Source organism: Haemaphysalis longicornis, unplaced genomic scaffold (genome assembly GCF_048455015.1).
Source record: "Haemaphysalis longicornis isolate Haplotype H1 unplaced genomic scaffold, Haemaphysalis longicornis Haplotype H1 scaffold_8, whole genome shotgun sequence".
Lineage (NCBI taxonomy): Eukaryota > Metazoa > Arthropoda > Arachnida > Ixodida > Ixodidae > Haemaphysalis > Haemaphysalis longicornis.
Window position 1 is genome coordinate 143,546,249 of NW_027526445.1, and position 288,358 is coordinate 143,834,606.

The following is a 288,358-nucleotide window of genomic DNA, read 5'->3' on the forward strand; positions in this document are numbered from 1 at the left end:
AGGCCCCACTACAATCACCCAGTTATGTTTCTTTGCAGTGGAATAGGTCGGTATCTGTTAGTCGCACAAACAAGATTCTCTTGGAGAAATAGCTGGAAAGTGGCTATGGAGCTCCAGCTGCTTTACACATTTTCTGTAATACCAGTTATTTGTTTGAAGTTTGCAATAAAATTGATCTCATTTGTTAGTCTTTTTAATTAATGAACGAAACTTTTCGTGGCCACAAAACAGTGGTCGATAAACAAATGCTCACTTTCTTTGGTGGCTTGTAACGATTCACTAGAATTTCACATGGCCAACCCAAGGAATCCATGGCTCGTACACTGCAGGGTAGTGCTAGTCTCCAAAAACATTTGACAGGACGACTGGAAACTAGCGCGGCACACATAGGTGGGCCGCGCTAGGCTGCATAGGTGGAAACCAGTAGCCCACCCACACAGTGCCATAAAACAGCTAATGAATGGAGCGAGTCTCAGCTAAATATTAAGCAGGTTAAAGGGTAGGTTCGCATTGATAGATTTTATGCCATCGTTCACTGTGCGTAGATTAACTATTTAATGGGCACAATAGTCATTTTTGTTATTTCGGACAGTTCTTGAAGGGTGTCCTAAATGTTCTTTATTAACAAAACAAAAAGTGAAAGCTCTCAGTTAGGGATTTTAAAAACATTGTTTAGCCTCTCCAGCAATTGTCCCAGCCTGAAGGAACTCGGCTGATAGTTGGTGCCGATTGTCGTCCTCGCTTGCTAGCTCCCTGACCAAGCACATGAATGAAGAAAGATGGTGACCAAAGTGAGAAGAGAAGGTGGATCCCGTACAACAGCCCTTATTCATCTAAACACCAGAAAAAAGTGCCGATGACTCACAGGCCACGACTAGGGCGTTAAAATACCTTTTGACATACATTTACAGAGCATTTACAACCTTTTATAAAAAAAAATCGTATGGTTACACACAGTCCCTCCATAGAAGGGGTTTGTTTCAGACAAGGTCATTGAAATTTGTTATTAGTAACAACATAAACTCATCATTGGTCCCTTTCATTCAGCACTTACGGGCTTCGTTTTAAAAACCCTGCTGTTTCTATTTCACGTATAAATGAATTGCTTATGCAATATTCTCTTATTTATCTATGTTCGAAGTAAACTGTGTTATACCGTAAAATGTGATGTGCCGAGTGCATGCAGGTGTAACATTCTTCAATGGGACATGCAGAACATGAAGCTCAGTGCTGATAAACTTAAATCAGGGAAAATAAAGCTTCCCATGTTGCTTCTTTATTTTTGTAACTATTCTCTCTACCAAATACCTTGGTGGTAACTCAACTAAGCTCACCTTTTCCCTAGGCCTTTATAATTATTTTGCTCTGCAATTATACATTCTCAGCTGGAGCATGCCTGCTGGATTCAGGCCCCAACCACGCTTTGCTATTTCACATTTGCAGCTGTATGAAATGTTGTTCTTTCCAACAGGCCACTTTCCAACACCACTTTCCAACTTTCCAACACTTCCAACAAATGATTTCCAACAGGCCACTTAACTAGTGTCAAAACCATTTTATACCTTTAATTGCTATTTGTAGCAAACAGTATTATATCATTTTTCATAACACATTTTGTTGTAACCTCATTCAATGATTTTGTTACCCCGCCAGCCTGGTTCATAAATCTTTGCGTGAACATGCTTGTCTTGCAGCTAATCTGCAGTAACAGACACGACACATTTTGGCTTTCCAGCGTAGCTTTGGTGTCCGCAAAAAGGAATGTTTTTCTTGGCTCGTCTGCAGCGCTTTGTAGAAAAAGATCACTTGCTGGTTTGGCTTTCCCGCAGGACTCTAGTGTAGTGCAAGAGAGTATCGCTTGCTTATTCCTTTTTTGTTGAGGTTTTAATGCTGTGCATCTTCCAGAAGAACCCTGGCATTTTGTTTGGAAATGGAGCTTCACCCCACAGGCTGTGCAGAGAAAGTAGAGCTACTCAGTCACTTTTTGCATAGACACGGAAGTTTGGCAGATCACTTGTCATTGACAAGCAAGTGTTTGATTTCTGGCTTAAGGTGCAACGCTGGGATAGTTTACTAGTTGGGGGGAAAAAAGCGCAGCGTTGATAAACGGTACTAAAGTACTAGGAAAGGTGCCGTGATCAACATGGTTTCCATGTGTTGGCAGCTTTTTGGTCCAGTGTTTTTCATGAATATTTGCCAGGGGGCCTTAACATGGCCTGCTTTTGTGTAACAAAAATGTCAACAGTGAAGCACTTATCAATGCTCACATGCTGCTCATTGATACCAGAGCAAAAGTACGTTCAGCAGTCATTTTATTGTTAAAGCCACCCATGATCCATACACCTTCCAGCTGTACTGCAACTTTCACAAACACCGACAGACATTCACATCCACGCACGTGGCCTTGGCTCCAGTTCTTGTACAAGGTATTAAGAAGTACTCTCGGGAGTGGGCAATGTCACGCTCGACACCAACCATTACCCTGAAGTTGTACTTGATAAACTATTTTTTAAGCCTGTTGGCTTAAAGGACTGTTTAAGTGCCCATTTTGTGGAAGAAAAAGAAACAGCTAATGGGCACACAACACACAACCCGTGAATGTGTTTTCTAGCAGCTGGCTTCTGACGAGACTTGCATCATTGTGAACGAAATGTGGGACATTTTATAATGCCCCTTACCACTAAGTAAATTCACTTGAGCAATTTTCCAAAACAGTTTACACAGTGCGGAGTTAAAAAGCAATAGAATGTGAAACGCCCCCTCACAATTGGAAACTCTTCCTGTTCACTACCCCAAAGGCTTTGACAGTAGACGCTTAAGCACGCTTCACCAGTTGCGAATACAAGCATTAGTGTCAAGTTGAACTCTGCAGAGTGCTTGGGATGGGCATATAGATGTCACAGCCACTTGGAATTTGTGCATAGAATGCAAGCCTCCGAGATAAGCTCTCATCATCATTAGCCCATCCTGCTGAGAGTGAATGAAAGTATTGTGGCTGGTTATGTTCAATTCTAACCAAGCCAAACACAAGAGTAAAGAAGGAACGAGCCTATCAAAATACATACTCAAAGCAGATGCAGGAGGAAGTTCTGTTGCCTAACCAGGTTAGAGGAGGCGAAATGTACTGGAGCGAAGGAAAGGGAAATAAAAGCCAAGCAGTAATTTTAAGCCTTGCCTATCATTTCATTAAGACTTCCTAAGTTGAAAGCACAATGGTACTAAGCAACAAATCTGAGCATTGATGAACAATAACTGAACTGTCACTTGTTAACCTTATGCACACCAGACTTTTAAAGGACTATTAGCAGAAGTTCCAAACTTGGCTCACACGGCGATCTTATCGGCTGCACTTCTCCCATGCTTGCACAGTTGGAGCTTGAGCCTCCTTGCACAAGAAGCCAGCCAGTCAGCGAATGGGTTCGGTGGTATCTTGAATAGATATATCTTTGGACGGGCAGTTTGGCTCCACCCACGGAAGTGAAACTGCGCTCCCTGCACGGATTCTGCAGCGCCACGTGCACAGATCGTTTCTGCGGAATAGTCAGGATACATTTCTCGGCGACAGTACTACTGCCCCGGGGGAAAAATTGCAGAAGCTACATGCGAGATCGGATTGCGTTCGATGACGCCGTGCGCTACCTGACGACACTTGATTCGTGCACACGCTGACATGACCTACGTCGCTCGCCACGGCGCGATGGAAAATACTGATCCCTACGTTTTATAATTGAGCCACCACTCCAGAATCAGAACAGAAGGCTTGGCATGGAAGAAGCGAGGCACAAGTGCAGGCGCGTAAAGCCGATAGCACGCGAACTGCAAAACAACGTGAAGCCTCATAAAAACTGGGATTAGCGCTTTAAAGAACAGGACACACGTAAGAGGAAATGGACAGGACTCGCGCTTACAAAATATTAAACGACAACAGTATGTACAGTTCTAGAAGCATGTAAAAACCGGGGCGAAGCAGCGTGCAGAAAACAATGCGTTAGGCTTACCAAGACGTGCAACAGCAAGTTCACAAAAAATACCCAATCTAAATAATTACAAGCACACCTCCCAACAAGAAACAACTGCCGCGAGGCAGCCGCTCTACAGGGAGATAAGGACGTAACGATCAGGCCTGCCATTCGAACCACGGGCGGAGAACATCGGGACACAAGACACGAAGCTGCCGCCGTCGTTAACACAAAAAAGTGGCATGATCAAAGGACGTAAATATGACGTTTACTTTGTGACGTCACAGGAAGTCACGTGATTACTTTAGCTTCACGTCACTTCTGCGTGGCAGCAGCTGTTGCCAGGGGGGCGCAGCTCGTGCCACGCGCGTGGCAGGAGACTTAACCTAAAAGTAAATAAACTGGGATTCTTAAAGGTCAATAAAATGTCTGTTTAGTTTTGTAAACGCAGTGCCTAGAGTTACCCTATACTTTGCTTGTTTTTTATGTGTCCTCCACGCTTGAAACTTCTGCAAGCACGTGCGTTGCCTAGCTCGTTATGCGGGTAAGCCAACGTTTTTGGGTAAGCTATGGGTAAATATCATGGAGGAAAGAATACTCAGGAGAGGCCCCTAGCATCCCAATGCATTGCAAAAAGTGTGGAGGAAATTACGTCATTTTTCTTGAGCCCATGGACAATGTTGCTTACTTGTTTACAACAGCGGTGGCCAAATTTGGGCGAATACAACGGACAAATTTTTAAGGCGCTTGGTATGTGGCTGCCTCGCTATGCTTGCAAACCAGCGCAATCGCTACGACAAACGTTTTTAGATTAGGCCAGTTTGAAAACTCCGCCGTCAGAAAGGGCTTTAACTCATACCCTGGCCGCAGCGGCGCTTACGCCGCGCCGAGATCGGCGGAGCGAGCCGCTGCCGCCGCCGGCGACCTGCCGGGAAAATCCCCTTCCCTCAGCGTTGGCGAGACCCACAGTTCGTTCTTTCCTCACTGTGTTTCTTCGTTGTGAAGTGAAGTGAAATTTATCGCTGCTGAGACGTAGCGCGCAAAGACCGCAGTGATGTACCACCCCAAACAATGCTCCCGTCATGGAGGAAGAAAAAGTTAGGAGACGGCGCCGCCGGAGAAACGTGAAGCCTATACATAAAAAGTAAAATCGAAGTCGGCCCAGGCGTCACTGCACCACGTGACCCCACCGCACCGCCTCTGTATGGGCCGCCGCGCTCTTCAATTTCGTCTGCTCGAAACTGCTCTGCGGCCCGTTGTCGCGAAGCCTGCTATATGTTGGTTTTTTTTTCCCACGGCTTTTGTCTTCCGCACGTACGCGGCACTCCTGCCCGCACACGGGCATGAGATCGCCGAGCAGACAAATGCAGGAAGGACGGGGAACAGCTACTGCCAACGAAACACGAGAGATGCCCCGGAGTCGGAGACCGCCGCCGCCGCCGGCCCACCCGACCTTGGAGGGCCGACTGCGGCGGCTTGAGAAAGGGAAACGGCGGAGGGAGCGGCTTCAACGGACCTGGGCTTGCGAAGGCTAGCTGCGTGACGTCATGCCGTCTCCTAACTTTTTTTTCCTCCATGGCTCCCGTCGTCTGCGTTCGCCATCCCGCGAGCCTGTTGCTATGACGACGACAAACGCTACTTTGCCAGGCTTAAGAGCTGAAAAATCGTCCTTCTATCTCAAAAACGAAGGCCGTTTTTCGATTGAAACTTTGGGTGAGCGTTAGAATGGGCAAATTGAGGGCGAAATCAACAGCTTAGAACATGACATCGCACTGAGGAATTAGCGACGAAGCTGTTTTCGCTTCGAAGCGGGAGGGCAGGGCGACGCCATGTTAGTCAAATCAAACCGGAGATAGCAAAGGATGATGGGATAGAGTGCTGGGCTCCATGGGCTCAAGTCATGGCGGGACTCGGCTTCACAAATGTGACGTCAGGGCCTCTCCTAACCTTTTCTTTCCTCCATGGTAAATATACTTCTAACTTGCACGCCTCGCGCGGATAACTTTTAAAATTGTCCGCACGCCTCGAGTCCGGTAGACCTGTGCGCCGCCGCGCCGCGCCACCGCCGTAGCCTTTTTTGGTCGCGCCGTCTGCACCGCCGCCGAAGTCGCGGGAATGACCACGCCGCCGCCGCCACCGGGCAAAAATTGCGGCGCGCCGCCGCCCCCCGCCCCGCTGTATTATCCTTTTCTTTGAGGGGAGCTGCTGAAGGGCGACTCTTCTGAAGAACGAGGGAATATGAAAGGACAAAACGTCGCTTCACTAGAAGTTGTCGTTTCTCCCTCTGCAAGAAATTCCTCTCCCAGCGGGGCTGTTCGTCTGGAAATAATCGCGATCCACCATGCGTGAACGGATGATTTGTACTTCCTGCCTTGAATCAGTCATTCTGCCTTCCCCTCCTTCTCCGAATACCTTTTTCTTACCGGCCCGACCACCCCACCAGTCCTACAGTACTACGAACTTTGCATGCGTACCGCGACCCTGTTCACAAAGGATGAATGCGTGACTGCCTACCGTGTTGACGCGCTTGAATCGGAATCCTCTTAACCTCAGCTTCTCCCGCTGCCACTGAAGCACGACATCTTTCTTGTTTTATCCGCTTTCTCAGAAACTCTAAAATGACCAGGCACCCATGCATGGTTACCTGGGCCCATCCTACTCTCTCTGTATCAATAGCCCAACCAACAACCTTGTTCCGCCCTCTTTCTTCGTGGGACGGAAGACTCGAGCGAACGCAAACTTCAGCCGCTCAAGCCATATTTGTTCTACTGTATACAAACATGACCAAAAGTGCTTGACCACCTTCCTTCTTGACAGAGGCCGGTCCCTTGGCGTATTAATAACATCGTCATCCAACGGGGATAAAAGTATACACTGCAAGGAAAAGAAAGCACTAACACAAAAGATGCGGTCGCAGAGAGACTGAAAGAGAACGACCGGAGTACACAAGTCTCTAAAATCAGTGTGCCAGCTATAGCTCTATCCTTTTACCACTCGTCGATTCTCTCAAGGAAACAAGCCGCTCATATCTAAGAATAAAACCCCATAATCAACACGGGAACTGTGCACAAGAAGCCGCCGCACTAGCGCGCAAGCTTGAATGGTCAGCGTCAATTACGGGAAGAGTGCACGGGAAGTGGGGGCAAGAACGTGCGTTATAAGAGACGGCGCCACTCTTTCTGCCACCTCGCAGTTTCTCACTGCGGCAGGGCCCGTGCTTCAGTTCAGCCGTTGTGCGATGGAAGGAAGGAGTGATGGCGCTGGTCCATCTGTGCCGATTCCACCGAGCTGGTTATGTCAGCATAACCGGGCCTAGCCGAGCAAAGCCGCAGCCATTTTTTGACCTTAATTTGCAGCCTTTAAAAGGCTTGTCACCACTAAAGGAAGTAGGCGTTTAGCTGCCAAGCACTCTCACATGCAGTCCAAGGAGAAATGCATAAAACCGTCGTGTTTTCCCTTTAACCTTCTTCATTCATATCATTCATATGGCTAGCACAAAACTAGGGAAATATAGGGTGTCGAAATAAAACGCGAAGAGCCATTGCATAGTTAAACTAGGTCTCCTGCACATTTTCAAAAAAGCGAACTCTGCCCTCCCCTTTCCTCTGTCTAGACAGAGGGCATGGGGGCGGGGTGCTCATGTGGAATCTTTTTTTGGGGGGTGGAGAAACCTCTTGGGGGGGGGGGAGGGGGTTGGGGAGTGTTGGGGGGATGTGTATATATCCCTGGGTGTGCTACTGCCGTATTTGCTCTTTATGTATCGGCAACCCAGAGTTTTTTCAGCATCTCGCATTACGGAAACCAATTATTCATGCAAGAGGCACGAATTACACTGCTCACTCGCGTGAGGCCGAACGTAAAAGGGCTACAGAGGAGAGGCGACGGCCGCACGGGAGTCCTGACTGGCACGTCACATCCGGTAGTCCGCCGCAGTGCATGGCCTCCGCGATCACCCCGCGCGCGTTTTGCTCCGGCCGTCCCAATCACCACGTGCCCCAGCTAAATTTTGTAAGCGCGCTGGTTCCCCGGTGCACCGCCAGGCGGCAGTGCGCACCTATGGGAAACATAGAGTTAATACTAAACGCAGCTATAATGAAGCTTAGAGCTCTGTGGGGGTATAACAAATATGAGGTAATAAAAGGAATGTGGAAAGGAGTAATGGCTCCGGGTATCACGTTTGCGAATGCTGTACTCTGCTTAAAATCAGACGTTCTATCAGGCCTTGAAATAAACGAGAGAACGGTAGGACGTTTGGACTTAGGCGCGCATGGAAAAACAACTAAGGAAGCAGTTCAGGCAGATATGGGCTGGGCGTCGTTTGAAGTTAGAGAAGCTCAGAGTAAAATATGCTTTGAGATGAGGTTGAGGGCAATGGATCAACGAAGGTGGGCAGCTAAGGTTTTTAGGTACCTGTAGAGACGCGCCCGGGTGGCGCAGACGCCGCTAGCCGGGCCGAGTGTGGGCGTGAAGCCCGCGAAGAATGACGCAACCACGCGCAGTTCACGAACAACAAAAAGCCCCGTTTAATCCCCACCAATGCCTTTATACAGAGTGGGGGCGCCACCTCCCAGTTACTCGAGTCAACAGGTGGCGTCCTCTACATCCCTCCTTTCGGAGCTCTCAAACACAAGTGCTACAAAAGAGCACCACCAAGAAACAGTCCTTGCATCAGTCTCACAAATCCAGTCTGCGAGGTGGCACCACGCGCCGGCCGTATCGTGTGCAACGGTGGCCTGGCGATCCTGCAGCAGGTGCAGGAGCTGGAGTGTCCGATGCGTCACCGGTTGCTGCCCGCTGTGGTCCTGGAGATGGCGCAGATGTCGGAACCGCACGGTTGGGGCTTTCCGTGTCATCTGAGGGGGCTGACTGAGGATTGCTGCAGGGGACGAGGTGTCTGCGGTTTCTCACTAGTATGCCACTGGGCGTCTGGACGATGTACGAGCGTGGTTTCTGAGCTGGGCTTAGGACCGTCGCCCTTGACCGCGTGTCGCGTACCCATACTTCCTCCCCATCGTCGAGAGCACGAAGGTCATGCGCTGCGTGCCGGTTATTGTAGTCTCTCTGTTGTCTTCGTCTCTGGGCGGCATCCCTGTCATTGAATTCTTTCACCTGTGGCCAATCTGGAACAAGGCTTTGAGCCGTGGCTGGCACACGAGTTCGCAGAGAGCGTCCCATGAGCAGTTGAGCCGGGCTGTAGCCAGACACACCGGGAGTGTTACGGTATGCTAGCAGAGCTATAAATGGGTCTGTGGCCTTCAGAAACAACTCATTGATTGTGCGAACCATGCGCTCTGCTTCGCCGTTGGACTGCGGGTAGCGTGGACTGCTCGTGACATGTGTGAAACCATAGGTCTTACCAAAGTCCTCGAAAGCTTCACAGGAGAACTGTGGCCCATTGTCGCTGACAACAGTCACCGGGATGCCGTGTCGGGCAAACGTGCTCTTGATTGCAGAAATAACGGCGTCCGCAGAAGTGGACCGGAGTGTGATGACCTCTGGGTAGCGAGAACGGTAGTCTACAACCACAAGGAAATCTTGATTAGCAAAATGAAACAAGTCTATGGCCACCCTCTCCCACGGAGCTGATGGTGTCTCGGTCGGAATCATGGGCTCACAGCGTTGGACACGTGTAGAAGCACATGCTGGGCAGTTCTCTACGGCTGCTTTAACCTGGCTGTTGAGACCGGGCCACCACACAGAGTCTCGGGCCACCGCCAAGCATCGATTGACGCCTTGATGGCCATCATGCAGCAGGTTCACGATGTCTCTGCGTAGTGCTTCGGGCACAACTAGACGTCCGCCCATGAACAGCAGGTCCTCGCATATGGTGAAGTCCCCACGGTGCTCCCAGTAACGTGTCATGTTGAGCGGCAGCTGGTCTCGTCGAGGCCACCCCTTCATGCTGTATGCTTTCAGCATTGAGCACTCGCCGTCTGAAGTTTGGTGAGACCTGAAGTCTTCAAGACGTACGACCAGGGTTGAAGGAAGGGCTGCTACGACCATAGACACAAAAATTTCTGTGCTGTCCACTTTGGACGCAGAAGAGCAGTCAGGATCCCTAGAGAGGGTGTCTGCAGTGGCCAGGTAGTTCACTGGAACATACTTGACGGTGAACTGATATCGCATGAGCCTTATGCGAAATCTCTGGATGCGAGGGGGCATGAGGTCAAGATCGGCGGAGCCAAGCAACCTGACGAGCGGCTGATGGTCTGTTTCAACGACAAAGCTGAGTCCGCGCAGGCATGGGCGTCCGGAAGGGGGGGCAAGGGGGGGCAACTGCCCCCCCCCCCTTGGAAATGCGGATATTTTTATGCACTACAAAAAAGCTGCACAGATTGGTTGGCCCATAATTAAAAACTTTGCCCTGAAGGATGGAAGAGAGGAGAGAACGACACCGACGTTCTCTCCTTTGTCCCGTCCTTTAGCGCAAAGTTTTTTAATTATGTGCGTGAACCAACAAGCGCAACAATCCACGCTACTCAAATGATTAGCACACTCAGGTCCTGCGTATCCGTATGGAACGCACTTCAGGACTGCGGTCAACATTGCACTTTAGACACTAACTTTGCCGTTCATATGAAGGCAGTGAAACAGACTGCCTGTGGTGGCTATTCAAGATAGCGAACAACACTGAAAGGTTTCACGTTTTTTTTTCTCTCTAAAGTCTAGATTTATGCCGTCTTACCGCAAGAACATCAGTTTTCGGACAAGGTTGCAGCTATACCTATCAAAAAATCTTCACCGCTACACCTAGTTGAGAGAGTGTAACATCCTTCCATGCCGTCCCATCACCTTGTACACCCTTTCCTTCGAAATTACGAAATGTCGGCACCACTCAAGCCCCGAAACAAAACCTATAAATCAGCCTCTCAAAACGCTTGTACGCCTGTACTGCACTGAAAGCCAGAGAGGCGAGTACTATCTTTATTGCGTGAGCCATTTCAACAGACTTCATCACACATGTCATCTCTCAATTTGCCCAGAAAAACCAGAGGCGTCTGCAGCTGCTATTCAAGGAAGATTGACGGAGTGCAGTTCTATGTATGTGAATGTATTGTACTGTGGGCTGGTGATCAGTTGGCGTGAGTCGAGAACCCTCGAGCAGCGAGACGGCCACTGTTTACAAAGTGACAGTAGCTGTTCGTATTTTCATTATTAACTTTTTTTCTTTGTTCGGTAGTAAAATCCAATGTATATCCTCCAAGTCTGGTTCTAAATTCGCTGTTTGTACTTTTTGTAACCACAAATAGCGCCTTTTTAGTGCTATCCAACCGTACACCCCCCCCCCCCCCTTCCGCTAATGGATGCCCCCCCTTGCAAAAAGTTCTGCGGACGCCCTTGCGCGCAGGAATTCCTCAAACCTCTCGATGGCCCAAGAGACTCCAAGCGCTTCCTTCTCAATCTGACTGTACCGCTGCTCAGCGGTAGTCAGTGCTCTTGACGCGAACGCGACAGCCCGTCGCTCTCCCGTCTGTTGCTCCTGCAAGAGAACCGCGCCTAGCCCGAACGAACTGGCATCTGCCGACACAAGAGTGGGTAGCTCTGGATTGTAGCTGGACATACAAGCATTAGATGCCACCATTCTCTTCAATGTCTCGAAAGAGGTCGCTTGCGCTTGGTCCCAGGTCCAGACCGCATTCTTGTTCAAAAGGAGTCGAATCGGTGTAGTGACGGCAGACAGGTTCGGCAAAAACCTTCCAATGTGGTTCAGCATGCCCAGGAAACGACGGACGCCTTGCGTATCTGTCGGCGGTTTCATGTTCACAATAGCAGATACCTTGTCGGGGTCAGCCGAGATGCCAGTGGCGCTTACCACTACACCAAGGAACTTGACGGAAGATACCCCGAAGGAGCATTAAGAGGCATTCAACGTGATGCCCGCTTGTTCTAACTTGCGAAGGACTGCTTGGAGTCTGCTGTCGTGCTCGGAACGGTCCCTGCCGAATACTAGAATGTCATCTACCATGTTCACACATCCTTCCAGACCCTCTAGAATCCGAGACATTTGGCGCTGAAACACTTCGGGAGCGGAGGAGATGCCGAAGGGCAGGCGGCGGTAGCAGTAGCGACCAAACGGGGTTATGAAGGTAGTCAGTTCCTGACAGCTTTCAGATAGCCTTACTTGATGAAACCCCGATTTTGCATCAAGTTTCGAGAAGACTGCGGCATTGCCAAGACGCCCAAGTACCTGGTCCACCGTGGGCATAAGGTGTCTCTCCCGGAGAACTACTTGGTTCATCTTTGTGAGGTCGACACAAATTCTGTACTCTCCATCCGCTTTGGGTACCAGCACAATACCAGCACACCACGGGGTTGGCACAGTGACTCGCCGGATGACCCCGTCCCTTTCCATCGCGTCTAAGTCCTTCTTGACTACGCCTTCGAGGGGAATAGGGATGCGCCTAGGAACGCTGAGAGAAAATGGAACCGCTCCAGGCTTGATGCGAATTTGATATTCTTCAGGCATCTCGCCATGGGCTGAGAACAGCGAAGCTGCGGCCTTGTCGGACGTTGGGGGCCTGTTCGGAGCTTCGTCTTCCACGGCGTCAACAAACTGGACGACTCCCAGGTCCACTACCGCCGAGTACCCTAGCAGAGGAGAGTCAATGTCTGCTACGACGTACAATTTTTTTGCATACCGTCCGGCCTCGCCACGACAGGGTAGCAGGAAACGTCCCGAGCAACTTTAGGCGGCAGCGGCCCGGCCCCATCAACTGTTCATTATTGGGTTTGTCTAGGTCTACTGGGCACCCTGGGAAGCTCGGAGGTACGACCGAAACGTCCGCCCCAGTATCCACCTTGAATTGAAGGGGCCGTCCATTGACATGAACAACAACGTGCCGGCGTTCTGTTTGCGCTGCATCCACGGCGCAGAGCTGGATTTGGCTTAAGCGCCTAGTACTATTCGAGCGGCAAACCGCCGCGAAGTGTCCGTTCTTGCGACAGTGGTTGCATGTGGCCCACCGTGCTGGGCACTCAGATCGCGGATGAGGGGCGTGGCCGCAAAAATCGCATGCCGACTTCGGGCCGGCGCGGTACTCGGGAGGCCGACAGACGTTACTTCGTGCAGTTTCGCGCGCTGGGGCGGCGGCCATTCGGTACTGCTTATTCGCAACGGCGTCGACGTTCAGTGCGTCTGGTGCGAAGTCTGTCCCCTGACGCCGCCTTTTCTCATTTTCAGCGTCTTCGTACTGACGAGCTTGGATGAGCGCCTCGTCCAGTGTAAGCTTTGGATTGCGGCAGAGCTGGTCGGTCAAGCGAGAGTCAAGCAACCCTACGATAAATCTGTCCCGAACCAGCCGGTCGTCAATTTCCCGAGAGGCGTAGTTGCATTTCTTCACGAGATTTCGGAGCGCCGTGAAAAACGCGTCGACTGACTCGCCTACCTCTTGCGTGCGCTTGTGGAATCTGCTCGATTCGTATACCTCGTTGACGGGGTGTACAAAATATCCCGAAAGACTCGTTGTCCCGCCGGAGTACGAGCGATAGGCCTCAGCGTCTGACATGAGAGACGAAAGCACCTCGCGACCTTGGGGACCCATACAGTAGAGGAGCGTGCGTACCTTGGTTTCTTCGGGGGCGGAGGACAGCCCTGAGGCGAAGGAGTAATCCTCGAATTGTTGAAGCCACGCGGTCCATTGGGCTGGGTTGTCGAAAGTGTACTGCGGCGGGGTTCGCAACGTGAAGCTGGCGGTTACGGCGGAGGCGGCGGCTGGGTTATCCTCCATGTTGCACGGTTGTCGCAGGATCCCACTTCTGACACCATGTAGAGACGCGCCCGGGTGGCGCAGACGCCGCTAGCCGGGCCGAATGTGGGCGTGAAGCCCGCGAAGAATGACGCAACCACGCGCAGTTCACGAACAACAAAAAGCCCCGTTTAATCCCCACCAATGCCTTTATACAGAGTGGGGGCGCCCCCTCCCAGTTACTCGAGTCAACAGGTGGCGTCCTCTACAGTACCTATACTTGAAAAGCGTGGACACGCAGTGGTTAAGAAAGACTAGAAGGCTAACGATGAAATACGGAAAGAACAGTGGGTAATCCGAAACAGCCAAGGTAACCAAAAAAGAGGCAAGGCAGATTGAAACGAATAAATGGAGGGAAAAAATGGAAGCTAAAACGTCGTTAGAGATGTACAGGGCTGAGGAGATGAACATCAGAAAGGAAAATTTCTACGATAATTCCCAGGGTAGTGCTTTGCTTTTTGAGGCTAGAGCAGGTTGCCTGCGAACTAAGAGTTTTGTGAGGAAGTATTCAAAAAATGATGGGGTATGTTTGGTCTGCGGAAAAGAAACAGAAACTATGCGGCACATAGTGTTAGAATGTGAGGGTATCCATTCAAATCTACATTAAGGGAATATTGGGCTTTCAGAAGCCCTAGGATTTAAGGGTATCAGAGAGGAAGTTAACTTCAAGGCTGTCGAGGGGAAGAAAAGAAGATTAGAATGCTGGTGGACGAAAAGCAGAGAGGGGAATATTGCGTAGGACAGTTACCACCTGTAACAGGGAAAAGAAAGTATTTCGGGCCTAATAAGCTTTAGTGCCTAAGCAGCGCTAGTATTAAACCAAGAGTGTAAAACATGGTTATATTAGTCCTGTTTGGTAAGATGACATGTCATCACCCCGCTTCAAAGGGGAAACCAATAGGAATCATCATCATCATCATCGAATGCATCGCTCAGCCCGTTGGGCCGCTATTTATGCGGCATTAAGCTCCTTTGGAGTTTCTTCGGAGCACAGAACTGGACAGAGTTTTGTGATTGAAAATTTTGGCCGCATCAAATGACATCATTTCGTTTTCACTTTTTTTTCTCTTTTTTTTTCGTTTTGTTTTTCTTCTCTCATCTAGCGTAGCAAGCCAGCCCGACGGCTCGGCTAACATCGCTGGTTTTCATTAAAGTTATTCTCTCTCTCTCTCTCTCTCTCTCTCTCTCGCGGCATGTCAACGCAGCAGCTTTTCTGGTCTTGGTACGAGTGTATTTGCGAGTTTATTGACCGCATTTCTGCTCAGCTACTGCCGAAGATTCTTACACAGAACACCTGTAATGGATGTGTTCTTCATTGGAACAGCCGAGAACTCGACACCTTCGAGGCAAAGGCCTTCGCCCTTGCAGGTCGAGCCCCCCGATCTTCATTGATTCATAAAGGGACCCCATCACTGCTCCCTCGCGCTCTTCCGCGGAGCGAAAGCCAACATAGAACGGTGATATATGTTTTATGCCATGAGGCATACAATCGCATTTAGAAAAAGAGCAGCCTATCGTTGTTGGATGGTTCCAGAGCGAACGTATACACAACCGTCGAGTACCCCACGTACGGTACCGAATGTGCGGCCCTGCATTTCCACAGAAATGTATATTGACGGAGTTAATATAATTGATCGCTATGAAGCGTGAATAAAGATAATTATTCGGATGTAATTTAGACAAAAAAAAACAGAAATATAGAAAGGAGAAAAAATAAGAAATATGGAAGTGATATTAATAAATTAAAAAATATAAATCTTATACAGCTCCTCCACAAAACAAACAAAAGTAAAGGAGCAGCGAAAATATTGACAAAAACGTGAACAATCTCGCGAGTAGACTATTCATAACCTTGTAACGCCCTGCATTTGCACAGAAATGCATAATAGCGTGAATAGAATTAGTTGATCGAACGGAAGCTTCAAAACAAAAAATACAAAACCTAGAACAAAATTATAAAAGTGAACTTACGAATTAAAAAATATGACTTCTACACATCTCTCGCGCGAAGCGAAAAAAATATTTAAAAGCTCTGACAAAAATTAACGACGGAATAAGCAAGAATAAAAAAATCATGAAAACTGACCAAAGTGTAACGCCCTGCCTTTGCGCGAAAAATGTATAATTGGCGGAGTTAGCATGTGTAATTAATCGTTATGATAGTGTGAACGGAGACGATTGGTCGTACGAAATCTTAAAAAAAACTAAAAAGCAGAAAGTAATTAATTTTAAAAGCGAGCTTACAAAATAAAGAAAATGCGCATTCATACACCCCCTCCAAAAAAAAATCACTGAAAAGAACTACGGAAACACGTACAAAATTATCGTGAGAACGACCAACCGTGTAAGCCCCTGCCTTTGCATAGACGTGCATAATTCGCATAAGATGTTTAATATATTAAAAATAGCGTAAATGGAGTTAATAATTGAATGAAACTTGAAAACAGAAAAGACAACAAAAATAAAAAATACATAATTTTCAAAGTGATCTTACAAAATAAAAAAATAGCGCAGCTAGCACATTTAATAGTTCAGTTTATATGGAACCCCGAATCTAGCTGAGCCATCTGCGCGCACAGGTATACAAGCCAAAAGCATTCTCAATTGTAAACACAGACAAATAATAAGTCGCACATCCCGCGATAATTATGCAGCTTCATATGCTACTATGTATCGTGTACTTTTTACAGACAATGATTAGCTTTTCTTAACTGCCACGCAAATGCGCTATATTAGTTCGCAAAGCGCTAACTAAAACCTCGCAAATACTCACTGGCACTGGATTGCAATGGACGGTGGTATCTGAATGTATCCCCTTTTTTTTTGTGTCGCACTTGCATGCTTGCGATTTTCTAAGCCCGCCTTAAAAAGCCGCGGCAACAAATCTATCGTGACATGCATACCAATCAGAAAAAATCTTAATATTTAATATTGCATTTTTAGAAACAATCTTATTGTTTAATGTTGCAGTTATGCGACAGATGCTTCCGCAAGTCGCCACTCTTGTAAAATAATGTTGGACGAGGGCGTGAGGGGTTTATCAAGGGCACAGCGTGTAAATACATGTGGAAAAATCTAAAAAAAATCAAAATAGGGACGCGAAACCGCAGCAGAGAGTGCCAGAACCGACTGCGCTTCGCTCGTATGATTGCTGCTTAAACTTTGTACTTGGCTCCTCATATTATTAAGTTACCCATATTAAATTTGTTGGTTATCGTCTTGTACCTGTCATTTTAAAGCTGGCTGCTGAACTCAATTTGACTGCTCGCTGCGAAAACGAGCGTTTCCTCGCTTGCGCCAAGCTGCAGCGGAATAGTTGATTTGATTGATTGATGATTGATGATTAAAGGCCTCCCCTTTGAATCGGGGTGATGGCGTGCGCCATCTAGCCTATCTTAGTAGTTTGAATTTAAATTTAGCCCCTCAACTCGGATTTCTTTTTACTTCTGCCCTGCCGCTACCCCTGGCTGCGATGTTATTTTATCGACTTCCCTGCTTTTTTTCCACCAATACTCTAGCCGCTGCTTAGTAATACCTACTGCTGACCAGTTAATGTTTCCATCTATTGCGAAGCCCAGTGCCTCAGGAAGTAGGACTTTTCCCCCAATTCTATCCGGCTGAATCTTTTGGCATCCTATTACTATGTGGTCGATTGTTTCTTTATCCCTGCCACATACAACACATGTCTCATCCTGGGACGAATATTTGCTCATGTAAGTTCGAGTTCTCAAGCAGCCAGCCCGCGCCTCAAAGAGCAACGCACTACCTTTATTGTTGTCATAAAAGTTTTCTTTCCGGATCTCTTTTTTGCTTGCTTTGTAGATTCCCAGCGATCCCTTCTTTTCCATCCTCTCTTTCCACATGAGCGTCTCTGTTTCCTTCACTTGCTTTTTAACTGCCCCCCCTTGTTTATTTGCCGCGGTCAAGGTATATTTAGTCGCCAGCTTTCGCGTCCTCTTCCGCCATTGGGTGTCCACACTTTTAAGGTACACGTACCTGTGCACTCTGGCTGCCCAGTTCTTCTCATCTAAATGTCTAAGCCGCTCCTCAAAACGTATCTTACTTTGCGCTTCCCTCGCCTCAAATGAAGCCCAACCCATATCGCCTTGTACCGCCTCATTTGTAGTCTTACTGTGAGCTCCCAGTGCTAATTTGCCGACTGCCTTTTGGTTAACCTCCAGTCCCGACAGGATATCGGACTTTAGGCATAATACGGCATTAGAGAACGTGAGCGCCGGCACCATTACCCCTTTCCAGATGCCTCGCACTACCTCGTACTTATTGTAACCCCAAAGTGCTCTATGTTTCATTACTGCTGCATTTCGTCTCCCTTTCAGTTTGAGGTGTTCTTCATGGGCATTCAGGTAGCTTTTTCCGTCATTAAGCCAGATCCCCAAGTATTTGTACTTATTTACTAATGGTATGGCCTCCTGTTGAATTCTTATTGGTGCTGTATGATCTTCCTCGTTGAACACCATGACTGCAGATTTCTGTGGGTTAAAATGTAGGTCTAGGTACGTTGCCTCATCACCACAAATGTCGGCCACAAATGTCGGCCAGTGATGCATAGGTGGCGAGCGCCGCGGTGCGGCAGAAGACGCGGCCACGCCCCCTTTTCAACTTACGCTCTCTCCGGCCGATTGGGACGGCCGGAGTAAAACGCGCGCGGGGTGATTGCGGAGGCCATACGCAGCGCGTGGCCTCCGCGATCGGCTACCGGCGGCGCGCCGTTGCTCCGGCCGTCCCAATCGCCCGGAGAGAGCGTAAGTTGAGGGGGCGTGGCCGCGTTTTTCGCCGCGCCGCGGCGCGCGTAGCCTAAGCAACTACGCGCCGCCGGCAGCAAATCGCGGAGGCCACGCGCAGTGGCGACTAGTTGCGGCGACACTTCGCTAGGTGCTGCGTCGGGGGAAGTGGCGTGTTTTCGAACGGTTTCAATAAAAAAACTGCGCGTTTGTGGAGTTTAAAATTAGGTCACATGGGACTTAGAGGTGCATACCACACATTGAAGCACAATTTAGGGCAGGTAAATTTTCGTTGCAGTTGGCCTTTAGGAAGATAGCGAGAGGTGTGGATGTAAGCACATGCTGCAAATTTAATTTGATTAAGTTCTTTTTTCAAATAAATTTAATTTGAAAAAAAAAACCCCGAGCACTTACTTTGATGAAATATAGGATATTATCCCCCTTGGCTCTTTATTCTAGGAAGACTATTTTCACAAACGAGGTCATCAGAACACGTTGCTCTGCAATGCATCTGGCGTTATCCGCTGGCGGCATCGACAAGATTACACGACCGCACAGTGACAGTGAACATCGGGCCCTAGTAAGGATACCGGTTAAAACAATGATAGCGTTCGGAATTCTTCGTCGTCTAATCACTCTGACAGCCCCTTTCCGTATTCATTGCAAGGCGGCAGCCGTAAATTTCTTTTGTGGAAATGTATATGAATCCTTCGCGCACGCCTACAGATTGCGGGCGACCTTCGTTAACGTTGTTTGTGTGCAGAAGAAGCATAAATCGTTACGCACGCGGCAGGATAGCGGGCGAGATAAGAAAGGGCGATTTTCGCGCTTCATTACCGTAAGCCGAATAAAGCTAGACTGCATGTTGTAGGGGTGCGATTTTGCTCTAGCTCGTTTTTTTTTTTTTTTTTTCAGAAATCGTTGTCGAACGATTGCATCTTCGATTTTCTGTGTTAAATCGATATTTTTCACCTCACCCTGGTTATTTTTTACTAAACGTTCCTTGATAAAGAAAAAGCGATCGTCACATATGTGGCGGTGTGCGATTACCCTGCCGCTCATTGTGGCAGCGTCCCGTGATTTGGATTCCGCATGTGTTAGAAGGCAGATATAGCGGGGGAAGAAAACAATCCGCTGGGGAGAGGGGTGTCCTCACGTAGGAACAGGAACAATTTTTATTTTTAGTTCGACGCCGCGTGCCAACAAAAAATAAAAATTGTTCGCACGCCTTCGAGTCTTCGCCCGCGTTGCCTGCTCGCGACCAGCGCGGCATGCGCTGTCCCTTAGGAATCGTTCTGCTCTCTGCTTGCATACCCCAAGATTAGCACTGCCAAGCTGCCCGCATTGCTGTTGGCTAATATGTAGTAGTAAGTAGCTCAGTTGTTTGTTAGTTGCAGCGATAAATTAGATAGACATTAGCCAGCATGTTGGATTCGCGGGGCCACACATCGAGTTGTTCTTGGTTGATTGCTTCATTTGTCTCCGGAAATTCAGTGTTGAAGCTGACTTATCTCCCCCGTTTACTTTTTTCTTTTTTGTAATTCCGGTAGGCATTCTGATGTCCCTCCGCCGGGAAAAGCTCTACCCCTGTAGTTTTTCTGCACTCTATGATATGTATGTGACCAATGTGTAGTTCTCGGAAAACCATCATGTTCAGCGGTTAAGAGCTGCTCATTGAAATATGCATATTTATAGAAATAGATCGCTTGATACTTCATGTGAGTACAGCAGGCGCGTGCGAGATACTGTGGAGAGGAAAAGCAGTGATACGTATTGATTTTACATTCTATGGGTGTTTTTTAGAGAAACAAAATGCGTCTCTTAGAGACGCATTTCGTTTTTTAGAGAGACGTCTTTTAGAGAGTCGAAATGCGTGCCGTAAATTTGTGCAGAATATGATCAACTTCTGAACATTTTAAAGCCCCAGTTAGGTAACATTAAATAGAAGAAACTTTGGAATGTGAAAGATGGATCAAAATTATGTGGTTTTGGTGTCAGCTTGATAAATCTATATGTATTGTGTTGATAGGAAATATTTTTAGCACTAGAGGTTAGAATTTGGCAGGTTGTTTTGCGCCAAGGATGCACCTCTGTCTCCTTGCATTCAGTATGATAGAACCAACCAACTGGAGCTAACGTATACTTTATGCACAGAACCATTAAATTTGTGGATATCTACAGAGGGATAGGGGAACTTGTAAACCAGCGAGAAAGGGGGACCGCTCCTGCAACACATTTAATTGTAACGAGAATTAACGACAGGGACAATAGATGGTATATTCACTTCAGCAGCAGAGAGCTAACAGGTTCGCAACAGGCATTTTCTTTTTTCGTCTTCGTTGAAATGTTGGAAATTCAGAGGGGGACCTATCCCCTTGCAGCTAATCACAGGCACACAATTAAGTTTGGTTTCTCTAGTGTTCCTACCTAATTTGCATGTATTGCAAGTGCCATGCACAGAATTTTGATGCAATACTGCACGACAGTGCATCTTTTTTTTTGTGCTACGTGCACATTTGTGATGAGGTGGTAAGGCAGGAAGTGCTGCAACAAATCCAGTGTAGTTACGCTAGGCCCCAGTGTTGTACCTGATGCTGCCAGTCGCAAAACCTTCCATGTGTCTTCTAGGCGGCACCATGGAAGGGCAGTGGCATAGGGTACAACCAGCCAGATCTCATTGTGGTAACCTACAAAACATCACACATCATTAGCGGTTGACCCAGCTACCACGTGCCTATCAAGCCAGTCAAGATTTGGCGTTTGCTCAAGCTTTATATTCATGATGATCCTTCCTTGACGGCGTTGACCAGCTGTACTGCACGGCCACTACGTTGTCAACTACGGACAACTGCATGGCCCCAACTCTTCCAAGCCTTTAGTTATTCTCTACCACAATGGGCGCACCCAAATCTCGGAAGGCTTCACCTTTCTATCGTTACATGCTTTTGGGTATATAGCCCAATTACTTTTCTATTCCCCATTCCCAAGTTTGCACCTTGAGTTTTAACCTCCACATTGTTTCCAGAAAAATGTTCAATTCTCAAAATTTTCTGTAATCATAATTTGTTTTGCATCATGATTTGAGCAGATGGGTTTCAGGTTAGAATTACTTTTAAAAAATGTGAAGAAAAAGCTTCTATGAAGGGCAGCTCTGCCTCAATGCCTGCCGGACACCAAACGAAAAGGGAGCAGTAGGTTTCTGTTGCTTATGTAGTCGCATCTAAAAGAGCTGCTTGGAAATATTCATTGGTTTCGATTCTTGTTATACTGAAAAACGGCATGTATACGACCTATTGTGTTCGTTAGCGAGTATATCAAGCCTTCGACACCATAATCATGTACTGTATGCCTTACAGCCTGAAGAAAATATCCACACGAACGGTGTGAGCCTCCGAAGCAGCCCCAAACCTCCTATAAGAGGATTGTGACGGTGCAGAAAAATTAATGCGTTGGACACAGAAAAAACGTTCATCTGGTACAAGTCAACAGCGAACGAAATATAATACAACTGTTTTGTTTCCTGCTGTGCGATGCTCGCGTAGGGGTGCGCTGCTTGTTGAGTAGTATTAGACTTGTGTTTATAAGAGCATCTCAAAAATACTTTAGGAAAGCCTGAGCATTTTGAATGCTTATCGAGGAGCTCTGAGCACTGAACCTCGCAAAAAAGCTAGAAAGGGCGAGTTACACACGATCTTCTGAGCGATGATGAAGGAAATTTGTTTTCTCTCTCCTGTTGTCGTCTGTTGCGAGATTGTTCGGGATACATCTTGAAAATATTCAGAGGTGTCAGAAACAAGCAAAATAACTGCATTATTACTTCAAATACGCTTTTGAATGCACTACGGCATCAAAGCGGGCGATTTCTAGCCTAGGCACTGCTGCCCCTCACAAGCGGACGACAGCGGCGGGAGTGTAGCAGCTGTGCGAGCGTAGCAGACGACAGCGGCGCGAGTCCAGGGGGCGCCACTCCAACATCTCACCGCCAATAGCGACACCCCTGGTGAGAGCGAGCAAAGGAAGAGCAACGTACAAAGGCATAACCTCGCACAACAACGATAGGGTCACTGATAGGGTTGCGACAGAGGAAGAGAGCAAAATGAAAGCTGCGCGGCCGGCGGCGCGGGGACATTATCGGCCCCCGCAAATGATTTTTTTCTGGGCCACAGTCGGCGCTCCTCCATATCTTACTCCGTGGTCGCGTGATAGCGGCCTGATATAACCGGACTGGTAGAGGCAACGCGCGCGCGCCTCCAGTCCGGCCGTGCTCTGAGCCAATCCGTGAGACCCCACAGGAAAGCAACCCGCCGGCGGCCTTCCGGCGCCTAGTATCGGCCCCGCTGTCACTGTCAGTCGCCACTTTGGAGTTCCTGATCTCGCATATTTGAAGGGAAACCGACTTCAGTGAGTACAATTTTTATGCTGCGAATTCCCGAGCTTGTGGTCTGGACCGGACATTTGGCAATTGAAGGAGTCTGCGTGTTTACTTCGGTTCACACGTGTTTGGGCATTGCTTTGGGACATAACGGGGCTGTCCCAATCCGCACACCTCGCGCAGATAACTTTTAAAATAGTCCGCACGCCTCACGCGGATAACTTTTATAATTGTTTGCACTTCTCGAGCCCCATTATAGTGCTACTTGGATGCGCCCTGTCTTTTTTTTCCCGCTAACTGGGGCGGTGAGGTCAGCGAGGTGAGGTGAAGTTGTCGAAGTTGAGTGCGCGTCTCGCATACCTCATTGTTTGCCTATGCGTGTTCTAGGGGGAACTAGGTCACATCTATAGTTATGGCTTGCTGTTGGAACTTTGTTTTTCCTTGGGCAGTGGGCTTGTAGACGGGCGAAGTATGCGAAATGGCCAGCGCAGTGCTTCTGTTCTTCGTACTGCCTCTGTGTTCCGCAACAGTACTGAATTCGCTTCCTCTGGTGGAGGCGAAGCGCGAAAGCGCCTAGCTGTTTCTCAAGATTCGAATCTTCATCCGGATTAATCCTGAACCCTCCACTACGGCTCGTCTCATAGCCCACGTTTATTTTCGGCGCTTTAACCTCTGAACTTTGAAGTTTTGAATCTACCTTATGCGCCTGAGCGGTCTAGTTCGTATGGTCATCACTCCGGAGGAACCGGGGTGTGTCTGGCGCTCGTACGCAGGCCGCCGCCCTGCGGATAATGCCTGGATTTTTTTCCGGCAGCCGGCATTTTTCCGTTAGTATTTTTATGCCGGCAGCGTCGTCCGATTGGCTGGCTGCTTCTACGACGTCAAATCTTCAGTTCCATTTTGTTTCTTTTTTTTGTGCCGGCTCTTCCTTCTGGCACTATCGGCCCTGTTCTGTTCTAGCGAGACTACTACCGGCTGCCACGGCCGGCGTGCGCTCCGTATCTCCTATTTGCGCGCGACCTCGAACTACGACTCCACTTGATGCCCGGGCAGCGTATTCCCAAACCATATCCCGTAGGGGCCCAAGCCAACCACACCCTTTAAGCAGGGGAGCAGCCAAAGAGATTAAAAAAATTGCAATTTTTTAACCTCCTTGGACGCAGCACCGTGACGTCTCTACCTATATGTGCGCGACTTCATGCGAGGTGGATTTTTTCTTTTTTCCCCCTCCCCTCGTTTCTACTGCTTGGCAGGCGGCCGATTTTTTCGCTCCGTGGGCAGGGCTGGCCTGCGGCGCTGGGGAAGCTGACGCACATGTGGTAGAAGCTAACCTTTTGTACCTGAGCCCCTGATCTCTCCGCGCTCTTCTTGCGCACCTGCAAGTTGACGCTGACCTCCGATCGTGTTCCTAAATAAGCGCTCGACTCGGTGCTCGAAGTGCGCGCGCGCGGATGGACGCTTTCACGCGCATGTGGCAATTATACACGGTCCGGAAAGCAAACACCCTCATTGAAAGCACACATCACACAGAAGGGTATAAAATTGAGTTGGGTGCTCTTTCACTATATACACAGCTCAAAACACGATTCGGTGCTGCAGGTAAGAATTACAAGAAAGGCAGCCAATTACCCATGACTACATTTACAAACTGTCCCACTCTTGCGAAATATTACAGCTGCATGAGCTGCTACATTTTGGCACTTTCATAAGCACTATTACATTGAATTTCGTTAACATTAACGTCATTGCATTATTCTTTATCAGGAACAGTGCCACTAAGGAAAACATTGACATTTTGTTAACAGCAATGGAAGGTGTGAATCGTTCTTGCAAGGGTGATACATTGATAAGAAAGACACCAGCTCTAACGTACACGTTTTACACTCGGTCATGAATTCGGCATAATTTGCACTGCTGGTCATAACAAGTTAGGGAAACAATATCGAAAATATATACCAACCAAGGGCTAAGTAATAGTTGGATTGTACAGCAACTGAAGTACTCGAGGAGTTTGATATATGTTCTCTGTACAGGGCTATTGACCACAGTCTCTTCACTGAAGCCACGAGGCCGAGTTTGATATCAGTAATCATGCGTGCTACCACTCACGCTGTTGCCAATGTCGATTAGTTATTTTTAACAATTTGTGCTTCATGCACACAGAGATTTTGCTGCATAAGATACGTTATTTATAAATAGACAGCTCCAGCGGGATCCGAATGGCGCTGATGCCCCCCCTGTAATCGGGAAGGCACACCAAATCGTTACCACTTAATTTGACTCTGTCCATTATTCGACCGTAATCGCCAACAGCTTTTAACTCTAGGTCCCGCCCGTCCGACATGTTAGTCGGGTCCGTGACGATCCCACCGCACTAGAAGCAATTACCGAGTACGCCCTTGAAAACAGACTCTACAAATTGGTGTAGCAGCCTGGCCGACTTTCCCGTTCGGTATACAATGTGAACTGTCTGCAGCGTGCACTGTTTTCAGTGTGAACCGCATTGTCCACAGTGTGAACTGTACATTTAAGTGTGAACTGTGCGTTTTGCTGCCACTGACTAACTTTAATTTGTTCATTTTGCGATTAGGACCCCAAGACTGCAACTGTGTTCATTCTGCGAGTTGTGACCTTCCCCTTTTCTCCTCATCCTTGCTCCCCCAGGGCCCCATGGCCTCTCATTTAATGCAGTGTTACACTCACTCAGATACGTATATTCTTTTCGCTGGGACTAATGAGTAGTTGCCCGTGAGCTTGAAGTCACGGTAGTCGCAGCAGAGATAAAGCTAAGTAAAAAAGTTATCTCCTTGGCGCACTATTTTTGCGATAGTGATCTCGGAGTGGAAATAGCGGCAAAAAATTGTCACTTTTAGAGATCCACTGATGGGTATACGCCTCGAGCGCGGCCTGTAGGGGCGCCACTGAAATCCCCCTAGCGGCCCGTTTCGAAAGCAGGCGCGGGAGTCGGCGTCCCGCTCCCCAGTGCCGCCGCTGCTTTTGCGGCACGTCCACGACTGAGATTTGCCGTGTGCGGGCGTTTGAAATCCATGTTTATGTGGAGCAGTCACTCTGTTCGCAAATGAGGTGTGTTTTCGAGAGTGTAAATGTTTCTGACGCGATCTTAGTGTGGTATATTCGGCCTGTATAAGCGCCAGGTGTGTGTCACAGGCCAGCGTCGCGGAACCGGCTTGTGATGGAGCCGATTGTAGTTACACTGACCTGAATTTACTAACAGTTTCTCCGTAACCACCGGTTCCTCAGATGTTCATGCTACGGCTATACACTACTATTTAAATTGTTTTTGTGCGCTTACATAATCAGAGGGCACTCATACCTGACAGCACGGCAGTTACGTTTGCCAATACTATAACTTTGATATTGATCACCACCATTTACAAGCCAGTCTGTGTTAATTTGGGGAATATTAAACAAAAGTACGATGGACAATGCATAATTATACTCGGGGATCAGCACACGACAAAGTCTTCTTGTCGTGAGGCGAGCGCCCGCAAACATTCATCTGCTCCTCTGCGAGCAGCGCGGAGACGGGCTTAGAATATAATCCGCGTCCGCGACTAATGCTTCTTCGAAATATCGTCATATGGCACAGGGAGCCAGAAGAATAAAGCAGAAACTGAAATCAGAGGGCCTTATCACATACCACTATCTTCCAACGACACCTTTCATCGCTTATTGAACAGCCTACCCTGTATACCTCCAAAAATGCGGCCGCAGTATAATCAGCTGTTCGTTGAAGTAGAAAAAGAAAAGGAAAATAAACGCGGGATTTGTGTGTGTGTGTGATTACTAAAACGTTCATTGCTTGATTCCGCTCCGCATTTGTAAACAGCGTCGCCCTCCTCCCCCATCCTACCCCCCCCCCCCTCCCCCCAATGATGTCTCGCGAAATAGCAGTGCATTTCGCGTATAGTTGGTCTAGTGAACCCTACGTTGCTTAAGTTTCGACGAACGTCTTTAGCATGTCAGAAGCTGCACTGTTTTTTTTTTATATTTCCGTTAGAGAATTCTGTATCTTAATTCCGCACTTGCACAGCATTTATTTTTCCGTGGTTTCATTAACTTGCCTTGGTGTGTGGGCAAATATTTAACGATGCACAGCTAGTCTTGGAATATACTTAACATTTTCGCACGGTTTATATGCTTATAAAAGGCATAAGTTATTGTGCGGGATTGCGTAATCACATCCCCGAAATATATTTTTCTGTGACATATATATTCGAAACGAAGCCGCATTCGTTGTCGACGCTGCAAAATGAAGCCAACCTCTCATTGTGCCAGTAACATGTCTAAACGAGGCGGCAGTAGAATTCATTTGTGCCTGATGTTTTGGAGGTGACAGGGGTGATATGTTGCTACCGTCGCCGACGCCCGGAAGAGCGCCGACGAAGCGCGCAGCACCGCGTCTCCGGGTAGCTCTTGCGATCGCGTACTCTACGAAGGCACAGCTGCTTTTTAAGTGACCTAAACGTACTCTTTGTCTATAGACGTCACCATAACAAGTTTTTTTCAGGGCACGGAAAGGCGAAAAGAAGCGAAACAGAACCTAAATACTGCACGCGGCCCTATCAGCCACGCAGCGCAAATCCCGTCAACGCCGCGGAGAAGCGGCGGCAGGCGGCGCAGCGATCGCGAAGCTCGAGGCGTATAGATGAGCACTTTGTGTCTGTTTCCGGCGACGCATTTTTAGCTACCACATATATATATTTCTGTAGTGTCTGTCCATTTAATTCGCCAGCATTGTGTCACAGCTCGTGCCTCAACTGTAAGCCACACACACGCAAAAAAGTATACAAATGTGTAAACAAGAAATAGCAGGAATAAAAATATAAATATTACAACACAAGTTGCCCGCGGAGCGAAACCATCGGCCACCCGCAAAGCAGCCGAAACGAGGGGAGGGAAAAAAAAAGAAAAAATCCACCTCGCATGAAGTCGCGCACATATAGAGCGTATTCACATACATACAGGCAACCATGCGTGCGCCGCCATATCTGTGGCCAAGCGTCTGTTGCTAGGCGACGTTGTGCGCACGGCCCGCAGATCAGGCCCTCCTCTTCTCCTCCGTGCCTTCATGGCGGCCAGGCAGGTCGCGGTCCGCGATATGAGCTTGTGTTTTCGTGCAAGGCGTGTGTGAGTGGCTTGATAGTCTGTTGCACCGCGATAGCGTTGGTTACGCGAAAATTCATGGTTCCGCTCATGAGTGTGACAACCTTATTTGCAATTCAACCCCAGCCTCTGCGCACACCTGCGAGCGAGTGCGAGCCGGTCGGGGCGCAAAGGTTGCATCGTTAGCGCATTGGTCGTTTGTCAGCATGAACTGCATCATTTCCAAACTGATGCCCACTGAACGCAAAGTAATAACTCGACGCTAAGTACTGTTGAGTACAGTGCGATCTACCTATCGCCAGACGCGTATCAAGTCGCCGCCGCAGATCAGCTGATGGCCAGCCGCCGCGCTCTAATGTCACAGGTGAGTTGTTTTGCTGTTGCGCTGCTGAGCACGAGGTCGCGGGTTCGATTCCCGGCCGCGGCGGCCGCTTTTCTGATGGAGGCGAAAAGCAAAAACGCCCGTGTGTACGAGATTTCGGCGCACGTTAAAGATCCCCAGGTGGTCAAAATTAATCCGGAGCCCTCCACTACGGCGCGCCTCATCGCCTGCGTTGCGTCGGCGCGTTAAACCCTACAATCAATCAGTTGTTTTGCTGAGTGTGAAACATGTAGCGCACGAGAAACCCAGTGCCAATGTGTCGCCCGTGCCATCTTGAGGGAAGCCGTTTTTAGGGCTGCTTTTTTGATAATAACTCGAACATAAGCAGCAACGTGTTTTTTTCTTGTTTTTTCTCGTGCGGTGATTGGATCGCATGCAGCGATCAATTTACTTCTGTCAATCTCAGCGCAGGGCATGAAGCCCTGTGTTTCGATTGTCCTTGGGTGGAGTGAGGAAACCGGCGAGCATCAGTTAAAGGTCAAAACCTCGGGTACTTCTATCCTGCGCACTTTTGAGGCCGATATATCTTTTAAAGAAATTGCTGTTCGATCACGCCGTCCGGAAACGAACGTCGTCTCAAGCTGTTGTTTTGCTTCAGCAGCGCTTAGCGAAACTTACTATTATGTGTTTTTAGGGGCAGCAGAACTGCCATTTCAGTCTCCGTACAAAACTTGTAGCTCCTGCTTGGTTTAGAAAAACTAATTGTGCACATAATGGAAGTAATTGTGCCTTTCTGCTTCACCCCGAACTTTAGCCCGTTTTTTTTCTTTCTCTTTCATTGCAGGCGTATGCAGCTGCTAGAAAAGAAATACGGCGCCCTCACAGAGCTGGTGTGCGTCCTGCGGGGCAAGCCTCAAGAGTGCCGTTTTTTGCGGCATCCGTGAGCAGCAGCAGGTTTAAATACATGTTGTTTAGCACACTTCGAAACTGATCTACAGAAATATTCAGAAATAAATAGCGAGGTCGACTGGTGCCTTTATGTGCATTTAGGTGCCTTTCCAGCTACTGCTATTTGAATTTACAACGACTGTGGAAAATGAAAAAAAAAAAAAAAGACACACATTTTGGTCATGCTCTTCATGTGCTAGAATATAAAAAAAAACATTTTAGTCATACTCTTCATGTGCTAGAATATTTTTTGCAAGACGTGGTTTCTGGCCAGGAAATGATAACTCATGGCCATCGCCTTCATTTTGGCTAATTCAACTGTTATGAAATGGTGATCTGTACAGTGAGCACAAGGACTTCATTGAATTATCGGGCCACATTTTGTCACACTGGAAAAGTTACGCTTGTGTTCCACTTTTTGGGAAGTGCGTTCATTGCTTAGAAATGGAAAAGTTCACACATGAATTGATAGGCGTACTTAAAATTGAATGTTTAATAATGTGTGCATTAGAGACCCTTCAGTTGCACTCCCAAAAAAAGAAATCGTGTATCAAAACCTTGCTATGTAGCAGGGAAGGGGCGAGATGACGTGTTGGTTTCGATGTGCTTTTAGCCTTTTCATTGGTTGTAATCGCATTGGTATGTTTATTCCTTGAATAAACAATCAGTCACAGTTCAGTGCTTTGTCCTGCCTTTGTTCATATTGCTTTGTAAGACCCACTTTTCATTATGCAATACCAACTAGCTTACCAACCCATGTTCTTTGTGCACCACCAAAGCTTAACATTGGTGTTTCCGGGCATCAGCAGCAAGGCTTCTTAAGTTAACTTGTCTTACTTACACCTAGGGTAACTGCTAACAGCAGCTTGGGACACTATTAAAAATGGCATGATGAGAACATGTCTATCAAGAAACATTTTATTACACATCAATAAAACACCACCCAACCAACAGTTCACAATGTAATTACCCATCAGTTAAATATTAGTGATAGTTTGCAGTAGGTCACAGGAGCACCGATGCAGTCTGCCGATTCTCTTTTGTTGTCACTTCTGCACTACTACTTGGAGCTAAACAAGGAGCCTTGCTGGGGTACAAAAAAAAATTACACCCATCTCCCCGAAGGGAACCATGAGTAGGATGCGGAGTGTCATGGGGGTTCCGTTTGCGTTTCCGTTATGTTTAATTGCGTCAGCGCACCCGCTGACGGGACTGTTGCTTCCATCCTACTTCATCTGAAGAAGCTCGGAGTCAAGCGAAGCAAGCGCAGCACTGAACGGGCGCTCTGCTAGTTCCCCTTTATATTCACAGCTGTAGGAGAGGAGACTACGAGAGAGAGAGCCGCGCATGCGCGCGAGAGAGCTGAAGCGAACGGAGGAGGAGCGCGCGCAGACGGTAGGAGAGGCGAGGAGAGTACGCAGCTGTTTGGAAAGGAGGAGAGGAGCGCATGCACAGATGGTGTGCGGACGGTCGCCACCGGTCAACAAGTGACATTCCCCCGAGCATAAGACACTCCGCATCTAGAACACGGAAACACCATTTTTTCCCATTCCATTCGGTTTTTGTGTGTGGGTGCTTCCACTTGTAACCTTCCATTCTTTGTGTTACGATTGATACACATAGCCATGCCCTATTGTGCACAGTTAATCTAAAGCAAGGGTGTGAAACACCCGGGCCACATGTGGCCTGCAGACCTTTTGATTTTTGTTTTGACCTTTTGATGTATTAAAGGATCACCGTAAAACAAATATCAGTGCCTAGATTTTAGTCATCCTGGAGATCAGTACTGATATGTTTCTCGAATGGTGACACCAAATTCCATACAGAAATGACCAAGCATATTTACAATGTGTGGGAAAGGACTTGTTTCGTTTGAACGGCAGCATTAGGTGACAATTTGTTACACCCCCCTCCCCCCTGCCTTTCTTGCATTGCAACCTTCCCATGTGGGACTGAACTTCTTGACTGTGGCTTGCTTGCTCACTGATGTGAGTTGAGACCCCTCATGTCACTAACTAAGATGCACAATTTTTTTTGCACAAAACATTAACAACTCTTAAAAACCTGCATACTATGACGACAATCATCAATGTCAGTTTGGACAAAAAAGGGAAAGAAATACTGACATTGGGCAGCATTACAAACACCCTGTATTTTTTGTGAAGACACAGAACTAAGCTGAAGAACGTTTACTAGAGCAGCAGCAGCAGCATAAAATGGACAGTGGTGTAACAACTGACAAAAAATAAACTACCTAAACCATTGGAATCAAAATCACAAGCGTAACAGTTCAAAATTGGGCTTGATGTCTTCATCTAGACTCCCATTGCTTTAGGCTCGCAATGGGTGCTGCCATTCACTGCGTAGAATAGCATTTCACATTATGGAAAATTCGGAGGGCTTATTTTACACATTACGGCACATCAAAACTTTCACCGCCAAGAAATGAGGTAAATCGTCGGTCAACAGTCCAGGAAACAGCTTTTCATGTCTACAGGAGCAAAATCCTCATAATGTTCTGTTTGAACAGAAGAGTGCATTCATACAGATGACCAGGGCTAAAATCTTCATGACAGAACATAACTGCAAATCGCACAATGAAAACCAAAACATCTGTGCATTTAGATACTACAGCGAAACAAAAAATTGCATCAATAAGTCAATCATCAGGAATTGCACTACCTGGTACAGTAGCCTGTGCATTGTGCTGTTATGCCCATCGCTGGGTAGTCCCTAAATCATACTTCCAATAAATACACATGGTTTGCGGCGATTTTAGATGCCCATCACACAACATTTTTTGCACACCCATTACACACCACACTAACCATGCGTTGCATCCTGGCTGTCTTAATGGTCATGCTCGCCTTCTAACCAGTGGCATTGGATGCCTGCTCTTTTCACTGTTGCCCAGTATTGGCATTTCATTGCGGCCATTCCCATTCCATCCTCTTCTGTGTGGCTAAGGTGTTGTGCTGCTGGGCCCAAGGACATTGCAGGTTCGATTCCCAGCCACTTTTCTGACAGAGGCGAAAAGCAAAAACGCCCGTGTCTGCGAGACTTCGGCGCACGTTAAAGATCCCCCCCCCTTCTTGCCCCAGGTGGCCAAAATTAATCCGGAGCCTTCCACTACGGCGTGCCTCACCCACCTATTTCCCACACAATAAGGGAAACTGCTAGACATTGTTGTCTCAGCCGACCTGATGCACACGGCTTGCTGGAAAATGCCTATTCGAATGGCACAACTGACTGGCTCAGATTTGCTAGAGCTGCGCAGACAGCTACAATTTTGTCTAGCCGGGTGAGCCTCTCATTGTGCTTCACAGTCACAAGATCAATTGGAATAGTGCTTGACAGGTTTCAGTATCGTCCTCTAAGTAGCCCAATCACCCGTTCTACATGAATGCGGACTTTAGCCAATTTTCGAGTTTTTTGGACGTCCCAAGCCGATAACTGCGATTTCCCCCTAGTGAAAGCCGGCATTTCTAGCTTGGCTGAGTGGATGCCAAAAGCATCACCTATTGTGAATCCTCTGTCAGCCAACACTGTGTCACCTGGTACAAGGTTATTTAAGATGCCGCAAGACTCGGTAAGGCGCTTGTCGCTGGTCCGACCACCCCAACCCTCGGAAATGAAAGTGACTGCACCTCGTGCTTTGCAGCGCAACGCCTTAGCCACTGAGACACCGCGGCGGGTTATATTTGCAGCATTGGTAAAACCATTTTGGAATACTGCAACTTGCCAAGGAATTTAGTCCTGTCAGTTTTACCTTGCAATCTGATTATACTCACATTTTTTGCAGTTTGTTTTTAGTTGTAAATTAAGTGTATCAAGTCATTTTTTTTGCGTGTTTGCCATTCAGCAGAAGACTGCACTTACTGGGCACGTCTGGTATTGATAATAATTTGTACTCAACACATCCTGTATTTACAGATTTCTTTTCTGACTCCAACAACTGCATCGGTGAAGCAATTTTGTAAGCCTGCAGCTCGTCGTCTTGTTCAGTTGTTATTAATGTGCTATGTTAGAGAAATCACATCAATCTCAATATCTTTTTAGTTTAAGAGTGTGGCATTACGTTGTGTATTTACCAGAAAACTATTACCTGTCTGTATAATGCCTTTAAATCCCTATTTCTTTGAACTGTTTCAACACTTTTCTGTGTATGATACTGTCCAGTTGCTGTGATTTTTTTAACACGAGGAAAATGCAAATATCATTTTAAGCAGTGACATCACAAATGACATACTGTGTGCTGAATAAACTTTTTCTGTTGTTGCCCACTAACCTGTTGCCTACTAACAGCTTTGCAGGCTTTGCTTAAAGACCTACAAAAAAAAATAAGTAGCAGATAGTGAATTTTCACTATTGTAAACGCGATACCCAGGACTCTGCTGGGAAAAACTCATCATTGTGTACATAGAAGGGAACTTTGTATCTGGCACACAGCATCACTGAAAAGCAATTTACATGCCCATCATAGCTAAAACATGCTAAAATTCACACTCACTGCTACATTGTAATTTTTTTTTATTCTAAGCATCCCCTTTTATTCATGCCCCTTGCACTTGCGATAGATGCACTTACGGTTGATGCACAAAGATTTGGAGTATTTAACATTCAATACACCTTTTATTAAAATGTGGTAGGAACTAAGAATTGAGCAAATGGGGCAGTAAAAATTGGAACAATTCATATGATGAAAGGTGTTGGAGGGCCAGAGACAGATGTGATGATAGTTCCAGGGTGCTTACTGCTCCTACCCTTGTTCTACTCTCCCCAAGTAGGAGCTGTGCAGTACGGTCTCCCACTGCTATTAACACTGCAACTTGGTGTGGCTGTGTGAGGACGCTGACATAGCATGTGTGCTAGGCCTGCTTCTTCCTGGCACCTGTGGCACTCTGCAGGGGGGGTGGGGGGACAGCTACTGTTACCTGTCCTGGGTAACAGTAGCTGTAGACAATTAAGCTCCGACACGAATTTGTCTGGAGGTGTCTCCAAACCACAGATTCCTGGGAGGGATACAGGCTCAGGTCAGCTGACAGTGGTTGGGGAAATCCGTGTAGGACACTACTCTGTTCCTGCCTGACAGTGAGACAGTGAGATGAAGCCACCGTCCAGATTGACGTGCGCTAGGTCGGTGAAGCCGCAAGCGGCGTTGTGTGCGGATTCACTCCTGGCCATGCCAAAGAGGGCAGCGGTCCAGATTAGATCCAGAATTAGCGGTCCAGAATTAGCGGTCCAGAACTTGCCGGTTCGTTTTTCGGGGTCGAGGCCAAAAGTTAGAGGTACGGACACCTCTTCGGAGATCTGCCCTCGGGAGAAATTTAGGATTGAAGACTTGGAGGTTTTAATTAACAGCGATGCTGTTGAGCAAATCATTTCTGTATGGTGTCCGCAGCTTTTAAAATACTACGAAAATGCACACCATTCATGCTCGCGTGCCTTGATACGTGTGCATAGTTTGTCGCGGATAGTGGATAGGCCACAGATAGTTGGCATGGCCGAGGAAAGGAAGAGGCCGGTGTGCTTCGACAGGCTCGGCGTGCAAAGCATCTGCTAGAGACGATAAGTCATGCTTACAGGGCGGCACAAGAAAACGTCGATCAAAACGACGAGCTCACTCTGGCGTTGCTCAACGTAAGGTAATGAAATGCCATCCCGCCGACGTCAACCACGGCACCACGACAATAAAACTCAACTTTGTGTCCGCCAATGATCAAGTCTTGCACGTGAGCGCAAGCTTCCCTGAATTTTTTTACTGTTCTGATGTTTGTGAAGGCCACCATTGCCAGTGCAATGGCTGCTGCTTCATACACCACTGGGGTATGAAGCGGGCCAGAGGCAATGGAGTTTCCCTGGTTATTGACTACAGCAACTAATATTACGTCGAGACGAAAATAGTTGGCTGCGTCCCTGTAAACCACGTCCTCACATTTAGCTTAGCATTTGCGCAGAGCTTGCGCCCTGGCCTATCGTCGCTCGTCGTTGTAATTGGGGTGCGTTTCACGAGAAGAGGGGGAATGAGGATGCAATCTCCGCGTTGTTGGAATAGCTACTTGTAAAGTCGTGCTGCAAGGAAGGTTAATGTCCAATGTGCTTAAAATGCGACTCCTTGTTTGGCTGTTAGCTAAAGCTCATGCTGCCTTAACCTTTGTAGAAAGTGTACGTCTGAAACTGATCATGGTATGCAGAAAAAGAGTTTTCCTCCATGTTCAAGAACCTTTCCCATGCATGGAATGAGAGATAATGGCTGGAGAATTTCAATCGTAAGCTTTTTTTCAGGTTTAGGGATTAAAATATTTTTGGCTCTTTTCCACTGTTTCGGAATGTGCCCTCTATCCCATCACATATTGAGCTAATGAGTGAGGGCTTCCAAAAAGTCATAACCTAGATTACAAGCATGTGTTCGTGATGTCGTTTTGCCGAAAAGCACATTTTGTTTTGTGGAAAGGGCCGTAATGGCAGCCGCGTACCTTGCCCGAAGTAATGTTGAGGAGGGCATTATTCCTGCTCGAGTAGGGGGGCAGTACCTTGGCAGCACAGCTTGCAATATGAAGAGCCTGAATAACCTTCAGTAGTTCTTTGTCCGTGCTACCAAACTGATAGGGAATGACACTTATGGCGAATTCCATTGGGAGAGCAGGAGCACTCAAAAGCACTCTGAAAGTGCTCTCTCCTGAGCAGGCGTGTTTCAGTGGTCGAACAGAAGTAGGAGCACTGTCATCCAGTGGTAGTGCGAGACCACTTTCGGTGCTCTGAGAGCAGTTGGGAGCAGTTCGATCTGCTCCCGCTTGAAAAGTCGGAGTGAGCACAGTACGATACGAAGGAAGTCACATGACCTTTAACGTCATATCCTCCCCTTTGTGTGTGTGTGTGTGTGTGTGTGTGTGTGTGTGTGTGTTTTGCTCCCTTGTATCGGGGAGCGCGGCAGTATCCATCGTGCATTTGCAACTTTGTGGAATGGGCAGCGAGCCCTACGAGCATGCGAATGCTTCACACCGCCACACGTGCTTTGCCCGGCTTTGCTCACACATGCTTTTCCGCAGAGATTGCTGGGATGCCTAAAGGCTGGAATACGTGGAGCGAACTTTCACGACAAAGTTCGCGCGGCAGGAAATCTCTGAGCTACCGCACTTATCCAATTCTAACGCGCCCCCGATTCTAACGCGCACCAGATTTTTCTGACAAAAAAACCAAAAAACTTGCACCTCCGTTTGTAACGCGCACGGAACTTTATAACCCAGACAAACGAATGCGGGAGAAATGGGCGATTTATTCCCCAAAGTAATTTCGCTCATCTCACTCCTCGTCGCTTTCCGCTGACCAGAACATCTCGTCCTCGGTGCCGCCAAGAGCCTTCGCGATGCCACACTTCTGAACGAACATTCAACCATGGTCGATGGGATCGTGGCCCACGCCTCGCACGCCCATCCCGCGAGCTTCTCCAGAGCCGCACGCTTCAGCCGACCGCTCGTTTTGAACGCGTGAGAGCCGCTGCTGCCGTTGCTGTTATCAAGCGCGCAAGTGGAACAATTTGACAATTTGTGTGAACGCCGATAGAAAAGTCTAGGCGCATATGGTTCCTGCGTCCGAAAAATCGTTGCTAAAAGCTTTAGCGCCATCTTGACATGGTGATGGCGATGGGTGGGACGAAATTTCTGCTGTTTCGGTTTCGAATCCGATGCTAACGCGCATGTGATTTTTCGGCCTATTTTTCCGGAAAAAGGGCGCGCGTTAGAATCGGGTAATTACGGTACATGGAGCGACGACATGACACGCGCCGCCGCGCTGCCGCTGGGCTGCTCTAAATTAAAGCCCCTCCGCCGCGGCCCTGCCCATAGGAGGGGCTTTACTCTCACTGAACTCCATGCCCAGAATCGACGGTGCTGTTCAGTAAACAGACCCAGTGAAGGAGCTTCCCACTTTGGTTGTACATCATTTAACGATTCTGCGTGGGGAGGGGGTGTTTCTTCTACTGAAATATTCGTTCTCAGTTCTCAAAAACGCTAAGGGCTGAAGAGAGAGAGAGAGAGAGAAAGAGAGAGAGAAAAAAAAAAAAAAACGAACGGCACCGGGGAGATTCGCACGAACGACTACAAGAACAAGTAGCCGGCAGTTTAACCTCTACTTCACCCCAAGAGATGGTGCATATGAGCAAAATAGCCACTGTTACTGGTTTTTGTCGTATTGGTTTTTGTCATATTGCTGCTACTGCAAGTAGTGTAGCCGGATCGCCCTTATTTAACCTGATAAATGCTATCATGTATGCCCATACAGCCGGTCGGGACCGTGTTTTCCCCTCGTCGTTTTTTCCTCTCCCACCTGCTCTCCGGGTGCGTGCCGCACTCATGGCAGGTGCAGTGGCCCTGCTCCCGCGTGCCCCCAAGTGTTCTGTCACCTACTCCTCACTGCACGATGCCACTGCTCCTGTTCTCTCAATGGAATTCCCCATTAGGTTGCATCAATGTATGGCTTGGCTCTTACCGAGATCGATTAAGCATCAGACGACGTTTCATGTCTTGGGTAGTTGCTTCTCACGGTGCAATCGCAAGCTGCATGCCAATTTTGTCGCAATAACTGAGTATTCTTCAATGTGTTGGTCAAGCCAATCCAGGCGACAAAACACGTTGCAACTGACTTTGTTCTTGCGGAGTTGCTGTTGCAAACCACTTTTGGCCTCCCACATGTGGGGAAGCTGCAAGTCAACCTGGCATTGGTTCCCTGCTTCAAATGTATAATTAGTTGCCTGCTCAGCATCTCGGCCCAGTTGATCCGCCTTTGCCTTGATGTTAGTTATTTCTCAGATATGTGGACCAATCACCGAGTGTGAAGAATCCCGCTGCACCACTCAGAGCCCTTGAAATGCATCTCAGTAAATGAGGATAAGTGGGCCTACCAGACCTTCGTTTGATGTTGCCGGGTGGTCGCTGCCGAGATTCTCTTATGTGTTGCGTAAAGTGGTCTTCCTTTACGTGTGTTCTGTAAAAGTGAGGCAAGGCTGCTCACACTGCTGCTCATCACTGCTCACACTACTTCCGGTGCAAGTGGGATGTGTATGGTCAGTGGTAAGGGTGAGGCCTTCTTGTTGGGCATCAAGCCAAAGGTTTTCGCTTTTTAATGGTGTCATGCTTGCAATCCCCACTTAGTGTGATGTGCATTAAAATCACCGACAATGAGTAATGTGTCGAAATGGAAAATTTCAAGAGTTTTCTAAAAAAGCTTGGTCAATTTGGAGGTGTTGCGAGAAGGGCTCCATACGTTTAGGAGAAACGTGCCGGTCAGCCATGTTTTGCATTTAGTAATTAATTCGATGCAACAATACTCGCATCCCGGCCGGCAAATTTCACTTCTCTTTTCTCAGACGCAGAAGTTTTGACGCCTCCGAACGCTCCAAGTTCTACACCGTGTTTGCCATTTGAAAAGACTTTCCACACTGATGAGTTCTACACTGTTTGTTGATTAGTACACACATACCCTGAAGTCACTGACCAAAGAACTGAAGCGCATGAAAAATTCCTTGCCGGCCTGACCCCTGACCCGACAGGCACAGTCAGCCCTGTGCGGCAGCAGCGGCTCACCATTGTTTGCATTGCTGGATGTAAACAAATCTTTCCTTTGCAGCTACGTCAGCTGACTCCTTAGCCATGATTGGCTATCCGGTTTTGCATTGCCGAGGCGCAACGAGGGGATTCAGTCCTAGAGCGATCTTGTCCTCCCTCGCAAAGCGAGAAAAAGCGATGCCCGGCTCATCACTTGCGATGTCACGCAATGTGCCAAGTCGCCAGTGGGAATGTGCCTTTAGACGATTGGTGAGCACTTTGGAACTGTCCGCTGACGGAGGCCAGACGCACGTGCAGTCGATTTTATGGGGCCCATTCCCCTTCACGCAGCGTCCTCAAAGAACCGGTGATGCAAATGTTGAGACCGGTGATTTCAGCACCAATCTTATCCTCAAATTGCACTAACATGGCTTTGAATGTCGCACGAGGGTTTCCATGATCTGTTCTCCAAAATTTTGAAGCACACCTTCCGTAACGTACTAATCATCCGACCCTGAAGCAAGGGGGGTTTGCCAAGGCCAATTTTCTTGTCCCAGTGTTTTAACTGAGTAGAGCCAGATGGAGAATTGTCCATTGCATCTGCGGACCCAATTTCTGAGGACCCCAAGGTCGGTAACCTGCTGTGGCTGGAGTCAACGATGGCCTGAGATGCTGGTCTGACGTTTTGGAAGAGGCGGGGTTCACAGTGGTGTCGACTCCCTTAAGTTCAGTTAGGGCTGCTTTTAGAACTTTTTCTTTGCAACGATAATGGACTCAAGCATGTGATGGATTTTGTTAATTTCTGAGCATGAATCGGAATGTCTGCCGTGAGTGTATTGACTCTGGGGGACCATGTGTCTCTGAGTGTGTTTGCCGTGGGAGACCGTAGCTGCCCAGCTCACCTTGTTGTTTAGGTTGATTCTGTTGGCATGGATATGGCCGCCTGTCCTCGATGGTTTTGGCCCTCAGTGCTCGACAGCCGACGACGCAACGTCCACCGCACACAATCCCAGCTCCGGGTGGAGTTGTCCTTGGTCGCCGGTCCACAGCTCGCATTCCCTTGGCTTTGCTGCAACCAAGGAAAGGAGCCCAAATGGTCACTCTCCCCAGATGAGGCCCTAAAGAATTTTTTACTGCTGCTTTCTATTGTCCTCGTCCTACACAAATAGTCACAATCTGCGCATAGAGTGTAAATCCCGAAGTGCTAGGACTTGATTTTAATGAAGCCTGTCGCGTGCTTAAGCTCCCAATCAGAGGTCAAGAAAAAAACGTTCAATGCATTACTGACCGCTAATCGCTAAAACGCTTCAACAAGGCCGAAGCCACATGTAGCCAAAGCAACAAGCACGAAATGAACATCGTACTGTTAAACTAGGCCGTACAGCCAGTGTCTTCTTGGCAGGAGGCACTTATTCATGTGGCAGCATGTAATGACTTTCAGCTGCTGCTTGCATCAATCTAGAGTTTTGCTCCCGTGAGTACACCCCATTGTTTTCCTCAACAGCTGCGTAGTTTAATTTGACCCAATGCAAGTGCAGTTACTAATACGCCTGCAGTGCACTGGCCTTGAATGCAGGATCACACATGCTTGGTGCATTGCTACCGTGGTATGCTGCACGTATCAACTCGACTCAACAGTGTGTCACCTGACAACCTCCAAATGCACACCTGAAACACCTCCTTTAGTTCTTTCCAGGGTGCTCATTCTTCACAGTCCATCAACTGTTGGTACAGCCAGAAATACTTTTAGGGGTTGGGGGTGTATGGAGGTATGGGAGAATGGAAGGAGCCTTGCCAAAATGAATGCTAGCACTTGCTTATGTGCAGCATAGTAAAATGTTTGGGGGAGGGGGTTCAAAACCCCTCCGCGCTGTACCTGGAGAATCCTATCGGCCATCTGGGAGGCCATCACTGATGTGTTGCTGGGGCATTCCTGGCTCGTTTCTCTCTCACAAAGGTGAGCACATGGCGGAGTTATTTGTGCACTTGACAGCACCTGAGGATTCACAAGGATTGTCAGCTGCTGATAATGGCTGAGCTGTTGGGTTGACCTTTTCTCTGTGCAGCTTAGCAAAGGGGTCAGCCTCGCGTAGGATGTTTACTAGCACTGATGAGAGGCTGAAAGTTGGGACGTAAAGAGTAGTCAGGCAGTGGATGTTCACACGTATTTAAAGAATTGGCCATCATATGGCTTATGTGAAGACTATGACATGCTTTTCATCACTATCAGAAGTGGGGTAGGTCCAGCCCCTTTAAGGGACCGTGGCACACCATCTTGCATTCGGGACAGACGCAAACACCCACACATCAAAACGTTCGACAAGTACTCCTGTAATGATGCCAGCATTTACGGAGGTGAAGGATAAAAAAATCTAAAATGAAGTTTGCCTTGGAGGTGCAGTGTCCCTTTGGCACTGCACATTTTTATACGTTTCAACACGAATTTTGCATAATCAACATAAAAAAAAAGTTGTACAACTGAAACTGAAAAGCAACACAGGCTGCATAAACTTTACCTTCTTAAGAGAAGCAAAAATAGGCCAGAAACATGCATACGCTATGCCAAGTTTTTTCTGCAGCCTTGTGTGCCTAGTGGTGGCTGGATGGCTTTTTGTTGACTTCGCCGGACTGGGGGAGTGGCTGTTGAGAGCCAGTGGTTGATCTCATGCTTCAGACCTGCAAGAGTGAGTAGTAACATGTGAACTTAAACATGCTGCGATGCACAGTTTTACAACAGTCAGTTCACCAGTGACCACATAAAGTTGAAAACGGCTTGTGCTTGCTTTGTAGAAGGTTTGTACGAACACTTTGATTGACTATGAGGTTTAACACACTGACACTACACAGGCGATGAGGCACACCGTAGTGAGGGACTAAGGTTAATTTTGACCACTTGGGGATGTTTTAACGTGTGCCAAAATCTCGAACATGGGCATTTCTGCTTTTCGCCTCCATTAGAAAAGCGGCAACTGTGGCCAGTTGCCGCTTTTCAAATATGAAGTCTGGACTAGAAGGTATGCAGGCAACGTTTAGCAAATATACATATGTGCAGACGCAAGGATGGCGAAAACAGAGCCTGCAAGCATATGAATAATCTGCTTGCCGGTTGGGAAGGTTGGTTGCTTAAAAAAAGAATGGTGCATAAAATAACCTGCTAGATACCATGTGTGCCCAAGGCAATGCTTAAAAATCAACTCGCCATTCCATGTAATAAATGCAGCTATGTAGTAAAAGCACAGAGGGGGAGGGAGGAATAACTGGGTGTTTTAAGGTGCACAGTAAAAATAGCGCAGTTAAAAGGAACGAGCCAAAGATGGAACTAGCGTTACTCCGCTTTGTTCACTAATTAAAATGCCCAATTTTTTTTCATTCCTCAAATTAAGGTACTTCCTGTCTCGTCGGCTGACGAGTGACGATGAAAGCGACCACACCGACCGGTTGATGGAACTCAAGTGCCTTTATTAAGCGAAGAGAAATAAACCCCCCCCGGTCCCCGATGGCGCGGCGGCGCAGGCGTGGAACACGATAGCTCACGCGTCACACATCCGGCGGGTTTGATCCGCGGAGCTTTCAACCGTCACTGCTGGTGTTTCGTCTGTGCTTGAATAACTGTCAGACGCAAGGCCATCAGGCATGCCTGCACCGTTGAACGGCACCAAATGCCGACGGTTGCGCTGAATGATGCCTGTCGGTGTTTCCACCACACATGAGCGTGGTCTTCTTGCTGGGCTGAGCACCTTTGCTGCGCATGACATATCCTGCACCCACACATCCTCCCCGTCAGCGAGTGGGCGGAGTTGGTGGGCGGCGTGACGACGGTTGAAGTCTTGACTTTGTTTTGTTCGGTTAGCTTTATCCTTAGCTGCAACTTCGTCGTGTGGTGGCCACTCCGGTTGCAGGGTGTCTGGCATCTTCGGCACTGTCGTTTGCAGACGTCGGCCCATTAAGAGCTGCGATGGGCTTATCCGCTCGCTCCTGGCGTGTCGCGGTACACCAGAAGCGCCATGTGTGGGTCCTTGGATTTTGTGAAAAGATCCTTCATGGTCCGCACCATGTGTTCTGCCTCGCCGTTTGACTGTGGGTAGCCCGGGCTGCTCGTGATGTGATGAAATCCGTAGGTCTGCGCGAACTCGGCGAACACCCATGACGAAAATTGCGGGCCGTTGTCGGACACGAACACATCAGGTATTCCATGTCGCGCGAACGTGCTCTTGACAGCCGCAATGACAGCTGTGGAGGTGGTCGACGACAAGCTGATTACTTCCGGAAAACGAGAGTAGTAGTCCACCACGATTATGTAGTGAGTTCCATCAAGTTCAAACAAGTCGGCGCCTACACGCTGCCATGGCCGATTTGGAGTCGGTGTTGCGATTAGTGGCTCCGAACGCTGAACTCTCGTCTGAGTGCATTTCTCACACGATGTTACGAGCTGCTCAATTTCGCTGTTAAGGGTAGGCCACCATACTGCGTCCCTTGCCCTTGCCTTGCACCGTCCAATGCCCTGGTGGCCTTCGTGGATTTGCTCAAGTACCTCACGGCGCATCAGGCTTGGAATAATGATGCGGCGATCTTTGAGCAAGAAGCCATCGCACACTGTGATGTTGCCTCTTTCCTTCCAGTACTCCCTTAGATGAACTGGAACCTTTGAGACGTTTTCTGGCCATCCTTTCTCACAGAAGCGGAGTAGCCCAGAACAGATGCCGTCTTCCGCTTGGTGCTTGCGTAAGGCATCCATGCGGGAGGACATGAGGGTGGCAGCTGCTGTAACGACTTCCCCGATGAATAACTCGATGGAGTCTGTCTGCCATTGACTTCGCTCAGGATCGTGTCCCTGAATAGGAGCCCTTGACAGCGTGTCTGCCGTGGCAATCAGCTTGCCAGGTACGTAGAGAACAGTGAACTGATAGTGCATAAGACGGATTCGCAAGCGCTGGATTCTGGGCGGAATCATGTCGAGTTCTGCTGATCCCAGGAGCGTGACTAAAGGACGATGATCCGTTTCGACTTGAAATGCGATGCCCCTCAGAAACTGGTCGAACCTCTTGACAGCCCACGTCACAGCCAAAGCTTCTTTTTCTGTTTGACTGTAGCGGCTTTCAGTGTCCGTTAGGAATCGTGAGGCGTAAGCAACCGCTCGTCGTTCTCCCGATGGTTGATCTTGAAGCAATACGGCTCCGAGACCGTATGAGCTTGCGTCAGCTGACACAACCGTGGGGTACGATGGGTCATATTTAGCCATGCAGACCTCTGAACTGAGCAAGCTTTTGAGCTTGTCGAAAGCAGCTTGCTGGCACGGTCCCTAAAGCCATGAGTTTCTCTTTTGAAGCAATGCCCTGATCGGTGCTGTGATGTCGGAAAGATGAGGAATGAAGTGGCCCACATGGTTGACACCGCTGACATCCAATGGGGTTGGTAGCTTGGCCAAGGCCTCGACCTTTTCTGGATCGGGAATGATTCCTTGTGCGCTAACCACGACTACAAGAAACTTGACTTGGTTTGCAGAGAACGTGCATTTCTTGCGGTTCAGCTTGATTCCCGCTTCTTCCAAGTGCTATAACACCTGCTTGAGACGTTGGTCATGCTCTTGCTGCGGTGCTCCGAAGACAAGAATGTCGTCAATCATGCTCACAACTCCTTCAAGGCCTTCCAGAATTCTGCTCATCTGTCGCTCAAAATATTCTGGCGCTGAGCAGATTCAAAAAGGTAGCCTTTGGAAACAATCTTCCCATTGGTGTTATGAACGTAGTGAGTTCTTGACTTTCTTCTGAAAGCTTCACCTGGTGAAAGCTAGCGGTAGCATCGAGCTTAGAGAATACCTTTGCTGATCCGAGGCATCCCAGGATGTTCTCGACTGAGGGTAGTATGTGACGCTCCCGAAGCACGACTGCGTTGAGTCGGGTGAGGTCAACGCATATTCGGTAGCCTCCTCCTGCTTTTGGAACAGCCACCATACCGGAACACCATGGTGTGGGACGGTCCACCCGTTGGATGACTCCCTGGGATTCGAGCTTGGTGAGCTCCTCTCGAACTGGTTTGTGAAGCAGAATCGGTACTCCTCTCGGCACGCTGAGTGAGAACGGTTTGGCGCCTGGTTGGAGACGTATCACGTATTCGTCTTGCAGCTCACCCAAGCCATCGAAGAGACTGTCCTTCAAAGTGACGGTAGAATCCGTTACACTGTCCACGAACCGTACAACTCCAAGAGCCTGTATCGCAGGGAATCCAAGAAGCGGTGGGTCTTGCGAAGGCACATCATACACTGTTTGCACTGTAGACCTGCCTTTCCAGCTCAGTTTCGCTTGGAATGTTCCTAGAACGGTGAGGGAGTAATTTCCTGGGCCCGTAAGCTCACCTTCTGGCTTTTGCAGCTGTTCGGTATGCCTGGAAACGAGTCCGGTACCACTGTCACCTCCGCACCCGAGTCAACCTTGAAGTTAGCGTAGTCCGTTGACGGCCACTTTTACGAACTTGGCTCTGGTGATGGCTGCTACGGAGTGCAGTGTGAGAGCTCCCATGTTCTTCTTGCTTTTCTTTTCGCAGACTGCTTCGAAGTGTCCAATCCGATTACACCCTTTGCACTTGGCTTGCCTAGCTGGGCAATCTGCTCGAGGATGCGTTGGTCGACCGCAGTATCTGCAGCTCGTGGTAGCGTCGCTTGTGTTGGACTTCGTAACACGCTTGCCGGAGCTCCCTTGAGAATCCGAGCCATGTCGCGGCTTTTGGAAGCGCTTTTGAACTTTGGCCTCGGCCACAACGTGAGCAGGATTCGGCTCTTTTTGGAACACTCCTGCACGGGCTTTCACGGCATCTTCGTTGATGCGAGCCTGTAGTCTTGCTTCTTCAAGGGTAAGCTTTTGTGTTCGGCACAGTTTGTCCACAAGGTTAGAGTCCCGGAGACCCACGACGAACCTGTCTCGAATGAGTCGTTCTTCCACTTCCGCTGAGGCGTAGTTGCACTTTTTGACAAGTGTACGCAGCGCAGTGTAGAACTCGTCTACGGTCTCGCCTTCACCCTGGGTTCGACGGTGGAAGCGGACACTTTCGTAGACCTCGTTGACCGGGTGGATGAACTGATCGGTGAACTTCTTCTAGCGAGCTCCAGTCTTCGCTGGACAATGCTAGAGTGTTGAGAACGCGGCAGGCGTCTTGGGAGCCCATGTCGTAAAGAAGCGTTCTGACCTGTACTTCTCCCGGCGCTTGGTAGAGCCCAGATGCATAGCAATAGTCGTCGAACTGGTAGACCCATTCTTTCCAAGAGCTTGGGTTCCCAAAATCGTGTCTCGTCGACCGACGAGCGACGATGAAAGCGACCACACCGACCGGTTGCTGGAACTCAAGTGCCTTATTAAGCGAAGAGAAATAACCCCCCCCCCCCCCCCCGGTCCCCGATGGCGCGGCGGAGCAGGCGTGGAACACGATAGCTCACGCGTCACACATCCGGCGGGTCCGGTAACGCGAACCGCCGCCCGAGCGAGCGTGAGAAACGCACCTTCAGCGCGCCGTGAAATGCGCTACACTTCCGAAATCTGGGTCCTAGTAATTTTTCTGCGTCAAGACTTGCGCATTGAATCTACACGGCACCAGCGGAACGGGTTGGTCACTGCAACAGCAGATTTTCTCTGGAATTGGAGTCTGAAGAAAATCTCAGTGATGTCAGTGATTGTCAGTGTCGGTGATTGCCGCGATTTAAATAAAAAACAAGAGCGCGCCTGTTTTTTATCCCTCGTTCGAACAACCGACAAGGCATCCAGCGTGCGACCGCGACTGCGAAGCTGATGGTGGCGCATTGCTGCCTGCCTAAGTTTTCATTCCAATTTATTTGAAAACACGTTGGCAGACGGGGGCGTGCACGAGTAGGTAGAGCGATAAAAACGTTAGAGCCCACGTATGCGTGCGACTGCGTCGCGATAAGTCACGCGTATGCTCGCGGAAAAGCGATCGCCCGAAGGCATATGCAGAAAATGTTGCAGTACGGAAGCCAAACTCGAGGGATTTGTTCAAAGGGCGCTTGCGATCCGTCAGCGCTCGGGTTACAGCACCGGCCTCGCATTCGCTACCATCGCTAAATCGGCGTACGCGTGAAACAGCTCTCCAAAGAAATTATTCGGTTTTTGTAATCAACCATGTATTAGAGGGAACTTACCAGACAAAGTCGTGGATACGGTGCGGGTGCACTTGCGTCGGCATCCACGGCGGCAGCCAACTGCAGTGTCGGACTTGCGCGCCGTTCCGGCCGTTCGCTGCCGCGGTTTCATCCTCCGGTGATGCGAAGTTATCGATGGCAGGTGGTAGAGCGCCACCACGTAATGTGAATGCGATTAATAATATATCTCTTGACGCCACTACCGATAATTGGGTTGAAACGCGGCAGACGACAAACGAGACACCGGTGTTTTTTTTTTTTCTCGAGATGTGGGCGCACAGCGCATGCGCTAGCACAGTGGCCACAGACATGGCGGCTTTCAGTGTGGCCAAGCGAAGAAAATCGCCCGCTAAACTTTTGAATGAATACCGTCTATAGGTAGATTCATCATGGTGCTGCGTCCAAGAAGGTTAAAAAATTGCAATTGTTTAACCTCATTGGCTGCGCCCCTGCTTAAAGGGTGTGGTCGGCCTGGGCCCCTACGGGATATGGTTTGGGAATACGCACCCGGGCACTTGCTAACTTTCAGAAAGGAATGGATTCGTCGGTCGACTACTTTGTCGAGGCCCCCTCAACGGGAGTAGGAAGCTTGCGTGAACTAGTGATGGGAATGGACACATTTCACGGCCCGTATGGCAGACCTGCCGTGAGCTCCTGCGACGGGAAATTAGCAGGACTAAACCGTTTCGGATCTCGTTCCGAATATTCTGAAATTTTTTCTGAAAAAACCCGTTCTGCAGAACACACAAATCCCGGGACTCTATGTCCGCCCATGCCTGGTTCTTGTTAAGATTCCGTACTTTATATGCGCTAGTGCAATCACTACGGTCTAATGCACGTAATGCACCCACCGTTCTGTTGGCTGGGCCGGCGCGATGAGTTCATGATGGATAGCCAGCGCAAAGAAGATGGACATAGAAACAGAAGGGCGTTAGAACCTCTGTCTCATCGCGTGTCCCGTCTCTTTCCTTTTTCTATTTCTGTCGTCGTCTTTCCGCAGTCTAAGTACCAAATAGCCCAATTGGCAGTCCTTCGGCCTGATCAGTGGTCAGCATAATTAATAGGCGTAAAATCTGTCGGCATAATACATCAAATATTGCGTAGCCGGTACTTTAGTCCGTAGAGATATATGTGTTCCCGGCAGTCAATTCAACAGACCCATGGAGGAAAGAATACGTTTTTTTCCCTCCATAAACAGCCCCTGCTGCCGGCCATGTATCCCTAAAAAATTCCTGCTGCCGGAATAATTAACTGAATCAGAAAATGCCGGTTTCTGGCATAACTCACAACAGTCGAATAATGCTGGCAGTCAGCATTTTCTACTCCAGTAATTTTGAAGGCACTCTGCCAGTTGTGACGGCAGCGCCATCGTTGTGCCGGCGTAATTCACGTGAGAACAAAATGCCGGCAGCCGGCAAAATAAGCACTTTCAATAGAAAAAGCACACAATCCACAGCGTCAAGCCAAAATAGTAACTTGCTATGAGCTTTGAAAGTAATTGCTGAGAGCAAAAAAAAAAAAAAAATACTTGCGCCACTCACACAACGAAATTTTCAGATAAGGCAAGTGAATAGAAAATAATTAAAGACGCTGAACCGAAAACTATTTTTGCTGCAGCAGCAAGGTACAACGTACTTTCTCGCAGGTGCGTGCGTTTCGTATCTGATAATTGAATGGTTTTGTGAGTGGATAAGGCCAGCTAGCACGTACTGGGTTCCGAACTAATACAAAATACGCTCCAAACGGCTAAAAACACGCCGTCGCAAAGTTTTCCGTCATCATTCGCAACATCACACAGTTGGAGGTAAATTTACTGCTAGCTGATGCAGAGCACAGCTGCAAGTACGAAGAATAATAGCAGTACGGCGCCACTGCGCGCCTTATTTCGCCCCTCCCCAGGCTCCCTCGGCACACTGCACTACGAAAAGAAAAGTTCAAACCTACTTCACCTAGCACACAGGCAAACAACGAAGTACGCGAGACACGCACACGGCAGAAAACTTCGACCACGCTTCGCCGACTTCTCTCCAAGACTGCAACGCACAGCGTAATGCAAAATAAAAAAATTAGCCGCGTATCTGCTCCTTTCGTTGCAAATGCCGTCAAAAGACGATAGTCTTTATCGGCTTTTGCGAAGTAAATGCCTCCCTTCGCTTTCCCGCTCACCTCTCATGTTGTTCCTCTTGCGTCGCGCTCCTCCCAAGGTAAAGACGCCAAAGGTTTGCTTAAATCATTTTAAATTTTCCGCGTTCCACTGCTCCAAACCGGGTGTCTCGATGCGAACGCTGCCGTACGGTGAAGACGTGCGTTAATCGAGGCGCGCTACTTCAGCGTTTATAGAACCGCGTTTCCCTACTCCACGTGCGTTGCAAGCAGAACGTGGAACCTATCTAGTGAACCTTGCGTAACTGTTGCCGGTTGATTTCTTAAAATGGCGCTAGAAGCTATAGTGGCGCGGGCGACAGCAGGCGACGGCGGAGTGAATTCTTTTTCTGCAGTTGAAGAAGTATTTAATTTCGCGAATTCAAGCATGTTTGATTTTTTTTATAAAGGAACACTGCAAATATCACTTCTGTATTGATTTGTTGTCTCATATTTGCGTAATCTCTTGTTCGTCTTCAACAATGTTGACAAGTATGAACATTACACCGGACATAGACGGGTAGATTTAGCTGTGACTATATAAGACTATTGCGCAGGCATTGTTTTGTTTTGGCCGGGTGGCTGAATCGGGTCACAGACAGACAGACGGACAGACAGACATACAGACATACAGACCGACAAAAATTTCTGGGTTTAAGTAGCCCAAGAAAGACTATCGTCTTTAAAAGAAAGAAACTGGGCACTCGCCTAATCGGCGATACAAGCGAGCTCGAGGACTGCTAGGCGTGCGGACAACTTTAAAAGTTTTCCGCGCGAGGCGTGCGTACAATTTTAAAAGTTATCCGCGCTAGGCGTGCGGATAGGGACAGCCGTTTTTGAGGTGTTTGCAGTCTCACGCAGAAGCTGTTTCATCCGAAACATTCGTCTGAAGCGAAACTTTCGAGTCACGCATAGCTTTCAGTATACTTTGGACTGTGTTTTGCCATTGGCTATCTATGCACACAGAAAAAAAAATTGTGCACTGGTCTACAGCCATTTGTGTAATCGAATATTCGCTGCATCTAAAGCTACTTTCGATGTACGCCGATCCCAGAATCTAAGGTACGTCGGACGTACCCCAATATCCAGAGGCTTAAGATACGTCCGACGTACTCGATACCCATAGGCTAAAAAAAGGTACGGTGAACTGTGCCGGTGGATGCCAGTACGGGCCCGTCGGACGTACCCGCAGGTGTCTTCCGAGCCACGCGTACCTATTTTGCTGTTGAACGGTGCAACGGGTCTATACATGCCACGGAGCCAGCACGCACTGCGCGAAGAAGCCTTGTGGTTGCCTCTGGAAATGCAAATCTGGTGCCACGGACGAAATCTGGTGCCCGTGTGATCTCATGCGATTACAGCGGACGATATTACTGTAATGCAGGGGGGCCTTCTCTAGAGTGTATTACCATCGGGATATTGGTCGCGAGCTAATGGTAGCACGAGGGGCGTGATTCTATCTGGCTCCGTGGGGACGAGGTACCGCCTCGAGTGTGTGAACGGAAATCCGAGTTTGAAATCCTCTTGCCCACAGTTTTGTTTTTTAGAGAAAACCAACATGGCTACGCATTTTTGCATTATTTTTAGCAGAGTGACTGCAGTGGTATGTATTACGCGGCTTTCATTACACGAAGCACTGCAACAATCACTTGATTTTTGGAGGCCGATAGGGAGTGGTACCATTTAGCTTACGGTGCACACAGCGTGAACAAAACACGGTTTAAATTTCGGGAACTCAGCCAGCCATTCAGCTAGGAAGTATATCTTAGGATAGACTCACGATTAATTCGATACGAAAAAGCGAGGAAATTTACATTATTACAGTGAACACAGTGTGAATGTTTCACACTTGTGGGTTGTGGCGCTGCACCACACTTTCAACAAAACCAAGAACCTTCGCTCTTTCGGCTGGTCATGGAAGTATGACTATATACGCTTCGCACTTCGCGATCGCTGCGCCGCCTGCCGCCGCTTCTCCGCGGCGTTTACGGGATTTGCGCTGCGTGGCAGATACGTGGTCATGCGGTGTTTTGGTTCTCTTTCGCTTCTCTTTGCCTTTCCACGCACTAAGCAACTGGAGTGCTGGAACGCCAACAAGGGCTACCCGGGAGGACGGTTCTGCGCGCTTCTTGGCCGCTCTTGCGGGCGTCCTAGGTGATTTCAATGCACCACACCCGATGTGGGGTTACAAGCTCGCATCCAAGAGGGGCAAAGCTCTTATACAGGCGATGGAGAAGCATGACCTCACACTTCTCAACGAACCCGGAGTACCAACTCGAACCGGCAACAGTGTCACCAATGACACTACGCCAGATCTAACATGGATGTCGGGAACGCTCGAGATGGAATGGAAGTGTGACGACGTCGACCTAGGCTCCGACAACAAGATCATTAACATCAATATACACGGACCCAAACACAAAGCATAGCTAGGGAAAGCAAGAGTCACAGATTGGGACAAGATGAGGAAACATACCCAAGAGCGCTGCGCCACACAAGAAGAAGTGGAGATAGAAGCCGAACATCCCATAGAGCCATATGCGGAATGGGCCAAAAGACAACGGGAAGCACTTCACAAATTTACACAGGAGATCATAACAACAACAGACACATCGTTCGTTGGAGTCCAAGCTTTCCAACATGTGGGCAGCCAGACACTCGCTGACCCGCAGGTGGAAGCGTCAACTACGGAATAGATAGCTGGCACGACGCATTGCACTACTAAGCAAACAGATAGCAGAATATGCCGCCAAGCTATGCAGAGAAAAATGGCACAAGATGTGTGAGGGCATTCAAGGACAGTTATCGGCCGGTAAAACGTGGAAGCTACTGAGACATCTAATTGACCCAACACAAAGTAAAACAACAACGAATCGGAACCTGACCAAGGTACTATAAAGGCAGGGAACTTAAACTCCTGAAAGCACTTAAAAAGAAGTACTTGCACACCGAGAAAGGAATTCACCCCCACCCGAGGAATACGAGAGACCCGAAAACGAAGAGTTAGATCGCCCATTCACCATCGCAGAGTTATGGGCGGCTATCGACGACAGCAACAAGAAAAGCGCCCCCGGCACGGACAACATTACGTATAAGCTCCTATCTAACATGTGTGGTAAAACAGCAAACGAACTCTTACAGTATATCAATACTGCCTGGGAGACCTCGACGTTGCCGGACGAATGGAAAGAAGTTGAAGTTACATTAATACCGAAACCTGGAAAACCCCCGTCGGTGGACAACCTTAGGCCGATATCGCTGACATCCTGCGTCGGCTAGGTAATGGAACGCATGGTCTTGAGACGGCTCCAAGAACACCTCGAGGCCACGATACAAATGCCGGCCACCATGTACGGGTTTCGAAAACATCTCGGAACACCAGACATTATGATTCAACTTCACGAGCTGGCGGTCAAACAGGCCACGAGAGCCGCACCAAGGGCCATCCTAGTCTTAGATCTTAGATCTTAAAGGAGTGTTTGATAAGGTAACCCACGCCAGCGTGTTACGCAACCTTAACACAACGACATGCGGAGGCAGGACCTTCCACTACTTCAGAAACTTTCTAACGGGCAGAACGGCAACATTGGCGATAGGAGGAACCAAGTCGCAACACTGGGCGAGCGCGGCACACCCCAGGGATCGGTGATCTCACCTCTACTGTTCAGTCTCACTCTCCTGCCCTTGCCACGACTATTGGAACAGATTGAAGGAATCGACCATGCATTTACGCTGACGGTATCACGGTATGGACGAACAGAGCAGGGTCTGAGGGGTGAATGGAAGAAACATTGCAGCAAGCAGCGAAGGCGGTGCATGAGTACGCTAAGTCGTGCGGCCTGAGCTGCGCCCCCAAAAATCCGAGCTCTTAGTAGTCCAACCGGGTGCTAACAAGAGGACGAGGAGTCAAATCACTGTACACATAGACGGAATCGAGATAAAGCCCACCCAACAACGCCGTATACTGGGGCTCATACTGAGGAACGACGGTAAAGCGGACGCAGCCCTTGCCAAGATAAGAACAACCACGGAAAAGGTACTGGGTATGCTGAGACGGGTAGCCAACAGGAATCGAGGCATCAAAGAAGACGACGCAATCCGCCTTGTCCAGGCTTTAGTCATCTCGCGGATCACCTATTCAGCACCGTACCTGCAACTGACGAAGACACAGAGGGAAGGACTAGACATACTTATAAGAAAGGCAACGAAGTAAGCCCTGGGACTCCCCATCTACACGTCCACCAAACGGCTGCATGAAATGGGAGTCCACAACACCGTGGACGAGCTTGTGGAAGCCCACCTGTCCAACCAGAGGATGTGACTCAGCTGCACCGAACATGACAGAAGGGTCCTCCAGAAGATAGGATGGAAGATCGAGCTGACGCCAACACCGGCCCTCATGCCAGAACACTGGCGAGAAAAGTCACGTGAAAGCCCCTTCCACGTAATATGACGCCGGGAGAGGACGAGGGAAGAAGAAAGGCGCGAACAGCAGCTCTGGAGAGCAGATTCGGCGACAACGCTCCTGACTTGTACACGCACGCATCCCTACTACAGGGAAGCGACAGAGCAGCAGTGGCCGTAACGTCTAGAAACAGGCTAATCACCACGGTATCCACGAGGACACGAGACCGGACCACAGTGGAAGACGTGGCCATGGCACTAGCGCTACTTCAACCCGGCGTCGAGCGCATGGTCACTGGCAGCAAGAAGGCCTACAGCAGCTACCGGAAGGGCTCGATCTCCTCCTTGGCAGCAAACATCATGAACAAGAGAGAGCCACCAGAAAGGGTAGTCGAGGTCGTATGGGCACCCGCTCACTCCTCATTAATCGGCAACACAATTGCCGACTACTACGCCCGAGAGATGGCACGCCGGGCGCAGGAGGAGGCGAGTGGAGGAGAAGACCACCCGACTCCCGTCACTAGCTTCAAAGCCATAACAGAAATATCCAGGGAGGACAGGCGCGCACTGGCGGCACCCCATCGTACACTAACACGGAAAGAGCAGACAATATTAAGAATTCAAGCGGAGTCGCTGGCCCACCCTACATTGCTACACACCATGTTCCCACAACAATATGAAGACACAGGCCCCTTCTGTCGTGAAGAAAAAGGCACCTTGCAACACGTCATTGGCGAGTGTACGTCACTCAAAGCCCACATCCCACAAATCCCATCCTCATCCAACAACCCCTACCTTCTTCCCCCAAAGAGCGATGGGAGATCCTACGGTCCAGCCCCGCCGCAACGACCCACGCGGCCCTAGTAGCCCGGGGCCTGGAGGTGCTGGCCGTTTATGGGCCCTGTGAATAAGGGACCACCCCGTCGGAGGCCGCCTCAACGGTGACCTCAATAGCTCAAATAGAGTTGTATCTATCTATCTATCTCATGCACTTGTGGCACTGCAGGGGTTTCGGCAGATAAGGTCGGACAGGCTGACGGAAATGACCCACCTTAACATGGGCGGGAGCGTTGTCGCCCCTGAAAACAACCCTCAGGCACCTGGACGTACCAATGCGGCTTACTTGTCTGATGACAATACCTTCATCCGCAGGTTTGATCAGTACTGGCAGGTCCTTCTCAGGGATAGACGTACCGATGTCATAAATGACGCCTACTTTCGTGTCTCCATACGGAGTGGCATAGGCTCGCACTTGTATGTCTTGCAGTGACGTAATCTTCGCAAAACCTCCAGTGCACTCCGATTCTCCACGTCGATGGCCAAGATGTTCCGCAGGTAATTTATCCTCACGTCGTTGACCTCACCCGGAACAGTAGCTTGGAGGAACGCGGAGACTGCTTGCTTGTTGAGCAGCCTCATGTTGTGCACCTTGGCCTCCGGCACGAACAGTTTCGTGTGCACAGGGTGTTTAGGCACGGGCTTCACAGTCGAGGTGCTCGTTCGCGAAGAAGCCGTGAGGAGCCTTCTTTTCGCCCTTTTTCCCAGGTACAGTTGAAACCCATCGTCGTAGTCCTCGTAACTGGGCGCTGAATACAGCTCGGTGTCCTCGGTGTCCCGCGTCAGATGGGAGGCTGGCGCGCTTCCTGGAGAGGGTGCCCGCCGGCGGTTCGACGTCGCACGGTTCCTCCGGGGGGTCTCCGTCCATCAACCCTCGAATAATAGCGGTGTCCTGTAGTTTAAGGGTGAAACCACCACAAAATATCGCAGACGAACCAAGCAGCGTTTCACAATAGGCACTTCCCTGTGACGTATAGAAATTGCTATAAATGTGGCGATGTGGTTGCTATTGCTTCGTATTTTGATACCTCCGTTATTTTTTGGGAGTTTGCGATGGAATCGGTATCACTGTTATGGTAACACAGCAGTCTTTCCAATGAACCGAACTTGTATTTTGTCTTCATGGCTCCTTTAATTACATATGGTGGTACACTCTGTGGAAATTGCCTACATGCAGTGACGGAGCAAAACAGAATAACAGCGAATATGTGAAGCACTGTAAATGTCTGAAGGAAGTCAAGGAAACTATGAGGGAGGTAAAAGGTCATAGGGGAAATAAAGTGACGCAAAAAAATGGAATCAAAAAGACCAATTGGGAAGGCCCGTGTCGCGGAAAAAAACTTTTGCGTCAATTCTAATGGTAGAACCCTGCTGTTTGAATGCGGGAGAAGTTGTTTGAGAAAGGGCTCCTATCCCATGTGCTGCTACCTGTATTTTCAGCAGAAACGATACAGGACTGGTTGACTTTAGAATATTGGATTATGATAGCCCCTGTCTCACTTCATGTGAAAGAGATATCTGGCTTCCTAATGCCGTAAGGCTTAGAAGCAGAGGTAAATCATAGGCATGTGTAGGTCAGCTTGAGGAGGTTAGAGTACTGGGGAGGAAAAGCACAAAAGGGTAGTACGAAAGGCCTATTCATTGCGCACAAAAACACATTGCCTTAAGCAGCAGTAAAAATTGGAATATCGTGTGGTGCAGAACCAGTTTTGCTATGCACTCCCTAAACGGAATGTGAACGAGACAAATGGCAATCTGGCTCACTCGAGGAAGTTGCGAATTTATGGCGTTTAACGGCCAAATTATGGCGTTTCCTTCTTTCTCCAGAAATGAATACTTCGGGTGCCAATATTCTTTAATTTTTTGTGTTTTAGGTTTCTTTGTTTTCAGCCACGCGTTCAAATAATTAACTTCCAAGTACGCCCCAGCCTAATCAACAGGTCTGACCAGTGTCGTCGTCTTTTTGCTCTAACCTTCATTGCACAGCGAGTATTTATTACCTTGTGCCCTATCCCCCCTCTGATTCATTGATTGTAGGGTTTAACGCGCCGACGCAACGCAGGCGATGAGGCGCGCCGTAGTGGAGGGCTCCGGATTAATTTTGACCACCTGGGGATCTTTATCGTGCGCCGAAATCTCGTACACACGGGCATTTTTGCTTTTCGCCTCCATCAGAAAAGCGGCCGCCGCGGCCGGGAATCGAACCCGCGACCTCGTGCTCAGCAGCGCAACGCCTTAGCCCCTATCCCCCCTCTGCTTATCAGCATGCAGATGATGTTCTGGGGAAGAAGGGCTGCCTGCTGAGTTGGGATTGGGGCCTGGAACAGTTCAACAAGGAGGCCACCTGCAGCATCATGGATTGGGAGCCCAGTGGTGAGGTTGCTCTGTCGCGGTCTCTGTCTGTTAGGCAGCTGCACAGCCCTCGACTTTCCTTGCAACGAAAGGAGTTGTGGATTTGTTCTCATGGCAGTTGCCAGCATGGTTCTTTTTGCATTGTTTGCGCTGAAGAAAAAGGCCGGTGAAAGGAAGCTCTCGTCTTGTCCACCTGTGGGGTGTGACATGTATGGCACCAAGCACCAGATCGCTTCCGGTTCCTGCTTTGATTAGAATTGGGTTATGTGCCCTTTTAAGGCACATAACCCAATGACATAACCCAAGGGCATAAAACTCACATAACATCCTAAAATGTTCGAAATCCAAATATTTCGATCTATCAGCCTTGTTGAAAGTGAGTGTCCTACGGAAAGGGAATCTGGAAACCATTATACAAATGACAATTTGAGTTGTGCTTCTTGCTTCAAAGTTAAAGGGTATTAAGTGACCTATCAAATGCTGTTTTGGATGCAACGTTTCACCCTTGAGCCTGTACGCACACTGCATTTCAAATTTATTCGGGTCGATAACTCTACCTGCCTGTGGAAAGCAAGGGCGATCTAGCAGAGATGGAAGGTAGTGTTGAAGTTGTTTCATTGGAAATGCCTTGAAATGAAGAAGTCAGCCATTACAGCCTGCAGAAATATGTGTGTTTTAGGTTTTTGGCACGTTTCACTGGAATTTGATCTGGCGAAAATCTTTTAGCAGCAGAGCTGTTTAGCTTTTCCGCCGTTGAGCATTTAATAAAAACTCAGCGTGAGTGCACGTGAGCGTGGGCCTCGTGAGGAGCGCTTGACATTCTCCGGGCTTGCGCCATGTGAGGAGCTCGCAAGAAAAATACCAGGAGAACAGTTCACGTGCTTCCACGCCTCAAGTGGGGAGCACAGAAGCAGAGTTCGCGCTACAGACGCTGAATTTCCGAACAAGGGTGCCGCAGGTTCTAGCGCGTGCTAACGCGGTCCACTTCGGGAGAGATGTGAAAGGCTGCGGATAAAATGATCTGGGCCTGCCAGTCGTGGAGAACTTTCAGCGGCAAGTTCGGAAATTCATGTAAAGTGCAACAGCCGGATTTCCGACAAAGGGAGAGGGGCCGCCAGCTCTGCTGTTTCTCGAGCCTTGCATCACTAGTGCAAGCTGGCAGAAATGGTTTTAGATCACGTATGCGCTCGTGGGTTGTAATGGCAACTTGAGGCGCCAGCCATTGCCACCTTGAAATTTTCACTGCTTTTGTGCCGCATTAAAATTATTCCTGGTTTTGGTATATTAAATGTGGGCTTTCCTCTGCACTACAAAACTCATCTCGAGAAAAAAAATGGCCGCGTATCTGCTCATTTCGTTGCAAATGTCGACGAAAAATGGTAGTCGATTGGCGCCCCTGACAAGTCAAAGCCTCCCTTTTTTTTCCGTTCAGCTCTCATGCTGTTCCTCTCCCGTCTCGTTCCTGCCAAGATAACACAATAGAGGTTTACTCAAGTCAATTTAAATTTACCGCGTTCCACTGCTCCAAGCCGGGTGCCTCGATGCCAGCGCTGCCGTACGGCAGAGACGCGTATGAATGCGGGCACCCTACTATAACGTTTATAGACCTACGCTGCCCTACTCCACGATTGTTCCAAGCGGAACGTGGAACTTATCTAGTTGAACCTTTCGTTGCTGTTGCCGTTTGATTTCTTAAATGTCCCCAGGAGTTGGCGCGGGCAACGGCAGGCGACGGTTTTCTGCAGTTGTAGTATTTCATTTGCTATCGCAAAAACCAAGCATTCATAATATTTTTAATAAAGGAACATTGCAAATATCGCTTATGTATTGATTTTATGCCTTAAATTTGCGTAATCTCTTCTTATTGTTCAACAATAGTGAGAAATAGGAACATTGACACCGGACTTGGACGTTTAGATTTGTCTGTGGGTACATAGGACTATTGCGCAACTCTTGTTTCACTTTGGCCGGGTGGCTGAATCTATTCACAGACAGACAGACCGGTAGACAGACAGACTTACAGACACACCAAAATTTCTGCGTTTAAGGAGCCTAAGAAAGACTATCGTCTTTAAAATAAATTGTTGATGGACCCTTTAAGAACAACCATACTTTAGGGATTTCTTTTGTAAGGCTTTTATTTCGTTTACAAAACCGTTTTTTTCTTTCTGCCAAAGCCTGTCTCATCTTGGAGACCGCCGATCATGGAGTTGTGGAAAGATTGTCAACATCACTTACTTGGAAGGGAGGCCTTGATGTTGCAGGCAAAGCACAAGACCCGTAGTTCAAGCGAATGCTCTAAATGTTCTGAGCGGTTTTTCGTTGGGTCCGTGCCAGCCTGGAATGCTGCAGGTTGCTCTGCATGCACGAATGGAGAGCGTAAATGAAATCAGGACTTCGTATGCATGCGAGTTTCTCACCCCCTTTCTCCCAATTATTGTTTTGAGTGTTTTCACATAAGAAGGTGGATATGTGTCTTTGACTCATAAGAACACTGAGTGATATTCTAAGAGGTGACATCCGGAACCCTCATTTGATGGTTCCATGAATACAAAATATCGCTTTGTTCACTTTGTAAGAAGTAGGCTTTTGTAACTGACTCATCTCTGCTGTGGCCACGAAATATTATTTTTTAGTGAAAAATCGTCAGATATATTGAAAAAGTTTCAAATTTTATGCTAGTTACGTCAAGGACAGGAGTGACATGAACAGTTGGCACTAAAACAGTTAGCAGTGGGTTAGCTGGAGCGTTAGCATTTGAATGCTGTGATCTAATGGTGGAACTAATGGCCCCATTACAATTTCCCAACCAGTTATTTGGTCATAACCTTGGTTTGTGGACACCGATCGCTCAACATGGTTCTGTGATGTCATGAAGATACTGCTAGGAAGTCGCAGACTCCCGACACAGCTTCCTCGTAACCTGGAAACGTTGTACCATCGTCTACGCCTGAACTGTGCCTACACAAATAGCTACCTATTTCGCCTTGGAGCGACGCCAAATCCGCACTGCGACAATTGTGGTTGCGTCGAAACAATTGAACACATTTTATTAGAATGTGCGGCCGACATGGAACCGAGATCCCACTTCCTAGAAAGCATGGAACGTCTAGAACAGGGACCAAATACTCTCAGAAATATTTTAGGACCATGGATTCATTCGTCAAAGCAGCACCAAGTTCTACGAAGTTTATTCTCTTATTTGGATGAAATTGGCCTAATTTCAAAATTGTAAATTATGTGGCCCAAGCTCAGAACAAAAGTCCGCTACCGCGCCAAGTACACAACAGTTTTTTTTCCTTTTCTTTCCTGCCCAGCTCTTCCTTGGGCCTTTTCTTCCCCCATCCTTAACCCACAGCAGAGAAGCATGTAGGCGTCTGTAAATGCCGGCAAACCTCTCTGCTTTTCCAATAAAGAGCCTTCTCTCTCTCTCTTCTCGCTGGTTCATATTTTTTCCCCTTACTATCGCTAATATTTGTTCGAAGTTTGCGATAAAATTGGCGTCGTTGCTATCAGGACAAAGCAGTCTTTTTAATGAACCAATCTTGTATTTCGTCTTCGTGGCCCTTTAGAAAGCGTGGTGCGAGGATGCGCTTTTTCTGGCTGAAAAGGAGTGAAAAAAAAAAACAAAAAAAACGTGCGCGTGCTTAGGTGAACCGGCCAAGATTATTTTAGAGTTTCGGTGTGTGCTATTCGCTGGGTCCGCGGCGTATAAGCTACATCGTCTGATTATTCTGGAGCGCCAGGCTCTTCGCTGCTGCTTTGGGTTACCTAAGAATGAAGCTAATGCAGTAGTTTACTTTGAAGCGCGCGTTCCTCCTCTGTCTAATAGGTTCCGGATACTTACTGTGCGAACTTTTCTCAGAGCATATAGCTCTGGGTTGAACAGGGAGCAGTTTATCTTTATGGCTGAACCAGGTCCGTTTCTGGTGCACCAGTGGCCCAGATCCTTATGTCCGCAAAGCACTTTGGTACGAGCTTCCTTTCTCCATTGGGTGTATTAATAAATCAGGTTATTCCATATCTTGACAGAGAATAAATATTTTATTTGTCAAGCGGAGGCTGATGAATGGGCCTCGCCCTGTGGAAAGCATCCCTAGTCCGGGATGCCTTGATTTCGGCTGGCTGTCCTTGCTCAGGTCACCAGGCTGAGCTGGGTTTCCGGGTCTGGGCTGGCCAGGGAGGCCCTTCACTGCTCGTAGGTGGGGTTGGGAATTGCGGGAAACTCCGGAGTACGTTGGCACTCCCAGAGTATATGGTAGACAATGCCAGGCTGGGGACAGTGGGCACAGAGGGAAGGGTGTTGGGTGGGGAAGATGAGGTAGAGGCGGGTGGGATGTGGGTAAGTATTCGTTTGGAGCCGCCGCTAAGTTGTAGCTTCCTCTCTGGAGAGGTGCCAGTTGGGTGGTGGGAGGCGACGGCGAATTTGCCTGTAATGAGCGATTGATCCGTGTAGCCACTAAGTGGGTGGGGTTGATCTTGAGGGGGTAAGCATTGGCCACCGTCGGCAGTGGCGCGGTGTATCAGATCTCCTCTCTCTATCAAAAATGCTAAACTGTTACCAGCCCGACTGCTCAATCGTCTTCTCCCAGATTAGTTGACCTCCATGCAGCCAGGTGCTATAATATATACAAATGCCTCTCAACGAGAAGAAAAAAACTGGTGTAGGTATATTTTCTCTTTCCCTTAACTGGTCTTTTTCGGTTCGTCTGGTTCATTATATCCCCATATTTTTCGCGGAATTCCTGGAAATTGTTCCGGCACTACGAAAGCTGGATGCATCAATTACATCTCCAATCATAATTTCAGATTCTTTTTTCTGTATGCTTAGCCCTTCTTCCCCTAAAGACACTCACCTTATGCGGACGTTTCGGTCTGTCCTGCCACCTCACCTCACTGAAGTTAACCTTTTCCTGGTCATGCGGGGATCACACTCAAGGAGACCGCCCACTCTCTAGCAAGTATCGCACTTTCTGGGCCTGTAGTAGACGTCGTTGAGCCGACACCTTTAATAACCTCTGCTAGGTACCGTAAGATGCTGAAGCTCCAAGAACAGCAAGAATCAGATTTATTGTCATTAAGAGATTTTAATCATCTGAAATTCTCATGGAAACCTGAATGGTGCCCTTCACGCAACTTTGAGGTCATTATTACAGCCATACGTTGTCGAGTACCCCAGTTAAATATGTACTTACACAGACCTCGTCTGGCGCCAACAGCTTTGTGCAGCTATTGTAACCAAGACGAATATGTAGAACACTACCTCTTGACATGTCGACGTTTTCCAAGACTCAGATGTCAGTCCCTGGAGGTGCCGCTTTGAAGTTTGGGGATATACTTAACAGTGCCGGCTCTACTATCATTCGGGGCATCCGAAATGGGGTTCTGCCGCCGGTATATATGCTCTGCCCTCCTGGGCTTCATTGAAAATTCCAATAGATTCAGTTTATGATTGCGATTGGCCACCCTCGCCTTGATTTTTCAGTTTTTTTTCTGTCGTTTATGGAACCAAAATTCTTTACAACCGGTCTAAATGATCTTTTCTAAGCGTCTCGTAATTAGATAAGAATTCCATTTATTTTAACCGTCCTCTGTTGATTGGCCGATCCCCTGATTGGGTATGAGCCGTATCTAAAGGGGCAGCAACAACCACAACAACAACACGTCTAAAGAGTGCCGGGGGGGGGGGGGGGCGGGGGGCGTAGGAAGAGGAAGAGGAGGTGGCAAACCAGAGGCCGGAGGTATGCGGTTCGCAGAGTTCTCAGCTGGACGCGAACGCCCAGGAGACTCAACGCCAAACCGGATCGTCTTCCCCACCTTCAATCTTTGCAAGTCCTCGCAACGTCCGCAACGCAACCTTCTCCGTGGACCGGCTAGCGCGCGGGAAACAGCGACACGACATCGTCAACGTCCGCACCGGGCCAGCGCCAACAGGAAGGTGATACAGCGCCAGCGGCCATCACACCGACCAAGCGCACTACTCGGCGGCTCAACAACGCTATCGAGGTCATGCAACCGTGAGCCCGTACTATTTCGAGCGGGACTTTTTCATAGAACATTAAGTCTATTATTGGATTAGTGTGTGGGTTATTTGTGTACTTGGTTATGTATTTGTCTCGACAATAAAGTCCGTGTCTGACCTCACTCGCTTCGTTTCCTCTCCGCTAATTCGCGATAACCTCCTCACCATAAAACAACGTGCTTTACACATGGGTTATGTATGCTTCTCTTTCTAACTCTACAGAATCCGAGGCACGAGGCGAAGACGAGGAACGTGCTGGCCCAAACGCCTTGTCCACCATGGAGACCCTAAGTGGACAAATTACCGGACAAATCCTCAACTTCAGGCTGCCGTGCACTGCTACCGAAGACACCCCTTGCCAGATTGTCGACCATCTGTCCGCTTGGAACGAGTTCTTCTGCCTGGCCTCCTGGCAGCTGAAGGAGGTGCCTGGAACCAGCGGAAAGCTCTCCCTGGCATTCTTTCGTGATGCGAATCGGAAATATTGCTCGTCACAACAGCTGCATCTGGTTACCCTGCTTGCATGCGAGCTTCTGAAGAGCCACCGCTGTGTGTCCAATGTTGAGTTCAACATCCATCTCTTTGCGGCACACCTCAAGATCCTCTCGGATGCCCTCCGAGCAAGCTCATCGATCACGAGTGTGAAGTTGGAGTTTTTTAGTAGGATCACAGGTAAAGACCTTGCTACTGCCGCTCTCTCGCTGCCTCATCTGCGAGAGCTTGAGTTCTCAGGCTACGCGAAACATTCGCGGACTCTGGTTTCTCGACTCTCTACGTTTCTTCAGACCACGACGTCTCTCACTGCACTGAGGGTTTCCAAACAATGCCATAAAGGTCTAAGTTCTGAGGGCTTTTTCCGGGGCCTCGCGCAGACCTGCTCCTTGAAGGAACTTGTGCTGCCTAGCCACCTCATCGCCGAGTCCCCACCTTGTGCGCAGGCAGCATTCACGAAGTGGTTGACTAACAGTGTCTCGTTGAATAGCTTGACTGTGGCTTCGCAGGACAGGCACAGTGTGCCACTGAAGTGCATTCTCGGAGCGATTCTGGCAAACAAGAGCATTGTCGCTGTGGTCTTTGATTTCCCAGAACTTGACCAATCGGATGTCGAGTTTGTATCAAAGATATTTGAAGAAAACGGAGTTCTGCGGAGCTTGAAGTATAAATTTGACGATTATTCAACGACGCGTTCCCTTGTGCAAGGATGCCCCGATAAGGCCGACTGCGACCGCTGCGTCAAGGCACTGATTGGAAATAACACCCTTCAGGAAGTTGCTTTGCCTATTGATTTTTGGGATGAGGGCCAGTGGAAAGAGTTGTTTGAGGCACTGCCAGCCAAGAAAAATTTCAGGAATTTGAGCATCCAAGCAATGGGCAAGGCTCCTCCTTTTCTTGTCGGCAAGCTCTATGCTGCCCTCCAAGAAAGCAGGGCGGATAAGAAGGTGTCATTCAGCACCTCCTTCACCGAGAAAGAGTTTGACGAGAGGTATGCGTGCAAGGCGTTCTCATGTCTTGTAGTGAGTGCCAGAAACGACAACAGGGAAGCGGTTTCCGGGATATTAGAACGCTTGCCCTCCCTCGGCCACGTTACGTGCTTGCACCTGAACTTTGACATCCCAGTTTTACTAGATGGCGTACTGTCTTCGGTTCTCGCCACTTTTCTCGGAGCGACTCACTCGCTCAAGACCCTCACTCTGAGTGCTTCGTCGGACACACTGATGTTTGACTGCCAGGAAGGCTTGATGGACGGCCTGGCTCGTAATACAAGCCTGAGGGACGTACGAATCGGAGTGAGGGTAAACAGCCCTAAATTTTCCACATTTACCAAGCATCTGGTCGATGCCATCAGCGCAAGCAAGAACATCAGCAGGGTGTACCTCAGCGCAACGGACTCTGCAGAACGTGCATTTTATCGAAAGTTGTCAACAGGCATAGCGGACAACTACACCCTCCTCAGTGTTAGCGCGCCCTATTACACGTACAACAAGTTCAAGAAATGCTGGTTCAAGGTTTGGGACACGATAAGGCGAAACTGCGGTTTGCTGACCAATGCTGCCGACTTTGCAAGGAGTGCCCGGCGTGACAGGTACGTACTGTGTCCTCTGAAGAGAGTCTCGGCTATTTCAAGGCGAGCTGAAATAAATTTGTACTGATTGGTTTGCGCTAACAGCAGGGTCCCGAGCAATCTCACCATGCTGCGTTTGAAGTGTTGTGTAAATAGTTTCTATATTCAGTATTTTTGAGGGTTGAAGTCTAGTACGCACTGTAATGAATTGGCCCAGGATTGGCATGAATGTTCCCAGTCAGGGACTATGTCCACACATAAAGATCTCTATGCATGACGGGCGAAAAGAAAAGGCAGACAGCAGAAACATGAGCACGAAACAAGGCTGAAGGTAGAAGCGTTAAGAGTAGCAAAAGACTGACAGGGGAACGTTCGCGATAGAGAGAAAAAAAACGTCCTGCGGAGATCTGTCCACAGTCCCACAGGATCTCGTCACCGCGACACGTGCGGGGTTGCCTAAGAGATCACGGCGCGGCTGGCTTAGTGAATAGCTACGCCACGTCTGGTGTTGGATACCGTGCACATGTAGCAGTGGGGTTCTGCCACTATTCCGCCTCCAGATGAACACCCGACCGCACGAGCTCCAGGTACGAGACAGCCAATGAGTTTTCGCGATGAGCACGAATAGCTCTCACGAACAGCAGCTGTTTTGATGAGGGTTTCCACTGAAGAGCGATCATAGGGCCGCGCTCTCTGGTCCGCGCTCTAAACGTACACTGATTAACCTCTCCATTTGACAATTGACAAACTGACAAGTCTGTAGAGCTACATTGAGCGGGTTTCTGCCGTGTTTGATCTGTGCAACTTGCACGTGAACATAAAACTGGATATTAAAGTGGCCGTGATGACAAAATACAGCTTTGGTAAATTGGGGGAATGGTTTTTGGTAATTCAGCTAAGCTCTATTCCAGAACCCGGGAATATTTTTCTACCGAAAAAAATGCAAGAAATATTGAAAAACTAAAACTTTGCGCTTTAGTGATTTACTACAGGCAGGAGTGACGACACTATGAGCCAGAGAGTAAACGATACGAGTGTGATAACAGCACATTAGCATTGAAGTGATACTGTTACGCTGTCTACTCACGGTCCGCAAGGTCAAGTGACCCAAGGAATTGACCAACAAATTAAAGGAAGATGCCGGCAAGGTAGAGGAAGACGAGGTTGCTAGCGTTCGCGGCTGCAGTCGGACATACTGAGATTCCTTCCCCGTTGTTTACTTTGAAATAAACCGTCGTCCCCGGCATGTAACAATTCTGGTAGAGGTGCTGGGTACACCACGACGGATCATCAGCACACCCAGGTTCTTCGCCGGAGCTGAGGAGTCGCTGGTCTACCACCATCGTTGCCGGAGATGCCCAACGAACCAGCTCAGCGCATGGCTCCACTGACCACCTTGCAACATTTACGAGAACCCCGCGACTTCTCTGGCGAATCCGGTGAGGATGTCGACGATTGGCTACGGCATTACGAACGAGTAAGCCGATACAACCGATGGGACGCGACCATGCAGCTCGACATGTTCCGTTTTCCCTGACTCACACAGCGTTGGTTTGGTTCGAAAATAATGAAGCAACTGCCACCAGTTGGGATGGCTTTTTAACGGAAATCAGGCAGCGTTCTGGTGACTCCGCAGCCAAAAAAAAATCCGAACAGACCTTGCTACAAAAAGCTCAACTCTCGGGGGAAATGCACGGCATACATTGAAGGCGTGCTGCAGCTATGCCTGATCGTAAATTCGGGGAAGTGGGTCACCTTCTTAAAGGCAACGCCGAAGATGTTTACAACTTTCTGATAATCAAAGATCAGCTCAACACTACGGCCGACGTGATCCAGCACTGCAGGACGTTTGAAGCTTTGAAGATGCGGCGCGTTACGACCAAGTTTGGACGTCTTGCCAATGTCACCACTGTCGCTGCAGTTGATGTGGCCGCGTCAGGCGACCTCGTTGAGATTGTGCGTCGTATCGTGCGAGAAGAATTCGTACGGCACGCAGAGTTGACTCAGAGGCCTGACGGCGTGCGCGATGGCTGTGCAATGCAAGAAGAGCCCTTGAACGCTTTCCCAACCAGGAACACTCGTTTCAACTCAATGACGCTCGGGGATCCCCGGGAGCTGGCACCTCACGTCGACCGGGATAGGAGGAGCCGTAATGAGCACCCCAACCCTCCATACCTGTCCCAGTACCCAAGCTATGTCGGACGTCCTACCCTCGAGTAAAGGGACGGTCAGGCCGAGTTTCGGAGAGAACCCCCTGTCTGCTATTTTTGCGGATGCGCTGGACACATTGCCCGTTATTGCCGCCGCAGTCGCCAAACACCGAGATTCGAACAACGGCCCGCGTTCTCGCGCACTACCTACCTACGCGATTTTGGGGGCTACAGACATCCGCAGTCAGCACTTACTCCTAGAGCGGACGCATTCCAGCTATCTCGTCGCAACAACTCTCCGGCCTCTGACAGGAGTGTCACACCCCCGACTCAGCGCGTACGGCGGTCCCCCTCTCCACGACGTCACTCGCCCCCGCCGGGAAACTAGCCGGCACGGCCGATGGGGGTGAGGTCGCGGGACAGTTTTTTTCGGAAATACCTCTGCCTGCCTTAATGTTAAAGAATAAAGTGGACGTTATAATTTATGGAATGCCCGTAAGCGCTTTAGTGGACACTGGGTCTACGGTTTCGGTTTTGAGTTTGAGATTTAAACAGAGTTTACGCCGAAAGGTGATGTTTCATTGGAATCAACCGGTTACATTTCGTAGAGTTGGAGGCGAAGTATTGTGTCCGCTTGGGACCTGTTTAGCAGGTGTGCATCTCGGTGGAAAGGTGTTCAAGACAGAATTCACTGTACTTCCCCATTCCACACACGATGTATTATTGGGTATTGACTTCCTTAAAGAGTGTGGCGCTACTGTTGATTGCGCGAATGGAGAAATTCACCTGCCAGATGATGTTCCTTCACCCCTCATGGACGATTGCACTAATATCGCCGCTCTTTCTGTATTGGAAGACTGTGCCGTACCAGCGCTTTCGGCAATATTTATTGTTGTTACTTCGCCCACGATCCGTTCAGGCCCGTTAGAAGGCTTGGTGGAGGCAGTACATGAACGCGGTACCAAAAAGAACTTACTGGTTCCGCGCTGTGTCGTCTCTGTTGCTGATGGCCGTGCCAGATTGTGGGTGGTGAACTGCTCGAAAGAAACCACCGTGCTTCCCCAGGGCATGAACATTGTTTCGTACGACGAATATGCCCCAACCGCAATTTCTGCCTCAGTTCATTCACTCGATCCTTCTCCCCAGGAAGCAAAGTTCATTGGAATGATTGATAAATCTCTCCGCTCTGACGAACGCCGGTCTCTGTTGAGGATTCTTTCCAGGTACTCTGTCGTATTTGATTTTTCCCAGACCCGCCCCACGCTGTCGTTTCCAAAATCCCGGGCGCATCACGTCATAAATACCGGATCAGCAACACCAATTCGGCAGAAACCTTATCGAGTATCCCCATCTCAGCGCAAAGTTATTAACGACCAACTCGGGGAAATGTTGAAGCAAGGCGTGATTCAGGAGTCCTAGAGTCCTCGGGGAGCCCCCGTTATTCTGGTGAAGAAGAAAGACGGCTCCTGGTGGTTTTGTGTTGACTACCACCGCCTGAATTCTGTCACAAAAAAGGATGTATATCCTTTACCAAGGGTTGACGACGCTGTTGACTGCCTCCACTCAGCTTCGTACTTTTCTTCCGTCGACTTAAGATCCGGATACTGGCAGATTCCTATGCAACCAAGCGACAAAGAAAAGGCGGCTTTCGTCACACCAGATGGACTATACGAATTTAATGTTATGCCCTCTAGCTTGTGTAATGCGCCTGCCACCTTCGAACGGTTTTTTGCGTGGTCTGAAGTGGAACATATGCATGGGCTATCTGGATGATGTCATTTTCGGTCACACTTTCGACGAGCATAATTCCCGCCTAGTCGTTGTACTTGACTGCATACAGAAGGCAGGCCTCGTATTGAACTAAAAAACATGTTGTTTCGGCGAGCGCCAAGCCCTTGTTTTAGGCCTTTTGGTTGACAAGGATGGTGTGCTACCAGACCAGCACAAGACTGAGGTTGTCGCGTCCTTAAAAGAACCACAGTCTGTAAAGGATTTAAGAAGTTTTCTTGGCCTCTGCTCGTATTTTCGACGCTTCGTGCCCAGATTTGCTGACATTGCGTCCGCCCTAACGCGCCTGCTTCAGAAAGACGTCCCTTTCACCTGGACTCCAGAATGTGATGAAACTTTCCGCCATTTGAAGTTTGTGCTTACATCGGGGCCAGTCCTGCGCCATTTCGACCGCTTCGCCCCTATTGGCGGTGAGATGTTTGAGTGGCGCACCCTGGCTTCGACGTCAGCTTAAGGACTCGCGCCGCTGTCGTCTGCTACACTCCGCTTGTGAGTGCAGCAGTGCCTGTGCTAGAAATCACCCGCTTTCATGAATTCGTGCATAAAAGCCGCATTTCCAGTGATTCAGTTATTTTTGCGAGCTTCTGACACCTCTGAATAATTTCAAGCTGTATCCTACACAAGTTTGCAACACACAAGAAGAGAGAGAGAACAACCTTCTTCAAAGCATCGGTCAGAAAATCGTCTATAACTCGTCCTTATTAGCTATTTGCGAGGTTCAGTGCTCAGAAATCCTCGATAAGTACTCAAAATGCGTAGGCTTCCCTACAGTATTTTTGAAATAGTCTTATGGAGACTCGAACAGTCCAATACTACGCACCAAGCAGCGGGCCCCTACACGCCCATCGCACAGCAGAACATAAAGCGGCTGTCTTCTATTTCTTTCGTTGTTGTTGACTTGTACCAGATGAATATTCTTTTTCTGTGCCTAATGCATTAATTCCTTTGCACCGTCACAAACGTCTTACTAGGAGGTTCGGGGATGTTTGGGAGGCTCGCAAAGATAGTGTGGATATTTTCTTCGGGCTGTATGGCATACATTCGTTTCTTCACAAAGTGCACATGGCTTTTATGGCTGTGGCCACGAAGGTGCTTATCCTCAGCGTGCGTTGTTTATTCACATGCAAATACGATGAGACGGTTTGTGCTACGCCATCGCGATGCGCCTCAGACAACGTAGTCGGAGTACTCCAAGGCGGCTTTTGTGCTCCGAATTTCTATCGAAACCATCGTTATCATTACGAACTGACTCTCGATTTGAACGGTTATGACATGATTACGGTGTTGAAGGCTTGATATATTCGGTAACTAACGAAATAAATAGTATACGTGCCGGTTTCCAGTATAACAGGAATCGAAACCCACGAATATTTCCCAGCAGCTCTTTACTGTTTTCCAACCCTTCCAGACGTAAAGAGCAAATCCTGGTCTGCTCGGGATGGCGTTCTATGAATTGAAGAAAGTTACTCTTATTACTGGGCCAAGTCCTGCAATGAGGACCCGGTGTGTTGAAGAAGGGCCCAGGAAGAGGCAAGACGCCCACGGCGTACCAGAACTGGGAAGCGTCCTTCCTCTTTTTTTATTTCAGTGCTACTATGCCGCGCGCACTTCATCATCCTCTACTTCTATGACATCCTCCCCGGGGCTCTTGGCGGGCTTGAGAGGGTACAACGTTTGAACAGGACGGATCAGGAACTGTCCATTCGGGATTCGGACTTTGCAAGCACAAACTATGCCGTCACGACCGGGATGTGTTTCCGCTATGATTCCTGTCGTCCAAATTCCACGTGGACCCTTTCCTTGGATGAGCACGACGTCTCCGAGTTTAACAGATATGGTCTTTTTTGACTTGACACTATGGAATGATGACAGTTGAAGAACGTAGTCCCTTGTCCGTCGCGACCAGAAAAGATTTAAGAGTTGTTGGCGGTAATACCATTTTTTTGTAATTTCTGCAGGATTCTGTTCACACAGTTCTGCGCACACAGTTGGTAATGATGTTAAACGTCTGCCGATGATAAAGTGAGCCGTTGTGATGACTTCTGGCTCGTTGATGGAGCTTTCCACGAAAGTGAGAGTACGAGAGTTTACGACTGCTTCTATTTCGCACATGATAGCGCCCAACTGCTCTTCGGTTACAGATGCCTTGCCCAACGTGACTCGTACGGCTCGCTTTACAGAACCGACCAGTCGCTCCCAAAATCCGCCCCACCAAGGTGCAGCTTCCACGTTAAACTTCCATGTGATGCCACGTTCAGCAGCGAAGTTGCGCATTTCGTGAGAAGAGCAGAGTCTGTACAGGGAACGCAGCTCTTTGCTTGCGCGCTTGAATGTAAGGCTGTTGTCCGAATAAACTACACTTGGCAGGCCTCTTCGAGCTATAAACCTCTGGAAAGCATAGATGAATGCTTCTGTGGTCAGACTTGAAACTATTTCTAAGTGTATAGCCCTTAGAACAGCACATGTGATGAGGAGGATATACACCTTGCGAATTTCTCCTCTAACCAGTAGGGGCCCGGCAAAGTCAATTCCGATTATATCAAACGGGTTGGACTTCCAAAGATACTCTTCCGGAACAGGTGCCGTTGGAGCTGAGGCAGACTTTGCGTTGTATTTTTTACATGTGCTACATGAATGTAGGACGCTTTTCACTCGATGGCGAGCTTTTGGTATCCAAAATCTTTCCCGCAATTCTACTAACACGTCTCTGATTCCGCTGTGTAGTAGTCTTCTGTGAACCGAGTCGATGATTAACTCCGTGAAGTGACATCTTGACGGTAGGATGATAGGGTTCTTCGTGTCTTCGTTTACAGTGAAGTATGATAATCTACTTCGTGCTCGCAGCAGTCCTTTGCCATCGATAAACGGGCGAAGCACCGCGATGTCGGAGTTTTTCGGATCTTGCCCTAATTTAATATCCTTCATCTCTTGATGGTAGTGTTTCGCTTGTTCTGCTTTTATCAAACATTGTTCCGCCGTCCTTATTTCGAATGTAGAGAGTGGTCCTGTAGGTCGCTCGGAACTTCTTACACAAAATCTTCTGGTCCATGCAACCACTCTGAGAAGCTTATGCAGACTGCTAAACCTCTCGACAGGTATAACTTGTGCTAGTTCATCTTCGTTACAACCTGTCAGCTCCACATGTGTCAGCTCTGTTGACAAATCGCGGCTTGAGACTTGAATGTCATCTGGCCAATCTTCTTCGGGCAACCTAAGCCAGGTCGCTCCCTCCCACCAAAGTGAGCTGCTAATCAATTCGTCAGCCAAATAACCTCGAGTTAGTGTATCCCCGGGGTTGAAAGATCCTGGGCAATGACGCCACTGGGTTGGATGGGACGTTCCTTGTATTTCCGCCACTCTGTTCGTGACGAACGACTCCCACTTCTTGCCGCCACGGATCCATCCCAATGCTATCGAGGAGTCCGTCCAAAACGTGATAACTGTCCTTCTGTCAAAAACCTTGTTTTTCAGGTAGGCACCCATTCTTGCGGCGATGTTCGCTCCCATGAGTTCCAACCTAGGTACGGTGAGTTTTCTTTTGGAGCCACTCTCGTTTTTGCGAACAAGAACGATGCTTCCGTTCCTCCTGCGCTGTTCACGAAACGGAGGTAAGCGACCACCCCATATGCTTGCGGACTTGCGTCACAAAATATGTGAACTTCCCAACAGTCCGATCTGTTTTCTGCGTCTGAAAGCAAGTAGCGTTTGACTCTTGTCTCTTGCAGCTTCGGAAGAGAATGAATCCAGTCATTCCATTCAGACTTCAGATTATCCGGAAGAGGCATGTCCCAACGAATTTTCTGTATCCAAAGCTGCTGAAACAGAATTTTTTCTTTGATGACAAATAGACAAATCAATCCTAGTGGGTCAAAGATTCCAGCTATTGCTTGGAGTACAGTCCTCTTTGTCGCTGGTGTCTTGCAGGATGCAAGAAGCGCACATTTCATGCTAAGGTGAAGTGTATCATCTGTTCTCCAAGCGATGCCAAAAACTCTTCTGTTTTCAGGAGGCAATACGGGCTCTTGATTGCTTGCTTCCGCTTGTCGTTTTTCGCTGTCGTCAAAATGATCTTGCAGAGAAGCGGAATTTGTCGACCACTTTTTCACTGTCATGCCGGCTTTACGCATGATGCGATTGGCTTGCTCATAGATGCGTAGAGCACTGTGTTTTGAATCCGCTCCGGCAAGGAAGTCGTCAACGTAGAACGATGTCTTCAGTAGTTCCGCCGTCTTCTTGTCCTCTTCTGACGCTTTACTCAGGTGATACTGAATAGTGGCCGAGAGGAGAAATGGTGGGCTTGATGTAGCTCCAAAAGGAACACGTTTCATCCGCCACTCTTGCAGGTGGTCTGCCGGGGTTCCATTTGGTAGGCTTCAATACCAGAAGAACCGGAAGGCGTCACGGTCTTTCTCCTGGACGCTGATTTGGAGGAATGCCTTCTCCACATCTGCACTGAGTCCAACTGGGTACGTCCTGAACCTCAGCAGTAGCTCCGGTATATCAGGGTTCAAGTTGACTCCCTTGTGCAGGCATTCGTTCAGTGAGACAAAAACCCGGAGCAGACGACGATGCATCAAATACAACTCGTAGTTTTGTAGTTGTGCGGTCTTCCTTGAGCACTTCTCTGTATGGCATATAGTAAATCCGCTTGTCCTTTTCTGGTGTAAAACGTGTCTCAGGAACAATCTCTGCGTGACCGTCAACGAGGTACTGTCGTATGGCTTTGTCATACATTTCGAGAAGGTATTTGTTCTTATGCAGGCGTTGCACCAAAGAAGTTAATCTTCTCATGGCCACGCAACGGTTGTCTCCGAGAGCTGTCTTCTCGATAGGCCTCCACGGAAGAGCCACTTCATAATGGCCTTCAATCTTGGTAACTGTCGATTCGAATTCCCCTAACGCTGGGTTTTTGATCTCACCGTCGTCGTTTGTGCTTATTCCCATAGTCTCGTCTCCAAGTCCCAAAACTGTCGGGCAATGTCGTCTTGGCAACAATCTTGCTCCGGACAGCTGATGTTACTGTGCAAGACGCATACCATGCAGTTAGACGGCGCGGATTGGTTTGCGGTGTCTGTAGCATCTTGAAACGTCCAGCCGAAAATTGTGTTCACGGCCACAAGGTTAGAGTTAGTATGGCGCGTAACTGCAGCTGTCAAAAGCAGCCACATTTGATCTGCTCCGATTAGAAGTCCAATACTGTCGTCTCCAGTGCTCCAACCAAATTTGTCTGAATCAACGATATTTTTTACAATTTCTTCGAATTTCTTCACGAAAGGAACATCAGCCAAGTATGATTGAATGTCCTGGCATATTTCGGGAATTTCAACCACGTCCGGAGTGCATTCTAAATGATCAAACTGGCTTTGTAGTTGTAGCCGCACAATACGATATTGGCGAGTTTTCTTTCGGCGAGTGTTTTCAAACGTGTTGATGGCGAGAGAGACTTCCCCTACAACAGGAAGCTTCAGTTTTCGGGAGATGTCCTCACGTCAAAAACTCCTTTGGCTGCCACCGTCAGTGACCACGCGAAGGAAGCATCGTCGCTCCTGGGAGACAGCCCAGGTCCTCTTTGGTACGGCTCCACACAAGAATGTCGTCCAATACGACGGCGACACCTTCGAGGCTTTCCATGCCCTTGTACATTGCACGCTGGAAAACTTCCGGAGCAGACGCGATCCCGAAAGGCATGCGTCGAAACCGGTAACGACCGCAAGGAGTACTCAAGGTGCAAATTCGAGACCTCTCGTCATCGAGCTTTATTTACCAGAACCCTGACGCAGCGTCTAGTGTTAAAAAATACCGAGCACCGGCAAGGGAGGGCGCCATGCCTTCCAAAGTCGCCATGGGGTAGTGTTCCTATGTAGAGCTTTGTTTAGTTCTGTAGAGTCCATGCAAATGCGCGTCTTGCCGTTCTTTTCGACTACCACCATGTGGCTAGACCACTCCATTGGCTCGGTTACTTTTTGATCACCTGCGCCTCTTCCATGCGGTCGAGTTCCGCTTTAGTTTTTTCCTGCAGCGCTATTGGGATCCTTCTTGCCGGCCTAATCACGCCTTGCTTGGGCTTCTGGCTTAAGCTTCATGCGATAGGTAACACCTGTGAGCATTCATAGGCCGTTGAATACGTCCTCGTAAGGTTTCGAAACTTCGTAAAGCTGTGGTTGCTCCACCACCGCGACTCTGCGCAGTAAACCAAGCTGTTCTGCGACAGAACCACTGAGCGTTACGGCAACGTCGTCTTCGACGACGAAAAAGCTAGCTTCTAGGCTAGACTCAGATCCGGCGACAACTCACAACTAAGCGTATGCACCCTGTTGCCTTTTTCTGGTGGCCAAAAAACGTGTTCCGCAAGACGTCGCAACTCTCGTCTCTTTTGTCGGTTATTTCATGCAGTTCTTTTTCGCTATCACCGAAAAAATTGGCGCCGGTGTCAAGTTTGCACGAGAGGGGCGTCCCTTTTATGTTCACTGTCGCTGACCAGCGATCGCCTTTCTCAGCGTTTCGTGAGAACGGGTCAATGCAGAAATGTTCTTCCTGGGCTTCAACTGCTGCAAGCCTGTGCGTGCTTAACCGCGCCTTATCACTTTTCGTTCTGCATGCGACAGCGAAATGATTTTTTTGGCCACACTTTTTGCATGTGCGTCCCTTCGCCGGGCGTCTGCGATTAACCTCACGCATTCTGGTGCACCTGCCGCAACGCCTTAGCTCTTTTCCGGATACTGCATTAATATCCGATTTGCCATGCGCTCCTGCTTGAATTGCCTCGCAATGCTCTTTTCCCTGTTCTCGGGTGCGGCATAGTTCCACAGTTTTGGCAAAATTCGCGTTCTCCGAAATAAGCCTTTCCTGAAGCTTTTTATCGTTTACGCCAAGAATAATTCTGCTCCGTAGCATGCGTTATTCCATTTCGCCAAATTCGCAACTCTTGGCCAGTACCCTCACTTCGGTTAGCCAGTCATTAAAGCTTTCTCCGTCACGCTGGTCCCATATTCCAAAACGATACTCGTGGTACGCTTGGTTAAGTGGCGGCTTGTAGAATGCTTAAACGTCTTCGTTAAGACTGCTATGTCCGACTTCTCTTCTCCTTCGTCAAACACAAACGTGCTGTAGGTTTTACGAGCATCCTCTCCAATAACCACGAGAAAAGTGGCGGCCTGTACCTCTTTAGGCTGCCGGCTCAGGCAGGTAGCCGCGACGAACAGCTCGAACTCTTGCTTCCACGATGTCCAGCTGTGCCAGACGTCCGCGGAAGTATCTAGGGCTCTCGGGAATAGAAGTACATGGTGACTGGGGCTGGTTGCTGGCGTGGTGGGTCGGTCATGGCGACGTTCTGCGAAGCGAAGCTGGAAGCCGCCCGGCGTGGCTTGCTATGTCGTAGATCGGCTGCTGTCGGTGCCGCTGCCGCTCTTGCTATCGGCCGTCGTCGCTCTTATCGGCCGGCGCTGCCACCATGTAGCACGCACGAAGGCTGGTCTGGCAATCATCCTTTATTGACAGAGACGGGAGCTTATATACACGGCCCGGTAGAGGGCGTATCACAAGATACAGGCAACTATGCATGACTGCGCATGGTTATACGGTACTCGGGAGTACAGTACACGGAATTACTCTACTAGCGAGTACTTCAGCTGCACTTGCTAGTAGTATGAGTACTTTACTCGCGAGTACTGTATTCACGATTACATGCACTCACAAATAGTACATTCAAACCTCGCCATAACAACATCCCGTGAGTATTGTAATACTCATGGGGTTTCCTTATCCCGGGGTTTCGTTATTGCGCAGAAATTATCGCGGCAATGAAGTATTTGCGGATCACCGGCAAACGTCCATAGAAACCGATGTATTTCATATCTTGCGCAACGAATGGTTTTTGGAAAGTGATTCCATATTAAGGAAATTTGCTGCAAGTCCGGTCGGCATTTTACCCACCCATTTGAGGCTAACATTTTCCAAAAACTGCTCAAATGCATTTTTTTCGGTCTGAAAGTGCATAAACTGCCAAAGCGCACTTGCACGGCTTCCACCAGGTTTGGTTGTTTTCTTTTAAAAAATCCTCCGTCGCATGCCCCCGCGCGAGGGACACGAGTAAATGCAGAGCATTGGGGTCGTTTACGTGGCGTAGGGTTGGTGGTGGTGGTGGTGGTACTGCCGTACTGGCCGTACTGCCCCGTCGCCCGCGTCAACCGCCGGATGCTCATGAACGGCAGTCGAGGCGAGATCAGCCGCTCTTCCACCGCGTTGAGCTCGGGCAGGTGCGCAGGACGCGGAGGGTACCTGCAGCCGTAGGCGATGCACATCGAAGGGACGACGCCGCGGAGCAGCGAGTCCTTGCACGACGCGAAGCGGCGTCCGCGTCGTCGATGTCGCACACCACGGGGATGACGCGCGCCAACGCGACGGTGCCGTCCAGGCAGCCGCCGCCGGCGTTGTTGTTGCCGGTGCTGTTGTCGCCGCCGCCGTTGACGACGAAGCCGTCGAAGCCACCGTTATCGTTGACGCCGTCGTTGACGCTGGCGTTATCCGCTTATCAACTGCGACCGCCGACGAACGCAAGAGTAAGAGAGCGCAGGAGTTGACTGGGGTGGAGCCCGCGCCAACCCGCTTTATAGGGGGTGGTTGTATTGCGGTAACGTTTAGTGTTTGGGGGGTTGGTGCTATCACGTGTACACCACGCAGCTATCACGCCGCTGAGTCGCCAACGCACGCCGCTGACGACGTAGTTTGAATGAGTCAAGGATATAAGGCGCGTTCGTAGCCTTTGATTCTGTGTCGTTTTGTGGCGCAGTGGGTAGAGCACCATATGTACCTTGCGTTCCGCCCGCAGGGTCGTGGGATCGAAACCAGGCGCTGGTAACTTATTTCTTTTTCTTTTTATAGACCTTTCCTATGCGGGCTCCATGGGCGCCGCCATTATCTGAGGCGCGCGCGCGCAGCGACGTCTGGCGTCTGCTTGGTGGGATATTCCATCTTGGACTGTTTCAAGGTCTCCCCGAACGCGCCGAACGTGTGCTTTGCTTGTGTGTACGTGCCTAGCTCGCCCGTTCTATTGCGATATTCCGGCTGCAGAAGCATCCGTTATATACGGTTTTTGGTCCAGTGTATGTGCAGTATTTCTAGGTATTGTGATCTGACATTACACCTGCGTTACGAGCCGCAATTTTGCGATCGACGATCACGAGCGGCGGATGTCGTCGAACGACGCAGGCGGCTGCACGCCGTCGACTTCAACAGCCGCTGCACTCATCGAACCGGTCGACCTTGGAGGTAAATCAAACCATTTTATTACCTAAAACATTTCGATTTTATTCGCCACATACGAAGCTGTACGTGAAACAATCGCCTATCGCGATGATTTTGAAACAGTCGTGCTTGTTTACGTTTACCTTCGAACTTTTGCGACCCAAGGGCTCTTCAGTGATGACGCTTGCCGTTTGCTCGACGTGTAGGCGTTGCATTTCTTGGACGATACAGTAATGTGTCTAAGCGTCTTTGTTACCGTAATTTTGGGTATATGCGGGGTGTTGGTTCTGCTGGCGAACATGAGCGCGGCCAACGAGGGCTTGTTCGAGCATATCGCAGACGAGTTCAGGCACCCGCGCGGGCGCTGCTGGTGACAAATAGTTGGTGATGAACTGATTAAACGCACGTTTTTGTCGATGAGAGCATTGCATGGTATCGGTGGAACGACTTCGAGCAAGGAATCGTCGCCAAATCCACCCCGGCAACGCCCGCGTCACAACTAACACTGGTAGCAACAACCGTGATTCTAGCTACTGAGTGAGCGGGAGCGGTTTTCTCGGTTGGGTGAAATGCAAGACAGACTGCACCCACCGTGCGTTGTGATGCGGGTTGGGTTGTCGGGGGTGGTGGTGATGGCGCTTGCCCGACTTCGCAGTGTGTCGGCGGCAGCAGTCACGAGTAGCGAGTGGATTTTTGTGTTCGTGTGCTGGTCACTGTCGCTGCTATTTTTTCGTTATCAGTCGACGTGAAATCAATCGACGATCAATCAATTCCTAATCAACTACATGCAAATTGGTAGCGATCGATTGCTAACTGCAGACATTCAATGTTTATGTATTTCACCGAATCTGTGCTACACTAATGTAGCCGGACTGTCGTTTTTTAAAGGGGAGGGGGGAGGGGGGGGGGTGTTACAGCTATTATTTGTAAACGGCCCAACTTCCACTGTAATACTGCGTTTTCACTTACCCACTCAGCATTTCTTAGAATAAGCTGTGTCGTAGACAGCATATGCAATGGTTTTCTTTGTTTTTTTTTAAACGACGCCTGACGAACATTTTTTCTTGCTTCTGTCTTCTAGACAACCAAGTGTACAGCCATCCTGATGAGATTGCCTCATGGACAGACGACATCCGTCAATGGCCGTGCGTGCAAGCACCAGACGTACTGTATTATCTAATTCAGTCCAAGGCCTGTGACCTGCAAGCAATGAAGAACTACAAATCTTCGGACGCTTACAATTATGTGCAGAGTGGCTGGGTGGGCAAGTTGCTGCTGCACAAGATTTCTGAAGATTTTAGTTACATCAAAGGAACCGTGTGCCCATCACAGGCTGTCAGCTCTGCAGCCAGAAACGCCTGGGTGTGCGTTAAGAAAAGTGGCGAGGTGGTCACTGCTGGCTGCTCCTGCATGGCAGGAAAGGGCCGGTCATGCAGCCATGTGGGAGCCATCCTTTGGAAGGTGGAGATGGCTGTTCGGCTCGGTTTAACAGCAGCAAGTTGCACAGATACGGACGCGCAGTGGAATAGAGGCACACGACGGAATGTGGAGCCAGCCCCGCTGGAAGACATTAGTTTCAAACTCCAGAACACCACTGTAGATGACCCTCCAGCAAAACGCAGAAGAGAAGCGTTTGCAGTGATGACCGCAGAGGAGCTAAAGAAAATGCATGAAGGATCGCCCTTCCCTGGTCTCTTCAAGATTCCAGGTATGTTCAACATGTTTTAGCATGCCGTTAGGGGAGCTAACTAGCATTTCTTGCTCATGTGGACATCCTCATACCGAAGGTGGGCCAAGATACTCAAAATAGTGTTACAGAATAGAAACGTAGCGATACATTTGCTTTAAACATAAAATGCGGATTCCGGGGTGCATACTTTTTTCACTTAACAACTATTTCAGAGATACTTCTGTAAATTCACCGAAAAGGGACCTCAGATTCAGGTAGAAAAATATAGGGATTGAAATACTTTATATATTTCGTGCAAGGAGATTCACCAGGACGAAATTAATAAATCCTGTGATGTAGGCAACACGGTGTGCATCGCAAAGCATAATTTTATCTTAACAAGAACATATTCTAAATGAACATGCGCACTAATCTTGTATAAGCAATATTTTCAAGTCATAAAGGAACAGCAACACACCACTGTTTTAAATTTTTTTTTTCCTGGTAGTGTCAGGTTGGTGTGAGCACAACTTGCGAGGCATATGAGTGAGAGGTGGTTCTACCGCCCTTGGTGATCAGATTTTCCTGTTGTAATGAATAAATGCCGCATTCACGGTTTTGTGGTCCTGAATCATGAAAATATGTTGTATCGAGTTATTTAGAGACGCCGTGAATGACATCAACCAGCATAAAAAAGGGATGGCAAAATGGAAGACTTCCACCACAAATGACCCACTCGAGTTAACATAGTGTCCGCATGGTAGAAACATGTCGGCTCACTTCAAGCAATTAATGTAATAAGATACTTGTCAGGCTGAGTATCATGATGCAATCGATACATCACAAAGGTGTTTCTTTACAGAGGCGTGCATACATTAGTTAAATGAATGTTGGGACAGAAATTAAGATACCCAAAATATCTCTAAAGTAATATGATAATGCCCAGCCTAGCCTAAATCATATTGCTCTTGTGACTTAAAAAGAGTTTTTTCTCAGCCATACAGTAATATTATGTTAAATGCATATATTTTGTCTTGCCATTTGGCAGCTAGAGTGGTAATTAGTGACTAAGAAGCTAGTTTCTCATTTTAATGCTGCGTTCTGCACCAGAGATAAAGTGCTATTCGTGTAGTTGCAATAAATATGGTTACAAATTTCGTAGCAAATTTCATAGTAATAGCAAATTCACAATTTGCATGGTTTTTTCTGGCTAGAATTTCCTGTTCATAATGGGATGTCCAATTTTTTATGCTGCAGCTGTATTTCTGGTTGAGGGAAAACCAATACTAGGGTTTTCTGCTTTCTTTGAGTAGGTCAGAAGTCTGTGTACTCAAAATTAATCCAGGCTTGCATTACAGTGCATGTCAGTCAGGTGTTGCTTTTATGGTGAACTCTGGAAACTAATGTAACTTCTGCATTCATTACACGCAGGCACTCAGCTCTTTGAAACGCTGAACGCACCAGAGGGGCACCGTGACCTTCGACCAACATCTGGTCAACAAACTGTACATAACCACGGAGGTGACAACTGTGCTCAGTGCCAAGCTTTTTATGACAGTTATGTCATGCTGTCATCAGAAGGTGCCACTGCACTTCAGCACGAGACGTCAAGCCAGTCGACACCACTGTGGTTCTTTTCAAGAAGACTGCGCTTGACGGCATCGAACATCAGTAAGGTGCCAAAAAAGGAAGCAACGGCTTGCGACAAAGCAGCGGAAAGGATGATTTCCCCCATTTTTTCTGGGAACGCGTCCACACGGCATGGCAAGCAGATGGAGCCAGTCGCGCGAGCCCAGTTTATTGCGAAGACTGGGCTTGTTGTCAGCGAAACTGGCAACGTTGTGCATTCTGAAATGCCGTGGCTTTCTGCCACGCCCGATGGGGTGATTGAGAGTCAAAACGCGATTCTTGAGATCAAGTGCCCAAATGTCACCGACTGCTTACCTCTGATAGATAGTGGGAAATATGATGTCAGACGAGACAAAGATGGGCTTTTAATTCTGGCACAAAATGGTCCCAATGGCTATTACAGCCAAGTTCAGTTTCAAATGTTCTGCACGAAGAGTAGTTGGTGCTTTTTTTATGTGTGGAGTGCACAGGGTGATGTTACTGTCCTGGTTCCTTTCAGCGCTCACTTTGTTGAAAGTAACTTGGCACGGCTACAAAAGTTTTATTTTTCTGAAATGTTTCCCCGACTCACAACTATGTACTGCAGTGGAAAGCTGGAAATTCTGTACCGTTACGGCCAAATCTGCCGAATGTAGATGTGCACTCAGTAGTGTTCTGTGCAGCCTGCATTGTGTAATGAATAGGTAAAAAGGAGCAAGAGACAATTGTTGATGTCGTTTTTACACTACAACAGTTTATGGCTAAGGTTCTGTGGATTTTTTGTGTCCGCCAACATATTTGTGGGTGCAAAACTCAGTTCCTGAATGTGATGCAAAAGTGTGGGACTTTCATGTGTGCGCTCTTGTTTGTCTTCAAAGTGTCAAGTCGTGTTTGCATGTTGTTTGTTTGTGTGCTTGCAAGGCTTTATTTGGTTCTGAACTTGCATTAGCTCGAAAAGTTTCACTCCTCCGTTTTGAATTTCGCTTCTCTTTTCCCATCGTAATGTCCCCGGGAGGCTGCATTTACTCCAGACATGCGGACTTCGAAAAGTTCCAAGTCTGCGGGACGTGTAGACTGCTTAAATGTGCCGTGCCTTGATTCTCCACCACGAACGTATATGCCTATCTCCCTAATTCCTGACTATCTACTTAGATTATTTCTGTTTATTTCTGCTCACACCTGTGCTTGCCGTACGTATTTTACCATTTGTAGTTATCGTTTCGTGAAACATTGGGTTGAATCACCAAACCTTCGTTATCTATTGGATGATGCACAAGAGCCGTCAAGATCTTAATCGAACCTGTCGATCACATTTCATGCCTGAGGTGTGATGTTTGTGGTTCAAGTGAACTTTGATTGATTGTGGGGTTTAACGCGCCGACGCAACGCAGGCAATGAGGCGCGCCGTAGTGGAGGGCTCCGGATTAATTTTGACCACCTGGGGATCTTTATCGTGCGCCGAAATCTTGTACACACGGGCGTTTTTGCTTTTCGCCTCCATCAGAAAAGCGGCCGCCGCGGCCGGGAATCGAACCCGCGACCTCAAGTGAACTTTCATCTGTGCCTTATTGTGTGATTTGCACAACATTCTTGTGCCCCATCACTTTGCCAGTGATCTGTGCGGGTTTTTTTTGCCTTGAGTCTTCTGTGTGCACCTTACACGAAGCCCATGTTCTTTTTAGAGACCCACTGTTCGTGTCAATGTCTGAAGTGTAATTACTGTGCATTTCTTTTTCTGGTGTGTACCATGTGACCTCATGTGGCAGTGAAGGTTGGATTTTCACGTTAGAACAACTTTGGACTTCCTCAACAGCACCTCCGTTTGTATTGTGTACATATTGTACATAATGTGTGCAGTTTCTCTTTCAAGCAGTCTGGTGAACTGAAATACAGCGGCTTGAACTTATTATTTTTCACAGACTGAAACGGTTGCTTTTTCTGGTGAACACTTCCGGAAAACATCGACCTTTCAAGTGCACTGTGTATTCTTCACTTGCTTGCTCCCTAGTTCCTTCCTGCTGTTTAACTTTCCTGATGCCTACCATTCTGTGTAATTGCAGCTGTTTTATTCACCTTTATTTGTGCACACAATTGCCCATTCTTCTGCAACGCACAGCGTGCCTGTTGCCTAAAATATGGAAAGTAACTGTTTTTTACCCTGAAAATTGGCTTGTTCTTGAAAATGTATTTTGGCTTTTAGCCCCATTTGTTTATTTCATTTTGGTTCTAAACCTTCCATAGCTGGAGCAGATATTGCTCACCACTTCTTCGTCTTCTTTTATGGGGGAAGGGGTGAACACAGAATTTGTAAAAGTTACGACTCCACAAACAAGGAGGGCCTTGTAAATAAATTGCTGTAAAAAGATTATGCACTAAATTTCAAAGCACATATAGTTTTGCAAGCTTACAATCCATTCAATTTGCATTTGATTTCAGTCGGCCTCGGGTGATCACATAAGTGGGCCATATCGCAGTCCTATTGTCTTTTCATTATATGGCTAATTTGAGTGAAGTTTGCAATAAATGCAGCGTTATTCCGAAACAATCTTTTGAAAGAACCGAAATTGTTTGGCTAATTTGAGTGAAGTTTGCAATAAATGCAGCGTTATTCCGAAACAATCTTTTGAAAGAACCGAAATTGTTTGTCTGTGTAGCCCCTTTAAGTCAAGTTTATAAAAATCTCAGTTCGGGGCTCTGCCCATGCAACTTCAAAAAAGCACCATCAATGGACAGGCTGTTAGTCCGACAAAGACAAAACACGACTTTGTTCAGTTTGAAAGAACTAGCCTGTGGTATCTCGTTCAGCTACCTTCCAGCAGTGAAAGATGTTTTGTTAACTGAAAAAAAAAATGCCAGTAATATTGAAGCACTTTCACATTTCACGCTACAGTAGCGTCTCAAGGGCCAGAGTGAAACCGTATGGGCCAGCAGTAAAAACGCAGGTACCAGTGTGTTCACTGCGCGTAAGCATTCAAGTGATTTTATTTATTTACACTGTTAGCCCTGGTTGGGCTATTACAGGGTGGGTTTGCTAAAAAAACAAAATACGCACGCAGACAAGGATTCTTAATATCCTCGTGCTGCATAAAACGAGAAAGTTGCATACTACAAATATAGCACAACAAACAAACAAACATATAGCACAAATACATTTTTAAACGCAGTGACCTAAAAAAAGCACAGACAAGCAGCAATTATTCAACAAGGGTGTGCGCAAAAACTAGCGCACAATGTATGTTGCAGCACAACGAGAGCCCTTTGATGCTTTTCTGGTCATGAAGCTGTGGTCGAAGGTTGATATAGGTACCAAAGCTGCTTCTAGGGGCACTGCTGTGCACAAGAGGGCAACAAGCAGTCGTGAGAGTTAGGATTTCATGCAGGCCGTTCTAAAGTTCGACAATTATGTGCGTGCTACTCGTACTCCTATTTTATTATTTGTCATAGATGATCAGTCATAGCTTACGTATTAGTGCAGGCGTACGGCCAACTTGTGTGTTTGGGAATACCTTATGCAAGGAAGATCACTACTTTCTCTATTAATAGGTACCTTGCAACTGGATCACCTGCACACACGCAATTCTTCGAAACGATAGCTGAGCCGCATTGGAGAAGCACAATCCTTGACTCACAGATGCAAATTGCTATGTCAACCAGCTCAAGTTTTCTTTTTTACAGTGAAGCTATTAGCCTCTCGTTGGTCAGAAAATTTCGTGTCGTAAACAAAAAAACCCAGACAGGACACATCAATTCCCGCTCAAGACGTCGAGCGCATGCGTCAGGGTAATCTGGCGTACCGCATAGAGCTCAGTATTCGTGTAAAGAAAAAAAACACAAAACAAGCATCGAAACCGCACTAAGGATAATAAGGCGCGAGTGAACAATAGGTACCATGCCCCCCCTCTCCCCATGTATTCTGGCAACGCCGCCCCTATAAACATTGCCTAATGCGTTGCACACTTTTCAATGGGAAGGGTAAGGATGCTTAGTTCACGCACTCATCCGCTATGGGGCGCGCGCCGGCGGACATCTCGCCTTGCGTCACTGCTCGCGATTCGCGAACGCTGCACCCACTTCTACGACGTGTCTGTCAGCTTTCCTGCTGGGTTTCAAGAGCCGTTTCGCTCACATCTTAGTCGCGACAGGGTGGTAGTTCTGGGGCGCGCTGGGGGTGTCGCTCACTTCATACTTGCTCCATTTTTCCAAAGATAACTGGCAGAGGCAGAACTTAAATAGTGTAAGAACATTTTAATTGTTGGATAGCCAAATAGCGAACAGAAAAACGATATTCTCGGGTGGTGCACCCATTATTTTACTGATTTTTTTCTCTCTGGACAATTAAGGGAAGAAAAAATTGCGTGCACATTTTTTGTTCAGGCGCTAATTACTTCCACCATTACTTTTCCAGAATTATCACGTGCTTGTAACTTTCAGAAGATTATAGAAAACAAAAGGATAAGCAGCTGAGGATCCCGCCACGCCGTCAGGGTGCTTCTACAGTACAGTCCTCAATTTTAAAAGTGCATACCGATGCGGAGTGTGAACAGCAGAGACAAAACAAGACCGAAATGTGGAGGGGATAGAGGTGGGATGCCCCACTCAGAAAATTTCAGGGCCTGGGATCCGAGTAGATAAGCGCGCAATGCCGGCATCAGCCTGCGGCAGCGCAAGGGATTTTGCTTCGTGACAAAGGAAGTTTTATCAGCGACAGGCCAAGACAGACAGGCATGGTGAAAAACAAGAAGGCGTAGGAGCGCCGCCTCGGGAACGCTAAACAAACTTTCCACTATTTTGCATAGTCTCCGAAAAGCGGCGCTGGCTGGCGGACACGAAAGCACGCTGGAAGGCTACGGAGTGGGGAAGGGTAGGAGAGAGCAACAGGAGAGTGGCTGTTTGGCCATTTTTCGCTCACGCGTTAGGCAATGTTTATACAGGCGGCGTTGGTTTATGCTTCTGCACCTGAAGCGACAGCTCGTTACACAACACCATTTAAGGCATTGTTGGGCTCATGTTGCGTGTTGGCTACTTCATACATGAGGCACAAGCACATGAATCTAGTGCGACAAGGACTGTGCAAGTTTTCTGGCGGGCAGTGCCAGTCGAGTAGCGTTTGAACCATGCTTTCGTTGCCGTTATGGCTGTGCTGGCAGCCCCCTTCTGACACCCAGCTCTGCGTTGCGGCCACTTTTGGCAGCAAATGACGCTCCCATAACGTGATGGATAAGTTTCTTGACCAGAAAAGCATTGAACTCTGGTAGCGCAGAAAAAAAAAATCAGTAGCACAGCATGATCAACAAGAAACCATGGACAAGCAGCAAGTATTCCACCAAGATGTGCGCAGAAAATACTGCGTATAACGTCTTACAGTGCAACGTCTTGATAACACAGAAAAAAGAAAATGCAAAGGAGACGGCAAAACACTATACTCGAGGAAAGAAAATATGGGCGTAGCTTATGACCACTTCATAGCGAAACGATATTGGAGCAAGGCTGATTCAAACTCATGAATAGAGACTGACATAACTACAGCCTGTGGTAATAAATTCCAGTTTTCTATTCTAAAAAAAACATTTCAAAGTGTCTACCCTGATAGAATAAATGGAATTAGAGGCCCCACTACAAATGTCCAGACATGTTTTTTGGTGGTGGCTTTTGGTTGGTGGCCACGAATAGCACCAATATAATCCTGTGGCGTCATAGAGAAGTCGCAAAAAGTGGCTGTGAAGTTGCCACTGCTTGGTCTGTTTACTCAATATCTCCACTATTCCTCTGAAGTTTGCAATACAATTGGTATCAGTGTTATCGGGACAAAGCAGTCGTAACAAACCAAGCTTTGTGGCCCCTTTGTCTTTGTGGCCCCTTATAACACTGGTGGCATGGCAATGGTGGATGGACTCTTGCCGCTTTCGTGTCACTGTTATTCGTTCCCCCTCCCCTTGCTCCCTCACATTCACCGCGTTCGGAAGAACCAGACCTCCTTTTTCCCATTGCTTCCTCAAACTTTGCATGTGTGTTTTCCACGCTGACTGTGCAAGAGTGTACGTATGTTACCAACATGTTGCTCCGAGGCGGAAGAGCCAGACATTCCCTCTCCACTTACTGTTAACTCCTCTCCAACTTTTTTTTTTCACACGTGCACTGGTTCCTGCAGAGGACCCTCTTGGATACGGACAGATGTTTTGCCTAGACCGTCGTTCTTCAAGCACTTATTCGCGAATAAGCTCACTTTTTAGGTTGCAGAGACCTGCACAAACAAAAATCATCCTACTGATAGTCTTCTTAGACTTAATTGGCAAAGCTTGCTTGAATATCCGGTACGTTTTGATCCGGTTAATGGCCCTTTCCACATGAATGCGGACAGAGGCAATCCGCCTGGTCTCTGTCACCTCCTTTTCCGTGAGCTGCTTCTTTCCTGCAAAATAAATGCGAAAACATTTTTAGCCGCCATGCATTGCAAGTTAAGGACACGTACCTTTCGTGAAGGCTGGGGTGTTCAGTTTTATTCCCTGCACCTGCAGCTCGTCGTCCAGGATAAAGCCTCGGTCGGCCATGATTTCATCCCCTGGGACAAGATAGTCGCCTACACTGCTGTCCCTAGTGATGAATTTATCTGAGGCACGGCCCCCATATGCCTTTGAGACAAACATAATGTAGCCACTTGGCGCAATTGCTACAAGAAATTTGACGGTGTTGTGGGCTTTGTAGTTGCTATACGTCTGCGCCCTAGCCATGAGCTTTTTGGCACGCTGTAGCATGACCTCTGTGCAATCGAGAATGCATGTGGTGCTGTCGTAGCCATTCTCGATAAAAGACGCCGGCATGCTGTTGGTAATGTGGCTCCTTGGCAGCCAGACAACCACATACTTCATAACTTCGGAAAGTATGCCAAGCATGTAGTTTACCTGGTTGCCAACACTGGACACCGATAGCCCAAAAATGCGAGCCAGATGCCCATAGAGGAGCCCAAGGCGAAGCCTCATGAGGCACATCATTAGTTGGTCAGCTCGGGACAGTTTGCACGACTTTTTTCCAAGTGCCCCCACTGCCTCGACAAGCTTTCTGAACACAGCTTCTGAAAGTCCAGTGTAGAAAAAAATGTCATCTCCAGATAGCCCTTCAACAAAAGATGGCTTCTGAAACCCAAGTGGTGGGCTTTGACCATATGTGTGATCTTGATGACAGGGATTCTCCCACTGTGTTGCAGTGTCACAGGTTGAGGCCTGTAAAGAATGCAAGACAAGAGCTTAAACATGAGAAATTTCTTCAAAATTTCAGCAACCGCCATTATGACACACCAACTGAAACTGCAGTTAGCTTTACGTAAATTATTACTTAGCTCAACACACCAAAGGTCCACAAAGGCTGAATAAATTGCATGCATTTTGTTGCGTCCCCAGTGACGCTTGCATTTCATGCTCTCATCTACTGCACCGTGGCATTGATGTAAAGGCTGGTGACTTCCAGCACTTCGGTGTTCCCCATGTGTATGCATGCATCTCAGGGAAAAAAAAGATTGCAAAATGACTCAAAAGGCTGCACCAAATTAGAATCTGTGAGGCCTGTGTGCAAGGTAGCTGTGAACAGTCGTCCATAGTCATTACCGTCACACATTAGTGGGCAAAGCCAACTGATTTAGCCAAAATGCACTAGAAAAATAGTTCGAACAATGGCACATAGACGTAAGCAAAAATGACAACATATTTATGCTTTTGAAAGCTTACAATGCCCGCACATAACTGGTTACACTACAACGCTATTGTGTATTAGCTACAAAAAGAACGTGGCAAGCTATTTTAAAGGGACCCTGCAACACTTACCATCGACTACTCGTAATGTATTTGGGGGTAAAGTCTATTGTCCCAGCAATCTCCTCCCGCAAGAATTATGAAAATTCGTTCACTATCACCGAAACTACGCAAGATGAAAAATAGCGCATAAATGTTCCCTCTCAACTCAACCGTGGACAACGCGCCGAAAGCTGCGCGCTCTCTCCCGGAGAGGGGGGCGGCGCGCGGCGTTCTGTTCGGCGGCCTTCGATATGTCACAGGCCGGGGAGTTTCGTCCTTTTCCCCGCAACGTAGACGGGTCTATTTCCGGTCTAGTGCCACAAAAAAGCAGGCATGGTGGCCTGCTCGCAAGCAAGCGCTCAGGCTGGTAGGGCGTTTTTCTAGCAATAAACGATTGTTGCCGAGTGGGCTCGTTGAAAGTGGAATATTTAGTTCGTCACTCAAACTCCACGCGCACTCAAAACAAAAGAAACACCAAAAGCATGCGGACAGGTTCAGACATAAAAGAGGTTCATACACAGCGCCGACGACGGCTGATCGTCACAGGAAATGCCAGACTTTAGCCGCGAAGTTGACCGGCGACAGCCAATAGGACAGCCATGGCCCGACTGATGTCGCAGAGGCCATGCCAAGGGTGCATAATGAGGAGAATTGAAGAGACAGCGGTTGGTTGTTCCGCGACTTTCACGGCGATTTGCTCGCTTACCGCTTCACGTGCACGTGTAATATTTGGCTCGGGTGTTCCTGGAAGTCTAATCTAAACGTCGCGCAGGTTTACTTGCACTGCACGAAGAGTGTCGCAGGGTCCCTTTAAGTAGCCCAGAGCTAAGCCCTTGTGAGAGAAGGTGCTGTAAGGTATACAAAACACATTGTCAGAATGAGTGCGTTGACTGCTGCTGTGCAGAATTGATGAAATCTGCTCAACCCACTAGTTGGGTGTGAACTTTACAATGGTGGGTTTCAGCACTCCCCACTTGTCTTTGTTCTACAGTAATGCATAGGCGCTTTGACGAGAGCTTTTAGTGTCGAGACCCCTTTATTAAACAAAATGCCAAATTAACACCAGTCAAATGCATTGCATTAAAACAAATGAGAGGTTTTTTGTCCTGTAGTAGTAGCGTTTCAAAGCAAAGCTTTCTACCCTTAGCAACCAACAGTTATTTCGTGGCGTGTGGGACAAGCAACTCCCAACGCGGCGGGAGGGGAGGGGGGCAGGGGGCGCTTTTCACTCATGGAGCACAGTGTAGATGGTGCGGCGATAGGGCGCTATTACCCAGCGTTCCCCGTGCTCACCCCAGAGGCCGCGTCGGCAGGACACTTCTGTCGGCTTTGTCGTCTGGTTTAGCGACGGTGTTGGGCCTGTTCTGGCGCTGCTTCACGTCCGTTGTGCGCTTACTACGCATGGCTTGATTAAATTGTTCGACAGCACCTTCAGGGTAATCTGCACCCGAATAAATTATACCCGTGCCACACGTACACGAGAAATGACATTTAGTGCTTAATGCCTTAAGTTTAACTTTCAGTCACCGTGTCTTCGTATGGAGACGCAACTTTCTTCGTCGTTTTCCTCATAAAAACGAAGAGTTCATGCTGAAGAGCGGTGCGGCTGATGTTTGAAACCTACGGAAGTGAAAGGTAGCGCCATGTTATGTGGAATGGCGAAACCGCACTCAGAAACATCGTTTCAAAATAGACGCCACCAAGTTTTGTGGGGGCTCCGGTGTGTTTCCGCCCAAGTTCTCTTTTACTGCGGCGCAAATCATTTATAAAGGCTACTTTCATGTGCAGAAATTATTATTTCACCTCCTTGTTTGTAAACTGCCTCAGAATATTTATTATTTTTTATAGGGAAAAGCAGGATTGAGTAATAATGTCTCTGTATGAGGACGCGACACCATTTGCGTGATAAGTATTCCAGAGAGACTGAACTTTTTTTCTTCCCTCTAGACACTGCTATACCTCCAAGTATGGAATTTTTCTGCAGTGAATATAATAATTCGTGACTGAAATAATTAAATGGCATTAATTCGCTGCTACACGCAAAATCTTATGCCATTCGCTCTAATCTCATTTTTGGTTTAAGGAGTTCCGCACAACTCATTCGCCTTCACGAATGCCTTAAATCTGCCTACTCTCAAACGCGAGGAGCACGAAATGAAACCAACGAAACTCTCAGCACCAGAGGGTTGACACGGAAACGTAGCTGAACTTTGAAACAAGACGATTTTCTCTGCTCTCTTGGTGGCGAAGTTCTGAACAAGACGAAGTTCACTAAAACAGCAGCAAAAAGGCAAAACATCGCGTTGCTCATCGTTCCAAATTTTACGGATTTGGCTACCGCTGGCAGGTGATGGCAGCTGCTGAAGCCACTTTTAGAAACAGCTCACACTGTTTCTTAGAAAACACTATTTCTCATAATGTTTCCTTTCACAAAAACATTTTTAACCCTTGACAGACATCTTTCTCTACATTAAAAGCTACTAAATATGAGTGCATTTCTCTTTTTGGTCATTATCACCATCATGCCAAACACATTTAATAGCTTTGCGTGTTTGCGTGCAGCACGGCCCGCCCAAATAATGTCGTTCGGTATCTTAAGGCCTAATACAATTAATGTCATTTTTCGTGTATATGTGGCACGGGCATGAAGTAGTCATACGGCAAAAATATGTCAAGGATTCATTAGCACGGTGGGAAAACAAAATGTAGAGACCACTTACAGACATCTGGCCGCTAAGAAACGCCACCTTTTGCGCATTGCTTGTCACGAATGGGACTCCGAAATTGCTGAATACCAATTCGGTTGTGTTTTAACCCGTATTACAAAAGACGAAAGGAGCAACTGGTTCTGATAAATAGCGATTATAAAATTTCTCTCAGCTTTCTCACAATCATCAAACTTACTAAACTGACTAGTTTAAATCTGTATAAATGGGAATCACCAAGCTCACATGCCGGATTGTTTTATAAAATTTCTCTCAGCGTTCTCACAATCATCAAACTTACTAAACTGACTAGTTTAAATCTGTATAAATGGGAATCACCAAGCTCACATGCCGGATTGTTTCAGTGTCTGCGCTTGTGTCGTGCGGTGGTGTAGCCTCGAGCTAGCACATCAGGATGGCTAGGTTCCTCTGTCTCAGCCTTCAAAACACGCTCCTCTCCGTTTTGTTTCTGCTGACGCCCGGCCGGGCTACAGCGGCAGTGTCTGCCGCTCGAGCCTGGCCGTGGCCCACGCTGCTTCGTTGAGGACGGCAGCCCCACCAATCCCAGGGAACGGCTACCAGAATCTCTGGTTTCACTCTTTCTAGAGCTACGTGTGTGAATTCAAGTGACATCGCACGTGGAATTGTTGTGAAGGTCGTTCACAGTTTTGCTTTCAAGCAACCTTCACAGCGTGGATTGGAGCCAGCTTTTTTCAAAAGGAAGCCTGCATACAATGATTGTGAGGGTGCTTCACTCTACTTACTTTTGGTATTTGCTGCTCCTGTGGGCTAGTCTTGTCGGCAGAGGCTGGAGTGGCCAAAGTCTGTGTTGTCTGGAATAGTAAAGTTTGTGATTGCTCTAACTGTCGTGTATTTAGGGAAGGTGTGCAGAAGCAGCCTGGTATAAATATCATTCAACTTACAGCATCTGTAGGTAAGGGGTTGGTCCTTGCGCCAGCAGTAGTGCCTGGTTTAGTCGATGTTTGTGTTGCCTGAAATAAAACGGGTTCACAGTAGTGTAGTTAACTGAAACAATGAGACATGTCTGCACCACAGCGAATGCAATGCTTCATCTACTTACAGCATCCATGCACTGTGAAGAGGTTGCTGCACTGCAACCATCAAAGGTGGCCAGCATGTACGCTGTCTGCAGTAAAACGGGAAGGGGAAATTATGTGCATGCTAAAAAAAGCCTCTAGCATGCACTACTTTAGAAAGCGCTGTACACTAGAGTAGAAGGCTACTCAAGAGTGTAGCATGCACTAACGCATTAACTGCTTGGCTACTTGCACAGCTTCCCTTCCTTCCCAGTTACCCACAGGCCAAGAGTCATCCAAATGTCAAGAAAATTCTTCCTCCTCCCCTCTAGCATGCAAGCAGTTCAGTTCACATGCTCAACTTGTCATTTCGACAAATAACCAACTTTATGGGCTTCTTCGTTAAAAACAGCAGGTTTTTCTCATGCAGCAATGGGAGTTTGCCTCGATGCGAAGCTTTGCAGTGCCGAGTGCACGCCTAACTAAAACATACTGCACTTGTGAGGCATCTTCTACTTTAACAGCACTCTTGTTTGTAGCACCTTAATGTCCCATTTTTGTGCACTGTTGCCTTCACAGCTGTTTTTTTTTTTTTTTGAGGGGGGGGGGGGCTAAGTTATGAAATAATCGAGGGTTGCACAAAAGCTCGCCTGGTCATGGTGGGTCATCGTAAAAGGAGAACAACACCAACCAATGAATTTTAGTCAAATAAACATTTCAGCACCCACATGGGATCATTGTTTATAATGCACGAAATGGTCCTGAACTTTCCAAGCAGTGTTCTGGCGTTCGAAAATATGGCCAAAGATGAGCTGCCTTCCACATGTTTAATTAAGGCTTGGGTTTGGGCAAGTTTGTTCAAATAATGTTCCACATGTTTGCCTAGAACACATGAATTTTTAGTTGGCCATTTCTCACTTCTTAATGCTCCCTTAGACAACTGTGTAGGTGTCCACTTGCACATTCAGCAAACATTGACCAGTGCATGTGGTATTACATTAACCACACTACTTGTAAATACTTTATGGGTGATGTCTGGTTCAGGCCCATCAGGTGCCTCTGCAGGAACATCAGCGGCAGTTTCTTCTGGGGTCTGAAACTGTCAGCACAAAGAACAGACTAGTTGTAATGACCATTTTCAAAAACCTCGGCTTCATGCAAGAAGTCCGTGTTGCGCTTCTTACAAGGCTGGTAAACCGTTACACGTGAGCACTACGAATGGCACGTACCGAAAAAGAAAAAAGGTACTGACTACAGTGACGGGGCCCGTCGCTTTAAAATCTGCACTACAGTGACGGGGCCCCTGCACTACACGTGTTTTGCCAGTCAGTCGTTCGCACGAGCTGCCTGGCGCACGAATGCCTGGCGCTTGTTTATGGAAAGGCCGTGTCTAGCGTTCCGTCCAGAGGAAACACAACTCGCGTTGAGAGCAGTCTCTCTTGATTTTTACCCAACCGGCCAAACTGCTACCGCTCCCTGACTAGCCAGAATCACTGATAATTATTAATCATTATTAATAATTACAGATGGTCGGACTAACTCTAGCTCTATCCGAACGGATCTCCAAGCCGCCACCCGACGCCCGCTTCACAATATTTCAGCGAGAGCAGTCGGTCTTGATTTTTACCTAACCGGCCAAACCGCTTCCACTCACTGACTAGCCAGTCACTGTTAATTATTAATCACTGGTAATAATTACAGGAGATCGGGCATAACTGGCGATGGCTACGTCGACTTTGGCTCCAGTGAGCAGGAGTGGTTCGGCCGCTTGAGTAAAAAACCGACCGACTGCTCTCACCGCGTGAATTGTTTTGCTGTTACAAAACGCTAACCACGCGGCCACACACACACACACACACACACACACACACACACACACACACACACACACACACAAAAACACGGTGCGAGAATCGAACCACGGTCTACAACGTCCATAGTCAGCGGCAGAACCACTATACACCAAATCCACCAACGAGAATCGGCGGCCAATCGGCTGGTTTTGATTTTGTTATATTAAGGGGGCCCCGTCACTGTAATGATTCTTTTAGAGTGACGGGGCCTCGTCACTGTAGTGCAGATTTTAAAGCGACGGGCCCCGTCACTGTAGTCAGTACCGAGAAAAAAAGAATCCGGAGTCAACCCTTCCCTTTCCTTTCACGTGACGTAATCGTACTGTATCGCTGCGTTCTAAACATAATGCGGGATCAAATACCTTGCTGAGAGATGCTGCAGCTGCACACAGCGCCTCTAAACCCATGTTACACCTTGAAGCCTGCATGTGCGCGAGAAAAGTGCCAGTGGTTATTGTGAAAGCTCGATCTTCTAGATGAAAGTCTCCGTCTCACCATCTGTTTTGGTGCGGATGTCGAGGCCTTTTCTGTGTCTGATCCCTCAGAGTCCAAGAGGACGCTTTCGGAGTTCGTTGCTTCCGGCGTATTCTCATCTCTCCTCTGCAAAACAGTCACGGATAAGCACGGTCGCATTTTACGGCACTTGTGAAGTGAACAACGTACCTTTTTTGTCGCCGTTTGGTAATCGTGCTTTACTAGGCGTCGCCTTCCAACTACAACCTACGATACAATAAATTTCCAGTTTTTAGTAACAGGAAAATGAATCCCGATCAACACACTGGTTACCTTTCTTTCGTAGCCGAGACGGAGCATCGGCACTGGGTTTCGGTCGCTTCGTTTGCCGTCCACGAAGTGCTCCGAGCACAGACGCGACGATTCTGTCGGCGTAAAACCTTTCCGGTTGACCGCGCTTAACCACCGCTGTCTTAAATCAGGGTCGGCGGGAAAACGATGCAACAAAAACATGTTGCAGCCGCACTCTTCTTGGGCGACACCGTGAGTGCCGCAGGTCTGCTTACGCAAGACATTTCTTTTCTTTTGGTTGTTGGTACAACCGTATGCAGCGCAGTGCTGCCCGGTTGAGAAAGAATTGCTGTACGGCATAAATGCCTTAGAAAAACGCAAAACCGGACCGAATAGCTCGGAAACGCATGCAGGGATGCATGGAGCACGCCACAAACAACAGTCCAGAGGCAGCGAGCAACACTGGGGCCACCAGTACTCTCCAACCGGATCGCTAATGGCGCGGTGCTGCGCACCGGTTTGAGGTTTCCGCTGGAAAGGTCTATAGTGTAGGGGGAGTCTGGCTGCTGCGGACGCCGACGCACGGGTGACATCGTGAGTTATACAAATGCTCTGCATTTAAAAAAAGGACCGTGCAGCAGGCGCTTGTAGAGGCAGCTACACAGTGACACCACCAGGGCGCGACACTTGATGACTTACGGCACGGCTTTGACTTGGGGGACGCTAGCCGGTTACCGCTGAACAGCGCGCATGCGCTCGTTGTGTTTGTGGCGATCGCCATTTTCGCTTGAAAAATATGCGTCCTCGATCGAAAAGTGCACGTTTTAACGCTACAAGATCAGGCAGCCATCACTGCGCAAGTCAGTGGCCCAAATGGAGGAAGGGAAGATAGCAGCGACGAGTTTGGAATGACCTTCAGCTCCCTCTGTTATTTTGAACAGCAAGGATTCCACACGTAAAACAAAACAGTGACAGCTGTGGCGTTTCCAGACATCAACAAAGCAGTGCTCACTTGGTTTTGTGAACACCATTTGAAAAATGTGCAGAGATGGCAAACCCGCGGGATGTCCATCAGGGACCTGCAGTATTTATCTTCCTGCACCCAGCGGTTGTAGTCATGCGGTTTATCCCACCGGAGACCAACCTTTCTGAGTGCGTCGTCTCGAGCTGACCTTGTTCCCGCGCACGTCCACAAAAGATGCTTGACATTAGCTTCAGCCGCCGGGGACGGATACTTGGGAGAAGTTCCTGGGTCGTCTTGTGAGTGCCCTTAAGTCCACGTGACTGAAGGTTACAGGGCTACCCCAGCCCGAAGCCTCCTGAGAGAAATTTTCTCCACCCGGGAACGATTAGGGGGCAGCACGCAGACAGACGCACGTGTGTCCCCTCTCAGAAAATATTTCCGGGCTCAAAGACGGGAGTGCGGGTAACAAGGAAGGGTGCCAGGTGAGGGTTCAGGGGGGAAGTGGAGTGGGAAATATGGTCCGCTAATTGGTTCAGCATATTCTGACCGTTCCGCTGTACCCAATGTACACGGATCGTTAGCTCAAATGTTTGATTTTGATTGATGGATTGTGGGGTTTAACGCACCGACGCAAAGCAGGCGATGAGGTGTACCGTAGTGGAGGGCTCCGGATTCATTTTGACCACCTTGGGACCGTTAACGTGCGCCGAAATCTCATACACATGGGCGTTTTTGCTTTTCCCCACCATCAGAAATGCGGCAGCCGCGGCCGGGAATTGCACCCGCGACCTCGTGCTCACCAGCACAACGCCTTAGCCACCGCTGTGATGTTTTTTGGAGGCTGTAAATCTACTGGCAGATCAGAGGTGTCTTCTTTACTTGCTTCAGATGCTTCACGGCACTGAGCGAGTCTGTGTGTACCTCCTTGATGTTACTGGAGGGCACTTGCAGCATTTACGGCGTCATTTACAGCCGCTCAAATAAATTCGTTCATTAGACCTAGTTTAGTGCATCAAAACAAGTGGTTGATTCCGAGAAGAAATAAGTCGACACACTTCTGAATATATTCAAAGGTGAGTACAGATTGAGTAGGAGTGGAAGTGAGAACATGAGTTGACTACAAGTACCAGTGAGTACAGATTCAGCAAGAGCACAACTGAGTACAGTTTGAGTACGATTATAAATGAGTATGCGATGAGTGAGAAGAGTGATTTTGAATAGAGACAGCTGTTTGAGTTTCTGTTAATACAACGTAAAGGAAAAATATTGTGACTGAGCTTAAGTGGGTTCTCTCTGTTTTGCTGACCTATGCTACCCAGTCATTATTCTTGGCATTGGCTTTGGCCGGCAGCTGCCCATCTCACAAATAACATTCCGTGACGTCGTAAAGGCGTTGCCGGAAAGCGACTCGGGAGTTGCCCCTGCTTGATATGTTTTTCATTAATATCTGCATTGTTTGTTTCAAGTTTACAATAACGTTGGTGTCATTGTCAATGGCGCATAGGGGTGAAAAATGAACAATGCTTATACTTTGTCTTTACGGTCCCCTTAGGCATGAGATTGGCGAAGAATCGAAGTTTTGAAGGCGGGGTGGCATGAAACACTGCAATCCGGTCTAACGTTGTTGGGGGCGTTGATGCAAAAGCAATGAAATCTTCTTGGCGCTTGCTGTTCTGCCGCACATTACTGACAAAAAAGGCCTCGGGGCTTCCGCTAAAATAGCCAAGTAGCGGAATAATTACGTGGGTTAAACTGCACGTTGCAGCCACAATGAAGAGCTGGGAAACTCACTGTGGTGTCACTGCTTGAGGCTGTTAAGGGTAAAATGTGGCCATATCTGTAAGCCAGCATTCCCAACATTTTCGTAGCCAGTTACCCCCTTGCTACCACTTTGTGTGCAGCATCTTGCGATATTGATAAAGTGTACTGACTTGAAATAAGGAGTTACAATAGGAGGACAACGCACAGCACTACTAGGAACAGTTAACTCAGTCGTCAATGGTGCGTTTGTTATTCGACTAAGCGCGGTGTTATTGCTTGGTACCGTGTGTTCACATAGACTGAAAGATTGGATTTCGTGGCAAATTGTGCAGGGAAATATGCAGGAATGTCTTTTTTGCTTTTTCTCCTCTTGGCGGAGAATAGGGGGGTTGTTGGTTCTAGGTGCGAAAATACGCTGTATGCTGTGCGTCTCGAAATAAAAAATCAGTTTCCAGTAGTACTTTGTGTGCCTTGTATTAAGTCGCTTTCTTCATCAGTATCGTGCTCTACCAACTCGTCCTACTCATAACCCTTGCAATACTTCCTGTTGTATAGTGCCCTCAGCTTTTTTCCGGCAGCAAACGATGCCGTATTCACAGAAACATAATCAATTTAGGTTAAAAATTTCATTCTGCCACCAATTCAAGACTTTTTGTTACATCTGCCATGAAGACATGACAGCGGATATTCAAAAGAACTTCCAGTGCGCCATTAGGCTCTGCAGCCTTGTTTACCATCAGTCCTCCCAGATGGCGCTACCATAGTCACCCACGGACTATTGTCCGCCGTTGCTTTGTGTTTGACAGTATTTGCTTCTGGCTTGTTTTTGTTACGGTAGAAAGTAATCGTTTCGTGATACATTGGGTATGCTCGACAAACAGGGTCCCGTAAGACAACATCGCTTACGCCAATCGGCCAGTGTCGTGTAAGACAACTCCAAAGCAGCAGACTCCTGTGCAACAGCAGTACCAACAGCCATGCGCATCGGTACTTCTATGTTTACGTGTATTTTCGTAACTTTTGTTGTTTACCGCACCATTTTTATTGCTGTAAAATGGATACCCATTGCATTTAGGCGCAAATAGCTCGTTCGGCAAGCTTACAAGCCCTGCCTATTTTGCGTTTGCGTTTGCCGGCCTCAGCCAATCGCACAGCTGGGCTCATATGACATCATAGGTTCTGTTGCGGGAATTGAGATGGTGGGTCGCATGGCCATTCCCTTTTTTCCTAATTATACATCTTATTTGGGCGAAGTTTACGTTAAAAGGGGCGTCATTATGATTCTAACGAGGCGATCTTTCTAATTAATCAAACTTGTGTTTATTTTGCATGGCCCCTTTAAAGGGGCCCTAAATAGCCTTCCAAAGGTCGCCATGTCAATCGCGCAATCGCTAGAGTACCCCTTCACGTAAAAGATACCAAACATTACATCTCTGCGTAAAGCAGGGGCGCCAAACAGGCAAACAAATTTACACCATCTTCCCGCGAGGGGAACCATGGGGTAGATGCAACGCATCGGGGGTTGCCGTTGCGTTTCCGTTATGTTAGCGATGTCAGCATGTGGATTGCTGTTGTTATGTATCCTATTTGCGCAGCATGTTCACCCCCGATGCGTCGCATCTACCCCATGGTTCCCCTCGCGGGAAGATGGTGTAAATTTTTAACTGAGCGCAAGCTGCGCGCTAACGCACAGCTGGCACGGCGACGGGAGCGAGCGCAGCCGAGCGCAAGCTGCGCGCTGACCGCTCTGACGTACAGATGGCGCTGCGGTGAGAGCGGCGGAGCGCGCACTGCCGCGGCTAGGAGAATGGGGGAGGGATGCGGACTTCGCCGTGACAACGACGCGGGACAAGGCGAGTTAAAGAGATGCGTTGCATCTAAAAGGTCGTTTCTTTCTTTCCTTGTTTACCTACCGCTTCCTCGAAACCATACTGCCTCGCTCTGACACAGTTCTGGCTCTGACGCATCCTGTATGACGCACGAAGCACTGAATCTACCTTACGGCGCCGCTATTGGTGGGACCCTTTAAATGCTGTAGCCAATGAATGTTTCGGGCTCGGGGAGAACGCGGGTGTGGTCCCGGCGAGCGGCGCTCTGGCACCGGCGCCACGGCGTATCCTGGGACGAATGTCGATCGTCGCTATCCGTCACACGACCTTAGCAGATTTTCTGCATATTGTCACGATGCCAAAGACGACGCAGTTGTCTTCGAGGAAAACAAGTTTATTGAAGCGAACTTGTGCTCCCCTAACAACTAAAAGAATGCACAGGCGGCGAAGCAAGTGAGCAAAGTAACGTACACAAGCGAGCGTCGGCGACCGGAATGCCGCGGCGTCTGAACTGTAGGCTTTTATCTTTCGGCGCGAGTGTTTCTCGAACCGTCGATTTACATCTATAACATTGTAGATCAAAGAAGATTATTCGAGGCTAGTGACGTTAGGGCGAAACGCTCTCCGCATCAGAATGAGATAACCCGTGCGGCATAAAAATAAAGAATGGAACACGCGCTTCTTTTGGGACACAGATACACACACAGCCGGGCGCGGCCGGGCACTAGAAACAAAACTTAAACAAAAATCCAATACCTAGTTCGCGGCAATATAGCGCGTCGTTTACAAAGTATGAATAACAATGAAAAACACGGAGACTCTCTGCAGGTGGAAACGCCTCTACACGCGCGACCGCGGCAAGCATCTGCCTGCATGGCTGACAGGGAGCACACTGCGCGGTGTATGCACAATACGGCATGCACCGTAGCAGCTAAAACTTGTCACCGCCCGGCAGAGCGACACAATTGCTGAAAATCAGTTTATAAATGCGTGAGAGGAATAGATAGCGCAGCGACTGATTGCGCTGTGATCGTCGTCGGCGCGGCTTCGTAAAGCGGTGACTATAACTGCGGCGATGATAAGCCTTTTCCGAGCGTCGGAGGCATTGAAGGGACGCATGCGGAAACGCTAGCGTGTCGCTAGTCGCCGGTGTAAATCGTCAATTACTCTCGTGAGCGAGCATGTTGTATTTGGCACCCTCTACCTGGCCTTCAAGCGCTCATTTCCCCTATTTTAAAACTGACTTGCCGACGCTACCACGGCCGACGCGAGCAGCACGGTCGCCGGGAGGTGCGACCGGCCCCGCTCACCAGTTGTAGGAGGAGCCTACGCTGCTAAAAAAAGCGTGACGTACCGCACAGCGGAGTCAATGGCTGCGGGAATTTCGAACCAAGTCCTGTTTCTCTAGGCGGTCTTGCGCCTGGTCGGTGACGTCACCGCTTCCACAGTGCTTTGGAGGCGCGATGGGAGGGCCAGAGCCACAGGCCTTATTGCTGGCCATTTTTAATTAACGATAACTCGGAAAATACTCAACGCCTTTAAACTATTTTTGCAACAGGATGTTCCTTGGATAGTACTCCAGCTTTTGAGCACGTAAAATCGCAACCTTTAGAACAATGTTTAGGCCCTCTTTAAGGAGGTAAGCTTGAGTCAGTGAAACCGAGCTGAGCAGGTAGTGGCACAGTACAGGCAGGCCGCATCCTTGCAATTTTTTTATTTATTTGGATAAGTGCCGAGAACGTCAGGTGAAGGTTGGGATAGCGCTGTCGAGAGTGCATACAGAAGAAAACGGTGTACCTCAAGGTGGGGTATTGAGCTGCACTCTTTTCCAGCTATGCTGTTATTCTCTCGTTCGTTGGGATTTTTTGTGGTGTCCGTGTGCAGAAAGGAGGTTGAAGCGAAGAGCATGAACATGACTTAGTTTCCCGAATCCCCCCAAAGAGCAATAAAAACACAAGCTAAGAAAAGAATACACATGACAGAGCCGCTCTACAACGGTTTTACCTATATAAACTACTCTTTCGAGGATCCTTTTCTCTTCTGGCCGGGTGGCTGAATCGAGGGACAGACGGACATACCACAGACCAAAATTTCGGTGTTTGGGTAGCCCAAGAAAGTCTTTAAAAAGCAAACACCTTTGCAAAGCTGCGTCATGATTGGTGTTACCCAAGTAAGTATTTGGTGCTTACTTTGCTGGGTTTGTGATGTGAATGGCACCTAGAACAGATCTCCACTTTCTCAAGAAGCAAGTAATTTGTTTTGTTTGTAAAAAATTAAAAGGTGTACAGATTATATGAACGCATATACATTATTATTATCTTGCAGTTCTGTGAATTTACTAATCGTCACTACTGACATTATCGACGTTGCCGGAACGAAACGAAAACGTAACGATATTTATTATTTCGTTCAGGAGCGAAACCAAAAGAAAATGCCATTGGGCTTTTGGTTTGAGTGGCACTTTCAGGTATTTCACGATTCATTTCACTTTCCATTTAGCGTGGTACGAGTTTTCCGTCGATTCGCTGGCATAAAATCGTCTTTCGTCTCGCGGTACCCTCTCTGCTTCGGCAGTATTTATTTATTTATTTATTTATTTATTTATTTATTTATTTATTTATATGCCTGAATAAAATGACCACGTTAGCCCTACGGCATTGTTTAGGCGGTGTGATACATAAATAACAAGGAAGAAAAAAACGGGCAGGCGATTACGACACTCCCTAATGTGATATTTGGGCGCAGCTGCAGTGCGCTGAGGCAGCATTCACTCGTGGGTTCTCTCGACGGCAGCGATGAGCCTCTGCGTCGGCGGAGCGAAGTGCGTCCCAGGAAGAGACCGCGAGCTGCGTCTTAGGCAGGGAACGCACATCATAGACACGCGCACGTCCCCCTCACGTTTCCGCCAAGCGTCGCGCCGTCGAGGGCCTCGTGCGGACACAGCATACCGACAACCGCCCTCCCCTCACAATTTTGCGACACTCTCCTCCTTTGCTTTCTTTCACTATTCGGTCTTCGCTACACTCTCCTCCTTTGATCTCTTTCACTATTCGGTGTTGTCATCGTTCACTCAGTTACGACGACGACGCGGCACAGCCCAGAAATGGCCGCCAAAGGGCTGCGCCCTAAAAATACATTGTTTGGCGTGAACACCAGCATACACGAATAGCAGCGCACACAGTAGATTACACCCGCTCACCCAATGCAAACAGCTTAAAGTCATGCTGCAGTTGTACGCAAGTGCTCCCAGAGTGCAGCGGAAAATATGTCACTGGGGTCGGAAAGAACTGGGTAGGGCAAGGCATTCCTATCTATAGTAGTTTTTAGAAAACGACGATTGGAATGCGGATGTGCGCCATGAATATTCGCCAATTTTTGTGCTGTCATCCCTTCGACTGAATGCATACGTGGGGGGGGGAGATGATGTTGGTCCATGGCTAGTTCCTTTCATACAATCTGTTTGAAAGGAGTACTGACACGAAATTTTCGTGTGGGTTTTTTTCTTTCGCTGCTATGGCTGCCTACCAGCCCACTAATCATAGAATGGAACATTAGACGGTCGATCGCGGCGTAAACAATCATTTACGGCGTCGTTTATTCGTGTCAGTTTCAGTTTCAACAAAATGAACGCCGAGCGGCCGCCATGACATGATAGTGCCCTTGACGTCCCCATTCTTGTCGTACCGCTGCTGGCCTGGATGCGCGCGCCCAGAACGGCCGGGGTATTCGCCATCCACACGCGCCTGGGAAGCATGACGTCGGTCCCAAACCATGACGTATACACACGGCGTAGCAGCGCGTGCCAACCGCAGCCAGCGTGTCGGCTACGTCACCGGAATCACGATGATGGGGCGAGGAGCAGATGATGTCATGCTGGTCCGCTCTGCGCTAGGCTCGTGCGGACAAAGATTAACATGAATATAACACATACTGAACGGTTACTGTTGATACTTGCTGGGAGATATGTCCTGATAAAAAAGGAGGCATTTTACATAGTTATCTCAGCTTTGAAATTCCGTGTCACTAGCCCTTTAAGGTTAAACACAGGAGTTTTGCAGTGTTCCATGAGACAGACCGCTTTAAGCTTTTAGCAATGACATCACAACTATACGAGTTAATAACAACACAACGTGTTGTTCGGCTAGTTGGTACATACTTAAAAGGAGGCTTAGCGCAAAGAGGAGAGGAGGACGATGTCAGACGAGACAGGCGCTTGTTTCAGACGAGACAGCACCTGTCTTGTCTGCCACCGTCCTCGTCTTCTTTGCGCAAAGCCTTCCTTTAATTATGAGTTAGTAAGAAAGCGCAAAGCCGTATTTTGAATCGCCCCAAAAATTATTCATGAGACTTTTAATGTTCGGGTTCCAGACCAAGGCGGCATACTCAAAATTGAGCGTCCGCGCGGAGCACGCTGGTTTTCTCGAAGCTTGGGGTGTTCACACCTGAAAATTGTATACTTCGCCCCAAAACAAAGAGCGCTCAAGGATTTTGTAGCGTGAGCTATACTGGCCGAGGTTGAGCAGTTTCGCGTGGCTCCTGTAGAGACGCGTGCTGCGCACGCGCGACGAGCAGTCACGTCTCACGGCACACAGCTGGCGCGCCAGAGCCGCAGCCGCCCCGACTGGATTGGATTGAATTGGATTAAATTGGATTTGATTGGACTGGATTGGAAATCGTTTTAGCAGCAGTAAGCATGATAATGAGCCAATCCTAGGCAACCAGTAAATTTAAGAATAACCAGCTGAACCTTAGCTCCCGCTATGTATATTTATTTATTTATTTATTTTCAGATACTGCGGACAGCAATGCTGTCCAAGCAGGGAGGGTTACAGAGAAGATGACAACAAGCGTTCAAAAGAATTTGCATCCCGGCACTCCACAAAATCAGATGGCAATGCATTCCAGCATTCAATTGTACAAGGAAAAAATGATTTTTGAAATATTTTAGTGTGGGCAAAGAATGTTCGTATCGTTTTTGAGTGGTTCAGTCTGGCTGAACCGTGTGGAACAGGGAGTAGATATGTATCACTGTTCAAGCCAATTTTTTTGTGATAAAGCAAATAAAAAAACTTAAGCTTGGCAATCTGCCGTCGCTTCTGGAGTGGTTCTAACTCTAGCTGTTTTAGCATATTAGTAACGGATGATCTGAGTCTGTAATCAGAAACAATGAATCGTGCAGCTAGCCGTTGGATCCGCTCAATTTTTTCAATGTGTTTCGTGTAGTGAGGACACCATACAATTGATCCATACTCGAGGACTGGTCGGATTAATGTGCGGTAAGCCTCTAGTTTAACTTTTTGCGGTGAGCGCCTCAGCTTTCTGCGCAGAAAGCAGAGCTTTTTAAAAGCTCTGTTGCAAATTTCGTCGTAATGTGTGTCCCAGTTAAGGTTATTTGTAATAGTTAGACCCAAATACTTAACAGAAGATACAGTGTTAATATACCGCGTTCCGATTTGATAGCGATGAATCAACGAATTTTTCGTGTTTGATATTGTCATAGAAACTGTTTTAGAGAAGTTAATTAACATTCCATTACGTCCGCACCAGTCCGCGAGTTTACACAGGTTGTTATTCAAACGAACTTGAGAATCGCAATTATCAATAACAGAATAAAGAACACAATCATCAGCAAACAATTTCACATGTACATTTTCATCAAGATGCTTCCCAATGTCATTTATGAATATCAGAAAAAATAATGGTCCTAGTACCGATCCTTGTGGGACCCCTGACAAAACCGGTAATACGTTAGACCTGGAACCATTACATTCAACAAACTGCATGCGTTTTGACAGGTAGGACTGAATCCATAGAACCAACTTTTGCGGGATACCTGCTTCTTTTAACCGCTCAACCAGCTGCACATGGGGTACCCGATCGAAAGCTTTGGATAAATCCAAAAAGATGGCGTCAATTTGCTGTTGCTTATCGATTGCGGAGGCAAAATCGTGAATAACAGATACCAGTTGGGTAACCGTAGAAACATGTTTTCGAAATCCATGCTGATATTCAACAAAAAATTGTTTGGCTTCTAAATAGTTAGATATATGACTAGCGATAACGTGTTCCATTAGTTTGCAGCATGTGCTGATCAGAGAGATTGGTCTGTAATTAGTAGGAGACAGCTTATCCCCGGCCTTGAATACAGGTATAATCTTTGCCAACAGCCAGTCTATCGGTAGGGAGGCTTCATCAAGAGATGCATTAAAGATGATGTAGAGATACTCAGAAATAACCTCCGCGTACCGGTGCAAAAAGGCATTTGGTATGTCATCAGGACCAGATGCTTTTTTAGTTTTAATTTTCAATAAAAGATCAAAAATTCCCTCACGACTGAACCCCAGGTCAGGCATGGTGGCACAATGAGACGACGAGGTACTTATGGAAGCGACAGAAAGGGGATCGGTGAATGAGCCATGGAAGGTAGAATTTAGTTCATTGGCAATATCTTCGGGATTAGTGACAACTAATCCGTTAATGTTTAATTTTTCTATGCCACACTTGGGGCCAGATAGGAATCGCCAGAACTTTTGGGGGGCTTCTTTTAAAAAAAGAGGCAAAGTATGATTATGGAATCTGGAACGAGCACATCGTAGTTTGGCAGTCAGCTCTTGTTTGAGAGTTGAAAAGTCGCTGCCATGGTTGAATTTATTTTTCCGCCTTCGTGCAATTCTGCGCTTCAGATGAATTATTTCACGGGTTATCCAGGGATTATTGCGCTTTGTGGTCCTCTGACGAAGTGGAACAAATCGGTCAATGCACGACAGTACAAGTGTCTTAAAGTTCGACCAAAGTGTTGAAACATTGTCCCCGTGGCCGAAGTAGGAAAGACCAAGGTGCAAGTAATCGAGAATGGATTCATCATCGGAAGCCAAGAAATCACGAAATGTTTTAGAAGTAGCCTTTCTTTTAGTTTTGTTGACATCAAAAGCCACTGTAACTAGTTTGTGGTCGGCTATGCCGTTTTCAGTGGTGACAGAGTGTTTTTCGGAAAAGTTTTTTACAAAGACAAGATCAAGAGTTGAATGAGCAGTTTCGGTGACACGTGTGGGTGCGTGTACTATCTGCTGCATATCATGCGAAAATGCGGTCTCAAGCAGAAGCCTAGCGCTATCAGTGTCATGCGATCCCGAGATGGCCAAATTATTCCAGTCAATTCCCGGCAAGTTAAAATCACCCGTTAGTATCAATTTTTGCTCCGTCTTAAGCACGCGTAGCCGAGCTAAGCCACTGCTAATTTTTTTTTTTTTTTATCTACGGCAGCCCTTGTATCAAACATTGAGTCCAGGTTGAGGATTGCCGGCATGTAGTTTACAGAGACCTGGGTGGAAAGTTGGAGCGTCATTTGCAGCTGTGCCATCAAAATTAAGAGGAGAACGAGTGCTTAAATATCTCCGGAATTTTTTGTGTGCAGTTGAGGTATTTAATGAATATTTTGCAAAAAATGTTCACGCCATTTATCTTCATTGTTATTCAACTTTTTAACAAAATTTCATAATTCTCAATCTTTTTTTAACAATTTTGTAAATCTCAACTTGTTTAGCGCGCAAACATGAACCGCTAGAACCGTTGCGAACCGCTATTTTTTCGTTCCGGAGCTGAAACGGAAAGAAAGTTTTAATTAGGGAACGAAACAGACAACGAAACGAAAACAGTTTCGTGCCAATACTCTGATCAAATCTAATTTATTCCCCTGTGTAGACCTCCATGGCCAAACCGAATGCTATTGTTTAATTGCTAATGTCATTTAATAAAATGACATTGTATTTGCCGCGTGACCATAGGTATAATTATTCTGAAGCCAGCCACCTGAAGTGTTCAGTGCATCACTGCTGTGTCTGGTATTGCACCTTTCCATTGGCCCTGACCGCACCCTCCCCCCCTTGCTCTTCCCTTGCCACAGGCGCTGTGGCCTGGCCCTTGAACGAATGCACAGCCACCCGGAGTTGGTGGAAGAGTTGGCCAGGCTGGAGGAGGTGGACCAGGCACGGGCAGCTGCCATGATCCTGGACGGACTGCGGAGCATGGACGGACTGCACGAGTTCATGCGGCTCGCCGGGGTCGTGAGAAAACAAGTCTCTTGCCACACGCGCCAGGACGGCCGCACTCAACTGGACGCCCTGAACGAGGACTGCTGGAGGGCAGTCAGGTGCTACCTGAAGCTGCATGACATCAAGGAGTAAATCACAGAAGTGCTGACAGTAGTGTAGGCGCTGTGGATGGAGTGATATTGAGCTGGACCAATAAAATTCAAAGAGAGTTTACGAGACATCCAGTAATTTCTAATTGTTCTTTGAACATATCTTGCCTCTCTCTCAAGGGAACAAACACTCGGACGCAACTTAAGAAGGCCCCGAGATGGATTTCAAATTGGTTTGTGTCAGAAATCTGCTCTGTAGTTCTTGTAGAGGTTAGTCCAAAAAATAGGCACATTTGCTCATGCTAGCAAACGCCATTACTCTGAAAAGACAGGACTATTTGTTTTCTTGGCAGCTTGCGATGACGTGGCGATGCCCTGCGTGCGGCCATGCTGGCCGGTGGGACGTCATTCGGCATGACTGGCCTAATTATCGCGATATTTTCTGCAGTAAGTTTTATTTATTTATCACGTAATAGCTTGACTGCAATAACCATGTTGCCGCCCATATTGGTACACTACATAGGGTTTAATTACAGAGCTGCAGAGGCAAACGTTTATTTTATACAGCCTTAGTTGTGGCCCTGCGTCAGACTACGCTTAAAATGTACTATTAGTATAATCTACATCAATAACTTGGGTAGCGAAATGTATCGCTCAAGATTTCCGATATCTGATGTCCTCGAGAGAGCCCTTCGCAATGTACGCGATGCTCGCTGGGGGAACAGACTGAGCATACGTTCCGAGCCACATTTGTAATCGATAGCATTTTTGTTTCTCTGCTCCCTCACACTTCACCTGATCTAACTGTCATAATAAGCGCGGCACATGGGGTCTGTGGAGGGTAGCTGAACTGTTGGGAGCGAATGACTGAATCACGCTTGGTGGCGCCGTGCCGGAGACTTCACATGCTTCCGTAAATTGGAGTGCTTCCGCAGACGTTCTGTTCCATTTCGCGATGACCAACAGGAGCTCCAACTATGTCTACAATATCAATTTATGACTTTGCTTTGTGCCTAGGCCATTTTGCTAACGACGCACTTCAAGCGGACAATAGGAGTATACGAAGAAACCGAAAGTGGAACAAGTCAGTAGAGGCGAGTGCGGCGCTGGTGCCATCTGGCTCAGGTGGGCCTAACCATGGCCTAACCGCTCGCTTTTAACGGTCTACGTCCCGAGCTTCGCGGTCGCTGCGCCTCCTGCCGCCACTTCTCCGCGGCAATTACGGGAGGAGCGCTGCGTGGCTGATAGGAGCTCATGCAGTGTTTTGGTTCCCTTTCGCTTCTTTTTACCTTTCCGTGCCCTCGACGACTTGTTATGGTGACGTCTGTAACAAATAGTGCGTTTATGACACTTCAAAAAGCAGCTGCGTATTGACAGGGTGGTCGAACGCCAACAAGAGCTATCCGGGGATGCGGTTCTGCGGGCTCTTATGCCGCTCTTACAAGCGTCGGCGACGGCAGCATATTATATACCCAGTGTCACCTCCGAATACGTAAGCACAAGTGAATTTTATTGTCGTCTCGTTTAGACCTTATACTGGCACAGTGAGAGGTTGGTTTCGTTTTGCAGCGCGGACAAGGAATGCGGCTTTGTTTCGAATATATACGTCGTATAAAAATATGTTCCGGGGATGTGATTACCCAATACCCGACAATAACTTGTGACTCTTGTGAGAATATACGCCACGCGAAAATGTTAAGTGTATTCCAAGGCCGTCGTTTGTTAAATAAGTGCTCACTCATGCCTTATAGCAAGGACCAAGGAAAGTAAACCATGGGAAAATGAGTGGTCTGCCGAGTTCGTAAGAAACAGAACAGCTCGTACGGGAATGAAAAAAAAAAAAACCTTGTGGAGTTTCGAAAACGCTAAAGACGTTTGGCGAAACAAAAGCCAGGTAGTGCTCACCAGATCAACTAGATACGAAATGCACTGATATTTCGCAAGACGTGAAGGGGGAGGGAGGGGGGCGCTTAACTATTGTCCTGTACAATGGCGAAGCGAAATCAAAGAATGAAATCTTTAGTAATCACACACACAAGCTGCGCGTTCACTTTCGTTTTGTTCTTCCACTTCAACGAACAGCTGATCATTCGGCGGACGCATTTTTAAAAGTATTCAGTAAGTATACAGTAAGTTCACAAGCGATAAACGCTTTCGTTGGAAGAATGTTATCCAGTAAGGTACTCTGATTCCAGTTTGTGCTAGATTCCGCAGGCTCCCTGTGTCATATGGCGATGTTTTGAGGAAGCGTTTAGTCTCGGACGTGGATTACTCTATAAGCCCGTCTCCGTCTTCGCGCTGCTCGCGGAAGATATATATGATCGATTGTGAGCGCTGACCTCGCGACAAGACGACCTAGCATTAAATTTTTTGTCGTGTGCTGATTCCCGCGTAGAATTTTGCGTTATTCCTTCTACTCATTTCGTAGATTGTTCGTGAAATTTATGCCATCAATATCTGAGGTATGAAGCATAACTGCCGTGGTAAGGTATGAGTGCTCCGCTAGGTTATGTAAGCACACAAAACCAATTTTAATCGCAGTGTATAGCCGTAGCATGACCATCTGAAGGAACACTGCTTACGGAGACACTGTTCGTAAATTTCAGGGCAGCGGAAAATACAACCAGCTACACGAATATGCGGGTTTCGCGACGCCGGCCTGTGACGCGCGTCTGGCGCTTATACGGAGTGAATACACCGCACTAAGATCGTGTCAGAAACATTTACACTCTCGGGAATACACCACATTTGCGAACAAAGTGACTGCTCCGCATAAATATGTATTTCCAACGCATACAAACGATAAATCTCAGTCGACAACGTGTCGCAAAAGCAGTGGCGACAGTGGTGAGCACGCCGGAGCCCCCCGCGACTATACTTTCAAAACGCGCCGGTACTGGGGGGATGCCAGTGGCACCCCTAAAGGCAGCTCTCGAGGCGTATAACCAGTGGCCCTGAGTCCTGACACATGCAGGGGGTATGGTTAAGTAAGCTTTTAAACCGAAGGTTTATGTGGCTAGGTGAAAGCAAAATCCGGCAGTCCTGCGTACACAGAAAACACCTCCGGCGCAACTGATACGCATGCGTGTAAAAAAAAGAACTGATTGGAAATGAGTTAGAAGGAAGGGGAGAGAGAGTGGCCGGTTTTATCCCTCCGGCAGTGAACTTTTGCGCCTTCTATAATGTTTGTATGCATGTTAAAATCTTAACAATTGCCCATTTAGGCGTTACATAAATCGTGCTCTTCGGTCGCGGTGCTGTTTTGACGCTGTGCTGTTTTGTCGGTGTGCTCTTCTGTCGCGTGCGCTTTTCACGCCGTACTCTACTGTCGCGTGCTGTTTTGTCGGTGTGCTCTTCTGTCGCGTGCGCTTTTCACGCCGTGCTCTTCTGTCGCGTGCCGTTTCGTCGCGTGCCCTTTTGACGCCGCTCCGCGAAAAAGAGATCAAGCGACAATGGCGGAAAGGGGTAGCCGGTGGTACGGGCGGAGCAGCGTCAAAGTAGGGTATGGGCCACGAAATGGGACATGGTATAGGTCGCCTGGCATACGTACAGTCGGCAAAACGCTTGTCTATAACGCGCGAGCGACATGCTCTGGACGCCGCTGGAAACATCTAGTGATAACGCCTGGTTTGAGACCAGTATAATGTGAGCATGCGCGACCCCACCAGCGCGATGGCTGTTTCCCTTGTCGCCGTGCCCGTCATGGCTCCCGTACCATCTTCAGCCGTGAGAAGCGCTGCATGCGCTGCTGGGCCGGGAACAAAAGTGGAGATTAGCGACTGGTAGTACACTATTGGCTGCGTTTATTTACGTGCAACGCCTAATTTTCGCAGCGCACTACGCAATTTAGACAGGTGTTTTTTTCTGTATGCGAGAAAACGAACAACAATCGCCAAATACGCACCGCTTCCGGTGTTCCAGAGTGACTAGATGTCTGTCCATAATCACTTGCACAGTGCATTAAGTATTGCGGAGTTAGCCCATCAGCAGTCACGGGCAAAGTCCAGCGCACAAGCCGAATAGCAGTGCACGCGGTTCTCATTCAGCGTAATGGCAGAACGATGACGCAATGAACAGAGGTGCGCCAAAGTTAATGCAGACTAAAATCTCGCACAGCACGGGCTAAGCCCGGTTATCTCCGCTTTTGTTTCCCGGTTCGGCGGCGCAGTCATGCAGCGGTAATTACGGTCAAAGAAGGTGCGGGAGCCAAGGCGACAGCCACCGTGAGGAGGGACATAGCCATGGCGCTGATACAGGCCGCGCATGCTCACATTCTACCGGTCTCCAACCAGGCGGTGTCTCCGGCGCAGTCCGGAGCACGCCGCTCGAGCGTTATAGACAAGCGTTTTGCCGACCGTACTATGGCGGTCACACTTGGCGGGAACACGGGAGCGCCTGGCGCAAGCCAACGTGGAGCGAGCCAGACAGGAACAGCATGAGAGGTGAGCGGGAATGCAAAGGGAGGCATTTACTTGGCAAATGTCGACGAAAGGCTACTGTCTTTAGTCGACATTTGTAACGAAAGGAACTGATAAGCGGACATTTTTTGTGCCTGGTCCCTGTTTTCAGGTCGGTGACAATGAGCGTGCATCAAAATAACCCTCCCGTTACGTATTTTGGCATCGGCGCACTTTCGGCATGATGTGACCTTTTCCAAGAACCTCCAATGGTGCGTTACGCCATTGACATTTTCGCTGTACTCTACAAGTGAAAAAAAAAAATGTGTATTTTCGTTTCTTGACGACGTACCTGTTGGGCGTGAAGCCTACGAACATTAAGTTGGTATATGTAATCGTCAAGTACCAATAAACGCTTATAAATTTCATGACGAGTGCTTGTGTAATTGTGGTTGTCTGCTCGACAGCTATCGAGCTCGCAGGTGATCGTTTATTTCACTGCGGGATGGCGACGGCGTCGATACACCGGCTCACGGAGGGAGGTGCTACATAGACATCTTTTCTTAAAAAGCGACAGCTGAATGAAAGCCGCCGGTAGCAAAGAAACACAGGGCGCATATCACTTGGTCCTCGACACTGAGCTCGCGCTGCAGCTGGCCAATTAAGTTCGCCCCAGAGATTGAAGCAAAGACACACCGCACAGTCCTCACCGAGAGACGGAAATGCTTCCGTAGGCATTTCGAATGCGTCTACATTACTTATCGACCGCCTGTTGCGCCATCGAGCCAACAACCAGGCGATACCCGGTAAATTTATAAGTGACCTCCGTCTTTTTCAAATTGAAATCGTCTGCTCCGCGAAGCCCCGAACTACCTCCGCCGCGTTTGCGTGACGTCAAATTCGGTTTTTCTCTTTTAGCCAATTAGTACTCGCTCAAGACACTTTTGAAACGGGCGAACCGACACAAAAGGGACAAAACACGAGAATATCGCCTCAGATAGCTAAAGGGCGTCAGTAGAGTTGGCATTGCTTCAAAAACACTCACATTTTATAAGGAAAGAAACTGAGATTCTTATAGGCCAATAAAGTACTTGTTTAGCTTTCTATATACATGATTGTGTTTATAAAACTTAATATGCTAAGAATAAATCACTCATAGCGATGCTAACATACTACCAATACAAACTCCAGGATAACGTGTTTTTGATGCTAAAAATTTCAAAACATTGTTGTGCTTAACACGTTTTTAACTATAGAAATATATTGTACAAATTCAATTGAACACCAATGACTAAAGTATTTTAAGTGACGTCACATCGCGCTTTTTTTTAGGTTTGCTGCAGTCCGGCAGTAGCTCTTCCTAACCACCGTTAAGGCTGCGATACTTTGCACATGTGTTCTAATGCACTATCTAAAAAAAAAAAAACTGATCAGCTTCAGCACTCCACACTGCAACCAAGGAGGTTGCACACAGTGTTGCACACGTTCCTCTAAAACAGGAACGAAAGCTTGTTCCTCGTTCCTTCCTAATTTTGAAACGAGTTCCCGTTACAAGTTCTTTTATTGCAAAAGGAAGGCATTCCAGTTCCACTTCGAACGTGTCGTTACATTAACGTTACATTTCATTTTTTTAAATTAAAATATGGTGCCCGATACTCCAGAGACGAAATAAAGTGTGAAGTTTAAAACTCACACCCAACTACGTATTTTATACGAATAGGAACACCGACGGCAGCAGATTGTCTGGAGATGAAAGGAATCCAAAGAAACTCTCCTGGACAAATTTTTTTCAGGGAGCACCGGGCAAACTCCAGACATGTTTAACTGCGATTTTGGTGCTCGTCGGTTATGGGTGCAACACATATTGCACTTTCCACTTTGATCTTACAAATGCGCCGTGAGGTGACTGCGCTTCAGATGTGCAAATAGAAAGTTACTCACATGCAGGAACATAACCGAAATTCTTGCATAGGAAACTGTGTCAAAAGGAACAATACATATAAGCGTTTAATGAATGGTTGTTGCAATATTGCGGGTTATTTAAAATGCCTTAAAGGCCCTGTGCAAGGAATTGAGTGAGGGGGTTACAAAAGTCAAGCTTTGCGGATCATACAGCACAAATTTGCGAGTAAAAAAACACAGCAGAACAAGTAATGGCTACAAGGTTCACAACAGAAATTTAAGTCACGAACAATAAAAAAATTAAAACCAGCAGCGTAGTCACACATGAAATATACGCGCAAGAATTACAAAGTATACCGAACACAATCAGGGTAGTAGATAAAATAAACGACCAGTAATAGCCAAATATGTGGACGCGATGCACAAATCAGTTGCTGTGGTTAGAAATACGCACAAGGGAAAAGCACAGGAAATAACGCGGAGCATAATCACGTGCGTAAAAAACATTTACACCATAAAAAATCAAAGCACAGGTTGAAACCGACCAACTAAAGCAACTTTGAACGCTGGCCGTCCACGTTCGGGCGGCCTCTGTCAGGTATTGTCCATACGGCACACGACGAAATTATGCGCAACAATGACTTAATTTCTGCCCTTTGTCAACACGGTGCGTGCAATACAAAAGGTCCTGACACCCCCGTCGACCCACACACCGCGCCGTGACTAACTGCATTCGTACTCTGTAACTTCGAGCAGTACAACATCCCGAGACGCTGCGGTGCGCCCGGCCCTACTGATAGCCGGTGACACTTCGAATGACCTCACAGCGAGCGCAACTCCCCTGTCGGCACCCCACGCCAGTCAGTTTCGGGCCCTTTACACCCATCTATCCCCCCCCCCCCCCCTAAAACCTCATAGCATAGTATTCGCCGCGAGCTCGACATGTAGTGTGGATGCTCCGCTGAGCGGCCCGTAAGAATGCACACTGTGGGCGCGCTTCGTGCCTTTTTCCCGCTGTATGTGCGCACGAAAGATGCAAACAAGAGGGGTATGCTGTAGTTCGGTTCCTCAACGTTCAATGTATAGCATGGAAGCGGCAGTCATTTTTCATTACTACGCCAAAAAAAGCGACGACTCATCGGGAATCTCAGAATGGCCGTAATTGTGACAATGAACTTATACGCTGTGGCTCGTAGCAAGCTCGATCTTTCCAGACTATGGCTTTGAGCCTTCAATAAAAGCATAAATAGAAACAAATCATAAAGCCTCGATCTCTGAAATTCAGTTTACAACGGTAATCTCAATCGCTTTCACTGGTAGCAGGACGCATTCTTGCATTTGTGGGATGCCCTGAAATGGTAACACTACTCAACTGCCCCGCAATTCTTTCTAAGAGCTTACGATATTTTTTGTGTGTTCAAAAGGCAACATAAAATTACTGAATTTTGATCAGCGCAGAAATATAAATGTAACCGCTCTAACGGGTCTTTTAAGTGACATTTTAACGACTCTGAAGGAAGGTTTGATGAATAACGGTTTCGGATCAATTATTTACGGCTTTCGTCGCAAGTGAACTTGCGAATTGAATTGACAACGCACGCAGTACAATCAACATCTCATGTTTAGCTAGGTTTTCGCAAAGTGACAAGCAGGTTTACAGTGTGCAAACCAAGCTTCTGGGACCTCACAGTGAGCACAAATTTTCTGTTACGGCGGCTCTGTTGACCATTTGCGTTCCTTTTAAAATCTAACAGGTGCCTGCAACAGCGAGATGTGTTTGCATTCCTGCGTATAAGGAAGCTTACGAACCCTAAAGATGCCAATAAATGAACTTGTGCTGTTGCAGATGTAGTAAAACATTTCCTTTTTATGTCTCGTTGCGAATCAGCGCAACGGGTTCCCGGTAACTACTTTGTTTTGTAAACTGAATATGGCCTTTGTCTTGGCGTTATAATTCTTGAGGATTGGTTAAAAAATGAAATTCTGTGCATTTAGTTTTTCTTCGGGAAGAGGGGGGGGGGGGGGGGGGTCCTGCCAACGTTGCAAGAGCAGCGAGAAGAGAACGCATGTAACGCGAAAAGCCAAACTATGGTTATCAGTATTACTTACAATCGAAACTACACTAGGCGTCGTGTTCTGTAGCGGTGAAAAAGCAGTACGTATTTTTAAAACTGATAACCCCCCTTCGGTCCGGGATTGTCCAGGAATTGTGGCTCGCCTTTTTCAAAATTGTATTGAAAGCAAGCATTGTGGGAAAAATTAAAAAAAAAAACAGCGAGTCATGGCACACACCCCTCCCACATGTGGGCAACAACGTGCAATATATTACGCGTTTTCTCCTCTTTCTTTAAACTTAGGTACACCTTAATGACCATATTAGGCATTTGGTTATGCTGAGTGAGACACGTGTCTGGTAAATGTGATTCATCTCGGATTTGAAAATGATATATATGAACATGAAACACGAAATGCCATATGACAGACGCAAACTCACAACTCCTTCATTTTACCGAAGAATCCCCCTAAATACTCTTGCGCATCCACAGAAACGTATTTTAAATAATACGTAAAATTAGCAACTCGATCCAGTTGAATAAATGTTTGTTCCTTCTCCTCAGTAGAAACAACGACTGTCCAAAAATGGTATTTATTTTAGAAAAGGTACGGGAAGGACACGATCACACAGGCGCTTGCGGGTGTAAAATACGTGTCGGGTAATGTATGGGCGATAGCGCACGGGTCGTGCGCCGTGTAAACGTGTTTGTTTGTTTCTTCTTTCTATAAGGACACAGCACAATTTTACAAGGGTGTGGAATTTGCCCGCGTATGCACAGGTCTTGTCGCTTTCCTACCCGTTTCGCGTACTAAACTTTTGTCCTTTAAATAATCACCACGCCATCTTCAAAAAGCACCCTTCGACGTTCCCGAAACGGCAGACGAGTCCACTCAACAATAAGAAAAGTGCAATGTGTGGAAGCAATGTTTATAACAATTTTCACACTCAAGCGGTGACCAGGGCGAAGATGTTTCGTGGAATTAAACCAGCGCATTAACCCGGAACGGCCACTGATTATTGCGTTTCTAGAGGAAATGCGCAAGCAGAGGTAACTATGTCATTGCTTACTGCCAAACGAGCACACATATTGGTTGTTTTGTCGTGTGCAGCACGCGTCTTGCGCCGCACGCAACGTGAAAAAGCAGACGACGCGAGAGCGCCATCCACACTAGGAGCGGTTCGTCCCGCCACCGCCAGGGGCCGACTGTGTTCGCGCTCGGGGCGAATAGCAACGCACCCTCGGCTCGCGCGCACTAATGCGGTAACTCCTGACAATATACAGATACGGTGGTTTCACAAGGAACCTGCAGCGCTGCTCGGACTTAGGCAACCTTTCCCCCGGCAGGGAACAATTCTATCGGCCAGAGGCACATCCTGGCCTTTCCAGAGAAATGATGGAAGGGGGAAAGCATTCTCGCGGCGGCGCTATTCACCCGTCGAACGTTGCGTAAGCACCGCCGGCATGAAAGCAAGCACAAGCTGCGGCCCGCTGCGTGGTTGCTCTTCTGCCTTTGACCTTTGACGAAGCACGTTCCGCTGAAGTTGTGGGCGAACTGGCCAGCTTGTAGGAAGAGAAACACAGTAGCGACTTGTGGATTTTTCTACTCGAGCCTTGGCATCAAAAACAGCCAAATCCTGGCGATGTAACGTTTGCAGAAAGAACGCCGTTCCTGCCGTTCCTTCATAAACCTAACGAGTTACCGTTGCAGCTCCACCGACCCTTAATGGAACGGTGGCGTTCTTCTGTTCCTCCAAAAAGGAACTACAGTCTAGTCCACTTATAACAATATCCAATTGCCAAGGAAATCCCATCGTTATAACCGATGATTGTTATATGCGGGTTGCTAAATAAAAAGATAGAGCAGAGCTCAAAACATTTTACTTACAGGCAAGCAAGGTTGTACTGCTACCCATTTCTGGAAAAGAAGCCATACTCGGTCAGCTTTGTTTCCTGCACATGAAGCTGGCCGCACATCTTTTTCAAGAGCATCTATAGGAGCTTCACCTAGCTGAGTGAAGGGTCCTTGGTGGAAACGAAGGCCCTGAGAGACTATAATGCGTTGGGCCTCCTGCGAAGGTGCTGCCCGAGTAGGCTGTGCAACCGCGTCGTCAGAGTTGTCACTGCCACCGCTGCCCGCAGCACGTATCCGCGCAACGATCGCCTCTGCAGTGTGGCACTCAGACGATTCCAAAACATCGGCCCTGACGTCTGATGCGCGGAAAAATGGAGGTAGCCAGTCAAATTCAAAGCATCGGGCATGGGTACGGGACCAAAGCGGCGGCATCGGGAGGGGTGTTTGGAAGGATAACTGTTCCCCTCCTTCTCTCGCAGCCTCGTAAGCGGCGCAGTTGACTCGTTTTCTGAGGATGGACGGGATGCGAGGCGCATCGCGGCGCGCGGTGTCGTCGTGGAGAGCCTGCGGCAGCTCGCATTTTCGGCGTTTGCTGTAACCGGATTCAATCGTTATATCCGATATCGCGGCACTGGAGCATTGTAATAAGCGCTTTATTTTCCCATGGAAATCATACAAAACCGGACGGTGCCATAGATGTCCATCGTTATATTCGATATATTGTTATAAACGGTATATAGTTCCAGGAACACCGTTCCTTGGAATGTCGTTCTGTACAACACTGGTTGTACAACCTTCTTGACTGCAACAAGTCATTTCCCAGTCAACGCCAATCGCATTTATTCATGGCGTAAAAAAAATTCTTTTCATCCTGACAATATAGCGTTCATTTTTTTGAACCCCAAAAGCTGTTTCTTGATGTGCGGCATGAAAAACTGTGTCACTCACATCCACCTTTTTTGCTTGGTATATGAATGATGGTATCCGTGCCCCAACCTACGTGGCAGGAACTCCAGCGTACAGCCGGTGATTAGCATTGTGTTACTCCTTGTGGTTCATTCCCGTTCCTGCTCGCACCGTCGCTGATCGCAAGCTGCCTGCCCCTCAGAAGTACGCATGCTACGTGAACTATACCCTATCCCCTTTCGTCGCCTACCCTTCTGACGCTGCTCCGCCCGCGCCGCCAGCGACCCCTGCCCGCCGTTGTGGCTTGATCTCTTTTTCGCCCACTAGTTAACTACAGGAGGGATAAAACCGGCCACACTCTCTCCCCTTACTTCTAAATCATCTCCGACCCCTTCTCTCTTTTTTCCACGCATGCGTTTTCCACGCCAGAGGAGCTTCCTGCGTACCCAAGACTGCCGGATTTTCCCTCCGCCAAGGGGTATACAGCTTCGCTTTAAAGCTTACTTCACCATTGCCATCTGCATGTGTCAGGACTCAGGGGCACTGAATGTACACCGTTTACAGCGAGCGGCTAGGGCCACAATATCCAGTTGGCACCAGTGCCGCACTCGCCAATACTCTCGCTCTCACTCCACAAACTATATACGAGCCTCCTCGTTAGCTCAGTTGCTAGAGCGAGTGCTCGGGTTAACCGGTGGTCCCGGGTTCGAACCCTGGACCAGGACGAATTTTTCTTCATCTGCGAAGGTACCGAGAAAGCTGTACAGCTTTCCTTTGTAGCCGTACGGCTGCATTGAGGTGGATCTTAAACTTTGCTTTGTACTGACCTGCTCCAGTTTCGGTTTCTTCGTAGACTCCTATTGTCCGCTTGAAGTGCGTCGTTAGAAAAATGGCTTAGGCACAAAGCAAAGTCATAATTTAATATTGTTGACGTAGTTGGAGGACATGTGGGTCATCGCGAAATGGAACAGAACGTTCGCGGAAGCACTCCAATGTACGGAAGCATGTGAAGTCTCCGGCACGGCACCACCAAGCGTGATTCTGTCATTCGCTCCCACCAGTTTAGGTTCCCTCCACAGACCCCATATGCCGCGCTTATTACGACAGGTAGATGAGATGAAGTGTGGGAATGCAGAGAAAAAAAAATGTTATCGATTGCAAATGTAGCTAGGAACGTACGTTCAGTCTGCGCCCTCAGCGGGCATCCTGACCCTGCGAAGGGATCTCTCGAGGACACCAGTATCTGAAATCTTGAGCGATACATTTCGCTGCGCAATCCGTTGAAGTACATTATACTAATGATACATTTTCAGCGTGGTTTGATGAAAGGCCACAACTAAGGCTGCACAAAATGGAAGTTCGCCCCTTCAGCTGTCTGTAATTAAATCCTATGCAGTGTTCCCATTGGCGGCAACATGGTTATTGCAGTCAAGCCATTATGTCACAAATAAATAAAACTTGCAGCAGCAAGTCTGACAAAAATTAGGTCAGCCACGACAAATTACGTCCCACCTTCCAACATGGCCGCACCCAGGGCGCCGTGCGGTAAACCGTGTTTAGTACAGTTCATTGCAGTTATATACCGTCTACAGCGAGCAGTTAGGCTCGCCTTAACGAGAATGCGCTAGCGCTACACTCTCCACTACTGGCCCTAGCGGACGCGAGTTTGTTTCCGCCGTATACTGCCTGAACTGAAGGGTTACCACAAACTTAAAAGGCCCTGAGATGGGGTTCTGGGGGGGGGGGGGGGTCGACAGCATTACACTGCAACGGCTATTTATTGAACTAATCTGTGACATAGTAGTTACACGTTTACACGTTGACTAAAGCAATTTTTACGAGTGTACAAACACCATACAGCGCTTTAAAAAACACTTTAGTGTGTGTCTTATACTTGCTTCATTTTACCGGAGCGTAATGCAATTACACAAACTGTTCGACGCGCGCCTGTTTTTGGCGGAAGGATACAGAGAGCACAGGAGCAACGACATACGCAGTGCGAGCGCTCCGTTTGTGGCACACAAGCTCCATTCATTTCACATCTGTTTTCTTTCCAGCTGCACTCGAAACGAATTGCGCCCTCTTCTGTTTCGAGCGTAGCATCGGCGTTGTTTGTTCTGAGGAAAAGAGCTTTTGCATTCCGTGGCCGTATGGGACAACAGCTCCTGCCAAAGAGTTTCATTTCATTGTTTCCCATCAAGTCATCCTATAAAAAGTTTGTTGGATGCGCTGGGCCTCCTGAGTGAACCGTGTTGCTAAGACTCCTCTGCACACTTTACCAATTACCGTGTCAGAAACAAGAGCTGCCGTTCACAAGAGTTCCCAGCGAAAAGCGAAACAGGCGTTTTCCACCTTCTGGCCTGTTGAAACAACCCAGTATAGGGCAGAACAACATCGCTACACTGTCTGGGGCTTCCAAACTCATTCTCAATGTTTCACGAAGCCACACTGCGCTCCGAAAATCACGATTTAATGAAGAACAACCCGCACGCGACAACACCGGAGCACCGAAATGTCTGCGCCCATGGGTCTTCGAGGTAAACAGATGTCACGGTACGCAGTTTTACCAATGGCACGTCGGCGGCATCCAACAATGAGAGAAAATAGCGCCGTAAAACGTGATCTAGGGGCTCTAGGAGGAACTTGTAATAACAGGCACTCGCGTTATATGGCTCTCATAAAGACAAGCTGCACCTTGTAGGTAGCTGCTTAGCAGAGGAGTATAAATACATTGTCGCACATGGGTGAGAGACATAAGTTGTGTGTATGTATCATCAGTGACGTTCCAATGCTGCTCTGCTTTATTGGCCCTTGTCAATGTTTTTATGAGTAGTTCTCATAGCCCAACAGATGGCGATAGGGTAGAACTGTGCAGTTTGTTCTTGATCGTGTGGGTGTGCACAGTCGTGACCACTGTGCACCGCAAAGATTTCTGAGCAACCTTGTTGCGTGTTTATCTAGGACGCTATCAAACAAATGTGCGCTGGAGTGTCACTGTCAAAAGTCGCTGATGTAGAGGCAAATTCACGCAGGCAACCATGAAATTCGCGTCCTGCCTTGGACTGCCAAGTCATCGGAAGTCACCAAGCGAATAAATAATCCTGTCTTTTCGGAGTAATAGCTTTTGTTAGCATGAGCAAATATGCCCATTTCTTTGACTTACATCTACAAGAACTAGAGTAGATTTCTGACCCAAAAACAACTTGAAATCCATCTCACAGCCCCTTTAAGTCGCGGCCGAGTGTTTTTTCCCATGAGAGAAGGGGCAAGGTACGTTAAAAGGACAAGTGAAATTACTGGATGCCTCGTACACTCTCTTTTAACTTTATTAGCCAAGCTCAATGTCACTCCATCCACTCAGCGCCTAGACTACGGTCAGGACTTCTGCGGTTGATACCTTGATGTCATGTGGCTTCAGGTAGCGCCTGACTGCCATCCAGCAGTCTTCGTTCAGGGCGTCCAGTTGAGTGCGGCCGTCCTCGCGCGCATGGCACGAGACTTGTTCTCTCACGACCAAGGTCAGCCGCATGAAGTTGTGCAGTCCCTCTCTGCTCCGCAGTCCGTCCCGAACCATGGCAGCCGCACGTGCCTCGTCCACCTCCTCCAGCCTAGCCACCTCTTCCACCACAAGCTCCGGGTGGCTGTGCATTCGCTTAAGGGCCGGACCACAGCGCCTTTGGCAAGGGAAGGGTAAAGTTGGGGAGGGTGCGCGTATGGTGAACGGAAAGGTGCAAGACCAGACACAGCAGTGATGCACTGAACACTTTAGGTGGCTGGAATCAGAATAATTATACCTCTGGTCACGCGGCAAATATAATGTCATTTTAAATAAATGACATTAGCAATTAAACAATAGCATTCGGTTTGGACATGGAAGTCTACCCAGGGGAATAAATTAGATTTGATCAGGGCTAGCTTCAGAATGTTTCCACCCCTTGTGAAATAAGTAGATATGCCTCTCTCGGGCCCCACTAGGATCATTGGAAGCGGGTTCATTTTCAGACAGCATCGGGACGGGTCTCCGTGGCTCGTCTCTTCCTACACCTATTTTGGTGCCGTGAAACCCGGGAGAAGGGACCTCCCAAGGTGAGCTACAGCGAGAGTATTTCTCTTGTGTTCGACCACCTTCTCACCTCTAGAGTTCGGGAATGAAGCCTCGCAGGGAAGCAGCTGACTCGGAGAACAGCGGGGCAGCCCAAGAAAAAGACAGAACATACCCAACCATCAGAGATATCGGTCCGACAAAGGACGAGATGTCCGTGAGCGGAGACAAGACCAACGCGGAGACGACGCCGACTTCTGCCTTCCGAGCATGGTCGCCAGCTCTTACAACCGACGCGACGTTCGACCGGACCATGGAGGCCCTTCTCGAAAGGCGGCGCATCATCCGACTCGACATCATGACAATCATCGGCCAAGTTTGAGACCTCCTGCCAACGACACAACCACAAACGTGAGTTGACTGATCATGTTAATAAATTGACCGAACATCATGGCGTAGTACGCAATGTTAACCGAGAAGGGGAAGGTGCTGTAGTCATTGATAATCTGGAGACCGAGGTTTAAGATGCATTCAACTTTGACGACCTAGTTTTTGTGGCAAAATCCAAGCTTGAAGTTAAAATAGATGAAACAAATAAAGCTCGAGAAAACCAAATGACGTTTATCAAATACCGAGTTCGAGCAGAACATAGGAAACAGCGGGAGAATCAGACGAGGTATTTGGAAAGTGGCAAATCATCAGATGCACATCAATCTCACGGAGCGCAGAACGACGAAGGCCAACATTCAATGAAAACGAATTGTCAAGATATAACGCAAATGGAAGCCACGCATGTTGTGTATACTCCCGCTGAGACTTAATACAAAGAACTGGCCACCCTTAATACATCCCTGGAGAGAAATGCGGTGATATCTGCCAGTAATCGGCAATCGCAAAAAATAGAAACCACGAATGACATTGACTCCGGTGACCTGACACCAAAGATACCCCAGGAGAAGCCTTCTTGTAAAGTGGAAACAGCGTTTTACTTGAACAATGACAGAGACGTTGGTTACTCTGCAGAAGACAAAATGATACATCTGTTATGGCCTGACTTGCTACGTCCTGCAATGTTCAAACTTAAAGGGCTGGTGAAGCAGTACACGCAAAAGAAACAAAGAAATGCAAAGAATATGCGTTAAACGGCCGAGGACCGTAAATGTGGTTCTGCGCTCATAACTTACCACAGTTCAAAAAGAATCACCCGCGCCAGCTGGTGTTGGGAAAACCAAGAAAACATCTTGAACTTCTGACAAGAAGGCGTGCGCACCCCGACTCAAAGCACTTGCCTGGAACAGTAGCAAGCACCAGAAACCGAACCGTGCGATTTGAGAAGAGCGGCAACGAGAGTACGACTCACCTGCATCCGGCAGCTACAAGGGAAAATGACTGGAAGCAGAAAGAAATACCTGCAACCCGGACAAGCAAAAAGAGTTCAACTAGTCTTCTCAAAAGACTGCATCTAGGGGCTGCAATAGCTTCGTTCATAGGTCCACGAGCGCCAAGGCATTGTTACCAACGATGGAGGTGGAAGCCAACCTGTGTGGAACTCTTTTGGCTGACCTAGACCTGAAATGAGCTCTCCATAGACTGAACAATTTCTTGGCCACGAACCATGCTCATTCATTGTTGCGCGGGGAAGGATGTTGTAAAATAAGTAGATATGCCTCTCTCGTGCCTCACTATCATCACCCGAAGCGGATTCGATTCAGGACAGCATCGGGAGGGGTCTCCATGGCTCGTCCCTTTCTCCACATATTGTGTGGATCCACCAGACCCATTTCACATGGCAAATATAACGTCATTTCAATATTACGAAGTAGCAAAAAAATTGCATCCGGTTTGGCCATGCCGGTCTACCCAGTGGAATAAATGAGATTTGAAAATGACATTAGTAACGATTAGAAAAATCACAGAACTGCGATATAATAACAATGGATATGCTTTCATATTGCCTGTACACCTTTTATTTTTTTACAAAAAACAACTTACTTGGTTTTTGAGAAAGTGGAGCCCTGTTCTAGGAGCAATTCACATCACAAACCCGGTCAAGTAAGCAAAAGTCCTTATTTGGGTAATAGGAAGCATGACGCAGCTATCCAAAGGTGTTTGCATTCTAAAGAATTTTTTCGGCTACCTAAACACCAGAATTTTGGTCGGTTTGTATGTCCGTCTGTACGTCGATTCAGCAATCCGGCAGAGAAGAAAAGAATTCTCAAGCGAGAAGTTTATATAGGTAAAACACTTCTAGAGCGGCTCTGTCATGTGTATTCTTTTCGTGTCTTGTTTTCTTCTTGCTCTTTGGGGGGATGCGGGCAACTAAGTCATGTTCTTGCTCTTTGCTTCCACCTCTCTTCTGCACACGGACACCACGAATGATTCCAAGGAATGAGCGACTGGAAAATGTTGCAGCTTAGTGCCCCACTGTGCGGTACTGCAGTCATTTTTTCTCCAGTTTCTTTCTGTCTTTCCAAATTTTTTGTCTGTTTCAGTGACATCCCCTTTGCTTTCCGAGGTTTTCTTGAGTGCCAACCTAATTTATGTCTAAATTAAACGAGCCCTTCATTTCCAATTCTGATTCGCTACATGCATAACGAGGGCCTTTGGCAGTCTTGGTGCAATGGGGAGCTTAAGAGGGTTCAGCGCTGGTCGACCACTCTCGACAAGTCGTAGACACTCCAGTCACTGCCCGGGGGTTAAAAAAGTCCACTTCACCCCGAGTAGTCCGAGTGGCGCTGGCTACCACCCCCAAGCGCAGGAAAACAAAAATACCTTAACATAAATACCCGTGAAAGTGGAGGGGAAATAGCCCCGCTGGTAGCCTAGAGGTCATCGCACCAGACGCGTATTCTGGAGGTCGTGGGCTCGGATACCATCCGGTGGCCGTTTTTTCTCCACTTTCTTTGTCTTTCGAAATTCTTTATCTGTTTGAATGACCTACCACATTCTCCCCTTTGCCTTCCGAGGTATTCTTCAAGGCCAACCCTTATTTCTACATACATACATACATACATACATACATACATACATACATACATACATACATACATACATACATACATACATACATACATACATACATACATACATGCTTCTAGCGCGCTAGTCCTACTGTGGTAAGGATTCAAAGAAATAAATGGAATGTATGAAAATGAGCTGTCCACGTCTGCGCCAATTCAAGGATGCAGTAAGCATTTAGCCCCAATAAAAGTTTAAGGGGCAACCCTAACGAAACTTCAACTGGTAATGGCACTGGTATACCAGCAGAGTAGCAGGATGGGGGAGGGGGGGGAAGAGCCCGCTTCGGGGAAACACAGGAGGGGGCTCCGGCCCCTGAGCCCTCCGTAGTCTCCGCGTATGACTGTGGCGACGAACCGCCTTTTTCTTTTACCCTGTGTTTACGGCGCTTCATTTAAAGGTGATGATGGCTGTGAAAGACATTGTACCGACTACATTTCTTGACAATGAGTGCACACAATAAAGGAGAAATAATCGCACTGTGATGAGCCATAACAGCCGCTCAATATCTTTCTTTAAGCAGATGATGGCTAAGCGACATGCAGCCCCCGAAATTCGAACTATTCAGCCCACGAAAACGTATGCGCGTTATTTATGTTTATTTCTGTTGTCTAACAGTAAACCAATCACAGATAACCTTGAGTTAAATATAAAATACACCATAAATAGTTTCTACCAAAATAACCTTTGAGTATGTAATTTTTTTCTCCTGAACAAGTTTTCAATGAGGACAACTTTTTCTTTTTCCTTTGAAACTGATTCATTCCTGGGAATAAAACATATTTCAATGACATAATATTCAAATGGTTATACTGTCAACTGCTTCTATTAGTAATCATGGGTATAAACAACTGCAATATAAGGAAATATTATTTTGTAACCGTGGAGAGCCAGGTAGCGGTCACACAACTCTCCTGGGCGGAGCTCCTGCTACGTTCTTGCCCTGTCATCAGCTATAGGTCTAATGACTTGAATTTAATGGAGCAAGCGCCGTGAAGCCACCATGCCTGCCCTCCACTAGTGCCACCCCATCGCCCGCGAACTAAAAATTTATTTCCGAAAGACCGTTATATCACTTTGCGAGCCTTACCTTACACCAACTTCACAACTCCGGTATCACACTAGAAGAAGTGGTCTACTGCTGGTAGTCGTCCGCACCTAAGAACGACCGAATCATGCTAAGTGCATTCAAAACTTCCCGCGCGTTTGCTTTCTCTGCATGTTTTTTCAATGGTGTTCACAAAACGAAGTGAGAACTGCTTTGTTATGTCCGGAAACGCCACAGTTGTCGCTGTTTTGTTTTGCGCACATGCGCGTGCAGTTAGTGGAGTCCTTGCTTTTCAAAATAACAGAGAAAGCTGAAGGTTGTTCCAAACGCGTTGGTGCTATCTTCCCTTCCTCCACTTGGGCCACTGACTTGGGCAATGATGGCTGCCTTATCTTGTAGCGTTAAAAACGTGCGCTTTTGGATCGAGGAGGGATATTTTTGCAAGCAAACATGGCGATCGCCCCAAACACAACAAGCGCATTCGCTCTGTTCAGCGGTAGCTGGATAGCCCAAGTGAAAGCCGTGGTGTAGGCAATCATGTGTTGCCCATCGGTGGTGTCGCTGTGAAGCTGCTTCCACAAGCGCCTTATGCACGGTATTTTTTTGAAAAATTATTGCCCTTCCACTTTGTGAAGAAGGATGACCTGAAAAGCTAGACGCAGTCCAGGGAGTGCACGAAACAAACCACGTTTATCGTAATTTGCGGTGGAGCATATTGCCTAGCCAATTAGCGGTATGAATCTCTGACGGATCCAAGCATTGTCCTTGCAGATAAACATAGAACTGCCTGTGCCCCTTTCTCGTCGTAAGCATCTTACTGCTTGTTTAATGTCGGGTTCAGACTGTTGCGGGAACTGTCGTAAAAATTTTAAATAATGACGTCATTTCACGTCTCAGCCAACCTAACAGCATGACATGGCATTTTTACGTCCATAGATCACGATACGGGTTTTGCGTACCTAATATGAACATAGCATAACAAAGAAACCCAATTCGCTCTACTACTAAGGACTCCGGACAAGTGCCATTTGGCCATTTAACGTCCGCGTTTAAATCTCGCACCAGCACAACGGAGATGACATCCATCAGTACGGGCTTGAAACCTATAGCGTCGCGTGCACGCCTCCCCTCTTCCCTCCGGCTATTCTCCACTACAAACCTGCGCACTCATAACACGGCAACCGGTCATGTGCGCGTGCTTAGAAGTTACAGACGCCGTCGAAAATATCCCCTGAAAGGCCCCTGAAGAAGTGATATTGGGTCACGCAGGCGTTCCAGGCGGGAAATTGATTGATTGATTGTAGGGGTTTAACGCGCCGACGCAACGCAGGCGATGAGGCGCGCCGTAGTGGAGGGCTCCGGATTAATTTTGGCCACCTGGGGATCTTTAACGTGCGCCGAATTCTTGTACACACGGGTGTTTTTGCTTTCGCCTCCATCAGAAAAGCGGCCGCCGCGGCCGGGAATCGAACCCGCGACCTTGTGCTCAGCAGCGCAACGCCTTAGCCACTGAGCCACCGCGGCGGGTAGGTGGGAAATTCGCTGTTCATCCGGGAGGGATTCGTCGCTACTCCACGTGCTAATCTTGATGCGGTAACGGCGGTGCCAGCACCTTTCCGTTGTTTCTGCACCCATTGGCGCTTGTTTTGGGGTCAGCGCTTCGATTCTTGCTCTTGTTCCTCCAAACGAACGGCATGCATCCGTCCCATGACGATCGAAAACCTGGAAGCCCTTGAGCTCTATTCTTGGGTACAAACAAGTAGCTGTCCGTTTTAGATGCGAAGCATCTCCTGGTCGGGGCTATGTCCCACGTGCGCCGTCCGCACTCCACTGCGCATGCGCGCCTCTCTTCCAGTCTCCTCTCCTCTAGCTGCATAACACTGCGCATCGCGCCTCTCCTCAATTATCCTCTCCCCAGGTGTATAAAAGCACGTGCGCGCGCTGCGCGGAGTTCAATCTGCTCCGAGGCACCGCCTGCTCCGGTGCTGTAGGATGAGTTCGGATGGAACCAACAGCCCCGAACCAACGGCACCCACAAATGGGAAATTGAGTGAACCCCCATGCTGCTTCGCATCCTACTCATGGTTCCCCTGTGGGAAGATGGTGTATTTTTTCCTTCCCCCTCGTATGCATATTTCTCTGTGTGTAAGACGTCTGTGTAGCCCATCAACCCACACCCGAACCACTCGATTGAGGAGGACAGCCGACTAACTGCATTGAGCCATGTAATTTCGACATCCAAATATCAGCACAACCGGCATTTCATTGGTAGCGGCATGAAGCCTAGCTGTGCGTGCACGACCCCTTTTTTCTACCCGCAAACCATGCCCGCATAAACCCGCAACCGGTGATGGCGCATACTTAGGCGTGAAATACGGCGGCGAAAATGTTGCTTGGAAGGCCTTCCAATCTGAAAAAGAAATATGGGCTGAACCGGCGTTCCAACTGGGAAAGTTTCTTTTCTACTAGGAGGGATTCGCAGCTACTTGGCGAAGTTAATTTGAGAGGAAACGGCGACGGCGTGTTTCGGTCATTTTAGGGGGAAACCCTTTGGCAGCCGTTACCTGGGCTTCGCGGGATTGGCGTCTGTTTATGTGTGCGTACCCTAGTGAGCAAATGCAGCAGCGACGAAAGAAAGAAAACGGAGGGGAGCGTCTAGCGAAGGAGGAAGTGGAGTACGACATGTTCGGCTACGGCGTCATCTCTCTGACTGCCTTTCCCTCACACATATTTCATGCGTCGCCACCAAGGAGCGTCCTCTCTCTGACACTTTCCCCAGACACTGTTCCATTCTCCGCTAATCGAAACCACGTGACCTTTGTGCGGGAGGTTCCAACACGATTGGCAACATGCTGGCCGCCGGCGGCGGTGCACTGCGAGGTAGCAGCAGAGTAGCGCACGCCGCCGTACGTTCGCTTATCACGCGAACATTTCCTGAGACGCAGCAGCAATGCGCCGCGACTGATAAGAATGAAGCTCACGCTGCGCACAAGTTTCATATTAGAGAGTGGAGTAATCGTCAGTGCATTTTTACGTCCATCCGTACTTCTGTTTATTTTCGCAATAATCTGATAACTGCATACCGCCATTAGCCGCCGACTGTGCAACTAGCCAAATGGGCATCGGTGGATGCGAGGGGGAAAATAGTTGTGAAAGAGGGGCCAGCGGTGGTGAGGAGGAGCCCCGGAGCAGCGCCGAGTAAATCGATGACACCGGAATGAAAACATGGGAGGGGGGGGGGGGGTAGACATATACTGCTTTGCAGTGAAAGCAAACGTGGTGGCAGCCGCGCAAGTGGGCTGTGGCAGTTTACGCACTTCTAGTCCGAAAAAACTGCCTTTGAACCGTTTTTAGGAACTGTTACCATCAAATGGGTAGACAAAATGCCAACCGGACTTGCATCAAGTTTCGTTAACGCGGGATCACTTTCCAAAAACCTTTCGTTGCCTGGAGATATGAAATACATGAGCTTCTGTGGATATTTTCCGGGAATCCGAAAATATTTCATTTGCGCAGGAATTTAATACTCACGGGATTTCGTAATTGCTGGGTTTGGCTGTACTGAGTACGACTCCTTGATATCGAACAGCTTCAGGTAGCACCTGACTGCCCTCCAGCAGTGCTCGTTCAGGGCATCCAGTTGCGTGCAGCCATCGTCGCGCGCGTGGCATGAGACTCGTTCCTGTACGACCCCGGCGAGCCGCATGAAGTCATGCAGTCCCTCCATGCTCCGTAGTCCATCCCGGACCATGGAAGCTGCCCGTGCCTGGTCCACCTCCTCCAGCCTGGCCACCTCTTCCACTAGCTCCGGGTGGCTTTGCATTCGCTCTAGGGCCCGACCACAGCGTCTATGGCAAGGGCAAGGGAAAGGGGGGAGGGTGCGCCAGGGCCAAAATAGAGGGTGGAAGACCAGACAGAAATGTTGCACTGATCAGTTCAGGTGGCCGCTTCAAAATATTTGTACCCCTATCGCACCGCAAATATAATTTCATTTGAATTACACGACACCGCACTAAATAGCATTCAGTTTCGCCATGCAGGTCTACTCCGGGGAATATATGAGATTTGATAATAACAGTAGTGACGATTAGGAAATTTGTCGAACAGCAATACAGTAATAACGTAGATGTTTCTTAATGTCTGTACACCATTGAATTTTTTTAAAACAAAACAAAAATCTTGGTTCTTGAAAAAGTGGAGCTCTGTTAAAGGTGTCATTCACATCACAAACCCAGCCAAGTAAGCAACAAGTCCTTATTTCGGTAACCGCAAACATGACGCAGCTATCCAAAAGTATTTGCTTTTTAAACACTTTCTTAGGATACCTAGGCACCAAAACTTTGCTTTCTCTGTGTCTGTCGGTCCCTCGATTCAGCCACCCGACCACAAGAGAAAGGAATTTTAAAACGACAAGTTTATATATGTAAAACCTTTCTAGAGCGGCTGCATCTTGTGTATTCTTTTCTTGGGTTGTTTTTTCTTTGCTCTTTGGGAGTATTCGAGATACTAAGCCAGGTTCCTGCTCTTCGCTTCCACCTCTGTTCTGCACACGGACACCACAAAAAAATGCCCAGGAACGAGAGACCCGGAAAGGGTGCAGCTCAATACCCCACTCTATGGCACGCCATTTTCATTTGTATGCACTGTCAACCGTGTTATTCCAACCTTCACCTGATGTTCTCGGCACTTATCCGAATAAATAAATCATGTTCACAGATGAGACCTAGCAACACATGTGCCTGTACTATGCCACTATCTGCTAGCTGGGTTTCACCGACGCAAGCATACCTCCTTAAGCCTTACCTCACGGGTAGAAGCAAGAACTATTGCAAGGGTTGTGAGTAGGGCGAGTTGTTAGAGCACGATACTGATGACGAAAGCGACTTAATACAAGACAGCACAATGTGCTAGTGGAAACTGTTTTTTTTTTTATTTTGAGATGCACAGCATATAGCGCATTTTTGCGCATAGAACCCACAACCGCGTGCTGCGCCAGAGGAGAAAAAGAAAAAAAAAGACATTCCTGCATATTCCCGGCACAATTTATCACAAAATTTAGTCTTTCAGTTTATGTAAACTCGCGGTACCAAGCAATAACACCGCCCTTAGTCGAATAACAAACGCACCATTGGCGGCTGACTTAACTGTTCCTAATAGTGCCGTGCGTTGTCCTCCTATTGTGACTCCTCATTGCAAGTCGGTTCTCTTTAGCGGTATCGCAAGATGGTACAGAGAAAACCGAAAGGGGTAACTGGCTATGACAAAGTTACGAATGCTGGCTCAAATTCTGAGCACATTTCACCCTTAACAACCTCAAGTGGTAATACTGAAGTTAGTTTTCCCAGCTCTTGATTGTGGCTGCAAGTAACCCACGTAATTATTCCGCTACTTGGTTATTTCAGTGGAAGCCCCGCGGCCTTCTTCGTCAGCAATGTACGGGTGAACAGCAAGCGCCCAGCAGATTTCAGTGCTGCTGCACCAACCCCCGCAACAACCTTTCACCGGATTGCAGTGTTTCATGCCACTCATCCTTGAAATCTTCGCTTCTTCGCCAATTTCATGCTTAAAGAACCATAAAGACAAAGTACAAGCATGGTTCATTTAACACTATTATGCCCCATTAACAATGATGGCAACATCAAAAAAATAATGGAGATAATAATGAAAAACATCCCAAGCAGTGGCGACTCCTGAGCCACTTTCCGGTAACGTCTTTGCGGCGTCACAGCATCTTATTTGTGTGATCGGCAGCCGCCGGCCAAAGCCACTGCCGTGAATAATGACTGCGTGACATAGGTCGGCATAACAGAAAGAACACACTTAAACTCAAAACAATATTTTTCCTTCACGTTGTACTGACAGAAACCGAAACAGCTTGTGTCTATTCGAAATCACTCGTCTTACTCAATCACATAATAATTAGTAATCGTACGGAAACCGTACTAAATTGTGATCTTACTAGATATGTATTCACCGGTACTTGTAGACAGTTAACTCATCCGTGCTCGCTTTTACTCCGACTCAATTTGTACTCACGTTTGCTCATATTCAAGTGTGTCCACTAATTTGTTCTCGGAATCAGCCACTTGGTTTCATGCGCTAAACTTGGTGTAATGACGAATGTAATGAAGCGGCTGTGCATGGCGCAGTCAATGCTGCACGTGCACGCCATAGCATCACGGACGTGTACATATACACAGACTCACCGAGTGTTGTTAAGCATCTGAAGCAAGTGAAGAAGACTCCTGTGATCTGCCAGTAGATTCCCAGCCTCCACATAACATCGCAGCTAACGATCCGTCTACATTGGGTACAGGGGCACGATTAGAATATACTGAAGCAATTAGCGGACCATCTTTCCCACTCTTCTCCCCCCCCCCCCCCTGAATCCTTCCCTAGCCCCCTTCCTTGTAATCCGCGCTCCCGTCTTAGGGACACTCGTGCCTTAATTCCCCCGCGTGTCTGGTACCTGCCCCCTAATCTTCCCGGGCGAAAGAAGTTTCAGGATGTTTAGCGCTGCGGTGGCACCCTCATCTTCAGTCACTTGGACGTGGGGGCACTCACAAGACTATCCAGAAACTTGTCACATATGTCCGTCTCCGGCGGCTGAAGCTGATGCCAAGCATCTTTTGTGGACGTGCGCGGGAACAAGGACAGCTCGGGATGACGGGCTCAGAAAGGTCAGTCTTCGGTAAGATAAACAGTATGACTACAACCAATTGGTGCAGGAAGATAAATACTACAGGTTACTGAGGGAATTTCTGCATGCAACTGGACTGCATGCATACCTGTTGACTCGAAAACCTATCGGTTTCGTGACCATCAGTGATTTTTCAGCCCCTATCTCTCTACTTTCTTATCTTTCTTTTGCCTTCCGGCTTTCCCGTCTTCAAATCTCCTATCATAAGCCACGTGGCCAAAACACGAATAAAAAAAGCGCTGTGAAGCCACCATGCCTGCGCTTGCCTTCATTATGGAAACGCCATCGCCTGCGAACTGCAAATTTATTTCCGAAAGTCAATTATTTCTCTTTGCTAGCCTTACCTTACACCAACTTCAAAGCTCCGGTCTCACACTACAAAAAGAGGTTCATTGCTGGTCGTTGTGCGCACCTAAAAACGACCGAATCATGTCAAATGCATTAAGAAAATAACGCGGTTTTTTTTTTCTCTGCACATTTTTCCCATGGCGTTCACAAAACCAAGTGACCACTGCTTTGTTAATGTCCGGAAACGCCACAGGCGTCACTGTTTTGTTTTGCGCACGTGGAAGTGCCATTAAAGAGTCGCGTCCTGGCTTTTTAAGATAACAGAGCGAGATAAAGGTGATTCCAAACTCGTCGATGCTATCCTCGCTTCCTCCACTTGGGCCACTGACCTGGGCAATAATGGCTGCCGTATCTTGTAGCGCTAAAAACTTGTGCTTTTGGCTCAAGAAGTCAAGTTGTTGCAAAGGAACCCCGCTGATACGTCCCCCGGACTTACGACAACTCGCTTCTTACGACGGATAACCCCGGTCCCGGAAACGCCCCATAGAAACAATGCATTAAACACCCCGATGATATGATGCTCGGGCACACGCGGTCCGCTTCATACTACGGACCTTGGCGCGGATAAACCGGTGTTTTACCACATTTTACACCACAACGGTCACGTCAGAGCGACCTTCTTTATTCTTAACCCTCGTTTGACACCACTTGACGTGCAATGGTCCGCAGGCGGGCCAGACAACTTGCTGAATAGACGCAAGCAAGCAAGCGGGTACTCGTGAGCGGGAGTTGACCTGCGACGGCCCCACGCGGCAGCCGTACTCCAACGCACCAACCGCGAGAAGTCGAAGTTCAGGCGGCAGGCGGACCGCGAATTTGAAGCTGCCGTCAAGCCGTCGAGGAAAGTGATAACACATACGACGCAACCCCACGGCGATGACCGAACACCCGCTTTCCCCGCCCGCTCGATCCAAGTTTCTTCCTTTCACGATGCTCTCTCTCCCTATATCTCTGCCCTATGCTTATAAGTTTTTTCAAAGCCCCGCTGTCACTCCGCTTCTTTTTTGTTAGAGTGCCTCATTTCGCACGCGTCTGCCACTATGGTGGAGAAATGCATACGTTGGCACCGCCATTTTCGGTCAATCGCTGGCTGCCTCAGCAAGTCACTGCAGCAAGACCCGCGCTATAATTTTCGCCGCACCACGATTTACTCAGGAAGTTTGAATAATCGTATCTATTTCGCGTTGCTGGATCCTGTGGGAAACGAAAGCAGCAATGTTTTGAGCCCTTTGACCCAATAGCGATGGCTCGGGAGCGTTCAAAGGGTGTCTCCACCATGTACGGGTAGGTTACTTTTTTCATCTCCGCATTGTACTTCGTTCGTTTCGCTTGGCCTTGGCAGTTTCGCATTCGTCTTTCCCTCTTTCAATTTGCTCGATCAGATCGGCCTTATCTCACTCGCGCAAAGCGTGGTGCTGGGCGGTAGCTCGGACGCATGGAGGAGAGGGAGCACAACACCGGCGTTGCTTTTTAAAACTTGGGATTTCAGCTAAAGCTTCGCAAATCACGCCAAGAACGCGCTAAATGCAGTAGTTTAAATAAGTTCTTAGCCCACCTGTCGCGTGAGACTGTCTACTGGGCCGGAATTTGCCCGCACCCCGATCGTACGACACCCCAGTCATACGACGCGTCCCTTGAAAGTCGTATTATCGGGATTCACTGTACAAGCAAACGTGGCGATAGCCAAAAAACAAGAACATGCGCCCTGTTCAGTGGTATCTGGAGTGGTATCAGCGTAGCCGAAGTCAAAGCCATGCCATAAGTCATCATGTGCCGCGCTCTGGTGGTGCCACTGTGAAGCTGCCTCCACAAACGCCTGCTGCACGGTCTCTTTTGAAAAAAAAAGACAGACATGGTGGCAGCCGTGAAAGTGCGCTGTCGAGGTTTACCCACTTATAGTCCGAAAAAAGAATGCATTTGAGCACCTTTTGGAAACTGTTACCTTTATGTGGGTTGAAAAAGTGCCCACCGAACATGCAGCAAATTTCATTAATATGGGATCACTTTCTAAATACCTTTCGTTGCCACAGGATATGAAATACGTGGACTTCTATGGAGGTTTGCCGGGGATCCGAAAATATTTAATTTCCGCAAGAATTTAATACTCGCTGGATTTCGCTATTGCGGGGTTTGACTCTACTACGTGCGAGTACAGTATCCGCGAGTAAAGTACTAGTGAGTACTACTTGGAAGAGAAGGTACACCACAAGCAGCATTGGCCAATGACCAATGACTGGAAACTCCATTGGAAGCCATTGCATGGCTTCCGAGCGATCGGCCACCCATCGCCACATCAAGGTTAAGCTTGATCGGGCACCAAACAAACGGTGACCGGAAGCAGCGTCACACAGAAAGCGCATCGGAGGCCGAGCTTTATTCAAGCGATGAAAGCATGTGGGCAATTAAGCATGCCTGCCACATTTCGACATGTCGTTCGGAGGTAAACAGGCAACAGTGCAGCACAAAGTAGTGCGACGTTCGGTCGTTGCCACCGGTACCACCGTTCGTACCATTCCACATGCATACAACGCCGCCCTTCGCGGGGACGAGCCCAAGCCGACCTTCAAGCACCCTCAACGCTGGTCGAGGCGTCACGTTAGCGCGGGGAGCGAACAATGACCGGCCGGACCTCCTTTGTTCCCCAACGCGCCATCCCGTCTCTCCAGACAAGCCCCAGGGGTCCCCTTCTCCACCCGACGCCAAGCGACCACGCTGGAGGAAGCCGCCGTGGGAGAAATCCGATAGCGCGCTCCTGCGTTCCGGCCCGAGGACGAGACAGGGAAGAACGCCGGTTCCTGCACCTTCCGCCAACACGGACCAGCGGGCCCGCAGCTGCACGACGGGATGGCCTTCACGGCCCGGATCCAGCCACCCACCTGACACGCTTCTACCTGACCAGGAGCCGGTAGAGCGCCAACGCTACCAAGACCGGTGAGGGAGAGCCGGCACCGTTTAAACTCTTATTGAGTAAACGTAACTGTTACCGGTGGATACCCGTTCGTGTCTACGTCTCTTAACTCTGCGTGGTCCCACTCAAATGGGAAACAGTGACCCAGCCCGTTAAGGGCTTGTCACAGTGGTTACCAAACTGGTTACGGCCCTGCATCGCGAAACAAAGTCTATTTGAACTAGACAGTAGGGTATTTGAAATAATGTGCGAGATTTTATCGCGTTCTTTAAGCATGGGACATTTGTGTGTGCTAACGCAACGCTGGCCGGCGCACTACTAGCACTACTAACGTTTGTAACCTTCCGCTCTTTTTTTTCTTTATGGCGTCGGTTTTAGACGTGTTGCTGTCTCGGGTACGTGTCTGTAGTTTAGCATTTCCAAAGCCGTTGTACTCTTGTAGGTGCATGTGACGTGTGTTTTGGTGTCGGTGACGTGTGTTTGAAGCATAACGCCGTTTGTCTACTGCCGCTGAAAACGTAAGTGAGAGCTTGCGCTCGTTCCCGCCTGAACTTGCGATGTCGTTTATAACGGTTCAACTGTTTGAATGATACTTGGTGTTGTGGGTTCTGGCAAAGACGTAAGCTGTCGCATACTGCGCTTCTATTTGTGTGACGCCTATTCTAGCTATCTTCGGCTGGCGCCTCGCAAGCGTCGTGAAACCGCTCCCACCCCCTACCCGATACTCTGTTAATTCTTTGCAGTGCACCTCGCAGCTATTGTGCTCGCGAGAGCGGCAGCCACCGTCGCGACCGTCCGCCTCGCGACCCCAAGACGGGCGTCGCGATTGCGTGCCGTACTCGTGTAGCTCGGCAACAAATTCAGGCGTCGTGAAAGTGCCGTATTCGCTCGCCGACGCACCCCGACAGCGTACGCGTCTACCGGGTGCTGGCAGAGAGCTTGATTAGCGCGAGTTATGCTTTAAGAAAACTAGGCAATGCAAGGAAATAATATGCAAGTGCAGGAAACGGCGCCACGATGAAACCTGGAACCACATAGGAGGGAGTGAAGGATTCGGCTCGGCGAGTGAGTAGGGCAATGTCCCGACGCCCGATTTTGTTGTAGAGCTTTAAGAGTTCGGCACGCATAAACAACGGAGGCTTGGGTAGGGGGGCAGGAGTGATTTTACAACTTCAGGCGCCAGCCTTAAGTTATGCTACTGTGTGAAACAAATTTTCAGTGAAATGCAGTTCTGTTTTTTTCCAGAACGAACCAAGTGGTGGTGTCCTAAAACGTGACTCTGAGACGTTAAGGATAGTATTTGAAGTACAGCCGGTAAAAGGCTTGTCTATAACACAGCGTTCGTACTCTCAGCCCTATCCTGCCCCGCCGGAGCGGGATTTTAATAAAACTACTGCGGAATTCTGAAGTCTTAGCCCTTCGCTTTTGTCTCCGACATGTTTGGAACGAGTATGTTTCGGCAGTTTTCGTATGTAGCTGGTTGAAGTTGAAATCGCTGTTATAGACAAGCGTTTTACCGGCTGTACGTCTCATTTAAGAGCGATTGTTAGCAAGCTGGAAGCTTAGGTTGAATATTTTCACACGCGCATGTGTTACGGAAGGTGTTAGGTAGTAAAGTATTTAGTAATCATCTTGCGTTTAACACTGCAGTGAATGCTTTTTACGTATTAGCGGCGCTACCGGGTAAGGGTGCTTCCCGTGGCAAAGGGGCGGATGCAGCAAAGGGAACGTCTGTCCCAAGCTGGAAATTCCAAGAATTTCTAGCTTGGGACTATTTTCGTGTTTTGCTTTCATGTTGAAGTTTTTAGTGAAGAAAATGTTTTTCTATTCTTGCAATTGTTATCCATGTGTCTTGTGGTAAATGTGTGATGGGTCTAATAAAAGAGTAAGAAAAGAAAACTGGCGTGTTTTGCGCTTCTTTTAGGGAAGTCACGTAATTTATTCCCTGAGAATTCGTTTATTGGGCCCAGTGCCGTTATGCAATTGCTATTAATATGTCCATCGACACTCCAAGCAATTGTCACGCTGATGCATCTTAGGCAGCGAATTAAGCCTTTTGAAATTCATTTCTATTATGCTACGTGGTGTACCCTCCTTGAAATTAAATCTTATCAAATGCAAAAATCCCAGTCATAATCAAATTTGTGTGAAATATTGATTGACCTGACTTACAAATATTTTTGAAGCCCTCGCGTAGAACTTGAAGAATTCATTCACTTTAAATCATTGGAAATATTGTTCTGAAACTTGTTTAATGCATGCCGTCGTCATATTAGTGAGTTGCCTATTCTACAAATTGCTTGCGGCGGGATTTTTGCTTTACACATACCATTGCACGGAAAATTAGTTCATGCGTGCAATAATATGTTTTATTACTCGCATTAAATAATTTTCTGCGTAGTCGCATGTATAAAGCAAAAATCAGGCCGCAAGGTAACTCACAGAATAGCGTCAGCAGGAATGATTGGACAGAAAGACAAAATGTGCATAAAAATAGCATGGCGTCCTGGTATAGGACTTATTGTGGCGACATGCTTTGGCAAGCATTGTCCAATATTGGCCTCCCAGAGCTTGGCCAGTTGTTGGCTTGTCACCTTTCCCAAACACAAGCCAATAATGGCGGCCGAGGTAGTGCCAAGCTCGGACACATTGACTACTGATTATTTGCTATGCATGGTCTTGGCAATTTCTGCTGCTTGGGACGTTAGTAGAGTACTTGCGGGTGCTGTTCTCACGAGTACCGTATTTACTCAATTCCCACGCGCCCCCCGATCCTAACGCGCACCCGACTTACGTGACCTAAGTGAAGGAAAATTCTTTTGGTTCGTACCCAAATCCAACGCGCATGCGATTTGTTGGAATTGGAGAAATACGGCACTTGTATTAACTCATCATGGTAGTCCCCTTTTTTGTCTGGGTCTATACTCACTCATCATAGTACTCACAAGTTTCATAAATAAGTGTAACCACGAGCCAGTACGCCGACGTACGCTGACGAATTGTAGCAGGGCTTCTAGTCTGCCCTTTGATCGTATCACTTCAATGCTAATGTGCTGTTATCACACTCATAACTTTTACCGGCTGGCTCATAGTGTCGTCACTCCTGCCTGTATTAAATCACTGTAGCGCGAAACTTGTTGATATTTCTTGTATTTTTTCTGTAAAAAAAGCTTTTCTGTGGCTAGAATGGAGCTACGTGAATTACTAAAGACAATTCCCCCAATTTAACAAAGCTGTGTTTTGTCGTCACGGCCGCTTTAATATCCACTTTTGTGTTCACGTGCAAGTTGCACAAATCAAACACGGTAGAAACCCGCTGAATTTAGATCTACAGACTGGCCAGTTTGTCACCATACTGACCTGAGCAAATTGCCAGCGAGGATGATGCGAGGGTAGCTCCGCTTCGTAACGCGTATTTGTTGTTAAAAATGTGCATAAATCAGCTGGAAACTTGCGAAATGGTTCGTGCGCGTGATGACGGGCCGATTAACGATGAAAAAGATGGCGTCGGAGCGCGCATCTGCGGCTACAGCGTTAAAGAAACAAATCGGGACGTTAATCCGTGGACGTTTAGGGTGCGTTGAACTAGATAGCGCGGCCCTGTCATCACTCATCGGCGTAAACCCGGATCGAAACAGCTGCTGTTTCTGAGAGCTGCTCGCGCTGATCCCGAAAACTCATAGGGTGTCTTGTGCCAAGAGCTCGTGACGCCCTGGGCGAAAGAGTGCGGTCTTGTGTTCATCTGGAGGCGGAACCCTGGCGGAACCCTATTGCTACGCCATCGAGCCATTACCCATTTGCACGGTCTCCGAGGCCTGCCCGATGTCCTGTGCCTGAACCAGACGTGGCGCAGCTGTTCACTGAGCCAGCTGAGCCGTAATCTCTTAGGCGACCCCGCACGCGTCCCAACGATGAGGCCCGGTGTGACTGGACAGGTCTCCGCAAGACATGTCGTTTCTCTCTATCGCGAACGTTCCCATGTTAGTCTTTTGATACTCTTAATGCTTCTACCTTTAACATTGTTTCGTGACCATGTTTCTGCTATCTGTCTGCCTTTCCTTATCGCCCGTCATGCATAGAGGTCTTTACTTGTGCACATATTATTCACTGACTCCGGACTCTCATGACAATCCTGGGCCAGCTCATTACAGTGCGCGCTAGACTTCAACCCTCAAAAATGCTGAATATAGAAACTATTTAAACAACACTTCAAATGCAGCATGGTGAGATTGCTCGGGACCATGCTCTTAGCGCTGACCAGTCAGTATAAATTTATTTAAGCTCACCCTAAAAGTCCGGAGAGTCTCTTCAGAGGAGAGGGTACGTACCTGTCACGCCGGGCACCCCTTGCAAAGTCGGCAGCATTGGTCAGCAAACCGCAGTTGCGCCTTGTCGTGTCCCACACCTTGAACCAGCATTTCTTGAACTTGCTGTACGTGCAATAGGGCGCGCTAACACTGAGGAGGGTGTAGTTGTCCGCTATGACTGTTGACAACTTTCGATAAAATGCACGTTCTGCAGAGTCCGTTGCGCTGAGGTACACCCTGCTGATGTTCTTGCTTGCGCTGATGGCATCGGCCAGATGCTTGGTAAATGTGGAAAAGTCAGTCGTGGCTCTTTCTACTTCAATTCGTACTTCCCTCAGGCTTCTATTACGAGCGAGGCCGTTCATCAAGCTTTCCTGGAAGCCGAACAGCAACATGTCCACCGAAGCGCTCAGTGCGAGAGTCTTGAGCGTGTGAGTCGCTCCGAGAAAACTGGCGAGAACCGAAGACACTACTCCATCTAGTAAAATTGGGAAGTCAAAGTACATCTCTAAGCACGTAATGTGGCATATAGACGGCATGCTTTCTAACATCCCCAAAACCGCTGTCCTATTGTCTTTGCTGGCCCTGACGACAACCGACGAGAACGCCTTGCACGCATTCTTTTCGTCAAACACTTTCTCACTGAAGAAGGCGCTGAAGCACACTTTGTCATCCGCGCCCGTTTCTTTGAGGGCAGTGCAAAGTTTGTGCACAAGGAAACGAGGGGCTCTGCAAAGCGCTTCGATGGTCACCTTCTTGAGGTTCTCTTTGGTAGGCAGTGCCTCGAACAACTGCTTCCACTGGCCCTCATCCCAGACGTCTATAGGCAAGGCGACTTCCTCAAGGGTGTGATTTGCAATCAGTGCCTTGAGGCAGCGGTCACTGTCAGCCTTATCCAGGAAGCCTTGAACAAAGGAAGGCGCCGAAAATGGGTCAACATTACACAGCATTTTGAAGCTCCGCAAAACCTTGTTTTCCTCAAATATCTTTGATACGAACTCGACATCTGATTGGTCGAGTTCAGGAGAATCAATGACCACGGCGACAACGCTCCTGTTTGCCAGCATCGCTCCGAGAATGCTCTTAAGCGGCACATACTCCCAGCCAGTTGAAGCCACCGTAAAACACTTCAAGGAGACACTCTTCGTCAACCACTCCGTGAATGCTGCCTGCGCTCTGGGTGTGGCCTGGGCAATGAGGTGGCTAGGCAGCACAAGTTCCTTCAAGGAGCAGTTTTGTTTGAGACCTTGGAAAAAATCCTCCGAACACAAACTTCTGGGGCAATCTTTGGAAAGCTTCAGTGCACACAGAGACGTCGTGGTCTGGAGAAAACTAGAGAGTCGAGCAACCAAAGTCGGCGATTGTGGAGCGCAGCCTGAGTATTTAAGCTCTCGCAGATGTGGCAGTGAGAGAGCGGCCATGGCAAGGTCTTCCCCATTGGTCCAATCCCAAAACGCCAACTTCACGCTCGTGATCGATAGACTTCCTCGGAGGGCATCCGAGAGTATCTGAATGTGTGCCTTGGAAAGAGACATGTCGAACGCGACATGGGACACACAACGGTGGCTCTTCAGAAGCTCGCATGCAAGCAGGGTAGCCAGATGTCTCTGTTGTGACGAGCAGTATTTCGGATTCGCATCACGAAAGAATGCCAGGGAGAGCTTCGCGCTGGTTCCAGGCACCTCCTTCAGCTGCCAGGAGGCGAGGCAGAAGAACTCGTTCCAGGCGGACAGGTGGTCGACAATCTGGCAAGGGGTGTCTTCGGTAGCCGTGCACGGTAGCCGGAAATTGAGGATTTGACCTCTAATTTGTCCATTTAGGCTCCCCGTGGTGGACAATGCAATTGGGTTAGCGTCTTGCTCGTCTTCTGTGGACCCCTCGGATTCTGTATAGTTATAAGAAACAGAAGCAGACATAACCCATACTTTCTGAATGGACATGAAGACTAAATACAAGTTTGGTTGATTAAAAGGACTGCTTTGTTCTTATAGCAACGACGCGAATTTTATCGCAAACTTCGAACAAATATTAGCGATACCAATGAAAAAATATGCACCAGGTGCGACTTCCAGCCGCTTCCTAGCAGTATCTTCATGACATCACAGAACCATGTTTGAGTGATCGGTGTCCGTCAACTAAGGTTACGACCAAAGAACCGGTTGGGCAATCGTAATGGGACCATTAGTTTCACCATTAAATCACACCATTCAAATGGTAACATTGTAGTTTACCCACTCCTAACTGGTTTTAGCGCCAACTCATCATGTCACTCCTGTCCTTGACGTCACCAGCATACAATTTGAAAGTATTTTAACATTTCTTACGATTTTCAGTAAAAATGTATCTGTCGTGCCTGGAGCGTTCAGTGAGTTACCAAAGCCTATTTCTTACAAATTGAACAAAGAGGTATTTTGTATTCACGGAACTATCAAATGAGGGCCCCGAAAGTCGCCTCTTAGGGTAGCACTCAGTGTTGCTGTGAGTCAAAGACACATATGCACCTTCTTAAGTGAAAACACTTTAAACAATAATTGTCAGAAATTCGGTCACAATCTCGCGTGTATACGAAGCCTTGATTGATTGTACACTCTCAATTCGTACATGGAGAGCAGCCCACAACATTCCAGGCTGCAATTGTCCCAACGAAAAACTACTCGGAACGTTTAGAACATTCGATTGAACTATCGCTCTTGTGCTTTACCTGAAACATCAAGGCTTAGCTTGCAACTAAGTTATGCTGGCAATCTAGCCACAACTTCATGATCGGCCTTCTCGATGATGAGAAGGACTTTCAAAGCAGAAACAAAATGGTTATGTAAACAAAATAAAATGTGTACAGAAAACCCCTAAAGTATAGTTGTTCTTAAAGGGTCCACCAACCAGTTTTTTTTAAGACAGTCTTTCTTGGGCTACTGAAGTGTAGAAAGTTCGCTCTCTCTCTCTCTCTGTCTGTCTGTCTGTCTGTCTGTGACTCGATTCAGCCACCCGGCCAAAGTGAAGCACGCTCTGCGCAAGTCTTGAATACCCACAGCCAAATCTAAACTTCTTAATGCGGTGTCAATGTTCATACTTGTCAACATTGTTGAACAACAAGACATTGCGCAAATATGACAGAAAATTAATACACAAGGGATATTTACAGTGTTCATTTATTGAAAAATTAATGGATGCTTAGTTTTTGCGATATCAAATAAAATACTACATCAGCTACCGAAAACTGTAGCCTGCTGTTGCCCATGCTACTGTGGCTCCTGGCGGCGTATATGCAATCAAACAGCAATAGAAACGAAAGGTTCCACTAGATAGGTTATACGTTCCGCTTGGAACTCTCGTGGAGTAGGGCAGCGTGGTTCTATAAACGCTGTAGTAGGGAGCCTCGATTCACACGCGTCTATGCCGTACGGCAGCAATGGCATCGAGGCACCCGGCTTGGAGCAGTGGAACGCGGTAAATTTAAATTGACTTGAGTAAACCTCTATTGTGTTATCTTGGCAGGAACGAGACGGCAGAGGAACCGCATGAGAGCTGAGCGGAAAAAGAAGGGAGGCATTGACTTGTCAGGGGCGCCAATCGACTACCGTTTTTCGTCGAAATTTGCAACGAAATGAGCAGATACGCGGCCATTTTTTTCTCGAGATGAGTTTTGTAGTGCACAGGAAAGCCCACATTTAATATACCAAAACCAGAAAAAATTTTAATGCGGCACAAAAGCAGTGAAAATTGCAAGGTGGCAGCGGCTAGCGCCTGAAGTTGCCATTACAACCCACAAGCACACTCGTGCCCTAAGATCAGTTCTGCCAGCTTGCCCTAGTGGTGCACGGCTGGAGAAACATCGCAGCTGGCGGCCCCTCTGCCTTTGTCGGAAACCCGGCTGTTGCACCTCACATAGATTTCCCAACTTGCCGCTGGAAGTTCTCCATGACTCGCAGGCCCAGTTGATTTTGTCCGCAGCCTTTCACACCTCTCCCAAAGTGGACCGCGTTAGCACGCGCTAGAACCTGCGGCAACCGGGTTCAGAAATTCAGCGTCTGTATCGCTAACTCTGCTTCTGTGCTCCCCACTTGATGCGTGGAAGCACGCGAACTGTTTTCCTGGTATTTTTCTTGCGAGCTCTTCACATGGCGCAAGCCCGGACAACGCCAGGCGCTCCTCACGAGGCCTACGCTCACGTGCACTCACGCTGAGTTTTTATTAAATGCTGGACGGCGGAAAAGCTACACAGCTCTGCTGCTGAAAGATTTTCGCCATATCAAATTCCAGTGAAACGTGCCAAAAACCTAAAACACACATATTTCTGCAGGCTGTAATTGCTGACTTCTTCATTTCAAGGCTTTTCCAATGAAACAAATTCAACACTACTTTCCATCTCTGCTAGATTGCCCTTGCTTTCCACATAGACAGGTAGAGTTATCGACCTGAATAAACTTGAAATGTAGCACGCGTACAGGCTCAAGAGTAGAAGGTTGCACACAAAAACAGCAATTGATAGGTCACTTATTACCGTTTAACTAGCAAGCTTTAAGCCGCACTTTTTTTATTTTCGGTTGCAAATAAGCACAACTCAAATTTTCATGTGTGTAATGGTTGACAGATTCCTTTTCCGTGGGACACTCGCTTTGGGCAAGGCTGGCAAGTCTAAATATTTAGATTTCAAACATCTTAGGATGTTGTGTGCGTTATATCCCCTTGGGTTACATGCCATTCGGTTATGTGCCCTTCAAATGGCAAATAATCGAATGCTACTCAAAGGCAGGAGTGGGAAGCCCTACTGGCAACTGCCATGACAACAGATCCCCAACTTCTTTCGTTCCAAGGAAAGCGCAGGACTGTGCAGCTGCCTAACAGACAAAGACCTTGACAGTGCAACCTTACCACTTGGTTCACGGTCCATGATGCTGCAGGTGGCCTCCCAGTTGACCTGTTCCATGCTCTAATCCCAACTCATCAGGCAGCCCTCCTTCCCCAGAAGATCATCTGTACGCTGATAAGCAGAGGGGGGGATATGGCACAAGGTGATAAATACTCACGTGCAATGAAGGTTACAGAAAAAAGACGACGACACTGATGAAACCTGAAGAACAGGCTGTAGCATGCTTGCAAGTGAAATATTTAAACGTGTGGCAGAAAACAAAGCAAAAACAGAAAATTAAAGAACATAGGCACCCAAAGTATTCATTTGTTGGGGAGAGCAGGAAACGCCATAATTTGGCCTAGAGATCTCATTTAAGCCAACCTCTAATAGTTCATAGAAGTATTCGCAACTAGCCCAGCAAGCCACCTTGACATTTGTCTCGTTGGCATTTCCTTTAGGAAGCGCATAGCAAAACAAGCTCTGCACCAGTGGATGCTCCCATTTTCAGCGCTGCTTGGTGCAATATATTTTTGTGGGCAATGAATGGCCCTTTCGAAATATCCTTTTGTGCTTTTCCTCCCCAGTGGTGTAATCTCCTGATGCCGATCTTTACATGCCTATGATTTACCTCTGCTTATGAGCCTTACGGCATTGGGAAGCCAGGTATATCTTTCCCATTGTCCCATTGTCACGAAGCCAAAGACGACGCAGTTGTCTTCAAGGAAAACAAGTTTATTGGAGCGTCCTTGCGCTCCCCTAACAACTCAAAGAATACAGGCGGCGAAGCAGCAGTCAACAAAGTGGCGTGCGAAGGTGCGCGCCACGATTCGAATTAAAGCCGCGGCGCCTGCTCTGCAGGCTTTTATCTTTAGGCGCGAGTGTTTCTCGAACCGTCGATTTACATCCAGAACAAAGAAGATTATTCTAGGCTGTTCACGTTTGTTTGGAACGCTCTCCCTATCAGAAGAGATAACACATGCGGCATAGAAAGAAAGAATGGAACACGCGCTTCCCTTGGCACACAGATAACACAGACCGGCGCAGCCGGGCGGTAAAAGCAAAACATAAATAAAGAAACCCAATACCTGGTTCGCGGCAATATTCTAATACTCTGCAGCAAGCCGGTTGTGTCTTATTTCTGCTGAATACACAGGTACCACTACATGGGCAGATCCCTTTTTCGAACAAATTTCTTTAGATTCAAACAGCAGGGTTCTACCACTACAAGTTACGCACAAGTTCTTTTTTTCCGCTACACGGGCCTTCCCAATGGCCCTTTCGATTCCATTTTTTTGAGTGACTTTATGTCCATATGACTTTTTACCTTCCTGATAGTTGCCTTAACTGCCTTTCCACATTCACCGAGCTTTGCATACTTCGTTGTTGGGGTCTTTTGTTCCGTCACTTCATGAGCGCAATTTCCCCAGACTTGCCCACCAAATGTAATTAAAGGAGCCACGAAGACAAAATACAAGGTTGGTTCATTGAATAGACTGCTGTGTCCCGACATTACTGCTACCAATTTCATCGCAAGCTCTCAAAAAATAATGGCGATATCAAAATATGAAGCCGTAACAACAACCCCGCCACTTTCAAGCAATTTCCCTACGTCACAGAATTATGGTTGTGCAATTAGAGGAAGTCAGGATAAGCCATCGCCAAAAAACCTCACTGGGCACAGGTGCGCTGCTGTTGTGACGCTGACGGTCCGCTTTTAAATAGCAGTTGTAGGATGAAGCACGTTCGAATTCCCAAAGGGACCACTTCTTTTTGTTTTTTAGTTGTTGGTTTTCAATGAAACGTGGCAACTGTGGTGGGGCCACTAGTCCCATTCGATCATATCAGCTGATTACTAATGTGGAGTTGCCGCATTAATCACAATTTTTAGTGCTAGATCAAGTTACATCACTCCAACCGATATTCTACTGTAGCATGTAATTCGAAAGTTTTTCTATTATCCTCTCTGTTTCTTCGCTTGGAAGTTCATTTTGAGGATAGAATGGAGCAGCAGTGGGAGCTACAAATGGTTAGTTCTCTCAAATTGAGGGAGTTGTATTTTGTCTTCACGTCCCCTTTAATTGTTCTCAGTCTCTCTTCGACGCCTAGGGCACCATAGTGCCATGCGTCTCAGCCTCCTCCTAGTCACGGAATTAGGCAACTAATAGTATGCTTATTCTTCAGTCCGAAGATGTGTTTATAAAATATACTCCTCTGCTGCACTCAAACCAAGCTAAGCAGGACACTGTCCAGATGGCTTCAAGGGAATTGTTGGGACGGAGTAAAAACTTTAATTTGACAAAAAGAATTACCAGGTGTTCAAAGTTAAATACATTTCCTCCTCCTCCTATGAATGGTATTCACTAAAAAGTTTAGCTGTCAGTTTCTTTTTTGGAAACACTAGAAACGGCCATGTCCGTGCCTCCTTGACCCAGTCATGACACGGCTTGCGCCACTGCGCCCGCGCCTCGCAGAAAAAAAAATGGGCCCATCTCCCCGCGAGGGGGACTCGAGTAAATGCGTCGCATAGGGGGTGGGTGTATTGCGTTAACGTTTAGTGTTTGGGGAGTTGGTGCTATCACGTGTACACCACGCAGTTATCACGCCGCTGAGTCGCCAACGCACGCCGCTGACGACGTAGTTTGAATGAGTCAAGGATATAAGGCGCGTTCCTAGCCTTTGATTCTGTGTCGGTTTTGTGGCGCAGTGGGAAGAGCACCATGTACCTCGCGTTCCGCCCACAGGTAGTGAATGCGTTGTATCAGCAGCTTCTTGACGTAGTTTGAATGAGTCAAGGATATAAGGCGCGTTCGTAGCCTTTCATTCTGTGTCGGCTTTGTGGCGCAGTGGGTAGAGCACCATGTACCTTGCGTTCCGCCCGCAGGGTCGTGGGATCGAAACCAGGCGCCGGTAACTGTTATTTCTTTTTATAGTGTAGGGGGAGGCTGGCTGCTGCGGACGCCGACGCACGGGTGACATCGTGAGTTATACAAATGCTCTGCATTTAAAACACCGGTGTGTGTCGTCTGCCCGGTTTCAACTCGATTCTCAACAGTGGTGTTAACAAATATGTTGTTAAAACGCACTAACATTAGAGTCGAGACATTCCTTTACGTTCTATGGGGGACAATTTGGAGCATCAAACAAACACCGTGTGCTTGATGAGGATTGATGATGATTGATAGTGGTATCCACTTTGTAGCGGGGTGATGACGTGTCATCCTACCAAAAAAACTAAGGAGAAACTAATATACCTATGTTTGACACTCTTCGTTTAATACTAGCGCTGCTCTTAGGGTAAGTACAAAAAAAAACCTGTTAGGCACACTATACTTTTCTTTGTTACAGGTGATAGCTGTGCTAGGCAATATTCCCCTCTCTGCTTTTCGTCCTCCAGCATTCTAATCTTTTCGTCGCCTCGACAGGCTTCATGTTAACTCCTTCTGTGCTACCCTTAAATCCTAGGGCTTCTGGAAGCCAAATATTTCTCTCTGGATTTAGATGGAGACCCTTGCATTCTAATACTATATGCCGCATAGTTTCTGTTTCTTTTCCGCACACCACGCATACCCCATCATTTTGTGTGTACTTCCCCACAAAGATCTTAGTTCCGAAGCAACCTGCTCTAGCCTCAAAAATGAAAACACTGCCTCAGGAATTATCGTGAAAGTTTATTTTCTGATGTCTAAATTCTCTGCCCTGTACATCACTAGCGATGTTTTAGCTTCCATTTTTCCTCTCCATTTATTCGTTTATATCTGACTTGCCTCTTTTTTGATTACCTTGAATGTCTTGTATTCTCCACAGTTCTTTCCGTATTTTATCGTTAGCCTTCTAGTCTTCCTTAGTCATTGTGTGTCCACACTTTTCATGTATAGGTACCTAAAATCTTTTGTTGTCCACCTAAGTTGATCCATTGCTCTCAACCTCCTCTCAAAACATATTTTACTCTGCCCTTCTCGAACTTCAAACGAAGCCAGCCCCTATCTCTTTGCGCTGCTTCGTTAGTTGTTTTTCCAATGCGATCCTAAGGCCAAATAGTCTACCGTTCTTTGGTTCACTTCAAGTCCTGCTAGAGCGTCTGATTTTAAATAGAGTACGGCATTCACAAATGTGAGACCCGCAACCATTACTCCTTTCCACATTCCTCTCACTACGTCAGATTTGTTATGCCCCCACACAGCTCTATGCTTCATTATTGCTGCGTTTCGCTTTCCCTTACCCTTAAGTTGCTCCTCGTGAGTCCTTAAGTAGTTATCCCGTTCGTTTATCCACACTCCCAAATAATTATATCCCTTGACCCTGGGTAATTCGGCATGGTGGATTGAAACTGCGTCAGTGCTAGTATCATTGAAAACCATTATTCCCGATTTTTCTGCGCTAAAATGTAACCCGATGCCGGTGGCTTCCTGACCGCTAATATTTATGAGCCGTTGCATATCGGTCTGGTTATCAGCTAAAACAACAATGTTGTCTGCGTATAACATTCCCAGAATACGCTGTTGTGCCGCTTCGCCTTGGAACATATGCGTTGGGTTGAACCCTAATTCACTTTCTTCTAGTTTCTTTTCTAGCCCTGCCATGTAAAGCATAAACAGTAGTGGGCTCAAAGGGCATCCTTATTGTTTCAGTCCCCGATGGGTGTTGGCCTGCTGTGTGCATTTCTGCCCTTCCCATGTCAGCTGCACTCTATTATCTTTATAGATCGCTATAAGGAACTGTATTAACTCGTCATTTAATCCCCAGAATGTCAGCATTCTCCACAGCAGCTCTCTGTTTACGTTGTCAAATGCCCCTTTAATGTCGAAGGACGTAATCCTTAATGGTCTGTTCTGCGCTTCCGCAATTTTAATGCACTGTGTTATCACGAAGAAGTCATCATTCAATCGCCTGTCTTGTCTAAATCCGTTCTTCACTTCCCCAAGGATTTTATTTTCTTCTGTCCAGGCTTGAATTTCTGATTTTATTGCGTGCATTACGAGTCTATACACCACTTACGTTACTTTGAGGGGTCTGTATGAATCAATACTGGCTTTATTGCCTCTGCCGTTATATATTAAATTCATCCCACTTTCTAGCGAATCCTCCTGTTGTTGTTTGGTTTGTACCACCTTATCAATTGCCCTCATAAACAATGGCTTACCTTCGCTCACGCTACGTATATCCTGGCATGGCCGAGCTAGGCCGCTGGTAATTTTTTTGGCTGGTTAGTTCGTTTCTTCCGACCTACATTTTTGTTTTCCTTTTTCGTGGTTTTGCAAGCGTTTTGTAACAGCTAACTTCACGCCCACTTTACAATTGACGCGGTGAGGGCAGTCGGTCTTGATTTTGTTCTCAACCTGCCGCTCCATTACCGCTCACTGGAGCCAAGGCAGACGTATCCATCGCCAGAGTTACGTCCGATCATCTCAGCTAGTAATGGTGTATAATAATTTATACCCGTGCCACTTGTACACGGTGTTTAACGCCTTAAGATACCGAATGACATTATTTGGGCGAGCCGTGGTACATGCGGAAACGCAAAGGCATTAAATATCTTAGGCTTGATGGTGATGATAACCAAAAACGGAAATTCAGATATTTTAGAAGGTTTTAACGTAGAGGAAAACTTCTTACAATGGTTAAAATGTGTTTGTGAAAGCAAACGTTACGAGGAATAACTTTTTTTTAAAAAATGGTGTGAGCCGTTTCTAGAAGTGGTTTCAGCAGCTGCCGTCGCTTGCCAGGGGTAGATAAATCTGAAAAATTCAAAACGACGAGTAACACTAATAGATTGTACTAGAAGTTTAAGAGTGACCCGAGCGGTGGCCTCTCCCATTGTTCCGTCGGGTCGACCTTTCCTGAGTCCAGAAGACCAAGTTCGGGGGCACCAAAACTCCAACTACATCAGTACCCCGGCGATATGCAAGCCCGCGATTTCGCAAGCATCAAATTGCTTGTTCTCAACAACAAGCAGTACGAAATCTCTGCACACGTCTCGGCCCAGCCAACATGGTGCTAGGAATTATTTTCAAAATTCCCGAAGACGATAGTCCGTAAGAAAGAACTGGCAACGTGGTAGACTTCAACCCAGACATGCCCATCCTATCGGTTAAACGACTCGGAAGCACGGATGCCGCTCAAATCTTGTTCGACAGATACAAGGTTCTGTTTTGGATTTCATACGGCTACACCGCGTACGGCTGCACACCGCTCCGGCACGAGGCAGAATCTTGCACGCAGTGCTGTCAGCAAGGTCACAGACCTGAAGTCTTCCCGAACCCAACGACCAGGTGCCCCAAGTGCGGCATCACCAAACCCAGTGTGTGACACCCTTGCAAGCCTAAATGCGCTGTGTTAGGAGGAGCCCACCTCACGGGAACCGCAGAGTTCCCGCAAGGCTTCAAGCCACGTCGCTCCCTGCCGCCACCAGAAACAACTAAGGACGGGGAAGAGAAAGAAGACTGCTGAACGCTCGAAGGCCGCAAGATTGGCCCGCCCTTCCAGGCCATGATCACCCGTCGACTCAGACCCTGGAAACAAAAACAGGCCCGTCGAGATCGCTGCCCAGACACAAGGCATGATCGCCATAGGCCGGCTGCTCCAAACCCAACTCCAAGAGGTGGGTGAACCCTCAGTCGACACCACAGAAGACTGCCGATAACGAAGTCGGTGGGCTTCGATGGCGAAAGGCGGGGCCCATAGAGTTAATACTACTGACTCTAGAGGAAAAGCTGCCCGGCCAGCCCGTGCATTGAAATCGTGCTACACCCGGGTGCAGACATGATACCACCCTCACAGCGTTGCCCGCTGTCTTTTTGCCTACTAGAGTTGGCGGCAGTAGTGGGTTTTCACCTAGCAACATACGCATTCCATCATGGCAGCCACCAATGTTGTGTGTGCGCCGTGACAACTTTGCTGTGCAGAAACGGTGTGTAAAGTTTTTCCTGTGGTAGGTAGCGAACTTTTGTGTCGTGCTGCCGCGTTAGATGCAGTTTTGCATTCTCCGCAACTGAGAAGGGTAGCGCGTAGATTAGCAGGTACTTCGTACGCTCAGAGAGATAGCTTTTGCGGGTGCGTCAGGGGAGCTCGGTCGTCGTTTCGGAGTTGAGCGGACGTGTTTTTTCGTGCTTCTGTGCTTCGGAAGGGCTTCATTTCGGCGGCCCGTTGCAACCGCGGGCCGTTGGATGTCGCCCGGCTTTCGCTCTGCCGGTGTGGGCGGCCGAGTGCCAGCTCCCGCCCCCCCAGTACCCGTCTGTCGGCCGCACTCCTATCAAGCGAACTCCAAAGCGGTCGGGACCGCCGCAGACTTCGCTCTTCGTCCCACCAAGCTCTCCTCCTCGCTTCACCGTTCCCTTCGAGGCTTCTCGTCTCCCGGACGCAGCATTACGCCAGCCAACAGTGTTGGTGGTGTGTTGTGTGCGACGGAATCGACCACAGTGGAACTACTCTTCTCTACTCTTCCCTCACCTTTCTAATCTTTACTTTTCTCTCTCCTATCCTATTTCCCCTACTATTCCCGCTTCTGGACTGTGTTAAATGCAGGTGAGCTCCCATGAGAGCTTAATAATATCCCCAGTTCATTTAGTTTCCTTCTTCCTTTAAAAAGAAATCACTTCCCCCTGATTGCTTTTTCCCCCTGATTTTTTTCCTGGTGCCTTCCCCCGTATTCGCGCATGCACTGTTTGTGTATATATCCTTTTGTGTGTGGTAAAAGAGTTCAGTTGATATGCAGCGCTAGTCCTGTGTAGTCTTTTCTTGGTTGTCCCGTCTGTACAGCGCTAATTTAACATGTTTCACACGCCTCGCCCCCCCCCCCCCCCCTCTGCATGCGTCAGCTGATGTTTTCGCAATTTATTGAGGTGCTCTTTACAACTACTTGCTTCTCTAGCGAATGGAAGTTCAAACTGGACAAAGCTTTCAAGAAATGCTTGTAAATGGAAATCGTTTTTGTGACTGCACTTTGTGCTAAACAAACACGCTTTCTGTGCCTGTGCCTGTCTACGAGGCCTCTGTAGCACGTGTGTCAACTTTTTTCTCCAGTTGAAATGCTTTTAGGTAGTGGCCCTTGCATTAGCTTAGATTCTATAACCGTGAAATACCCAAGCCTAATATTACTATGTTATGTGCATCATGAAACTCACTCAAGGGATTGTGGAACTATAGCTTTCAGTACTTCCAACCACGAAGAAAGTAGTGCAAGTGTTCATTAGTCGCTGCAGGGCTCGTTACCTTTTAAAATTTCATGCCCCCTCTCCCAGAATAAAGAAAGAGGAAAATTGTGTGAGGAACTAACTATTTCCAGCAAAGCTATGGCAGGCTTAAAGCCAGTAAACAGACAGGGCTAAAAGTCGAAAAACCCTTTTGAAGAAAAAACAGTATCATTATTAAAATAACTTAAGCACTGGAGAAGAAGAGAAGAACGAAATCAACAAATACAAGCAGAGGCAGCATAAAAGACTAAAAAATGAACAAAGCAAATGCACTTCTACGAGGCAGTTAGTCACGAAAGCTTGCCACGAAGGAACAGACACTTCAGGTGAATTTTTGCAAAATTAGAAATTATGTACCCTATTTATATCATGTACACAGAAAATCAGAAATATTTCAGTGGTTTTAGACAAGATGGAGCTGAAGTAGCCAAATCAGTTCTTGCCTTGAAGAAGCAGATTGAAGTGTATAAGAGAGAAAAACAGTCACAGTTGCTGAAGGGGTGTTACCTGCATGCAGCATCCTTCGTTTGCCCATTTTGTCGTTTTGCCTGCATGTTTTATGCCTCTCTTTTTTTCGCCCATGGTGCTGTCTTTGTACTGGCCATTTCCACACCATGTTTTTTTTCTCCCGAATTTTTTTATCCTGTAATTTATGCCAGTTCTTTCCTTTCCTTTCAAGTTTCCTGTTCCCATTTCCACATGTGGCACAGCCACCTGGGCAGTTCTTCTTCTTTCCTTGGTTAACCTCCCTAGCTTTCTTCTACAGTTTCGTCCTTTCTTTAAAGTCACACATTAGGTCATCTTAGCCTTGCTGTTACCATCACAAACTTCCCTAGAGGTCTGCTGGTATTACTGGTGGTGAAATAAAATTTGTTGGATGAGAACTGCTTGTACATATGACCCTCTTGCTTTTTCTGTGTTTATTTTTGCTTGTTCTGGCAGCCAAATAGTAATGTACGTATGAAAAGTAACTTGTGCGCAAGATTTTATTGGGCTCAGCTTGCACAAATAACTTCTCACACCTCAAACAAAACCGGTGGAAGGGGCTGGCAATGTCAAATTTCTTTTTTTCGTTGCCGGAATTGCGACCCGGAATATGTTCTATGGTGTGAAGCACATGATACACGGGCTGATGGCATTGTGATGGCCCATTATTTTTTATAAAAATAACAATGCTGGTGACCACAATCTGAATGAGCAATAGCCAGAGCGTTCATAATCAGCTACAGCATTACTGGAACCCAGCTTCGGTAATGCAACTTCGTCATCATCCTTGTTGCTGTAAGCACGCTGGAATGGAAGCGTGGAAATTCCACAAGGTCTGGTGTGACACCTTTGCGGCCACCGGTTTAATGTTGGCATAAATGAGAAGGCTGTGCTAGACATATCGAATTCCTTCCTTCTATCGCGTATCGCATTCGCATATCGCATTCCTTCCTTTTATCTGGTGTATACAGCTGAAGAACGTCTCCAGGTGACACTGACTGAACCGATACTTGCAGATGTAACTGTCGCAAATAATAAAATTGAGAGTTCCATTTACTGTCGGCTTTCTTAATGACTGCCATATGCAATACACATTAGGTGTCTGAATACTCTATATTAGCGATTGATAGTCTCATGCTAGGCAGTCTGATTCGCCTGCAATAGTTATGTTTGGCAGCTGTTTCAAAATTAACCACTATGATTGAACTAATGAGGGGGAATAACAGTTTATAGGTACACTCAAATTAATTTACTTTTCAAGGGAGACGTATATCCTTCGTCAACTTCACCTTGCACAAAATACATGACGGTCCCATAGCGACCCAAGAAAGCGCATATGTGTGTTACCTCAACATGCTTCCTAGGCGGTTTCTGTTGACAGACACATTTCCGGCCGAACCCGCCGGCATTTCAGGCAAAACCGCCTGCAGGCGGGGTGGTCCTGATAATTGGGCGTGAACGGAAGTGGCCGTTTCCGTTCATTTGTGAAGGCACCCAGGGAAGGACAGAATAATTTTTTTAACGCCCCACCACACGGGTGCCCATCTCACATGAATGAAGTTTACTCCTCCCCTTCCTCCTCTGTGCAGGTATATACATGAGCCATATGAGAGTAGAGGTGCAAGTAGACGTAATAAAACAACGTCGCTGATCCACCGAGTTTAAGAAATATGTCATGCAAAGCATCAAATATATTCTCAAAAATTTCAGATTGCGTGTTTCAGCGATCGAAGGAGCATGCACCAATCGCACACACGCATACAGGAGATTTCTGCACCTACATTCGGGATTATCTTTCGGCTTAACCTTGTCCTCCTCTAGAAAACCACCTTATCGTGCAAATAAAGTTGCCATTATTATTATTAGTTGGCGGTTGTTTTATATCTCACTCAAGTAAAACACCGTTAAGTGAAAGTATAACAGCACTCGTAAACAAGAGCCTAGTTATACGCTAGGCATGGTAAAATGTTTCGTACATTTGGTTGTTTTTAATTTACGAATCATATACGGTCAAAAGGAGCCGATCTGCCCAGCAATTGAGAGTTTTAGCTAACCGTTTTCGACGGTCCGCTCCCGTATCAGCGGCACGCTCAGCGCAACCGGAGCCAATGCCATTCGCGGCCAAGCGCGGCACGCATGCGCAATGGCGCTGCCGCTTGCTATCGGAGCGGAGCGGACCGTGAAAAACGGTCAGCTAAAACTCTCCAATGTCTCGCGTAACATGACATGACCGGCTGACGGCGAGTTCAAATCGGCAGCAGCCACTACGGGCGTGTAGAGAAGGTGTCCTTGAACATAGGCGGCGGCGGCATTATTCCGTATCGTCGGCAGTCTTCGCAAGCTTGTCTTCGCAAGCAACGAAGTGACACAGCAGACACTAAGGCGTGTTAGAGTGAACCTTTGTAAATTACCCCCACATGAGTGACGCTCCTCACAATATACCGAAACTGAATTTGGCGCCTCATCCCGACCTCCTCTTTTTACTTAATATTTCATTTATTTTTCTTCGTCAAGCATGAATGCTTCGAGAAAACTAATAAACAGCATACAAACTCGTAAACAAACTCAGTTATTGCCATAAAAGTTGCCTAATTTTAGCTTAGGACCCTAAGTTTGTGCCTCATTTTGAAAAAAAAAAACTGTTAGCCTGATCTTCAACTAGTGATCTGGCAACTACAGCGTGGCATCATGGCGGCATCCGTGTTTAGACACATTTTTGAGCCAGCTTTACCCGCCTGACGGGGCCTCCAATGCCAGCCCCTCTTCCCAGCCGCCTCTAAACTTCTATAAACAGCTAATAGATGAGCTAATCAACATCAGAGCAGAAGTGGCAGCCCTTAGGAAAGAAAATTATGACCTAAAATAGGAACTCCTCAGGGTCCGCCGCCAAAATTTCGACAAAAAGTCTCCCTAATGTTTCGAACACTTTAAGAAGTTCATTTGATGATGATTGGATGTTAATGAAGCAAAGCCAACTGGGGAAAAGAGCGCCAATACAGTAGATGTTGTGAGGGATGAAGATCTAAACACTAAAATCACTCAATAATGACGAAAGTAGAACCAGTAACACACCATGAGGATGGCTGGTGTAGAAAGCCAGGTTGTGATAATGCGTGGTGTGAAATCAGGTCTAAAAATTTTGCTTCTGTCAAATATTGTTACGTGGCGCAGGGCATGAGCATGAGATGCGGATGATCTGTCTCGGTTCTTGATTGGCTTCTCATGGACTGGGGACACGGGGCGGGGGCATCGTCATGTGCTGATCACGGCGGGGCTGGGGCTGCCCGACACGGCCCACGTACGGTCGATGTTTGCGTCGGTGCCGAGACAAAGCGATGCTGGGGCCAGGACGGGGGAAAACCCGCACACTCCACCAAACATGTCACGTGGGGCAGGACATGAACCATGAGATGCGGATGATGTGTTTTACACTATTTACATGGCGGCTATCGCCGAGCTCGCACCGGCTGCGCGTCAGCCACTCTCTCGTCGTCGTCGATGGTGGGACATCGGGCATTGTCCACTTGTTCGTAACAATATTTAAAAACACACTGGACAGAAAACATGGGATCGTCAGAGGGTAAATGAGCTGGGTGTAACGGGATGTGTAGTCTGTACAGTTGTGGGAAGTGTTTCCGTCGGGTTGTGTGAAGTGCTTTGCATTTAATGAGTATGTGAACTACGGATAGGGCACCTCCGCACCTGTTACGCAGAACACTTAAAGACCCCGTGAGCACGCTCCCTTCTTGACTTCATTCGAGAGACGGGGGCCCGGGTATATTTGTAAATAAGAAGTTATTTTATGCCAACGGGCATTCTATCGCAAAAAAAAGATACGAGTGTGTTGTATGTGTGCGCCCTATCCGTAGCCTAGAAAAGGCAACTTCTGTGTTTCTGTTGTGTGTGTCAGTGGTGTATGGTCCCAAGTGTGATTTTATTACGTATAATTTGTTGTCTCTCTGTTCACTCCAGTGTGTTTGCCAGGTTTTTGGAAGTTGTTTTCTGGTGTGTGGCTTCATCTCGGTGTAGGGAGCTGTTATTGTCAACTCTTGTACTAAGTGCAGCAGCAGCGGCCATTTGATCAGCGGTCTCATTCCCTGCGATCCCAGAGTGACCAGGCACCCAGAACACGGTCACTTCAAAGTCTAGCGCATATAAAAACATAATTCTGCTTATCAGAAGATTGACAACATGGTTTTTAGCAGTTTTTTTGTGCTGACAATGTCCGCACAACACTTAAGAAATTAGTATAGATTACGGACTGTGGAATTTTAGTTTGGAGGATATGGTTCACAACAAGAAGTATACCGTGGGCCTCGGCCGTGAAGATACTACTATACACATTCATGGTTTTACCAATATTCAAACTCGGTCCGTGCGCAGCACAGGAAACATTGGTGGTAGTTTTTGAGGCGTCAGTATAAAATTCTGCACACTTGTATTGGTGTTGAAGCGACAAGAAGTGTTGCAGAATCGCACTTCTTGCCACTCGGTTTCTGTCGATATGTTAAAATGTTCCTTTAAACTCAAACTTTTTTATAATGAAGGAAAACCACCTGGTAGTAATGTAACAGGGAACGATCCAGAGAACTAAAACACTTGGCCTATGTGGCACGCCATTGTGGAGGGCTAGCACATACGGACATTTTAATCTTTTGCCTTCATAAAAAGAACAGCCCCAACTGGGATCGGACACACGTTCTCCATGAGCCTCCACAAAATACAGTAGACACGAGGGGGCAAGAAAAGGCCAAGGTCAGAAACAGCACCGATCAAGGTAAGTACCAGACTGAGCGACACCACTTGGTCCATTCAGAATACAAGGTTTTAACCGGGGAAAAAACTCTTGACTTGGCTGAAAACTTTTACAACTTTATCCGCTTCATGCCAAAGCAAACGTAACATGAAGAATACTTTCTACTGTTTTGTTACACATACGGTTTTTTGGTCATTTTTGTCAAAGACACTTGGCTGAAAACTCATTCTACGGTGGCATTTAATATCGGCAAACATAAAAGGAAGACGGCAAGCCGAGAGAGGAAAGGAAATACCAAGTTTTCTGCGCCGTTTCTGGCACTTTTTACGTTTTTCGATTTTTCGAGAACTTTATCACGCACCTGTCCGGCAGGCTATCAACACTTGCTTGCAGAATGGAATATTCAGACTCAAGCGCTGGAATTGGTGCAGCGGATATTGGCACACTGCAGGGAATGGCACACGCATTTCACCAGGATGTGGCGTGGGCTGACCTCTCTATATCTCGTGTACAGGCTGTTGCTTTGCTTGACCATAACTTTTGCTCCGTCGGTTCCAAGATATCTACGCGGAATCGGCTCACAAAATATCAGTAGGGACTCCTCGAACGCGAACAGATATCTTCCTTGCGATTGAAAAATGCCTAAATTTGGTGCACGCCCGAAAGTAAAACTCGCCCAAAACTCGCCCAACCGCCAAAAAACTTTTTTTAGCCAAACGGAAGTGAAAGTCGCCCAATTTTGCTCTTTGTCACCCAATCTGGCTACCCCGCAGGGCGCGTGGCCATGCGCGCGTCCAGCCGCCGCTTCAGTTGCCGTTGACTACAGCGCCGCCGTTATTTTCTGCGTGAAAGGAGCACCTCCCCGGGCCGCCGGTCGGGCCACTCTAAAACTTCTAGTAGACTCTAGTAACACGATGTTTTTCTTTTGCCGCTATTTTAGTGAACTTCGTCTTCTGCAGAACTTCACCACCACGGGTGCACAAAAAAAATGTTCAGCAATGTTTCCGCGTCAACACTCTGGTGTTGAGAGTTTCGTGGGTTTCATTTGGTGCTCATCGAGTTCCAGAGTCGGCACATTGAAGGTGTTCGTGAAGGCGAATGAGTTGTGCGGAACACCTTAAACCACAAACCTTTAAAAAAGCTTTTCTGGGTGCATTGACAGGCAATGGCAAACCCAGTCCAAAGTATTAAAAGCTATGCGCGACTCGAAAATTTCAGTTCAGACGAAAGTTTCTGGATAAAACAGCTTCTGCGTGAGACAGCTAACACCGCAAAAACATTAGGCAACGACGTGCTCTCCCATACACGTGTAAACCGAAGTAACGATGCAGGCTCCTTCAATTGCTAAATGTCCTGTCCAAAACAAAAGTTCGCAAAATCGCAGCACGAAAATTGGACTCACTGAAGTGGGTTTCTTTTCAAATATGTGGGAACAGGAACTCCAAACTGGCGACTGACAGGGACAGCGGGGCAAAAATTTATCGGGTGCCAGAAGGCCGCCGGAAGATATCCGGCAGGGTTGATTTCCGGTGGGATCTCACGCGATTGGCTCAGAGCTCAAACGTGCCGGAAGGCCACCGGAAGATACCCGGCAGGGTTGCTTTCCAGACCTGCAACTTTGAAACGCCACCTGGCCTGCGTATTTGGTGATGTCACGAAGACTACAAGACACGGGTGCCAGAAAGCTGGTGTATATTTCATGCTTGCTTCGAGCGATAGAAGAGAATGTCGAATCCCCTCGCTTAGAGAATATGAGAAGGCCGTGATCGCCACACGGGGAAGAGAGGAGGGGGGGCACCCCTGGTCGTCGCCTACTACGTCAGGCCCACCTGCAAGATATTCGAAACGTCTTCCGAAAGTGATTCGCTGACAGGCGTCTCGATGGGGTGAGAGGCACTGAGTGGCCGATGTACGAGGGAAAACGGGCCACTCGAGCCTTCAATAGCATTTGTCCCTTCGTCGGGGTCAGGTCACCAATGTCGAAGCCTGCCTCCACGGTCAGAGAAATGGTGTCGAGGTCGGCCATGGCTTGGAGACGTAAAAGCTACCGCGGCCAGTGTGAGAGCGCCTCGCGCCGCCTTGTGCCAACCTTTTACGATCAAGATCGCACAGGTTCTCCACTGTTGTTTTGTGACTCAATAGAAATGTCATAGAAAAATGAAAGAGAAGACGGAGAGAGAAATGCCAGCTTTGTTTGCTAATTCTTCAGCAAATAACGCATCGTTTCTCGACGAACAAAAGCCGAGAGAGCTACGCAACGTATGATTTTTAAGTTAAAACAAACTTTCACTCACGCTTTAGTGTCCCTCAAGAACAATTTTTTCCTGTCTCCTGCAATTTACTGCCTGTCAGCCCCTCCCTTACCACTGGAGAAGTCACATCCGGGTTCGCCCTTTACCCAAAAATATGCCCCCTGACCTCTATTCCGGCCGCCGACAAGCCCGAAGCCAAGCACAGGGGAATATTTATGGAAAAAGAACAGATCTCGCCTATACGGATGCCAGTACCTACCATTTTGGTCAACACAAAGTAACCACAGTCACCACAAAAGGCGCCCTCATCACTTGTGCATCAATCAAAACATCGTCAACCTGGGTTGCCGAAGAGGTATAGCTATCGCGTTAGCCCTCATACATACGAAGCACGTAATCATTATCACGGATTCCCAAGCTGCCTGCAGAAACTTCTTAGCCGGGAGGGTGGCCCCATCTACTTTAAAGTTGCTATCACCACATCAACCCCGCCGGAAAGTTATCATCTGGACTCCTGCACACTAAACTTTCTTACACCCGTTTTGGCCGAAAAGGGTGTAATAATCTTGTCCCATGGCGAACACCTTTAAACGGTGTTTTGGCGAAAAAAAGGTGTACGGATGAAAAAAGGGTGTTCGTGTGAATTCCCTAAAAAAGGGTGTAAGGTTGCTCAACACCCTAGAATAAGGGCGTGGCCAGGGCAGCAGCTACGCGTGGCAATGTGAATCGGCGGCGCGCGCAGCATTAAAGGGACACTGAAGTGAATTTGTCAAGCTCCCGTTTTTGCTTGCACTGCGTAGACTGGCTCAAATTAGCACACTTTTCATCGTTTTTACGATTGCCAAATCGGTAATTATTTTACAAAGCGCGAAAGAACAAAAACTACCATGCGCGGTTTGCGGCGGCCGCACTAACTAAAGCTGTGACGTTAGGAGGAGCGGGCACCGTGATTGGACGATGCCCAAGGTGAGCAACCAAACAAGTTTCGGTTTCGGTTTCAGTTCTGTAAAACACAACCGTTGGCGTTGTTGGATGGGCATTCTCAATAACTCAGGAATCATCGTACCGCGCTTCTGCCATGTTGTCAGCTGTAAAAATGCATAAAGATAAGCCTCCTAGGACGGCTTGGAATCGTAGCATCCACTAGCCGAAACCTCCGCTTACCCGCAGACGCCCAAATGTCATGCGCTTTTCCCCCATATTTGGAGCTTGCCTCCCTCATGCCTGTATCATAGAAAGCGTGTTCGCACCAGGCCAAGGGTCTGTTCATTCTGGCCTGTGATCACTGTCTGCAAGCAGTCGGTGCTTATGGCAACAGCACGCCAACGAGAACTCGCTAGCGCGCCAGTGCCAGCCTCCGCGCGTTTTGTGAACTAGTTCGTGGAGCCATGAACGTTGCGGCCCAAAAAAAGGTGAACCCAATATAGAAAACATCGGCGGAAAACAAAAAAGTTAACTTACAGAAAAAAAAAGGCACGTACCGGCGGGGATTCGAACTCCTGACTTGCAAAATACTTCCGGTGGCATACCTCGCGCCCCAAACCACTCGGCCACGGAGCGGGCTCCGCTGGCCTTTGTAATATAGGGTATATATTGTACAACCAGTTTACACTTTTATTTAGTTTTGGCATTTCAAGCAGCTTAGGTGACTATTTGTTGTATTCCGCTCGTGCAGTAAGCGTCGCCCGAGTTTCCACAATAGCTCACGTCTAGCAATTGCATTTCGTAGACGGAAAAGCGTTCGCAGATGCGTAGTCGTGCTGCTGACCGCTGTGCTTGCTCGCCCAGCGCAAAAAAGTGCTTCCCGCACCCTAGTTTTACGCTGCACGGTAAAAATATCAGTTGATTTTATTTCCTTAGTACCTATATTGACTTCGCTGACTCTTCTGCCGCCTTCAAGAGGCCTTATATTTTCCTACTGGCGTACCAGTCAGCGAAGCGTCGCATGTGCGCTTGTGCAGCGCTTGTGTGAAGCGGCCTTGACTTGGAGCTAGATACAGTGTACAAACTAACCAAGTAAAGAAAGGCAGATTCTACCATTCACAATCGTGTCCTGGCTTCGTTTCAACTGAGCGAACGAATTGCGATGACCAGTCGGCGGCCGGCGGACGAAACGCGGGGCCGACTGACTGTCTGAAGGCAGGGGAGCCGTGCAGTAGCGCAGCCAATTGCGAGCTCGGCTCCTCTCGACGTCACACGAAAACGCCGCAGAAAATGGGCGAGCGTAAAGAGAGGAGGACAGCATTTTCGAATTAATTTTTCTACTAAATAAAATCGCGTAAACGCGCCCAGGGTGGTCGAAACATGGTCTGGGGACTCCGAACTACAATTTGCGCAAGTAATCCCGCAATGTTTACATATCAGTTCAGTGTCCCTTTAAACACAAACAGTCAAAATTAAGCAAGAAAACCAACGGTATGCAGCCGCTACAGGAATGCGTACTTTCTTAGTATTACACGTGCTCTTCTTGCTTTTATATCCAGCAGAGCAAAGCCCCCCTATCTAGTCGTTGGGCTTGTCGCAAAAAAACAGTTGTTTCAGCGCTAATTCTGGAACTATGGATTTTACTATGACAATGCGCAAATCAACACGCGGATTATCAAAAACTTTTAATCACGAGGTAGTTTTATGTTCAATAACTAATAGAATTTTATTAAATACCAAACAAATCTTCCCCGCCACCTCAACATCCTTTAAAAAGGGTGTTGATTATTTCAACACCTTTTTTCCCAGAAGGGTGTAAAGCTATAATTTAGGGTGTTCGAAACCAAGCAAAAGGGCGTAAAGAAAAAAGGTGTTAGAAAAAGGGTGTAAGAAAAGACCGCCAACTTGGAAAGAAGGTTAAGAGGCCTCCAACTTTGGAAGTATTTTGTACCTGTTTGCACTGGTGGACTGAACAGTTTCTAGGAGCGGTGAGTGTTTTGCACCTCACGATGTTTAAAGGAATATGAATTGGCATAATTTATTACCAGTGAAGCTGTTTATGCTTTAGGTAGTTTTGGTGGCGTTAGCAAAAAAAATACAAAGAAAAAGAACTGCGGCCACCGCAGAGGGTGCACAACCGCAGATAGGGTATATAACAGTGAAGTCGGCTTTCGAGCTTGTTAGAGTGTGAGCACAAGGGGAGTACCTCTTACTATACCATTTCAAAGGTACTAGTCTTTATTGCTTTCTAAAAGGCAAAAAAATGGCGCAGCTTGCAATAGTGGTCCAAAGCTAGAGAAACAGCATAGCTGGGGATCTACCTAGCTTGTTTCTCCCTTGGATCGCTTGGCAGTGGGGGGGGGGGTCAAGGGAGGGGGGCACACACACTGGAACAGCCTTGTAAAATCCGTTTAAACTTGGCCTCACCCCTCAGCGGTCAGCTTAGCAAGAACATTGCAAAGCTTAGCAAACATAACAAAACTTAGCAACACCGGAAGAAACTAGGTCGACCCCCCGCTCCTCTGTCCTTTCTTTGCAACTGAACACCTATTTCACACCGTTTCAACATCTTACAAAAAGCCAAGCGTGTTGGAGTCGGTAAACACCCTTTTCGCCTCACGACTATAGGGACCGGGCGGCCGTTGTATGGCACCACCGTCGTTTCAGCGAACAGCGCCGCCCGTGGCGAACCGCTCCTCAGTGGAATGCCGGTGGCGGTCAGCGCAGCGTAGTTATGCATGGCTTTCTGTCGTTTTTCTGCGGTGCGGCTTGCAAAGCGAACGTAACCCCACGTTCATGTTTCAGATCGGTAAATCTTGAGTGTGGATGTGACGTTTACGAGGCATGCCATGTGTGTTACTTACGCCCATACTCAGTATTTACAAATAGCAGACGACGCTCAATGCGCCAAGCAGGAAGTCAAGCTGGAAGTGAAAGTTCGTTGCTTCGTGCAATTTTTTCATGCCTGCATGCAGTTTCGCGAATCGAGGAGTATATTGCCGCTAAATGCTCCCTCAAAGCCGGTGTGTGTAACCGATCTAGGAATGCTGCGGCGCTGGCCTTTGGCAGTTGATGACGAAACGGCGCCGATGTCGTGCACAGGCGAAAGACAAAGTTGGAGTGTGTCTTCGAAGATTTACCTCAAAACAGGAATTGTGACGGACGACGCTTCCGTATCTTCATTACTTACGGCTGAACCGTGTTTAATTTCACAGAAATGCTCTTACTACAGTCATCGGGAATCGTTGATAGAATATATACCGCATGATAATAGAATGTTATTGCTTGTCGTGGAGAAGCATTGCTTTATAAGAATTGCAATGGTTGCTGGCGAGTTGGTAAATGGTTTTTGAAAACCCAATTCCTGCGTGGCTGAAGGACGCAAGACAGGAGGGTGCCCGAAACCTGTACTCAGCTTCACAACTGAATGCTGCGGTTGGTTTACAAGCTGCCACCTACGCTTGAAAAATCATGCACACCTCCGTCTAACGACGATGATGGTTTATCGCAAAGCTCTATCGTATGGGTTTCCTTGGTTGCCTTCTGGATTTAAACTTTGACTAGTTAAGCGTCGAATTTGACCAGCACGCAGTTTGATCTTTTGTTCGCAGCGTCTTTGACTTTGGCCATTTCCCATTCGATTTCGCACGAAAAAAGCTTTGTGTTCAACCATCATAATCATTAGACGGAGATCTAGATGATTTTGCTGTTTAATTTTGAACTTCAATGCCCCCTCTCCAAATCTAAACTTTTTCCAGCGTGTCGGAAATGTGTCTGTGGTGGAGAACTCGGGCTCATGCACTCATATTTGAGGCAACTAATCGCGCGTTTTTGGTGTCTTCACCAGGCATTACACGATTTTTTTAGGTACTCTGTAAAGAATACTTAAGCATTAAAAAACACCGGCTGACGTTAACACTGCCACATTTTTTAACTATCGGTGCCAGCGTTTATTTTACGCAGGGGGTAAAATGGTAAGGGGAGGAGGGGTGGTTTGTAGCTTGGGCTGTTGAGTTGGTGAATCACTTTGGCTCTTGATAAAATGACCACCACAAACATGGGATTTCCACTTCGGCTTTCAGGCTCCCATGCTGTCACAGTGTCGCTCACCAAAACCGAAGGTACAAAGCTTACGCTTACAGAAAGTGTAAACTACCGCAACATTTCTACGGCTACAGGGTAATCCATCTCGCATACAGGTGCCTTTCTATTTAAAGCACACGTATTGAGGTATCCAAGCGCTAAGGCTGGCGTGGAAACTGTAGTCATTGAAACCAGTGAAGATAATTTAAAGTGGTAGAAATGAATTCTAATATTGCTAATAGTTCTATTCCTACACAGATCGCGCGGAGCCAGGCGCGGAGCGCTGCAAAAAGCGCTCGTGTCAATGTAGCCCTTCCCCAACCTTACAAGTATCCAATAAGTTTGCGTAGCGGTGAGTGCATTTAAGAAGAAAATAATACTAATATTAGTAGTTTTATTCGTTCTCAGAACGGGTGGAGCCAAGCGCATATCGCTGCAAAAAGCGCTCATGCCATTGCAGCCGATACCCAACTTTAGACGCGTCCGACAAGTTTACGTAGTCATTACTGCATCTAAGAACCCAACACATCTGTTTAGACTTCGTTTCATCTCACATGTCTGCTCACAACGCCACCAAAACATACAAAACACCGAAGCAAACACGACAAAAACAACGGGAGGCTGTGTAGTCCAATGCACCGGCTCATTCCACTGACGAGGGAAGCGCCGAGTGGTGGCGCCACCCGTCCAGCTGCCCGGTTCCTATAGCCTTTTTAATTTTGAAGGTTCACATTGGTGTTTCACGTGCCAAAGCTAAACTTCGGGCATAAGGAGCACCGCATATGGAAACGAGCGATCCCTGCATACGAGCAAATATTTTTTTTTGCGTTTGAAAATTTCTTGCGAGTAGAGAAGCATATGAGGGGATGTCTTGTTCTTTACAGTGCTATTATGCATCCAAGCATGACCTTATTCAATGAACAGAGGAACAACTTTTCCACACCCTTTCAACAATCTAAGAAAAATTAAGGGTTTTGAAGTTGATCAACACCCTTTTTCCACACAAAAAGGGTGTAGAGCTAGGAAAAGGACGTTGAGATTCAAGAAAAAAGGGTGCAAAGGCCTCCCAACACCCTTTTTCCACTTATGCTACACCCTTTTCGGCTAAAAGGGTGTACAGACATTTAGTTTGTGGCCATTCCTAACTGACGGGCAACAAGTTTGCTCATCAGCAAGCCTGCGCCCTCTCTCTCCAGGCTTCGGAGGAGACCACATCGTCAATCCCGCTCGTAACATATCAAGACAACACAATATTACCGGTCCGACAGACAACACTTTCCTCACCCTCACCCTGCACTCTCCAAGGAAGAAGAATCGCTGCTCCGCAGAATAAAATACCTTTCCTCACCCACTTCGCTTGCATTGTACGTTTCCAACTCAATATTCTGCTGAATGCCAGTTTTGTTCACCACCCAGAACTATATCTCATGTTATAAGACAGTGTGAGCGCAATCCCAAACTTCCGCCTCTCCGATCGCCTCTTCACATCGCTGAGCTGTTTGAGAAATTGGTGACCAGCGGCCATCTGGATGTACAGCAGCTCCTGACATCCAGAGTGAAGGCTGTCTGCTCACCTCATGGATTCCCGGAATAGGGAACCACTCCCACTTCAGAAAGCTCAAACACTTCTCTCTCTCTCTCTCTCTCTCTCTCTCTCTCTCTCTCTCTCTCTCTCTCTATACGTTGGTTATGGAAGAAAAAACGATTTAGCCCCATTGTTGTGAATCGAAGAGATAAGTGCGATGTAGGAAAAAAAAGTCACACACAAATCCGTCTGTTTTGAGCAGAGTCGTGTGGTGGCTGTAATATTGCATAAATGTTTGCAATGCCTGCGGATGGCTAATTAAAGTGTACGTAATTCAGCAGATGCATATTTAAAGAAGCCTTCAGCACTCCGGCCTATGTATGTATGTCAGTATGTCAGTAAATGCTGTTGAAATGAGAAACGTTCGGAATTGTGGGGTTCTTGGGAGCGACCTAGCCAGTCCTCCGGCGTAGGCCACCTCTCCCGGCGTGTCAACCACGTGGACCCCCGCATCCGCGGCAGCCTATCGCTTAAGCAACCACGGACACCCGATGCGGAACGAAACGGCACGTCCGAAACGGACGTCCGACGTCCGTTTCACGGCCGATAGCCCATTTCTGGGCCAAAGCCGATTCTGGCTCTAGCGGACGTCTGTAAGACGTCCGCTAAACCAGGAATACACGTACGGTAGCCGGCCGACGGACGTCCGGTGGTTGCTTGGGCGACGTTTGCCAATACGAGAACACAGTAGACAGTAGTGCCGAAGCACAGCCGTTTATACGGGACCTCCCAAAGCATCCGAGCAGAGTAGAATCGTGGGCCTCAAAGTTATTATGCAGAAAACTAAAGTAATGCTTAATAACCTGGGGAGAGCAAAGCGGTTTGAGATAGGTGAGGCAGTGGGGGGGGGGGGGGGAGGGGGTGAGGGGGAGGAGCGAATATATCTACTTTTAGGCCAAGTAATGACCCCGGATCCCAACCATGAAGCAGCGATAATTAGTATGATACGAATGTGGTTAAGTGCATTTGGCAGGCATTCTCACATAATGAATGACACCCTACCATTGTCCCTGAAGAAGAAAGTGTATGACAGCTGCATCTTACCGGTACTCACCTACGCTGTAAAAAAAATCCGTATTTTCACGGACTAAGCCTACGTAAAAAACGTAAACTGCTTTCGTACTTGAGGAAACGTAGCGAGTGTCCATAAAAGGAACGCAAACAGCTTCCGTATTTTAGAAAACGAAGGCAATTTCCGTAATTCGACAAAGAGAGTGAGGAAAACAAAATTAAATCTGGCGTAACTGAGATAAGATGAAAGCAGAACGTCATTGCGTCACCTGCAGTCGTGATGGAGACCTCCTAAACGCATTGTCACGTAGCCAAAAACGACTCAGTTGTCTTGAAGGCAAAACAGGTTTATTGGAGCGAACTTGTGATCCCGTAACAACTCAATGAATGAACAGGCGGCGAAGCTGAATAAAAGAGTTCAACTTAAATTGAACACGATGATAGGAGTAACATTAAGGGTGCGGAAGAGAGCGAACTTGCTTTTAAGCACTTTTCTTTTGGTTTTTGTTTACTATCCCTTGGTCTAAGATTACAAAATAGTTTGGTTCTTCCAACACCGGCGGTGCAAAAAAAAATAACTGCTTACGAATGACTGTTTTATTCGTGTGTGTAGAATATAATTATTTTTATCACTAATACTGTTTTTTACCCATTTTAACTCTATAGTAATTTTTTTTTGTGATTTTACGGGAAAGAAACGGGGCAGCACGGGCGACACCAATATATGGCGGGTGAACGCGGAAACTTTTAACTTCCTTCGGGAATTGCCGTGTAGATTGGCGGAACTCCTTCCAGTTCGAACGGCATTTGAAATTTCGAAGGCCATTTGACTGAAATGTCCTTTCAAACACTCGTGTGGCTCAGGTGTAAGCTATAGTACGTGCACTATACTAACTTTTTGCATTTATGTTAATTACTTTCTTGTTCATACTAGATGCTCCGTCTGATTTTCCTCTACGAAGCACTCGACCAAATACAATAAACAATTTTTTTCAGTGTCTGAGCCCGGGCCTGGTCACACACAGGCGGGCCCTCCGTAGGCTTAAAAATCAATGACCGGGCCCGAGCCGGGCCCGGGCTAGGTGTTACGGGCCCGGTTCGGACTCCGGCTTCAGTAAGGGGGCTCGGGCCGGGCCCGGGATTTAGATCAGGCCCGTGCAGTGCTCTAGTCCGGAGTGACAAGCGCGTGAAGGGGACTGGGCAAGAGCAAGCCATTCGGCTCGCAAAACGCCTGATGCGGAACCACAACCGTAAAAAAATACGGCCGCCTTTGGTTGGAAAGTATAATAAAAAGCTAAATCAAAGGGTAACCAAGTGAAACCAACACTTGACCAGGCTAAACCAAGCTGTCGCTTTGCATATTTCGGCTAGCGGAGTTAAGCCGCCGCCATTTTTACAAGCATTTTGTGTATCGTGCTTGTGTCACAAAGGGAGACAGAACAAAGGTATGAGACGCTCTTACGTGTATTGAGTTAGACGTACCTCGGTCTAGAAGGTAAAAGAATATTTTTGTAATAAAAAATCCCGGTACTTGGAAGAAATTCTTAGAATTGCTCGGAGCTCCAATTCAGGCTGTTAGAAACAGCGATCCATACCACCGGGCACACAGGTCGAGCAGTGAGCTCTGGTTATAAGTTGCCCAAGAGACAGACAGACAGACAAAGTAAAGGGCTATAAAATAAAATAAAAGCCCAATTCGTACCATATACGTATCACGGGTGACGCCAATTAAAAATAAACAAACTGGACCGAAGTCAGAGTGTTTTTACGAGAGGAAAAGTAGAAAGAAAGAAGAAAGAAGAGAGATCTATCACGCGAAACCAAGTCAAGGGAGGGGACGGGAGGCAATCAGTGGTATTTGTTAAACTATTATGTGGAAGCTCGGTTATGAGTCAACATGTCGGTCTTCATACATGTGAACTTGATATGCAAACATATGCCTATGCAGTTTAAGTGCTTCCTCGATGGTGAAATTTCATGCTCAACGTTGACTCTTCTTGATCTTCTGTCTTGATCTTCTGAGACAGTCAAAGTGAACCAGTACGTTGAGTAAAGGAACTGTTTTGCTTGCGCCAGTTTTAGAGCGAAATTAGAAGTATTGCGGGACTCTGGCGGAATGTTGCAGCGGAACCTGGGTGCACTGCCAGCATTTTAGAAAGTGGCTAATCACACCAGGAGCAGCCAGGTGGGTTTTCTGTAATTTCGGTTGCAAAATACCCATCAAACCTTTCTGAGTTTTGCACGTCCAACTCTGTGCCCTCCGCAATCCGGGCTTTTTTTTCGCACACATTTTCACACCCCGCATCGTGACGTGTTAACGTAATGAAGTAAAAAAATTAGACAAGAAAATAAAATGGTGTTGGAACGTAGCCTACCGTTGCTTTTAGGATTTATTTTGCTCGTGGCGTCACCCGCTGAAAACATTTCTGGCTATGCCACTGATCACGCCCTGTAAATAGGGGCTAAGCTGGTAGAGGACATCTTCACCATCAACACGAGTGATTATTTGTAGTGGATTTAGTCATATATACCCAGGCGGCAGAGAAAGTGCGTCCCAAGACTGGCCCGTCTAAGGCCGCTTTCTGGCGGCCTTAGACGGGCCAGTCTAAGCATCTAAGCAGCTCTTTTAGATGCGACTGGAACTCATTCACTCGCCTTGTCCCTGCATCCGGCGTCGTCGGCGTTGTTGTCGGCGTCCGCCCCTCCCCCATTCTCCTCGCCGCGGACCTAGGCGGCACAGAAAGTGTGCCCCAAGACCGGCCCGTCTATGGCCGCTTTCTGGCATGTCCGGCCAGCATCCAGGTTCTGGCAGCCACTGATCATACATTGAACGGCCAACATTCGGCAACCAGCGACTCGGTATTTCTCCGGCCACCCGTGTTTAGACGCACAACGGCAGCTACCCGGCTGCCAGATATTCAAGTTCCCTTTCGGCTGCCGGTGTTGAAAAAGAGAATGGCCGAGGTACGGCATTAGGGCATTCGTTTTTCCTTCGGGAAGCGGTGTTCAGCCGAAGCACGGCAAGCGACCGGCCACAGAATATCCGTATTCTTGTGGAAGTTGGTGTTGGAAAGGAGACCCGCCGGAGCGCGGCTGCCGCGAATTCACTCTTTCAACGGTGAACCGCGCGTCCAGCGGCAGAATATTCGTTTTCTTCGGCCAACCGGTGTTATAAAGGAGACCGGCCGACGTACGGACCCAGAATGTACGTTTTTTATTCGGTTAGTGGTCCGCGGCCGAATTACGGCAAGCGAACGGCCGCAGAGTATTTGTCAACCGGTGTTCAAGAGGAGACCAGCCTACGTAAGGTCTCAGGGTATACGTCATTCTTTCGGTAAGCGGGGTACAGCCGAATAACGGCATGCGTCGGGGCGCCGGAGCTCATGCACTATTGGTTGGAAGGAGACCGGCCGGTGTAGGACCGGTTTTTCCCAGGATGAAGAAAAAGCCGTTAGGGAGCCGAACGATGCAGACGCGTTTTTCACCCGCTCGGTGTTTCTACGTTTTAAATGAACAAACTTCGTTTGTCAAACAGTAATGAGTGTTCTAGGCGTACGGGTAAGGTGCAAGGACTCACTGGACATTACCAGAGAACCTTTTAGGCCATCGGAATGACATTTATTGCCACAAGAAGACTGTGCCACACCGACGGGTGAGCTAAGCCTCGCCAGTCATAGCCGTTACCACGCCTCACCCGCGGGCTCTGTCGACGCATCAGCTCGAGGTTATTCGCCCCCTCAATAAATGGAGACCATTGGAGACATCGACCCGGCAGAGATGTCGACCCGAGATGGCGGTGGTACGTTCACCAAAATACCTGGCCTTAAAGGGCGTGGAGAAAGCGGCCACCACACAGGAGCTCAACCGGCGCCAGGACTCCCCACCAAAGAAAGGCAAGGCCGCGCAAAAGCGCAAGCTTGCGACTGTTGTTCTTACAATAATACTACGAAAAACAATGTTGCACTATTTTGTTGGTGATAAACGTAGAAGAGGCTAAGCTCGTGCATGGGTAGGCTCAACTTCGTGCCCTGCACTATGTTACTTCATGGGATTTTATGACTGCCTATTTAGAAAAAAATGTTATTTTAAATTTGCGATAACAACAGAGCCTTTTCGATACTTTAGGTGCGGTGTTTGAAGGTGAGCTTAGCTACACTTGGGATATGACTCATGTGGTTAAACATAATCTCCAGCAACATAGCAAACACGGATTTTGTCAGGTATTTCTTGCTCAAGGCAGCTTGTTGAGTTCACGCATGATTTGGCTCTAGCAATAGATAAGCTTATAGTAGTTTACTGTTTTTGGGGGGGCTGCAAAAAATCATTTGACGGTGTTATTGCGGGCTATAAACTGAATGAATCGGTCTATCATTCGACAGCAATGGACTGGTACGGCCTTACTATTGAAATCACCGCCATAACCTGTCCTTCCACCTTTTTGAACACTGTAACAAATTACCTTGCATTGTAATTAAACATGGCCTTCATGTTTTCATGTATGTACCCACCCCTTTTGTAATACCCCTTCAATAGGGTCTTTAAGGAAATAAGATGAAATGAAATTAAATTGCGTGGATACCCCAGTACCTCCCTCTAAGAAAGCAGTCGGTCGCTCTCAATGGTTGTTCCTCCGGATATGTTCCCGTGCCTCAGGAATTCCCCAAGGATCAGTTGCGGGCCCTCTTTTGCTTCTGTTATATATAAATATTATTACGATTGGCCTTAAACCTTTGTTCAAAATGTTCGCGAATGACTGTAGTTTACAGGACTATAGCGAACGAACGTGATTGAGAATACTTGCAGCATGTTTCAAATTTAATAGCATTCTGGTGTGCTGATTCAGAAAAGTCGTTGAATGTTAAAAAGTGTGTTAACGTCATCTTTACCTCTGCCTTCATTCCAATTCAATACGTATACCATAAATTACGCTGCTTTATGAACGGCCGGGGAATATAAATAACTGGGAGTTTATTTAACGAGTGGTTAGATGTTAAATAGGCACATTAACAACATAAAAGTTACCGATGCGCGTGTTTTTGGCTTTCTGAGAGAAAATTTCAGCGAACCTCCATCTAACTTAAAAGAACAACCGTATTTCACTCATGTGCGCTCAATGTTGGAGTGCGTATGTGTTTTCTTGGATCTCTACACCAAAGAGCTGGTGGATACTCTAAAAAACATACCGAATAGGGCAGAGCGATTCGTATTAGGTAATTGGCACTGTCAACTTAGAATGAGGGAAAGTAAAAGGAAACATAAATGGTAAGACGTGAAAGATGACATACTGAACCTCAACTTGAACTTTTTTCGTAATATCTACCATTCGAAAACTGGATTAGAAGGGAGAAGTATATCTTAGCGCCATTCTACATATCCCAAAGGGGGACCGCTAGCTTAATGCAAATTATAACTTTCCTTTAAAGGTGACGCCTTGCGCGATTCATTTTATCTTAGATCAATACGAGTGTAATTATCTTTCACGTATGGTTGTACCAACTGTTTATAATGACGATCTTCACCGCGCTTTGTGGAAATAATTTGTTTTTCGGTCTCATATTTGATGCTTAGTGTTATGTATTTACCTGCTGTAATGAATGCAAGGCGAAGCAGGCATCAAATAAATAAATAAATAAAAGTATAAATAAATAAATAAATAAATAAATAAATAAATAAATAAATAAATAAATAAATAAATAAATAAAATAAAATAAAAACTTGCGGAGCCGCAAGTTCGCTTCCGACGGGTTGAGAACCTTACTCTTTCAAACTCGACCGATGAATTATTTATTGTTTTATTCGTTGCAGTATGCAAGGTTTGCTGTATGAATATTACCATTGCTATGTTATTGGTTTGAAACCAATTATAAACCCTTTCCTTACGTGAGAGGGATACAACTGCAGCCACCTGAAGCAGGGTGTCATTCGCAACGCGTCTAGAATTTTTTCAACGTAGTACATCAGAGGAAAAGTAAGTTATTTTGGACTATTAAGTGGTGTGCACGTAACTCATGAAAACAACATAAAAATAGATTGTAAATAAAAGTACCTGTTTGAGCTCTCCTAGGATAAGCCCTGTGAAAGATCATCAGAAAAGTTGTTCGAGTAGAATATTGCCTCCTCTCCCCCGAGAGCACATCAAGATTATTTTTCGGCCCCACGGTGGCATGAACGTTGCCCGAACGGGCTCCGCCAACCTTCGAGACGCCATTCTTACCGCTGCTAATATCTCTGCGGCCGAAGCATCGACAGACACCTTCCGTCTCAACTCCGAAAAGAACATTCTCGTGCTGAGTACGCCCAGTATAACCAGGGCAGGCCAGTACAATGCTATCACGGCAATTCACATCGACTCGCAGGACTTCCAGCTGTCTCCTTATGTCGCCACCCCCGAAGGTACCTCTAAAGGAGTCATACACGGCATACCCGCCTACGATACGCCGGAAGCAATCACAGCCAGTATCGTCACACTAGCCAACCCCAAAGCCCTCCAGGCGCGCCGTATGGGCACAACCAGCACCGCCATAATCGTCTTCGACGGCTACAAGGTACCTCCATACATTTATTACCGTGGTGCCGAATACAGGTGCTACATCCATCGTCAGAAGATGGAGGCATGCCTCGCCTGTGGTGACAAGGGACACCGCGCCGACGTTTGCCCACGTCCCAACCCCACGCGCTGCAGGAGGTGTGGGGACCATCTCGTCGACTCCTCCCACACGTGTGAACCAAAATGCGCCCTGTGCGGCGGCGCACATCCTCTGGGAGATCGTTCGTGCAAGCAACGCTTCAAGGCGACACCTCCCCGTGGAAAGACCACCAGCCTCCACAAACAATGGCGAGAAGATAGCGCTGCACTGTCATCACCGCCAGAAGTCACTACCAAGTCTCCACCTACTTCCCATGAACAGCACCCAACTGCCTCCCAAGAACGACGTGCCTCTTCAGCTTCTGCAGCAGCCACACCACGAGACACCACCCAAGAGAAGAAAAAGGCATCGTCCCGACCTTCCAAGTGGGTAAACTGGGCAGCAGCGGCGGCCTCCAACTCATCTTCCCCATCGAATGAATTAGTCGAGTTAAAGCAGTTACTTAATCAGGTTCTCGAAGAAAATGAGAAACTCAGAGCCGAGATCAAACAGCTCAAAACATCTCCCCCACCATCCAGCGAATCCGATGACTCAGCAGTCATGGACAGTGATAACCCGCCTTCTTTTCACTCAACCCCTCCTAACCCTCCCCAAATTGGTTCTTCTACACCCTACATCACCAAGCAAGATTTAGAGAATTCTATTCAAAAAATCACAGAAACTATCACCTCCAAGCTCGCTACAGAATATGAACCGTTCTTCAACCTTGTGACGAAACTGACCTCCCAGAACTGCATTGGAAGAGCGGTTATTGACAGTAGAGTCACGCCCTAGCACCAAAAAAGCTTCCAAGCCTTACGACAGGCCTTCCACCTCCCAAATAACTAGTTGATCATGGCAACTGCTAGTTATACCATTTGGCAGTGGAATTGTCGTGGGTACCGACGTAAGCGCGGCAACTTGCAACAAACCATTGATAATCGAATTCTAGGTCCACCCCAAGATGTATTGTGCCTTCAGGAGACAGGTGTCGTGGCCAAACTATCGGGATATAAATCCTTCCCCGACTCAAATCCCATTCCTACAGAAACAACTATTTTGGTTCATCGCAATATCCCTGCTGTACAACACACTCTCGAAAGCGAGATAGACCACGTTTTTGTGGAAATCATACCCCCCAGAAAAGACGCCCTCAGTCTCTTTATTCTCAACGTTTACAGCAGCCCTCGCTTTCATAGGCATCGTTTTCATTCTCTCTTCAAAAAGGCTGCTCTTGTTTCACGGAAAAACCCAATCGTCATAACAGGTGACTTTAATGCACACCATCCAGCGTGGGGCTACAGAAAGAGCACTATCAAAGGCCGATCATTATGGGAAGCAGCACAACAGGAACAACTTACCCTCCTCACAGATCCCGCATACCCAACCAGGCTGGGCAACAGTGTTAGCGTAGACACTACCCCAGACCTAACCTTCAGCAGATATGTCAACCCCCAAGCCCAGTGGGTAAACACGCAACAGGATCTAGGCAGTGACCACAAAATACTGCACATCAAAGTCCCCCTTAAGCACATGTCCCGGCAGGTGAAATCTGCCACCATCGTTGATTGGGACGCCTTTAGACATGCCGAACAATCTCCTCGTCTCACTAAGGACACTCTTTCCGAGTGGGAGGACGGTCTGCTCAATCGCGTTAAATCGGCCACACGTGAATTAGAAATCGATGCGGACCTTCCCCAGCCAGATTCACGCCTTGCTCATATGTGGCAAGCTAAAACTAGCATGCAAAAACGCCTCTCCCAACAGAAACACAACCGGAACCTCCGAAGAAGGATCGCTCGACTCAATCAAGAAATAGAAAATTACTCCTTTAAACTTGTGGCTCAAAACTGGGAGGCCACATGCGAGTTTATTGACGCCAATTTCAATTCGAAAAAAACTTGGAACATCCTCCGTCATCTAATTGATCCCAGTACCACTAAAACAGCTCAATCCCAATCCATACAATACCTAATTCACAATTTTGAAGGATCAGAGCAGGACCTTCTGAACTACATCACTAAGAAATATGTCCAACAGAGTCCACCCATTCAACACCCCTCATACAGAGGCAACTCGAACGACGAATTGGATGCCCCCATAACTGAGGCCGAGGTAAATGCGGCCATACAGCGGCTGAACTCCAGATCGGCCCCCGGACCAGATCTGATAACAAATAAAATGTTGCGTAACCTAGACGATTTATCAGTGGAGGATGTCACACGACTCTTCAACGAATGCTGGGAGTCTGGTTCTATCCCGGAACGGTGGCGTACTGCCAAAACGATCCTAATTCCTAAACCCGGCAAACCACCACACGTAGATCACCTTCGCCCCATATCATTGACATCGTGTTTGGGTAAACTCTTCGAACATGTTATCCTTTCCAGATTAACTAGTTTTGCCGAACGGACACGTCTCTTTCCGCCCTCCATGTTTGGCTTTCGCCCTAACTTGTCCACCCAGGATGTTATGCTCCAACTCCAGCACCATATTATTGACCCGGCTTTTGCCCCTGTGCGGACAACCAAGGCTATCCTCGGCTTGGACCTTACACGAGCATTCGACACCATCTCCCATTCGGCGATTCTCGCGGGTATAATGAACTCACATTTGGGAGAGCGGACTTACAACTATATTCGTTCTTTTCTATCGGACAGAACGCTCACTCTGCACCTGGGTCCCATTAAAACGTCCTCAATCAGTTTGGGAAGCACTGGCACTCCCCAGGGCTCGGTCCTGTCACCCTTTCTTTTCAATATCGCTATGAAAGACCTTCCTCCTTTACTATCGACCCTACCGGACCTCCACCATTCCCTTTATGCAGATGACATCACTCTTTGGATCTCCAAGGGTTCGGACGGACACATTCAGGACACCCTTCAAACAGCTACCCAAATGATCGAAACATACACATCTAGCCGCGGCCTCTCCTGTTCTCCACAAAAGTCCGAGTTTTTCCTCTTTCGGCCCAACTCACATGACCCCCCCAACATCTCGATTACCACCCAATCTGGCAACATCATACCTACCGTCGACGCCATCAGGGTCCTTGGTTTGCGCCTCCATAGCAAGGGACACAACCTAGACACTATCCGAGAACTTGAACGTGGGGTATACCAAACTACGAGACTAATATCTCGAATAGCTTCAAAGCACAAGGGTGTCAAGGAGGGCAACCTCATTCGACTCATACAAGCCTTTGTCCTGTCCCGAATAGCGTACTCGACCCCCTTCCTAACCATAAAGCTAAGTGAACGAATAAAAATTGACGGCTTGATACGCAAATGTTTTAGGGTAGCCCTCGGACTCCCTCCAAAAACCTCCAACGACCGCCTCCTTGCACTGGGTGTCCACAACTCCCTTGACGAGATTGTTGAGGCGCAACGCACCGCCCAATTAGAAAGACTCACTAAGAGTCACACCGGTCGGCACTTGCTAGCTTCCTTAGGCCTTTCACCACCCACCTCCAACCATCAGCAATTGGTAGACATTCCCCCTTCCATCCGCCAGAGGCTCCGAATCAAACCTCTTCCGCGAAATATGCATCCCGTACACAATGAGGATCGCAGACTGGCTCGCGCGAGAGCCCTTGAAAAAGCGTACCCTCCAGGCTCCCCCATGCTATACACAGATGCAGCAACCTATCCTACCAGAGCGGCTGCTGTAGCCACAGTGGTTGACTCGAAACAAGTCCAGCTCGCTTCCGCCTCCTTATCTACGACATCCCCCACGGCGGGAGAAGAGATCGCCATCGCGTTGGCTATGACCCACAGTCCCCACCTTCAAACAACTATAATCAGTGACTCTAAATCAGCCATCCTAAATTTCCTTTACGCAAGAGTTTCCCCAGCAACTTTATCAGTCCTGCTGAAGGCACAGAACAATCGATCGCGTTCTTTCACTCTCGTCTGGGCTCCCGCCCATACCGCGCTACCTGGAAACTCAGCGGCCCACGAAGCTGCTCGAGCTTTGGTCTACCGAGGGCTCGATGGCGCCGCCAATGATAGTGAGATATTCACTCTACGGGACAGGCTGCACACATACGGGGACATCCTCGCCCATTACCGCTTGGAGCGTGCCATTTTTCCACCTCCTCACCCATTTCTATCCCGATCCTTGGCGGTCATATATCGGCAGCTCCAGACCCGCTCCTTCCCCACCCCTGCCATCATGTCAGCGATCTTTCCCGACACCTACATAGACGAATGTCCATATTGTTCGGTCCATCACGCATAGTTATCCCATATCATATGGGCCTGTGATAGCATCCCACTATCTAGGCACCGATCCCATCCCATTCTCCTTACTATCACCAGCGAGGCGCGCTGGGAGGCCGCCCTGCGTGACCCAAACCCCCAAATTCAAGAAGACCTGGCCCGCTTGGCCGAAGGCACCGGACCCCTGCCGAAAAGGGGCCCTGCTGCCCGATGGACGACGGAGAAGACGTCGCCGGCCTAATCGCCCCAGCTGTGGCCAAATAAAGTTCAGTCTGTCTGTCTGTCTTTACAAAAAAATGGGCAAAAACTGAACATACTTTTTTGTGTCAACGAAATTATGTTGAATGCTCTCGAGTGTTCTGTGGAGCATCAAAACGCTTCGTAAACGCATTCGCGACGGTTTAATATACAACAAAAATGGTCAAGCAACTGTTGTAAAAATAGTTGATTTAGTAAGAACATGGAAGTGTTCAGGAATATTTCCTAAAACAAATTGGCTAAAAGCGGCACCTTCATCTCTGTGAAATTCAACCCACTAAAGTATGCGCCTTCCGCCCCCCCCCCCACCCCTCCATCCCCGTTTATTACAGGTAAGCCGCCCCACAGAAGATATCAGGACCTGGACAATACACCTAATCCAGCTCTGCAAAGAAATTAGTATTTTCTGTATCCGACAGTAAAAGAGGCACAACAATTAAAGGAACGACCATTTGTGGGCACTGTTTAATAAATGAATTTCGCTGTCAACTGGCGCTGATAATTAAGCAAGGCTGGGCTGAAGGCTGGACGGCTGGTGGTGGCGCGCGGGCTCACTTTCGATGTGGGTGCAGTGGACCTAACATGGGGCGTTTGTGCTGCTGCACAGCGAGACTGCTTGCCCTGCATGCAGTGGTCGTCCACGGGCCTCAGTACAGTTAACGTACTGTAGCTGAACTCCAACGCCGGTATCAAGGCCGAACTTCCCGCAGCTTTAGTCCGGCTGGAGTCCGACGACCGCATCTCGGCTGTCCTCCAGTGGCCGTACTTCGGCCGCACACAGCTAGATTTGGAATGGCCGGAGCCCTACGGCTGGAATCTGGCCATACGAACGGAAGCCGGTCGACTGGCTGACGGACACTGGCCGTTGGACAGCCATGGAAGTACGGCCGTATACGGCCAAAAGGCACACATTTGGACACGGGCCCAACACGGCTGCCGGGAAAGGGCAGAACATAAAATCACCGGCCGGAGTACACCGGCTTGAGTTGGGCCGAGCAGTCCTGTGCTACCTGGGTATTTGTGTGTGTGTATATATATATATATATATATATATATATATATATATATATATACACATAAATACCATGCAGCGATGGCGTAGAGGTAGAACACCCGCCTCGCGTGCAGAATGACCGTGGTTCGAATCCCGGTGCCGGACAATTCCCACGCGTATTGATGGAATTGCACAAAGGGTCTTGGGGTGCGGCCTGACCCCAGCAACCATTGTCGGTAATGCACTCCCTCACCAGAGCAGGACTGGCCACCCTGGTGTAGTAACGGCCACAACCTCCCATGACTACGCCAATTAACCCTCGGCCCTCAGTCCCCAGCGGCTGCGAAGCAACTGACCACAGCGGCGGTCAGACCTGTGACGCAGCAGAGGGTGCTAAGAATCCCTGGATCCGGACAGGCCGCCAATGGAATCTGAACCTGGCAACGTTTAACGCGCGAACCTTATCTAGCGAAGCAAGTCTCGAGGTGTTGCTCGAGGAATTAGAGGGCATTAAATGGGATGTAATAGGACTTAGCGAGGTTAGGAGGGCAGGCGAAGCCTTTACGGTGCTGAAAAATGGACACGTCGTATGTTACCGTGGTCTAGAGGACAGAAGAGAACTGGGAGTGGGATTTCTAGTCAATAAAAGCATAGCTGGCAACATAGACGAATACCATAGCATTAACGAAAGGGCAGCAGGTCTTGTAATTAGGCTCAATAAGAGGTACAAGCTCAAGGTGGTGCAGGGCTACGCGCACACATCCAGCCACGACGACGAAGTAGTGGAACGCCTCTATGAAGATGTGGAATCGGCAATGGCTAAAGTAAAAACACAGTATATTGTTGTTATGGGGGACCTCAATGCTAAAGTAGGCAAGAATCAGGCTGGAGACAAGGCAGTTGGGAACTATGGTCTGGGCTGTAGAAATAGCAGGGGGGACCTACTAGTTGGGTCTGCAGAATGGAATAACGTACGCATAATGAATACCTACTTCTGTAAACGGGAGAGTCGGAAGTGGACCTGGAGGAGCCCGAATGGGGAGCACAAAAATGAAATAGACTTCATATTATGCGATAACCCTGGCGTCGTGCAGGATGTGGAAGTGCTCGGAAGGGTAAGGTGTAGTGACCACCGTATGGTAAGATCTCGAATTAGGCTAGATTTGAGGAGGAACCGCAACAAGCTAGTACGAAAGAAGCCGATAAATGAGCTAACAGTAAGACGTAAAGTAGAAGAATTCAGAATCGCGCTGCAGAACCGATATTCCGCCCTTAACGAGGAAGCCGAGCCTACGACACAGGAAGCCAGCGACAACCTTACACGCATTATCACGGAGTGTGCAGTAGAAGTCGGGGGCACTATGGCTAGACAGGATACTGGTAAACCTTCACAGGAGACGAAAGATCTAATCAGGAAACGGCAAACTATGAAAATCTCTACCGCAGCTGACAGAATAGAACTAGCCGAGCTCTCAAAGTTAATCAATAAGCGTAAGACAGTTGACATACGGAAGTTAATTATGGAGAGGATCGAATACGCTGCAAAGAACGGAGGTAGCCTGAAAGCAGTGAAGAGACGTCTTGGCGTGGGGAAAAATCAGATGTATGCACTTAACGATAAGCAAGGCAATGCCATCACAAATAGGGATAAAATAGTCACAGTGGCCGAGGAGCTCTATAGGGATCTGTACAGTAGCCGGGACATACAGGATAATGCCGAACGAGACAGTAGTTCAGAGGAGATAGACGTCCCACCAGTAACGACCGAAGAAGTAAGGAAGGCTTTGAAAGAAATGAAAGGGGGCAAAGCACCTGGTGAGGATCAGATAACAGCAGACCTATTGAGGGATGGCGGAGAAATTGTACTTGAAAAACTGGCAAACGTGTATACGCAATACCTACGCATTGCAATAACGCGAACATCATCCTAATCCATAAGAAAGGCGACATGAAGGACTTGAAAAATTACAGGCCGATCAGCTTACTGTCAGTCGTCTACAAGGTATTTACCAAGGTAATCGCTAACCGAATCTCTGCAACCTTAGATTTCAGTCAACCTAAAGAACAAGCAGGGTTCGTAAAGGTTATTCAACAATGGACCATATTCACACGATCAATCAGGTGATAGAGAAGTGCGCTGAGTATACTGAACCCCTATATATAGCCTTCATAGATTATGAGAAAGCATTTGACTCGGTCGAAACCTTAGCAGTCATTCAGGCATTACGGAACCAGGGGGTAGATGTGCATTATGTAAGAATACTAGAGGATATCTACAATGGGTCTACAGCTACCATCATCCTCCATAGGGAAAGCAGTAAAATACCTATAAGGAAGGGTGTCAGACAAGGAGACACAATCTCTCCAATGTTATTCACAGCATGCTTACAAGAAGTATTCAGAACGTTGGATTGGGAACAGGTGGGAGTAAGGGTTAATGGAGAATACCTCAGTAACCTCAGATTTGCTGATGACGTTGCCTTGCTAAGTAACTCGGGGTACGAATTGCAAAGCATGCTTTCCGCACTGGGCGAACAGAGTAGAACCGTGGGCCTGAAAATTAATATGCAGAAAACTAAAGTAATGATCAATAACCTCGGGACAGCACAGCAGTTTGAGATAGGTGGCGAGGCAGTGGAAGTGGTAAGCGAATATATCTACTTAGGCCAAGTTGTGACCCCAGATCCCAACCATGAGGCAGAGATAATTAGAAGGGTCAGAATGGGGTGGGGTGCATATGGCAGACATTCTCAGATAATGAATAGCAGCCTACCATTGTCGCTGAAGAAGAAAGTGTATGACAGCTGCATCTTACCGGTACTCACCTACGGGGCAGAAACTTGGAGGCTCACTAAGAGGGTTCAACTGAAATTGAGAACGACTCAGCGGGCAATGGAGCGGAAAATGATAGGTGTAACATTAAGGGACAAGAAGAGAGCGGAGTGGGGCAGGGAGCAAACTGGTGTTAAAGACATATTAGTAGAAACTAAGAAGAAGAAATGGACGTGGGCAGGGCATGTAATGCGAAGGCAAGATAACCGCTGGTAATTAAGGGTAACAGAGTGGATCCCTAGAGAAGGCAAGCGTTGCAGGGGGCGGCCGAAAGTTAGATGGGCAGATGAGATCAAGAAGTTTGCGGGGATAAATTGGTCACAGTTGGCACAGGACCGAGGTAATTGGAGAATACTGGGAGAGGTCTTTGCCCTGCAGTGGGCGTAGATAGGCTGGTGATGATGGTGACAGATATATATATATATATATATATATATATATATATATATATGCACAGTCAAATCTATGTACAGCAAACGCCATATTAGAACCTTATCAGATTAACGAACATTTAAGAAATCCCACGCTCACTGCTTATATACTTTTAATGTAAATTTATTTCACTACTACGGACTTCAGAATACGGAACTTTTCAAAATAACGATCGTTTTTTAACTCCGTGACATATTAACAACGCCTCAGTACTAGGAACTGATATTTTGAACTCCAGAGATTCTTATATTTCAGTGAAACAATCGTTGCAACCGGAGACGTAGGCTAGCAGACGACACGGCAAAGCGCAGTAAGTGGAGGCCTTGCACCTTGCTCCACAGAAAGCGCAAGCCCATTCTAGTGGTTTTAAGGGAAAAAAGTAAAAAAAAAAGAATGAAGTTAAAGCTAAAAGCGGATAAAAAAAGAAGGTTGCGCGGCCTATTTAGGCGACGGCGCTTCAGGTTTTAGGGGCGCCATGGAGCGCGAAGGCATGCCCAGAGGTTATATATCGGGGCTCAGAAAACCTGGTGCAATGTGGGAGGAGAATGGAATGGAATGGAGGGATTATAGGAGGAGGCCAATAGGCCCTGTTGGGGACATGGGAAAAGGGTAGGGGAAGATGGTTTATAAAGTCTTCACTGCACTGTGAGGGTTCACTTAGCACGGTATGCACAGTTGAAGTTGTGGCGAGAACACTCTAATACGACCATGATCGAGATATCAGGAGCCGTTCAGGAGACACAAAGGGTGTTTTTTTTTGTTTTGTTTGGGGGGGCATCTAGAAAGTGGGTGAACGATCCGCCATCATACTACTTTATAGAGGCCTGTTTTGAGACCGAATTCTGCAATTTGCTTTGCCGCAGAAAGGAACTTTTTTTCTACTTTTTTCCGCCTGTCGTTTTTGAGATGCCGCAGACAGGGCGGAAGCCTGGCTTATAGCAGCGGTACAGCGTGATATATGAACGCAAGCTGGCTATATTTTTTTTTCATCCGTGACTTGCGTTCGCGATGCCGAAGGCGGTTGCTAATCAGCCCAATGTGCAAGTTGTGGCAAGCTCCGGTGTCGCTCGGCTCGCTATCTCCCCATGTTCGAAACAGGAAAAGGGTTGTTGCTCTTCTGCACAAGGTTGCAATAGCAACAACTTGCCCAAGGCTCCTCAGCGGCGCGTTCAGAGCAAGGGAAGTTGTGGTTATCACGTGTATGCAAACGGAACACACTAACGGAAGAGTGCCTTTCTTTTATTAGAAGAGGGAGGGGAGCGCAGGCTGCTTCCGGTGGCTGCATCCATCTTTTTTCCTTCTTTTGCGGCCCTAGAACGATGCCCCGCTGCACTGCTAGATCAGCAGACCCGTCAAAAAACCCACCGCTTTATAAGTGGTAAGCTTATGCATTGATCTCCAATGGGAGGCCTACCGATGGCCCGGAAAAACCGTGTTATATCCGCACTATATAAGCGGTTATGTTATAAATGGTCTACACTGTAATTTTTTGTCTTAAATTTTGCGATTTTCGCTACAACGACCTTTCAGAATAAGGAGCGATTTGCCACGGCCCCCTGAAGTTCGTTATGCCGAGATTTCATTGTATATATGCGTGAAATGTGTGCAGTAATGTACAAATGAAAAGAAAACACGAAAATATGAACTAGCTGAGAAGACACAAAATCACAGAATATGGATATTGGAGAATAAATAGCGGTTCGCTAGTGGTATATTTGGACAGACACAATTTCAATCCTTCTTTCTGTAATAAACCCACCCGACAATTACACTTAAACGGTAAGGAATCACGCTATTGGTGTGTTTTGGATCATATTTTCATGTTCGCGTTTCATTCGTCCATGACTGTGCACCTTTATGGGTTCTTTTGTTGGTTAGTTTCTTTCCTGATCATAATGTACAACGTGCCTCGAGCTAAACTTCTGAGCACCATTGTATAGCTTCATTTATTCGAACCGGAGTGGGCAAGATGCTCTTTTGCGCTCCCGTAAAATGCTGCTTTGTTAAGAGAAACACGTCTTGAAGCCCCACACCAAAGTCTTGCCCGTTAAACGTGACTGCACAGAACAAACATTTCAGTGTCTTTGGTAAAATATCGCTCGTGTTATGCACCAGGAACAGGTAAACATTGTTTCCTGAAATGCAAGGATGCCATATTGTTTAATGATGCCCGCCAAAGAACTCGGGAGAACTTTGACGTGACACCCCATGTACATATAGGTGCCGATAGTTTGCATTACATTACTTTTTTTAACCGCATTCTGTAGCTTACTGACGTGTTGGTTTCGGCCAAATCAACAGCTCTCAAATGCTGCACAAAATCATGCGTGGGTATCAAAAAACTGGCACCCGCGGCCCATTCGGTGCTCGTGGCTTGTGCCATGTTATACCCCGTGTAAAAATTGCTGTTTTGCGCAGTTTATATAGTTTTGTCCTTCCATCGGATATTCAGCCGATCCATGTGCGTATGTATTTATGAATGATTTTCAACATTTGTTATATTGCATTTTATTTTAATACAAGCCACATCGTGCACCGGGCTCGTTTCTAGCATTGCTCAAAAGAGAGGGGCAGTAACCAAGGGGAATAACAGTGCATTGCGCTCGGTGCATTCGGGCAGTACTCGAATTGTACATATCGGAGCGGAATGTTTCACGCGGCGGGGACGGCACCGCTGACACTGAACGCTGGCCAATGCTCCACCTATGGGTGGGTGTCGTCGAGGAGATCCTTCCTACGAGCTTGGCTGTCTGGATTCGTAACCCTGACACGCATCGCTATGACTTCCCGCTTAACGTAACCCAATTGTGTGCGAGCGACATGGTTGTAACCTACCAGAAATGTACTGTCATTTTAAACCCTGGTGGAGCACAACCATTTGGAAGCGATTTCAACTGTGATGTAGTTGCTCCCAGCGCCACTGCGACCAGAACACCCATACTGAGCTTGGATGTCACCCAAGCAGCAGAGGCCGATAGCCAATGATTGGAAACCCCATGGGTCCCCATTGGCTCCCGAGCTATCGGCCACTCATCGGTAACTCGGATGAAAGATTGATAGAGCGCCAAGCAAAACGCGACCGGAAGTAACGTCACACGGATAGCCCATCTAGAGTGAACTAGAATAAGGGAGTGTCCCGAGCGGCGGCGCCGAGCCGCTCCGGTTGGCGTCGACACCGCGAGGTGGCGCGACTGCGCCCTTTCGCAGCTGGTCTGGCGCAGTGAGACTACGCGTCTGGCCTTGCACGATGATGTTCTCGCGTTCTCTTTCGGCTTTCAAAGGCATTCAGAAGCTAAGCAAGATTCTAAACGGCCAAATGTAATTTTTGCTTTGCTTTACTTACTGCTGCTCCAGGTCGAGCACAAGACCTGTGACCTCGATATGTGGTGAGCCGTTCTGGTTGCAGGCACTTTAGTTCCGCTATCCGCGATTTTGATTCACCCCGAGCTTTATATCTGGCGCGGACGCTTCTGAATGTCAATTAACTGTCACCTGTGTTCTCCGCAACCCGCCGAATACTGCCTGACGATTGACAATTAACTACTTTTTCCGAACTGGCAGGTGTTCAGCATGGACTGTTAGTCTCTGCACAGGGCAGAGCATCGGTTCTAAAAACACGTCATTGCTCGTATAGCAGCATTTAAGAGCGACAATTTTTTTAGCTGAGGTGTTGCAGTAAACTCAGATGTATTATTCGGCGCATGTGCGCAAATAAGCACGTTGACCCCCCTCACCCCCAATCTCCTAAAATGAAGATTAGACCCGCCGCATATCACAAAAACGAAACTAACTGCTGCTTGCTTGCCAATATGGTATGGAGTCTTTACTATTTTTTAGAGATCAAGGGTGCTATCAGGCGAAAGGCAAATTATTTTGTAATAATTTCTTGTTATAATTACTATAAAAAAAGAACAGTAACTAATGTTAACACTTACATGCAATGCCACATGTTAAGCAAAGTTGTGTATAGCTATATAATGACCCAGCTTCACCTTTTTGAAACCCGATTACAATTTTTATAGTACACATACAGTGAACGAGATAGAACAGATTACCTTTCAGTGTGCTGTCATGTTTATTTCGCAATTTGGTCCAGTACTACGGGCATTTACCTAGTTTAGCATACTTTGCAGATTGCCGTCTTTTTGCATTGCATCTGTTGATGCTTTTGATGCAGAAGTGAATGCGGGTCGTGAGGTAAAACGCACCTCTGCTGCAACAGCCTTACAATGATCACTGCACTCAAGTTCCCACCGCTGCTTAGCCTTCACCACACTCAAAATGTCAAGGATGATATCCCAACGAAGCTCAAGAACACTGAAACATTCAGTGAACGCGTTCTCCATGTTTAGCACAAACCGGTGCAGAACGGCCTGTACACAAACTGGAGCTCGCACACTGCAGCCGACGATTCTGTGAGGGGTTTGTCCTAATAGTTACAAATACGTTTGCCCATTCAGTCAGGATGCATCTGTTATTTCCCACACAATTCGACGCACAATGTAAATTCTGTGCTCAACCAGGCACTCTATGGCACATAATATGGGAGTGCGTCAAGAACCCAGACCTCCCACCTCCTTTTCCTTCCCCTACTCCTGAGCAGTGGGACATACTGAGTTCCAGCTCCCTTTCTCAAGATCAACTTCTGCTGGTCGAGAGGGCCAGTCGAGCCGGGACGGCACATGGTTACCTGAAATGAGGAACCACCCCCCCTAAAAGCTCGATAAAAAAGCTTGGTCTCTCTCTCCTGCCGGCGCAAATTGCGCTTCCACTTTTTTCGAACCTCTTCGTCTCTTGGGGCGGCGAACAAATACGCCTTTGGAGCGCCCTGATAGCCGGCGTGACAGCCTGGTCAAAACAGTGCGCATCAGTTGTTCTTTTCGCCATCATCCTTACATGCTGGTCCTTGACGAAATGCACTCTCTCACTGTTTTAAAAAACACGTCAGAACCTCCACACCGATTCCACCGAACGCGCGTGCATCCACCGCCTTCCAAGTTCTACGTTTCGTCCGGTCTGAGGGCTGCGGCGACGCATGAGGCTAAAAGGAGGAAATTATTCCACGTTTTGATTGGCTCCTGAAACCACTGTCAGTTGGGGACAAACGTTAGGGACATTTAGGGAATTTGTTGTTGCAGCGAGCAGGCTTGATGTGGCTTCGCGCGTCGCCTCCTAGGGAATTCCCTGTAAGTAGCCGAGAGAAAGCGATGGCCAGTGTCTAGCAGCAGACGACACAAGAAACGGCTGGAACTGACGCTTCCTTTTGTAATTACTTCAATTTACGGGTGTCTTGCTGAACGATTTTTTTTAATGCGGAGCGTGCCTGCCTGACCGTGTCCATGGTGTCACCCCGAGTTTGTCCTGCGCTGGTTCCTTTATTCTCAAAAAACTTCAAAATTTCTTTCTCCTCTGTGGCCCTAATATATTACTGCTGGCCCGCGCCAACCAATAATCAGATTTGGAGGACGTCTTCTTCAATATTTCTCCGACACTTAATTACCTCTGCGTTTAAGTTTCTGCTTCTTTCAAGAACGATGAGAAAATCAAAGAGAAATTCCGTTCACGGCTGCGAGATTTACTACAACCGCGCGTGTACCCGGGAGAACAGTTATCGCAATAGCAGTTTTACTTGTGCGCACGCAGTGTGCCACATTTAAACTAAAAAGAAACGTAGGATGAGATACTGACCCTTCTAGTCAGTTTCCAGATGTGGTCATTCCAAAATGCATATTTATTGGCAATAGATGGTAGCGTAGCTTATTTAGTGGATCTAACTCTTAACAAAATTGTGTTATTGCAGGATCCTTGATTGCTATGACACTAGCCCTTTGAAGTAACCGATGTAAAGCAAGCATTAGATTGCTTCCAACTTACAGGCTTCAAGAGCAGATGTGAAGGCCAGTATTAAAATATGCAAAATCTTGAGAACCTGCTGTTGTAAGAGAACCTGCAGTGTAGCGTCTCAATCTTTAATAATGTCTTCTTGTGAAGACCTTTAACATGTTCCTCGGACAAATGTCTTATAACTTTTCAGCTTGAGAGGTACTACTTGAATTGGTAGTGAATGTTGGCTACCTGGCAATTCGTTTAAACTGCAGCATAAATACCAATAAGTGACCAGGGGACGATGACGTGCAAGTGCTTGGGTATTGTCCTCCATGTTATTTCCCCGTTCCTGCACAATGTAAAAGGAATATACCAAATGAAGGAGACAGTTTTTAGTTTTATTTATTCCCAGTTTCACGGCCATAGAAGACGACATATCAGAGGTGCTCAGCACAAACATTGTAGGTGCATCCAGATGCTTGTTGAGACCCCTGTCACTGAAAAGTAAAAAAGAAATAGCATTTTGAAAACTGGTCAAGCACTACATATGTTTCCTTAGGAGCCTCCCATTCACAATTCAAATGAACAAACAGCTTAAACACAGTACACTATTATTGTGTTGCTTGCGTGTACGTTTTTTAGTATGCGTGTGGACACTGACGTTTCTGCTGTATCTTTTTTCCTTCATTTTTTTTCTTGTACGCACATGGCAGAATTCTCTTATGTTATTATTCTTCGTTTAATCTGCTCAGGTACCGCACCCCTCATTAATGTCCGTGGGGCCATAAGGGTATCTTGAATAAATAAACATAGAACACCAAATACATGGTGCTACATCTACAAATTAACGTTCCTGTAGCAGTTAGAAAATTTATAAAATAAATAATAAAATGGCACATTTCCACACATTTCCTAATACAAATAAAAACACGGCCAACTCCAGCTTTCTTCAAAATTTTGTGTACCAGTCTCTTTGAACCAGGCAAAAAAACTGCAAACATCTTGAAAACAATTTTATTTGCACGTAAATTGCAGACAGCTTAACTTAGGTGTCGCAGAAGCTGTTGTACAACAATGACTTACTTGCTCGTCTCTGTTTTTCTGATTTTGCCCTTCTACGAACAAGTCACATCCTACAGTCGCAATGAGGTTGGTCGACCTGTTAACAGTTACAAAATAGAAAGCTATTGTATTGTGCTTATTTCTAACATTATTTTAAAGTTCTTACTCTCACTCCTGTGACACCTAAGGCTGATTCAGCTGGAGAGCACCCCTATGTTGGCAGCAAATTCTATAGTGGTATGAAGTGGCAAAGATTTGGAAAAACAAAGCCTTTTTATGATGTAAGGATGATGCTCTACCAGGTGAGTGCAAGGGTGGAGATTGCTTCACCTTTGCACGATAATGCATTAATCACGACTAAGTTCAGTTAGGTGTCCTCGACATTTCAGAGAAGTGCCGAGCAAAAACTGTTTTGAAGAACAACTCAGAAATACTAATGGCCAGAAATGGGCGGCCAGAATGTTACGGTCTCTCTTAACTCCAAACTAAAAACAAGTCAGCTTAAAACAAGTAAAGAATACCTTAAAGGAGTAGCACCACTATTAAACGTTCATAGCATGATTAGGCTCTACTTAAAAGGAGTACTTGAAATATCAAAGCTGAGATAACTATGCAAAAAGTTTCCTTTGTAGCTGCAGATTTTAGTAGCAACCATTCAGTATAACATATTTTAAATAAATTTTAATATTTGCATGCACAAGAAAGCTCCGAATGAATACCCTTTCGACACTGGCATAAGCAAGATACGTGGAGTGCCTCGCCATGCAGTTCGCCCCAAACTGCCGACATTAGGGCTCCAGTGACTTAGCCAACACACTGGCTGCTGATGGTGCACGCTGCACTGCCTTGTGAATCATGTCACAGTTTTGGGACTGATATCGTGCGGCCCAGACGCGTGCGGCCATGGCCAGCTTGGGCCACTCTAGAGCATGCATCTAGTCTGACCATGATGCAATGAGAACAGCGACATCAAGAGTGCCATTATCTCATGGCGGCCGCCTTGGTGTTCGTTCTGTCCAAGCCAAAACTGACACGAATAAACAAGGCTCAAAATAATTATATATCCTGAGGTTGACTATCTAATGTTCCATTCTATGATTCCTGGGCTGGTAGGCACCCATAGAAATGGGAAAAATGTAACACGAAAATTTCATACCAGTACTTTTTTAGAATATTTACATAGACAAATGAACTGCAAGCTAATGACCCTTTCTGCCAGTTGTTGCCCCCATCTGTCCACCATTCCTCAGCTGAGCATGAAAGACTGGTACAATAAAGTGTCAAGTTTAGATTTGACAAGTTTGCAAGCTCAGTGATTCACATTGAACTTTTTGTGAACTTTCTTTACAAGGATTTAACCTATAACCACTCCTCCCTGGCTTGGCTCATGTACAATGCTTAAGCTTCACGCACATACTGTACTTGGTACAGTTTCATTTACTAAAGTGAAGCCTCCAGCCTCTCGCTGATGTGTCTGTAGTCCACCCAAAATGCACTGCAGAAAGCCAACTTTTTCTAATGATGACGATCGTGGGTGAAGCGAAAAAACATTAAAACGCTTCCCGTGATCGGAATTGAACCTGGGTCCCTCATGTTATGAAGCTGACATCTATCCCACTGCGTCATTCCAGCACAGTCGAAGCAATCTGGATTTGCATAGAAGTGGAAAATTACACAGGAAATGTACACCTCCATCTAACGACAATGGTTGTACACTACGGAAGGTCATGGATTGCCTGCATCAGTAAAGCTCTAGAGAGCACAACTGCAGCGCATCAGACCGTCCCAATAAGAAACAGGTGTTCAGTACTGGGCTGGTTAATTTGGTGTTGGACTTGGTTTCGGAAAGCTTCACATACCCCATTTTTGTCGTTTCAACAGATGGGCAGTTGATTTTTTGTTAAGTCTTCCCGTCAGTAACTAGGACACAGCTACATATTTGATGGTCATACTACCAGGGTGGTCTGCGAGCAGACACAGTCTGTCTGCGGCTAATTTTGAGTGTACCACAAAACGACCCACTTGTGGAGGCATACACCTGCTTTCCATGGGTACCCAGAAAGGATGTAGACCAAGCCTTGCTCTCCAGGCCCTGCACCAACATCGTAGGGGCCAAGTCCAAGCACTTCTTTTTTTCCACTGGAAGCCCTCCTATGCAGATGCTGCAGGAACAGGATTAAATGCTGTGTCAGCACAACTGAAAGTTGGGTAGGCTAATAATACATCTTTGAAAAACAAAATGCGTAAAAGATGGCGACGTGGAATAAGACCACACAGGACAACCGACTACAAGAAAAAGAACACACATACAGCGCATTGTCCTGTGTTGTTTTCTGCAAAAGCAGAAGTGGGCAATCTCTGCCGCATTGTTAATAACAAGGATTATTCAAGTAAAGGGAGGAACGAGTGCAGTGTTAACTTTGCGCAGCCTTTAGTTCATTGTACGATTGGGCCCAAATGCTGCCCAAAGGGCCCAAAATGCCGCTTAACCTTCACTGCCCCTTGGACGATCTGATTCTGCCGCTGTCATTTGGTCTATCCTTTCTCTCTCCCTCTTCCGTCTTTTTTGGCTCACGATTTCACGCTTTTGTTTTTCCCTTTGGCCGCGATATCCTTACGTCCTCTGTACAGAAGCGACGTTTTCCATTCATCTCCCGCAACGCAACTTAACTGCCCGAAGAGCTAGAACTCTGATGCGTGCACACGACATACTCGCGAGATTAACGCTATCAAACACATGCATACTTACGTTCGAGGCACTGCACCTCACAGATCCAGGACAGAGCTTCGGGGGAGTACACGCCACCGGTTCGTTCAAACTTGAGCAATGTTATGGGCTCCTACACAAAAGGAACAACAGTGAAACGCCTGAAACTGCGGCCGGAGTGTGTGGGGACATAGCATCGTAATTTGAATTTAGCGTGTGCTGCATACTTGAAGAAACAAGGACTGGGAAAAGACAAACCACAGGCACGTTGGCTACACGAAGCAGGTGTTGGTATGCGCGACAACGTCTGGTTTGTCTTTTTCCATTGTCTCTTCCTCGTCCAAGTATGCAGCGCACGCTAAATTTGAATTCAAGATTAAACATCAATTGTCACAATACTATCGGGAACGAGAATGACAGCTAGGAGGCCGAGGCGGCCATGCAAACAAGAATACACAGTACAGTGGTGTAAACACAAAAACTACAACAAACATAAAATAATAACGTTACTGACCTTGCTGGGAAAATGAGCGCATAGATGCCCTCTTTTCCGCTCTTCCGCGTCTGTGACAGCAAACGCCAGAGAACGCCATGGCTGATCTACGCTGAGCTCAGGCTGCAAGTCTCTTGAAATGTGGTAGTAGTATGTAGGTAAGAAAGACACCTGATCGGATAGGAATATCGCACCAATATTAGCATTCACGGTATATTCACGCATTTGCAGCTTCAATTGATAGCAATCAACACAAACTGACACGCTGGGTACTGACAGCGCAAATCGTTCACTAGGGATGGACCCAGGGAAATGCTGCGCCTACTTCGGCGTTGTCCCTAGGCGCTCAAAAACAAGCTCAGTGACGTCACGTTTTGATCACGTGACCCAAGGATTTCTTTCCTCCTTTTAGCCGCTCCGTGCGGCGACAGCGTGGGCGCGGCTGACCGGCTGCGAGATCGTGCACGAGCGCCCCTAGCCACCCTAGCGGTGGTCGACGGCGCGCGGCACGCCGAAAGCAACGCCGTCTCCGCCCGCTCGGGCCACTCCCCTATTCTAGTTCACTCTAGCCCATCGGAGGCCGAGCTTCAGCTGACGGATAAAAGCGCATTTTTTCCACGCGCTTGCCGTGCGCATCTGAACACGACGGTTCAGCTATTCAAAAGTGCAGCGTATTCAAAAGAGCGTGAGAGATAGCGTTACATGTTCAGTATGAATGGTATGAACGGTCCTAAGCAACGGTGCCTGTGGGACTACTTGAGCGTTGTGTCTTTGCGCGTCCTTTTTCTCCGCGGTGGGGCTGGTGAACGGACGCGTCGCTCCGACGTCTCTGTCTCTTTTGTGAAATTGAAACCGCCGTAGTACTTCTGTACGTGTCTGTAAGGTGCGTTTTGGTGTCGGTGGCTGTGTTTGAAGTATACCTGACTGGTGGAATAACATCGTTTTCCTGCTGCAGCCGCCGCTGAAAACGTAAGTCACCATTTCATTTCTCCTTGCGCGGTACGGGAGAGCTCGCGCTCGTTCCCGCCAAAACTTCAGCTGCCGTTTATACTGGCGCTCGTGAGTGCTGCTTAGCGTTCTTGGTTCTTGTGAAGAATTAAGTGGTCACATACATGTACTTCCATTTGTGTGACGCCAGTTCTAGCTATCCTTTTTCCGGCTTTGTGTTTTCCGAACAAGCGGCCGTACACCCACTGCAGGTTCACGACGTTTAGCATGCGTTGAAGCTAGACTCGTGTGCAGTATAACAGTTACGGATGTATTAAGCAGGCTTCATTAAACTCTAGCTATAAATGAAGCTTTCGTTTCATTATTTTCTTGAGCAACGCAAAGATATTGTCGAGCGACAAAGTAATTAGACTGCCGCGGGGATTCTCCGTCGGTTCCGCTCGCATCTGGCGCGCCGGACGAGGCAGGAGTGAGTGAAGGCGACAGCAACGCCGTAACCAGTTTAAAGGGACACTGAAGTGAATTTGTCAAGCTCCCGTTTTTGCTTGCACTGCGTAGACTGGCTCAAATTAGCACACTTTTCATCGTTTATCCGGTTGACAAATCGGTAATTATTTTACAAAGCGCGAAAGAAGAAAAACTACCATGCGCGGTTTGCGGCGGCCGCACCAACTAAGGCGGGCGCCGTGATTGGACGATGCCCAAGGTTAGCCATCACACAAGTTTCGGTTTCGGTTTCGGTTCTGTAAAACATAACCAATGGCTTTGTTGGATGGGCATTCTCAATATCTCAGTAATCATCGTACCGCGCTTCTGCCATGTTGTCGGCTGTAAAATGCACAAGATAAGCCTCCCAGGACGGCTTGTAGTCGTAGCATTCACTAGCCGAGACCTACGCAGTGCATGAACGCCCTCCGCGTACCCGCAGACGCCCAAATGTCATGCGCTTTTCCCCCATATTTGGAGCTTGCCTCCCTCATGCCTGTATCGTAAAAAGCGTGTTCGCACCAGGCCAAGGGTCTGTTCATTCTGGCCTGTGCCCACTGCCTGCAAGCAGTCGGTGCTTATGGCAACAGCACGCCAACGAGAACTCGCTAGCGCGCCAGTGCCAGCCTGCGCGCGTTTTGTGAACTAGTTCGTGTAGCCATGAACGTTGCGGCCCCAAAAAAGGTGAACTCAATATAGAAAACATCGGCGGAAAACAAAAAAGTTAACTTACAAAAAAAAAAAAAGCACGTACCCGCGGGGATTCGAACTCGTGACTCGCAAAACATTTGCAATGAATTCCTAGCGCCTCAGACTGCTAGGCTACGGACCGGTTTACACTTTTATTTAGTTTTGGCATTTCAAGCCGCTTAGGTGACTATTTGTTGTATTGCGATCGTGCAGTAAGCGTCGCCCGAGTTTCCACAGTAGCTCACGTCTAGCAATTGCATTTCGTAGACGGAAAAGCGTTCGCAGATGCGTAGTCGTGCTGCTGACCGCTGTGCTTGTTCGCCCAGCGCAAAAAAGTGCTTCCCGCGCCCTAGTTTTACGCTGTACGGTAAAAATATCAGTTGATTTTATTTGCTTAGTACCTATATTGACTTCGCTGACTCTTCTCCCGCCTTCAAGAGGCCTTATATTTTCCTACTGGCGTACCAGTCAGCGAAGCGTCGCATGTGCAGCGCTTGTGTGAAGCGACCTTGACTTGGAGCTAGATACAGTGTACAAACAAACCAAGTAAAGAAAGGCACATTCTTCCATTCACAAACGTGTCCTGGCTTCGTTTCAACTAAGCGAACGAATTGCGACCAAGCAATTTTTTTTTTAACCTCCTTGATTGCGACGACCCGCCGGCGGCCGGCGGACGAAACGCTGGGCCGACTGACTCTGTCGGCCGGGGAGCCGTGCAGTAGCGCAGCCGTGGCGCAGCCAATTGCCAGCTCATCCCCTCCTGACGTCACACGAAAACGCCACAGAAAATGGGCGAGCGTAAAGAGAGGAGGACAGCGTTTTCGAATTAGTTTTTCTACTAAATAAAATCGCGTAAACGCGCCTAGAGTGGTCGAAACATGGCCTGGGGACTCCGGACTACAATTTGCGCTAGTAATCCCGCAATGTTTACATATCACTTCAGTGTCCCTTTAATACCCAATCAGTTAGGTTTGGCGCGTCGCTTTAATGGTCGCTTTATGTGATTACCCCTAAAAAATATAACTCATTTAAAGGTCACAAGGTTTCTATTCAACCGCCAAGTTGGCATAGATGTCTTGCAAAAAAAAAAGAAACGTGAACGACCGTGCGTTCCGAACCCATTGTGTAGTACGTTGCCTTGTAGTCCGTTGTTAGAAAACAAAACTTACGCTAATAAAACGTTGACGGCACGACATTTCAGTCGCGATTAATTGTTTATGTGGCTACAGTAGCCACAACAGAATTTCACGGAACCGCTGGCGTGTTGCTTTGTCTATTGGACTTTTTTTATATTGCCTTGCGCGACTGCAATAACAGTGACGTCCATTTTCGGTGAAATTCCTGACTGTTTTCTCAAGAACGAGCCAAGTAACTGCTACCGTAAAACGCAATATCGAAAAATGAATAGTGCAGTACGTTTCATGTTTCATAGCGAGTGCTAACAAGCTAGAACTTTAGGCTGAATATTTTCACACGGACATGCGGTAAGGCTAAATGCACGCTAAATGCACGCTGCTTATTAAGCAGCGTGCATTTACATTATAGTGAGCTTTTTTTTTTTTTTTTTTACTTATTACAGGCGCTACGATGTAAAGGTGTTTCCAGTGGACAAGTGGTGGATGCAGCAGAGACAAGCCTTCCAAGCTGGGCCATTCTGCAATAGTGCTGTTCAACAACATATTGTGATCTTGGCAGGTCGGCGAATTACCGGGGATGAGGGTCTTGCTTTCATTTACCTGAAAGCTTCTGTTTTGTAGGCATCTCAAGCAGTTAAACGAAACATCATCGGTTCGCACTTCATGAGCAGCGCTTTTTAAAATTTTTTCTCGACTATTGTGTTTGCTTTCGTTTTTGTGTTCGTATTCTTGCCACTGTTAAGCCAGTTTTCTCGGAAATTTGATGTTCATAATAAAAAAAAACTAAACAAAGAGACCCGGTGTCTTGTTGCTCAATTGTTTTTGGCAAGTCACGTAAATGCTTCGCAAAGTTGATGCAGTTCGGTTATTGTGCCTCGCGGTGCGATTTCTGTTTTATACAAGCCATTGTACAGGAAATTATTTGAGTGCGCATTAGTTATTAATGCGTTAAATATTTTCCTCTATAATGGCATGCATAAAGCAGAAATCGGGCCGCGAGGCAACTCATAAAATAGGCATTGGTCATAAGGGCTGGCCACAAAGCCAAAAATGTGCATGAAAATAGCGTGGGGTCCACCCATAGGCATTATCAAGGCAACATACTTTGCCAAGCGTTGTCCAATATTGGCCTTCCAGCATGTCACCTTTCCCAAGCGCCAGCCAATAATGGCGGCCGAGTTATTGCCAAGCTCGGACAGATTGGCCACTGATGATTTTCCATGCTTGGTCTTGGCAATTTCTACTGCTTGGGCAGACAGGGGCTATCACATTCCTACACAATCCGTTCAACCGGTTCTGTCTTATTTCTGCCGACTACGCAGGTACCACCCCATATGGCAGAGCCCTTTCTCAAACAGCCTACTCCACATTCCAACAGCAGGGTACCACCATTGGAACTGATGCAAAAGTTCATTTTTCCATGGTATAGACGTTCCCAGCACTACACAGTTCAAATAGTACCTTCTATTCCATTTTTTACATCACTTTATTTCCCCCTGACTTTTTGCCTGTGTGATACTGCCTTGATTGTCTTAAGGGCAGCATCAACAGGTCAGGGGTGGATACTACCAGCGACTTGAGTACTGGTGGAAAAGGAGCAGGAAAGAAATCAATAAAGGGTCATCGCAGCCAGAGGTAGCGGCGCGGCAGAATCAAAAAGAAAGACGAGTTGTGGGTTAACTAAATTTAATTAAATGACTATGATATGTGAGGTGGCGCATGCCGTCACCCCGATTCAAAGGGGAAGACTTTAATCATCATCGTAATCACATCTGCCCTTCAGAGGTACGTGTGCCAGGTGGCGTACCCTACTTTGATGCTGCTCCGCCGGCAACCCCTGCGCGCCATTGTCGCTTGATTTCATTGCCAAGCACTAGTCTACTACGGGAGGAATAAAACCGGCCACTCTCTCTCCCCTTTCTTCCTAATCATCTTTAACCTGTTTTTTTTCCACGCATGCGTGACAGTTGCGCCAGAGGAGTATTCTGTATATGCACGACTGCCGGATTTTCCTTTCGCCAAGGGATATAAGGTGCTTTGTAAGCTTACTTCATAGTCTTCTGCATGTGCCAGGACTCAGGGGCACTGATTATAGACCGTTTACAGCGAGCAGCTAGGCCCACATTAGCCAGGTGGCACCAGTGCCGCACTCGCCACTACTCTTGCTCTCATGCTACAAACTACTAGCCTTTTCGTTAGCTCAGTTGGTAGAGCGACTGCTCCGGTTAAGCGGTGGTCGCGGGTTAGAACCCTGCACCAGGATGAATTTTTCTTCAACTGCGAAGTTACTGAGAAAGCTGTACAGCTTTCCTTTGTAGCCGTACCGCTGCACCGAGGTGGGATCTCAAACTTTGCTTTGTACTGACCTTTTCCGGTTTCGGTTTCTTCGTATACTCCTATTTGTCCGCTTGAAGTGCGTCATTAGCAAAATGGCTTAGGCACAAAGCAAAGTCATAACTTAATATTGTGGACACAGATGGAGCTCCTGTTGGTCATCGCGAAATGGAACAGAACGTCTGCGGAAGCACTCCAATGTACGGCAGCATGTGAAGTCTCAGGCACGGCACCACCAAGCGTGATTCAGTCATTCGCTCCCAACAGTTCAGCTACCCTCTACAGACCCCATGTGCCACACTTATTATCACATGTAGATCAGATGTAGTGTGGGAAGCAGAAAAAAAAGTTATCGATTACAAATGCGAGTCGGAACGTATGCTCAGTCTGCGCCCTCAGTGAGCATCACACCACTGTGAAGGGCACTCTCAAGGACACCAGTATCTGAAATCTTGAGCGATACATTTCGCTGCGCAAGTCATTAACTACTAATACAAATGGTACATAATACTAATACTAATTAATACTAACGGTACATTTTCAGCATAGTCTGATGCAGGGCCATCACTGAGGCTGCATGAAATGGAAGTTTGCTGCTACAACTCTCTGTAATTAAATCTAATGTAGTGTTCCGATAGGCGGCAACATGGTTCTTGCATTCAAGCCATTACATCATACATGAATAAAAAAAACTTCCCGCAGCAAAAATCTGACCAAAATTAAGCCAGCCATCCCAAGGACGTCCCACCGGCCAACATGGGCGCACCCAGAGTGCTATGCTGTAAACCGTGTATAGCACAGTTCACTGCAGTTATAGACCTTCTACAGCGAGGAAATACGCTTGCCTTAACGAGATGGCGGTAGCGCTGCACTCTCCACAACTGGCCTTAGCGCACGCGAGTTTCGGTTTCTGCCGTAGACTGCCATTGCCCGCATCGAAGTGTGTCGGTAGCAAAATGCGGACGGCTCGAATAGACATACAATTTGATATTGTGTACACAGGCCACCGTGAAGCAGAACAGAACGCCCGCATAAGCGCTGCAGTGCACGGAAGCATGTGAACACTCCGGTGCTCTGCCAGCACTAAAGTTGATCGATCATTTGCTCCAGACAGTTCCTCCCATGAGCCCAGTGTTGCGGGTTAATTACAAGGTAAATCTCATGAAGTGTGAAAAGCAGAGAACACTGTTGCACTTATTGGTTGCAACTGTGGCTTGGACTCTACGTTCTCAGTTTCGGGCCTCTGTGATCGTCACAAATTTTTCGAAACCCACACTTGCTGACACCAATATGTGTGGCACCTTAAGCGAGAAATTTTATTGCACGGGCCTTGTTTGCATTGGAGGGGATTTGCCGTAATAGTTCCAGCATAGACCGATGCAGGGTTATAACTGAAGGGCTGCCACAAAATTAAAGGGGCCCCAAGATGGGGTTTTGGGGGGGTCGACGGCATCACACTGCAACGGCTATTTATTTAACTAATCTGTGACGTAGTAGTTCAACCTTGATTAAAGCAATTTTTTACGAGCGTACAAACACCACAAAGCTACAGAAGACAACTTTCGTATGTGTCTTATACTTTTGGTAGTATACCAGAGTGTAAAGCAATTGCACACAGCTCATTGCTCCCGTTTATGGCGGAAGAATATAGAGGGCGCAGGAGCAACTATTACGCACACTGTGAGCGCTCCGTTTGTGGCACACAAGCTTCATTCGTTTTACTTCTGTTTTCTCACCAGCTGTACCCGAAACGAATTGTGCCCTCTTCCGAGAGAATATAGAGGGCGCAGGAGCAACTATTACGCACACTGTGAGTGCTCCAATTGTGGCACACAAGCTTCATTCGTTTTACTTCTGTTTTCTCGCCAGCTGTACCCGAAACGAATTGTGCCCTCTTCCGAGATTCAAAGTTTCGAGTAGCCTTGGCGTTGTTTTCTATGAGGAAACGAGCTTGTGCAGCCCATGGTTGTATGCGAAAACAGCTCCTGCCGAGGAGTTTCACTTCACTGTTTCCCCATCAAGTCATTATCCTAAAAAAAATTGGTTGTATGTGCTTAGCTTCCTAAGCGAACCGTGTTGCCTAGAATCCTCTGCACACTTTACCATTTACCGTGCCGGAAACAAGAGTTTCCGTTTACAAGAGTTCCCAGCGGGAAGCGAAACAGGCCTTTATCATTGAGTGTTTGTTTCCTTGAGAGAGGGAGCAAGGTACGTCTAAAGGACAAGTGCAAATTGCTGGATGCCTCAACAACTCTCTTTGAACTTTATTGGTCTAGCTCCATATCACTCCATCCACTAAGCACCTAGACTGCTGTCACGGCACTTCTGCAGTTAACTCCTTGACGTCCCACAGCTTCAGGTAGCGCCTGACTTCCTTCCAGCAGTACTCGTTCAGGGCGTTCAGTTGAGTGCGGCCGTCCTCGCGCTCGTGGCACAACACTTGTTCTCTCACGACCCCGGCGAGCCGCATGAACTCATGCAGTCCCTCCATGCTCCGCAGTCCGCCCCGAACCATGGAAGCTGCCTCTGCTTCGTCCACCTCCTCGAGCCTTGCCACCTCTTCCACCAGCTCCGGGTGGCTGTGCATTCGCTCTAGGGCCAGACCACAGCGCCTGTGTCAAAGGCAGAGCAAAGGGGTGAGGGTGCGGTCAGGGCCAAGCAAAAGATGCAAGACCAGACACAGCAGTGATGCACTGAGCACTTCAGGTGGCCAGCTTCGGAGTATTTATACCCCCGGTCACACAGCAAATATAATGTCATTTTATTGAAATGACATCAGAAATAAATAGCATTCGGTTTGGCCACGGAGATCTACAAAGGGGAAGGGGGAGGAGGAAAAAAACTTTTATAGACTCTTCGTGAAAAGGCAGGCCACACTGAACATTCAGCGGTAGCAACACTGGTAAAGGATAAACGAAGCATGATAAAGGAACCATGATAAAGGAAGCATCGCGTAGGAACGCTGTTGCGGTTCCACGTTTTGGTCCGCCACTTCACTAGTCTGCAGCCTCATAAAGCGATATTTTTAGTTGCTTTGTACACGCTGCTAGTGCTATTGTAGCATTATAAGGAACGATGCCCAGGCACTGCTGCGTAGCTGCGCAGTGATGTTGAGCGAAACGTACTACGTACGACGAGCACTTAGCGTCTCCTGTTTTAATTTGCGAATCTCCAGGGCAATGCGTCTTTCTTGTACACTATCTCGAGAACTGCGCTAGCCTTGCCGGTCACGACAGCAACCGTTATTAACGCTAAACATTTAGACAGCAGTGTTGTTTCGGCGCAGGTGAATTCCAGCCTGCGTTCATGCTTCACTTTGCCCGTGCTGATGAATGGTTAGATATCTATGAACCGGAAACACACTCGTCTTCCCTTTTTTTTTCTGAGAACTGTTTTGTGGTACAGTTTCACGTGCGGATCATGACTGCTGAAGTTTTAATGCATACATTCAGTACATTCAGGCAGGAGAGTTGTGTCGGTGCAGCCAAAAATTCGAGCCTGCAGGCGTTTCACTGAGCCTGTTTTGCCATTTCAATGGGAGTAGATCGAGAATACCGTCTAGGACTTTATTTTTTGCCTTTACATTACGCGAATTTTGTTCTCTCGTGGTGTTAACGGCGCATACCGTGCAGCAACCACGCCGTACTCGAACTGAATTAGAATCCTGCTTTTCTATAAATCTCGATGCAAGTATGAACCCCCTGATGCAATGCACGAATTGTACTGCTTATGTCATACAGGTGGAGGCTACATCACCAAGGTGATGTTAGCCTTACTGCACTCCTTGATTTGTGCACAGTTCACTAGTACGTCGTTCAGCTGCATCACTCGAGCAGTTTTCTCCCAAAAGCTGTCAGAAAATCAAACATACAATCGGAATAAATTTGAATAGTCATTTTACAGGCAAATTTTATATCTACAATTAAAATGAAAAACTACATATGTCCCTCAATTTTCATCATGATCACTGCAAAAATGAGCTTTTTTGGTTTAAGACCAGCGTGCCCTCTCAAGAGTTAAGGTGCACTGCGAAATGCGCGAGACTTGTGCATGCATGTTGATGAGATCAAACTCACAAATTTTTCCTTGCAAGCACGGTACTCATGAGTACAGCACTCATGAGTACCGGGAATTGAACTGGGTACTCATGAGCGGAGTATTCACGAGTACAGCCGAATTCTGCAATAATAAAACCACCGCGAAAGCCTAAAAATTTGCAATTGCAGGAATTTCGTTGCCGCAACAATGAAAGATGAAAAACAAGAAAATCGCCCGCTAACCAAAAATTTATTTCCGAAAGTCGGTGATATCCCTTTGTGAGCCTCACCTTGCAGCTACTTCCCAGCTCAGATTTTACACTACAAGAAGCGATTCATTGCTAGTCGTCGTGTGTGCCTAAGATTGACCGAATCATGTCAAATGCAATCAAAGCATCCCGCAAATTGCCTTCGCTGCATGTTTTTCCAATACTGTTCACAAAACCAAGCAAGCACTGCTTTGTTGATGTCCGGAAACGCCACTCCTGTCACTCTTATTTCGCGCGTGTGCGCCATTAAAGAGTGGTGTCCTTGCTCTTCAAAATGATAGAGCGAGCTGAAGGTGGTTCCAAACTCGTCGGTGCTATCTTCCCTTCCTCCACTTGGGCTACTGATTTGGGCAATGACGGCTGCCTTATCTTGTAGCGTTAAAAGTTGCGCTTTTGGCTGGAGGAGGCATATTAAAAGCAAACGTGCCGATCGCCATACACCCAACGAAGGCACATGCTCTGCTCAGCAGTAGCCGGCTAGCGTAGCCCAAGTCATCATGTGTCGCCTCCTGGAGGTGTAGCTGTGAGATTGCCTCCATGGCTGCCTGCTGCACGATCTTTTTTGAAATTGCGGCCACGCAAGCGCACTGTGGCAGTTTACCCACTTTTAGTCCAAAAGAACTGCATTTGAGCACTTTTGGGAAAATTTGGGTAGATAAAAGGCTGACTGGACTTGCAGCAAATTTATTTATTGCGAGATCGCTTTCCAAAAACATTCCGTTGCCGCGAGATATGAAAAACATGGGTGTCTATGAACGGGGATCTGAAAATATTTCGTTGCTGCGGGAATCTCGTGCTCACGGGTTTTCGCTATTGCGGAGTTTGACTACTACTTGCGAATGCATGCAATTGTGAGTACAGTACTCACGAGTACAGTACTCCAGAGTACTACTCGCAAGTGCAGGTACTCGGTAGTAGAGTACTTCCGGGTACTGTACTCATAATGTACTAACTTGTCATTGTACTCACCTTTTCTGTCTGAGTCATCGTATCGCATCATCGTACTCACTCACAAGTTTGAGAAATGAGTGCACTTACGAGTACGCCGTCCTACGCTGAGAGTTTCCCCTTTGATCATATCACTTGAATGTTAATGTGCGGTTATCACACTCAACATTTTTAGGGTTGGCTCATAGTGTCATGTCACTCCTGCCTGTAATAAATCACTGTAGCACAAAATTTGAGTTTTTCAATATTTGTTGCACTTTTTCGGTAACGAAAAAGCCTTTCGGGGCTAGAATGGAACTGGGTGAATTAACAAAGACAATTCTTCCAAATTTAACAAAGCTGTACTTTGTCGTCACGGCCGCTTAAAGGCCAACTGCACTCAAATTTCACCTAGGCCAAATTTGTTTTTAATGCGTAGTAAGTACCCCCAAATAAGCTGAGACACAAGTGGTAGCCCGGTGAAACGCCTCGTTAATCAGTCAGAAGCGTTTAAAAAGGCTCCGCCGCAGACCACTCTGCACCTGCCGGCGGATCGCGTAAACAGCCATGACGCGCCTGTGACGTTCCAGCCTACGGTGGCTTTTTCCTCTGGCCAGCCACGCAGCGGGAGAACTGGTCGAGCTCTGCTGCCCCGTGCGCGCGTAGAGCTTGCGCGCAGACATTCTCCCGATCTGGTGACCGTCCGGCCGCTCGCTGGACGGCTGCAACGTCACTGCAATGGCCGCGCTCTCCTCGGTTTCCGTTTCAAAATCGCCGATTTTTGCTGGCCGCTTGCGGCGTCCACGTGCGTATTTCAGCTGTTGTATTTTGCATGTTGCTTTCTTTTTAAGCAGACTATACGGAAATAGGGTTTTCAAGAAGTCGAAATTTTGAGTGCAGTTGGCCTTTAAGGGGGGACACTGGTCTTGAGGACCGAAAATTTGCCAAAAAATCAATTTCCTGTATTAATTTTATTTGCAGTCTACAGGTCCCAAAGAATGCACCTGCAAAATATCATAGCTGTATCATAAGTATTCACAAAGCTGTCGCCCTTTGAAGTCGCCTAAATGACCATTTTTGCCTATGTTTGCAAACTTCGTACCCCGTTTTCTCAGAACCAATTTTTTCCCCACGTGGTCAGCTGTCGGGTACAATATCTTGGGATGTACTGGTTCGCTTTACATAATTTTTGCTGCATTCAAAAGCTTATGAACTGAACAGTGCAATAAAGCCACAAAATTACAGAATTTCCTTTCGCTGGCACAAGATTTTATGCAGTTAGTTGTACAAAAACATTGTAAATTGATGACCTGACATTTATGAATTTTACAGCATTTGCAGAAACCATGCTAAAATTACTGCAGTGGTATAGTTGCACTCCTTGGTCCTTCTAGAGCACAAAGGGATAAAAGCTATTTGATTATTTCATAGGTACATAATGAAAAATTCGCCCGAAACGGAGTGACATAGCATGTTGCACAACTCTAAACTTACACCCAATAGATGAAAACTGACTGCATATTTGTGCTCAGGATTTTGAAATACACTCAATGTGTAAATCTGACGAACATAGGTTAAAAAATAACAAAAATGTCCTCAAGACCAGTGTCCCAGGCCAACTGCACTCAAAATTTCGACCGCGCGAAATCACTGTTCCTGCATTGTATGACTAAAAAGACCGCGATGTACGAAGTATGACGCCTAAAATGTGCGTAATTATGCCGCACGCGACCAGCAAAAATCGACGATTTTGAAAACGAAACTGGGCAAAACGCGGCCATTACGGGCAGGCGGAAGTGACGTATCAGCCGTCAGCGCGAGCGGCCGGACGGCCTGCCTGGCCGTCCGGGTCTGACGGCGCACCGGCCGGCGCGGCCGGCTCGGCCAGCCAGGTGGAGATCGTGAGCGCGCGCGTGCGGTGGTGTGGGAGGCGTGCGGAGAAGTGAGCGCTTGTCCCGCACGCACAACACCATTCGTGCGCTCCGACAGCAGCACACCGCGTAGGCATGATGTCGCGACGACACTCGAAGAGGAGAGAACCACACGGCTATGGTGGCTAGACCATAACACGGCTAACGAAGCCTCTTCCGAGCCATGAAGGCCGGGCGTACCGGCGCGAAATATCAGTTTGCTGGATTCTCCCGTGGCGAGGCAGGCTGATCGGCCTGGACGGCTGGCATGTCACTTCCGCTAAATGGCTGTTTGCGCGACACGCCGGCAGGTGCTTTGTCGTCTGCAAGGGCGCTGAAACTGAATAACCACGCATTGCACAGAGCTACCGGTTGCGTCGCAGTAGTTCTCGTGGTACCTACTACACATTTCGAAGGCATTTAGTCAGGGTGAAATTTGAGTGAAGTTGGCCTTTAAGTGCAAACTCGGATCGCAACAGCTGCTGTTCCTAAGAGTTCTTCACGCTGACCCCGAAAACTCACAGGCTGTCTCGTGCCTGGAGCTCGTGACGTGCCCGGCGTGCGGTCTTGTGTTCATCTGGAGGCGGAACCCTAGCTTCCACATGCTGTTCCATCATCGAGCCGTTACCCATGTGCACGATCTCCCATGCCTGCCCACTGTCCTGTGCCTGGGCCAGATGTGGCGCAGACCTGTTCATTGAGTCAGCCACGCCGTGATCTCTCAAGCAACCCCGCATACGTTCCAGTGGCGAGGCCCTGTGGGACTGTGGACCGAAGAGGTTAAAAAAAATTGCTGGAGTGGAAGGGGCGCCCGTAAAGTGAAGTCGCCGCGATGCCATCTTGCTAGGGGAGAAGACGCGTAGTTGTTGCAGCACACGCTCCTTGCGTGCACGAAAAAGTGTTGTTGATTCGTGTGCGCGCCATGTAACGAGATCAAAACAAGTATGGTTGGTTCGTGTGTGGCTCACGGTTGTACAAACAGTGTGAACCCGGCCCCGGGAGTCGCACTGCGCACGTAACTTGCACGCGTGCAAGTTGATTCCAAACTGCGGTCATGCTCGTTGCATTGTGTCGCGTAGTATGCGCCTTCAATGTTTAATTTCTTTGCTGCTAGGCTTCCGAAAGATGTTGAGTCACTGTCCTTTGTCAGTGTCTTTTATTTGCCATTTGATAGTATGTTTAAGCAGTTTAATTGACGTCTGGTATCATAGGTCTGCCTTCTTTCAAAAAATAAACACTGTTTTCAAAAATACAAATTGGTTCATCTTTTTTCGGTAGTTCATGTCACTGGCAATGTAACCTCATGGTGTCATTTACGAGAAAGATTGTTGGTTCTTTTTTTGCAGTTTATTTGTGTTCGGTTGGGCACCAATGCAATGAACGTAATAGCATTAGTTGCTATCATACACTCATGAAAGTTTTCTGTATCGGTTTGTTGTTACTCCATTATGTCTATTATCACAATTCTGGGTGTTTCCTGTTGTTTTTCGGAAAATGCTGCATTTTCTGGTCATGACTGCTGTTTTTCGCATTACAGTTGTAACTCTATTGCTTTTTGTTTTTTTTTGTTCTTAGAACTTTCACGACCAATTTCTGCATTTGAACAGTTTAGAATAAAGAAGATAAACGAGTTCTTATGTATTTTTTTACTTTGTGGCAGCTGAATATCCGAGCCATAAGGTGAAAAAAACAATGTCCCTGTACTCCGAGATCTGACTTTTAACGCAATTTCTGTGGTAGAAATCAATACAGAGACGCCGGACATGGCTCGCAGTGTTGAATTAGAGCATGAGAATCCGTTACGTAATTTAAAACCGCTGGGAAAGTCAGCAAATACTGCTGCAAAGCAATCGGCATCTGGTTTCTTTCCCCGAGCAAGATGGCCGGCGGCAGCTTCAGCCGAGCCCATTGGTTGGTATAGGTGACTTCCACTCCAGCAATTTATTTTTTTTAACCCCCTTGATGTGGACGGATCTCCATTGGACGTTTCCTTTCTCTCTAGCGAACATTCCAATTAGCCTTTTGCTACTTTTACCACTTCTACCTTGAGCCTTGTTTTCTGTCCATGTTTCTGCTGTCTGCCTTTTCTTCTCGCCCATCATGCAGAGATTTTTAAGTGTGCAGATATTAGCCACTGACTCGAAACTTTTACGCCAATCCTGGGTCCATTCATTGCAGTGCGCACTGCACTTCAACCCTCAACAATGCTGAACATAGAAACTATGTTCAACACTTAAAATGCAGCATTGTGACACTGTTTGGGACTATGTTAGCACCAACCAGTCAGTATAAATTTATTTAAGCTCGGTGTGAAAGTCACAAGACTCTTTTTAGAGGAGGGGGAACGTACCTGTCATGTCGGGCACCCCTGGCAAAGTCGGCAGCATTGGTCAGCAAGCCGCAGTTGCGCCTTGTCGTGTCCCAAACCTTGAACCAGTCCCTCTTGAACTTGCTATACTTGTACCCCAGCACGGTCACACTGAGGAGGGTGTAGTTGTCTGCAATGACTGTGGACAGCTCTCGAAAGAAGGCACGTTCTCCAGAGCCTGGTCCACTGAGGTACACCGTGCTGATGTTCTTGCTTGCACTGATGGCATGAGCCAGAGGCTTGGAAAACGTAGAAAAGTCGTTTCTGGCTTCTTCCACTTCAATTCCTAGTTCCCTCAGGCTCGTATTATGAACCAGGCCATCCATCAGGCCTTCCTGGCAGTCAAACAGCAACATATCCCTCGAAGCGGTCAATGTGAAAGTATTGAGTGTGCGAGTCTTTCTGAGAAAAGTAGCAAGAACCGAAGACAGTACTCTGTCCAGTCCACCTACGATGTCAAAGTGCATATATAAGCACGTAATGTGAGTGAGGGATGGTATGCGATCCAACATCCCAAAAATTGCTGCCCTGTTCTCATCGCTGGCACTCATAACAACCGACGAGAACGCTTTGCACGCATACCTCTTGTCAAACTGTTTCTCACAGAAGGAGGCGCTGAAGGACACCTTCTCAACCGCGCCCGTTTCCTTGAGTGCAGTGCAGAGTTTGTCCACAAGGGAAAGAGGTGCCCTGCGAAGCGCTTTGATGGTCACCTTCTTGAGGTTCGCTTTGGTTGGCAGTGCCTCAAACAACTGTTTCCACTGGCCCTCATCCCAAAAGTCACTGGGCAAGGCAACTTCCTCAAGAGTGAGATTTCCAATCAGTGCCTTGACGCAGCGGTCACAGTCGGCCTTATCGGGGCATCCTCGCACAAAGGAAGGCGTCGTTGAGTAATGGTCAAAATTATACGATACTTTGAAGCTCCGCAGAACTTCGTTCTCCTCAAATATTTTCGATACGAACTCGACATCTGATTGGTCGAGTTCAGGAGAATCAAAGACCACAATGACAATGCTCCTGTTTGCTAGAATCGCTTCGAGAATGCACTTCAGTGGCACATACTCCCACCCAGGTGAAGCCACAGTTAAACTCTTCAAGGAGACACTGTTCGTCAACCACTCCGTGAACGCTGCCTGTGCACAGGGTGGGGCCTCGGCAATGAGGCGGCTAGGAAGCACAAGTTCTTCCAAAGAGCAGTTCTGCCCGAGGCCCCGGAAAAACTCCTCACAACTCAGACGTCTGGGGCACTCTTTGGAAAGCCTCAGCGCAGTCAGAGACGTCGTGGTCTGGAGAAAACTAGAAAGTCGAGCAACCAGTGTCAGCGGATGTTGTGTGTAGCCTGAGTACTCCAGCTCTCGCAGACATGGCAGCGAGAGAGCAGCCGTGGCAAGTTCTTCACCATTGATCCAACCACAAAACACCAACTTCACGCTCGTGATCGACGGACTTACTCGGAGGGCATCCGAGAGGATCTGAAGGTGTGCCTTGGAAAGAGAGATGTCCAACTCAACATGGGACACACAGCGGTGGCTCTTCAGAAGCTCGCACACAAGCAGGGTAGCCAGATGCAGCTGTCGAGATGAGCAGTATCTCCAACTCGCATCCCGAAAGAACGCCAATGAGAGCTTCGTGCTGGTTCCAGGCATCTCCTGCAGCTGCCAGGAGGCGAGGCAGAAGAACTCGTTCCAGGCAGACAGATGGTCGACAATCTGGCAGGCGGTGTCTTCGGTAGCCGTGCACGGCAGCCGGAAGTCGAGGGTTTGACCGGTAAATTGTGCATTTAGTCTCTCCATGGTGGACAAAGCGATCTGGCCAGCCTCTTCATCTTTGCTTCGTGACTTCCATGGAGTCCAGTCTTCTGGGGACCCCTCGGACTCTGTAGAGTTGTAAGAAACAGAAGCAGACAAACCCATGCTTTTTAAGAGGTTCATGAAGACGAAATACACGTTTGGTTCGTGAAAAAGACTGCCTTGTCCCGACAGCAACGACACCAATTTTATCAAAAACTTCGAACAACTAATAGCGATGCTAAGGGAAAAGTATGAACCAGTGGCATATCCCTAGCCACTTTCTAGCAATTTCTCCATGACGTCAAATAACTGTTTCAGCATTTGGTGGCCACCAACCTAGGTTATTATTAAAAAATATGGTTGGGCAATTGTGATGGTGCAATTAGTTTCACCATTCAATCATTCCATTCAAATGCTTACATGCAGTTAAGGGACCCTGCAACCCACATTGAGCAGTGCAGGTAAACCTGCGCAACGTTTCGATTACACTGCCTGGAATACCTGAGCCAAACATTGCACGTGCTAGCTAAGTGGTGAACGCGCAAATCGCTGTGAAAGATGTGGAAAAACCAACCGAGCTCTCTTCAACTTTCCTCATTATGCACGGCATGACCTAAACGACGTCTATGCGGCCATGGCTGTCCTATTGGCTGTCGCAGCTTATTTCTCGCATTTCCTGTGACGATCCGCTGTTGTCGGTGCTGTGTGCCAACCTCTTTTATGGCTGTACCTGTACGCACAGTTTTTGCGTTTCTTTTGTGTTTTGAGTGCGCGTGGAGTTTAAGTGACGAACTCAACACTCCCCTTTCAACCAGACCACTCGACAACCAAGGTTTATTACTTAAACAACGCCCTACCAGCTTGAGCACGCATTTGTGAGCACACAGCCTGCCTACTTTTTTGTGGCCCCAGACTGGAAATAGACCTCTCTACGTTGCGGAGAAAAGGAAAAGACTCCTCGACCTGTGATGTATCGAAGGCCGCTGAAGAGAACGGCGCGAGCTGCCCCCTCTCCGGGAAAAAGCACGCATCTTTTGTTGCGTTGTCCGCGGTCCAGTTGAGAGGGCACAATTATGCGAGATTTTTCATTGCACATAGTTTCGGTAATAGTCAGCAGATTTCAACAGTCCTTGCGGAAGGAGATTGTTGGGACAATAGACTTTACCCCAAAATACATTTCGTCGATGATAAGTGCTGCAGGGTCCCCTTAACCTACTGATAACTGTTTTTTGTGCCAACTCATCGAGTCACTCCTGTCTTTAATGTCACTAGCATGAAATTTGAGTTTTTCAATAATTCTTACGATTTTTCGTGGCTGCAGCAGAGTTGAGTGAGTTACCAAAGGCCATTTCTTACAAATTGAACAAAGTTGTATTTTATTTCACAGCACCTTCCAATAAGGGTTCCAAATATTGCTTCTCAAAGAATTACCCGGTGCTGTTATGGGACAAACATAGGTATGTACTTTCTTCTTCTTAGGGAGTCACAAGCTCACGTGTATACATTGGCTTGATTTACTGTACCCTCTTATTTCCTGCACGACCCAACAAAAAACAGCTCGAAACATTCAACAGCGGTTGGAATATTCAGAACATCCGGTTAAGGTCTTCTGCTTTACCTGTGACATCAAGGCTTCCCTTGCAACTAAGTAATGTTGACAACCTTCTCACAACTCCATGACTGGCCATCTCCAAGACGAGAAAGGCTTTGGCAGACAGAAAAAATGTTTTTGTTAATGAAATAAAATGTTTACAAACAAACCCCCAAATGTATGGTTGTTCTTAAAGGGTCCACAAACCATTTCTTTGTTCCTCGAGATTCGTTTGCTGGTGCACAGGAAAGCCCACATTTTACATAGTCAAAAACACGAAAAGATTTTAATATGCCACCAAAAGTAGCAAAAAGTGAAAGGTGGAACGGCTGGTGCCTAAAGTTGCCATTACAACCCATTGGCGCAAACGTGACATAAGAACATTTTTGTCAGATTGCACTAGTGGTGCAAGGCTGGAGAAACAGCAGAGCTTGCGGCCCCTCTCCCCTTGTCGGAGACTGGCTGTTGCACCTTAAACAGATCTCCAAACTTCCCGCTGAAAGTTCTCCACGACTGACAGGCCCCGATCATTTTGTCCGCAGCCTTTCACATCTCTCCCAAAGCGGACCACATTAGCACGCGCTGGAGCCCGCGTCCACTGGGTTCGCAAACTCAGCGTCTGTGCTCCCCACTTGAGGCGCGGAAGCACGCGAACTGATTTCTTGGTATTTTTTTAGTGAGCCCCTCACAGCGCAAGCCAGGACGACGCCAGGCGCTCCTCACAAGGCGTAAGCTCACGTGCGCTCAGGCTGAGTTTTCTGATAACGCTCGACAGCGGAAAAGCTTAAACAGCTCCGATATTTTCACCAGCTCAAATTCCAGTGAAGCGCACCGAAAACCTCTAAGCACACGTATTTCTCCAGACTGTAATGGCTATCTTCTGCACTTCAAGCATTGTCCAATAAAGCAAATTCAACACTGGCTGCCATCTCCGCTAGGTTGGCCTTGTTTTCCACACAGACTGGTGCAGTTAAAGGGACACTGAAGTGAATTTGTCAAGCTCCCGTTTTTGCTTGCACTGTGTAGACTGGCTCAAATTAACACACTATTCATCGTTTATCCGGTTGACAAATCGATAATTATTTTACAAAGCGCGAAAGAAGAAAAACTACTATGCGCGGTTTGCGGCGGCCGCACCAACTAAAGGCGCTGACGTCAGGAGGGGGGGGCACCGTGATTGGACGATGCCCAAGGTTAGCAATCAAAAGTTTCGGTTTCGGTTTCGATTCTGTAAAACATGGCGTTGTTGGATGGGCATTCTTGATTTCTCAATTATCGCCGTACCGCGCTTCTGCCATGTTGTCGGCTGTCAAATGTCTAAGATAAACCTCCCAGGGCGGCTTGGAATCGTAGAAATCACTAGACGAGGCCTACGCAGTGGATGAACGCCCTCCGCGTCACCGCAGACTCTCAAATGCCATGGGCTTTTCCCGCATATTCGGAGCTTGCCTCACTCATGTCTGTTCGTAAAAAGCTAGTTCGCACCAGGCCAAGGGTGTGCTGATTCAGGCCTGGGCCCACTGCCCGCAAGCAGTCGGTGCTTGTGGCAACAGCACGCCAACGAGAACTCGCTAGCGCGTCATTGTCAGTATGCGCGCGTTCTGCGATCTCGCTCGTGGAGCGTTACGGCCCAAAAATGGTGAACTCAGTTCAGAAAACATCGGCCGCATAGTACGAAAAAATCAACTTACAAAAAAAAAAAAAAAATACATGTACCCTCGGGGATTTGCGACTTTCAAAACAAATCCCAGCGCCTCAGACCGCTAGGCCACGAGCCGGCGCTGGGCAGTTGGATATATAAGGTTTATAATGTATGACCAGTTTACACTTTTATTTATTTTAAGCATTTTAAGTACTTTATGTGACTATTTGTTGCATATCACTCCTGCAGTAAGTGTCCCCCATACTTCCACAATATCTCACGTCTAGCAATTGCATTTCTTTGACGGAAAAGCGTTCGCAGATGTGCGGTCGTGCTGCTGACCGCTGTGCTTGTTTACCCAGCGCAAAAAGTGCTTCCTGCTCCCTAGTTTTGCGCTGTACGGTAAAAGTTTCAGGTGATTTTATTTTCTTAGTACCTATATTGACTTCGCTGACTCTTCTCCCGCCTTCAATTGGCCTTAGATTTTCCTACTACGACCGCTGTGCTTGTTTACCCAGCGCAAAAAGTGCTTCCTGCTCCCTAGTTTTGCGCTGTACGGTAAAAGTTTCAGGTGATTTTATTTTCTTAGTACCTATATTGACTTCGCTGACTCTTCTCCCGCCTTCAATTGGCCTTAGATTTTCCTACTAACGTAAAGTCAGCGAAGCGTCGCATGTGCACTTGTGCAGCGCTTGTGCGGAGCGACCCGGACTCTGATTTTGACACAGTGTACAAACTAACAAAGTAAGGAAAGGCACATTCTTTCATTCACAAAGGTGTTGTGGCTTAGTTTCAATTGAGCAAGCGAATAGCGACGACCCGTCGGCGGCCGGCGGACGAAACGCTGGGCCGACTGACTCGATCGGTAGGTCGGCGAACCGTGCAGTAGCGCAGCCATTTTCCCGCTCATCTCCTGCTGACGTCACACGAAAACGCCACAGAAAATGGGCGAGCGTAAAGAGAGGAGGACAGCATTTTCGAATTGATTTTTCTACTAAATAAATTCGCGTAAACGCGGCCAGAGTGGTCGAAACAATGCCTACGGACTATGAACTACAATTTGCGCTAGTAATCCCGCAATGTTTACCAATCACTTCAGTGTCCCTTTAACTACCCGAGTAAAACTGGAATTCAGCAGGCGTACAGGTTCAAGAGTGAAACGTTGCATACGAAAAAAGCATTTGATAGGTCGCTTAATACCCTTTAACTTTGTACAGGGTGTCTACCAAGTTGACATTTTGAAATTCCCTGAGTTTTCCAGGTTTTCCCTGAGTCTTTTTGATAAATTCCCTGAGTGACACAGAACTCTAACGTCAACATGGGCTGACACCCCTTCACCGGTTGCTGTTACCCTCTAAAAAGCGCCTTATAAAATAAAATATAACATAATAAAGTGTGAATGCTAACCAGTAACTTTTATCTCATTCAAAAAGAAAACATAACAGGGTGGTAGGAAAGTTCACAGTGAATGAAATAATAAAGAAAAAAAAGTAAAACCCTACTGCCATGTTCTCAGCTCGCACTCAATGCCTCAGTGCTGTATTTCACTGCTTCAGAGAGTTTTTTTTGGTTCGGATGAGGGACACCTGCATCTTAAACGTCACATTCAGTGCCCTTAAATGCCACCATACTTCTAGCATCAAAACGCTGTGCAGGATAAGCGAGAAGAGTATTTGGGATTCACACTGGAAATCAGAAACACCTCAACTACACCCCACTATTGTTACTCAGCGTAAAGTTCTTTTGGCACGCAGCGAAATATAGTGCTGGCTTGCAGTTAAAGGTAACTCTTAAAACAGGGTACAATGTCTATATTTGATACTTAAGAAGTATTTTGAACACAACTGCGATCTTTTAAAGTTGGAAATTAAGAGAAATGTGTTTTTATTATTACGCCAGATCCACATCTCAAAGATTCACAACGTGCGTCAACTAACTAGAAACCACAGTAGATGGTGCCAGGTGTTCCAGCATAGGATTGAAAGCTACTATTGCCCCGGCCCCTGCAGACTCCCTTATGTTGCCCCAACAAGCTATTGCGGCGTGCAACATTTTCTTCCACCTTTCAGGAGTCTGGGAAACATGCCAGAACACAAGGGCAGCGTACAGGGGGTCAGGAGGGGGGGGGAGTCACTCGCAAGCTGTATGAAGCTAGTTCTCACTGGACCCAAAGACTTCAGACGGCGCCATCAGCGACGGCTCCGGAGGGCTGTCCACTTTTGACGTGCTGTTACTTGAGCCAGCATTACCGTGAATTTTCCTTTATAAAGTACAGCTAATTTTCCCTGATAGAAGGACAAATTCCATGAGTTTTCCCTGAGTTTTTCCAGACTGCTCAAAATCCCTGAGAATTCCAGGTTTTCCCTGTTTTCCAGGTTGGTAGACACCCTGTTTGTAGCAAGCTTTAAACAGCACTTTTTATTTTCGGGCGCAAAAGCGGTGGGTGCACGAAGACTGCTACTGCATGTCCCTGCTGAACTTTTTACACGAGACCGGACTCCATGCCTACCTTTAGACTTGTGCAGGGTCATCAATTTCCTGACTACCTGTGCTTCCGTACCCCTTCTCTTTATTCTACCTAATGTCTTATCTTTTCTTGATATGCTGGATGGCAAAAATGCGAATTAAAAAAAAAAAAGCAAAACTGAAATTGTCGTTTGTGTCATGGTTGCCAGATTCCTTTTTTCGCAGCACACTCACTTTCAGCAAGGCTGGTAGATCTAAATATTAGGATTTCAAACATTTTAGGATGTTAAGAGCAGAGCCATTTCGATTCAATGTTTTTAGGTGACGCTCTTTCATTCCGGGTAGCAAACATACCGTAAAATTCCGAGCAAGCGCCCCCACCCGTGCAAGCGCCCCCCCACCACTTCAGTGCTAATTTCAAATTTCTGCGCCATTCCGGGAAAGCGCCCCCCCCCTCCCTCCACGCAGTTATCACGCACCACGTGCAGGCAACACTGGTTGGCTGGAGCCAGTCTAAGAATCCCATCCAATCTTCTTCAACCAACGCTACACGCCATTTGTTTCTTTGTTTTGGCGGTGGTAGGTCATGCATTCCTACACAGTTGCAAAGAAAATCGAGGTGATCCGATGGCACCGTCAGCACAGGAAAAACGTGCACCAGACCTCTCGACAGTTCAAGCTCGACCGAAAGCGCATACGTGAATAGGTGAAGAATTTCGACAATCTCCTGCAGCAAAACTTCGGAAAAGCAAAACTTCGACGGAAGCTAAGCAACGGCGCCCCAGTGTTCAGCGAGTACGTGGATGATACGCTGTTCGAGTTCTTAGAGCGCGAAAGAAGCGCGGGACGCGCCGTTAGCAACCGGCTGCTGTCTGAAGAGGCTATGAAAATAGCAAACAGCATGCAGTTACGTAACTTTGTAGCTTCCAGCTACTACATAAGCAGGTTTGGAAGCAGCGGTTCGGCTCTGCAATGTGCCACGCCATGAACGAGAGCCAGAGGACGCCCGAGGAATCTGCGGAGACATTAAGCGCCTCCCGGGCTTCCACGAACTTCCTGCGATGGCAAAATGATGTCAAAAGGCAACTTTAAGAAGCCGTCGCGGCAGCAGGTCCTTGTGGTGCGCTGCTTCAAGGGGTGCGGCATTACAAACGCAATCGATGGCTCCCAGGACGGCGACCTGCACGGCGGGCTGGCAGATGTCGGAGCCGTGGTGCCAGAAAACCGGGGCGTACTGGAAGACGAATGCGTTGAACTGTTTTTGGCTGCAGACTCTGAGGAGCCTTTCGATGGTTTCGAAAGTGATGAACAGCAGTAAGATCAAGCCGTGGCACCCGAAGACTGAGGCAGCAGAGTGCTGAGAACTTTTTTTTTGCTGCTACGTTTTCCAATGGTTTCCAAAGTAACTAACAGTAACATCTTTTGTGTAATAAAGTTCATCTTTATTAAAGTTTAAAACCACTAAAGTTTAAAACCACGCGCACTGCGTTTTTTTTTTCCGTAAAAACAATTGTCGCCGCCATCTTGAATTTTGGTGCCGTTCCGGGATAGCACCCCCCCTTCACTTTGCCGGTAATTCCGCCTTGCTGAGGGGGGGCGCTTGCTCGGAATTTTACGGTATACTACACTACAAGAATTGGATAGTAGTCCATTTAAGAGAATTTCTCCATTAAAGGGGCCCTGCAGCACTTACCATCGACTACTCGGAATGCATTTTGGGGTAAAGTCCATTGTCCCAGAAATCTCTTGCCGCAAGAATTATAAAAATCAGTTTACTATCCCCGAAACTACGCGCAATGAGAAATCGCGCGTAATCGTTCCCTCTGAACTCGACTACGCACAACGCGACGAAAGCTACGTGCTCTCTCCCGGAGAAGGGGCGGCTCGCAGTGTTTTCTTCAGCAGCCTTCGCTATATCACAGGCCAAGGAGTTTTCTCCTTTTCTCCGCAACGTGGAGCGGTCGGTTTCCGGTTTGATGCCACAAAAAAGCAGGCATAGCTGCCTGCTCGCAAGCGCGCGCTCAGGCTGGTAGGGTGTTTTTGAAGCAATAAATGTCTGTTGTTGAGTGGTCTCATTGAAAGAGGAGTATTGAGTTCGTCACTCAAACTCCGTGTGGACTCAAAACACAAAAGAAACGCCAGGCATAGAAGAGGTTGGCACACAGCGCCGACGGCGGCGGATCGTCACAGGAAATGCGAGAAATAAGCTGCGAAGTTGACCAGTGACAGTCGATCAGACAGCCATGGCCTCAATGACGTCGTTTAGGCCATACCAGGTGTGCATAATGAGGAGAACTGAAGAGAGCACGGTTGGTTTTTCTGCAACTTTCACAGCGATTTGCACACCCACCGCTTCACGTGCACATGTAATATTTGGCTCAGGTATTCCTGGCAGTGTAATCTAAACGTTGCGCAGGTTTACTTGCACTCCTCAAAGAGTGTTGCAGGGTGGGGCCCCTTTAGGAGCTTTAGGGAATACAACTACAGCTAAACATTGAATTCTGGTTCTGAATGAATTCGACTTCCACTTGGGGTGAATGCTTTCAGAAATGCGGCAGTAATCATGGTAAGGCATAGAAACAATGTGAAATTATAGTAAAAACAGTTTCCTTCAACATTCAACACAGGGTGAATTTCTGGCACTGAACTGCCCGAGCAGCACACAGCATGACACTTAGGTTCTAAGACACCCTTGGGGAATAAAACATGCAACTTCCTTTGTACCTGATGTCGAAGAACTGTCGGCTGAGGTCCTGGATTCTGTACTGAATCCTGCAAGTGACAGAGTGTAGCACAAAAATGCATGTCTCTGTTGGTGAGAGAATTATTTGACACTTCAGAAGACAAACAATCGATTAATTACCTTGCCTTTCCCAAAAACATTTTTGTCAACAAACGTAAAAGTAAAATATTCTATCATTGCGTACACCCCAGATCAAGGACACTGCACTCTGCACCGATTGCCTACTCAACCAAACGAACAGGTCACTAACTAATGAAAGAGTTGGTTTGTAAGAAGTGTTTCCAGTTAATGAAATACCCCTGTGATGACGATGGTGATTGCTGGTTTTTATAGCACTAGGCAAACTAAGGGCAACGAAATGCCCTCAAATCCTTGGTAATGGAAAGTTCATTCAGGTAGGTTTAACACCGTTTGCCTCACTGAACATCCTGGTGGTACCCAGTACACCTCATTAAGCAGCTAATGAACTTGAACAAAGCTTGTCTTAATGCAGTGATTCTCAAATGGGGGTCTGCGGACCCCTGGGGGTCCGCGAGAGCATTTGAGGGGTCCGCGAAGCCTACCTCAAAGCTTTTACTCAAAGCTTTTTCTCGATTTTGCCAGCACTTTTTTGCAATGTAAAAAATGTAGCTTTGTCGCATTACATGTACGTTTAGCTTCTCCGCATAGCACATATTTTAACAACTGCTTTTTGCACGACAAGCCAGCTATGAGAAGAAAAAAAGCATACACAGAAGAGGCAATATATAGGTGTTTAGAAGTATTTTAGATTCAAGACCAGATTGTTTAACATGGTGCGCACCGTCATTAGCGTCAACCATAAAAGGCGGGCATCGAATAAGTGTGTAGGCTACGTAAGCTGCAAGTAGAAATTGTTTGACGTTATGACACCAAACAACATATGCTCCATTGTGGGGTCCCCCATCACTTTAGCAAGCTCAAAAGGGGTCCCCGGGGCAGTCATGGCTGAGAACCACTGTCTTAATGAATTGAACTTTGAAAAGGCTTGGGGACTGCCGACAGGGCCGCCACCTTTAGCAGGAAGGAGCACACCGAGTCTCGCAGGCTTTCGCGTGAGACGCGACATGCCCTCTCCCGCCGGCCGATGCGCCTGCCTGCCCTAGCAGCCTGCAAGTACCCTCCTCCCACCAGGGAGACCCCATCTCTCCCACAGAAACGTAGAGCTGTGCATGGGGCCTTCCCTTGGGGCCGTTTTCCACGCACGGTCAAACCGCATGGTCGCACAAGGAACATCACATTACTCAGCCACAGGGCAGGGCGAATCTTCCCTCAGGAGATGGACCAAGCCTGTGGCTTAAGGACGGCTTAGCGAGCTCGTGGGGACTCTGTCCCCCATCCAAGCTAGGGGCAGCCGCTCCCTTGTACACAGTGCAGATTTGACCTATTATGGAATAAGGTGCACTTCATCAACTTCACCTGCCTCCGAGTTTGTCATTCGCACCTGGTGGTGGATTGCAGCTGTGGTGCTCGTGTTCTTGCTTACTAGCCGGGTAATACAGGCCATTTATAGCCGCGACACCCGCAAGGTATGTTCCCGTCTTTTATTTGTAGGAAGATATGCCTATAAAGTGAAGCCCATATGCTCAAAACAGAAAAACATCTTTGCCACAAATCTTTGCCAAAGAATTTGCGCAATCAAATGGCTACAACCCGTGCAGTCAAACTAATTCGAAAGAGTGTGCGTCATAGGCAAAGTCATCGCAAATTGAAAATGAAGATGCAGAAAGGGTAACAGAACTTTCGAATTGATTTTTGTACGAAATAAATTCACGTTAACATGCCGAGAGAGACCGAAACATGGCCAACGAACTCTAGACTAATCTGCACAAGTAATCCTACAATGTTCACAAATCACTTCAAATGTCTCTTTGGAACATTGGAAGATTACAACATTTGCTTTCTTTCACAAATAAACAGAACAAAATGCTAACTTTAGAGGATGTAATTACATACATGTTTCACATTACAGGAACAGCATCAAATGCTATAATAGAACAAAGTTTAGCCAAGCTTCGTACCTGTAGACTGGGAATCCTCATCGGAGCTCTCATAGTCAATGCAATCGTCTGTGAGCAAAAAAAGAAAAAAGATTATATATATAGTCCAGAGTTTGACGGAATACCGTCTGGTCAGGTAAAAGCATGGTTGTGACGATGAAACGTAGGTCACTGACCAAGTCAAAGAAGCGGCTTGACGTTTCGGTACCCCTACGGGTACCTTGATCACAATGAGCATGTGCGTGGAAAACGAAGCTAGGGGTACCGAAACGTCAAACCGCTTCTTTGACTTGGTCAGTGACCTACGTTTCATCGTCACAACCATATATATATATATATATATATATATATATATATATATATATATATATATATATATATATATATACATATATATAAGTGCAGCACGTTTATAGCAGGAAGTGATAGATGAAAGCTTTCATGAAATTTGAGCGGGGGAGGTTGACACAACAGGTTGTTTTCCTGTTTCATAAAAAACACGAGAAAGTGAAACAAGGCAATTGTACACAGAGCTGTGAAATACCCGGCATGTTCATTTTGTTAACACTAAAAAGAATATGATTGCTACATAACTGCAACACAAAAGCCACGGCAATGTTTTCCCCTTTCGAACTTTAGGCCCGATTTCAAGTCACGGCATTAATCTAACATAAAATCCCCAAAAATGACATTCATACCAATCTGTGTCCGAGTAATTTTCGATAGACGTGTCAATGCTTGGCTGTGCAGAGGACAAAGCCTTGCGAACACTGAGGTGGGATTGCACGTGCACAAATTTCATGACGCGATTTCCTTCAAGCCCAGTGCATAGCTTAGCGTGCACATTTCGAAAGGGAGACCAGTTTCTTTCATGTTGCCAAAAAAAAAAAAAAAAAAACGGGAATTTGCAGCAAACAACAGGCGAGGGCCCTCCAGGGTTGGCGGTTGGATCAAAGTCCCCTTCTTCCTTCAATCAAATTCCCTTGCAGGCTCTGCATTCTACATCGTTAGACAAAAGTTTCCCAACATCCAGCAAGAGTCGCACGAACACAGAACTCCGTTGGGGAACTGTAGTTTTCTTTTTTTTTTTTTCAATCTTATCCTGGTTGCAGAAAACGAAAAAGCGCGATTTTTTCCCCCTGAACTTTTCAATGTTTTTCGAGTGCTTACTTCTCTAAGGAGATATCCCCTTTGCGCCATCTAATGCCAAGTTTGCAAGGATTTTTGAGGGAACAAATGTTGCTGTGTTTTTGTTCATACCTTCAGATGAAGAATCCTCATCAGAGACTTCGGAATCTATACATTCATCTGCAGGCAAAAGAGATAAGTGCGACACATGTTTATGGCAAGACAAGAGCTTAATGTCATCTAATGGCCGCATTTGCAAAGAATATTGAGGAAACCGCTTTTGCAATGTTTTTGTTTGTACCTGCACATGAAGAATGATCATCGGAGCCTTCGGAATCTGTACATGCATCTGAAGGCAAAAAAGACAAGTGCGACACTTGTTTATGGCAAGACAAGATCATCTTAAGGTCATCTAATGTCCGCATTTGCAAAGAATACTGAGGAAACCGCTTCTGTAATGTTTTTGTTCGTACCTGCACATGAAGAATGATCATCGGAGCCTTCGGAATCTGTACAATCATCTGCAGGCAAAAGAGATAAGTGCGACACACGTTTATGGCAAGACAAGATCATTCTAAGGTCATCTAATGTCCGCATTTGCAAAGAATACTGAGGAAACCGCTTCTGTAATGTTTTTGTTTGTACCTGCACATGAAGAATGCTCATCGGAGCCTTCGGAATCTGTACATTCATCTGTAACAAAAAGAAACAAGTGTAAAAAACCGCTTACGCAAAAACGCGATCATCTTCATGCCATCTAGTGCCAAATTTGCAAAGAATGTGGAGGAAACCAATCATGTGGCATTTTTATTCGTACCTGCAAACGAAGAGTCCTTAACAGAGCTATCGGAATCCGTACAATCATCTGCGAGAAAGAGAAACAGGTGAAGAACATGTTTGTGTCAAGACGAGAACATCTTCGTGCCATCTAGGGCCGAATTTCCAAAAAATGCTGAGAAAACCCTGTCTTGCGAGTTATTTTTATACGTGCTGACACAGAATCCTCAACGGAGCTCTGGGAATCTGCACAATCCTCTGTGGGCAAAAGAAATGGGCAAAGCTCATTTCGAATTAAACGAGAGACTGACAAGTTAGCGAGCTGTGCTGATAACCTTGGCCTTTAGCAATGCAATCCTAGCAAGCAAGTTTCATCACTGTGCCTTCCAAATCTGTTCCGTGGTGCAAGAATAAGACCACATACATTTTGCACTTCTGCCCTCTCGGTTCTAAGTCCTGGACTGTCCACGGAAGCCCAAGCTATACGCCTCGAGCGCTGCCTGTAGGGGCGCCACTGAAATCCCCCTAGCGGCCCATTTCGAAAGCAGTCGCGGGAGTTGCCGGCCCGCTCACCCCTGTCGCCGTTGCTTTTGAGGCACGTTCGCGACTGATATTTTTCGTTTGTATGCGTTGGAAATACATATTTATATGGAGAAGTCACTTTGTTCACAAAGATGGTGCATTTACGGGAGTGTAAATTCTTCTGACGCGATCTTACTGTGGTAAATTCGGTCCGCATAAGCGCCAGGTGTGCGTCACAAGCTGGCGTCACGAAATCGGCATATATCATGGATCTGATTGTAATTACACTTCCCTGAAATTTACTAACAGTAACTCCGAAAGCAGCGTTCGTTCAAATGCTCATTCTACGGCTTTACACTGCAATGTAAACCGGTTTCATGTGATTTCATAATCTAGCGGAGCACTCATACCTGACAGCCCGCCAGTTACGTTTCATATCTCGGATATTGATCACTACCCTGAACAAGCCAATGTGGCATGAATATCGCGGTCATTCCACGCAATAAGTAATATTGATAATGCAAAATTACATGCGGGAGTCAGCACCAAGAATTTACGGCTGGGTCGTCTAGCCGCGAGGTGAGCTTCCCGAAACAGTCATCGGTTACATAGTATATCCTTTGCTTATATCCACGGCCGTGACTAAACGCTTTTTCGAAACATCATCATATGAAACAGGGAGCCTGCCGAATTTAGCACAAAAGTGAAATCAGGGGACCCTACTCAATCCAACGACAGCTTTTATCGCCTGTGAATTTCCTTATATACTGTACTTCAAAAATTGTGTCCGCCGAGTAATCCCCTGCTCGTTAAAGTCGAAAAACAAAATAAAGGTGAACGTGCAGCATGTGTGTGATTTTCTAAAACGGTCTTTCCTTGATTTCGCTCCGCATTTGTACACAACGATAGTTAAGCGCCCCTCCTCCTCCTCCTCCTCCCCCCCCCCCCCCCCCCCGTCTTGGAAAACATCAGTACATTTCGAATCTAGTTGTCTAGTGAGTTCAACCTTGCTTGAGGTAAGACGAATGTCTGTAGAATTTGCGAAGCTGCACTGTTTTTTTTATTCTCGCACGAGCTATTACATTGCTTCCAGACTTGGCAGACCATTTATTTTTCCGTGGTTTCATTAACTCCCCTCGGTCCGTTCTATCAGGCGGGAGTGGGTACATATTTAACGACCCATAGACTTGGAATATGCTTAACATGTTCGCGTGGCCTCTATTTTTATAAAACGCACAAGTTATTGCCAGGTATATTAGGTAATCACCTCCCCGAATGATATTTTTGGACGACGTATACATTCAAAACAAGGCCGGATTCGTTGTCCGCGCTGCAAAACGAAACCTACCTCTCACTGTGCCAATATCAGGACTAAACGAGGCGTCAATAGAATTCACTTGCGCCTGAGATATTCGGAGGTGACAGTGGTGATATGCCGCTGCCGTCGCCGACGCCCGTAAGAGCGGCGAAAAAGCGCGCAGTACCGCGTCCCCGGTTAGCTCTTGTCGGCTTTCGAGCACTCTTACAACTGTAATCAGGACGCAGCTGTTTTTTTAAGTGCCCTAAACGTACTATTTGCTTACAGACATCAGAATAACACGATGTTTAGTGCGCGGAAAGGCAAAAAGAAGCGCAAGAGAACCAAAACACTGCATGGGCCGCTATCAGCTGCGCTGCGGACATCCCGTAAGCGCCGCGGAGAAGCGGTGGCAGGCGGCGCAGCGATCGCGAAGCTCGAGGCGTATAAACGCGGTGAATTTTACACCTCTATTTATTGTTTTTCCTGACTTTCACGTGCTTTGAAACCTTCATTTACAGTTTTTAAAAACAAGATTTTACCACACCTCATGTTACGCAAACATCGATAACTCTTCTGAATAATTAATTTTGAAATTTTGAAGCTTTCTGTAATAATTTGACGCAAAAAGTGTGCAATGAACCATGATAAAAGAAATCGATGCAATTTTTTATAATATTACAGTGCATTTTGCTAAATAATGTGGTAAAAACAGGCATCTCTTTACTTTAATGGCGCTTAAAACAATTTCTTTTAATTGTTAAGTAAACTCTGTGAAACTTGTCAGACATGCTGCTTTTTTCCCAGTGATTTCAAATATGGCATTAGTTTTTGAGTGAGTCAATTAGTTACCAAGTTCATAAGAGATAATTAGACATTTTTGGAGGAGCAGTAGACAAAACAGTGTTGGCCATAAAATTGCAATCTTTATATTTTCCAATGCTATGAACCCTGGTGAGTGCAATAAGAGAATTGGTTTTTTGATGCACTGCCTAAAACTCATTTAACAGTTCATTAAACTTTGATGTTTGAAATGGGCTTTCGAAATGATTCCTTGCCAGTGGTGCCACCAAAGTTTAATGAGCTGTAAAATTAGTTCTCAGCAGTGCATCAAAAAACCGATTCCCTTATTGCACTCACCACGGTTCAGAGTACTGGAAAATAAAAAGATTGCAGTTTTATGGCTAACACTGTTTTGTCTATTGTTCCTCCAAAAATGGCTAATTATCCCTAATTATCTTGGTAACTAATTGACTGACTCAAAAATAATGCCATATTTGAAATCAGTGGGAAAAAAGCAGCAAGACTGACAAGTTTCTCAGATTTTACTTAACAATTAACTCTTCCACTGCCCCTGACGCGCCGGTACGTTTTCGCATTTCCCCTCCACAGTGTCACTGACGTACCGGTACGTTCTCCGTTGTGCGTTCAAGAATTCGCGCCATAGCACAAAGCCTAGACTGTTCGCTCCATCTGCTGAATCTTTCCAGTAGCTTGTATTTTCCCTCGCTAGCTCTCTCTTCAACGGTATTTGAAGAGCATGGAGCGACCGCACCCACCCTTCGTTGCTGGGAGGCTTGGTCGCTCCGTTCACTGTACTCTGCCGGGATGAGTGACCATGCGGCATGTGTGCGATTACAGGTGCAAGGGTTGTTGTGCCATCCACAACAAGTTTCTAGATTTTTCTTTTATGCTGTTCCCATGCCTGCTACCGTTGCCTCTCCAATAGACCGAAACACGACTCAGTTGCGTCTTTCGCTCGCTCATTTCTGTGCGTTGTGCAGGCTGCTGAAAGTGCTCGCTCCATGCGCGTGGTTACTTTCGGATGGCTCTGACCACGCGGAGCCTTCGACTGCGGACAGAAGCCATGGTTTTTCGATTCTGATCCGAATACGAGCTGTGCTCGAATTCGCATTCTGAGAGTTTCTTATCCGAGGAAGGAGTGAGAGTTCCACAGCATCAGATCCTGATGTTGAAATGGTGGGGTCGTTGTCCCGGAAGCATGCACGGCAAACTGAAAATATCTGGAAGAACGACGATTTCTCACCCGCGCTCTTTCATTTTGAAGCGTTATGTTCCAGATGCTATCACAGTCAAATCACTATGCTCCTCCCCAGATATTCCGAAAACCAAGCTTAAACTGGGGGTGCGTCACAGCCAGAAACACCCGACAGTGAAAGGGTTAAAGGAAGCTGTTTTAAGAGCAGTGTCCCTCTTAAAAAGTTTTCGATCATAGCCTCCTCAACCCTTTGCCGTCTAGAGCTTTGACCCACCTTTCGAATGTGCCGGTCTGCACCCATTTTGCCAGTTTCTGGCGCCGCAACGAAAAACACCAACTGTGCAAGAACAACTTCAAGGATACTTATTTTTTCCCTCTTGCATTCTGCTTGCAACTCCTTCGCCGACATTTGAGCGTGTGGAACCACTCCAATCATTTTCCTGGGGGCAGGCCAAGGTTGTCGCTGCAAGTTTAGCAGAAAAACAGCTTCCCTCTTGCCTCCTATTGTTTTCCTATTGCTACAAATAGCACACACACCTTGCTACTTCGGCCTGGGAGCTTGTAGATGAAATGGATCGTCCCTATCTAACCTTCCCTCATATGCTCCATACGTGCCCACAAGCCCCACTTTTTGGCTCGAGCCCTCAGATACACCCACCAGCTGTTGGATGGAATTGCGGCGGTACTGCAGGTTGCCCTGCTCTTTCGTGCCATGATTCTGCAGCTGTGTGCGCCTCCAAATAAACCTATTCACAATGGAAACCTCTAGATGCCAGGAAAAAAGCTTTCGCCATCACCTCATTGTCTTCTGACGAAATGCGTCGCTCACAGAGTAACGATCCGCATGGTGCTGTCTCCACTGCCGCCGCAATCTCATCACACACTTCCGTCAAATCACTGTCATCACTGACTCGTGGAGGCACGCAGTTCTCTTCCTCACTGAAGCCATCATCGCTTTTTTTTATGTGCACCAGCGCAGGATGCACACGACGAGAAAGCGGCCATGCTTTCAGTGAACAGCGTGCATGTGAAAATGCTCTGGAATCCGTGCTGAACATTGTGCTGCACCCTAGTGCGAAAAGAATACCTCAATAAACAAAGTTCACTTATCCCTCAAGAGATGGCGCATTATGTGTACACAGAATGTAGACACATCGCAGTGGAAAAAAAACGTGAAAATAACCTTGAACACGCACACCGGTCGTACCCCAACAGCGTATTGGAAAGGGTTAATATTCATCCCATTACATTTAGCCTCATTCGTTGAACAGGCCATACCTTTGGCAAAACAACTTTTTTCGGCATTTTACCACTTACTCATCATCGCTGGGGTGACCAGCACTATTGGCAAATTTTTCTAGAAAAACTAGCCACCAAAAATTAACAATAACTTTTTTTGTACTTTAAATGGTTGGTTGAGCAGAACAGTGTGCTTATTCCCGAGAAAAACAAATTAAAATCTTGGCTTGTAATTTAGGTAAAAATTTCTTTTTACTGAAAAAATGAGGCATATAAGCTCTTCTGCTGTATTATCAGGCCACTGCAATTCAAAAAAAAAAAAAAAAAAAGTTCACAGTGGAACAAAATCGGGTGATACTGCATCCACCAGACAAAGAAGCACTGGAAAAATTATTTCGAGCTTAAACTGTTTCATTTCCTTCTAAAGATATTAGCCGCGAGGCCCACCACTGGAGAGGCCGGCGCTGCGATCATTTTGACGTCACTTGTATGATCACCGATCGCCGTTCCTATTTTGCTGCGTAGTTGGGTTGCGCGGCATGTGACACTTCGCATGGGAAGCGCGTTTTAAAAGTATTTTCGTGTTAATTTCTGTGGTTTGAAGATAATTCTCAGTGCATCAAGCGCAGCTTGGCCTCATGGGGACTTTACAACCGCATCAACTGTGGTACGCTCTCCGCAAACAACTTGAGTGTGGTGATGTATGATGTATGTGACCAAGGCATAAGTGGCGGCTCATTTCCTCAATCAACAATGTAGACTACAACGATCGTCGAGCTAAGTTTCTACATTTCCCTTGTTTGCAAGAAATGTATAAAGCAGGAAAGCATGAAGCATTCAGGGGTCGAAGAAACGCTCCGCACACACACACACCCGCCGTGCCTGCCTGCACAGCCAACGCAGATTGTGGCGGCAACAACTTGTCGCCGATCTTTAAAATCAAAATAGTCGTGGAAAAAAAGTTCCACAATGGTGAAAGTGGACGTTAGTGTGGTGAAAAATTCTGCTAGGTAGTATCATCAGCTGTGGTTTCCAAAGCGATGCTCAAATATCTGCCGTGATCTACGCCGACAGGCCGCGAAGGTCAGTCCCGGCACCGCCAGCCTGTTCACGCGCAGTGTAGCGAGTGGCCAGGGCGCAAGAACTGGGGCCATGGCAGGTATCTTGATCATCGAACGGCAATCACCACAGATGCAAAGTTCCACATATGAGAAAGGGGGTGACAGTGCGGTGAAAAGTTGTGTTAGGGACTGTCATTCGCAACTGTAACAATAGCAGCGAAGAAATATCTGCCGCGATGCTAAGCCTAAAGTTCCCCACATTCGATTGCGTGCACCCGAAGCCAGCTAGCTGCGAGCTGTTGAAAAAGGCCCTCTGGCCTGCGCGCGCGTGTGTGGTGTTTGGGTTCCCCTAACTTTTTGGGGGCCCCCAATGCTCGGTTCTCCTATTATAAAACTCCCCATTACCCCGAATCATTAAAGGCCAACTGCACTCAAATTTCACCCTGGCTAAATGCCTTCGAAATATGTAGTAGGTACCATGAGAACTACTGCGACGTGATTGGTAGCTCTGTGCAATGCGTGGTTACTCAGTTTCACGCACTCAAAATAGCGCCCTTGCAGACGACAAAGCACCTACCGGCGTGTCGCGCAAACAGCCATTTAGCGGAAGTGACATGCCACCCGTCCAGGCCGATCGGCCTGCCTCGCAGTGGGAGAATCCAGGAAACTCGCATTTCGCGCCGGTACGCCTGGCTTTCATGGCTCCGAAGAGGCTTCGTTAGCCGTACGGTTCTCTCCTCTTCGAGTGTCGTCGCGACATCATGCCTACGCGGTTGCGGGACAAGCGCTCGCTTTTCCGCGCGCCTCCCACACTCCCGCACGCGTGCGCTCACACTCTCCTCCTGGCTGGCCGTGCCGGCCACGTCGGCAGGTCCGCACAGCTCGCGCCGTCAGGCCAGGCCGTCTGCTCGCTCGCGCCGACGGCTTATACGTCACTTCCGCATGCCCGTAATGGCCGCGTTTTGCCCAGTTTTGTTTTCAAAATTGTCAATTTTCGCTGGTCGCTTGCAGTGTAATTACGCACATTTTAGGTGTCATACTTAGAACACCGCGGTCTTTTTAGTCATACTATGCAGGAACAGTGATTTCGCGCGGTCGACATTTTGAGTGCAGTTGGCCTTTAACAACGTGTTTCACCTCGTACACAGCCTTGCCTTCTGTGAGCGGTCGTGAGTTTCGAAATTGATGCTAGAGAAAGATAGGCTCACTGTAAACTAGAGATGAGCAAAACGGCTCACTTCAGTGAGCAACTCAGAACGTGCCGATACCGGAACGTGCCGACACGACTCGTCCAGAGCCATGCTCAGCACGATTCTCTGATGGAGTGAGCAGCCGCTGAGCGCCGGTTCTTAGGAGAGCCGCTCTGCCAAAGAACCGCCGCTGAATCGAGCGGCTCAGAAGACCCGGCTCGTTCCTGACTCGGACAACAGCTGAACGCACAAATGTAACTGTGGTGAATCATATGGTCGCAGGAGTATACTTTCCTGTTACTTTGAAAATACAGACGCAGTTCGTTCACTACTGCCATTGCGGCCTTCCGAGTTGTCATTCACCATCGCCGCCGCCGCGGTCTCTCAATCGCTGTTCCCAAATGGCACCTCAGAATATCCACTTCACGAAGAGCAGCTCTCGCAAAGAGTGAGTCAGAAGAGCCGAAGAACGGCTCAAAAAACCGGCTCTCCTGGCTCACACTGTCTGCTTACACGACAGAAGGCGCTAGAGGAATTTGGAAAATTAGCCCCACCTCGCCAGGCAGGGCAGTTGCTTTCTGGCGCCGATAATAGATGGCGCAGAGAGACGGCTCATTTGGCCCGGCTCATCGGATCAGTAACTGAGCGGAAGAGCCAAAGAGCGGCTCAAAAGTACATCCGGTTCTCCTGACTCAAATTGTCTGCTCCTACGACAGGGGGCGCTGGAGGAATTTGGAAAATTAGCCCCAGCTGGCCCGGCAGTGCAGTTGCTTTCTCGCGCCGGCAATAGCAGGCACAGACAGAAGGCTCATTTGACCCGGCCCTTCGGCTCCGTTGGCTCTTCCTCCATGGTTTGCTGTGCTGTGGCTTGCCCCATTCGACACGAATCACTGAGCGGGCGAGAAGGGGCTCCCTCTCTCCAAAAGAACCGCCGCTCACTTTTAGTGAGCCACGGCTCACCCGCTCTTCAAAAAGAGCGGCTGAAAAGATCTGGCTCGCTCCTGAGCCATGCATCTCTACTATAAACAGACAAAAGCCGACGTGTCAATTATAAATTTTCCACGCCGAGGTCCTAATGAAAACTAAATATAGCCATGTCCAAACCCGCTCGAAGGCATTGAAAACTCGCGTTCATACCATTCATACATTGTGGACAAGTTTTCTCTAAACTTAAACATATCAGCCGTGCAGAGTACAGGCTACAGCAGTGATCGTTAATCAAATCCAGGCAGAACTATAAAAAATATTGTAGGGGAAATAGGCACTGCTTAAGCCAAACTGCAGATCATAGCAGCACTTTTAAGCTTGTGCAGCGAAGATGTCCGATCACGGTTCTCGCATCATCATTCATTTTCCACGCAATGTGAGCAGTACGCGTGGTGAGATCACGTGAGCGACACGTTTCTGTCACTGTTACAAAATGTTTCCTGGCACACACAGTCTCGTACATGTCACGTCACAAATATTTCATGATGAATTTACAGGGTACTTTTCTCAGCATCAGTTGCATCGTCCTTGGCGTTAGCTGGCTGCGTATGAGCTGTGGGTCGCGATGGCAGCAACTACCTAAACGCGGCGGTGTCGCCGGTAACAAGCGAGTCGCTGATTGCTTGCCCAGACTATTCGGTCTGCAGAAAACTTTTCTGGGTAATTTGCATCAAACCTACAAGCAGGGGGAGGACGGTGGCCACAAAAAAAAATTTACAAAAAGAGAAAGAAAACTCATGGTCACATACGCACAGGAAATGTGTTGTAGCAGACGACAACACGACCCGGCTTGAAGGTGGCGCCATGGTATGTCCTCCTTGAGGCCAATATAAATATTGTGAGCATCAATCTGTACGGTGCGCTAGTGCCTACTTCGAGGAGACATGGATAAGTGCCCTTGTACTGTCGTGGCCAATTCAACGCCCACTTCGTCTGCTTCTCACGACAGTTATCATCATCATGCCGTACCTCATCTCTTCTTCACACCCATCCTCATCATCATTCCTGGTGCTGGAGTTCTGGGTTGCCGCTCAGAATAAAAGCTACGATCTGATTCTGATTGTGGGGTTTAACGCGCCGACGCAACGCAGGCGATGAGGCGCGCCGTAGTGGAGGGCTCCGGATTAATTTTGACCACCTGGGGATCTTTATCGTGCGACGAAATCTCGTACACACGGGCGTTTTTGCTTTTCGCCTCCATCAGAAAAGCGGCCGCCGCGGCCGGGAATTGAACCCGCGACCTCGTGCTCAGCTGCGCAACGCCTTAGCCACTGAGCCACCGCGGCGGGTAATAAAAGCTACGAAAAAGTTTCGGCATGCCGCCCATTCGCGCCGACGTTGCCAGACAAAAGCTTGCCACTTGCATTCAGCGCCCTGATGAAACATTCGCCTCGTACATTTTGTTACCGTGTGGATGAAACCATGCCACAGGATGACAAGGTGCGTCATATATTGAAGGGTATCGCTCCGTTTGCCTTTAACGCTCTGGCTGTGGAAAATCCTGCAAGCGTCAGCGATGTCCGCAAGACTTGTCAACGTCTGGACCAACTACAGTCTGTTCGCCTTCACCAGGAGGCTTGCGCCTCTCATCAATACAGGGACTCGGACCTGCGCAGTCTCATTCGCGCGATCATCCGCGAAGAACTGCAGCAACATGACTCGCCTTGCTCGTCGCGTTACCATTGTCACACTAACGCGCCGGAGCTTCGAGATATTGTCAGGGAAGAGCTAACATCCATGGCAGGATATTCACCTGCACGTCCTCCTCTTGCCACCACCTACCGTATAATGCGGAATATAGGTCGAGGCGGAATATAGGTCGACCCCCTTACCTTGTAGCCGAAAAATGCAAAAAAAAAAAATTAGGTACCAACCATTGTTTTATTGAGACTATAACTTGTTTCGTCTCAGATTACTCATTTAAAACTGTCTGAAGTATCGTCGGACGACTGCTTATGGCTCGCTGTCACCGACACAGCAGGTCGTCCTCGGTGCAGTCCAGGGAATTGCTTATGCAGCACTTCTTAAACACTCGCAAGACCATGTCATCATTTGCAGACCGTAGCGACAGCCAGTCTGTGCAGGCGGTCAGCAAACATCTTGGGGTATCCATTCCTAGAGACATCGCACGACGCTAGCGGACAAAATTTGCCCCTTTGTACAGCAGCACAGGTTCACAGAGCAGCGCCCATGAAGCGAGGTCGTCCGAGCGTTGCATACCGAGAGCTGCCCCTTCAGCTAACGCCGCTAGCAACACTTCTTGGTGATACCGAACTGGCGCAAGGCAGACGCGTCATTGACCTGGGAAAACCCCCACACTTTCTTTAAATGCTGCTGTGAACTGGCACCAAGTGCCTAAACTCATTTTGAGCAAGAAGAAAATAGCACGCACACACTCGCCGGCAGCGAGAGAAGCAACAAAACAAAGATGGCGTCGAGTCCGATTGATGGTGGTGGCGATGGTGCCTTCGGGGTTTGGATGGGCTCGATGGGCTGCCCGGTCGCCAGATGACAACTGCCAAATGACTGCAATATAGGTCGAGGGGTGACTTTTCGGCAAATTTTTCTGTAAAAAATCTCGACCTATATTCCGCATTATACGGTACATGCCGTCCTACTCTGCGATTGCGCTCAAACCACCCTTGCAGTATCAGCCACCGTTACCGCAGGCCCATGTGACAGCAATTGCCATAGCACCTGCTTCCCCGCACTATTTCCCCTCCATGCGACTGGGAACTACTTCCTTTTGTTTGGCAAATATTTTTTGTTGTTACCCCCTGGGACGACCTTTGTTTAGGTGTTTAGTTACCTCGAGAAATTGACCGAATTTTAGGTGTCTAACAAAACATTTCTTTTTCTGACAAAAAAAAATTGGTTAGGCACAAATTATAGGGACACAAAATACAGATGGTTTAACAGTTTCCAATAACAACAAATTTTTAAATGTTCTCATAGATCATAGTTGCAAAAAAATATCAAAATCAAAATTTTTGTCATGTTGAAGAAAATGATAAAAAAGTAGTTGTGTATAACAAACCACTGATGGCAAAAAAAATTCGAATATACATTTTGTAGGGAAACATTTCAAAAACACGTCCTAGGAAAAATGTCGACTTCCGGGGAACCGTTTCTCAGATATAACAAAAAATGCTAGCACACGTGGTGCCTCTGTCATGCGGTGAAGCCCAACCTCCATTTCAAGATGCGCAATTTTGGGTGGTTCCCTGGAAGAAATCTGGTAGTTTAACATTATCAGAGACCCCAATTTGTTTGCACGCGACGTAAAAACACCTCGTCAATGTTTGCATTTACGGCCAGCACAGTATTCGGGACAAGCACGCGATGCGTAAAAACATGCATGGAGTTGAAAACGAAACTCTGTGGTTGATGCTTGTTGACGTTCACAGTCAGTTATCTCTCAAAACAAACTTGCGGTTTATCATCATCTTCCGACTCATTATTGTAGCCTTGCTTGCAGGAATGAGGTGCGATGCACTAGAATTGTGCGCTGCAAACTTTGGCCGACTAGCTTCTGCGCAGCAATGAAAGAGTTCAGCACTACGAGCCTCCTGCATTGCAGCGCCATCTAACATTTTTGAAATGTAACAATACCAAACCTGCTGGAGACTGTGCGAATAGATAGCTCACCTAAGGAGCAACACGAGACCCCCGGAGATGCCCTCGTATGGAAACGAAACTGGAAGGCGGTGTGTAAGGCCGGTTTGAAACGCTCTCCTCGTCGGAACTGATATCTGGTAACTGGGTGTTACCTTTTGACTTGCACTGGAAGTTCTTATCGCAGATATCAGGTTAGGATGGGTGAAATCATGAGCAGCATGCGTTTTTTGAGGATCAGTAGTGGACGCTCAAGGCGCCATGGCAGGAAGGCTCGAAGTTGGGTAACTGCGTTGTAGCACCAAATATGAATTTCACGATGCAGAAACGAAACCGAAACTGTTGCAAACTGTTTGTGAAGGGTCCTGTGGTAAGTAGGACTTCAACACAACTTAGAAGAATGTGCGCAAATGCAATAAAACTGCCTAAAATCATAAAGTAACTTTGCAAACAGCCACTGATTGATATTTTCAGCTGATTTCAGGTATTATTACTGTCAGAGTGCAAACCTGACGATTGTAAATCATCTTCTGATTCACCATTTGTGCCGTGATAACAAAAACCAAACGCGGATGCAGAGTAATTAGGAGTGGCATGCATTCTCTTTTGGTAGCAGTGACGCGCGATTACCACACCTCTTTTACACACCCAGGTGATGCAAAGGCGTGTCAAAAATAATGTTTTTGTTGCAAAAATGAAAACAAAACTGATTTTGAAAGCACATTTTTTGAGCTAACTCCAAATAGCTTACATTTTCCAGAAACGACCGGAATGCTATGAAAAGGTGCTTCCACGGTGTAATTCAAATTGAACGATGTTGAATAGGCGCGGTAACGAAATAAATAACTTCGCTACGTAAAGGGCCTCGTCATCATATGCCTGCAACTATGTCAACTGTGTTGATATCACATACGAATTTTCAAAATTCCCTGGCGAAAATGCATTGTATGCATTGTGAAAAAATTCGGATGATCCGTACGCATTCATCACTCCGGTGCGGGTGATACAAACACGTGAGCCGCGAGCAGATGACTGCGGCGTGGACGGGAGGCGGGAGTGTTGGTGCGGCCGTGCGGCCGTGGTTGCACGCGGGCACAAAAGCATTAGTCCTCCCCTGCTGACAGTAATCCACCTCATGGGGTGTTTACAATAGCGGCAGGAGAGGTGCTGTTCCGAACGAACAGACCGTTTCACCCTCTCGGCGCCTGGTCTTTGTCCGTCCCTTTTTTTATCTCCCGCTAAAATCTCTTCTCTTTGTACCTTTCGTTTCCGCTGGCTGCAGCTCGGATGCCTCTAGCTTCCTTTTTTGTATTACACTTTTTGAATAAACCACGGCAATCAAGCATTCCCTCATTTCTGACGGTGAATACCTTTGCCATTTTGCCTTCTCCGCATTCCTTGCTTCTGAGGTCTATGCCCCGCGCTCTAGTTACCCTGTTGTCGCCTTGCCGTGTTGCCTGCGCCACTGGCGCGTCAATTATGTTGAAGTGTGCACCGCATGGAGCGTTTTCTGCTCATGAAAGCGCGCCGTGCATGCCAAAGGCGCGCTGACGCCGCCGCGAATACCTCCCACATGCTGCGCGCGGCACGGCAAGTGGCGGCAACAGGGCGGCGTCACCGGCCGCGAGGTGGTGTGGGTAGCTCGACCAACCGCTTTTGACCGCTCTTTAACTCTTTCACGACGGCGCCATAGGCGATCGGAAGCCGGCGTCCGATGATTTTAAATCTCCCGCAAAATCTGAAACCCGCGCTCCACAGACAACTATCGCCATCTGGTGTGTTCATTGGCAACGTCTCTTTCAATTTCGGTTTCGTTTGTTTATGTGTCTCGTGTGGTGGCGGCGTAGCAAGAGTAATTTGAACCGAAGGGGGAGGGGAGGAGGAGGAAAAATGGCGTTCGGTTCGCGCCGCGCTCCGCACAGTCGGACTGCTGTAGCAAGCACTTCGGCTGCTCCTGCTGTCGATTTTTCTGATTCCAGCAGCAGTGAGGGATCAAGCAATGATGTGGGATCTTCAGATTTCAGTTAGGAAGACGAAGCTCCGGTTCAGGTGCCTCGAACTTCAACAAGCGCTGGCAGGTAATTTCGTTGTGACTCCGCGCTGTATTTATAAACAAAACGTGCTTCTTATCTGACGACTGCTGTTTTGATTTTGTGTTTAGGGTCTCGAGAACGTACGGGCGGGATATTTTGCCAAATGCACCGCGCCGTATCGCGCTATCACCTTCAAGATAACCTTGCGCTCGTGTCAGATTAGCGCTGCAGGGTTCAGGTGCGATGCTTGTCGAGAGCGCTCGATTTTTTTTTCTTGTTTTTTACCACCGAACTGATAAGGATTTTGTGCGAGGTCACAAAAGAGTATACCGTAATTACCTGATTCTAACGCGCACCCAATTTTCCTGACAAAAAACAGAAAAAACTTGCACCTCCAATTGTAACGCGCATGGAACTGTGTGAGCAAGAAAAACAAATGCGATAGAAACGGGTGATTTATTTCCCGAAGTAATCTCACTCATCTCACTCCTCGTCGCTCTCCGCTGACCACAAGATCTCGTCCTCGGTGCCGTCAAGCACGTTCGCAATGCCACACTTCTGAACGAACGTTCAACCATGGTCGATGGGATCGTGGCCCACGCCTCACACGCCCATCCCGCGAGCTTCTCCAGAGGCGCACGCTTCAGCCGACCGCTCGTTTTGAACACGTGAGAGCCGCTGCTGCCATTGCTGTTATCAAGCGCGCAAGAGGAACGATCTGACTATTTGTATGAACTCCGATGGAAAAGCCTAGGCGCCTATGCTTCCTGCGTGCGAAAAATTGTTGCTAAAAGCTTCAGCGCCATCTTGACATGGCGATGGTGATGGGTGGGACGAAATTTTCGCTGTTTCGGTTTCGGTTTCGTATCCGATTCTAACGCGCATGTGATTTTTCGACCTATTTTTCCGGAAAAAAAGTGTGCGTTAGAATCAGGTAAGTACGGTACTTGGATGCACATTTTACATAGACTCACTCACCCTTGAGTGCCCTCGCGGCGTGGCACAGCCGTCAGTTGCGCTAGGTTGACGGGCCCTCAAAAATCCAAAACTTGGTGTAGACTGTTGATTTATATATTGAATCATAGCCAAGGAACGTAGGAATAATTTGTATATCTTAAAATACCTGAAATAATTTTTAGTCTCGGTAAAAGTGCCGATTTGTGTTTTTAGTATACTTTTCTTGGGGGCTTTTTGCTAATTACTTGACAAATAAACTGTAAGTAATTGTACTTTTAACAAAACTGATGCTTTGTGTTTGGAAGAGCAATCTATAAGCTACAATTTCATGCATAGCAAGATTACGTGTGTCCAGTAGCTCAAGAGAAAAAAAAACGTTTTGTGGAAGCACTTAAAATCGGCCGTTTTTCCGCCGTAACGAAAGAGTTAAGATGCCACTTAAGGAACAAATTAATTTACTCGTACAGTAAAGGAGCTGATAATGTGGGCGAAAACGACAATATAAAGCGTCGTCTGCGCAGCTAGGAAAAGCGCCAATCAAATATCCGCAACCATAGTAAGCCTAAACATCTCCGGCGGGGCCAGCGGGCTGTCCGGAGCGTTTTTAAGCTGCCGCCATGAAGAGCGCGCCTCGCCATTGGCGCAAGTCGCCAGGCTCCTCCCACTGCCACGCGCGTCGGGCGTCATTTTTAGACCGAGGTAGAATCTGTCACGGGGGCGAAATCGTCAACGCGGGCAATAAAATAACGCGCGCGCAACGCCGATGCGCACGAATCGCATGCAGTTCGTGTGCGCATTTTGCCTCGACGATGAGCACGCGTTCTTTTGACTCCCGCGTTGACGATTCGGGCCGGCACCCCAGTGCCAGTGTCATGTGTCAGGGCACCCCCTGAGAGGGGGATGCATCAAAACCCCCGAAAAAACGTGGAAAAAGAACAAAGGAACGGCCATTTGAAGTTCGCGCCAGGAGCGCGCCAATCAGCAAGCGCCAGCGTTGACACACCAAGGAATCATGGGCAAAGGTGGCAGCGCACTGATCGACCAATCAGGGAAGGCCGCGCATGGGACAAGTGGCGAGATGGCCATATAAAAGGACATACAAGAGGCGAAGAGCCAATGGGAGTGCGCCACGGGAGAGCCCAGAAGGTATAAAAGCAGGGCGCACAAACAGAAGGGGGAGGCAAAGAACCGAAGAAACCAGGAGGCAGCCGGAGCACGTGCGCTTCAACAAACGAGCCAGGGGGATGCGGCCAGGCCATCGACCACGCCATCCGAGCCTGGGCGGGAGCGGGCCGAATTCGCATTGGCACCGTCATCCTAGGTGCACCACGAACCTGTGTCTTCGTGGCCCCAGCGGCATCGGTCGGGCACCAGCGGCCAGCGTCCACGCTCCGTCGACGTTCGTCTCGACGGCCCCGAAAGGCGACGTTCGTGCCAAGCCTACCTGGAACCTCCAGCGGCAGCGGCTACCAGGGGGTAGCCACCGAGGAAGCACGCCGCTGAAGGGATGACCGCGCGCGTCGAACGCCGACATCAAGGACCTCCAGCGAGAGCGGCTACCAGGGGGTAGCCATAGAGGAAAGAAGTCAGGACGCGCGGAGCCCACGCCGTCCAGCGAGTGACCGCGCGCAGCGAACGCCGGCACCGACGAAGCGAGACGACGACGGCTACCACCGAGTTGCGGCCACGCAAGGGTGCGACATGTCAGCGCCGACGACCGGGGTAGGCCAGTCCAATAGGGACGCAAGCATAGGACACAACTAGGAAGTTGTGGTTTAGTGAGATCACCTAGAGGGTGATAGAATTAGTTGATTCGGACGAATTGTGTAGAACTTTATTGTAGAGCATTTTGGGTTGAGAGTTGAATTGTTGGTTGGGATTGTTAGAGGTGTGAGTGTTTATCATTTGTGTGTAGTTTAAATATTGAGTGCTTTGCCTGAGGGTTTTTTGAGTGTGCATTAAATGTATATGTTGTTAAACACATCAATGGCTGTCCTGTGTCCACTGCTCCGAGCTGGTAAAGACAACCCCACCATCCATTCACGTGACAGCCAGCCTCTGCCTCGGACACGACTTGCGCCAATGGGGAGACGTCTCATGGCGGAAATTTCGAAGCGCTCGCAGCTGCTGGCTGGGCCACCTCCGCGGCTGATATTTGGTGCGGATGGCATTTTATAGCGCAATTTTCTCAAACACTCTGAGCTCCTTTCCGGCATGAGCAATTTAGTTTACACCCTGAGCTGCATTTTAACAAAAGGTTACAAGCGGTCGCTGAAGCTACTGCACCTCTTCCCGGCAAGAGCCGACGCCATGTTGCCGCCACCTGTCAGATGCGCGGCACTATTCCATTTTTTTCTCGTTTTCTGACGATACGAATTTTCGGGTGATACGAATATTTTTGCTGCCCCTTGAGATTCGTATGACTGAGATTCCACTGATAACACTTTCCTGGCAGCTTCGTTTTGTAGCAACAATTGAGGGCGCAATTACCAACAATGTGTTTCTATAGAGAAAGTGCAGCCAAAGGCGGGTGCAGGTTCTGCTGCATGGCTGCACGCACGGAGCAGCGGCGGCCACCCAATGCCTTCCGATCTGCGGTGGCTCCCCTCGCAGTAGCCCTTGTCCCCAAACAAAGCTTGGGAGGGAGTTTCATGACCGGAAAAGCATCGACGGACTCTGCTATGGCCTTTAAAAAAAGAACCCACCTTCCTCCAGAGTTCTGTAAAACTCCTCTCGTAAAGAAAGGACTCTGCTGCAGGTGGCGCCTTCCCCGTCCGAACATGGCACAGGTGAGTCCGGTTGAGTCGGCGCGTGCGAAGATGCTTCTGACGACTCCAGGCTGCAAAGATGCATGCAGCCAACACTTTAGGCCAACTTTCTCACAACAGCAGTGGTTGCGTGCACAGTAACGATAAAGAACAAGGTGGAAAGCTCCACTCTGTTGTGTACGCATACAGTACAACCTCGCTAATTATTCAAACCACAAGAAAGAGGTCTCAGTTTGAATTAATGAAAGTTCTGAAGCGACAAAAGTGAAGAATAATAACAGCACACTGCGATTGAGAAGCGGCAGGGCATGCTAACAATGTGATGCTGTAGAAAGTCTGCGATTGCAGTCTGCCTTTTGTCCCTCAAAGTGACAGCAAGCATTTTGCTTTAACAAGTGCATGTGGCCTTCTCGAAACTGGAGGAGAGACTTGCAGCATTCAATCTGACCATGACTTGTAGTGGAGGGCTGCACTGATACTTCAATCCTCATCCTTCTTGTAAGTCACTGGAGGTTACAGGCTCTGTGATTCCGACCCAAGGAGTGATGTCCTCATCTGCCAAAGCAACCCACACCACTGCACTTGTGCCTGCACTGCTTAGAAGGTGGTGTCCAGAACGTCTGCCATGAGGGCAGGGATCTCTGAGCGCCGGTGGCTGGCTTCTTTCCAGAAGTTACGTGCCAAAGCCCCAGTAGTGATGGCCACTGGCTAATTGTAATTCCTCTCACTTTCTGCCAAACACGTAGTGTAGACAGTGGGTGTGTTTCTCTGGCCATGCTCCAGGCAGGACGGTGGCACGCAGTTCGAATTATCCGGGGTGGAACCTACTCACGTTCCAATTACCGTATTTTCCGGTCTATAAGTCGCACCTTTGTATAAGTCGCACCCCCCTCAAAATGACTGTTTTTCCGGAAAAAACATATATAAGTCGCACCGGTGTATAAGACGCAGCGGTATACAAGACGCACTTGATAATTAGGTAAACTCATAGTGAATCATATCGTTAGAAAGTGAGGCATAAGTACATGGTTGCGGCGGCCGCCGCCTATGAAACTCAAGACAGAGCTTCTCAAAAACGTTTTATTGATACACACAGATGTCATGTACTTACAGACGGCGTTTAGGCAAAACCATCGAAGTCTTACTTCGAATCGCTAACAAATAAACAATTCAGCAACTTCAAGTGGGTGTTCCGCCGGCGCATCGCTGTCGTCCTCCGACTCACTGATGTCTTCTTCGCCAACATCGTGTCACCACTCGCGGACCGGATTACTCCGGCCTTTAACAACCCGGCTACAACTGTTTTTGTAGAAATGGAGTCCCAAGAGTCGGAGACCCATTCGGCCACCTCTCCTAACATCGCACGTCTCTTGCGTGCTGTCGTAAAGCGCTAACCACATGGAGCGATTTTTCCAGCGACGCGACGAGCGATGCGACTAGGATCCGCAGTCGCCGAACCGAAGTCGCTCGCCGAGGCAACCACATGACAGCGACGGCTCGAGCGACTGAGGATGGTGATTGCAATGTTGCTGCACTGCGCATACCATATTTACTCGCGTAATCCTCGCACTCGCGTAATCCTCACACCCCTAATGTGAGCCACCAAAACTTGAATTTTTTGGTTCCTCGCATAATCCTCGCACCCCCAACTTTGCAGCGGCGAAAGTTGCCTGCTCGCGAAACCCGCATGGTGCACGCGCTCTCCAACGTGCGCCCTCCCCCGCCGCCTCTCCGTTCGGCGGAGAGCACTGTGTATCCAAGGCCATCCAGGCGCCCTAACAACCTGCATGGCTACTCCCTAACAGGCGCCCTAACACGCTACTCACACTGTCCTTGAGCCGGTTTCGCGCATGTTTTGCATGTGCGCAACTAGACTTTGTTCGCGCAGCTCGCTGTCATGTCGTCGTGTCGCCGTCGTGGTCCCGCCGTTGAGCGGCGGCAATCAGTGAGTCACTCGCGTCAGTGGTGGATAGCTCGCTGCCGTTTTGAGAACTTTTTGATCTAATTGTTTTGTGCTTGGTGCCGCTTTGCCATGGGGAGGAACGCCAGCTACACTGCCGCATTCAAATTGAAAGCGAAAGGGTACGCGATCGAACACGGCAACCGCGCCGCAGGCAGGCGCTTCGGCGTCACCGACTTCAACGTGCGTTACTGGAGTAGGGCACGCACATACGACGACGAGATAAGGAGCGCGCCAGAAAGCAAAGGCGGCAATTTCATGATCGCTGATCGACGGGAGAATGTTTACGTTGTAAATAATAAAATAAAAAGAAATAGCTGCTGTTGGCAACACTGAGCTTACCTATACAAAAAACGACCGCTACATTTAGCGGGATTGGCATAAGGTAAAGTGGCAACACTGTGCACCGGATTTTTTTTTTCCCCGCATAATTCTCGCACCTCTAACTTTGCATTGACTTTTCCGAAAAAAAAGTGCGAGGATTATGCGAGTAAATACGGTAGTAGCGCGCTTGGTACGCTGGTTGTTTGCAAACATTTTTTTGTTCATTTGTCATAAAAAGCATGACTAAAAAGTATTACGCCTTTCTACCTTGCTTTTTGCACTTCATTGCATCTCTAAAACTGGTTTGGGTTAGCGATAGCGCACGCTTTTCCTTCTGCTCCTCGTCTCTCGGCTCCAACATGAACGCGGTGAAGAATTCGCTTTCTTGACGTCGTTTTTCCCACACGAGTCTCACCCAGTGCGTGTGGGAGCCTTCTTGCTTCTGCTTCAGCGTGTACACAAGCTTTGCCACGCAAAGCTTTCTTTGTCGCTGCACTGCAAACACCGTCTGCGTGGATTTGCAAAATCTTCCCCCCGTTCCCTTCCAAAACCGGAGGTTGCGTGCTTACGTAGGGGCTCTCCTATTGGCTTGTCGCTGAGGCCACTTCCGGGAGGCGAGCGACTGTTTCTGGCGACCCAGAACGAGCGATTCGATGAGCGACTTGGTCCGGGGCGAAAAGTAGTTCGTCGCTAGTCGCGTCGCTCCCCAAGTCGCTTGCAAAATCGCTCCATGTGGATGGGGCTTAAATCAGCGCAACAAAGGTGTCATGGCGGACGGAAGTGACGCGAACGGAAGCGGCCCGAAAATCGAAACTTATCAGCAAGCTGTCATTTTAAAAATTAGCAGCATGTTTACCTCCTTCAGAGTAACTCTCTGTAATAATTTATAAGCTGCATTTTGTTTTGCAACCCAGTTTGATGTTACTCTGAATTTATTCTGAACTGTAGTTACTGCGCGTTGCCGAAAGTGGCGCGCGGTTGTCGCAGGTTGTAACATTGTTTTTGACTAGAAAAAGCTGCAAATTCTTTGGCTTAACGTCCCGAAGCGACTTATGGGCTACGAGAAACGCCGTAGCGGTGGGCTTCGGATTCATTTAGACCATAGAGCTGTGTCTCAACGTGCGCTGGCCACGTGCGGTTGCCGCGAACCGGATTTATTCCATACATAAGTCGCACCAGTGGATAAGACACGCCAACGAAAAATTCAGAAAAAAACCGCGACTTGTACACCGGAAAATATGGAAATGGGCATTCCGGGATATCGTAGGCCCCTACGGTACTTGGCCGGACTAAATCGTACAGTTAACATTATCCCTAAAATCAAATTTCTGATGTTTGAATTGTTGCATTTCAACTGCAGTCGTCACACGTGCAGGACTTGGACATGTCTAAATTGGGCAGTTACACCGCACCCTGGCCATGAGATGCTCGCCACAAAAACAGCACAATGAAACAAGGGAGAACAGTGCGGCTAGGGACAGGACGCAAAGGAAGAAAGGCACAGGAATAGCACTGGTCCCGTCTCTTTCTTTCTTTGCATCCTGTCCCTAGCCGCGCTGTTCTCTCATGTTTCATTGCTCCAACCAACTGGCCCACGTTCCAAGCATTGACAGCACCATGACTAGACACGAGGGGAGTGGACACAGCAGCAGTGTCGTTGCTAAGGTCGATACTAGAACAGTGTGTTCAGTGGAGAAGGGCCGACATCCCGGCTGCATATTAGCCAACTATTCGCCATAAAAACAGCACAAAAAGTGAGGGAGGCGGACAGGACCCCACACAGGCCTGGTGAAGAGACGACCCACCTGGGAAGACCGTCGTCCCAGTCATCCAACGGCCGCTTGCGTGCCCTGCGCTGGCTGTCCGATGAGGAGGAGGGGGACCCCTCTGCACAGACACCACCAGGGTTCGGGGAGAAGACGCTCGTGTCATCAGACAGGGATCACGCAAACCAATCAGAGCTGCCAAGACAACGTACAAAACAGACAGTATGTGCACCCCCAAACAATGGCGATTCCTCCACGAAATTCTTTAGTGCCACACGAAGCTTTGCAAAACCTGGTGCTTGGTGAAAGAAGTGAAAAAGAAATCATGCACCCCTCCGGCCAACGACGACAATGGTTGAACGCAAAGCTTTCTTGTGACGAATTCCTTGGTTGTCGTCTCAGTTTGGACATTGACTTCCAGACGGTTTGAACTTTCAATCGCAACGGCTTTGACTTTGACTGCTTGCCACTTCATTTTGCAAGAATAAAGGTTCGCGTTCAACCATCAAAATTGTTAGACGAAGGGGGTGCATGATTTTTTTATCTCAGTTTGCATGTCTGTTGTAAGGGTTGCAGGCGTCATCGACGCGGAATGTGTCCGACGCAGGGGAAGAGGTTGTTCCGGGAATAAGGAATGAATGGCTTAATGGCATCCAACAGTGGGAGAGAGTGAAAGTCTGACTAAACCACGCAACCCACCACAGCAGATGTTACCATCGCCTCACTTCACAAACCACACAAGAATGCATTACGATCCTCAGATTCTTAAACAGCCTCCCGCCGTGTTCCCTACGCAATACGCAGCCACATGTCAGTATTGTCCAAACACTCTCTACCTCATCGTTGCAGAAAGCCCTGACACACCTACACAACCAAAGCTCCCTAACATTACCACATAGCAGTGGGTGGAGTTGCTGACCAGCTCCGACCCCGTCCACTCAGCATATGTTCATAGACAGAACACAGCACAAGCAGGCCACCTCCAAGGCATCCCGGACTGAGGACACTCTCTAACATTGCACTTGCTGTTTCGAATAAAGTTTTCTCAATCCAATCAAACACCAGGAGGGTACAGGGGCCAGAATGGGGAGATGGGAAAAAGAGGAAAGAACAACGGGTGGCCAGGAGGCAATGTTCAGTTGCAAATCCTGGTGAGAAGGACTCAGCCCATGAATGCACACGCAGAACTGGTAGACCCAGATTAGACTACCTTTGTGAGAGGCCACTCTCTGCAGCAAAGACCCCAAGCGGAGGAAGAAAATTGGGGTTGCCTTGTGTCGTGGGGGGCATCGCGGCTGGATATGGCAGACATTCAGAAGAATAGGACACAGGGATTGGCGAGCAGAGCAGTGCCAAATAAGGTGCCAGGTTTGCTAGTGTAGCAGTTTTACGATGCGGGGAGTAGGGCGGAAATATTTGATGTGGGAGACCTATGCAGCGCGAGCACGAACTTTGTCAATAAATATTTCGGTAAGATGAGTTGGTTGTTTTCAGCTCCGATAGGAGTAGATGGTCGTGGAGTGCCCGTTGCTGCTCTTCCCCAAATGCCGCACAGTGTAGAAATATGGCGCCCTGAGCAGTGGTCGCACCTGAGCCCTGCTGCGGCTCGGCAATCACGGGCAGTGTGGCCTCTTTTCCCACACTTGAAACAGCAATGCTTCCTGGACAGCCGTCGGCGCTTTTCCTCCGCTGACAGTGTGGCCTGGCACCTACGTGTCGCATGTCCTGGAACGTCGCAGAGGGAGCACTTAGTCTGCGAAGCCATGGACGGATCGGCACCTGGCGATGCGGACCGTGCTGCCAGTGCTAGGGCGGATGGTATTCGAGGCGGTGTCACGTTGCGGTTAGCTAGCAACCTCCTTGAAGTGGGTTTCTCGCGTGACACTCGACTCTCCTCTCTGCTTTCAACCTCCACTTGCAGGAACTTCAGGATGGCCTTGACTTGCTGTTCTCGTGATTCCGCTGCAGCGTCCGCTCCGGCCATGTCGGTCTTCGTGCGCTTGCGGTACAGGATTGCCAGATCCTCTGGCAATGAGCGCATCAGCACCCGGTGTAGAACAACCGCGTACTCTGCAGACGGCATGCCAAGGCTATCCAAACAGCCGGTGCGGAATTGGATCTGCTCATAGAGGTCTCGCAGACGTGAAACTTGAGACGATGACTCGATTGGCTCGATGGAAAGCAGGCTGTCTATGTGGTTATCGATGAGGACATCCTTTCGGCCATAGCGTTCAGTGAGCACTTTGACGGCAATCTTATAATTTGCATCAGTCAGGCGTATACCTTCGATTGCCAGCTTTGCAGCGCCGGTCAGGTAAGACTTCAAATACTGGAACTTCTCAATGTCGGCGAGATCGGGGTGAGCGTGTATGGTGGCCTCATAGTGCTCCCAAAAGCCCTGCCATTCACGGGTCTCACCGGCAAAGACGGGTATTTGAAGCTTTGGCAAATTCACGCGCAGACCCGGTGCTCGTGGCCTACCGTGAGCGGCGGTATTTTCGCTGATGAGCTCCGTGTGAGCAGCTCCGATGGCGTTGCTGGACTCGTTGCTAGTCCCCGCAAGCCTCTGTAGCTGGCCTTCACTGACAGGAGCACCAGCCGTAGCGCGCGCGTTCATGGCGAAACGAAGCCTGCTCATCGCGTTGACGATCTTCTCACGGTAATCTATAGCACCCGCGACTTCTTCATCAAACGCCTCACCGTCAAGGGAGTCGGCGATCTGGCTGTCCATCTCAGCAAGCGCGGACTCTTTAGAGCGAAGCCCGTCGATAATTTCCTGGAGGTCGCCCAATGACGGTTGAGTGTCCTCCCGCAAGATATCGCTGGCCATGGTCAGAAGTCGGGTGGTAGAACCACGAAGGATGCCTCGCTGCCTGCGCAGCTTCTCCATGCTCGGTAACGTATCGGTGCGATGGATGCCGGCCGTCTCCCGGGTTTCGGCACCAGAAATGTTGCGACAGCGAAGAGACCGGCACCCGCGTTACCAGTTCGAACACCTCCTCCTGGTTCTCCTCTTTCTTTATTGCGTGCTCACGCGCATGCCCCCGCTGCCGCCCTCTTCGTCTTCTTCTGTGGTTGAGCCGCGAGGCGCATGGCGCTTCCCGCCACTGCTTCCCGCGGGAAACTCAACATTGGTAACAGGATGTTAACTAAGATGCCAGATGAGTGCGATCAAACTGCTGCTGCCTGTAAGAGGAAGGCAGAGCAGGGCAGCCAACCAGTGGACAACTCACTTGGATAGCCTCCTGTACTGCCTCATGGGCAGCCTGGTTGGTTTCCATAACTATGAACCATGCACCCCATACTCACGCAACAAGTACAAAGACACCATCGCGAGCAAGCCCACAAATCGTGTGCTAAACTTAATGAATCAAAAGGTGATCAGGGAAGGTTTTCCAGAGCTCATGTGGCGCCAATCGAGAAACTGGTTAGAGAATTACCAAAAGACCAAAATGGTCAGGAAGGTACCGACATACTTTTAAACCAGACGCCGGGCCCGAGAATACTAATAGCATTAAAATGCTGTCTTTGCTACGTGAAACTTTCCTCCTTTAGAAGTTGCTCTGATGACAGGCCACAAGGGATATGAACCCCAAGTGTCTTGAGGCAAGGAATATTGAAAAGCGGACAAGGTAAATTTACCGGACTGTGCCTGTACCGTAAGCTTTGTCTTCACTCCCTCTTGCTCAGTTCAGACACATTAAGTTGTGGATCCCTTGACCCTTCCTAGCACACATCTAGCTTGCTTTTGAAGTAGCTTGCTTTTGAAGGTTTCAAAAACAATGTTTTCCCATTGTTCTAATGTATCAGCTGCAGACCAAACACCCCAGTGCAGCCATCAAAGGGCACATAACCCAATGCCAACCAAAGGCAGGAACCAGAAGCGATGTGCTGCTTGGTGCCATACCTGTCACACCCCACAGGTAGACAAGACAGCTTCCTTTCACCGGCCTTTTTTGTCAGCGCAAACAATGCAAAAAGAACCACGCTGGCAGCTGCCATGACAACAGATCCCCAACTGCTTTCGTTCCAAGAAAAGCGGAGGGCTGTGCAGCTGCCTGACAGACAGAGACCGCGCCAGCGCAAGCTCACCACTGGGCTCACGATCCATGATGCTGCAGGTGGCCGCCCAGTTGATCTGATTCAGGCTCCAATTCTGCCTAAGCACTCAGCCCTGCTTTGCCAGAACATGATCTGTACGCTGAAAAGCAGAGGGAGGGGAGATAGGGCACAAGGGAGTAAATACTCGCTGTTCAACGAAGGCTACAGAAAAACAGAGAACGACACTGATGAAACCTGTAGAATAGCCGTGAGCACAGTTGGAAGTTAATTATTTAGACGTGCAGCCGAAAAGAAAGCAAAAACACAAAACTAAAGATCACATGCACAGAGAGTATTCTGCTTTTTTTTTTTTTTTGAAAGCACGGGGCGCCACAATTGTGCCTCGAGTTGTCGTCTAAAACAGTCTCTTGTAGTTCAGTGAGGGATTCGCAAATAGCCATAGCCCGCCTGGTTGCCGTCGATCTATTTCACATTCTCGTCAGGGAGCGCATAGAAAGCGGTGAACTCATTGTGCGCAAGAGGATGTTCCAATTTTCAGTGCTGCTATTAGCAGCCGGCTTTGGGGAAGGTGCTTTTGCATGAAATCAACAGCCCTTTCACATTTTCCCTTTTTCTTTTCCTCCCAGGTACTCTAATATTTTCGTGCTGACCTTCACATGTTTGTGGTTTACTTTCTGCATGTAAACCAAAAGCCTTATGGCGTCACAAAGTCAGATATTTTCTTTACACCAAGTCAGCAAGGGGCTGTCCGATTCCAACACAGTGCGTTCAACTGGTTCTGTCTCATTTCTATCATTTCTACCGAATACACAGGTACCACCACATGGGGCAGAGCCCTTATCAAACAACTTGCTCCAGATTCAAACAGCAGGGTGCTACCATTGGAATTCATGCACAAGTCCTTTTTCGAAATGATATAGACCTTCCCAGCACAACACAGTTCGAATGGTACCTATGATTCAATTTTTTTTTTCTGACATGTCGCTTTATTTCCCCCATGATAGTTTACCTCTCTGATAGCTGTCTTGACTACAATGACACATTCACACAGCTTCACATTGCTATTTCCTCTTGTTCCATCCCTGCATGAGCATGCTTTCCACAGAGTCACCCACAAAATGTAATTAAAGAAGCCATGAAGACAAACCACAAGTTTGGTTCATTAAAAAGACTTCTGCGCCTCGATAACAGTGACACCAATTCCATCGCAAACTACAAACAGATAATGGAGATATCAATAAAAATAAGCAGTGGCCATCTCCAGCCCCTTTTGAGTGATTTCTTGGCAACAGCACAGCATTGTGTTTGTCGGCCGCCGACTAAGCCACAGCCAAGAAACATGACGGTGCAACTGTACTGGGGCCTCTAGTTCCATTCGGTCGTAACAGTTGAATGGTAACATGCAGTTTCCACACTGATATCCGCCACGGTGGCTCAGTGGCTAAGGCGTCCTGCTGCTCAGCACGAGGTCGCGGGTTCGATTTCCGGCCGCGGGGCCGCTTTTCTGATGGAGGCAGAAAGCAAAAACACCCGTGTGTACAAGATTTCGGTGCACATTAAAGATCCCCAGGTGGTCAAAATTTATCCAGAGCCCTCCACTACGGCACGCCTCATCACCTGCGTTGCGTCAGCGAGTAAAACCCAACAATCAATCGATCAGTTTCAACATCAGTATTCATGTTTTTAGCGCTGGACCATGTTACGTCACTCCAGCCCACATTACGTTACTGTAGTGGAAAACTTTGAAAGTTTTTTAATATCTCTTATTTCCTTGAGCTATCATGTATTTCGTAGCTGGAATGGAGTGGAGTGACTGACCAAAGCTCACTCCCTTCAAACTGAACAAAGTTTTATTTTGTCTTCATGGCCCCTTTTAGTGTTTTCAAACTCTCTTCGATGCTTCGAAAAATAGAGCGCGACTTGGACAACGACAGTAAGGAAGGACGACGGGGCAGAGCGCTTGTCCCGTCGTCCTTCTTTACTGTCGTTGTCCAAGTTGCGCTCTATTTTTTTTAATCACAATGCAGCAACTTTCCCAACAGATTTGCTTAATGAAGTCTCTTCAATGCGTATGGCAGCACAAAGGCATGCCTCCTCCCAATGACTTATTTGTCAATGGCCCAACCACTCATTAAGGCAAACTGGTATTTTGCCTATTCGTCAATCTGAACGTGTGTTTAATTAACTCGTCCACTGAATTCAAACCAGGTTAAGCAGGACACTGTCCAGCTGGCTTCAAGGGCATTGTTGGGGCAGAGTAATAAGGTTCATTTGACAGAACAAAGCATTAGCCAGATTTTAGCAGTTGCATACCCCCTCCTCCTCTACTTCACCTATGCACTGTTGTAACTGTATGCAGTTTGTTGCGAGGGTGCAGTGGTTATGTGGCGAGGGTAGCTTAGAACCATGTGGGAAGAGCACATTGTAAGGAGTGAACGGAAGGAAAGTTTTATTCCATCTGGTGTTATCGATCTGTACATAGAATGAAACAGCAGGGTTCCGAGAAATTATGTGACAGTGCACAAATGGTTACCAAAATTTCAGGCAAACAAACTGCTGACACAAAAATATGAAATGGACTGCGAATGCTGCAATCTCTTCACATGTCAAACCACTGCATCCCTAGTTCATTATGACAAACTACCTTGGTGGCACTATCAAAATAGAACTAAACAACTGTAAGAGGCAATGTCCACGATACATAATACAAAAATTTTACTGGTTCCCCATATCTGGCGCTGCATTTGTTCATGGCAGTACATATGTATCAAGCAAGACGACGCAGCACATAAATTTGAAAGTGTCAGTTATTAGACCCCAAGTACAGTGAGTAGAGTGAATGAGCTGCATTCAAGTGCACTGTCCTTGTACTATTACGAGCAATATGAAAGGGAACACAGGAACGCGCCGAAAGCACCCTCAGACCCAGCTGTAAGTGATACGCAGCGTCCGCCGTCGGAAACAAAGTGGTAAGGGGGATGCTGTTCTAACAACTGTTCCCATTCCCGCCGTTCGTCTTATCAGTTGTCGGACGATACCATATTATCGGCGAAATGACGTAAGCTGCTGCTTTGTAGAAATGCCAGCGGGGTGGGAGTGCCAACAGTTAGTGGAAGAGCGCCCTCCTTTCCCCCTTTGGTTTTCACAGCGCCATGCGCGTATCGCTCCGAGTCTGTTTCGAGGCTGTTTGCCACGCGTTCCTGTTCCCTTTCATATTGCTCATAATAGTACACTCAAAGGCATATATTTACAATAAAAAATATTTGCACTGCTTTTAATGGAAGAGCCTTCACATCATTTGACAGCACCGGGTAGCAAGGTTCAACGACACAACTGCGCTTTAAAGCTGCCTTATGTGGGAACCCTGCTAGGAAGAAACCAATGGTTCCCCTGCACCCACGGCCAGTGCCTATGACAGGCTTTCAATCCTAAAAGAATACAAAATACGTGTAGATTCGCGGCCCACTACACTTTCAATGCTCGTGGTCCTGAATGAAACGAAAGGTTGTGAAGTTCGACAAAACCTGCGTAACGCACTTATCAATGCCAACTTGAGCGTCAAATATTCTACAGCGAAGTCTAAGCCTAAGTTGTCATCGTTTTTCGGCAAACACTTTTTATACGAACGTAAAAATATCAAGACAAATATTCAACTTCACAAACGGCAACAAGTTGACAAAAAGATTTACCGCGTGCATTCAATAGCAAATGGCAAAACTCAGTTCGAAGAATTGAAAGCTTTGCGCGACCAGATAATTTCAGTTCAGAGACGTTTTTCAATCAATTCTGCGTGACACTGAAAACAGCGCGAAAACATTAGGCAATGGCGTGCTGCCCCAAACACGTGCGAACTGAAGTAAACATGCAGGCTCCTTCATTGCCAAATGTCCTGTCCAGAACAGAAGCTCTGGTTTTTCGCGAACTAAAAAATTGTACTCACTGAACTCGTTCTTTTTGTCTTTAAATACGCCGGAGGGAGCTCCTAAGAATGACGGGGGTAGTTGACACTAGAGTGAACTAGTTGACACGCACGCACATGGACGGACACAACAAAGTCAACAACTGATGAACAGCCCGCGCTGGGCATTTGTCGCATGCATCAAATTTTTGTCGTCTATTGACACCTAGAGGGCGCCAGCATTGCTTCAATTGTGAAGTTACTTTTTAAATGTAAAAATGACCGTGAACGTTACTAATCACCAAACTGCTTGTTTATTTTTTGTACATTGTTATTGTTTATGCTGAGTTTTATAGATATGCGCGACGATATTGGTGTAGCTAGCGAGCACTACAAGTGTTGTCGTGAGTTACCTCTGAACACATTTTGACTACAAAATGAGATACTTTTAATAATAAAAATGCAAAAACACTGCTGGTGCTTACTATAATTTTGTATAAAAAACTAAATTGTACATATTCAAACAACCATAGAGTTTCATACTAATATACACTAGAGGGGACACTGGCGCTAGTGTCTATGCGAGCCGTTGATCGTCTGCTTCAACTACAGTGAACTAGAATGTCTTGATCCAGTGGCGCGAACGGGAGCGCTTTGCAGCGTTCGGGCTGAAGCAAAGCGCGTCTACCGCCGCCAGGGGCGCCACTGCGCCTTCTTCGAAAACGGTACCGCGGTTGCACGGGCCGTTCCTTGGGGCGCTCGCCAGCTATTGCCGCTGCCGTTTTTTACTGTGGTACAGTAATTAACCTTTATGGAAGAAAGATGCTCACTTTTGTTGTCCCTGTACTTTTCTAAGAACGTTTTGTTGCTTATCAGACCCGTTTGAGCCATCGGGCAACGGCTACAAACAAATCGTCTGCTAGCGGCGCAGACGATACGAGCGGATGTGCGATACGTTGGCGGCGCGCGGTCGGACAAACTCTCCGTCTGTTTATGGCTGAGGCCGGCCTTTCATTTTCTGCGTGTTTTACGTTTCCGTGATGTTCCACAGAAGCAAGAGGTATACAATCGTCAGGAATATAGTTATTGCGAGTGCTGTCGAATAGAGGTTGGCCAGGCCGGGTACGCGATGTCAAAACGAAGGACGGACACCTATTGCTTTGCTCCGGGTTGTCACAGTGGTTACCCTGTAGGTGCTCCCAAGGCGTCTTTGTTCGCCGCTCCTTTGGACGATGAACTGTGCAAAAAGTGGGGACAAAATTTGGGAAGACTGGACAAACTCTTGACCATATCTTCAGCCGTTGGTGAGCGCCACTTTGAGCCCGAGTGCTTATTGCGTGATTACATCCACGTAATAAACGGCTGTAAAGTGCGACTTGTACGCGGGAAGCTGTCACTGGCTCCAGGTGCTGTACCTACCATCCTGCCTGACTGTGCTTCGAATTCTGCGCGGAGCATGCACGCGGAAGCCGCAAAGGAAAAGGCGGACAAGAGTTTCAGTTTCGGCAGCCAGCAAGCAAGCTGAAGAGCCGAAAAAGATGAGGTGCACCAGCCACAACACGAGGCTCTCTCTCCGCAGTGCTCATCAAATGAAGTCGCAAGTTCTGTGGAATGATGCTTTCACAATGAGCCATCTTCAAGAAGTCAAGCTTCCTTCAAAGCTCTGGTGCCGGCTAAATTGTGCCGACGATCGAAACGTTCGTTTCGCTATACGACATCGATACGAAAAAAAAAAAAAAAAGCTAGACATTTTCACGAGAAATCTGTGCTCTTCTATCCACATGACGACAAAGTGTCGTCGCAAACATTCTTTTCGTGGTGTGTTATGCGGAAGCGGTGACATATATTCCCTAGCTGTTGCGAACAGTGTGCTGCAAGAAGCTGACAGCAGTTCGGCCTGCAAAGGGGCCATGACGACTAGGAGGTTTAGTGATGTATTACACGTGCTAACACAGAAGCTGCGATCTCAAACGACACATTTGGAGACGCTGCCTTCAGCACTAAGTGCCTGGGGAAAGTTTCCTCTGAAGGTAATTTGTTTATTGCAAACTTTGCTGCTGAGAAAATCAGCCGGGTGCTACTGGACGCGTGAATACTGGGTATAATTTGCTTTTGTAGAGTGAAATTCACAAGTAGGTTCATGCCGGGACTTTATTACAGTAAATATAAAAAGTAAATCTATTCGTAAAGAATTAAACATAGCAGTTGTCCGCCGGCAGCACATCGAACGCGTACGCTCGCATCGATCGTCTGCGCAGGTAGCAGACGACACCAAACAACTCGATTTATAGCCGTTTCCCTACAGCTCAAACGGGCAGATTTGCAACAAAACGTTCCTAGCAAGGTACGGAAATGCCAGACACGAGTAGCATTTTTTTTTTTTAAGGGTTAATTACTACCCAACATCGGAACAGCGACAGCCTGCCGCGGCGGCGCCTTTCGAAGAGGGCGCAGCAGCGCCACCTGGTGTTTTCTACACAGAAGAGCACGCCCCTTCCTCGCCGTTCGCGCCACTAGATCATTCTAGTTCACTATAGCTTCAACCATGGCTTCAACCCCCATGAGGGCGGCCATGCCAGATAGACGTGTGATTTTCGAACGGCAAGTATGGTCCCTAGAAAATGTGCTAGTCTGCCGTCCGGCGGCCGCGAAGGGGGCTCCTCCGTGATGCATGCAGCGGCGGCGCTGCACGCAGTCGGAGCGCGGCCGGCCAGTGTCGGCGTTGGGAGCAGCGCAGCGGGCGGCGCTTCGCTGTGCTGCATTCGTAGGTATGGGCGCTTTCAGCCGATTTTAAGGGCGCATTTTCGTCCTCTACGAAACAGATTAGCCAAATAAATTGGTTCCTACGAATACGAAGAGTTTGTTACCGAAGCATGAATTGATGCCAGTACGTTTTTTGCGAATTAAGAACGATCGAGCCGCAAACCATGGAATCGTGTCACTGCGCTCTATCCTCGATATCCTCTTCCAGGGAAAAGGTTTCTACACATTCTGGGGGGCAACGGACACACTTTCGGCACGGAATCTTTTGCTAGCTGGGGCACATCACGCGGTATTTCGACTAAGTTACCTAACAAAGAAGCGTTTTTGTGTATACCCCCGCCGTACACTGCCGTGGATATATAATTGATTGATTGTAAGGTTTAACGCGCCGACGCAACGCAGGCGATGAGGCGCGCCGTTGTGGAGGGCTCCGGATTAATTTTTACCACATGGGGATCTTTAATATGCGCCGAAATCACGTACACACGGGCGTTTTTGCTTTTCACCTCCATCAGAAAAGCGGCCGCCACGGCCCGGAATCGAACCCGCGACCTCGTGGATATATAAGAGCGTGAAAATATTTGTGTTGTAGTAGGGTGCTTCATAATTTTTTTGTTTTTGAGGCGCTTTGGAACCATCCTGACTTCTCTCTGCTTGGGAGTCAAATACAGTATTCCCTCGTTATAACGAAATCGCTTTATTCGAAATTTCTTCTGGTCCCAACCCAAACGCATGCTTTTTAGGTCGCATTACTCGAAGCGATCGAGGAGCCTGACCCGCATAGAGCGAAGTGTCGAGCGGAGGCGTCGCCCATTGGCGGCGACCCATCGGCAAGTCAGGCGGTCAACATGGCCGGTCAACGCAAGCTGGTCTTTCCCCGCGATTTTCTGGAGTCAGTTCATGCTCGCTCGATTTGCGTCATCCGACTTTAGATAAACGATCCAACTGCGTGGTACGGTCCTTAAATTTTGTTCCTAGACATTGGTCAGTGACGTGGGCGCGACGGTGTGCGAACACCGACGCTCGAACCGTCGAATTAGCAGTGTCGTTGACAAGGGAACGCCGAAAAGCGCTTGTTTTGCAAACTTCACGGCTGCACACCTCGAGGGAAATTTGCCCAGCGATCATGCTAAGCCTCTGGTGCGAAGACCGTCAGTTTTCGTGATTGCGCTGTGTACCCAGAGTGAGCGGGTAATCGTTTTTTGAGCGCAACAAGCACAACTCTAGCCACGGCATTTGCGGCGGTTTCCAGCGCGAAATTCGCGTATCATTCCGTGACGCCCGCATGCCTCCTTATAAATTGGCCACAGCCACTGCCACTTTTATGGGCGACGACCAAGGCCTCATACATTGCTGGTCAAATCGGAGATGGGGTTGCTCGTGCCCGACAAAAACTTGAAACAGCCAAAACTCACTTCCCTTTTTGCAACCGAATAAAGTTGTTCTTCTCTGAATACATTGTGTTTTGGTTCCTTGCAGTTGTGGCGCAATTAAAGCTCAATTGCTTAAGCTCTTCTCGAGCGGTTTCTTATATCGAAATACCACTTGTAACGAAATTTTCCGCCGTCCTGCTGACTTCGTTATAACGAGGAATTACTTTATACGCTTTGAAGCTTGAACGGAATCTGACCAATTCGCATCGTTCATTAATTAGGCCCGATCGCACGTCGAACGCTGCCTCCTCAGTTGGCAATATCTGTTAAATGTAAATGCCGAATAAAAGTAATAAGAATGTACGCACGCATATGATGTTTCTGGCACTTTCAATCAACAGGCAGAAACTGTGGTACTAGCTTCTATTTTGTGCGCCTGTAATTTTTGTGAATTCCGCGATTTGGAAAATTTGCTAACTTGAAGAGTGCGGGAAAAACTTTTCCACTAGAATCAGGCTGCCAAACAGTAACTGCGCTTGCATTCTTCATTACACAGGGCTTTCTTTTTTTTTTTTTTTTTTTTTTTGATCGCCCGCATACTCGGAGTGAATCGCGAGACGCACGCAGGGAAAGCACCAAGGGAGAACATCTGTGGTATGTCCAATCATTTTACTTGCTGCTGTTTGAAATTAAAAAGATAAGCTCTTAAGGCTTATTTATTTCAATGACCATATGGCTTGCTTTAACATCCCCCCTCCCTAGGGGAAGTAGAAGGGCTCGGCCAGAAGTATTTAGGAACGGTTTTTTTGTAAAGCATTTCACTACAGCTTTTTTTTTTTCTTTTTTCTCGAGTCAGCCAGGGCGGTTACATGCAGACCTCCTTCAATACATGACGTTCGGGGATGACCACGTAGTTTTCACTATTAGCACAAACACTGCGTGGGGCGCCGCCGGGCTCTCCTGGAACGGATCTCATTGTCTCAACAATGCGCGAAATAATGGTACCAGCGGTGGTAGCGAAACGGCTACTCTCGTTGCTGCTGTTTCATCCTTCGGTCTCACTCGCGAAGGTAAGCGTCCGCAAATAGCCTAGGCTTTGTAGCCTGATTCGCGAAAAATTCGGGCCGCCGAAATTAAAAGGACCTATAGTAGTTCTATCGCAGCTTCAATTGTGAGCTGATGTACCCCGAGCCGCTGGATTTCACCGCTCTAACTGGCCGTAAAACCCCCATGCGCGACCGCTCTCCGCGGCAGTAGCGCGCGGCACAGGCTGTCCGGCGGCCGCTCTCGCTCCCGCCGCTCGGGCGCTCCGATTGCTGGCAGCGCCCTCTGCGCAGCGCTGTGCGTGCATCAGCGGCGCGGACACGCCTCCCCATAGAGAAGGCGCGCGGACGGCAGACTAGCACATTTTCTAGGGACCATACGGCAAGTGTCTGCTACCACCCGGTGGATATTGGCGGTGAGATCTTTGAGTGGCGCCCCCTGGCTCTGACGTCGGCTTAGGGATTCGCGCCGCTGTCGTCTGCTACACTCCGCTTGTGAGGGGCAACAGTGCCTGGGCTAGAAATCGCCCGCTTGGTTGCTGTAGTGCGTTAAAAAGCGTATTTCTAGCGACTCAGCTATTTTGCCAGCTTCTGACGTATCTGAATAATTTGAAGCTGTATCCCCCACAAGTTTGCAACACACGAAGAGATAGAGAACATCTTTCTTCAGAGTATCGGTCAGAAGATCGTGTGTAACTCGTCCTTTCTTGCTTATTCGCGGGGATCAGCGATCAGAGCTTCTCGATAACTATTCAAAATGCGTAGGCTTCCCTGCAGTATTTTTGAGATGCTCATATGAAGACTCAACAGTCTAATACTACGTACCAAGCAGCGGCCTCTACACGCTCATCGCACAGCAGGAAATAAAGCGGCTTTCTTCTGTTTCTTTCGTTGTTGTCTTGTATCGGATTAATGTTTCTTGCTTTTTTTTCTGTCCAACGCATTAATTTTTCTGCGCCATCACCAACTTCTTATTAGGAGGTTTCGGGATGTTTGGGAGCCTCACAAAGGTCGTGTGGATATTTCCTTCATTTTGTATGGCATACATTCCCTTCTTCACAAATTGGCTTTCATTACGGCTGCGTGCAAGAAGGTGCATATCCGCAGCGTGCTTTGTTTATTCACATGCAAATACAATGAGAAGGTTTGTGCTACGCCAACGCGATCGCGCCCTAAACAACGTGGTCCACAGTACTCAAAGGCGGCTTTTGTGCTCCGAATTGCTATGATAATTATATCGTTATCATAACGAACTGGCTCTCAACTCGAACAATGATGACATGATTACGTTGAAGGCAAGATATACTCGCTAACTAACGTAATAAATAGTACACCTGCATATATTACAAGACACGAAACCGAAGAAGAATACCAAGTAGCTCTTTATTGCTTTTCAACCCTTTTAGGCGCGAAGAACAAATCCTATTCTACTCGGGATGGAGTTCTATGTTTTGAAGAAAATTACTTTTACTCTCTTGTCCTGGACTGAGGACCCGGCCCACTAGCCAGATCGATTTAATTGTTAAACAGTTTTCCCCTCCTCCTCTTACTCCTCCTCCTCCTCTTGAGTGCAGTTGTCCTATAACGCATATCCGAATATCGGGAAGATATGGCTGTGCAAAATGTTCTTAAATATCCCTCCAGGTCTTAACAAACATATATGTGTTACTGTAACTTTAACGAAGACGTGACTAGTTTCGCTCACTAAACCTCCATACTGGTTAGATGCCTGGTATAGAATCAGCACGCGCGTTTATACACACTGGGTTATTTGGAACTCAACCTACAGTTTTTGCAGTCTATAGTGCATGTCGGCAAACCTTAAAAGCCTTGACAACGTAAAGTGATGTGACAAAACACGTTCGAGCGTTCGGCAAGGTTGGAAAAACTGTTTTACCTTACATATGATTACCGGGAATCGTGATGCCTTCTGCCAAAGCCGACAGCCCTGAAGGCCTAGAATTTGTTTTGGTCTTTCATTTTCGCTGTTGTCGGTTATTAGCAGCTGACTGTTCCTTTTGTTCGAATGCTTACATGATAAGCTGACGCCTAGCTCCGACTCTTCGTGCTCCGCACAGGACCGGCTTCGCATGGAATGGGGTGGCACCGGCAATGTTTCTCCCCTAGCAGTATCCAAAACTATACTTCAATTGACACCATGAGCTAGTGTATGCGATTTTAAGCCTATTATAAAGATAAAAAGTTACCCACACGCCAACTCTGTTGCGGACAAGCATCAGACGTTGACCGAGCGCAAAGAAACAGCAGGGAGAGCGATCCTGAGTGAAGCAGACGACAAATGCGAGAATCCCTAAGCTGACGTCACGGAGGCGCGCTTCGCAGCGCCGCCTGTGTTCGCGCTCACCGCCAATAACGCTTTTCGGCCAAAAGCGAAGCGTTATTCTCACCCATGCGTCACATCCGCATCCGGCTGTGTTTTTGCATTATAATGTTCTACAAATTTGCCAAACATAAATATTTTAAATGAAGCTTAATTTTAGGAACGCTTGCTTGCTATGTTTTATACAATTATTTCTTTTCTTTGATGTAGCCGTGTGGCTAGCGTTGTTGTCATGCGAGCCAATGTGCGAGCCATTTGGCCGCGTACCTGCGTAACGTTTCCCGCGTCGTTCAACGTTCTTTCTACAGTGGTAAGTGGTTCTGTTCATTGTTCAATCGCTTGTTTTGCTGCGATACCTTACCGCTTGACCCTGTGCAATGTGTAAAATTATACAATTCCCATTCTTTCGTCCTATGCTCCTTAGATCCGCCACAGTAGAGCGCGAAAATCAGACAATGGACGGGCCTACTAGTTCGGACCCGTGGCTTTCGAACTTATCGCTAATGCGTATATCTGCCCCTCTACCATCTATGTGCCTTACAAGAGGCCACGCACGATATCGCGTACGCTGGTGGCAATGCAAATTCTTCTGCATCGGTTGCGAACAAGTGTCCGCTTGTCTCAGGTACTGCAGGAGTGTTTGTAGCTGGGCTAGTTGGTTCGTTGGTTCGTTGCACGGATTGAACAGCACTAAGACGGGGCAAAGTGAAGTGAAACAACCACGGGAGCTGGTTAACCACTGTTTATTTAGGTAGTAAATATTATTTATAGTGGTAAAAGCAATCATGGTTATCTGTGTGCGCATTGCAGCACGCGAAGAAACAGATCAAATAGGCTGTGATAGTGCGTATCTAACATGAGTTGCAGCGCCTTGGAGGTGAAACGTGAACCGCTCCTATCTCGCCAAATATGCGAATTCTCTGCTTAGCGGGGCCAAGAGTGCATGCCGCTAAGGAGCTTGCTGGCTATGCTGTGCAGCAGCTGATCTGGATACCCAGCGGAGCAGAGACGCTGGATTTAGAAGGCAATAGCCATCCCTCTTCACGTCCTGCAAGCACTCAGTGCAATCCAGTTTTGGGGCTCAAATCTAGCATCTCCGCTCTGCTGGGTTACCAGATCAGCTGCTGCACAGCAAGCCAATAGGCTCCTGGCCGATATGCACTACAGTCAAGCGCCCGTATAATAAAGCGTGTGGGACTGCGATACTTGTTCGTTACACATGTCACTTCATTTTATACGTCACGCATTTCATTGACCCAATAAAGCAGATAAGCATACTGAAAGAAATAACCGTCAGAATTAAACTGCAGTAGGCGAAAAAAGTCAACAATTTTCTTGTACTGAATGCGAACCCACCACCGACCTGCTGCTGTTGAAGTGTACGGTGTGCTGCGGCGGAGTTCAGGGAGTGACGAGATCTACATCTGCAGCACATCAAACGCCTTTACCGCTTCGCGATTGTCATTACGCTTAGCTCTTCTGCAGATCTGGTAAACCAGCAGAGCGGAGATGCTAGATTTGAGCCCCAAAACTGGATTGCACTGAGTGCTTGCAGGACGTGAAGAGGGATGGCTATTGCCTTCTAAATCCAGCGTCTCTGCTCCGCTGGGTATCCTGCACAGCATAGCCAGCAAGCTCCTTAGCGGCATGCACTCTTGGCCCCGCTAAGCAGAGTCGTCACTGCTCGCCTGATCATTTGTGGCATCCCTTTTCTCTATGATGGCCTCCACGATGTGGAGAGAAAACCAGGGCCTGGTCTTCCACTGAGACGTTTTTGTCAGCCATCACAACCGATGCTACGATGCAGCACGCACTGTACGTGTTTATCGATTCCTACAGCTACCTGGCTGAACTGGATGACTCACGGCACACCTATCAGCTGCACGCTACCATGTGTGCAGCTGCACACATGGTACATGCGGTATCCGTTATCAAACCACAATTCAGCAATTGGGAATGCATTAATTTTTTTTGTTAAACAGGCAAATTCGCTGTAGGGGTCTTCGCAATACATAAGAATCTGGCCAGGCCATGTGGCATGCTTCGTTGTACAGGCTATTTCATAGTAAAAGTGTTCATTGTGGTGGCGTTTGACTGTATACAGCTCCAAAGAAAATCCCGCCAGAAGGGCACAAGGGGAGAAGTCATCCCGTACATCTGCTTTTCTCGTCGACCAACAAGCTGAGGGGGCTGTGCAGAAGAGTTAACATAGAGAAAGTGCGCAAGAGCTGTACTAAGAATCCGGAAACAGCCTCTGTCAAATGCGACGAGGAAGTCGTATACGAAGTTCCACTACCCTGCAAAAAATCATACATTGGTCAGACGGTGCGATGCATCAGCGACCGGCAGCATGCTTGCCCAGCATGTGAAAAGTTGCGATCTGAGGCCTGCTGTGTCTCGAAAAGGCACAGAGGCCAGCACGCACGTGAGATATGCATGAGCACGCTGTCCGTGGCCCCGGTGGAGAGAGAAATCGCATATTTGGTGAGATAGGAGAGGTTCACGTTTCAACTGCAAGACACTGCAACTTATGTTAGATACGCACAATCACAGCCTATTTGATCTGTTTCTTCGCGTGCCGCAATGCGCACACAGTTAACCATGCTAGCATTGTTCCCCTATAAATAATATTTCCTTCCAAAATAAACAGTGATTAGTCAGCTCTTGTGGTTGTTTCACTTCACTTTGTCCCGCCTTAGCACTGTTCAATCCATGGCGAGGTACCGCCTCCGACGACTATCTGTACAGAGACTATAAGTTAAAATCCAAATTTATCCGGGCTTCTTTTTTTTTTTTTTTTTTTTTTTCACAGGCTAAGACTAGCCTTAAATGCGCAATTTCTTATATATCTAAGCAATATTTTTCTTAGCTGGAGACGGAGCATACTGCTGTTCACGATTAGGTGCTATCATTAAGCATTTTGTTTATCAGTGTTGAAAGGCTCAGCACGGTCTTTCAACACTGCGTCAGTGCATGTGTGAGAGAGAGGGAGAGCTAGGGCTGTTACACTATTTACGTCCTAATCGTGGCAGTTTTGAATTATTGGGCAGTGGTGGAGGAGTCTGGCTAGGATATGCACGTGCATTATAGACTTTACCTTAAAATACATACCGAGTAGTCGATGGTAAGTGTTGCAGTGTCCCATTAAACGTATCCGACTGATTAACGAGGCGTTTCACGGGGACAACACTCATGTCCTAGCTGATTTGGTGGTATGTACTACACATTAAAAATAAATTTGGTCGGGCTGAAACTTGAGTGCAGTTGGCCTTGAATTGCCTCACATGGTGTGGTGGTATCGCATGGGTCTTGTTAAACTAGCTTTCTTACTGCAACACACAGACTATTAGGAACTTTTTTTTTTAACCCAGCTGCCATTGTATTAATACTCGGCCTGGTGTCTTGTGGGTTTCTTTACTGCTGCTTTGTGTCAAGTGAAGACCAGAAGTGCAACCACATGAAGCAAGTGCAGTAACGGGTGCAACAAAAGTAACTATGGGTGCAAGGACCTAGCAACTGCCACCAGGCCCCTTTGCCACTACTGACTTGTCATGTCGCTCACCCAGAAACAAGTGAAACTACAGAAGTCAGCGACAGAGAGGCCCAGCGGCAGTGTACGCTTGCACTACTTGGTCAGTGCTCCAATAGAGTTATGCTTGTGCATTCATACATTTATTTGCTTTGTTCCAATGGAATTTCGGAGGGTCTTGGGGCTCATAACGATGTCATTGAAAGTTGTCTTGAGTCGCTAAATGTGCATGACGACTTGTTGAATGAATTTAAAAATGCACTGATGATTACTATACTCCCTATTTGTGCACAGTGCAAACTGCAGCCTTCTCAGTCACGGCGCATATTTGCTGTGTCTTGGGGAGTGAGTGCGTAATCAGCGAACGCATGGCGGCGTGCACTACTGTGCTGTTATCTCGCAGCGCGCCACCACTACCGACGACCTTGTTGTTGCAAATGGTGTTTGAACCTCCCGCACAAACATCACGTGGTTCAGATGGCCTACGCACGGAGCAGTGATTTCCCTACACCCCCCCTAGGGGGTGTGTAGACCCCCCTAGTTTTTCTGGACACCCCCCCTTGAATCCTCAAATTTCACTCTTGTCAGTCCTTGTATGGACCTTTTTCAGTATCGATCTGCGCATGCGCGGGCTGCCCGTCTGCTATTCTTCGCAGTAGCCTCGGGCAAAATAAACAAAAGTGCGCCCCCCGAGCTTGCTGTTAGCGTTGCACGTATTTATTTCCTTTTTTTCGACAGCTCGTGGGAAGTTCGTATGTGCACACAAAAAAGACTTTCAAAGGAAAGAGGCAAAGTGGTTTGAGGCTGACCACGCTGCGAGCATATTGCTACCAGCCAGGGAGTAGCGAAAATGAAAAAAAAAAAGTAAAGGAAAAGGAGAGCTTCAACGGTCGCAGATTAGTCACGGAAACTTTCGCCTGCTACCGTGACATTCATATGAATGGTACGGGTGACGGGTGACTGGTGGGTGCGGGAGCAACTGCAGAGAACATTTTGTGCACGAGTTCTCCAAAACCCAGATATTTTCGGGGGTGTGCCTTACTGCCATTTTTAATACGCCGAAGTGGAATACCACGCGGGGGACGCAGCAATTCCCCACTCGCTTGAAGTGATTTTGGGAGTGACATCGGGTGCCCAGGGAAAAATGGTCCAATGGAGGCAGCGGAAACGCGAAACGCGAGCACCGCCTCTCAGGTGTGTGTATATATATATATATATCAGGGTGTCGAACCGAAAAAAATACCGGTTCGGTTACGGTTCGGGTTCGGGTGAAATAATTTCGTTCCGGTTCAGTTCCGGTTCGACAAAATCACGTACCGAACCGGTTCGCGAACCGGTTCGGGAGCTTGAACCGGTTCGCGAACCGGTTCGATGAGTTGAATTATCACTGAAATTAGAAAAAAAAACATTTACTAGTTTAAAATGACCGTCAAATCAAAACACAAACTAACATTCAAAATGCTGCTGCTCCCCAAGGACAGTGGCGCAATTGCAAAGGAAACTTTAAACAATTAGGAGATATTAGAAAAACACATGAAGTGGCGACGATTTACCACCTTCTTTATCGCTCAGACTTTATGTTGTCCTAGCAACTATTCATAAAGCCGACGCCAAGAGATATGATGGTGGGATATATTTTCTGTCCTTTCCTTTTTTGTTGAAATCGCAATTGTCGCTATGCAATCGCCCATCACGCTAACCTTGAAGCCTTAAATTTAGTCCCGCGTACTGGCGTGTTCAAATACCAGCGCTTAATACCAATGGCGCACATTTTTATATTTGTAACAAAACAGAAAAATCCTACAACAGGCACATAAATACTACCAATGAATTAGAACATTTGGTCACCCTGAATAATTTGTTAGCTGTCACCTTATCGAATGTGTTAGCCACACTTTTGTTAAAAGTAAGCTTTAGTTAACGCTCAGTCACTGCATTATTGCTCTGACCACTGCAATTCCTTTTGCAAAACCGAAAGTGTGCATTACAATCAGTATGTCATCGTACCGCCTGAACCCCTACCATCCTTCCGTGTGCTACACTGCGGAATCTTATAACAGATAATACGGTTACAAAATGAAAGGGAAATTTGACACGTGGAGCATGAGATGGGACCTTTTGGGTAGACGCTCTTTAATTCGTCCACAGCAGTACTCCCCTCCGGAACAAGTAGCAGTAGAAGCAATGTAGCGAGTTGGGCAAACGGCTTAGCAAACGGCTTAGCCACTGAGCAGCTCCTGCGGTCACACTTGTCAAGTATTAATAATTTGCAGGTGTCGGACCTTTTAAACAAATTATGAAATGCAAAAAGTTTGCACACATCGGGTGTGAGCTTTCGCTGTTGCGCAGTGGAGCACTCCTGCAGCCTGATCGCTCCAATGAAGTCGCAGCTAGGGAAGGGCAAAGTCGTTTTATATCCTCTGCAAGCTGCCGAGAATGACATTTCGTTTGGTCAGCTTGCACTACCCTCGCGCCTCCAGCAGCAACAGACCAATGCTACATTGGTGCTCATTCATTTCCCCTGTTACACAGAGCGTGATAGTGTTCAGTTGCCTGGAGGGGAAAGTGCGCGAGCAAGTACGAAGTTGATGGTACGTGAAAGAAAAAAAGGCCTGAATTGCATTGACTGTGCAATATCAACAACAGAGGGTCGAACCGTTTCGGCATGAACCGGTAACCGTTATTTCTTTTTCCGGTTCAGTTCCGGTTTGGGTTCAGCGTGCTCAAAAAATAACGGTTCGGGTTCGGGTTCAGTTCCCGAAAAAATACCGGTTCGGTTCCGGTTTTCGGTTCGGTTCGGTTCCGGTTCGACACCCTGATATATATATATAGAAAATGAAAAACTTACGTCACGGGGATGAGCGTTTGGTTAATAGACGTCTATTATTTAACTAGTGGGATAAAAAAACAGCTTTTCTAGTTTATGAACCCCCCCCAGAGCTATTGAGTCACCCCCCTGGATTCGATGCCTGGGGAAACCCCTGACCGCCGACATCGCGTCGGCTGCATTTCTACCATCAAGGTGAAAACGAACCCGTTTCGGTATCGCGCGCGTTCTGGAAGAGTAAAAGAACGAATATTTATCCCCAAAAAATTTTCGTCAGCCCATGTTATTACACCCGTGAAATGTAGTTTTATGGGCCCAGTTCGCATTGCAGTTTCAAAAGCGTTTGCCCATTACGTGAAGTGGCTCTGGGTTCTACTAAAAAAAACTTGGGATTGTATAATATGCACTGGCACCACCTGGTACACGGGCGCGATGCATTTCGCCTCCCTCGAAATACAGCCGCCGTCTTCCAGATCGGCACTACCGTAGAGCCTGCGAACTGAGGCGTCTCGACGGACCCTGCAGCGCTTTCTGCTACCCGGCCGTAACAAACCGGCAGCCCGCACGCAGTTTTCCCGCTCACATCAGAAATTATAGTAGACGTTAAATTACACATCTGGTCTCGTCATTAAATCGTTTATCTACAATGAAAACAAAACGGTTGATTTGCGGGTGAAGCAGCAATTCTTTAACTAGTGGGATAAAAAAACAGCTTTTCTAGTTTATGAACCCCCCCCCCCCCCCCCAGAGCTATTGAGACACCCCCCCTGGATTCGATGCCTGGGGAAACCCCTGGCACGGAGTACTAGCGTCTGCCGAAAGTGTGCAGGGGAGGCAGTGAGAGAGATGGTGCCACAGCAGTGCATGCCGCCCTTTCCCTCACAATTTCGCCAGACATTCCGATGAGCGTCTTGAGCGGGCTCAACTCAGGTGACCGTATGTCGTTAAACCCACATAATCATCACCGACCAAACTTTTCGTCTCCTTAGAGTTTGAATTAATGAGGTTTGTCTCTATTGTTTTGTCAAGCTTTGTCTAGTAATTCTGTTTCTTCTGTTTGGTTTTGGGTTTTTTTTTTTCCTATAAAGTTGAGCCCACTTGTTTCAGATGTGGCAAACTGGCACGATGGTGAGCATTGATGAAACATAAGGTTAGGCTTCTCTTAAAGATGTATGTTTATCCACTTATTACATAAATGTGCTGGCTAAGGCTATAGGGTGGTTGTGGTTTGCGACGGGAAAAAGAAAGGAAATTCACTGAAAATATTTTGAGCTCGGCAGGGAGCTCACCTGGCCGAGCTCAAAATATTTCCAGTGAATTTCCTTTGCTTTTCCCGTCGCAAACCACAACCATCAGCAATGAATAAGTGAAGTTACACCTCTCTAGCTCAAGTAATACACTTGGAAAATTTTCCTTTTACGGTAAAATGTGTATGCTGGCAGACCATCCAAGACACACGATAAATTAAGCAGCGAAGTTAAGTTACCCTTTGTACAGACACTTAAGAGATTTTGTTCAACCGAAGTGGGGAAGGAAGGGAGCATGAATCAGATAAATTTTAATCTGTGTCCGGTTTTTGCTGGGTAGCAAGTGAAGTCTATAGGGTGTTCACTGAGCAGTGAAGTGTCGCAGTTCTTGTGTGAATGGCAGCCGTAGGGCAACTTTCTATGATATTCACCTTGTGCAGTAATCTGGGCCATTTGAGAAATCAGGTGGTTGCTATACAAGCAACACTAGCGACCAACTGCAGTGCTCTGGCCTTGCTTGTAGCAGGAATCGAATGCACACCAAATTCTCATAATAATGCATTCCTTGCGTGCCTGTAATGGCCTTCACTCTATTCAAAATTGTCCACCTGGCAGCCACAAGTGGGTTCGCTGCAGTGTTATCCTCTGCGCTCACGTGGACCAAGAAAGGCTGCTCCATGGTGTTATTGCCCGTATGCACTTCAGTTTTATTGTGCACGACATTCTTTGTAAATTGCGTGGCACATAATTGCAGGCGAGTTTTATCTCGTGCCAGTAATTTCTACATTTCTTCTATGTGCTGCCATGTTTCTTTTAATCTCCATGCAGGTTCAAGCAGCCGTGGCCGTCTGCAGGCGTAGCGCTGCCAAGCACCGAGGCTTCTTTTTGGTCGACAGTAGGAGTACATGTGTGATGCCCAGAAATGTATGACATCTGCGTGATGTACACTTGTTGCATTAATAAAATTGGGAGCACTGTTCCACTGTTCACTTTTTTGTCTGGTTACACACAAGCTGAGAACATGCATGTTTTGATATGAAGACTTTTTCATTGTTCAAGCATTTTTCTCATTGCAAAGTTTCCTATTACACTCTTTAGCCTAGGCAGTGTTGCACACTATGTATGAAATGGAGTATACTGGCATGCTACTTTTGCAAAATAAATAGTCCTCAAGCCACATCGATAATTTAAATTCATTACATGTGAGCAATAGGTGGAGCATGTTGGCAAAAAATTTTACCGTGTATCCGTCATTAGAAAGAAATCGGTACAGATTAAAAGGGAGCACGTGGCTGAGGTGGTGCTGCTTTTGTGCCACTACCGACATTGGTAGGGAGACGCCAATGGTGTGCAGTAGAAGCACCGCTCACCGCCTGCCTGTGCTGTAATACCGGGGACACGTCATCTCGTTGGCTCATGTGGGCTTTGAGTCATGTCACCTCTTGCACGTGTGAAATGGAGTGTGCAGCTGGTGAAGGGGGGCAAAAAAGGAAAGGCTGAATATGACAGCCATGGACAGCCAACACTGGTGGACAACATAAGAGACGGGTAGCCAACGCCACTGCTAAACAGGGCAGACGTGACCCTGGTTAGAGTGCTAAGCACAGTTGGCAGGGTGTACAAAAGGCGTGAGAGCAGTGCCTCCTTTGGACATCCAAAGCCAGAGCAAGACTCGTGCATCAGGCAGCAGGGCCAAAAGAGTGCATGCCTAGACAGATAGGAGAGGACCCTCAAGCATGCAGTTGTGCCTGCTGACCCATCACTGAGTGAAGTATTTTTCGTGCCCATACCAAAGCCACACATCCACGCTCAACGAGGAGAAAGCAGTGTCATTGAGTTTTGGTAAATTAAAGTTTATTGTATTTTGCGACTCATCTTACGAATAAAATAAGCGCAAAAAGCAACAGAGTGTGTCTCAAAGTGACCTTTCGTAGCACTGAGACCTATCGCACTAGGAAAAAGTGCACCATTGAAATAACGGCAGAGATAATTTATGATAAAAGCACAGGATGCGTACTTTACCGCTTCTGAATAAATTTAGCTTTGTCATTGTCAAGTGTTTCTCAATTTTATAGAAATCTTAATTTTACAGCAGTTTTGGCAATTCCTATTGACTTCCTAAAATGCTGAAGCTGTACAATAAGGAGCCCTGGACAGGAGGACAAAGTGATGTAATGGCTAATAAAATTACTAATTTTAGCTAATAAGCCACAATAAACCAATATGAGTTAGCCAGTAACTTCAAAACTGTTTGACATGATGCTAAAATTTATGTCATGCACTCTTCAATGTGGTCGTCCTTCGATCGGGTCAAGCTTTGGTCACGTACGACTAACCAAACTAGTTAGTCATTTACGGCAAATAAACAACGTCAATCAAGCAGAGAATCTCAATTGACCCATACTTTCTAGCAATAATAACTTCATTTTGTCTGTATACGGCTAGGGTTCCGTGTATTTTTGTTCTCTGTCAACAAAAACGCATGTGCCCTTCTCTCCCCCGCGCTCCATTTACATTCGTGACTACTTTCCTCCAACTCCCCGCGGTGGCGGGAATCGTTCGCACTGGGGCGCAGTAATGAAGCGAAATTAGCTGTCATCTTCCATAGCTTGCGGCCACATGATCCGTTTCTCCTGCGCGACCTTCGTTGGTGTATGCCTCCTGCAGCCAAAAATTGTGTCACATGTCGTCCTCCTTCACAGAGTGCGCGATGGCACAAATTTCTTAGTTTTTTGTTGACGGAGAATAGAAGAAACTTGAAGTGAATTTCGCCGGAGTGCATATATATTTCGAGGCCAGCATGCGGTGCGTGCCGCCGAGCGGTTTTTTAAATTATCTTTGTACCACCCACCGTTTTTTATTTTCTCAATAAACGTTTTGCCTCCTCCTCCTATTGATGGTCGCCAAATTTAAGCGCAGCCGGCCGTAGAAAGGCCTGACCATTTTGTGCCTAATAATAATAAAATACTTCCGCATAGGGAATATAGAGCCAAGTAGCCTCCCAAGCGCGGATTTATTCATCGTATACAGAAATGCTGTAATCAACACTTATTATAATGTTACAATGAGAATTTAATGGATGCGACGCGCACCCACACTGCCTGAAAAAACAAACATTTGGAACGTGGATAGAGAACTTTTTCGTAAGGTATCGGAAGCATCCGACATTGCAGTGCTGATTGAAAATCCGCAACTATGCATGGGCGCCTTAATAAGGGCAAAAATACACAATCAAGGAGTTAGCTCACAATATTCTACAAGATTTGAGGCAAATGAATGACGCTCGTTGTTTTGAAGTTAAGACTTCGATTCTTTTTTTTTTCTTTTTCGAGGGCTCTCGAAAGCATGATGTACAGCATGAGTAATTTCTCAGCGAACGCGCCATAATGCCCAATAACAACATTTGCAGAGGATCTCTAAGCGCGCGAATGCGCGCTTAGAGATCCTCTAAGAGAGGAGTGCAAGAAAGTGTTTCTTTTCGGTATACATCCGTGGACGGGTCTTCTGCCTACCCTCGTCGGACTCAATGCAGATACTTGCATAATCCGTACTGCTGGAATCCAGATGTTAGGAACACTGGCTGCAACACTCTCTTCATTTAATTTGGACGCCGAGACTTCGGGCGAGATTTCTGATTCACGCGCTATGGAACCCGTCGCACCCAATGGGTACGACCTTGATCGCCTAGTCACCTTGATCGCCAATGGGACGTGAGCGCGTGGCGAGGGTTACGCGTTTTGCAGATATCCGCACGCCAACCTGGCGCCAGCCTGATGTGTGTTTTCGCCGACCTAGCCGAGATAGGCTTTCGCACTAAAATATCCACGAATTACAAGATTTTTTTCTTCATTATAGTGAAACAGCTTATGGACATTACATTTTGTTAAAGCGTCACAGCGAGCCTATGTTAAATGTAAACATTCAGTTTTAAGCTAGCAGAAAGAACGGTAACCTATAACCTTTCTGCAATTTTTGTTTTAACGCGAAAGCATTTCTTGTCTACGCCGGCATAAGCATCCGGGTGGTGGTATGCGGTTCGGCGTCTTTTTAGACAAGCACGTCGCCGTCCGCGGTTTGAAGTCTCGGCGAAAGTGGGCAGTGGCGAGAAGGATGGACGAAGAGGAGGGAAGCGAATTCAGTTCGTCAACACAGTCCGACACACAACCGGAATTGCATTGCACGCACTGACTGCACCGCCATCAATCAAATGCTCACCCGTAAATATTTTTAAAGCGGAGCTTTGTACTTCTACCCCCCAAGGGTTCTGCTGCGACTGCTGGTGTCAGCAGAAAACTCCCGCGAATAAATTAGTGGCACCGCCAGGATTGAACCTGGAAAGAATAGAGAAACGGAACGAGAGCCCGTCTTCTTACCGATTCAGCCACGAACCCACGCGGAGACAAGGAGACAGACGGTGCACTCACCGAGCACATGTGCAAATCTACCACTTGCGTTCTCTTTGAATGCCACGTACGCGATAGCTCTTGCGCCGCTGTGCGCTCCGCCGACGGCACGTGTAGCCATCGTGTTCGTGCCTTGCGCATGCGCTAGGAGTTACCAAAAATTACATTAAGCTCAAACCAATGAATGGCATCTCACGTCTCCGTCTTTGCCGCCGATCTCATCGCCTCCGTCGGCGGCGACAGGAGGAGTGCGATCGTCTAACACCGTGTTTGAGCTGCCTTTCATTTTATGAAAAAAAAGTTTCCACTCACGTGCTTTACCAATACAACTCGACCAAACACCATTCATGGATCATGCATTCATTTGACCTTAGCAAAGAATATCTCTATGAAGTAATAAGGGGAGCGGTTAAGTGCATTTCACTTGTCCCTGGTTTCACTCTTTGGAGAGCCACGTGTATGAATTCAAGTGACGTCGCATGGGCAACCGTTATATGTGTCGTTTACAGCTTCGCTTTCCAACCACCTTCACAGGGTGGATTGGCGCGCATTTTTTTAGTTGTGCACCCTGGCTCACGAGAGCGTCCAGAAAGCGCGAGCACTGGGTTCCGAGAAAAGTAGTATACTTTTATACCACTTCCTACAAGCTTCATAAACCCTCAGTGCAGGCGTTGTCGTTAACTAAAAAATAAACCGGCGATATTCGTTTTATTATAATACGAACATTTGTCAAACGTCGCATGGATAAGCGCGCGTTAGGAAACACAGCTCACTTTCTTGTGCTGTCCCGGTGATCCTGCCATCACAAAAGGTCGCTGGTAATTAATTCTTCCTTGCGGGACTAGAAGAGAAATTTCTAAAATATGGCACTCATAAAAACCCGATTTATCCACTAGCTGTTTCCAAACTTTAATGTAGCCGACTCTCTTTATTTGATACGTAGCTTAATTATATCTGCTAACTTATTTCAGTTGAATCATGAGGTACGACTTAGGGTATACAAAGCTATGTATTTTTTGTCAGTCCCATTTTCCGCTTATTAAACTAAATTTTAGCGGTCCCCGTAGGCCTGGGTTGAAATAACGATGGAAAGTCTGTCAACTATCGTTAATTCAACCTCGTTTAGTCTGATTTTATCAGTTGCTTCGATCAAGTTTAGGAGTCCCATTAGTGTATAAAGCTACGCGTTTTACTCGGGTCAATTCAACATTTCTTTACTGCGATCAAGATTTGATTGTCCTACCAAGACCGAATCGACGCGGTATAAGCCCCAATTTTTACCCCCCTGAATTCGTAAAATTTTGAAACTGGAAACAACTGCTAGTAATAATATACTAGGTAGATAAGCGCCAAGAATATACGTACAGCGTGAGCTTCTTTTTTTATATATAACGAACAATCTAAGAAAACTGCGAAAGTTAGATGCAGGCTGAAGCGTACGTGCGCGTGCGCGTTTAGTTTCTTGCTGCCACCAGAAAACGCAGTAATAATCAATATTGGTGTGAATAAGTAACATTTACGCCTTTTGGCACCATTGGCGTAAATAACTAAGATATATTAGCATACCCTCCCCTTTTCGCATTTTTAGGTCTACATCCCTCTTTATCGACATTACTGCTGAGTTGACACGGTTAGGCAATAGGCGATCACTTACGAGATAGGTTGTCCGTTACTTTGCTAACTGCTGGTCTCAGGCGTTATGTTTGTAAGTATACTTTATATGCCCTCAAACTATCTTTATAAAGATAGTTCACGTGCACCAATCCCGATCGGCGATCGATGCGTTGGTTGACAACGCTCATCTGGCGTACAGCAGATTTCTGCACGCACGTCACGAAATTACATTAGCTGAGTGGTAGAAAGGCCGGGTAGTCACCTTGATCGCCTAAATTTACAAGAAAAAAAGAGGATCGGTTTTATTACGCTTCCAAAGAGACTTTGAAAAGTTTTTCTGCATATAAAACGTGTGGCAGTACTTTATTCTATTGATATTTATGGAAACATAGACATTATTGCGCCAACTGTCGTACACCTGCACGTTGTTTTCGCGAGTATGTTGCGCACAGCCATCCTAGATGGCTAGGCGCGACGTGTTGGCTTTGAAACTACAAGTGCAAAGTGGTCGTGGCTAACAATAACAATAACAATAACAATACTTTATTTCAACCCAGGAGGGCTGGGGTGTGCTGGAAAGGCCAAAGGCCCATACCGAAAGGCCCAGCACACCGACTTTTACAGCGCAAGAAAAGGAGGGAGGGGGAGGTGGGGTGAAAAGGATGAAAGGAGAGAGGCGGGTTGAATCAGACGATCAGTGGACAGTTCTCAGGTGGCGCACTGCTTGGCGGCAAAGGCTTTTCACTGCATCAGCGTCAGTGGCAGGTTGGCTCCTGAGCGCACTGGGGAGGGAGCGCCACAAGCTCACCACGCGCGGAACAAAGGAGTTCTGGTGGCGCACTGTCCGGCCAAGGATGGGGGCCAAGTCGTTGGTCCTGGTGCGACGAATATACCCTGCCAGTGGGTGGGGGGCACCGAGAGGGCTGACGACTGCCAGAAGCAGCCGGAGTGATGCAGCGTCGTACCTCTGCGCAAGGGGCTGCCAACCGACGGCGCGAAGCAGCTCCGGTGTTCGGTAGTCTCGGTAAGGACGGTCGGGTGGGGAGGACCTCTTGAGGATGGCAAATGCTGCCCGCCTCTGTACACTCGTGAGACGTGCAAAACGGGAGGCCTGATGCGGCAACCACACAGGGGCACAGTACTCCAACTGGGGAAGCACAAGCGCTGTGAATAGTGTTCGCAGGGCAACCGGTCCAGCGCCGGATGTAGCGCGCTGGGCGAATGCGAAGAGACGACGCGCACGGGCAATGGTGGCGTCCATGTGTACGGTGAAGGAGAGTCTGTTGTCGATGGTGACACCTAGAAGCTTTATCTTTGTAGTCTGCGTGAGTGGAGTGTCAAGTATCTTCAGGACAGGGAGGTCTAAGTTGGCTGGGCGGCGTGCTGTGCAGATCATAGAGGTGCATTTTGAGAGATTTAACGGGAGCCGATTACGATTGGACCAGGAAACAATTTTGTTCAAGTCATTCTGCAAGGAAAGAAGAGATTTGGATGTTCGGATCGGTTGGATGAGGGTGACATCGTCAGCGTACAGTAGGGGCGTGGACTCAAGGTTGTTCGTTATGTCGTTGATGAAGATGTTGAAAAATACTGGGCCAAGGACGGAGCCCTGCGGGACACCCGAGTGAACTGGTGTGCGCTCGGAGCGGCAGCCATGAAAGAGAACCTGAAACTGGCGGTGGGCAATGAAGTCCGTGAGCCAACGAAGAAGGTTGCCGTGTATGCCAAAGAGACCAAGTTTTTCAACAAGAAGGGCATGGTTTACCATGTCGAAGGCTTGACGAAAGTCGATCTGCAGTACGTGACAGGGTACCTTGCTATCCATGTGGTCGCTCAGGATATGGACTGCAAGAGCAAGCGCTGAGGCACAAGAGCGGCCAGGTCGGAAGCCAAATTGGTATTGGGACAGGAGGGAATTTTGCTCCAGGTATTCAGTGAGCTCTTTCGAGACGACACGTTCCATGGTGCGGCAAACAATTGAGGTAACGGAGATTGGTCGGTAGGACGAGGTTTGGTCGGTTGGTAAACTGACACCTTTCAGAAGAGGTGTGACAAACGATAGCTTCCAGTGTTCGGGGGAACATCCCATGATGAGGAAACGGGAAAACATTGATGAGAGGACGGGGGCAATTTGAGGGGCTGAAGCTTTCAGTACTGCAGGTGTGATGCCGTCGGGTCCGGCTGCTTGGTAGGGGTTAAGACGGTTAAGAGCGCGCAGAGTTGCAGCAGGGGTAATGGCTGTCAGGTCGAATTGGGTATTAGGGGGGCTAGCTTGCAAACCAGGTGGTGCAGTTGGTGGGGTAGGATCGGCAGTTTGAGTTTGAGAGAAGTGGCAGCTGAAGAGGTTGGCGATGGATTGGGGATCGGTGAGAACGGCGTCTTGGGTGGAGAACTGCGGAGCTGGTTGGGACTTCCGTTGTGAGTTAACATAGGCCCAGAAAAGCTTGGGGCACTGCGAGGCTTTGGCAGCGATTGACTGCACGTAACGGGCATGCGACACATAGATGAGCCGTTTCAATTCACGCTGAAGTTCTTTTGCTCTGTTCAAGTGGCTTGCATTGCCGGTACGCTTGGCCTTGTGAAAGAGTTTCTTTTTGCGGCGACAAAGTTTTACAATGTCACGGGTTATCCAGGGGTGACGTGAGGAAGAGGGACGTGTGGGTAGGCACTCTTTTTGGATGGCCGTCATGAAGTCAAGCCAGACGTCGTATATATCATTGGGAGACTCCTCAGAGAGAGCCATGGACCATGGGGCCAGGTGCACGAGCTGCTGCAGATGTGGAACGTCCATTTTGTGGAACAGCTGTACCGTCTTAGCAAAACGGCCGTATTTAGGCAGGTGCTGAAAGATGTCAACCGCGAGTGCGGAGTGGTCTGATCCAGGAAGACTCGGAGAAAGCTTGCAACTGTGCACTAGGGTGGCATTTGTGGCAAACGCCAGATCCAGAAATGCTGTCCGGCCAGATTGGGCAGTGTAAGATGCCTCTTGAGCAAGCTGAGTTAGACCTCCCCCCGCCATTGATCAGCGGTTGTGTCTATATATCATCAACCAGATCCAGATAACAGTATACCCAGTATAATTATAAAAATCACAAAGCTACGACAGAATAAGGAGCACACTGCGTTCACACGAATTCCAGCACAGTTTTGAACGCGCCGCGCAAACAATACCGCTCGCGCTGCCCTTTGTGGCCAACATGAGAACTGCACCAACCAAACTGTTCCAAACTGCCTCACAAACCAATTTTGTCCACAAAATGAGCTCAAATAATTCTGCGCATAACAATTTTAACCTATTGTGAAGCAAGAAAATGTAAATATAGTCTTCACCTACTGCAGTCGTTAAAACCGGAAGTTAAGATACAAACTTGCTCTATTTTAAGAAATGTTGTCGTTGTGCTTGCTTTTCAAAGCTTAATAGTTATCTTTTTATATATTATAGCACTACAATAAGGAGTTATTGGCTTGTAAGCAAAATCTTTAACCGGAAATGACGCATGGGTGGATATAACGCTTTTGGCCGAAAAGCGTTATTTTCACGGGAAGCACTTGATCCAGCGGCGCAATCAATGGGCGGAGCCACGAAAACCCGTGACGTCATAAATAAAAAATAAAATCCGCTTTTACTGGGCGGAGCTACAAAAGCCTGTGACGTCATAACAAAAATAAAGAAAACAGACCGGGTGAACGCCACAAAATTTTGGTTTTTGTTTTTTTATTATTTTTATTTTTACGAAAAGCAGCGTGAGCCGATGTTGTGGCTGGGAGTTCGGTGGCAAGCTCGGCGTTTGTTTTACGAGAAGCGGCGGCGCGGAATCGTGGAGGAATCTCGAGATGATGGCTCGATGCACTGCGGGCACCACCAAGTTCCAAAGTGTGTTTGTGTGTCCGCCTTGTTTCAGCTGATCAGTTGGGGATTTCCGTCGATGTCAACATACGTGCGTGAAGTGGGTGGTGCGTTAGGGCCCGGTGGACAGCACTTGTGTTCGATGATGCGTTTGTGTGCGTGTCCGTTTTGTTATTTGATCAGTTGGTGCGTGCTTGGAGTGCACAGGTGATGCGCCAGGGCAACTGCTTTGAACGTTTTGCTTTTTTTTTTTTTTCTGTGAAAGTTCTGCGGTGTTGTGCCGCAGCTATGACGTGTGTTTCTACGTCTGCCCCGTTTCAGCTCATCAAATTGGTGCTTTCAAACTGTGTGATGCGCTACGGCACCGCTTCAATTTTTTAAACTCCCTTGCGAAGTGATGCGAAGCTTGCTCCAGCAGTGTGCAATTATGATTACTACCCTTTGTCCCGTGAAGGACTACGTACGTGCGCTGTTGGTTTCATAAAAACTGTACGCGGTGGTTTGTTTACGTACAATATCGTCAGTAGACTGAAGTCAATGACAAAATCGTTACACTAGAGTTTCCTTTGTGCGGTAAATGTCGTCATATCCGCTGTTAGCAACCGGCGAGGATGCGACTATGTTGAAACAATATGCTAAAAGGAAACACTCCCTTATGACCTAGCACTAGTTCGATCTACAACTTTAGGTTCATTTGGTGCAGTAATGACATCGTTCAGAAATGCATACCCGAGAGAAAATGTGTGCTAGCACCAGCTGCTTTATGGTTAAATTCACAGCTGAGCTCAGCTGTTCTCCGCTGGTACGGTTCGCTGGGAACAGCAGCGAATTTAACCACCAACGAGATCGTACCAGCTGATATTTACTCTTGGGTACAGATCACAATTCAAATCCGTCAGATCCACTTCACCTATACGTGGAACGTCGAAGGGTAATAAGTACAATTGCATACCCCTTAGATAGCATTGTTGGCATGCTGCTCATAATTTTCTTGATTTCTGAAGCAATCAATAACCTAAATGTTAACGTAACACAAGTACAATGCGCATATTCAGCTAATCTCCAGAATTAAAACAATCAGCGTTTCTCTTTTGTTAGAAATTAGCCTAGTGGTCATTAAAAGGGTGACTGCAATGCACACAGAAAACCGTTAAGAGAAAGTAGCAATGTGAACGCTGCATTCATGTGGATATGGATAGCACTTAAATACTGACCCGTTCCGCACGTTAACGGAAACAAATTATGTGCATTTTAGAAGTGTCACTTTCAGCAATGTCTAACGTGTGTACCATGCCTGAAATCATGACGACGTCGGGAGGTTAGCTTTAAAACGCGTGACACATTTGAAACAAGGGTTCATTTAACTCCGTATTTAATATCATTGTGTGTTACTATGAAGGGATGAAAAAGTGAACGGGATGAGGCATTTATATAATGACAGAATCGCCATGTTATGAGGAATACCGTGAGCCTAGGCATACTTTAACAAAAGTGAGTTGGCAAATTAGTGTGTGACATTTAAAGTGCCATAGGGCTCTTGACATTGAAAGGAACTACAGGCAGTTCTGAAACATTTCAGCAGAAAATGGGGGAGGGGTACGTATACAGAGACAGTGTGGATGTTTATATGCAGGCTTTGAACAAAATAAGCAAGTTGGCTAATGAACACAGCATTTATTGTGAAGTAAAACGAAAAAAATCTCATTATTCTTGAATCACCACTCGTGCCAACCGTGATGCCATCTTTCAAGTGCATTGTCACAGTTTCTGCACTCTCATTTGCCACGTGGCTTGACAAAGAGGGTTTAACATTTGTGCATGTCCCCCAAAAGTTTCCCAGCACGCCTTCTAGTACACCAGTGCTCCTTTGTAAAGGAAGCTGCGCTAATCGGTCAGGTTGCATCTTGAGCAGCAGAAAGACGTGCCTGTATTGTGCCTCGTCTTCTTAGCACTGTTCAAAATGCAGTGCTGTTTGTTCACAGTCAGAAGCAAGGTGATTCCTGATGACCTAATGGCTTTTCTTACCAATGGCCAGGGCCTTTGGCTTGAGCAGCTGTTGTAAGGGAATTTCTTAGCAGCAATCTACTGCACAAAGTAATCAGCTCATTTAAAATGACACAGGCCTCAAGCCGCTTGATAGCGCAATCCAGAGCCAAAGGGCCTGTGCAGTAGTAGACAAAACTCTAAACTTTTTCTGTGGGGCTGCGGTTAAAGCTGATGAGCTTTGAGATATGCTTATTGTAGTTGTGGCATCGTGAGGTTCTGGCTGTGCTTCAGTGGGCCCTAGTCTGATTTCTCCTGCATAAGTGTTGGGCACGCATGTCATAGATACAAAAGGTCCATTGAGCTAACTTACAGGACGCTGTAGGAATGAAGTGTCACCATGCCTAAAAGACAGTGCAAAAATGTTTACAGAAAATTTTCATTACATTGGAGTCCGTGTTGGTGCATTCTTGCGGCAACATGTCCACTGTGTGCAAGCTAGATGCTTGTAAGCACACTTGGTACTGTCTAGCTGTACCTGCAGCATACACATCACCCTCCTCATACTGCAGTGCAGTGTTCATTCTCGGCATCGTCAGCTGGCCTGTCATGAAAGCAGACTTGGGTATTGCCACTATACGCCCTCTAAGGGTATGGTGACCGCATCACATACCTGCTGTAATCTCATGGTCTGTCTGGTAATTTCTTTGCACGAGCAGAGATAAAAGTAGTCAACGATTTCTGTTTCCCCCGGTTGGTGTTCTGATATTTATTCTTCAAAACTTTGTTTTGGCCCTCTGTACCATTATTTGTGGTAATGACTACATTGAAGTCAAGCCTGTATATATGCTCTTACCTACATGTCTGACAACCAGCCATTCGCATTCTATCTACGACCTCAGCTTGCTGTTCCAGCAATGTTGCAATCATTGAAGGTCTCTGAAAGATAAATTTGCGATTTCAGTTCTCAGACAAATAAGTACAGCATCCTTTAACTGCACATAGCAGTCTGTCTTTTTCAGCCATTGGTGCGAAGCTTGCTCCCGGTGGAAGTCGCATAGGACAACTTTGCGTTCCGGAAAGCGCTCGTTCAAAGCATTTGTTTCAGCTTGAGTGTAGTCACCATCGAATATTCAGCACAGAAGTCAGTATTCTATTTCCCGAACACTTTAAGGGCTTTAGGTTCGCAGGTTCTTGTCTCGAACTGTGACAAAAGCACCAAAGGTCAAGTATCCAAGCGACGTGTTTACAATGAACAAAAGAAGCGGCAATGTGTAACATATTAGTAGCCCTTGAGGCATGAAGCTGGTTTTAGTATTTGGTATTCCTCATGGAAAATATTCTTGATTTAATTTGGTTTGTCCATTTATTTCATTTATTAGCAGGAAAAAATACAGGGAACCGTGCCTCAAAAGTAACGACGGAGTTTAATTGGCGAGAACTTTGGAAATTCTTGAATGCTTATGTACTCCACCTGATAAATGGCTGTGGTCAGAATTTAATTTCGCGTGATTCCATCTCTGTTGTATAAATAATCAGTGCTGTGGCGTTTGGTAAAGTTGTCCAGATTTGTGATTTTTTCACAACTCGGTATCAAACTGTGTGCACTTTCCAGTCTTGAACGACTTCTGGAGATCCTTATCGAAAGCTAGAAATTAGGTTATCGCCATCTTTCATAAAATCTTGTAAATTTGGTCTCCTGTGGATCGTTATCCACATCGGGATCCATAATTATTAGGTAGTGTATTTGAGTGAGTGAGAAAAAAAAACGTAGTTGAGCAAAATAAAATGAAAAAAACCGTGTGTGGCATTTTTCTTTTTCAGAAAGCCGTGAGTTGTCGCTGCTCGGCTCGTGCAGCCACATTTTCTTGAATTTCAGGCCGCGAGCTGATCAGCTCGCACTCACATTGCTTCGCGAATGGGGAAGGGCGGGTGGTATGGGCATTCCCAGTAACGTTAGGCGTTCCTACACGAGGTGGTACAAGAGTGGCAGTTGTAGGGGTATACTATTAGCTGAGATAGATGTGGGGGTGTCGTTATTGGTTGCTTCAGAAATCAACAAAATTATGAGCAGCATGCCAAAAAAAATTTGCGCCAATCCACCCTGTGATTGTGATGGGAAAGCAAAGCTGTAAATGGCACCCACGACGATTACCCATGCGACATTACTTAAATTCACTCACGCCACTCTACAAATAGTGAAACCAGAGAAGTGAAATCCACTTAACCACACCTCTATTACTTCAAAGGGGTATTCTTGGTGAGGTTAAATTAATGCATGATGCATGAACGGTGGTTGGTTGAGTTGTATTGGTGTAGCACATGAGTGGAAACTCTTTTTTAATAAAAGTAAAGCTCAAACCCGGTGTTAGACGATCTCACTTGTTCGTCTCTGCCGTCTTGAACGGAGGCGACGAGGTGACGGCAGAGACGCAGGCGGAGCTGGAGGAGGAGCAGGAGGAAATACTTCTATTCAGATTTCTGAATGACCAGAGTGCGGCACAGGGGAGTGGTTCCTTCTTCACTGTAGCCCGTATTCAGTCCGCGCTGCCTGTGCTCTGTCCACCAGCTGAAGCTGGATGGGAAGAGAGGGGTTGCAGACAGCAACATCTCCCATTGCTCTGGTTGGGTAGTTGATGGAAAGAGAGGGGTGCTAAGGGCTAAATTCACACACCCCGATTATATGGCAGAGTATTCCTGCTTCTGAGCAAAATTTATATTCAACGTCGTAGCGATTCGGGTGCATTAAGTGAAGACGCGTCGGGTGTGGGAAGGAGCCGGATTTTATGAGCCGTAGGGTAGTTTGTTGTTCTATGGAAAGGTCAGGGTAAGGCGATAATTCTGGGTGATGTCCCTGTTTGAGACAAGCGGGTGACTGTCCTCGTGCAGCTCCATTAAACCGGGGGTGAAAGTGCAGGCTTGGTGGGCGTGTTCGTGGCCCTCCATGGAAGCGTGAGCAGGTGTCCAGATGAGCTGAATGGAACCATTTGGGGAGTGGGTTTTTAGCACACGCAGTGCACATCGGGACACCCAACTGGTAATTCTGGTAGGCTTGTTGGGAATCAGTGACTACCTAAGAACCCATGGTTCAGTGAAAGCCAAGGCGATGGCTGCCTCTTCAGCATCCGTCATGTCTTCGATCTTGAGTGAGGCGCAAGCAAGGAGGTAGCCACGATGATGGTGTACTGCTGCCCTCGATGTTGGGAGGCGTCTGTGTAGGTAACTGCATGATCCCCACCGAGGGTGGTGTTGAGCGCCAGTGCTTGTCGGGGACCCTCGTCATGTGAGGGGTTCATATTTCTAAGCAAAGGGAGCATTTTTAGTTCTTGTCGCCAAAAGTCCAGGAGTACATCAAGCGGAATGACATGCTGCCCAGCCAATCTGGTGAAGGATGCGGCGACCCGCCGCAGTTCTGCTCAATTGGAGCTTATGGATAGAACGATGGTCCCCTATCAGCTTTTCCAGCATGTTGTAGAGCCCTGTGCTAAGTAGCCTCTCTGTGGACACACTCATTGGAATACCAATGGCTTGCTCAACCGCTTTTCTAATCATTATATAATGCATCTTTATGTCCTCCTTGCCGAGAAGAAGACAGGGGGGTTCACAAGTGATTCTCGTGAGGACAAAAGCTTGAACTAATCGAAAGTTATCGGATTCCTTGAGGCCTCGCTTCTTGGTGGCAACTCGCCTGACCATGTGCATGATTTTATTCATGCTCAGTTTGAGGTGCTGCAAGGATACGTCACTCTTGGTGTTGCCCTGAAGATGTAGGTCCAGGATCTTGATGCTGGGGCTTGGAGTGATGGCCTGGCCATCAAGGAGTATTTGAATGTGTTCCTTGAGGTGTCGTTTCACGTGAGGGCAGACGACAAGGAGCTGAGATTTTTAACGTGAATTTCCACGAGTGAAACTTAAGCGCAAAAAATTTTTCACAGGGACGAGAAAGGGAAATTTTTTGCGCTTAAGTTTCACTCATGGAAATTGCGAACCAACTAGCTCGTCTCTCCATTTTGCTTCAGTTTTAACGTGAACACTGGAAGCCACAGGATTTAGCACATTGGTGTACTAGAAGAGAGGTGCCACGGGTTGGTGTGAGCTACCTTTAACCGCTACCGCGTGGCATTCAGCGAGAACGCAGGGGTTAAACCCGTAGATGTGCTTGGTGAGTGCACCACTTGTTCTCCCCGTCTGCGCGTGGGACAACCGGCTATGGCTTTCGATTCCTGGCGGTGCCAGTGAATTCTTTTATGGTTCGCGGGAGTTTTCTGTTGACACCAACGGTCGCGAAAGAACCCTTCGGGGGTAGAGGTAAAAAGCTTTGCTTTAAAACGTTCAAAGCGGTTGCAATGCCCTGGCGCATCCCCCATGTGCACTACAAGCACGCACCAACTGATCAAATAACAAAACGGACACGCACACAAACGCATCATCGAACACAAGTGCTGTCCACCGGGCCCTAACGCACCACCCACTTCACGCACGTATGTTGACATCGACGGAAATCCCCAACTGATCAGCTGAAACAAGGCGGACACACAAACGCACTTTGGAACTTGGTGGTGCCCGCAGTGCATCGAGCCATCATCTCGAGATTCCTCCACGATTCCGCGCCGCCGCTTCTCGTAAAACAAACGCCGAGCATGCCACCGAACTCCCAGCCACAACATCGGCTCACGCTGCTTTTCGTAAAAATAAATATAATAAAAGAACAAAAAGCAAAATTTTGTGGCGTTCACTCGGTCTGTTTTCTTTATTTTTGTTATGACGTCACGGGCTTTTGTGGCTCCGCCCAGTAAAAGCGGATTTTATTTTTTATTTATGACGTCACGGGTCTTCGTGGCTCCGCCCATTGATTGCGCCGCTGGATCAAGTGCTTCCCTATTTTCACCCGGTGGGAATAATGGCGGCCTTTTCGAACTTGGCTTGACTATGCCGACATCTTGACTTGACTCGAAATACCTTTTTTTAAACTGAAAATCTACAACTAATGTTTATTACTGTATAAATTATTAGTCGCATAAACAACTTGTACTATACGTTAAATTTTAATTAAGGTTTAGAAGTACTCTTTTATAAGAGGGGAAGTGATTTGTGAACGGCATACGCGGCTGAGTTTAGCGGAGCCGGCGATTCGGCGGCGAAGCGTATTTTCTTTCGGGTTTTTTTTTTTTTTTTAGCGTGCGAGGCGGCGGTGGCATGTGTCTGCTGAAGGGCCGCTGTACAGCGTTAAATTTCGTTCTGGAAGACTACGGGTAGCGGAGCGACGCGTCATATAACCCCAAGTAAGTATACACGGTTGTTGTTCATTTCCACTCATAAGCGTAACTGTTGTCGCCTTACCCGACGTGCGGTCGGCATGCTGACAAAATCGTGAAAGGACGCTGAGTAACAGCTGATCGTTTGCTTTGGTGCCTTAAACAAGCCATAATGGCCAACTCGACCACGGAACTCGACCATATCACCTCTGTTTTCTGTTTATCGCTAACACTTAGACGATGTTTTATTGACCGAATGGTTAATCGGGTTCTTTCTTTGTTGTACTAGTCGTATATTCTTGATGTCTTGACGCACTGTAGAGCTGTTTCTGTGAGCAAATGTTAATTTTATATGTTGAGAGCGACAAACGTAGGATACAGGGTATCTTATCAGGCCACACAGCGAAAAAATTCTCGTACTTCATTCGTGTTAACCTTCCAGAAGACGGCCTAGCGGCAGGCATGCAGGGCGTTCTGGAGCAGTGGGCTGCATTTTACGGGAGTTCCTAATTTTGTGAAAATTCCCGTGTATAATATTTCTATTAGATGACCAATAACGCGCACTGATATATCTAAGCACCGTGTGTGTAAATTACACGCCCACAAGTACCAATAATCACCTGTCTAACCGAGGTCTCACGCCCAGATATAACCAGGTACGCGTGTGAAATTGAAGGCACCCTATTTTTTCCAGTGCCTCCATACAAGCGTGCCGAAGCGCAGGAACAGTTTGAAATTACGTGCGAAGGTGTCAAACAGCGTAAATGTTGCTGATCAGACGGTGCTTGCCTAAATAGCAACTAAATAGTGCCTCAGGGGTACCATTTCCATAATACACAAGCTGCCTTCATGCATTCGTTGTTCCGTAGCTGTTCCACAATAAGTTCAAAACATTTACTCATTTTGTGTGGTTGTTCTCTTGAATAATCCAACTGCTAAAGTCATGTCTTGTTAAAGCACGACCTTTGAAAACATTGTTGGCTTCCTGTGAGTTCATTGTATGTGCCTTCTCTTTGGTTTAAGTAATGACGTCAGTGTCAACACTTCAGCGCGCAGAGTCATTGAATATGTTATGTTGCTGGAACCCTTTTTGTAAATAAGCATGCTAGTGTGCTGGATTTTAAGAGTAGATACTTGTGCTCTAAATATCTGTACAAAAGCCTTGCAAAACCTTCAATGATGCCATCCATTTCGATACAGGTCCCAGCTGTGTCAGCAGTGCAAGGAGCAGACCAGCAGGCAACACAAGAAGCTGCACCAGGCATGCAACCAGTTTCCAAGTCAGGATCATTGGATGGATCATCAGCAGCGCAAGACAAGGCAGGCATGCCGCCAAGCTGCCAAAAATATAAAAATTCTAGCAAGGGCCACCATTCAAAAAGCAAAAGGGCTTGGGGAGAGGTTGATTGCAGCCTACGATATGTAAATAGTAAAAACAATCCGGTACATTCAGCTGCACAATAAAGAGAAAAACAAGTGGTGAGGAAAGTGCCTTGTAGTGCATGGAAGATGTTCTTTGAATCTTGCTTGTTAGGCACTCAAGATTCAAACTAATTTTCTCGGGTGCAAGAAAATTAGTTGTTCGAAACCTTACATTGTATGCATAAATGTGACTTACAGCAGTGGCTTCATTTGCGATAGCCTTGGCACAGCATGAAATCAACTTCATTTAACTACTATGAGCAGCCATTTGAAAACTTGTGTACGTGCTTATTGAACTGAAAGAATGAAGTGGAAGTATTCTGCGTGGTATTTTAGCCCACTGTGTTCCAAAGTGGTATTCACTTGAGGGACCCTGCTGAGGAGGAATGTGCGTGGTGCCAATTACTGTGAGGGAGCTGGCACGTCCCCACTGCCCATGTAAATCTCCATTGAAGCCAGGTTCTATTGTGCACCTTTCACAAACTTTTTGTGGCGCCGCCACCTCCTCCAGCAACATATTCATGAAGGTGTGACGTAGGGGATCAGCTTTCACCACGTGAATGTCAGTTAAAACTTACATTATACGTTGTGGCTTAAACAATGGATTGAAAAATGTTAAGCTGCCCTTTCCCATCTTGCACTGTCAGTACGGCTCAAAAGGTTCTGATCAGTGGGGTAGAAGGCTGCCTCACCTACTTCTGGCTG

The 288,358-nt window shown here is 47.6% G+C and overlaps 5 protein-coding genes and 2 long non-coding RNA genes across 17 annotated transcripts; 1 reads left to right on the forward strand and 6 right to left on the reverse strand.

The window, feature by feature from the left end:
- Window positions 1-9,064: 9,064 nt before the first annotated feature.
- Window positions 9,065-13,687, reverse strand: LOC144148507 (uncharacterized). The gene is made up of 3 exons (XM_077680030.1): window positions 12,599-13,687; window positions 9,317-10,103; window positions 9,065-9,150 (listed from the first exon to the last, which is right to left on the reverse strand). The coding sequence occupies exons 1-3, from the start codon at window positions 13,685-13,687 to the stop codon at window positions 9,065-9,067; spliced, it is 1,962 nt and encodes a 653-aa protein (XP_077536156.1).
- Window positions 13,688-22,490: 8,803 nt separating this feature from the next.
- LOC144149812 (uncharacterized) lies at window positions 22,491-108,124 on the forward strand. Of its 2 annotated transcripts, none has more exons than XM_077681464.1 (4): window positions 22,491-22,848; window positions 56,549-56,657; window positions 62,881-64,741; window positions 107,759-108,124. In XM_077681464.1, exons 2-4 carry the CDS (start codon window positions 56,639-56,641, stop codon window positions 108,036-108,038), a joined length of 2,160 nt encoding a protein of 719 aa, XP_077537590.1. In that variant the 5' UTR covers window positions 22,491-22,848; window positions 56,549-56,638; the 3' UTR covers window positions 108,039-108,124. The 2 variants fall into 2 exon arrangements, with proteins under 2 accessions (XP_077537590.1, XP_077537591.1); XM_077681465.1 differs by having other exon boundaries at window positions 56,556-56,657.
- On the reverse strand, window positions 37,436-47,209 carry LOC144148954 (uncharacterized). Its single transcript, XR_013318121.1, has 3 exons — window positions 46,902-47,209; window positions 41,315-41,434; window positions 37,436-39,827 (listed from the first exon to the last, which is right to left on the reverse strand). It is a non-coding gene; the product is annotated as an uncharacterized LOC144148954 (long non-coding RNA).
- LOC144149813 (uncharacterized) lies at window positions 84,713-95,774 on the reverse strand. Its single transcript, XM_077681466.1, has 10 exons — window positions 95,344-95,774; window positions 95,221-95,277; window positions 95,053-95,157; window positions 94,920-94,979; window positions 93,726-93,803; window positions 92,749-92,814; window positions 92,591-92,659; window positions 92,432-92,500; window positions 87,648-88,395; window positions 84,713-87,587 (listed from the first exon to the last, which is right to left on the reverse strand). The coding sequence occupies exons 1-10, from the start codon at window positions 95,659-95,661 to the stop codon at window positions 87,382-87,384; spliced, it is 1,776 nt and encodes a 591-aa protein (XP_077537592.1). The 5' UTR covers window positions 95,662-95,774; the 3' UTR covers window positions 84,713-87,381.
- Window positions 108,125-122,529: 14,405 nt separating the features above from the next.
- Window positions 122,530-161,226, reverse strand: LOC144148929 (uncharacterized). Its single transcript, XM_077680459.1, has 5 exons — window positions 161,166-161,226; window positions 146,353-146,461; window positions 141,502-143,365; window positions 130,749-131,065; window positions 122,530-122,783 (listed from the first exon to the last, which is right to left on the reverse strand). Exons 2-5 carry the CDS (start codon window positions 146,405-146,407, stop codon window positions 122,629-122,631), a joined length of 2,391 nt encoding a protein of 796 aa, XP_077536585.1. The 5' UTR covers window positions 146,408-146,461; window positions 161,166-161,226; the 3' UTR covers window positions 122,530-122,628.
- A 29,957-nt stretch (window positions 161,227-191,183) lies between these two features.
- On the reverse strand, window positions 191,184-195,393 carry LOC144148162 (uncharacterized). The gene is made up of 4 exons (XR_013317983.1): window positions 195,090-195,393; window positions 194,618-194,708; window positions 193,907-194,030; window positions 191,184-191,303 (listed from the first exon to the last, which is right to left on the reverse strand). It is a non-coding gene; the product is annotated as an uncharacterized LOC144148162 (long non-coding RNA).
- Window positions 195,394-202,883: 7,490 nt separating this feature from the next.
- Window positions 202,884-254,205, reverse strand: LOC144149853 (uncharacterized). Of its 10 annotated transcripts, none has more exons than XM_077681556.1 (13): window positions 254,049-254,205; window positions 250,139-250,247; window positions 246,086-246,167; window positions 241,934-242,067; window positions 224,369-224,416; window positions 224,197-224,244; window positions 224,025-224,072; window positions 223,853-223,900; window positions 223,684-223,731; window positions 222,445-222,492; window positions 220,387-220,434; window positions 210,156-212,049; window positions 202,884-203,274 (listed from the first exon to the last, which is right to left on the reverse strand). In XM_077681556.1, exons 2-13 carry the CDS (start codon window positions 250,155-250,157, stop codon window positions 202,977-202,979), a joined length of 2,763 nt encoding a protein of 920 aa, XP_077537682.1. In that variant the 5' UTR covers window positions 250,158-250,247; window positions 254,049-254,205; the 3' UTR covers window positions 202,884-202,976. The 10 variants fall into 10 exon arrangements, with proteins under 10 accessions (XP_077537682.1, XP_077537681.1, XP_077537685.1 ...); XM_077681555.1 differs by having other exon boundaries at window positions 220,387-220,437; XM_077681559.1 differs by lacking the exon at window positions 224,369-224,416 and having other exon boundaries at window positions 220,387-220,437.
- Window positions 254,206-288,358: the final 34,153 nt, after the last annotated feature.

Excerpts from the sequence above, each read along its gene's own strand:
- LOC144148507 (XM_077680030.1), bottom strand. The coding sequence starts at position 13,687 with ATGGAGGATAACCCAGCCGCCGCCTCCGCCGTAACCGCCAGCTTCACG. Across the intron at positions 10,104-12,598 it reads TGTCGTGGCGAGGCCGGACG|AGATTTCGCATAAGGCTCAT; the intron begins GTATGCAAAAAA and ends CCTCGCATCCAG. Across the intron at positions 9,151-9,316 it reads TGAAGCTTTCGAGGACTTTG|CCCGGCTCAACTGCTCATGG; the intron begins GTAAGACCTATG and ends GTCTGGCTACAG.
- LOC144149812 (XM_077681464.1), top strand. Across the intron at positions 64,742-107,758 it reads AGGAGTGCCCGGCGTGACAG|GCGCTGTGGCCTGGCCCTTG; the intron begins GTACGTACTGTG and ends CCCTTGCCACAG.
- LOC144149813 (XM_077681466.1), bottom strand. The coding sequence starts at position 95,661 with ATGCCGTACAGCAATTCTTTCTCAACCGGGCAGCACTGCGCTGCATAC. Across the intron at positions 94,980-95,052 it reads CATCCGCACCAAAACAGATG|GCTTCAAGGTGTAACATGGG; the intron begins GTGAGACGGAGA and ends GCGCACATGCAG. Across the intron at positions 92,501-92,590 it reads ACCCCTTACCTACAGATGCT|ACAACACAGACTTTGGCCAC; the intron begins GTAAGTTGAATG and ends TTACTATTCCAG.
- LOC144148929 (XM_077680459.1), bottom strand. The coding sequence starts at position 146,407 with ATGGAACAGGTCAACTGGGAGGCCACCTGCAGCATCATGGACCGTGAA. Across the intron at positions 143,366-146,352 it reads CATGGACCGTGAACCAAGTG|AATCCGAGGGGTCCACAGAA; the intron begins GTAAGGTTGCAC and ends ATAACTATACAG. Across the intron at positions 131,066-141,501 it reads AGGGGTGCCCGGCGTGACAG|ACGCTGTGGTCGGGCCCTAG; the intron begins GTACGTACCCTC and ends CCCTTGCCATAG.
- LOC144149853 (XM_077681555.1), bottom strand. Across the intron at positions 242,068-246,085 it reads TGGGACGACGGTCTTCCCAG|CCTGGAGTCGTCAGAAGCAT; the intron begins GTGGGTCGTCTC and ends GCATCTTTGCAG. Across the intron at positions 224,417-241,933 it reads TTACAGAACTCTGGAGGAAG|ATGATTGTACGGATTCCGAT; the intron begins GTGGGTTCTTTT and ends TCTTTCTCGCAG.